The following is a 226,259-nucleotide window of genomic DNA, read 5'->3' as shown; positions in this document are numbered from 1 at the left end:
CACAACACAACTGATGGTTCCAACCCCATTTATAAGGCAAGAAATCACACGTATTAAACCTGACAGGGCACACCTGTGAGGTGAAAAACATTTCAGGTGACTACCTCTGGAAGCTCCTCAAGAGAATGCCAAGAGTGTGCAAAGCAGTAATCAAAGCAAAAGGTGGCTACTATGAAGAACCTACAATATGACATATTTTCAGTCGTTTCACACTTTTTGTTATGTGTATAATTCCACACGTGTTAATTCACAGGTTTGATGCCTTCAGTGTGAATCTACAATTTTCATAGTCATGAAAATAAAGAAAACTCTTTCAATGAGAAGCTGTGTCCAAACTTTTGGTCTGTACTTTATAAAAAATATATAAGTGTATATATATATATTGTGTGTGTGTGTGTGTGTGTATATATATATATATATATATATATATCAAGAAATATTGTTTTAATTTAAAAAATAGTGTGTTCATTTTCCTACTATTGTTTGTCTAATCGTGTTTTAAACATAAACACTTAAATATGATGCACAGTTCAACATCATAGGTCTTCCTCAGTCAGAAGCCTGAGTGACTTCCAGTCTCTGCTGTACCGACAAAATAAAAGTCTGGCCGCTTGTTCACAGATCTCTCTGGGTTATTAGTGCTTGGGACCTTTCTGAGCTCTGAAGTCTTCAGCAGGGAGTCAGCTGGAGGAATCGGGTGTAAAAAAAATACAAATTGGGGAGGGAAACGCATCGAGCTAATCAGATGAAATCAGCTTCCTGCCGCTTTTCGAGAGAAGCTGAAAGCTGTTTTTTTCCCCCCTTTGCTCAGTTTTTACTTTTTCTCAGAAACTCAAACTGCACCTGCCTCTTTCTAACTATTCCTTTAAATTTTTCCCTTGATATTCCAATGTTAGTTTGATAAAATGGTAATGGGTTTTTTCTTGTTGTGTGTGACGTTTCAAAGCTTTTTTTATACATCACTTTGAACTCAATTATTTACAAATTACGTTTTTTGAAAGTTTTTGGAAGTTTTTAAAAAGAAAATAGAAAAAGCGGTTTTAGATGCAGTTTTAGAAATAATTTTACAGTTTTTATCTCTTTTCTTGCCATGTTTGGGTGTAAACTCGTGATGTCACATAACTATAAATCACTTTTTCCTTTTGACAAGTGCAAGAATGATGCTTTTGTGGATCCTGTGGCCTTAGATCAAATTGGAATCAGACAAATAATATAACTTTGAAAACATTTCAATATTAAAAAAACCGAGTGTTGGGATGTCAGGGTCAGCCATTAAGGGAAATAAACGGAGAATTCTCAGATTATGCTCTCAAGGTGTAACGTAAACCATGTGGTTGCCCATTACACTCATAAAAAGTTTGTGTTAGATAAGTAAAATTCCTCCACGCTCATCTCAACTTCTTTTGGAGATAAGTGTAAGGCAAAATGTGAGTCAGACAGCATGGAACAATATTTAGGCTTTTCATTCCCTGACTGTAGCTTTTTTTTCTTTTTTACTAATAATACTCAAAGACAAGAATCAATTTAGTCACTCTGGGTAAAAGGATGCATTGTGGTGGAGACAGATATCCACTGCGCACAAAGAGTTCAGAGAAAAAGGTTTTTTTTAACATGCAGTTGAAAAACCGTGTTTGTCACTAAACAAAGAGATAAGACAAACCAGCCGCCGCTCTGCAGCTCGTATTGGTTCAGGCCGCACAAGTCCCTCGTCGCCTTCTTCTGAGTCAGCATTTCAGAGCTGACAAATCCAGACCTTTCACTTTTAGATCTTCTGTGAGCCCGCCGGTTCATCTGAAGCCGCTGTAGTAAAACTCCCAAAAAACTCACAGAGCCACAGCCTCTGAGATTTGCAGAGGTTTAAAATAAAATGAAAAATGTGAAAAGTTTTATTTGAACTATAGGCTGTAATAAACAGGAAGAAATATCAAGTACCAAAGTGGCATTTTTGGTGACGAGGATGAAGTCAAAGCTCATTGTGCCATATAGTCCATAATCCTTATGTATGGGGTCATATATTTTGATTATGGACTAACATATATGTGTGAATCAAATAACACTTTATTTATATAGCACTTTTCATATAAAAACATATCACAAAGTGCTTTACATTAAAACAAAATAAACAATACAAAAACAAGGATGAAAATTAAAATACAGACCCTACACAGAACCCCTCACCCATTTCACACCTCCCACCCCCTTACTGATAGGGATAGAAAATGGGAAATGGGCTGAGCACGAAAACAAAATGTTGGTTGTTGGAAACGTTAATATTTGGGACCTCCCTCTCTTTGAACAGCTGCACAGCCGGCTAAAGGCAGCATCACAGGCGGGGCCACAGCAGGGCGGCGATGCAGGTCCCCATCTAGAGGCGGTTTACGAGTAAGCGGTGTCGGACTGTGTTCTAAAAGGTTCTAGAGGTCTCAAACTCCAGTTCTCAAGGGCCGGTACCCTACATGTTCTACTAGCCTGCCCTCAGCAGCAGATGAGGCAGGATTTCTTAGAAAAGCAGCAGGATGCCGGCCCTCGGGGCCTGGCGTCTGACACACCTGTAGATCTAGAGTTACTGACGGACTTATCTCTGACTCTTTAGTCTCGCTCAATGCGCCCCGTAATGCAGAAAAGTCTGCAGTGTTTGGTTCGCTCATGCCGGTGCAGACATACTTTTGTAGAATTAGAGACCCGTCTTCTTCTCTGTATCTAAAATGACCTGGTCAGAGTTTTACTGCCCTCCATCTGTTGTAGTTTCCAGATGTTTGTAGCAGTTTGGTCCACTTTAGTGATGGGTTTACTACAAAGAGAGAGTATGTGTGTAAGCTGTAACACCACTTTATGGTATCATCTCATTCATTTACAGTAAATGTGGCCTACTGGAATCTTTAAAGTTCATTCTTTCTCATGAGTTCCATAAAAGCCAGTGACACATCATAATACTGCTACCGCTGTGCTTTAATGCATGCTTGCCTAAGAGAATTGGGGTTCAGGAGTTGGGGAACTGGGATTTGTCCGAGGGACAAATTGTAACGGGTTGAACAGAAATGGATTTTTTATGTTTTCAATCCTCCCAAATCCTGCAGACAGCGGAAGAATCTTGTTAGTCCTGTTCAGGTGATAAGTATGTCCTCCTTGCTGCAGCCTGACTGTAAGACATGAAGAAATTAGAAGCCTGCATGGTTCTTGTGTGGCATAAGGACACCGTCTGACAGCATCAGACAGTTGCTTCCAACTTCATGTTTCACTTACAGCGTGAACAGCAATGGTTCGTCCCATTTTCATCATACTTAAGGTAGCCACAAGGGAGCTGTGAGACACACCTGCGCTCCCCGTAAAGGCCGTGTCGCACAGCCACTGCCTGCATTTTGTGCATATTGGACAGATGGAAATTGGTCACAGGTGAATATACGTGGAAAAGCTGAGAAAAAGTTGTGGTCTCAATGCAAATTTTTCACAGATGTATCATACATGAACCATGTTAAAACCACAGAGGCAATAAAATGACACAACGAACACGTAAATCAATGTAAAAGCCCCATCTGGCCCGAAATTCTTGCGTCAATTACATAATTTTAATGGGATGCGTGTGTCGTATCCTTAATATACAAGTTATACATCAGTGACATAAGTGAAAAATCCGTTAGATGTGGAACAGTCGTGGAAAGTCACAAATTTGCGTAGGCATCTCGCAAAAATCAGGCACAGTTGTATATGATTTTTGTAAAAATACCGTGTAAACTACCTAAAAATGCACCCAAAGACCCGTCGGCCGAAACCCTCGACGGACTTCTGCACACAATGATGGACACAGGAAACACTTAAATTTACATATATCACTCGTAATGTATGTAGTGGCTGTTTGACACGACCTCAAGATGCGACAGCTCCTCCGTACGACCCCTCATGGGTCAAAACAACCCCAAAACCCGCAACACCTGTATGGGTCAACGCCCCCATGCGCATGTGACTGAGGCTATTGAAACCTTCTGAAAGTCTTTAGAAAGTGTCTAAGTGCAGAAAAGAGCCCTTTAAATCAAAGGGAAAGGAACGGACAAAACCAGGAGTCTTCCTTGTCATATGGACTTGAGGTGAGGGGCTGTTCCCCCAGCCCACTCTGCATACCATTGCAGCGACTCACTCTCTGATGCTATCAGGACGCTGATGATATCAAGTTGCACTTTATTGACTGTTAACTTAGTCAGAAAAAACCTTTGGGGACCGCTCCTTCAGTGGGTTCTGGTAATCGGGATTGCTGCATGTTTTCAGTGGATTCTGTGTCTTCATCTGATTAAATGCTCTACAAGCACCATGCAGACTTCTGACCTTTTCACGGGTGATATGGATGCTTGGCGAACACCAGACATTAGGAGACAGAACAAAAAAAGTTCTGCTATACTGATCCCATCTCACTACATTTCCTCCGTGTCACCAGTAAACTATGCCTTCCATATGGCTTTCATGTGGCATACGGTTCCTACCATTTGCCCCTGTCTGGGCCCCTTTCTAAGAAACCTTCCAGTACCCTTGCCTTCTTTCACGTGCTTAGGGGGGTTTGTATTTGCGATTGATGAACTCCAAACATGCCTTTACTTCGCTTTCTTCTTGGAGCAATAACCTCTGTTCCATAGAGGCTCTTTATGTTGAGTGAACGCTCAAAGCGCTTCCTGTGCATGGAAACCTAAGCCTGTGCTGCTTCGCTCCTTTCCTGTAGGCCTTAAAGGCTTGATGCATTCTTAAATTAGATAGTTTTGCACCAAAAAGAGAAGGTTTGAGATCAGCATCGACGTGTTGGGCTGAAACGGTCGTGATCGTTTTCTGCCTACAAATAATAAACCTTAACGTCTTCGCAATGGACTCTACGTGATCTGGAAAGAACTTTGTGGCTTAAAACAGCGAAACTACTTTGCTTTTCGCCATGTTTGAGAAAAGATTCATGAAACTGTGTAAATTATCCATCTAAAAATAAAGTCTTGTACACACCAGAAAAACTGACAATTACTGTCTGAGGAGTGAAATGAGTGAATTTTTTCTTCAGTAAGTCAACAAAAGATCTAAAACAGTTTCATCTGAGAGCAGCAGACTGGCTGCTGCTGCAGTTGCAGAAGCTAAATGCCCACAAAACCACCAGAGTGGTACTCAGTAAGCTGAAAACCTGGACTCTATCAGATTAAAGAGTTAAGCGTGTGTCATAAACCAGCACTGCTACGGAGAGACTACGGTTTCAGTACAGATACTCATAAGATGCATTTCACTTCTGGGTGACTGCACACTATGAGCTCGCCTTAATTGACAACAGCAAAAACTCGTGGTTTTTTAATTTGAAATTATTTCATGATCATTTGAACTTGTTATAAAAAATCACAGTTTGAATAAAATCCTTTTTCTTAGATATGGTTTTACTGAAATTTTGGGGGACCCATTTTACAGGAAAACACAAAAGAAAGAAAATATTTGTTTAAAAAGTTCGTTTATAATCGCAGGATCACGGATCACAAATGTAAAATTGAGTCACTTCCTAACTCCTTACGCGACTATCCAGTGCTCTGGATTTTGTTTTCTTTTATTTTAACACATGCTCACTACACTTTTTTTTATGAAAAACATGACATCACCCATTTCCCAAAGAAAAAAACTAAAAAATAGTAGCAAATTCCAAAGACTGTAGCACGCAATTCAGTTTGGTCTATATTTGGCAAACCAGTGAGCTTTTTTTTTCTTCTCTTTTTTTGCAGAGACTCCTGGGGAAATTTCCAGGCCACTGGATTTTAGTCTTTTTGCCTCGGACGTTTTGTATAGTGCATAAAAATAGTGAAGGGATTTTGGACAGAACCTGGAAGTTTATTTTGGTAGAAGAAAAAAAAAAAGAGTATATTACATGAGATTAAATAAGCCAGCCACCTAGAAGCGACTTAATGAACTGACTCCTTTTCTTTCAAAATGAGCGGTCATCCAGATGTCTAAGTGTCCAGTTTGGTAGCCAATCAACAGTTTTTCAGCAATGGATGGTTATGGGACTTTTGATGAAGGATTTTGTTATTTTCACCTGCATAAATAAGTACTTTAAAATGGTTTTCCAGCAGAACTCTACACCCTAATGACCCACACATACACACATATCTGCACATCATTCGATTAACTGGACGTTAACCTCTCACTGCTCATCACCTACTTGCATTATATTAAAGACCCACTTCAAACAAAATTGTGTTTTCAACATTTTTTGTAGCATTTTTCTGATGATGGACATGTATTAAAAAGAGCTTCAATTTACATTTCTGAGTATTTCTTTTAATTCAAATCTTTGTGAATCAGGGTGTGATGTAGAAGCTGCTACGGCAAGCCGCAAGATCCCTGCTCCTCTCCATTCTGATTATCCACTGTCAGACAAATAGATCCACGAACGCCTTTGTTTTCCTCAATCTGGATCAGAACTGAACGGCTGGATAGCTGCGATATTGGCCGCCATTTTCTGTTGCACTGTCAATGTTGGGTTGGGGGTGTGAGGGGCTTGTAAGCGAGTGGGAAAGCGCGTAAAAAGATGGATGACGGGAAATATGGGCAGGCTTACTCCGCGCCAACATTCCCGCCCACATCTCAGAGGTGAATTTCCATTGAACTCCTGCTGCTCTGCAGAAACTATGTCCTGGAAAACGACGCTGACTGGACGCTAACTGACTGCTCAATGACTCTGGGTCGGTGTCATTGGGCCTGTTAATCTGTTAGACACAAATTAAAAACAGTCAACAGCTGTCTGAACCTCGGCCCGCCTTTTTCCTCTATATTGAAACTAAACTATGCAAGAACGATTAAGATTGGCAAAACGTGGCGGGAACATAAGTTAGTTTCCATGAAACTGCACGCATCAGCTCAACAGGAGTGGCTAAACATTAAGAACTTTCCAAGAAGTAAGAGGAAGGTAAGAGGAACATGAAGACCACCACATTTCAGCTTAGCCATGCTCATTGGCGACATACTAATTAAACGTGGTGAGTTCAAGTAGCATTGGACAAAATAACTGTTTACAATGAATTTGGGGGAACGAATCTACTCAAAACAAAAAATGTGTTACAGTAACATCAGTGTTCATTTTAGCAAGCACACGAAACTTAGCACAGGTGCTTAATTCCCCTTGCATTTATTTGTTAGGTTAATTGGTGATTTGTGGTCTGTATTATTATTACTTTTCTCTTGAGCTGCCGTGACGCGTGAATTTCTCCTCTGTGAGATAAATAAAGTTCAGTTCACCATCACAGTTGTTTCAATGCATACAGGTATGATACACATTTGTGTCTACTAATTTCTGTTTGTGCACAAAAATTATTGTTTTGTCATTTTGTGTCCGTAAGTCTTGTTCGACCCTTCTCTGCTATCTATTTTAAGGAAAAACACAGTACAACAGGATAAATTATGACAATTATTTTTAGCCCTAAATACAAGAGGAGTTTATACAAATATACACGTCCCGTGTCCAAAGATGACCTAACCATGGTACGGAAAAATGGCTCTCAGTCATCTGCCAGACAAGTTAAAAACCCAACCAAAAAAAGCAAGACGTGCTGTTTAAACACAGAAAGGGTTTGGACATTTTCAAATCTTATAAGGTCATCTCTGAAATGCAAACACAAAAGAGTAAAAGTTTGTCATTTTAATGTTGTCCCCATGTTTCCCTGATCCCCCGCTTTACTCAGCTCTGCTGGACATGTGTTTCTTCAGAAACACTGTCGTTCATCTTATCAAGACACAAGCCCCTTTTGCTCATTCCCCTTTTCTCTCTATCAGATGTGCTCTCACGACTTGTTTACAACGTTAGACAAAGCGGTTAACCCCACTTCGATAATGTACAGACAAGCCTAAAACCTTTATCACTACTACAGTGACCCCAACAGCTAAGAGCTTTGATCTCTGGTCATTTTGATGAGCAGTTGACGTTTTCTTTATCAGCAAAATCTGACCAAAAATTTCCACATGAATACAAAACTTTCATTGAGAATTTCAAAGTGACCCTTTGAAGGTTGCAGCAATCAGATAAGAGAAACTTCTCTATGCAAGAAAAAGGAAAAAAAAAAAATCACCCAGTTTTGGAGCTGTTGAAACACAAACCTGAGATAACCTTACAGTTATTACACAACAGCAGAAGGTTAATGCCACAGAAGTGGCTTATCTGGACACAATCTCCATAACAGTCTGCCTCGACAACTAGGGATGTCCCGATCAGGCTTTATGGCCCCAGTTCGATTCTGAGTGAGTTGATTTTGAGTATCTGCCGATACCAGTCCCAGTACCAGTCCCGATCCAATACTTTTGTAGCCTTTTCACCCCTTAACACCGCAGTTTTAGCTCCAGAATTGACGTTTAATCTATACGTCATTAAACTCTTAACAGCGTAGCTCCTTAGCTGTCGTCTTCTATTATTTTTTCTCTCGTTGCTTTACCCCACCCTCACAATTCCTGGCCGATGACTGAAGAGATCTTTAGTCACATGGTTACATTATTTGGTTAAAGAAATCAGAAGACGTCTCTGGCCCACTGGAGTGTTTATTTAGGTTTGGATCGCCCCGCGTGTCTCCTCCTGCTGCCAGGTCCACAGTGTCTATATATCTATCTATATATAGATATATGTATATATATATCTATATATATACACGCAATATCTATCTATCTATCTATCTATCTATCTATCTATCTATCTATATATATATATATATATATGCAATATATATACGCAATATATATATATATATTGTGTATATAGATCTATATATATATAGATATATCCATATATAGATATATCTATATTTATAGATATATTTATCTATATATATATATATATATATATAGATAGAGAGAGAGAGAGCGATAGCGAAAGGGAGAGAGAGAGCGAGAGCGAAAGGGAGAGAGAGATACATATATATGTATAGATCTATAGATATATAGACACTGTGGAGCATATATATATATAGGTAGGTCTGTAAGACATTGTTGTATCAAAAGTAGCTCACATGCCAAAAAAGTGTGGCCACCCCAGCTCAAAAGATAGGAGCCATAGGATGGTATCCATGGAAACCAATAAAAGAACAACAGACATAGTTTATAGGTCATCCCAGTCTATTGGGTCAGAATAGTTGTGCTGTGACTCTGATGTCTGGGAAAACATCCAAGGTCCTGCGACAGATTTAACACGTCAACCACAATTTAACAACCTGTCAGTTAATCTATTTTTTTTCACATGTTACAGCACTTGCAGCCTTTTGAAAGTTAAATAAAAAGCAAGTAAGCAGCTGCTTAGTTCCCTAAAGAGGAGAAAGCGGGACATCAGAATTCACTGCCAAGTAGGGGAAAAAATAACATTAATTTCTTCTTCTTCTGTCTCCCAATGCCACCCTCAACACATGAACTCTGGATTATTTGTTTCACGTGTTTCTGTTTTGCCACATTTTCTCAGCAAGCACAGAAGCCAAGAATAAATATCAGTCTAAAGTGCAGACAGCTCTGGTTTAGAACAAAAATGCAGTCATTCTTTCACATTTTCCAGTGCTAACTGATTGTTGTGCTGCTTGTGCTTGCATTTGTTATCCCTTCAGCAGGAGTGGAGGGATGTGGAGCTAAAAGTAGTACAAGGAATGTCTCAGCTAACAAGCTTTTGAAAATTATGGGATAAGTATTGACAAAAAAAATGTGGTGGATATTTATATTAGTCAGATTTTTGAATTGCGAGTTTTAAATCTGATATCAAACTGAAAAGATATTTAAAAAAAAAAAGAGTTTTCCTTTGTGACATTTATTTAATTTAATAAACATTTTGATGAAGTTAGTTCAAGAAATTCATAAACGTGCTTGTTTATTTGCAGTTTGCAGAACTAAATAAGAACATAGGGGGAAAACTCCTCTTTTTAAAGAAACAATTATTTTATTTTAATAAAATAAAGTTAGAAACACAGATGAAATGATTCCAATTAAAGACATTATGGATATTATGCCTCAATGTTAATGACTGTAACAAACCAAAACTTTAGTCTACAAACAGAACAAGAAGACCAAACATTAGGGAAATTGAGAGTAGGCGTGTCAAAGACTCACTTCAGAGGGAAAAGAAGCAGCAAAGTCTAAAGTGTTAGTATCAGGATGACCCAGATGCAGGTGGAGTGAGGAGAATGATTTTTATAAACATTAAAAATTAAAAGGTGCCACTCACCTGTCTTACTTCTTGGAGATGGACAGGTGAGAGGGCGGAACTCTCCAGGTGAAGCCTCAGCCAATCTGCGCTGAAAACGTAAACTGAGAACAGAACAGAGAGAAAACTGACAGCTGTGCCATTAAGTCTAAGTAGTTCAGTTCCTCCTTGTGTCTCATCTCCTCCTAATGTTTTCTTCTCTTCAAAATTATCAAACAGTTTGAAGGAAACTATCAAATCTCTCAGGTCTTTTCTTGCTGTTGTGATAAATGGTGCAATAAGGCATGTCATCATGTGTTTTATGGTCAAAAAAAAAAGTTTTGGTCATTATTTTTTGCATTGCTCAAAAAAGCGTTCCTACTGTTATACAATAGCACTCTGGGCCTGATGTTTTTTTTCTTAATTGTTCGAGTTTGAAAAAAAATTCCTCCCTGGTGGTGCAAAAGTAAAGACTATATAAGAAAAAAACCCGTCATAAAGTGACTTCTTTAGTTGTTCCACAATTTCACACATTTACATGAAAATGCATTAAAAAAAAACAATTCATCGCATGATTTGAGAAACGCAACGCAAAAACACATTCAAAGAAAAGCCCCAGCAAAAATGTAATCATAAATTTCAAAGACTGCGGCCCGTCAACATTCCCCGCCGCCGTGCACTCTCCCTTTTCTCATCCACGTCAGCATCCACAGTCGGGTAGCAGCCCCACAATCAGCCCGTTCACCTCTTTCCAGGCCTCAGAGCAGAACCAAAAACAAATGATACCAAATCACTTAATCAATTCATCTCTCATCTTGCAGGGAACCAATGGTACAAACATTTGGCTTAAGTGTTTTTAGCGTGTTCAGGCCAATGTTGTAAATAAAAAATGGATCTTAATGTTTTGCCTGGTGAAATAAAATGTTTCTGTCTTAAAAGGTTTGTTTCTGTAAAATTTAGGTGAAAAATCTATAATTATTGTAGCTGAGAGCGTAATAAACAGCCTCTCTGCTGAAGGAATTCCAAATGCAGGAGACAGTGTTTGGTGGAAGAAACTTCTTTTAATAAACTCAAACATAAAAAAAATGTTGAAACCTGAATGTTGATGCGAAAAAGCAGTGGAGACAATCCAGGATGTGGAACAGTAAAAAACTGCGGTTGTGGCATTTTTCTGATGGAGGACATGTATTAAGAAAATTAAGCTTCAACTGTATTTCTTTATTCAAGTTGTTGTGAATCAGAAGCGGAGGAAAAAATGTTGTTTAAAAAAAAAAGTATTTGTGACGTAAGAAAATACGATGGGCCACAAGCTGAAGGGAGATTTGGCTAAGAATAGCATAATAATAATTAAAACACCTATGGAAGCACTTTGAAAAGAGATCAAAAGATGATGGAAGTGGAACTTTAAATACACTGAGTTCTAATTAACTAAAGCAGCAGTGGATGTATGGAATCTGGTTTGAACAGAAAAAAAACTAATCTTCCAGTGTCGGTTTGTTTTCTGTGAAGAATTTTGGCTTTTCAAATCAATAATTAGGTGATTAACTATAAAAAAAATAATAGAACCCAGTCTGACCTTACTTTAAGGTGTACTATTCCGAAGAATAAAATTGGCCTGTCAATACCCTAACATTGCACAATAAGTGACAGAATATTACTCAAAAATAAATATTTTTACATTTTTTGTTTTTATATATTATTTTATTCAGGAAAAAGGACCACACTTGAAAGTTTTCTGTATTTCTTGGCTGTCCTGGCTCCGCTGCCGCTCAGAAGTCTTAGATGTGGGCTGCCTAGGCGTTTCTAAGAAAACCACGGATGTTATTCTGTTGCATCACTGTCATTTTCTCCTCCCCCGACTGCGGCGCTCAGTTCACTGTCACGCTTGGGGAAAGCCTTGTTTACACTGATCTGCTGAACAAAAACATTGACCTTTGGGTTTTGGTCATGTTTTTTTAGCCAAAAATTGAAAATTTAGAAAATAAAAATTTGTTTTAGTTCTTTCTTTGAACAAATTATAGAATGTCAATATGTTTTATATTTTGAAATCACTGGAACTTGCTGTCCATTTACCTTTCAAGAGAATCCCCTCAAAATGTCACTCAATGATAACGAAAGGTGACAAAGGAGATTGTGTGAAAAAGCAAGCACAGCACCTCTGACTAAATCCCCTTTGGGCTTGTGAGATACGTGGACAGTGAGGCTTTTTTCACTTGAGCAAATCCTTTGATACTCAGTTGGAAAGTTTGATGCTAAATCTCATTTAACCCAATTTGATGCACCGTCCTGCAGCCCTTATTTTAACTGAAAAAGTCACAAAACAATTGACAACAAAGATTAGATTTTACTTTTAGTTATTTTATCCATCAAGGGAACAGACTAAAGATCTATTCGTAAACAATATGAGTTATTAAAACCATGAAAATTGTTGTCTAACATCAAACACAGAACAGGATACATTAACACAATAATGCTAATAGAGGCTAAACGTTGGACATTAGTGTTTAGAAGAATGGTAGATTTCTATGATTAGCCTATTCCGGTAGGCTGTGGCATTGGAGCAATGTTCAATTGATGCTAAGGCGCCCAAAGTGTGCCAAAAAATATCCACACAACATGACACCACCACCGGCCTTAACCGTTGATACATGGCAGGATGGTTTCATGCTTTTAATGTTGTTGACGCTAAATTCTGACTCTACCTTCCAAATGCGGCAGCAGAAATGGGGACGCATCAAACCAGACAACGATTTTGCATCTTTTATTGTCCAGTTTTGGTGAGTCTGTGTGAATCGTAGCCTCAGTTTCCTGTTCTTAGCTGACAGGAGTGACACTGGTGTGGTCTTCTTGTCACGGTGAGGGGGGCTCGAGAGCCGGTAGGACCCAGACGCAGAGATGGGAGGCAAACGGGTTCAGGACTAAAGGGTTTAATGATGACAAACAAACAAAAGGCGCTGCAGAGCAGGATGACAAAACAAAACAAAACTTACTGTGGCGTGCCGTGGCGAGGAACATGGAACATGGAACATGGCATGAACGTGGCTAGAAACATGGAAACAAAGACGCTATGACAAGATGACGTTGACGCTATGACAAGAAGCTAATGGACCAGCACAAGAGGAAGGCAGAGACAAGACTTATATACAGACAGGGCAGACAAGACACAGGTGAACACGATCAGGGCAGATGGGGACCAAGGAAGTACAACTCAAGACATGACAAGACAGGAACCCTTTCAAAATAAAACAGGAAACAGAACCAAACAAGACAGAACAAGAACTAAAACAAAAACCAAGACAAAACAAACGCAAACCATGACACTTCTGTTGCTGTAGACCATCTGAAGAAGTTGATAATGGTGTGTAGAGTGACGTAACAACCCTGCGTAACATTAAGGGAGGTAGTTTATTGAAATTGCACCAAAGCGTCACACTATACCTCTTTTAATCATCATACCGTGATAATTCTTCTGCCTCAATCAAATGGGGTCAGAGAGGGCAGAAAAGAGACAAAAAACACAAAAACACTGGAACACGCGTTGTGAACGTTGACAGTATCCAACCAAATGAAGCCAATTCAGTCGCCATTATTTTCTTGAAATGGAGGCCACCATATTGGAACCAGAGATCATCAGTAAGCAGTGATTGGTTTATCGTTTGATTAACTTGAAGTACAGAAAAAATATCCTGAAAAAATTAGGATTATCAAAAACATGTTTAGAAAAAGGTAATGGATCAAGAATGGTTATTCTGACAAAGGAATGACTGAGTAACAGCTGTATATTTCTTTATGGATCTCTAGCCAGCAGCTACTTCCTGTTTGGAACGCCATGGGGGAGGAGTCTCTCAGTCCAGTTCTCATATGCAGTCGATAACAGACAGATGTTTGTTACTGCATAACAGTTAAATGGAGAACAAACACAACAACATTGATAAGACAGAACAGGTGAGTTTGGAGATGCAGCAGATGGAGAGTGACCTTATCTCCTCTGAAGTACATTTTTTTTCATAAATAAAGTTTGCTTTGATTTGATTTAAAAAAACACAGTAGCTACATTTCCATTGACTATGAATTTGGGCAAATTGGATGAGTGAAAAATACATTCTCCTGATGGAAACACGACAATTTCTAAAAAGATTGCGTCTATCAAAAAGAAGTTGTTTGTGCATGAAAGAGGTGATTTTTTAGGCTTATTGAAATTGACATATGTCACAGAACTGCAAACACCTTTTTTGAATTTAATGAGTCGTGACCAACAACCGGATGGCGATGCGCTTCTTGGTAGGAACTGGGGGCCTTCGGCACTGCACAGCGGGCGCCACCAGAGGTCCGACAGCTTCACACAGCATCACACAGCTCATCAAAAGTTGAGCGTCTCATGTGGAATTGTTGGAGCCACAGCTCCTCTGTAAAATCACCATTGCCCAAAATGGCTTCATCCGTAGCCACTCCCACGTGTAAGGAGCTCGCCGCTCCACGGTCTGAGTTTGTTTTTACACGCATAATTAAGATTTAATGTAAACAGTGCAATTGCGAAATTGTGTTTGTTAGACATTTCTAGAATTTTGATCAAATTTTGCCTGCATTGCAAAGATCCTCACTAGAGGCCCGCCGCCCCCGCCCAGGAGGGGGGCACCCCGGGGAAAAAAGGGGCCCACAAGGGGTGTTGTAAACATGGCCTGACCAGGCTCGGCCACAGTTGGAAATTTGACGGGGCCCAGCGCTTAGGGGCATTACCCGAACCTACCCCCCAGGGACACACACACCCCCGGCTCAGGTGTAATGTGACCCCCTCCCTGCATGGAGAGAGCTCCGTCGGGCCCAGGAAACCGGCACCCAAGGGATACGGCCGCCGTTGCCAAGGGCCCCGTACCCCCCACCAGGGAAGGGGTAAGGGACAGATGGTCCTAGGTCCCACCTTCCTTGCAAAATGTGTGTGCGTGTGTTTGAGAGGGTGTGTGTGTGCATGTGTGTGTGTGGTTATGTTGGGATGTATATATTGAGGGGGGAGGGGTGTGTATACTAAGGGGGGTGCAGTTAAAATTGGCGGGTAGGGCACTAAGGGGACATCTCCTGATTACTCACAGTGACGTCCCCTCACCCTCCCCACCAAGGGGCCCTAAATGTCTAAGGTGCGGTTAAAATTGGCGGGTAGGGTGCTAGGAGGACATCTGCTGCTTGCTGGCAGTGATGTCCAAGCACCCCCCCTAGAAGTCACGAAATTGTGTTTGTTTGACATTTCTAGAATTTTGATCAAGTTTTGCCTGCATTGCAAAGATCCTCACTAGAGGCGTAGGGGTTCAGGGTTCCTGCGCTCATTTCAACAAAGGATCCGTTTGTCTTTGTAGTTTGAAACAAGTTTGAAAAGATTCATTTTCACTGTTGAACTGTGACCTTTCATGTTTGTGTGTGTAAGCATGTGTCTGAAGATTTAGGGTTTCCGTCCAGTTGAAAGAAGTCGGCATTTTCACCTATCTGGATTACCTGGGACCCGCCCACAGCTGTAAGACTGCTGCAGAAACTTTTTTTTTCCCCATGTGAGGTGACGGTCAGGTCTTTCGAAGAGTCGAGGAAATACCGCCACAGTCATAAGAAGTCAGATGAACTGATATGTGGCTCGCATCATAGCACACTTGCCATAGTGTCAAGGGACCTGTTGAGTAAGGACATCCTGCGTGGGAAGATTCTGAATGAAACCCGTAGAAAAATGGACAACATGTCTTGGGATTCCCCAGGAAAGGTCCAGAGTAGGTGCCTCAAAAATTGCTGCCCTATAAAAGGAGGGAGACAAAGCAGCAAGAGAGACTTCACCACACTAGGCTTTCTTCAAGTGCTGGGGACAATTGGATCTTTGCAGCAGAATCTTTTAAAGCCCAGAAGAAGCTTTTGCTCGCATCTGTCAATTCAGAGAAACCTGAACCTGTCCATCCACCATGGCAAACTCATCGTCTTCCTCCTCCTCCTCCTCCTCCTCTGCATGGATGCTGCTCCCACTGCTGCTGGTTTTCCTTCACACCTCGTCCAGCGCTCCTATTTTTGACCATGAGTTGTGGATTCAGATCAAACAATTAGGAGAAACATTAAAGGTAAGAAATGATCACATTGTGCCAAAGCACACCCATTTTGGTTTCACTTTTGTGAAAGGCGATTGTGTTGCGACATGAATTACTCTTTTCTGCAATTCGTGAAATAGAAACTTGTCTGGTTAAACTCAACATTTTGTGATTTTTAATGAGTTGTTTGTGATTTTCAACGCCAAACGCTGCTGTAGAAGCAGCTTTCTGACTGACATGACAGTCACCAGACAAGTGATGACAGTGTGTGGGTTCAAACAGATTGGTAGATAAAACTGTTCAAGCCGTTTATTGTGTCTTTCTGCAGCGTCTGCATGCAACACTCAGCTGGTGTTTTTAGCTAAACATGTTGCTTTTTTGTGAAGTGTTTAACTTTATTTTTATTTTTTATTTCTTTGCAGAAGTGCACACCAGACTGCAGCTCGGATGACATCCCTGTAAGTTTGGCATCTTATCCATTTTCTTTATTACTTTAGTGAATAACAGTGGTTAGATTATGGCTGTTTTTTGGGCACTCACAGCAACCTTTTTACCGCTTTGTCAATCTGTAAAAATTCTCTCCAAAATACATATTGATGCTCTTTTTTCTACACGGATATGAGCTGATCAGCAACTGCAGTTCAATAATCCATCCTATAGCTTTATCGTTATCCAATATTAGTGGTTTGAAAGCTAAACATACCACATTTTTGCAGCCACAAATTAGTTCGAGTCATTCTTTTTCCTAATTTCAAAGAGCACTGAGTCCAAGTTTACCATTTCATAAACGTAGTATTGACATTCCTCAAAAATGCGATATTTTGAGGGTAGAGAGCTAAACAATTCTTTGTCCCTTTTGAGGATAAAAACAGTTAATCTTTTACAAACTGGGTCTTGGTTGCTCTGTTTGCACACACATCGTCATCATCATGATAGCTTTACCACTTCCTCTACGCTCTGCGCTTACTTCAGTTGAGCCAATGTGAGGTACTTATGAGTGCATTGTCTGCTTCAACAGAACAACGGGTGCCATTTTCTCAACCTTACCAAGGAATTTAAAGTACTTCAGACAGAAAACAACCAAACACAGGTAGGTCATGCTTCCTTAGTGACTTCCCGTGAAGCTGATGAGTTTGTGAGCTTGTTTTCCTCCTTCCACAGGTTTGCATAAGGTACTTCACGGCCGGTCTCGAGTCTTACAAGAATCTCCTGGAAAAACCTACAGGATCCTGCAAGACGGATCATCTCAATTTTGATCATCTGGAAAGGAAATTGAATAATTCCATCCTCCCAGTAAGTAAAACGCAAGAATCTGATAATGCCCCTCTGTTATTTTTGCCCGCCTGTATCCTGAACCAGGAAGGATTTTCCGACTGCTCCTGTGTTCTGTGAAATACGTGGCTTAATAGCAAAAGAACACAAATCTTGAGAATAAAAAATCACTAAAAAGTCGTAAAATTCTTTGTCCGTGCAGCAAGAATTTTTTAGTTAACAAGAAATCTAAGACAATGTCAAAATCCAGAAAAACAAGCATTGAAAAAGATAGAATTACTTTAAAGAAATTTCATACAGTCTATTAGTTGTAAGCTAATTTTTTTTCACGATTCTATGTACTTAATTGTCATTTCTTTCCATTACGGTGACAAAAAGACGATTGTAAAAGGTGGAAATTACTCATTTCAAAACAAAATGTGAACAAAATCTTGTTCACTTTATTAATAATCTCCTCATTTTTTGATCCGAACTCTTAATGAGACTGAAAATTCTCAACTGTGCTGATTTTGAGAGCAGCTTATAAAGCTGTAGAGTTAGAACAAGTTAAAAAGTGGTAAAATATCCTGAATGTCTAAAAACAAGGTTAGAAATCTTTGCTAGGGTTCAGTGTAGTATATGCATCAAACACTAGACGGCAGTAAAATCTTCATTTCAGAGCGTTTGAGTTTATAAATGCAGACTACAACTATCAATCTATCTAGACAATTGAAAATATAATAAATATTGTTTTAAAATCAAATCAAACTTTATTTGTATAACACTTTTTCAACTCGTATTAGTCAAGGTGCTTTACATTAAACTGACATGGCATCAAAACACATTCAAATTTTAAAAATAAAAATCAAGATATTGCAATACACTAGTTATATTGATAACAAGAACGCCTATTTATTAAACTATTTATTAAACTACTGACTAGGAAAGGATTGCAAATACATTATATTATGTCTAAAAAAGAAGGTTTTGTGACAAACTTAACATTTTTATTATCTTTTATTAACACCTCTGAAAACAAACTGTAGTACAAAAATCTAATCCTGTCATCTAAAATATTTGGCACTGAAAAATCAAAGTCTTCACTGTCCATTATTACCAGAACATGTTTTCTTTTTTTCATTTTTAACACCTGCTGTGTTTCTTTTCTTTTCTTTTCTTTTCAGACAGAGCTGTGTAAATCTGAGGATAAACTTCAGCCCATCATCTCACCGTATGCACTCCACGAGGTTCTGGAACACACATTCCAAAAATACAATGCAGTAAAAGCCTTTTCCTAAATCCTGAGATCAGAACTTTGTGTGATTGTTGCACGACCCTAAACTCAGGAAACCGCTTCCAGTGCTCCATCTGGAACAAAGCAGCGTATTTACATTCTTATTTATGACTTTTGTTCACTGAAAAATATCTAATCTTAGATTGAATAATCTATTATCAAACTGTCTATTTCACCTGTTGTGCTTTAGTTTTTTTAATCCAGTAGAATCTTGTGTTTCAAACCTAAATATGTCAGCATTTTTGCTCTCTCTAAACCAAACTGAACTCATTCGTTTCTTCTGTTCAAGAAGAAAAATAATTGATCTGCAGCCGTTTCATCCAGAAATGATCAAATACATCAAGATTTGTCCCCAAAAAGATAAATATTAAACACTATGTCAGTTTGATGGTACATTGGTCAAATTCAACTCACCGATGTTTACAATGAAATGTGATTGTTTGCCTGTTATTTATTTAATTTATCAATGCGTTCCTCATTTAAACTGTCTTTTGATCTATGTTGAGTTTTTTTTCTTTTCTTTTTTTTGTAAAGATGTTATATTTTGGAGCAAACTGCAACTTTATTGTCAAACTCAAACTGCACACTCCACCCTGAATGTAACCCAGTTTTTTGTCAAACAATGTTAGTATTTATTTTTCTGAAATGTACTATTTATTAACCCGTGTCAACTTCTTTTTATTTGCCATACCAATAAAGTTATGTTTAAATCAATTCTTTTGCTGTTTTGCACTTTTTCTGAATTTAGTCATTCCTTCCCGGTTAGTGCACTACGTTGCCTTTTTTTTTTTTTTCATCCTGTCCAAATGTACAATTCCAAAATCAAATGCCCTGGAAATTTCCCAGAAGTCTCTGCAAAAAAACAAACAAACAGTGGCTGTGTCAGAATTCCCAACCCTAACCCCTAACTACGAAAAAACTACATAGTGTGGGACTATCTAGTGCCCTGGATTTTAAAAGCAATTCAGACACCACGCTCAGTACTTTTTTTTTTAAACGGCGGATATGACGTCATCGATTTTACAAAGTTTAAATCCAATTAATATGAGCGTTTTGCGACGATTATTAATGAATCCACTGTCTTCTAAAGATGCAAATGTTGATGGTTTGTCAAAAAAAAAATTTTTTTTGGCAAAAGCCGTTCAGACGAAATGCATTGTGGTCTGTATCAGCCAATGTAGTGAGCATCGATGCACACAGGTTTTCCGCAGAGACTTCTAGGAAATTTCTAGGGCACTGGATTTTGGAATTGATTCGGACAGCACTACAAAATGACGAACGCACTACAGAGTGCACTATATAGTGAGTAGGGAAGGAATTTGGACACAACCTCTGTGCATAAATTCTCACTACGTTGGTGGATATGGACCACAATGCATTGTGTTTGTCATTTGAAAAAACAAACTTTTTAGAAATTATCCAAATTTTAACATCAAAACATTGTGGATTCATGGTCTACATAACTATTATTAGGATTTCACTTCGACAAATTGGTGGTGCCACATTTGGCGTCTAAAAAAATGTAGAGACCATGTGTCCGATTTGGATTTAAGTCCGGCACCAAATACATTTTTAGGTGTTAGAGTGAATTGGGACACGGCCTTAGTCGTATTTTACTTTGTCAGATATTCAACTGAGAGGTTGAACTTAAGCGTAGATACAATAGAGCTAATGGGGGTGTAACGATGAATCCATTCAGATTTATCTGTCTGAGGCAAGCTGGTAATCAAATCAAATTCAATTGACTTAAACCATTATAAAATCCGTTTAAAATAAAATAAAATGACGTTTAATTGATTTGGAAAATACCATTTCGTTGGAGGCACGGTAGTTTTATTTTCAGGATAACAAAAAATCCCATGACAGCGGGCAACACAGCAAAAAAAATGATCTAGCCATCATTCCAGTCTAAAGTGTGGAAACATTTTCTGTGATGTCTTCCTAATTCATTCATTTTATTTTAGGGAGTGGATGTGGGAGCTAAAAACAAAACAAAAAAACTCCAAAAGCTGTGCAAAACAAGGGATGTTGTTCAACCAGGAGCTGTCACAGCCAAGTGGAGCATATTTTACCTCCTAAAGAATTAAACTACTTTTGTCACATAGAAGGCAAGCAGCTGAGTTTCACTGTCTCCTCATTATGTGTTTTTTCTCTTTATTGTTCCGTAAAGTTTTTGTTTTTAAAATACATTTTACTAGTATATTAGCAAACAAAACACAACAAACACAACTGAATTTGTTCTCTCCTGGCTCTTTACAGATGCAGTGCACTTCAAAATAAAAGTCTGAAAGAGATTACACAGGAGGCACAAAAAGCCACCTGTAGGAAGAAGGTGTTAGGAGTAAGTGGAGGGATTGATGTAACATCACGGTCTCAGATTGTTATCTCTCAAAAAGAAAAAAAAACTTTACACATAAAGAAAATTACAAATTTTAACCACATTCAGTTTTTTTTCATATCTATATGACCACAGAGAACTATTGATGCTTGCAAAGATTTAAAACCTTGTTTTTAGACATTCAAGATTATTATTTTTTTTACCAGGTTTTAAGTTGTTTTCACACCTTTCCAAGCTTTTTTCAGAACTTTTTTTCTCATTAAGAGTGAAGATCTAGAAACAAGGAAATTATTATTAAAATGAGTCAAAATATTTTTGGTCCAAACTCTTGAAAATAGAAAAAGCTTCATTTTAAACTAAGAAAAATTACTTAAATTGCACTGTAATGTTTGGTTCATTATTATTTTGAGGTTCAGTAAATGTTGACAAGCTAAACTGGGATTTATCATCAATATTTGGGTAGCAAAAATGTACATTTATATTCTAAGTACTAGTTTTAGATTTTATTAAGATTTATGAAGATGGGCCAACTTGTACTAAGATTCTCATTTTGTTCACATTTTGCTCTAAAATGAGTCATTTCCAGGTAATACACTTGTATTTTGTCTCTCTCACAAAATGAACACACATGATACAAACCATCTGCTGAGACTAGCAAGAAAATTGGGTTGTACGACGTTTAATTTGAAGTAATTTTATCGAACACTTGCTTTTTGAGCTTATTTTCCCATTTTCAGTGCTTATTTGGAACTCCTGGTTTCTAGATTTTGATATTTTCCTTTTAAGATTTCTTGTTTAATAGAAATGCCAGAACATGTTTCCATTGATTTTCTTTTCAAGATTCCCAAGACAAGCTTGTAAACAAAACCATGTGACTCAAGATCTCTCAAGTCATTGGCCAGGCATTACGAGGGGCGGGGCAAAGCAGCAAGAGAAAGAATAACGGAAGTCCTCCACTTTCCAATCCTTGCTGGGGTAGTTCACTTATTTAAACTTTAGATTCTGAACGTATATCAACATGTGCTGCAGGGCGGTTACTGAGGAGACGTCAAAGAAGGAACACTGATAAGGGTTTATGATATATAGGTTGTCGAGAAGCAATTTGTGTCGCGTTAAAAGTTGTTTTATTGAGCCTGCATTCATCCGACCACATTTCAAGGAGTTGCTGAGTCTCATCGTTGCTGCAATACTCTGTCTACGTTGCGTACACGGCAGCCGTTTTGGTCCAGTTGTTCCGCCCCGAGCACAGAGACCATTCAGACTGAGGAATCCCAGAACAAACCAAAAAGCTCAGTCCGATTAGAAACGAACCACTTCCAAAGATGTGTCAGAGTGTGTTTCCTGATCCAGGATCAGGGTCTGCTTGGGTGTATTTAAGCTGAAAATGTGTTCCATATTATCGGGGGAAACCAACTCTGGTTCACCTAAAGTGAACCAAATGTTTCCAGTCCTCAGTCTTTTTACATTCTCACTGAAATTATTAAAAAGAAAAAGCACCAGCAAAAGTAACTATTGGAACAGGTGTAAACTCAAGACTGTGCCATTTCTGGTTTCAGATTCCTTCCTTTGTTTTTTATCAGTTTGAGTGAAGGTGACTCCCTTTCCAAAAAGGAGACAAATCAATCAGCAGGCTAGCATTCGGTAAAACCATAAATTAACCGATGCTTCATTTCCATCCATGGGGGCTTTTAGATGAAGAAATGCCTTTAGAAATTCAAAAGTATCCATGTCGTGAGGAGATAGACACAAGTCAATGGTCCGCTGCTGTGACTCAGAGCTCCACTTTGGCACGTGCACTGCGTCCAGCTGTACAGCGCGGCGTCCTGTCTGTATTTGGGTTCATGTTCGTGTCTGTTTCTTCTTCTGACAGCTTCCTCCTCCTTTTCCTCGTCCCTTCGTCGCTCCCTGAGCTCCTGCCTTCCCGCAGGCGACACGAGGGAGATGTCACCCACACTGGGTAGGGGTGAAGCGTCCGCGCAGTCCAGCCAGTCCGCAGCAGAGGATCGTGGGTATCCCTGCAGAGGCGCAGAACCTGGAGACTTGAACTTCCAGTAGGAATCTTCTTTAAAGATGTAGATGGAGCCTAGAAAGGCGGAGAAAGTCTCTCCATGAATATCTGTTGTCTTTTCCGTTGGCTTGTAGAAAACTCCAAATGGAGGAGGAGCTTACCGTCACTGTCTGTGGTGATGCCGTTTACGCCCTCCTGGATCAGCTGAGACCACACGTCTTCTTGCTTCTGTCCGTCTCCTAGCTTTCCCCACACCGGTCCCTCCTCTGTGTCCCATTGCAAACCCCACCTCTGAGGTTCCTTTTCTTCTTTATCCTCCCCGTCTCCTCTCGGCAAACTGACCCCCATCCCGAGGTGAGGCAGGGGCTGGGGGTAGCCATCCTGCAGGGACAGGTCTCTGAACAGCCATAACTGCGAGCCTGCATGAAAAGGCGGAGAAGTTCTGAGGTGATGAGGCTGAAACAGTCGGATTGATCAAAAATCTGTGACACTTTGAGATGTGACTTTGTGGTGGAGCTGGCCTCACAAAAGTCAAAGCTGCTTTTTCCTTTTGCCCTGAATCTCTGCCCTACTGCTGACAGATAAACTAGTTCGTCTTTCTTTGGGTTTCAGCTGAAAAGCTTGTCCTGGTTTTAGGGTTTTTGTGATTTTTTTGGCGTTGGCTTGAGGGCATTTGTGAAACAAATTCATTAGTTTGGATTTTCACCACTGATGAAGAGGATGGCGTTGTCAGAAGGCCTCTCTAGCACCGCCTCAAGCTGGGGCAGGTCAGGCGGCAGTGCCCTCCACAGCCTCCTGACCGAAGACCCCCGCCTCGACACCAACCCCCCACTGTTGACTCGCCACATGGTCAGACCTGGAGGATGAAGAGTATGGAGAAGTGTAGGTGTAGGTTAAGCAGATTTTTTGGAAAGAAATCTTTTTGTTTAGACTTTTCTGTTAAAATCCCGCTCCGATCATCCTTTGATCTATTTTCAAACTGTTCCCAGTGGTCTTTTAATTATGATTGTGCCACTTTTAGCCAAAAAAACAGCAGGAGTTCATTAGAAATTCACCTCTGAGCTGTGGGCAACCCCGCCCCCACTTTCCCTCCTCATTGCTGAGAGATCAGAGCTTGTGGCCCTCCCACCATATTTTTTACACAAATATGCTCATTTTCAAAATGCATTACTTCGTCTGGTCCTGATTTACACTGATTTAAATAAAGAAATACTCAGAAATGCATTTTTAAGCTTATTTTTCTTTATAAATGTCCTCCAACATAAGAAAAATGCCACAAGAACATGTTAAAACAAACAAAAAACTGCACATTCATTGAACTGGGTCTTTAAGTTACAAACCTTTGAAGAAGAAAGTTTCTCCTCTGATCTTTGCCACGGCATCAAAACTGGTGTTACAGCGGTCTATGGAAGGACTGGGGGGACAAAGGGAGGTATGCAAGATTAATTACATAAAAAATAAGATGAAAAGTAAAGTGGATGATTGATAAAACTAATATGAACCACTGTAATTATCTGACTTGTACAAAATAACAAAATGTTTTCCCGTCTAATTATATAATAAAAAATAAATTGGCCTAGTTGAAATCTATTATGACTTTCTGAAAGATGAACGCTATAATTATAGTTCTGTGGCGTTAAATCATACTTGAATTATTCTGTTTTCTCTGAACTTGAATGTTGACTTTTATGAAAACAAGTTTACATCAAACTCTAAAGGTTTGAAGTTTGCTTTGAAAAAGTTCAAGAGCTTCTATTTCACAAATGTTTCAAATCTGCAATGAATCCACTGAACTCTTTCCAGACACATTTGGTTTTCTTTTGGTCGTACCCATGTCTGTGATGATGATGATGATGATGATGGTGAGGATGGTGAGGAGGGTTGCTCCTGTGGCGCAGCTGAGGGTCTGCTGTGAGGCGAGGAGTTTCCGAAGCGAGCGGCTGATTCCGTCTCCCTAAACCAGGAAACACACAGGAGAAAAAATACTTGAAATGCTCTTTGGAACAACAGAAGAGTCATTTTAGAGAGGTCTGCATTCTGACTTATTTATTCATTTTAAATAGATCCAGAATCATTTGTTTCTTAGTGAGACTTTTATTTCGTGTTTTTGAATAAAAAATGATCTATGAAGTCAGGATTGAAAGGTTTTGAGTATTTTTGCAGCAGCTTCTGGGCTGGAGGATGATACCTGTAACTGTATGGGTACAGGAGGCAGGATAAGTCAGGTCAGCTACAAATGGCTGATTGTGGAAGATTGATGCATTTATCTATTTACCAGAGTTAAAATACGTTTTCATCGGTTGTTTTGTCATATGGGTTTGGCTGTAAAGAGCAGCACGGATTTATTTCCTTCCAAAGCATATTTAGGTTGATCAGCAGTGGATGCAGTTTACTTTTCCAGCACATAATCACAGATGCTGTACGAAGGTTTCGTCTGTCTGTGCAATCTAAGATACCAAAGAGCTGTTGCAAAAAAAATCATCTGAATAATTTTCAGCTAAAACATTTTTTCTTGGTCCTTATATAAGACAGAGATGGCTGCTTTCATTATACTCTAGACTTTTTTTTTGTGTCAGGTGTTTACAGAAATCACAAAGCTGGAAAAGTTTCACTTCATTTTTATGCTCCCTGTGATCTGACTAACCCATCACAGCTCAAGTTCCCCTGACATCATAGGGGCTGACCCTCTCAGAACAAATGTACAGAGTCAAAATGGGATAAGGAAGAACAACACTTTAAATCTTCGTCACGTCCACCTGTACGAGTGCTGTGGGTTTTTGGGTTTTCCAGGTCCCTAGAAGGTGTGTGCACGCACTTATGAAGTAAGGGCGATGCCGTCGCAGAGTAAGGTTAGTAAGGTGACAGTATTGAATGCTGCACGCATGGAGTGTGCATGTGATCTATTAGTGCCCGCTGGACGCCCACAGAAACGACATTCTGATTGTCTAATGTCTTCATTTCTAACAGTCAGGCTGCAGCAAGGAGTGCACACGTATCACGTGAACAGTACTAACGGGCGCCGGGCGCAGTCAACAGGACTGTTGTACAGGTGTCATCACAACCTGTCCGTAGTAAAAAAAAATGTGCATGAATAGTCCATCTGGGTGCCCCATACAGGTTTGCCCATTTTTCACCAATTGCCACCCGTATTGGTCAGTTAGGACTGAAACTTTGTTGAATTTTTAGAACAAGTCAAAGTCGAACATTTTATGAGAAATATTCAAAATAATAAATCTCATGAAGGCTCTTCTTGAAGCAAAGCTATAGAGGCTCTAGCTGAACAAGAACTGGTTATTAGGCTTGTTCCAAATAAAAAAAACTGGATCCAATAATTCCTCTGGATGGATGCTTCCAAGCACACAGCTGCCTGACTGTCATGCTGGCACGCCATTATGCAAATGCAAAATGATGCATTCACGTCTTTCATCAAAGATCTTTCTTCTTTTGATCGTCCTAACAGCTAAATCTGTCCGTCTGCACTTCCTCAACAACATGCCAGAGGTCAAGCAGTCAACAAAGTCACAGCTGTCCACAATTACTCTACACACTGCAGCATCCTGCTTTTCCTTTGAGCCGGTTTCAAGGGCGAATTCCGTTTTCCCTCGTCTCTTGGCTGATGACGTTCAAATAAAGTTTGGTGCGTGTTACCTCAAAACCGTACTCTAAATCTACGGAGGTGTCAGTTGTGGTAGACGAATGTTTTCAGTGAGGGTCTGACCGTAGAGCTGGGTGATGTACTCCAGATCCTGGTGTCCCAGGCGGTAGTGAAGGGGATCTCCTGCAGGGCCTTGGTAATACGGCCGCATCACAGAGTGCCTGGAGGACGAATGAGTCAGGCCCAGAGCATGGCCAAACTCATGGATCAGAACCGTGAACAGGTCGGTTCCCTCTGAGTCTGGGCAGGAACAGAGAGGAGGAAAACGAAAGATCAGTCAGTGAACGTGTTTTTTCAACGTTTTGTGACAGACATTTTTACTTTTTTTCAGAGCACGGAGGGTGTTGTTGAGCAAAAACCCAAAGTTGTCCAAAAAAACCATTTTGTTCTAGTTTGTCCCAATTCCAGTTAAAAAGAAATGTTGACTTTATTTTGAAAATATTTCCCAAGAACCAGCATGACGTAGGACAGACAATGTTTTCTCCACCTGGTTGCCTGAAAACCCACTGCTCCTCTGAATCCAGGTGGACCCCGCCCGCCCGGGCGGGGTCTGAAGGGAAGAACGCGTGGCCGACCGCACCCCCTGCCCCATCAAAGGGATAGCTGTCCCCGTGGTAACCATGGAGGAAGTCCACCTGCAGGTCAGCTGACTCTGGACTGCCCACCTGGAGAGACAGTAGCACACCCGCTGAGTTCTTCTGCAGCCTCTCTGATCCAATCGGGCAGCAGCAAACCAATGTGCCGACCTCATGAAACTCCAGGGGGATGGGATCCGCCCACACTCTGAGAGCATAGAAGACCAGCGAGCGAATCATCTCACGGGACAGATGAGAAGAGGAGGGATAAGACTGGACCCTGAGAATCAAGGAAAGGTGCTCAGTGGGTCCAAAAATGCAACGATGGAGACTTAGACGAGCAGGTTTGGTGATGTCAGCAACTTTTTAAAGACCCACTCAGATGAAAATGGTGTTCTTTAACACGTTCTAGTGGCATTTTTCTGATAAATCAGGATATATATAAAGAAAATTAAAAATGAAATGGCATTTCTGAGTATTTTTTTGTTCAAATTGTTGTGAATCAGGAGCAGATAAAACAAATACCCTTTAAAAAAGATCGTATTTGTGACGAAGAAAATGCACGCTGCCATAAACTCCCTGCCCCGCTCCATTCTGATGCATCCACTGTCAGACAAATAGATCCATTAACGTCTTTGTTTTCCTCGTCTGAGCAGGAATCTGGATCTGAACTGTACAACTGGATAGCTCCCCATTTTTATTGCACTGGTAATGTTCATGTAGGGGTGTGAGGGGCTGGATGATAGTGGGAGATCAGGTAAACAGAGAGCTCTCAGCAACTGGAAGGGGAGGGGGGGTCACAACTCAGATGGGAATTTCTAATGAACTACTGCCGCTCTGCAGAAACTTTGTCCTAGAAAACGTCATGATCATAATTAAAAAATAGATCCAAAGATGATTGAAAAGTGACTTTAATTACTAAACAACCAATAATTTGATTTATTTGACCAAAAAGCAAAAATGTTGTTAAACTATTTGCCATTTCAGCTCAAACACTGGTCATTTCATTCCTCAAGTGAGGGATTTTGGAACTTAAAGCCCCACTGTAATCATCCCTTCATACCCCCAACCTAAAATTAGCGGTGGAACAAAAATGGGGATCGATATGAGAGCTTTCCAGCCGTACAGTTGTGAGCCCGATTCCAGTTTAGACAGGGAAATAAAGACGTTTATTTGTCTGCAAGTAGATGCATCAGAATGGAGCGGAGCAGGGAGCTCGTAGCTCGCTGATAGCACCTAAATACAAGCTTGTTCCAAATGAATTTTAGTGGGGGGAAAATAAATGCTTAATTGTCTTTACATGTGTCCTCCATCATGAGAAAAATGCCTGGAAAAACAACACAAACATCATTTTAACTGGATTGGAGTGGATCATTAACAGTAAACTATTTTGTCTTAACCTCCTTAAGGTGGAAAGAAAAATTGAGAGGAACCTTTGTGAGATGTAAATACTTTGGCGCAAGAATCACATAAGTGAATAACAAATGGCATCTACAGTGAAGATGAAGAGCTTTTTCAAAACCTCCAGTTAATGTTCCTGCGGGTCCACATTGAGACCGTACTCCTCTTCCTCCTGGCCTCTTTTCCCTCTTCGTGAGCCGACGATTTCAATGACTCCTCCTCATCAGGGAGAGAACAACGTGGACTTTTCATCAGCGCCACGGTTTCTTCATCTATAAGCAAAGTCTGTCAGATGCCAAACATCAAACGCAGAGGGCAGTGTGACGAAATCGGTGTCTTTTACCTAAAACTCCAGTGTCTTTGAGGCCTGCAAACTTCTGCATGGCTCTGAGGGCCTTAGTGACAGCTGTCCAGGCCTGCAGCTGACCTGTGGAAGGGTCTGAAGGTGGCAGGTAGCCATACTTTGTCAACCAGTTCTGCAAAACAGGAAGTCAATGAAAGTGTTTTTTCCTCAACATTAATTCTCTCAAGAAAAACACGATCAAGTGTAATCAGTGAGGCTAATTTTGTTAGCTTTAAATGGCATTTTTAAACTCACATTCATTAAATTTGTGCACATTTGTCTCCACAAATGACTAAAAAATAGTGGGAATAAAATCTGAAAGTTTTCATTCATCCCCTTGATTTAAACGTTTCTATTTACCACCAGCATGGTGCTGCCATCTTCAGTGGGCTTCGGCCTCGCCTCAGAAGAGGTCGTTGGGGTCACACCAGCAGAAGAGGCTGCTTTCATCAATCCATGGCTCAGTAAGAGGAAAATAATCCACAGCTTCATCTTGGCTGCATGTTGTTGGAACACAAAGCTTTATTCTTCTCTGTGAATGAAAATCCACATCTGGAGTGTGAGCTGACTCTCCATCCCTGCTCGAAAGCAAAGCAGTTTACTTTGTTGACCTTTTATCAACGAGAAGTTGACCTCGAGGATTTAAAACCTCATTTTGTGGAGTGAACCGTTTCAGACACAGACACGACTTTCACGGTTTGTCCAAATCTGTTTCTGTTTTTGCTTAAACAGTTTTTTTAAATCGTTGTTTTGAAATTTGCCCAATCCCACGTAAAAACCTTTTCACCACAGGATTCCCAGTTTTAAAGTTTCTACTCAGTTGCTTTGTGTTTTAATCTGAAATTCCACCTTAAACTCCTCAGAAGTCGCTCTATAAAAAAGGTCAGAAATCTCAGAAGTGCAAATGCGATGGATTAAAGGTAAACGTGAGACGTTCCAGGCCAAGATCCCGCCTTTCATTTCTGAATTTGACTTTTTTCTTCCTTCAAAAAACTTTATTGATTACAACGATCCAATACAAAACTGCAATACAAATGCCATAACAGGCAAAGAACACGCCAAGGTGTTATTCTTATGTGTTACAAAGACATTGAAACTGACGCTCAGATTGAGTGTTTTAATCGCTTTCTTATTGTGAGAATGTTTTATTGTGTTTATATATCGTTTGATCACTTCTTGACAGAGAAAGAGAAATGATGGGGGTGATTTGTAAATTTGGATTCATGAATGTGCCTTTTGCATAATAATAATATGAGATTAATGATGTATAATTGTCCTTTTTTAATGAGAAGGACAGTGGGTGGGGCCAACCAGTACAGGTTCGAAGCAAAGACGGAAGTCTGAGGCTACGTGGAAATGAAGTTACAAACTTTAGACCAGAGTTTAGTGGAAAAAGGAAATGACCAAAGTCAATGCCCAGCATCTTCAGTGTGTTCTTGACAAAAGGAGCGGGGAACATCAATGTCTTTTTTGAATCTTTGCACATATAGTCTGATGGGTAGAATTTATGGATTTATTTAAAGGAGATTTCTTTTACTTGCTGGTAGATTCCAGATCTTTTCCCATTCTAACTGGTAAACTAGATTATTCCAATGAGGAACTACATAGGGAATAGACACAACATCCTTCTGAAAATGTGAACGTATACGGCGATTTGCGTTACTTGAAGAGGAGAAACAAATTCGGCCAATTTTATTTGGGTCGATTGGTAATAAAGTTGAACTCTGCAGTGATGAGCTTTTGAATAACATACTAACATGTCCAGGGATTTGCTTTTAGGGCCACTTCTGAATTTAATCCAAACCAGGAAAAAGCTGCAGTTCCTCAAAAGACCACTAGATGCAGGTTGTAGGAGCATTTGAAGTTTTAGTGGTGTTTATTTATGTTGGAGCCATAGCGACCGATAGGGCCTGGTATCCATCTATCATCTGTGGCACGGAGGAGAAAACACATTTCTTCATGTGGGCGTGCTCTGAAGCACAGAACTTTACATTTATACGTAAGTCATGACTTTTTGTTTTAGCGTGACTTTTTTAGGTTATAAAACCGATGTCATGTATATTTTAAGCGCTGCTGCTACGCAGATGATCGGCTACTGTTCGTGTTGTCATCGACTCATGGGAACAGGGAGAAGCTTTAAGGGCCTGGAGGCAATTCGGATTCTCACTCAATGTCTCTTTACTCTTATTTAAAAAGGTCACAATTTAAGAAATTAAGCACAACATTGAATTTCCAAGGTTTTACATGGTTTCATTCAAGTTATTTACCTGAATCGGCATCAGCGGGAACATTTTCTTTGTACCAGTTCTTTTGATTTAAGTTTTGCTCAAATTTTCTTGTATTTAGGGCATTTTTTTATTGGCAGGTGGGTGAAACCCGTGGATCACACAGAGCTGTAAACTTTGCTTTGTTCTGCCCAGCTGTTATATTTCACTAAATCCCACAGTCTAAGTGAAACTTCACTTTATAATGCTCACGGTAAAAAGAGGAAAAGTCCTAAAATGTCTGTAAGTGCAGTTAAATCAAAGGGAAATGAAGCTGCTTAAAGGGACTAAGTCGATTTCTGGAAGTGAGGAAACTTCATGTCTTAAGGAGTTTTTTTACATTAAAATCACAAATCGAAATGAAAACACATAATTGAACAAATTTGAATATAAACCCATCAGACTTGAAACAAAATAAAGCAAGAGCGCTGCATATCTTTAAAAAAAGAAGGAAGTCTGACATTTATGTTACTGTACCGTCCCCCATAGAAAAGGGTTTACTTACGGCTCCAACCAAATGAAGTCAACTCAGCGCCATTTTTTCGTTGACGGACGCCACCATGTTGGAACCAGAAATCGTCAGTAAACAGTAGTTGGTCTGAGTCGGTCTAAGTCAACATCTCTGGCAGCCACTCCAACCAATCAGGAGAGAGCTTGGTGGAGGGCCACACCCCTACCCCTTCAATGCGGGCAACACGAAATCTGCCAATCAAACGTTTTGAACGTTGGATGTGGGGGCCAGCAGACTCCACCTACTTTTATTGGAGGCATCTAATTGGTCAGTTTGTAACTTTGATAAAAAAAATATAATGAAAAAAAGAGGGTTATCAAGAAAATGTTTACAAAAACAGATATCAGATCAAAAATGGTTCTTCTGACCAATAGAATGACAGCTGTTTATTTCTCCATAGGGATTTTGGCGTCTTGGAGCCAGTGGGTACTTCCTGCTTGGACCACCATGGAGGAAGAGTCACTCAGTCCAGTTCTCGTCTACCGTCAATGGGTGACGTCAACGTTCTGCCAAATGCCATCTTTTGTTTAGTCATAAGGTCTCACACGGTCTTTCTGTTGGTCCTGATTCAGGACTTGGTTGTTCTGAAAAATCCGGGGTGATCCTGTTTTCTGATGTGGGGAGTTTTGCCCCATCAAAGCTGCTCCATCGACTTTTAAAACTAAATTTAAAAAGTCTTCTGAACTTTTTAGCTTCTTAGGTCACTGTTTTCTTAGTGCTGTAGGATGCTTAAGATTAACCTGATGCTTGATTACATATTTATGCTTCTATTATCTGTTGAGTGTTAAAAACTTTGGCAACTTTTTTGGGTTTAAATGCAATTTTTGCATGTTTTTGCATGGACTCCACTGAAACCACTGCTGACCTCCTGTTTATCTGTGCAGGCAACTGACGCTGGCCTCGGTCGCTCCCTGCACCATCAGCACCATCAGCATCCAATGTCGACGCAACAAAACGGAGGTCGTTAGCAGGAGAAGCTGACGGGAAGCGGTCACTCTATTCCCGCGGGGGAAGCAATCCACCAGATTCAATCAGAAGATGGAGGGGTATTACCATAAAACACAAAGGGGAGGGCATCGCTGGCTGCTCCACCGCATGTCAGTGTGTGTGCACGTCAGCGGGATGATGCCTAATTTAATTAGGTTAGAAGGTCTACTATTTCAGCTACAGCAAGAGATGATGGAGGGGAAGAATGGAAGATGAATAACGGCATCAAAGCACACAAGGGAAAATCAAAAAAGACTGCCTAAAAACTTTCTCTGTTAAACACAAATTCTTATCAAAATGTCCCATTCTGATCATAATCTTACTTTTAACTGTTATATCTGGTATTTAGATAAAGTTTTTGTTGTGCAGCCTCACACAATTGCAGACCTCCTCCCTTGAATTCTGCCCTTAGAAGCCCAGAGGTTCACTTAAAATGACACTTCTGTAAAGTTCAGCTGTTCAAGTGCCTGCAGCATTTGCACCAAGGATTGCCTGATACCTACAGAAATGTGATGCATGCAAAAGCTACCTTGGAGGAAGGAGAACTCTCCACACCGACCAAAAGCAGCAGCACCAAACGAGCCCCGTCCCCCGCCTCCCTCCGTCCGTCCGTCCGACCCCGGCCGACGCTCTCTTGATCTGCCGCCGCAGGAACAGATGGGTCCTTTCTTTTCTTTAGCTTCTTCCCTCAAAGCCCAGTTCTTAACCCCCACCCCCCCACACATTTTCTACCCCACCCACTGTCACACCAACATGACAGATGTGGGGCTTTTGCAGGACTTGAGTCCTTCCTTCACATGTGACATTTTCCAGTTTGTGCACCCCCCCCTCCCCCTCATCCGTTTAACATTTACTGTAATATTTAGCATAAATCTAAAATTAAAACAATTAGTCCCGGCAGAGCACTCTCTTTGGATCAGGAATCCTTCCTTTGACCCGGTCGGGATTAGTGTGTATTACACAGAGAGATGGCTTTGGACCCTGTGTGTGTGTGTGCATGCACACGTGTGTGTGCACGCCCCTGCAACATCTGCATGTGTATCTTCTCTCATGACTGCATTTTAAACACAATCCTCTTAATGTGGAGATTAAAACAAAACAAAAATGAAGGCGAACAGATTCGGAGCTTTCTTCTCTGCGGTGAAGCTGCTGAGCCAGCTGTCAGAGCGTCACACATCTGCCGGGGTCTTCCTTCAGCGTGGAGGATGACCTCTGACTTCCCGCCATGAAGACGGATAAAAGGCTGAGAAAAAGATGCAAGAAGTGGACTTACCTGTTGACAACATCAGAATAAGTCCAGTTTAGTCTGTTTAGTTTGGTTTGGCAATCAGCCATTGAATTCTATGACTTTATCTTCTTTTTATTGATGTTTATTATACAATTACCGGTATGAATCCCATTGAGACGACTATTGTTGTAAATATTGGGCTATATAAATAAAACTGAATTGAACATATTTGACAAATTTTGATTATTTTAAGACCGGTACTTCATAAATGTGTGCATGATTTTTGATTTTTTTTTATCTTGTTGGTCATGTTACTATTTTTAGTTTTATGGTTTTTGTTTTCTTTTTCTTTTTACTATTAATTATTGTACTTTTAATCGATTCATTGCTTATAAAGACAACTTGCTAGCTCGGGCATTTGCAAAAAAAAAAAAAAAATAGATAAAATGTGCTTTCAGGCAACCACGTCCAACAAAAAGTCTATGTAAACGCGCGTAGAAGCGGGTTTTGTGCTTCCGCTTTGAAACATCTCCAATTATCTGTCGCTACGCAGGTTTTTACCACAGTTTTCTGACTCTACAAACAGATTTCACGCCCATAAAGCATGTGTAAAAGTTAAACTAGTTTAACTTTGACCAGACCTACGTATGTGAACACCATTTGCTTAAGACCCTTTGAGGAACCCGTGTTCTTGAGCGCGCGTCACATGCTCACGCGTGTGTCCGTGGTCTAAGAATGAACTCTGAGTTCATCGCGTTGGTTCTATATTCGCACTGACTTGTTCACATCAATACTAATCTTGTTTTTGTCTTTGTTGAGTCCTCTCCCCATTAGCTCCTCCAGTGTCCCACTGGGATCATTACCCTCCATCTCATCTTCCCTTTGTCTGCCGGGGGGGGGGCATCAGCTCATGGTGAGAACACAAGTCAAACCGATGTGATGATTTTGGAGGAAACCTGATTCTTCTGACAAGTTTTGGTCCAGATTCAGCGACAGATTGATGGATTCGTGGAGGCCGAAATGTTTTTTCTTGAGTGTAGATTTCCATAGTGTGAAATGTATTTGTGACGGACATGTTGAGATGGAGCTCTTGGAGGTCCGATGCAAAGTTAGCAACACAAAGACTGGCAAATATCACAGTTAAGACTCTTTAAAAAAAGAACAATAACAAGTATCGAGCTTGATTTCTTATCTAAGGGAAAACCCAAAGTTTCTGCATAAAAAAGATCAACTGGATTACAGCTCAATACCGAAAAGAAAGTTTTATTTTAATCATTAGAAAACAACTGAAAACATGATTTTAATGTGTTTTCACGACATCATAATTCATGATCAACAACAAACCAGAGAGAAAATCTTCTTTTTGTTTATTAAATGCATATTTTGCCGACAAATATTGCAAGGTGATGGATGGAGAACAACATCTAAATTTAGAAACCAGCAAATTGAAGCAGATTCAATTTAGAATTCAAGAAATCAACAAAATTTCTCACTTTGACTCTGCTGCTGGTGGTTTGTACCATATGGTGCAAAGTCAGCATCTCGGCCCAAAAAAAGCACTTTACCATTTCTAAAGAACTTTTTAGAGCAGTGACCTAATATGCCATCACATTTTGTGAGAGGTCCCAAGTTCAGATCCCGGACAAGCCCCCAATTCATTTACCGCTCCATTCTCTGGGATTGTAAAGGAATACAGCCCTAACAACTCAAAAACTGTCACAAATACCCCATGAATTAAATAAATCTGGATTTACTTACAAAAAACAACAACTTTTTACATAAATATAACTTAATTTATAGATGTAATCTCATAGACAGAAAACACAATCCGAAAGTACAAAAAAAAAGAATTACAGCCTCAGCAGTGACACTAGTACTTAAGTTTCTTTAATTTTTCCCGTGAGCACAACCGCAAAAAGCCAAGAAATTCAACAAAACATTTAAGTGTTCCTGATTTCACAAACATTTAGCTCAGATTTGATATCATTTCTCTCTCCTGCTGGTGATTAGCGGCTTTGCCTCGACGTGTCTGAGCACATCTGTAGTAGATTTGATAGTAACAAGCTTTCCCCCTGTCAGAGTGAATAATAATAATAAGTTTGGATGTTTTCATCTGAATTGGAGCTCACTGTTGCATTTGGTAATATAAACTGTTTGACACCTTTTTCACAGTTGGCGTTTGAGTAAATGTGGATGAAGCATGAAGCGTGTCGCCTTGGCAACGGCCCGCTTCCGTCTGAATGCGGCTGCAGCTGGTATAAAAGGTAATTTGGGGTTAATGGGGGAGAGCCGCTCTGGGTGGGGTGAGGGATCTCAGCAAATGAGGTGAAAGAAACTGTGTCTGGATCTCGGGGGGGGGGGGGGTCTTTGTGTTGCTCCCCATAACAATAAAAAAAGCTCTTATTTTGGCTTCATGGTGGCTTGTGTCAACCTCTTCTCTGAAGTCCGTTCAACATGGAAACAACAACACACACTGATGGGCCTCATAATTTGAGGTTCAAACCCTCAGAAGCCATTTTTGTGACACATCTAGTACTTTGATCACTCGTGTCAGAAGGATGCATTTCCTGCAAAATCTGTAAATGTTTTCGCCTAAAGAGGCTGAATTATGAGGGATCAGATCCCTACAGGACGATTTGAATATTTTATAAAACATAAAAGTGACTTAGTGAACCTCCCTGAGCTTAATCAAGGGTAAAAATCAGATTTGAGAACATGAACATAGAATTGAAATTCTGAAAATGTTAATCCAAACAGCTTCTTTCCAGTCTAAATGATCAGGAAAAAAAAGGTTTGGAACGTCACTGAAAAGAGCTGGAATGCAATTTTGTGCTGCAAAAGAAAATTAGAATTGCTTTAAATATTTAAATTACATAACTAACTTTCAGTAAAACTCTTCTTTAGTGTATAACATTTAAAAACTTAAGATCAAACAACTCAGTTTCCAAGAAAACTTTATTTATCAAAGTAGGCTTTAAAGATCAGCACAGTATGTATGTGGAAACGTTTAGCAAGCGTTTCTTTAAGTACTGTAAAATTAATGTAACTTAAAGGAACAAAGTGACTGAAAACAGGCTATTTCAATTGGGTTTAATCCCAACACTGCTGTATTTAACCCTTGTGCTATCTTAGATGACCCCACCCTTGCATTGACGTGTTCTCCCTACCATGACAAAGGTGGATAAAGGTGGAAAGATTTCATGTAATCCATGGACACCAGTGAAGATCACAAATCATTGAAGAAAAAAGGTTCAGAGCACTGTCTAGTGGGTCTAGATGACCCAACTCCCAATGTTAGAGTGCCTTGGATAGCACAACAGTCTCATGAGCCTAATATCACTCCACCCAATACTACAGTTAATAGAAACTACTATTTTACCAACTTGACTGCGAGTCCTCTGTTTTTGTACTTTATACTTTAAACAAGGTAAAATCAACAAAAAAATCTTGGAGATGCCGGGGATTGAACCCGGGGCCTCATACATGCAAAGCATGCGCTCTACCACTGAGCTACATCCCCGCATAAATCTTAGCGAGCAACTAAGTATTATAAACACTCAGACACACAGATTGTATCGTTAATTGTTGATGGTATTTAATGATGAATCAGATTAAAATTTACCAGAGAAAAAACTATTTTTTTTATTTAACGTTTCATAGACAAAATACAACAACATACGAATTATACCCCGCCCCCGAGGAGGGGGGGGGGGTATAATACTCTCAGATGCCATCAACATACAGTTTTAAATCACTTACAAAAAAACAAAGAAATACAGATTAAAATGATTGCACAGGTCAGGACAGAAACTAATAAAAGCAACAAGGAAATTTGTTTAGGTATTATCTTAGCACCTACCAAGGACTGTAATTTTTTAGTGAGCAATAATATACTTTAAATTCGTTAATAAAACTTGGGGGGAAAACTATTAATAACCTGCATTTGGTGATTCAATATTCGTTTATTACATTCTAATTTTTTTTTTTTGTACTGGCTCCAATTCTTCACTTCAACGTCTCCACCACTAGATGTCGCTGTTGCACGCAGGGATGCAGGAGCTGACATCAGCAGTCAGACCTGCGGGTTCGCCGATTTTCTCTGCCTTGTTTTTGACGTAGTTTTAAGTCACAACATGCCAAGCCAATGGGCTTTGACCAGCGACACCTGTAATTTACACGCACCTGTTCACGAGCGGCCAAGGGAAATTTGCGCACCGACAGAGACGGAGCAGACTGTCTTGTAGTGAGAAATGAGATGAGGATTTATCCTTTAAGAGTTGGCATTTTTCTGGTTTGTGCTTGTTTCCTGTCAGTGTCCTGGATCAAATCCTACGGGAGTGATGGTAAGTGTGGGTTTGTCATTTTCCTTTTATAAATAAAGCTTAAACCAAAGCGAAACCAGCTGTTGAGTTCTAACTCAACTTTTTTTTGTTTTGGACTTAAGAGTTCTCAACATGAAATTAACAAATGCAAACTATTTATGTCAAATTAAAGTAATTTCATATTATTTTTAAAAACATTATCTTAAAACATGAAATTATTACTTATATATGAGTTTAATCAACTTTATTCTACTGTTTAAATTCCAATCCTGCATTAAGAAGAACTCACCTGAGAAAATGTTTTTTTTAATTATGTTTCTTTAAAATTGTACAACATCTTTATGCAAAAAAATATCACACTTGAAGTTTATTTTATCAAGTAAACTTGAGTAAAAGTGTAGGAAATGCACTATAGATCGTGTACATGTAGTGTAGGAAGTATACTGACTAATTACTTTAAATTTAAGTTTACAATGTATAGATGCTATGTAAAAAATAAACTTTAAGTATGCCGGCTCGCTTTTAGTACAGACTATTGTAGTACACTTACACAGACTACTCTTTTCTAACGGATGTTCAGCAACACAAATGTGCTTCTGATGTGGCAGAAGGACCGCTTTCATCCTCTCCTATCATTTCTGCAGATTCAAGGATGCCGGAGCTGCATTCGCTGTACAGGCGCCTGTTAGTTGCTGAGGAGTTAGGGGTGCAGGTCAGAAATGACCTCAGCATCATTCTGGAACATCTGGTCAACAAGTCCAAAGGGGAAAATGCCACCTTCTCTTATGTCAACGCAACAGAAACCATCCCTCAAGGTAGGTATAAAGATCCAGCTTTGTGATTGGTTGACGTCCGTCAATCCAGGGAAAAAAAGCTTCAGTAGAGTAACAACAACAAAACCTTTCAGAGTATCGACTTTCTCGACACTATTAAAGCATTTCTGAAAAGAAAAAAAGGAGATGTTTCTGAGAAATACTACATCTTTTAAGAGAGTCACGAATAAGGGTGACTTGACCTGCTGAAGATAAGCCAAGTTGTGTTTTTACAAGTAGGTAATTGTGTGTCAGACCAAGAATGTTGATTACAAAGAAGTATTTGTGAGACACAACTCTTATATCACTAAAAAAGGTTAAAGAAAGAAGGAAAAACAAGCGTGACTCCACTGACAGATACAGAGGTGACGATTTGAAAATATAGTTTTGTCTTTGGACAATTAAAAAACAAACAAAAAAAAGGCCTGCATGGTTGTCTGCGTTTTCAGTAACTGGTTTGACAGCTCCTGACAGGATCTCGTCTGCAGGATATTTGGGGTTGTGGGCATGTTTTTCAGGAGGATGATGGTGGTTTCACCAGACTTCCTTGGTGGTGGAGTGGTGAAGCAAACTGTATCCATGTCTCGCTGTGGTTCAAAGTTCATGGTACAGGAGGCGGTAAGGCCTCCGCCTCTCAACGTGTGTTTGTATCGTCTTTAGCAACAGAGACACTCAAGCAGCTGAAGATCCAGCTGGACCATCGGACGTTCTACCTGCCCAACATTTACCAGTACCTGCCCCACCTGAGGGAGCATGTGGACAGCCTGGTTCCCAACGTGCTGCTGGGGCGGGGGCGCCATGGAGGTACGGATCTTCAACCCCTGAGCTGTACGACTCGTCCATGATGTTCTAGTTTGACCCTTAGAACATTTGTGTGTCGTGGAGGTGGTTGTGGTGCAGAGGTAGAGCGGACAAACTTTTATTGGTAGATCACAGGTTTGGTGTTGAAGTGCTCTTGGGCAACACACTGAACCCCCGAAATTGCTACTGGTGGTTGAGGGTGGCGCCAGCGTTCACAGCGAACACGATTCGTCCAGTTGCAATGTCAAGGCAACGCATAGATGCCATCAAAGGTCCTGCAGCGAGATTTGAGCATCGGCCACACTGAGAATTTAAATATCTGAACTTTGACAAAGAAGACGCGTTCTGTCAGCCAATCAGGGACTCAGCCTTGGCCTGTGACGTGTTGATGATGTAGAGTCCAGAACAAACATGGAGGAGAATCTAATCGTTCTTCTCCCGAACTTTGTGATAAGTTTCTTTCTCTAATCAAAACAATCAAATAGAAAATGTGTCTGATTTTTATTGTTATTGTTATTTTTCCCTCTTCGGATTACGCGGGACAGCGAGTCGTCAAACTGGCTCACAGAGAGACAGAAGTTCAGCTGAAAGCGTTGGTCATTCAGACGCAGCTCCTGTATGACCTTCTGTAGAGCTCTTTGAAATAAACAAACCTAATCTGTCAACATCATCCGTGCCCTATTGTGTATCGTCAAATCAACACTTCTGTGAAGCGGTAAGGCTGAAACCTTTGGCGATGGCTCCTCCCACACGTGTCTGGGCCGCCAACTTTATAAAGACGATTTCGGACAAACGTCGAGCAGCAAGTTTGGCAAAAGATAGGCATCTTGCAAATTGGACACACGAGTTGTGTTTGTTGTGAACGCAGCAGTGGAGCCATAGTCTGTGTGTACATGTGTGTAAATCGGACCGTGACCGTAAAGCGCCACATCAGTTTCCCATTTGAGGAAACTGTTGTGAGCGCCGGTGATTGGTGGTCATAAATACAAACGGACAACGGTCCCTCACTCCCTACCTCTCCTCACGCTCCCCCTGCAGTGTCTCTGGTTCTGGGCATCCCCACTGTCAAGCGTGAGAAGCAGAGCTACCTGGTCAACACGCTCAGCTCTCTGCTCTTCAGCCTGACCGCCAGCGAGAAGGAGGATCTCCTCATCATCGTCTTCGTAGCTGAGGTGCTCTTCATCTCCTCTGCCGCCACGCATCATCGACAACAAACAGCAAACATTGTCGGGTTTTTTTGCCTCCTTTTACATCGTTTACATTACCAACAAGTTGGGAAGAGGAAGGGACATGCAGATGCAGAGTTACTGTCGTTTGTTATCAGATTCCTGATTTTTCGTTGGCGTTGTATAGTCGGCAAAAGAGGCTGTTATTTTGTTCTCTTGATCTTCAATCAAAGAAGCATCCAGTCCTGTCATTTAAGCCTGTTTAGCTTTTGAAACGCTCAAGACAAAGAAAATGTTAAAGTTGAAAGGAAACTGTTGCAGTTCACAGCCAACTGTGGCCAATCTTGATTTTCTTCATCACAGACGTGCGCAAACGTGAACAAAGAGGAACTTCGTCTGACCTGTGCAGCCAGTTAGTCTGGTTATTATTAGAACACCAATAATCAGTCCAAGACCAGAATATTTTCTAAGTGGTGGCCCACGCTAATTATGATAGCAAGGAGGAAGGAGCCCTAGCAAGTTGAAATGATTTAGCCTTTTTATCACTACGACCCATTTTGATACCATAAGATGTTATTATGGCCTGCAGCAGCAGTCCTGGACTGTTAGCTTACACCTAGCACCCAGTGAAAATGAATTAAAATGGTGTTGGAGATATACTAAAGACATTTTGAGATTATTATGGGATGGCCACAGGCAGGGGCGGAGCTAGAATATTTTAAATGGGGGGTGGGAAGATGGCAGAAGACTTTGGAAGGGGGACAAAACACCATTACAAATTAAATGTTTTTTTTATTGTTTTATAATATATTTCATAATGATACTATTATCAATTGAAAAATGGGGCCGGGGGTGAGAGTAGCTCCGCCCCCTGTCCACAGGCCCTACAGCTTGCTGGACATGTTATGCTAAAGTATGACATTTGGCAAATTGTAGCAATTTTATACAATGATAAATACATCAATATGGTTTGAGTGATCTTACACACCGGATTAACAACCAAAATCAAAGTTTTGTTGACCTTTGACCTCAGGAAGAGGCTGTAAAAAAAAAAAAAAAAAGACCTTTAGCACCTTCTATAAATTCAAACTCCTCCTAGGCGTTTTGACCCATCACCTCCTAACTCCTCAAACATTACTGGAAGCTACTTGTTAAAATTTCTTCAGAGTTTGTATATTTTTAACAGTGTTTGCCTAGCGATCTCGCAAAAGTGGTGTTTGCCTGGTTCTCGCACATTTTTTACCAGAAAATTGTCAAAATTTTTAGCCCATGAATCACTGGTTTAAGCTTCAGGAAACAGTATAACCTACAAAAGGAACACATTGGGAATATGGGCGTGGTTAACAAAAAACCTCCGTTCCCGAGGAAATTCAAAAGTTTACCTTGCCCGATTCTTCTAAAAATTACATAGATGTGTTGATCACCTTCAGGCGACCAAAAAATAAAATGGTTGCTATGGAGATGAAACAAAAGAAAAGCCGCCATTTTGATAAAAGTGTGCTTTGTTTTTCATGAATTTGTCACATGTTGCTCTGACCATGGTGACAGTGTGAAGCAGCCGCTCGCGTTATTAATTCTGCCATATCTCCTTTTTTCTTCTTTTGCTTCTCCAGACAGATTCAGATTATGTGAACAGCGTGGCAAAGACCATCAATGACAAGTGAGGAGCCTTTTCTCTGCTGTCGGTGCTGAATAAATCCATCCAGGTTCCTCTTCCCTTTTGTTTTTGCAGCAGAATGGTGCCATATGCAAACTCTTATCAGCTTTTCACAAAGGACACAGGCCCCTCAGTTGGTCTAAATTTATGTTGCCAGATCTGCTCCACCCGCCCACGCTCGTCTTTGGACTCACGTTTTCTAGGAAAATGGCCTCTTTCGTGGTTTCACACATTTTGACACATGATTTTTTTTTACTTTTTACTAAATTTCAGATTTTATTTTTCTATTTAAAGTCAAAGTATTCTAATGGAACAACAGATAAATCCTTTAGGATCGACAAACATTTCAGAATGAATGTGGATATCAGTGCACAGCCATAAAGCTGTTAATTAGTGCTAAGCCGTGTTTCCACACTGCTCACTATGACGTCTGCAGATAAGCAGGAGTAGATATCGCTGAGCCTTCAGTATTGCATTTATGTTGAGAAAAAGATGGATAACACTTTATTTATTTTTTCCTTATCTAAAAAATATAAAACAGCATTTAATTTTTTTAGTAATGCCTTAAAATATCTGCACATTATCAGCATTATTTTAATTTTTGGTTCTTAATAAGGAAATATTTATAAAGGGCAAATCAATGTGATATAATTCTGGTTTAATATTCTTCTTTGTAGGTTTTTCTTAAAAATAATTTCTTGAACATAATCTTTTGAAAGCATGAGACCAAAGTAATTTGTTTTTCATATCAGCACAAGTGCCTCTTTTCTTTTACTGGTTTAGTTTGGTTTGGAAATTGGGTTTGAAATCTTCTCTTCTAAGTTCCTAAAGAACTTCCTACATTTTTAGAGTAAAAAAAAAAGATTTTTGTTAAATGACTGCTACTAAAATTCCACTCTCAGTTCTTCTGCATTTAGTTAATTTGGGTCCAGAACTTGAAAGTAAAATGCGTTTGAAACAGTTTGTCCGTTTGGTCGTTTTCTCTTCCTGTGTAGTTTTTCCAAAGAGGTGGAGGCCGGCCTGCTGGAGGTGGTTTCTCCTTCCCAGCATTACTACCCCGACTTCAGCACCATCAAGGAAACCTTCGGAGACTCCAAAGAGAGAGTCAAGTACGCACAGAACTCCATATCTGCTTTCTTGACACGTTTGGGATGTTTTCGACTTCATTCGCGATCAGGCAGTGATTCTTTAGGAATCAGAAGCCTTTATTGTCATTGTATACAATAATACAACCATTTTTGTAGCACCCTTTGAGTGTTGATACTATAAAATTAATCAAAATATGTAGAAGTAACCACTAAAAATACAAGTATGAAAAAATAGAATAAAGTGGAGTGCACTTCATTGCACTCCAAAGTGCAAGTGTTATTTTTCTTTTCCTATTTTGAGAGTCAATTAAAATTGTTTTATTCCCAAACTACATTCATTTTCTTCCTGTTTCAAAACACATCTTTAGTATATTTTTGTGTTTTTGTTCTTGTAAAAAATGGTTGATTTTAATCTGGTAAATAAAAAATTTAAAAAAAGTCACAGAGCTTCGATGATAGGAATGCGTCAGGCCTTGAATTGGTGGGATTGATTGGTCTCGATAACCTCAATTGTCCAAATGCAGACATCAGTTTTTGTGCTTAAAGGTTCTTGAAATTGGGATTATTATTTTTTTTATCTTGAGGTGTCGTAATTTTCTGGATTCTTTAGATGGAGAGCCAAGCAGAATCTGGACTTCAGCTTCCTCATGCTCTACGCTCAAGACAAAGGAGATTATTATGTTCAGGTATCGGAGCACAACTGTTCAAAATCAATTAAAGATCAAGTATGTTGAGATGTGATGGATAAGTTCAGTGCTGACTTGAAACAAATCGACTACCTTAGAAATGTTCCACGAACCATTGACCAAATGAGTTTTCCCTTTGTGTTGCAGTTAGAAGACGATGTTGTGGCAAAGGATGGTTACTATAGCGACATGAAGACGTACACCATCAGGGAGGCGTCAGAGGATTGGCTCTACTTGGAGTTTTCGCAGCTTGGGTTTATCGGTGTGTATTTTTGGCGAGCCGTCGTTCTGTCTTGGCGCTTTCGCGATAACGTCCATTTTCCAGGAAAGCTGTTCCGGACCCGGGACCTGCCCATGATCGCAGAGTTCTTCCTGATGTTCCACAGAGACAAACCTGTCGACTGGTTACTGGACCACATTCTGTGGGTGAAAGCCTGCCATCCGGAGAAGGACAAAGTAAGCGCAGAGTTGAAACTTCCAACAAGTAACCACAGATTTATACATGTCTATATTTCCGTTCTGTTTGGATACTTTATGTTTTTACGATTCGGTGGAGCTACGACATTATCAGCCAATGAAATATTACATAAAAATCGCCAACTTAAAGACCCACTATGATGGCAACTGTGTTCTTGTGGCATTTTTCTGATAATATTAAGAACATTAATAGTATTTCATTATTCAAATTGCTGTTAATCTGAGCTCTCAGCAACAGGGAAGGGAAGAGGGGTTGGGGTTGCTCTGCGCCAATCGTCCCGCCCACAACTTGGAGGCAAATTTAAAACGAACTACTGCGGCTCTGCAGAAACTGTCCTAGAAAAGGATAATGGATTTTATATTTTGGCTAAAAAAAATAAATCAATAAAAAATTATACTGTATTCATCCCTCAATGGGGAAATTCTTCTCCGCATTTGACCCATCCCCTGGGGGAGCGGTGAGCTGCAGCTGAACCGCGCTCGGGAGGCAGTAGTGTTAAGGGCCTTGCCTAAGGACCCCCACTGGGTGATGTTAACTGCTCGCCATTGATATGGTAATTGCCCCCCAGTACCATTGCTTATTCCCCTCCGGGAATCGAACCCTGGATTCCTGCATGGTAGCTTGTCACCTTACCAACCGAGCCACCCAGCCACATAAATGGTTCAAAATATGATCCATAAATACGGCTCAATCCTAATTAATAGACTGAACGATTTGAAAATGGATTAGAGTGGGACTTTATAGAATCTGCACTGTGAAAGACTCAAACTCTAAACCTAAACTTTCCATCTTTTCCAGAAAGACTGTGACGCTCAGAAGGCTTTGCTGAAGCAGAGATACAAGCCGTCGCTCTTCCAGCATGTGGGCCTCCACTCCTCTCTGCCTGGGAAAATACAAAATCTGAAGGTGAGCGCCCCCCTTTCATGGGATTGTGCATGATCAGGTGATGGGAGCTCCTCCTTTTTTGTCTGATTATTGGACCAGATGCTACCTAAATGACCTAAATGATTCAAAGCAGGCATGTCCAAAGTCCGGTCAGTGAGACAAATGCGGCCCACATTCAGATTTTAATCGCCCCTTAGGCTCCTGTCATAAAATCCCTGCGTTTTCCACAAAGTGTAAGAACGATTTCTTGATTGCGATTGGCCAAATTATTTTTTTTTAAGCAGTTGTAAACCTCTGATGACACGGTCCGGTCGCTGGACCCCTCTGTGACACTTTCTTGCCTATTTTTTAAAATGCCAGCTCTACATATAAAATGAAAGGTTAACAGTGAACGCTATGGCTTCCGGAACAATCATTTCAGTGAAATAAGAAACAATTGTGTCTGCCTCATACCAGGAGACTTTGGCTTTTCAATATCAAGAGGGACTCTTGCATGTTATGGTTCATTCCAGAATTGGAGAACATTTTAGGTCCCACCCATGATATTTCATATCATCCTCATACAAAACATGTGTTTTCTGACTAAATGTATTTGTCTTGAGACAGAATCTACAAAAACTTCAAGAAAAGAATGCTTGAAAATAGTTTAAAAAATACAAGACAAGTCTGGAGTACCCCTAAAATGCCATTTCTCCCTTTGTCCCTTAAATAAAACTGTTAAAATTAAATGTAAAATTCATTTTTTGGGGTCTTTTATTCCATCGGTGTCTCTTCCAACTGTGGAAACATTTGTTTTTCAATAATAAATATCAATGGAACGTGTCTCACAACCCTGTCTCCATAATTCTTTTCTCATTTGAGGAGATTTTAAAAAGTGATTAGAGTAAAGGCATCTCTTCTCGAATGTTTTTCATGTTTTTTTACCAAATACCAAAATGCAGCAAGATAAGATTATGTTGTTGTTTTTTAATTGTGTACATAAGCAAGTTTGTCCTCTTGGCCATCAGTAACAGCAGGCTGAACAACAGATTTCTGCTCCTGAGAGAAAGCTAATATTAGCAGATTTGCAACCCTGTTGGCTGCAAAATAGCTATCAGGGTTGCACGAAGCTCTGTAATTACCAAATGTTTGAGGGAATAAAAATGGTACCATTGGTCTGGCACTCAAACGTTTCACCTCACCAAATCTGGCCCCCTTTGAAAAAGTTTGAACACCACCTGGTTTAAGGGAAAGCCTTGAAGAAGTCTTAAGGTCGTGTCACACAGCCGCTACGTACATTCTGCGCATTTTCTTAGTATGAAATGTTGGTCTTTCGTGATCCATGCGTGACCTACGTCATTCATAAGCGTTTCTTGCATCCGTCGTTCGATGTTGTGCACTGATGTCCGTGGAGGGTTTCAGCCAACGGGTCTTTACGTGAATTCGGTTTTGAGCTATTCAGAATCTTTGGTTGGTTTAAAATTATGCAATTTAAGCAAATTTTACGTAAATCTAAGGCAGCTGTGCGTAATTTTTGCGATATTTACATTTGTGTCTTTCCACAATCGTTCCACGTTCGTCTAACAGACTTTTCACAAATGTACCACTGATGTATATCTTTTATATCACAAATATGGCGCACATTTCCCGTTCAAATTACGTAACTGACACAGGAATCACCAATGAATTGTGTAAAAACAGCGTAACAATCGTGCACGGCTCATGTTCTGCATTGATTTACGTGTTCTTTGCGTGGTTTAATCAGACTTTTTCCATGGTTTTAGTATCGTACATTCGTCATAGTCCTGTAAAAATTCTCTCCCTTTTTCTAAGTATATTGACAAATTTTCATCTGTGCATTACGTGCAGATTGTATGTAGTGTCTGTGGGACACGGCATTTATGAGGGGAAAGTTGGAACATAGGGTCTGGCTGCTCATTTTCTTCACAGAAGTCTAAACTTTTTACTGCTTCCACTGTTTCTCATGACATCTTCCTCCAAATCGTCAGCGCAAAGCTCAGAGCCACCAAGCTGAAGGAATCTTTTTTTCCAAAAGCTTTAGAAGAACATTTTAGTTTTCAGTTTGTTTTTTTATTTTTTTAGTTCTTTTGGATTTTGTTTCTGTAGTTTAAACTTCAAATATTTTGTATATTCTGTTGTATTTATGTGTTTGAAAGAGTTGTTTTTTTTTTTTTTTGTTTCTGTTGTAACTTTTTTTCTCCGACGTGAACATTTGCCTCTAGAAAACGGAATGTGAAAACTTTTTTTCGTATTTTAAAATCTAAATTAACTTTAGTGCATTGACTTATTTTAAAGCAAACAAAAGGAATATAAAATGTTATAACAGGTGAAAATGCAGTGACTCCTTTCTTCTCTGGTCCTCAGGATAAAGACTTCATGAAGCAGACCCTCCACAAAGCCCACGTTAACCCCCCCGCAGAGCTGACCTCCAGCCTGAAACATTACAAGCAGCACAGCCTGGACCGGCTCTACCAAGGCCAGGACTTCTTCTGGGCTTTAACGCCCGTCAAGGGCGATTACGTCTTCATCAACTTCACCAAACCAATCCACGTTTCTGGGTGAGGGCTCTTCTTCTTCTTCTTCTTCTTCTTCTTTTTGTTTATCTACCGGCTCTCTAAAACGCAGACGTGGACTATTGTATGTGTGCACCTGACTGAAGCGCTGGATCAGTCAAAGAGGCTTTTTCATCTGCCAAGGGCAGGGAGGGGTCACGTAGACCTGTTTGCTCAGATCATTTCCGACATAAAATGTCAACATGAGGGTAAGAAAAGGAGCCCACACCTTTTTGTTTTCACACCCGAATGCGTCTAATCCTAACTTTCTGTGGTCCTGTTTGAATGCACAACAGTGGAAATAGTTTTCATTCCTTCAAAGCCTGTATTGCATCCTTCCTTCTCCAAACTGGGTTTGAAACGGGTTTGTCTTCTCTGCTGGGATTAAGAGTGTGCGCTTTACCAGGGAAGACTTTATGCCACTCTGTTTACATTCCAAGTTTGTGCTCCCCCCACAAATCAAGAGGCAAATTTCTAATGAACTCTGCAGAAACTATGTCCTAGAAAACAACAGAGGTTGTGGCTGAAAACTATGGTGGCCCTGAAGTGCAAATCCCATTAATGAGTCAGTCAAATCACAGAAACACTTTAAAGATCAGTAAAAAAAAGCAAAACAAATGTTTAAAAACATTACATTTAGAAAAAGAAACAAATTCCAGAAACCAAAACGCAATAAATAACCAGAACAGGTAGGTACTATGAGACATCGCTGGCTGGATGATGATATCCAACATCAATTAATGTCAAATAATGTTCAATTGAAATGATGGACAAATGTCCTCATCCAATCAGCGACGTCTCATAGTACCTACCTTTTCCGGTTTCAGTAATCAAAAGTAACTTACAAAAATCAAAGCAAAATGTTTAAAAAAAGAAACGCATAAAGAAACCAGAAAGAGTAGATACTGTGGGGCATCGCTGATTGGATGATGATGTTTGCGTTTCACGTCTTGAGACTGCATAAGTCTGTTGAAAAAAAAAAATTGAGGACCACTAAGGCACAGCAGCTGGATGAAGAACCCTCGTCTTCATCAGAATGAGCTTGAATGGGCGTACAGTTTTTCCCACATGCAGCACCTTAGCTAAAAACAAATAAATAAATGGTTTTGCAAAATTACAGTTGAGGGTTTGCTGCTCTTGACGTCTGAAGGTTTCAGAGAAATCATGTGAGATGAAAACCAGCAGCAGCTCAAAGTTCAGGTTTGCTCACAGGGGAAAACTGCACTTGACTGTTTCTGGGTCAGCAAGGCAAGATGTTTCCCTCCAGGGCTGTTGCTGCCGTGTGCTTTGTTGTGAATTAATACAGGTGAGTTTGTTTTCCTTAGAAAGTGTGATTTCCTCCCCAGAGGTGACTTTAACCTTTGTAGAACTGAAGGTGTTGCTGGCAGAAGGAAATCTTATCTGAGGCTTTGAATCCCAACTCATAGTTGCCTGGCTCTACGTTTCCAGAGGCAAAAAAGACATGAAAGAAAATCAGAGTGTTACATTTTTTAATGGGTTTGTTTTGAGCATTTATCCGTAAAAAGATGACATTTGTTGGTTGACAAAATGTACTCATTCAACGATATTTTATTGGATGGATGGATGGATGGATGGATGGATGGATTATTTATCCCAATCAGGAGAATTTTGTTTGACAAAACCCATTCCATACCCATCACCCAGATCTACACACAATAGATAAGTAAAAATATAATAAAAACTTAAATTCTTCCCAACAGATATCATATTAGAAAATCTTAAAAAATATCAAAACACTGTTTATATTTAAAGAAAATAATTTAGAACGAAACAAAATGGTAAAAAAAAAAAGGAATGCTTGAGAATATCAAAACTATGTTTCATATGACGTGATATTTTCAGAGTTTTCCTGTAAAGTGATCAAAAGAGAATTTGTCCCAACTTTTACTCACCGTTGATCCTTTTCAGCCTTTTGCTGAAGGCTAATCAATGAAAGACTCATCCAACCACTGATCTACCTTCTGGAAATGACAAACTGCACTGAAAATGTGAGGAAAAGCTGTTTTAGTCCTAATTATAGTCGTTTTTATCATTAGGAATTCCTAGAAATTCGAGGAAAGCCTGCCTTCATTTCCCATCATTCTTACAGTTTGGAGCCAGAAGCCAGCTCAGACGAGGCAAACGTGCACAAATCTATTTGTTTACATGATTATGCATCAGAATGGAGCAGAGTAGGGAGCCTGTAGCCCAAAAGACCATTGATTCACAATAATTTAAGTAAATAAATACTCAGAAATCCAGTTTTTCATTTAATTTTTTTTTACATTTGTCCTTCATCATCAGGAAAAGTGTCACAAGGAAATGTTAAATACACCAAAAACACTTTTCATTCTTTAAGAACATCAAATCCCCCTCTGAGCAGGACGTTCTTGCAGAATCAGCTGAAAGGCTCCTTTCTGCTCAAACGTGGCTCCGTTTGGGAGTGGGTTCCTCCTTGTGCAGCTGTAGTTTTCCTTTTCCGTGACCCCTCTGAAGCACTCGTTTGTCGCCGATTCAGAGTTTTGCATGTTTGTCTGAACGCACATTCAAGTGTCTGCCATTATCAGGCTTCTGCAGAACTCTGTGGATAACCGATGAGCTGGAAATGCAATCAGGAGCATTACGGCTGAAGCCCTAAGCGGCTCCGTTTTTTTTTAATTTTTGTTTTAGTCATTCAGAACATGTGTTTTATGGCTTGTGGAGCCTGAGGCTCCGTTCTCCTCTGGGCATCATTGCCCGTTTGCTAATAAACAAAGACTAGAGAGGTCTACATAGAAGAGGAAATGGTGGCTGGCTGAAGAACATGTTTTATTGTTTTTGCTTTTTTCTCCACTGCAGGTTCCTATTTCGCAGTGGAAACATCGAGACGAGTGCAGATAAATTCTACAACACCACGGTGGAAGTGCAGCCTGCCAACGTGAGTAACCGGCTCTGCACGTCTCGGTTTTCCTCTCAGGTTTGGCGCCTCGACCAGCCATCTGCTGTCAGTCGTCTGCCTCCTCCGGTGTGCACGAGTCTGTGTGTGCACGTTATCAAACAGGCCGTTACACAGAAGAGGAAGAGCATTGTGTGACATTAACCCTGTGATGGCGGTAAGGGGGAAGCTGGGCTTTTTTTCTCCTTTCATTGGCATTATTTAACCAAAGACCAGACTCCATTCAGGTTCAGGTTTTGCCATTTCTAACCTGTATCTAAAACTGGAGTGAGTGAGTGTGACACCGCCCACAGAAAACCGTTTTCTTCCGCCTACAATCAAAAGAAGTCATTTCAGTCGGCATTTATTTTGCAGGATGGATGATGCGTTGTTGTTGGTGCATAGTTGGAAGTTTTTCATTAATGACTCATTGAAAATAGGAAAAAATATCATAAAGTTCAGGAGGCCTGAGCAGGCTGGCTCACCGTCCCGCAAAAGGTCTCCGTTTGGCCGCCAGCTCGCCTCCGGGGTCCGGCCAAAACATCGCGACCGCTCCAGCTCCATTAGAGTCTATGGGATTTTGGTGGCAGAGGATTGATTATTTATTGTTTTTTTTGTGCTTTTTTAGTGTATCAGTATATTTTTCCTAAATTTTGGTCTTTGAAAATCATAGTCTTATGTGGGCATTGCTTTATTTCATGAATAATGTTATTTATTTTATTAAAAATATCATGAATGAATGAAACTTTATTCATAGCACTTTACAACTCCTTGAAGGTACCAAAGGGGCTTCACAATAAAAAAAAAAGAGATCTAAAATGGGAACAAAAGTTTTAAACTAAATCTCTAGAATATTCAGTTTTTGAATAAAAATTTCAATCCAAATGTTTTCATCCACATTCCATGTTATATCATTCTGACTCCGTGTATCTGCTCGTGGTCCGGCCCTTCTGTCCAATTTTAGAACCCAATGTGGCCCGCCAGTTAAAATAATTGCTCACCCCTGATGTATACAGTCAATGGTTGAAATCCAGCAATTTCTACAGTATTGCATTTAGCAATTCATCCTCTGTAAACCAGAAATCAAGGATGCGCAGAAAGTTTGAACCTTGAGCTTTCCTGCAGCTTTTGTTGTTATCTGCATTAATGATATTTAGTCCAACCTGAGAGAAGGAGGAGGAGGAGGAGGAGCACTCCTCTTTGTAGCCACTTCTTGTCATTTCTGCTCCACTGCTCACACGACAAACCTCCAGTTACAATCACTACAGCGGAAGCAAACACACCCCTGCAGAGAGTGTCTGTCAAAGGTGGTTGTGATATCTCACCGTGATCTGCTCCGTGTGCCGGCTACAGCTTAAAAACATGAGATAAATGATGAGGGAAGTGGAGGATGAATCACGCTGTGGAATGATCATAATGTGGGATTTGCCAGCCTGTAGTTGAAGCGACATTGTGCAACGGTTAAGCAAGCGGTTCGTATCAGGTACAGCAGGTTGGATCAGGTTTCTTTGACCAGGTCCAAGGGTCAGTCTTTTGTTTTTCTGGTTTTTGTAATAAATTGGCAAACATTGGTGAACTTTGAGTCATGAGGTCACAGTAATATGACGCGCAGAATCACACATTAAGCAGTTCTAATGGTCTTTTTTTTCCTGAGTGACTAATTCAGGTATTTATAACCACTCTCCTGCTTTCATCCAGGTGGTAAAAAACCATGATAGTGGTTTGGGTCACGAGTCAGAATTTAACTGACCGATAGAAGCAGTCAAAGCCTCCTGTGTGGGGTCGGAAGGTGAAGTTAGACTGCATTTTAGTTATGTTAAAAAGGTTTCTTGGCCTTGTCTTTAACCCCGTCATGCCTGAATTTATCATTCTTCTGCATTTTCTCCATTGAATGTGGTGCTAAATGAAGGGGAGTCGTGAGGGAGTTTAATCTACTTCTCTAGAAAGTGTGGGGGGGGGTTGTGATTTGGAGTTGACTCCCCCATTGCTGAAGCAATTGAGTGAAAAAAAAGAACTGGTCTGAGTGGTCCCTCCATACAGGAAGTACCTGCTGGCTCCAGGAAGCCAAAATCCCATAGACTTCTGTAGAGAAATAAATTAGTCATTCTATTGGTCAGAATAACCATTCTGGACCTGATACCTTTTTTTAAACGGGTTCTTGATGATCCTGTTAAAAAATAAATAAAAAAGCCAGTGAGCGGCTGAAAGTCCGTCGTGATTTCGTCAGAATTATTGCGCTGTAGGTCAGCAAAAGCTATAAGCCTAGACTGAAGAATTAAACCTGTTAACGTGGTGTTTTAGGACAGATAGGAACAGTAGAAGTGCACATGTAGCACTCTGCTTTCTACAGACAAATCATGCAAAACAGCAAATGCAAAGTCAAACTAAACACTTGATGCTGATTAGAAAAGCTTTACTGACTGGAAAACGCAGAGCAGAACTTTCCTGTCGTGTCGGAAGTGTTCCCTTATGTTAATTGAACAAACTGCGCTTCCTGATGTCGAGTTCTCATCTTTTCTTGCCAACAAATGTCTCAACTAATAAAAAGTGTTTGCTCCTCGTTTTAGGGTTTAATAAAAGACAAACTGCTTCCTAAATACAAGAAATCGGACAAGGGCTTCTTCATTATAGGTGAGTATTGCATTAAAAAAAAGGTCTTCTAGACTGAAAACAATCTTATCTGGATCCTAATGGTTACTCTTACTTTCAGTTGAAGTTCAATTCAATTCTAATTATATAACCCAATTACTTTACACCAGTAATTGTACAAAACAAAAAATTAATTATAAACTACAATAGCTGATTGCTAAACAAACAAACTAAACTAAACTTGTAGAGTTAGATGCACCAATTCTTCCCTAAGAGTTACTGGTACATCGCCTGTCCGCCCTTGGAGAGGATCCCTCCTTTATGTGGAGATCCATGGGGGATACCCAGTCTAGTTTAGTCTGTTTAGTTTAGTTTAGTTTAGTTTAGCAATCAGCTAATGTATTTTATAATTGGTTTTATGGTCTTATACAATTGCCGATATGAAGCCCATTGACACAACTGTTTTAATATTGGGCTATATAAATAACATCGAATTGGTCCTGGATATGCTGCACAGGTAAAAAAAAATGCAGTTCTACATGCCTGAGATATGTGAGCCTTAAGTGTTAAATCCTGGTCAAATAAAACCCCTAGGTTTCTAATTGTGGATTTGGAGACTATACTTACACCATCCAGTGAGATAAACTGAGCAGACGGAGAATCTCTGAGGTTTTTGGGACCTAGTATAATGACCTCGGCTTTTTTCTGGGTTTAGGAGGAGGTAATTAATTGTCATTCAGGGTTTGATGTCTCTGACGCAGTCGTTCAGTTTCTCTATGTGGTCATTCTGGTCACGTTTAATGGATAAATACAACTGCGTATCATCTGCATAACAGTGAAAATTCCTGTTTCCTGATTGTGTGTCGTAAGGGTAGCATGTTCAGCATAAACAGGATGGGTCTTAAAACTGAGCCCTGTGGGACTCCGTAGCTAACTTGAGTCCAGTGAGAGGACTGTCCATTTACATGAACAAACTGGTGCCTATCGGATAAATAGGATTCAAACCAGTGGAGGGTAGATCCTCTGATCCCTATGTCATGCTCTAACCTTTGGAGTAAAATGCTGTGGTCGATGGTGTCAAAGGCTGCACTGAGGTCTAACAGGACCAGAATAGAGAGTAGTCCCTTCTCTGAGGTTCAAACTATGCAGATGAGAGCAGGAGGGTGTTTGCATCCCTATGTAAATAGTCAGAGATTCTTTGGTTTTCAGCTGCCGTTTTTCTCTAGAATTTTGGGACTTTTTCCTGCATTTGCACATAAAAACTCCTGTGGTTAACGGCTTTAATGGAAACTCTCATGCATGAGACCCGTTTTCTGCTTCAGGTGCGTTTGTCAATGGAGTAGCTGAAGGTGAAATCGAAGAAACGCTGCAGCCAGTTTCAGCCCTGCGCCTGGTGTTTCAGTCGGACTCTGACCTTTGGGCTCTGCTCAGTGAGGTGTGGTCTTCTTTAAGTCTGCTTTTTCTTAATGATTTACACATTTTTGTTCTTATTCTTGGAGTCTTGTCTGCTGCAGGTGAGTTCTTCCCAACTGTGAGAGCATTTAGACAGATTGGCCAACAAACTCAAAACAATTCCATGAATTATTTACTACTGAAGCAGCACAAGTCTGCAGTTCTGGCCAACAGGACAAAAATCCACTTTGTCTTTATATCTTTTTTTTTTCTCTTTGTAATCGAAACGACAGCAGATCCGGGTGAAAATGTCTAGAATCTAATGCATATCCAGCTCTCTGCAATGTACTGCAGGATGGGCAGAGATGTCACATGATCAGACCTTTTAACCCTCTAGTTTAGGATAAAAACTGCATTAAAAGGAACAAACATGGCAGACAGCAACATTTCCACAATACATCAAACTCCAAATGCTAATTCCACTTCTGTTGCATTGGTCTGCTTCTGCACACGTCCTGCATGAGGTTTATTTTTGCTCTACAGATACCTTTTAGAGCAACAAGAGAAGCAGGTTGCATTTAAAAAAACAATAATGTGATCATCTTCTGATCTATTTTCAAACCGTTCCCAGTGATTTTGGCATTGCGATTATGCCAAAATTTAACAAAAAACCTGTCAAACTAGGACATATTTATGCAGAGCAGCAGGAGTTAATTAGAAATTCAACTCTGAGTTGTGGGCGGGGCCAGGGCGGGGCCATCCCATCCCCCTCCCCGTTGCTGAGAACTCTCTGTTTACACGCTCTCCTGCTAGCTTACAGCCACTCACACCCCTAACCTAACATTAGTGGTGCAACATAGATGGTGAGCAATATTAGAGCTATCCGTTCAGATGTCCGCTCGAACGAGGAAAACAAAGATCCATTGGCCTGACAGTGGATGATCCGGACGACTTTAGCTCGATCATTTTTTTCGTCTTCTGCTGATTCACAATGATTTGAGTATTTCAAGAAATACTCTGAAAAACACTAAAAACACTATTTACATCAGAGTCGTTCCATAAGAGTCATATCAACAATATGTGTTCTGACCTTCGATGTAAACGCTCCAACACAAAATCCATGTTGTTGTTTTTTTTTTTTAAATAATGGATCACTTTAGCATAAAAGCTCATTAATCCTATTTTATCTAAATAAAGTAATTTAATTTAATTCTTCTAACAGTTGCTGGGTTTACGTTATCTGTCAGCTGTCCACTACGGGGGCTAAAAAAAAATAAACCAGGTTCTTGTCGGGATTCGTGTTCGACTCACTATTTTTTAGTATTTTCTCCTTAAGGTAGCATCAAACCAAAAGTAATGACTAATAGATGTTTTTAAGAACTACATTAAATCTTTCTGCAGATTAGTTTTAATATTCATAAATAAAGAAAAAAACACGTTCTTCCATTTGTCAGGCAGCTTTCACTGAACTTTCCACTTTACATGGAAATCATTTAAATATTTCTGTTTTGTGTATATAAAAAACACATTTTACTAGACGTAAGGTTAAATCTTGTATTCCTCAGTATTAATCAATCTAATCTATGCATGTAAAATGCAAAGAGGTGGTTAGGGTTAGGTGTTTCTGGTTGAGTGAGTGTTTTGAAAGGGAAAAAAAAAACGCAAAGCGAAACTTGTTTTAATGTAGACACAATCATGTTTCTGTGGGAACGGCTGTTGTGAAGGCAGGACTTAAAAAAACCAAAGTCTACATTCTTTGTTGACAAAGCTCTGGGTGTTGGATTTCCTTAAATGTCATGTGTCTGATCAACGTTTAAAAGTTTCCTCTGAGCGCGTCTGACCTAATGTTCACCTTTCCTGTCCGTCAGGTTCACATAAAAGTTTGAGGAAACTCCTCTCGCTCCCCCTAAAGGACAAAGACTTCAAAGCCCAAGTGCCTTCATCGGCAGACACGTCTGAAGAAGATGAAGGGGTTAAATTATTCTGTGGAAAGAACCTGGCACATCTCTGCTGCTACTCCGTATAGATGGAACTCTGGTTTGCACTAAAGACTGTTTTTTTGTACAAATAAAGAAAATGTGTCATCACATGATCCAGAAACATGATCCTGTCTTTCTTTACCAAATTAAGAAATCCTCATTACAGTTCCAGTACTAATTATTTGTTTTTCTGTCGTCGTTGTTTAGTTAAAACGTTGCTTTGATCTGATGTTTTTCATTTCTTTAAAGCTGTTTTTATAAAAGAAAATAATGTGTAAAAAAGGAAACAAGGAAAACAAAAATTTCAGACACTTGATTTAGTAAAAAGAAACAAATCTGCATTAAAGCTGCAACAGGAGTCCTGCTCTGTTGAAAAGAAATGAAAACTAAATGGTTTCATTTTCTTCTTGAAGTGATGCCACGTCTGTCGTTAACTTGGTAAACATTAGTTTAAACTATACCAATATTATACTAATATAATATTGTCTGATCTTGTTCGAGATGTGAGGGAGTAATAAAGTACGTTTGAATTTGAATATTCAAACTAGTAACCAAAGATAAAAAAAGTTCATCTTTAAATCTCCTTTTACTGTCACTTTCTGCAAAAAGCACAAATAAAATCACCAAGTTCCTGGAAAAACTCCTCCATAACAAACTGTATGTATACTGTAGCTGATTTTATATCATTTTTTGAGGCACGTTTATTAATTGAATCCGGAAAAAACGCCTCTGCTAATATATTGTCAGGGTTCTGACTTTTTCCTTAATGAAGAGAAGAACCCCACAGGAGATGAGAATTCCTGCTAGACGTCTGCATGAGAATCAGCCTGTCACAGCGCGAACTGTCACAGAGGAGTTAAGCCTTCCTAGTGCATGGAGCCTCTTTTTATTGAAAACTGAATGTAGGTCATTTAATCAGGAATAACAGGAACATCATATTCTTGTATAATCAGAACATTTCAGGTCATTGCTTTCTAACTGAAAGATAGAACTGAGACAATCATATTATGGTGATAATAGAGTGTTGGCAAATAATGATTACGCAACTTACATAAGTATATATATCTATAGATATATATATCTATAGATAGATAGATAGATGCATAATACCAATGTGGGGTTCTTGCCCAAGGACACTTCAACAAATGGGCCGGCAGGGCCATAGGCTGAACCTGCCATCTTCCTTTTAAAGGTTGACCTGCTGTTTATGAATAAATCAGCTTGGATGGGTGGAAACAAAAGGGAGTTTTAGGGAGTTAAAAGCTGTATTTTGAAGGTGAAGCTCTTTCATAAGAATGAACTGCAGGTCATGCAGCAAATAAACATAAAAATCCTCCTTACTTTCACAACACTGGAAGATTCTAGTGATTAAATAGGCACTAAACTGTTAAAAATACAAGGTTGTGAAAGTAAAATATTCTGGATAGGATCACATGTGTTGTACTCACCTGTACCTAATCAAACATCCTGGCATTCTCTTTACTGGATTTATATTCCACTTTAGACATTTGGCTCCCTGAGTTTCATCAGTTTTAATCAGTTGGAGATGTTTTCTTGGTAATGATCTCTTCCATCTCATAATTTGCTCCCGTTCATACATTTAATTGTCCAAATAATTTTATCTTCCTGTTTTGGTGTGTGACACTGCTCCCTAGTGGCCACATGAGGGTACTCGTTTTATTGCAGAAAAGGGTCATATTTGAAGTCCCCCTCTGATGAAAATCATGTTTTTTAGAGCAAATATAATAGGAAATAATTTCATTTTTGCATTTCTGACTATTTCTTTTTTTACTATATATTTTTAGATTTTTTCATACTCAGTTCAGCAATAACGGCCTTGCCCATATAAGCAGAGGTTTTCAGATAAACATGAAATGTAGCTTTAAATACATTTAGGTTGTTAGATTTTAGTTAAACACTTTATAATCATAATTAAAACACCACTGAGAATGTTTTCATTAAAATTTTTTTAAAAAGTCATCGGGGGATTTTTGAAGTATGAAAGGCCTATAAGTCCTGCCATCCATCATAGGGTGTGTCAGGGAGAAAACATGAGGTTCGCTGAAGCTCTACATTCGTTTGCTTCTGGTATCTCTGTTCTGGAAAACACAACAATTTAAGCCCAAAACTGCATGTCTGAGCATATCTTTATTCAAAAAGTTGTGAATCAGGAGCAGATGAAAAAAGGCTGTTTGAAAAAAATTTGTGTCCATGACGCAGAAAATCCGCCTCAAGCGCCCTTCTCAGCTCCATTCTGATGCATCCACTTGCAGACGGATATATATCCAATGGGCGGAGAGCAAACCCAGTTCCACTTTTCCATCAGACTCTCCCACTAGCTTACAGCCCCTCCAACGCGACAATAATGGTGCAACAAAAATGGGGAGCAATATTGGAGCTATGCAGCCATACAGTTTTGAGGAAACGAGGACAAACAAAGACGTTCCTGCATCTCACATATATTTATTACATTGCAAAGACGATTTTTTTTCAAACTGCATTTTTCATCTTTTCCTGATTCACAATGATTAGAATTAAAAAGTACTGAGAAATGCAATTTTGAGCCTAAAAATAGAGGTTCTTTCGAATGCATCTTATCTACATGCAGGTGTGAGACAGAGAGGTTAGTTAATCCTCTGCTGGTGTTCAAGAAGCAAAGTGAGTCATGAGCCACAACATGAGGAGGTGGTCTATAGATCATTCGACACAAGCAGCTGAGTTGTTTGAACAGCCTGCTCTGCCCCACTTCCGGATCAGGTTTTACCTGAATAAAAATGCAAAAACGTGAACCAGGTTATAACATGAACTCAGAGTTATAACTGGGCTAATGTGCAGTCACGTGGATGAATTCAAATTGTTTGTGTATATTAGATAAACAGCACCTCCTGTCTCTGATAATGGAGTACTCCTCCATTGGAACGTCACCTTACCTATAATAAAAAGTGCCAAATTTAGTTTGATTATTTGATTTTGTGGAGCGAACAACAGTAAAAGCATAAGCAGGATAAACAGTCGCGAACGTTCTGCTGCACGGTGTGTCTGATCGGGGTGTCACGTGACGCGCTGGCGGCATGCAGCCGTATGGGTGACGGGAACTGCCGCCGCGTGGTGGTGTTCGGCCGGCGGCCTCCGGAGGAATGGAGAGCGACGAAGAGAATGAAGAGGAGGTGGTGGTAGGTAGGTAAACCCCCATTCTTTCTGACGCAACGTGTAACTGGCGCGTGGACATGACGGCACTGATCTGAGCGTTATGTTTACTACTACGAGACACGCACGTGCGAGTTTGATGGTGGGCCTTTGTGGTGTTTCTGAAGCCGGTGACTCGATTTCAGAAGCAGTCCGTTTAGAGGGTGATCGAGGCCGGTCTGTGTAATTTCAGTGTCCCGCTGCAGGAATGGTTTCAATATTCGATTTATGAATTTAAAGATTATAAGGTGACATATTAATGCAAATGTCAAATGTCTACAGATAATTCTTATATACATAAATAATAATTAGTCTTTTATATTTGCTGAGTCACTAATTTAACCACAGATGTCTTCAGTTAAACTTTAGTTTGTTTTGTTTTTTTACATGTTAAGGGATTGGAAGAAAACAAACACAAGTCTGACCAAAACTGTGTTTTTGTTGTTCTTATGCCAATTTTCTGATGATGTTGGACATGTAAAAAAAACCTATGCTGAAAACCTAATGTATTAAGTAATTCTTAAGGAGTAAATTGAGGAATGATATTTGAAAAAAATAGCATTTGTGATGTAAAAACACACTGGGCGGAGCAAAAGCTCCCTGCTCCGCCCATTCTGATGCATCCACTTGTAGACAAAGAAATCTGTGTACGTCTTTCTTTGTTTTCCTCGTCTGAGAAGGTTCGATTGGGGGTTTGATGGGCTGTAAGGCAGCGGGAGAGAATTCTCAAAAAGAGGGAGGCACTAACGGTTCCACCCACAAACTCAGATGAACTTTCTGCTGCTCTGCAGAAACTATGTCCTAGATGACAACACAGGTTTTTACATTTTTGACTAGACCATGTAAATAAAAGAACCAAATGCAAAAAGCAATTATATCTGGATAAACAAATTCCCCGGCCTGGCTGTCAATGAGGATTTGGGGGTGTGTAGTGCCCAGAACAGATGACCTGCTGGAAAAGATTGGAGCTGCAGAATACATCACAACCCTTGATCAATGCAAAGGGTATTGGCAAGTGTGTGAAGAGAGAGCCAGGCACAAGAAGTGCCAGTCTGAAGCCAGGGAACAAAGAAGGTGAATTGTTCTGAAATCAGACCCATATTCCATGAATTCACAGAACCTGTTAGGGCTTTTTTGTGTGTCATTCTGTCTTCATCCCTGCTTTATTTTTCTATGCTCCAACGAAATCTTTCTCTGTTTTTTTTCGTTTTTCTGGACTTCCTACAAGAACACCAAGGCTAAAAGACACACAACAGAATAGAAACACATAAAACCCTCTAAGATTAACCTAAGCTACTCCCTTAAACGACTACCGGTAGAGTAGTCGTTTAGTCCTGTCTTCTTTGTGGTTTCCATGTCACTAAATATTCATGGTGTTGATTTTATTTTAGGACCACTGGATGACGACGGTCTGCCTCACGGATTCTGCACCGTAACGTACTCATCCAGCGATCGCTTTGAGGGACACTTCACCCACGGAGAGAAGAATGGCAAGGGCAAGTTCTTCTTCTTTGACGGAAGGTAGGGTAGAAACCTAAACAGATTTATTGTCATTTAGGCCTGCACAAAAAATCGCAAATTTATCGTTATCGCGAAATCAAGATGTGCAATACGCATATCGCAAAAGTTGATGAAAATTGCGATAAAGGGTTACCTTAAATTTGCTAAAACAATCTTTTGGCAGCTTAAAGTATTTAACGAATCAAATAAATACCATTATGCATTTGACCAATCAGATAGACTCCTTTACACCAATCGTAAGGAGCCCTTTTATGTTATATATATGCCTCCTATGTAGACTAAGGTCTTTGGAGTGTAAAGCAAGTTATGCTGACTCTTGCAGTGAAATGGAATTGATGTACATAGTTGCTTTCGCTATTTGTTCATTTATCGCAAGTTATATCATCATTGCAATATTGATCACTGATATCGCAAATCACAAGTGTTCCTAACATAGTGCAGCCCTATTGTCCTGTGTGGTAATCCAAAAATCATAAAACTCAAGTGTCTGTATTCATTATATTAAATAATTTCTAACAAATATGTAGGAGTGGGTCTGACCATTTAGAATATGAGATCTAAAAAGCAGTTAAAATGTGTTTTGAGCACAGTTCTGGGTATCAAAAGGGCTGCATTCTGCATAGACCACAGAGTATAAACATGTATTTTAAAATCTACAGACTTCGAGCTACATTTAAGTGGAAAAAAACTCTTACAGTGAATTTTCTGTATTGATACTTTGACAATATTTAAGAAATCTACCGTGTAGAAAACAGGAAGACGTCCTGGATTAGGCCCATGGATAGTTACTTAGGTGACGATCCGATTTTATTCACGAATCAAGATCAACCCTTTACAGATCGACCACAGATAAATATATTATGTATGAATTCTTCCTGTTACATCATCATCATTTATACATAGATACATTATTCTACAGTTTACTGTCCGATGCGATCTGCCCTTCATGTTCCGCATTAATTTATGACAACAAACACTTCGTCTGGCTTTATCCCTGACATGATAGAAAACATTTGTGGCTTTGTTTTGGGTTATTTCTGTTAAGCACTACAAAGTCTCACATTGATGACGTCACAGCTAGGAACACTATTGACACAGAGAGCAATGCAAGACGCATTTGCTGCTGAGTTCTTAGTTGATAAACTAATCACAATTAACGCAATAATTTGACGCCATTAAGCAGAAATGCAGATTTCAGATTCATTTGAACTCCATTGACCTGTCCTTCTGACTGCAGTACCTTGGAAGGCTACTATGTGGATGACGCCCTGCAGGGTCAGGGGGTGTACACCTATGAAGACGGAGGGGTCCTCAATGGAATGTACGTTGACGGCGAGCTCAACGGACCTGCTCAGGAGTTTGACAGTGAGGGTCATCTGTCGTTTAACGGCCAGTACAAAGACGACGCCCGCTGTGGAGAGTGTTGGATCTACTACCCCGTGAGTCGAGCACCCTGACGGTCGTGGCGGCTCTTGCGCTGCTTTGGTGACGGTGTTGGCTTTGTGCTTCTCGGCGGCGCATCCAGGACGGAGGCTGTGTGTTTGGGGAGGTGAACGAGGAAGGGGAGATGACCGGAAAGTCCATGGCGTACATCTACCCTGATGGATGCACCGCTCTTTATGGAAGCTTTGTGGATGGGGAGATCATCGAAGCCCGATCCGCCACAATGATCTCCAAAGACCACGGAAGGCCTCGCTTTGAAGTTGCCCCCAACAGTAAGTGTGTGCATCCATCAGGAACTGGCCTACGAAATAAAAGCTGGACAGGAAAATGACAATGTCTTTACTTTGAAGGTCCCGTGTACTCGTATGATAAGTCTACGTCTACCTGCATTGCCACCCACACTCTCCTCCCAGACCCATACGAGAGCCAAAGGTGGGCTCCTGTCAGTCCTTCTCTGATTTCTCCTCCTTGGGAAACAGACTTGGAATGATTCTGCACTTTTGTTCCTTCCAGGGTGTTTGTGGCCGATTCGAAGATCAAAGGAGCAGGGCAGGGCCTCTTCGCCAAGAAGGACTCGGAGCCTGGTACCGTCATGGCCTTTTACAACGGGGTTCGCATCACCCACTCCGAGGTGCGGGACGTTTAGGGAGCCCTCTACTGTCACTGTGCATCTTGACCTTCTTGTTTGCTTATTTAAAACTCAACAGAGGGCGTTTTTGCTGTGGTGGGTTTGTTAGGTGGACAGCCGGGACTGGGCCCTCAACGGGAACACGATCTCCCTGGATGAAGACACCGTCATTGATGTGCCAAAGCCGTTCGATCAGACCGAGAGATACTGCGCTTCTTTGGGTCACAAGGCCAACCACTCCTTTACGCCCAACTGCAAATACGACCCGTACGTATAAACCTGCTCCTTCGTGCTGGTTTCTCTCTGTTTTTAGAGATTTGATTCCATATAACACTTAATTTGCACTTGAAATCAAGGAAATGCAGCAGTATTTTGTTTTTAAGATGTCGATGAAGGTTATTATTCATCCAGGTGACCTTGTCCTGAAGTTGAACTATGGTTTCTGGACTTACAGTCTTTACCAAATTATGATTTAATTTTGATCTTGGAGCTTAATCATAACATTTTAACCCAGAGCACAACAATGTAGAAGCTGTAATATAGGCTGTAGGCATCATTGTACTTTGAGATCGCCTCCATCAAAAACATCTGGTTGAATTCAAGAAGCTTCTGATGCCTGTTGGATTCAATGTGAGGCCGGTTGATTCCTGACGAGCGTTACTGTAGACATTTCAGCTTCATTTCCATTTCAGCTCTTTTTATCTGAGTTGGCGCTAACAATGATGCCGGAAAGTATGTAGTGAGAAAAAAGGTAAAGCTGTGTTCACGCCAAACACGATTTGCTTAACAGAGACATCCAGTTGGAATGTTAAAGTCCCATTCCAACTTGTATCTATTGTAAAATCGTTCCCAGTAGTCTTTTGATTGGGATTATGCAGTTTTTAGCCAAAATGTAAAAAAGCCTGTGCCATTTTTTTAAAGACATATTTTCTGCAGAGCTGCAGTTCATTAGAACAGTGTTTTTCAACCGGTGTGTGCCGCGGGAAATTTCCCTCATTAACTGATCTAAAAACATTGACCATCTCCAGGACATCAGCTCTGTGTTCATCCAAACAGGCCCTGATAAAACACTGAGTTGTTAGGAATATGAAAGATCATAAAATACTTTTTCCTTTTTGTTTATTTGATTCTATTAAAGACATTTTGATAAGAATGACGGTACCCTGATCAAGCTGTAGCTACAGCTGTTTTCTGAAAAGTCCCGCCCCTTTAACTGTCTCCGCCAATCATTCTTGGGGGCTTAATCACACGTCATCAGTCTGACCATTCAGAAGTGGTTTAAGTCTTCACTTCCTTGTTCAGATTCTGCTCATAACAACTCTCATTACAACAAAAATACCAGCTAAAGCTCGTCTTCAGCGGTGTAGCTTTCCACAGAATCCGGTGTCGGACCGTGCAATTAGCGAATAAAACCATGAAGCTCAGAGGAGAGAGTCTTTTTGCGTTCGGCGGCTGTTTGCACTACATCTCCCATGATGCATTGGGTTAAAGTGACAGGGTCTCGGCGCACAATAAGTCTTTCTTTGTTAAACGTCTTGAAATCACAACGAACACACAAACCGATTTTAAATCCTTTAGCTTAACTTTTATTACATCTTTTTGAAAAAACAGCTGTAACTTCCAGCTTTTTCTGCCACAATTATCACAAAAATGCACGTGAGATTGTGGAGGCACTGTAGATCAATACAGACCATAGGTTTCTCCTTTTTTTTTTAATTTTTGGATGCTGGTGTGCCGCAGGATTTTTGTCAAGGTTAAAGTGTGCCGTGGCTCAGAAAAGGGTGAAAAACACTGCATTAGAAAGTCACCTCTGAGGTGTGTTGGCGCCAAAGTTAGCCTCTGCTTATTTCCCATCAGCCCTTTCTTAACACTCTCTCCCGCTAGCTTATTGCACATCCCAAGCCCAGGTTAACATTAGCGTAGCAAAAAAAAGAAAACGGCGAGCAATTTCAGAGCCATCCAGCCGTACGGTTTTGAGCCAGATGGCAGCTGAGACGAGGAAAACAAAGACGGTTATGGATCTAGTCGTCTACAAGTGGAAGCATCGGAATGGAGCGGAGCAGGAAGACTTTGGCCCCACCCATTGCAAACCCGAGCTTTTTTACAACCGCAGGTTTCCTCCTGATCCCTCACGTTTTGAATAACGACATACTCTGAAATTAAGTTTTAGTCTTTAATTCTTTTATAAATGTCCTTGATTGTGAGGTATAAATGCTACAAGAACATGTTAAAAACGCCAAAAAACACAGTTTCCATTGGAGTGGGTCTTTAAGTTGTATAGACGCTTTGAGCTTTTTCTTGTCGGACTAATACAGGACAGAAGCTCACCGCTCAGGGAGAGTCTCTGAATGATCTGAAGAACCCAGACGTGGAGACGTCGACGTTATAGCAGAGCTCTTAAAAATCAAAAGCCTCATCTCTCAACATCATCCGTGTCTTTCGTAATGTGGCAATGAGACTAAACACTTCACAGTAGCTCCTCCCACAGGAGGCGGCAGGTTCCACGCTTTTGGACAAGCAGCAGCGAATTCGCCTAAACAGAAGCGGCAAACGGGCCTTGCAAAGGGCGTTTGGTGTGGACGGCAAGAATTTGGGTCACCCAGGCCAGAGGGAGCTGGTTTCATAGAAAACAGCACAAAAGATCGTTTTTCTTCTTTTCTCTTATTTTCTTTACCCTCAACATCTCGGGTAACCACCTAAAGTCAGCATCCGCTGATTGTTCAAACTAGGCTTAAAATTGCAGGTTTCTTTTATTTTCTTTGATAGATCTAGAGTGACTCCTAATGGTTACCCAAAGGTGTCGCATACAGTTTTCTTGTTTGTCTTTTGTTCCTGTTTTTGTTTTTATTCTGATTATAGTTTTTTGTTTGTTTTTTGGCAGTTTTGTTCATCCCCGCTTTGGACAAATCAAGTGCATCCGGACACTGAGAGCTGTGCAGAAGGAGGAGGAGCTCACGGTTGCCTACGGTTACGACCATAAGCCCACAGGTCAGAATGACCCAGAGGCTCCCGACTGGTACAAGCAAGAGCTGGAGGCGTTCCAGCAGCAGCAGCATCATCCTCCTGCTGGACAGTAACGACACATCCGATTCCCTGGAATTCTGGTGCATTGTGGATCTTGAAGTCCTGCTTGAATGGAGGCATCGTTTAGGACAAAGTTGCACAAGAACTATGCAAGAAACCAAAATAATTTGACTTTTCAGATGTTTTTGATGTTTTCTCGTGTAACAAATAATTCAACCTGGCACTTTCAGTGTTTGTCTTTTCAGGCTTAACGTTAAAACTCAACTTTTACCTTGACGTTAACTTGATTTGTTACCATTATTTGTAACAAATCAACCACTTAAAATGTGAATACGTTTATAACCCTGCCACCTACAAATACAGTCTATGTACTATTTAATGTGTGTGATGTTAACAAAGGTCATGCAAAGTGTTACCTGAAATTTGAGTTTTTTACAGAGCTCTGGTGCAGTTTTCTAATCCATTTACACAAGTTCAGCTCAACAATTAAAGGTCAAAATGATCAAATTCAAGTCATTTTTTTGTCTTTTGACTAAAACGGATCTCTTTCAGTCATTTCTCACAGAACAGCTGTGACACCTTCATAAATCAGCTTTTTGGGATGTTTTCATGTTCAGGGTCCACATGAAACATTGCCTTTCGGCTTTTGAATTTATAAAATGTTGAATATTTCCTTTGAATTTCAATATTTCTTTCAGGCTTGTAATAGTTTTTTTTTCTTTTTTTTAATTCAATATTTTAACTTTTTTATAAAAACCTTTAATATTTCTTTGAATTTAAAACTGTATTTTTTGTATTTAAAAATGCATTTATCAAACTTTCGCATTTTTTATTTTAAATACGTTTATAAAATACATTTCTTCAAGTTTACAAACTTTGACAAACTATTTTTTAACTGTAATTTCATTCTTACATTTTTTAAAACTCACTGATGTATTTATCAAACTTTAAATGTTTTAATTTTTAAGTTTCAGTGTATAAATATTTTCAGGTGTTTATAATTTTAATTAAAAATGTATATATTTATGTAATATTTTAACAATATTTAGGCTACTTTTGCGCTGCAAGAATAATTTTAAGTTTCCTCTTTTTTATATATTTACTATCTGGTTTTTATTCACTTTAAGGCGATCCTGATTTGTTTGAAAAGTTAACATGTAGATCCGAATCCAACAATCTGTTCCTGAAAAACCTTTGGACTGTCGGTTGCGAAGGGGCGTGGCCGGTGGTCCTGGCAGTCCTGACTCAGGGCGTAGAGAGCTCCTCGTTTCACCTGCCGCGGTCCTCCAGGTTAATGGGTAAACTTCCTCCACCGTCACCTTCCTGCTGATGCGTCCAGCCCCCGTTTCGCTGTCAGAGACTTGATGCCCTCCGTCCTCGTATTTGTGAGACCGACGCAGAAACGTCAAACGGTCCGAACGCACAGAGTCCGGCAGAGAGATCCCGCATTTCAACCGAGCAAGCCGTCCTACTTCCCCGCGAGAGTTCATGCCGTGGGATGGACCGCTACAGGTATTTCATCTTCAACCAAAAGGGCGTTCTGATCCTGGGCATCCTCCAGATCGCCTGCGCGGGTCTGTGCGTGGTGTGCGGCTGCATGGACGCCGCTTTCCGCAAAAGCACGCCGCTGAGCCGCAGCAGGACGCCGCTGTGGGGAGGACTGGTGAGGCAGTGAACTTTTCCCGCTGTTGCAGATCACAGCGGTTAATGATTGTCAGGCCTCTGCGTGGGTTTAATTAAAGCAGCCTGCTGTTGTGCTTTCAGATCATGGCCTCTCCGGGGGTTTTGGCTCTGTTTGCCTCCCAAAGGAAAAATTCAGTCCTGGTAAGCGTTAAAGATTGTCTTTAAATCTCTTCTGTGTTTTTATTTATTTTATAAAAAAAAAAATTATAAAGTATTTGTAGAATCTATCGCCTTTTTCTTTAGAGTAGACTCAAGAAATTGTAAAAATGAGATTACATAAATCACAATTTAAACCCACATTACAACAGGTGCCATTACAGCTTCAGTATTATATGAAATATTTACACAGTGAAACTTAAAAATATGACATTTTGAAAGTTTGATAAGTGGGTGTGTGGGTATTCTTTTAAATTAGGATCATTCTGTTTTTAGCCAAAATCACAAAAAATGTCATTTTCAAAGACAGTTTCTGCAGAGTTCATTAGAAATTCACCTCTTGAGTTGTGGGCGGGACTGTTGGCACAGAGTAACCCTGTGCTAATTTCCCATCATCCCTTTTTTTTTTACACTCTCTCCCGCTAGCTTACAGCCCTTCACAACCCCAACCTAAGATTAGCGGTGCAACAAAAATGGCAAAATATATCTGAGCCCTCCAGCCGCTTAGTATCGATCCAGATTCCAGCTCAGACGAGGAAAACAGAGACGAACATGGATCTATTGGTCTGCAGGTGGATGCATCAGAATGGAGCAGAGCAGGAAGCTTGTGGCCCCGCTCAGAGTATTTTGCACTCTACAAATGCGATCTTTTCGAACGGCATTTTTGCGTCTGCTCCTGATTCACTGAAACGTGAATAAATAAATATTCATTAGTATTAATTAGTATTAGTTAACAATCATTAGAAAAATGACACAAAAAGATGCTAAAAACCCCATTTTCATCAGAGTGGGTCTTTAAGATGCGGCTTGTTGAGAAGTCTTGAAAGCCCCCACCTCAGAGCTGGTGGAAGTATTTTATTTTGAAAGGTGCAACAATTTTTTATGGTTTCATTTTTCAGTCTAAAACTGTTTTGTTTATAGATATTTATACATATTATAAATTCTTCCATTAAAAACTAATTGTTGTCCCAAATTACAAGAAAAACCCTGATGTTTCAATTTCTAAGTGAAGATCTTTAGATTCATTTTCATGTGGAGGATGCTTTATACCTGCGGTGTCCCTCTCCAGGTGAGTGCGATGCTCGTGGCTGCTGGGTTGTCCTGTGTGGCTTCGGTGGTCATATCGGGTTACTGTGGACTGACTCTCACCTACGGCGAGGAAGATGAAGATGTGTTCCACCACTTGAACACTGCAGAAGCGGTAAACCAACCCGTGTGCATCGTGGCCGCTCTTTCCGAGGCAAAGCTTCATAACTTAACTTATAAAACGGCGGCACGCTGTGGGAAAAATGCTCTCATCTCTCCGCAGACCGTTGTTCTTCATCGGATGGTGAAGGGCGCCAACTCCACCATCATCCTCACCTGTGTGATCAGCCTACTTCTCTCGTCTCTCATCGCCTTCGTGGGCTGTCGCAGTCTCCCCTTTTGTGGTTGCTATGACAACCGAACCGGACTGGTAGGAAGTTCAGCATCACAGATTTATGTGACTTCAATCATCGAGTGGATAAAGTTGTTTTTTTTTCTCTTAAAACAAACAAAAAAAAACTGTCATAAAGTGGATTATAGAGACTCCAGGAAGTAAAAGTTCAAACTAAAAGACAAACTTTGCATTGGTTTGGTTTAATAAATTATGGTTTATTGTGATTATCTGTGTGTTCTACGGTCGTTAAGGGAAATGAAAACAATGTTGTAAAATAAAAAAATAATAAGTTTTAATTTTATTTTTTATTTAACTTTTATTTACCAAGGAAATGTCCCAATTAGATTAAGAATCAAAGGAGTAAATTACATTTACAATAAAAATGTAAACATTTAAAACATAAAATAAATAAAAACGACAGCTTGTGTACATATGACTTTATCCTCCATTCTCAGCCTGGATTTAAAAATGTTATTTAAACTTGAATGGACTCATTGTAAACTGGAAGAAAATGTGAAAAATAAAATAGTAAATTTGAAAAAATAATCATTTTTAACTTGAAATAAATATTGTATTTAAAAACAAAAACTGTCCTGATGATGATGTCATCATGATCTTTGTCTCCTGATGTCAGTCATGTCCCGGTAGCCAATAAGCCCCGCCCCCACGTAAAATTAGAATCTAATAAACAAAATTTTTGAATGTAAACTGTAAATTGGGGACTGAGAGAAAATCTCAGCAAATTTGAAAGAACAAAACTGAAAATTGAAATAAAAAAACTGAACTTAAGTTTCAAATTTACTATTTATTTTCACATTTTTAGTATTTTTTTTTCAAGTATAAATATTATTTTTCAAATCAACATTTTATTTCAATATTTCCTTCAAGTTCACAAAGTTTAGTTTCGCGTTGAAACTATTTTCTAATGTTTAATCGGATTTTTGTTTTCCCCTTAAGCTGATCCTGATTTGACGCCGTACGCTGACCCACAGCCCGACTCATGTTTTATGTCTACTTTATTTTCTTTGTTTCAGGAAACCCTGGTTCCTCAGAGCGACTCTGGAGACACAGAGATGGTTTGCAGGTGGCAGGGTAGGGAGTTTGCTTCCTGCGACCATCACACTTTTAACTCTTTTACTCCGAGCAGCCAGGATGTAGACTGCCCCCAAAGTCTTTCCATTCTCCAGTGTAGTCGATTTGACTGAACGCTGAAACAACGTTAAAAAAAAAGAATACCTGAGTGAAACTGGGGAGTTTTAAATATTCCAACAGTCATAAGAACTGCTGTTACAGACGCAGTTGTTGGGTTTTACTATTTTCTCCTTTTGCTCAGATGAAGACGGTTGATGGTGGTTTATCGGGGATGACTAAAGCTTGAATGTGACCGCTGTAAAGCCTGCGTGTCCATGAGATATCAGCGTGTCTGATAACCAAACGAAGGAGTAGTTCAAACCAATAAAACAGTGATTTCAGTCTGACATCTGCAGAGTTTAGTACCAGCAGCAACTTTATAAATATATATCTGACTGGATCTTCTTTCTCTTTCGGCTTTTCCCATCAGGGGTCGCAACAGCGAATCATCCTTTTCCACCTCACTCTATCATGAACATCTTCTACCCTAACGTTAGCCAACTTCATGTCCTCTGTTAAGACATCCATATATCTCCTCTTTGGCCGTCCTCTTGCCCTCCTGCCAGGCAACTCCATCTCCAACATCCTTCTACCAATATATCCACTATCCCTCCTCTGAACATGTCCAAACCATCTCAGTCTGGCTTCTCTGACTTTGTCGCCAACACAGGCAACATGAGCCGTCCCTCTGATGTACTCGTTCCTTATCCTGTCTAACCTGGTCACTCCTAAGGAGAACCTCAACATCTTCATCTCTGCTACCTCCATCTCAGCCTCTTGTCTCTGTCTCACTGCTACCGTCTCTAACCCATAGAGCAGAGCTGGTCTCACCACTGTCTTGTACACCTTTCCTTTGAGTCTTGCTGGCACTCTTCTGTCACACAACACTCCTGACACTTTCCTCCACCCGCTCCAACCTGCCTGCACTCGCCTCTTCACCTCTTTTCCACACTCCCCATCACACTGAACTGTTGACCCCAAGTACTTAAACTCCTGCACCTTCTTCACCTCAGCCCCCTGTAACCTAACGCTTCTACCTTGATCCCTCTCGTTCAGACACATGTATTCTGTCTTACTATGACTGACCTTCATGCCTCTTCTTTCCAGAGCAAACCTCCACCTCTCTAGCTGTTCCTCCACCTGCTCTCTACTCTCACTGCAAATTACAATGTCATCCGCAAACATCATTGTCCAGGGAGATTCCTGTCTTACCTCGTCTGTCAGCCTGTCCATCAGCATAGCAAACAAAAAAGGACTCAAAGCTGATCCTTGGTGTAGTCCCACTTCCACCTTGAACTCCTCTGTCTGACCTACAGCACATCTCACCACCGTCATACTTCTCTCATACATGTCCTGAACTACTCTGACATACTTCTCTGCCACTCCAGACGACCTCATACAGTACCACAGCTCCTCCCTCGGCACCCTGTCATACGCCTTCTCTAAATCTACGAACACACAATGCAGCTCCTTCTGACCATCTCTGTACTTTTCCATCAACATTCTCAAAGCAAAAATGGCATCAGTGGTGCTCTTACGGGGCATGAAACCATACTGCTGCTCACAAATCTCCACCTTCTTCCTAAGCCTGGCTTCCACTACTCTTTCCCACAGCTTCATTGTGTGGCTCATCAACTTTATTCCTCTATAGTTGCTGCAGTTCTGCGTGTCACCCTTGTTCTTAAAGATCGGAACCAGAACGCTTCTCCTCCATTCCTCAGGCATCTTCTCACTCTCTAAAATCCTATTGAACAACCTCGTTAGAAATTCCACTGCTGTCTCTCCTAAGCACTTCCATACCTCCACAGGTACGTCATCAGGACCAACGGCCTTTCCGCTCTTCATCCTTTTCAGAGCCTTCCTAACCTCCTCCTTTCCAATCTCTGCTACTTCCTGCTCCACAACAACCACATCTTCCTCCCTTCTTTCCCTGTCATTTTCCACGTTCATCAGCTCCTCAAAATACTCCTTCCATCTTTTTTGTACACTCTCCTGAGTTGTTAGCACCTTTCCATCTCTGTCCTTAATCACCCTTATCTGTTGCACGTCCTTCCCATCTCTGTCTCTCTGTCTGGCTAGCCTGTACAAGTCCTTTTCTCCTTCCTTTGTGTCTAACCTGTCATATAGCTCATCGTAAGCTTTCTGTTTGGCCTTTGCCACCTCTCTTTTCACTCTACGCTGCGCTTCCTTGTACTCCTGTCTACCTTCCTCAGTCCTTTCTACATCCCACTTCCTTTTAGCCAACCTCTTCCTCTGGACGCAGTCCTGTACTTCCTCATTCCACCACCAAGTCTCTTTACCGTCTTTCCTCTTTCCAGATGACACACCTAGCACCTTCCTACCTGTTTCCCTGATAATTTCTGCTGTAGTTTCCCAGTCATCTGGAAGCTCATCCTGACCACCCAGGACCTGTCTCAACTTCTGCCTAAATTCCTCACAAGTTTCTTCATTCTGTAGCTTCCACCACCTGGTCTTCTTTTCTGTTTTCCCTCTCTTCTTCTTCCTGACCTCCAGAGTCATCTTACACACCACCATGCGGTGCTGTCTGGCTACACTCTCTCCTACCACCACTTTGCAGTCAATAACCTCTCTCAAATGACCTCGTCTGCATAGGATGTAGTCCACCTGAGTACTCCTACCTCCACTTCTGTATGTCACTCTATGTTCCTCTCTCTTCTGGAAGTAAGTGTTGACTACAGCCATTTCCATCCTCTTCGCAAAGTCCACCACCATCTGTCCCTCCAGATTCCTTTCCTTCACACCAAACCTGCCCATCACCTCCTCATCACCTCTGTTGCCCTCACCAACATGCCCATTAAAGTCTGCTCCAATAACAACTCTCTCTCCTCTGGGGATACTCTCTATGACCTCATCCAACTCACTCCAGAATCTCTCCTTCACTTCTAACTCACAGCCAACCTGTGGCGCATACCCACTGACTACATTCACCATCACCCCTTCAATTTCTAACTTTAGGCTCATCATCCTGTCTGAGACTCTTTTCACCTCTAGAACACTGTTTACAAACTCCCCCTTCAGAATCACTCCTACCCCGTTTCTCTTCCTATCAACACCATGATAGAACAGTTTGTATCCTCCTCCAATACTACGTGCCTTGCTGCCCTTCCACCTTGTCTCCTGCACACACAGTACATCTACCTTCCTTCTCTCCATCATGTCTGCCAGCTCTCTGCCTTTCCCTGTCATTGTGCCAACGTTAAGAGTCCCTATTCTCAAACCTATGTTCCTGCCTTTTCCCTTCTCTCTCTGGCCACGGACCCTTCTGCCTCCCCTCTTTCTTCGACCAACAGTAGTCAAATTTCCACCGACACCCTGTAGGTTAACAGCATCGGTGGCGGTCGTTGTTAACCCGGGCCTCGACCGATCCGGTATGTCTAAAGTGTTGTGGATGATTCGCATGGTTATTTGGCAATTTTTACGCCGGATGCCCTTCCTGACGCAACCCTCTCTATTTATCCGGGCTTGGGACCGGCACAGAGGCAACTGGCTTGCAACCCCTGTGGCTAGATTATATATCTGACTGGATGCGTGAATAAAAATGGTTTATTCATTTAAATTGTGACGAATGAGTGGCCTGATGGGACAATAAACCTAACAGTTTTTTTCCTCTTCTTATCTCAGATGGATGTTAGTTGATTGTTCAGAGTGGAAAATTGATAAAGCCTGATTTCTTTTTACCACTCCTGAATTGTGATGTAGTTGTGCTCTGTTTCCAGCAGGAGGCGACGACAGGATCTTCAATTCTCCAGCTCAGCCAGTTTACAGAGACGCACAGGAGGAGGAGGAGGACGCCGCCTCCAGAGCGCCGCCCTACAGCAGGATGGCCTGACGCCTCCGGGTTGGACGCGCTGCTTCCTGAAGCTGCGAAAACGTGAACCATATTTCAAATACGTATCCATGTAATTCATGTGTTTGACCCCCGTTTTTTGTCGCGTTTACGCATTTATCGTTGGTGTTTTTCATAAATAAAAGCAGGTTTTTTTTTTTTTTATAAATAAGACGACTTTCGATGGTTTTATGCGATTTATTGCAAGGAGAGTAAAACATTCCATGTTTCCTTGTGTTGCTTTCATGTGTTTGTTTTTTTTTTCTCCGTTTGATGTGCGCTGACAGGAATAAGCAAAGAAAAGGCCTTCGGACAACAGAAAAAAAGGACACTTGAGCAGAAATAAAGGCAACAGAAACACGACCACAGGACCAGCTGTGGCGTTCTGCTCCTGCGTGAGCCGCCACACAGAACAAGTTCAGGTACAAACATACAAAATGAGCTTCACGGTGAGATTCTGGAGGCAGGGAAGGTTGAACAAGGCGTGAAATTATAATAGAAATGGAAACTCAAGGTAGGTATCCTCTCTGTTTACACTCCAACTTATAAATCCCACCAACATTAAAAAGAACAAGGTGTTGAAGACACATTATCTACAAAATAAAAGCTGGTTGGGGATCTTTGGTGATACTTGTCCTCCATCATCAGAAAAATGCCACAAAGACACCGTTTTGATCAGAGTGGGTCACTGACGTCTGGGACCTACATGAACATGCAACCGTGATGTCACGATATTCTGATCCTATATATACGGATTTATTCTGATCGTTTGGTAATTCAGTCAATAAACTGGACCTGGAGAAACACAACGGCCTAAATAAAGACTAAAATCCCAGAAAATGAAGCTTTTAGTTGAAATTATCTTTGAAAGACTCATTGAAAATAGAAAAACATTCATATTTAGACTACTTTCAATTTTTGAAAGGTAACATTTTGAATCAAACTAAGGTTTTTCTTTAAGAATCTGCAGCTAACGTTAACATTATTGGTCAATAGTTATTGTTGATGTATAAATGATGTATTTTAACATTTAAAAAAAAAAGCAGATGAGATCAGTGCAAATTTACCGGCACCAGAACCAGAGGAATCTGGACCCGCAGCAAACTGAGCGTGCCCAGAGCTAGCAGCTAAATCCTCGCCGTTGGGCCAAAAGGAGCGCCCTCTACCCACATGGAGCTTTAGAAATGTGAAAATGAAACAAAAAGTAAAGTAAACGCTATGTTTTTATGTCAATCTTCGGGCTCTACTTACTAAACGTTCGTTAAAAGTTAAACCGGTTGAACTTTGACCTATCAGGGACTCCATTTGGTGATGACGTATGAATGGCGTCCCTTTTGATTCATGGAAAGTACCAACCGTTTGAAAAGGATTCATGGAGGAGAAATGAATAACAGCGGTTCATGTTGGGTTGTGTCCAAATTTCCTCACATCTCAAGGCCGCGGCACAGAGCCGCTAAATCGCTTTGACCATTTTGCACGGATGAAAATTGGTCATAGGTGAATATATGTGGAAAAAGTGAGAAAAGTTGTGGTCTTTTGGTGAAATTTTCACAGATGGATCACGAATGAACCGCGTTGAAACCACACAAGTGCGAATAACCACGCAAAGAACACGTAAACTAACGTAGAACATGTGGTCCGTGCGTTAAGTCTGTTAGACATACGTGGAACAGCCACACATTCACGCAAAAATCACACATAATTGCGTAAGATGGATGTGATGATTGTGTACAAACTACGTAAAGTAGGCATAAACAGCGTGATTCTCAACCGACCAAAAATTTTGAACCGAATTCACGTAAAAACCCGTCGGCCGAAAAACCCTCGACGGACATCTGCGCACATCGAAGAATGACCAACGCAAGAAACACGCCTGAGTGACGTAGATCATGTATGGATCACGGAAGACCGACATTCCATACGCGGAAATGTACGCAGTGGCTGTGGGACACGGCCTTTAGCCCAGAGAGCATTCATCTTTTTTCTTTGGGTGTTTAAATCTACAATTCCAAAATCCAGGACCGTGGAAATTTCCCAGAAGCCTCTGGAAAAAAAACAAATGTGCATCAATGCTGACTAGATTGACAAATGTAGAACACAATGCATTGCATTTGAACAATTGGCCACTGTTTTTTTTTTACGTTTTTCTCATCAGAACACAGCGGATTCATAATTAGTGTTTACAAAATGTTTATCAGGTTTTGACTTTGGCAAATGGGAGACGTCCGTGTTAAAGAAAAATGAACATGTGGTGGAAATTACGTCATAATCCTGAGTGTTGGATAGTCCTGCACTGTATAGTCTTTTAGGGGTTTGGAAGTATTGAAGGAATTCTGATAATAGCCATTTTTTTATGTTTTGGTTCAATCTGACCAATCAGCTGTGAGTGGGAGGAGCTTATGTCAGCTCTACAGTGTGATTCAGCATCAGATAGATCCACGCGGAGCAGAGTAAGTCATTGGTTCTGCAGCTTCTGTTTGTTCGGACCTCTGGACACCTTCTGTGGATCAGCCCATCATGCAAACAGAATAATTTCAGAACCGGTCCGTTCGCAGCGTCTCCCTTTTGAGGGAACTCCAGGAACAAAGCTTGATGTTTTCTGCTGCTGAGCGGGCAGCCGTTCAGGCTGATGATCCCTTTGTAAGATCATACAAAACTCATAGAAACTAAAGCGCGACCACTGAAAAGTTCCTCTGCAGGTGAGCTCCAGCTCAGCAGCTGCCGCAGCCCCAGCTCCGGGACGCGTCCCCCCCGACGTCCTTCCCCATGCTCAGGCTGACCGAGCTCTCCGGAGGCTGGCTGAGGACCAGCGGCTTCTGAGACTTCAGCTTGTGGGCCACGGTCATAAAAATGGCCTCCACGTGGTCGCTGTCCCGGTGGTTCCCGCCTCCCTGACTGTTGGGGTCCTTGGCCGACGTCTCAAACAGCGGCATGGAGTGAGAGTCCGCGAACTGCTGCGCCACGTCCGTGCCCACCTGCACCGAGTCCTGGAGGTCGCACTTGTTCCCCACCAGGATCCTGGGGACCTCCGTGCCCAAAGAGTGCTGCTTGCACTCCTCGATCCAGGCGGGGAGGCTGCGGAAGCTGGCGGCGTTGGTCAAGTCGTAGACGAAGACCACGGCGTGCACGTTGCGGTAATAGTGCTGCACCATGGACTTCCTGAAGCGCTCCTGGCCTGCAGTGTCCCACAGCTGAATCTGTGGGGAGGGGGTAGAGAAACATTTGAGGGGGTTTCAGTTACCGGTAACGTGAGGCTGAAAACAGAAAATCCTTTAACATCATAAAGAATTGTTTGGAATAAAAGCTTTCAAGGCCCCATAAACTATTTTCAAAGTGTTCCCAGTGGTCTTTTGATTATGATTGTACCGGTTTTAAACAAATAAAAGAAACCTGCATCATTTTCTAGGACATAGTTTCTGCAGAGCGGCGGGAGTACCTTAGAAATTCCCTTCTGAGTTCTGGGCGGGAGAATTGGCAAGGAGTTCCCCGCTGCGCCCCCACTTCCCATAAGCCATCTGTTTACATCCTATCCTGCTAGCTTACAGCCCCTCACACCCTTAACTTAACATTATCGGTGCAACAAAAAGAGTTAGCAATATCTGAGCCGTCCAGCCGCACAGTTTAGATCCAGATTCCAGCTCAGACGAGGAAAACAAAGACGTTCATGGATCTGTTTGTCTGCATCAGAATGGAGCGGAGCAGGAAGCTTGTTGTCCCGCCCAGCACGTTTAGAAACACAAGTTTTTCAAACAGCAGTTTATCTAAAGTCTTTATGTTTCTAACCACAAACACACAGAGGGTTATTTATATCACTTTGCCAGGTTTCCACTTTCATGTCTGTTACTATTTATACTTAGATTTTGATTTTTCTTGTCATTTTGTGTTTCATTGTGCTGGGACCAGGAAGTCGGGAGGGTTGAGGGCATTCTGTGTATTTTATCATTTCGATTTTAAAGATCCACTCCAATGAAAATTGTCTCATATGGCGTTTTTGTCATGATGGAGGACAAGAAAATTCATCTTAAAATTGCATCAGTGAGCATCTCTTTGTTCAGATCTGTGAATCAGAAGCAAACAAAAATCCCTCTTGTGTGTGTAAATGTACTGGGTGGGCCACAACAAGCCCCCTGCTCCACTCCATTCTGATGCATCCATGTACGTAATGGAATCTGGATCTAAACTGCACGGCTGGATAGGTCCAACATTGCGTGCCGTTATAGTTGCACCACTATTGTTAGGTTGGGGCTGTGAGCTTGCGGGAGAGGGTTTAAACAGATGGATGATGGGGAAGGAGGCGGGCTTACTCTGCACCAACAGTTCCGCCCACAACTCTGAGGCAAATTTCTAATGAACTCCTGCCGCGCTGCAAAAACTTTTGTAGAGAATAACAGGTTTTTCCCTTTTTTTGGGCTAAAAATCAAGCTGTCAAAATGGAAAGACAGCTGGGAACGTATTGAAAATAGATCAAAAGATGATTGAAGTGCTTTGCCTTACAGTTGCAAGAAAAGTGCTTTATAAATAAAGTTTTATTCGGTTAAACAATTGTCCAATACATCGATTGATGGTCCCATAACTATAGAGTTAAAGGTGGAAAGCTAAATGATTAGTTGTTTTTATTACAAAAAAAATATATATATTTATATATAAATAGTAAAAACATAAAATATTCTGTGATTTCAGTTCAACTATCATTTTGAATCCTGCACAAAAACTTTATTGAAACCACAGAATGTACAACACACACACACACAGATATTCTGTCTGTTCTCTAAGCATCACAACAGACCCAAATCCTGTTTTTGTTCGTCAGAATCCTTATAAGGACGATTGGACCTGGTAGTGATCGTGATCTAAGAGGTTTCTAGCGGTGGGATTCGGTTCGGTGGGGGGGACGTGTCTCCGCGGCTCACCTTGATCTTCTCGCCGTCTATCTCCACCAGCCTCTCCCTGAAGTCCACCCCGATCGTGGCCTCGGTTTTGTCGGGGAACCTTCCGGCGCAGAAGCGGTAGGTCAGGCAGGTCTTCCCCACCCCGGAGTCCCCGATCACGATGATTTTGAAGATGCGAGTCCTCGGCGGAGGAAGAGCCGCGTTGGTGAGCGAGCCGGGAAAATCAGAGCCGCTGACCGCCATGACAGTCCGCCTGTGGGCGCTGGTCAGCAGCGGAAGAGGAGGAGGCCTCAGCGGCGCTAAGGCTGCCCCTCCGCGGGGAGCTGGAGGATAACCATGCTCTCAACCAAATTCTAACATGGAAATCTCACGAAAATAAAACACCAAAAAATGTACTATCTTCCAGATTCATTGAAGTCTACTCAGTAAACCTGCCGAGACGCCACGTACAGCAATTTTATGAAGTCTCTTCTCGCGAGATTTCTGGGAAAGTTTAAAAGTCAGCTGGTGTTCACCTTTATCACAGAAATATGGGTAAACTGGTAGATAATGTGCACATTTCATGGACTAAAAGTTAAAATGTTTAGAGATTACATTTTGTTTCATAAAAAGACAACATTGACTTGCTCATCAAAGTTCCAGCTAATGTAATTACTATATAATTAGCAAATTTTAGAATCAAAAGTTGTGTTCTGTTTTCACATATTGCATTGTGCTAATAATTAAAAAAGAAATCTGGATCTAGCTGCAAACAAGATTCTTATTTTTTATTTTTGGCAGAGTGAAAACTGCTTATGTCATGCTGACTGGTGGCAAATTGAAAGAAAAATAAGACCCTGCCTGAAAATTACAGTTTGTTACTTGATAGAAATAATGAATGAGAACTTACAGAAATTCAATCCATGAAAAGCAGATAGAATCGTTTTGCATCCATGCATTTTCCAAACATGCTTAATCCCTTTCGGGTTCACCTGGTTGCTGGAGCCAATGCCAGCTGCTGTTAGGCAAAGGCAGAGTACACTACACCCTAGGCAGCAATTGAGGAACAACCTAGGGACAATCGAGAGTCATCAATTAACCCATGAAGCCTTTTATTTGGAACGATGGTCGCGCGAAACCATACGTGCATAAAGAATATGTCCCAGCCCGGATTCAAACTGGTTATGTATTCTTGCTGTGAGGTCACTACCCTACAACCTGACAGAATAAAATGTAAAAAAAATAAATAAATAAGATGGCTGGATTGAATCAGTTCATAAGGGTATTTTCAACTAAGGTATCATCTCAGATTTGCAGTCTTTTAACACCTTACAGTCTTGCCATTTGTAGGACCACTGGGCGTCACAGAAGAGGAAGGAGAAAGTTGTTTCATGTGATTAAAAATCAGAATAGAATAAATGTGGAATCTATAAAACCATCTCCAAGCAGCTGGATGTGCCTTTGACAACAGCTATAACTATTTTTAGGAGAAAACATTAATGAGCCAAACTTGACCACGGTGCATACTGACAAGCCACAGAGTGTTTAGGAAAATGGCCTTTAGGCAGATTCCTCAAATGTTTTTGGCTACATCAACTTCCATCCACACAGAAGCAAGGATGAAGCAGAAAAGAAGACTGTTGCTATGAAGAAACATGAAGAGGCTTGGATATGGACTGAAGCTGCAATGCTGTGCCAGAAGTTGTGCACAGATGAACCAAACATCAGTACCTTCAAGGCTTTCTTGAGTCCAATGTGCCGAGAAGTGCCTGAAAGCTTGATTCCAGTCCCACAAATGGATTCTTTCAACACACTAATGACCCAAAACACAACCAGCAGAAAACACCTGAGACCAAGAACCAAACATTGGGCTATTCTTTGGTGTTTTTCCTGGAGTACTGGTCTAAAATCCTTCATGAAAGGAGCTGGAACAGAAAGTTTTGGGACGGCACTGTGCAAAGAGGAGATGCAGGGAAAGGTTGGTTGAAATTGAGGGTCCTTTCAGATTTTTTATTGAGTTTCACGACTTTTTGTGTTAATTAATCCCATTTTTTGCAGTCTTTTCATTATTTACTTTGTTAACAGAAGGGATAAGAACAGTTTTGTTATATCTGTAACTGGTAAACCCTTAGTTAAAGAGCTGTCTCTTTAACACAAGTGGCACACATTTGCACCAATTTGAATGTTTCTTGACCGCCTCTTTAATTTTGACGAGTTTATTTAAACATTAAAATGTGTTAAAGACTTCTACCAAACAAAATATTAGTATGTAACGGTCAGGTTAAAGTTTCATACAGTTTCAATGGTTTATTTAACTTCCTACTGATGTAACAAACGTGAAAATACGAGCACCCGCCGTTACATCATGACCTTCACATGTCCACTACAGGAGTCTGTCTTGTTCTTGCCCAAAATCCCGCCACACATTGAAACACCCTCCTAACATAAAATTTGTGAAGATTTAGTGAGTTTGTTTGACAAAATTTCTTAATTGGTCTTTAATGCATGTATAAGTGCAAAATATAAAGCTAGAATATTATTTAAATTTGAAAAATTGTTCAGGCAATACACGAACGACTAAACGCGGGGTCCTTTAGCGGTGCATGGTGCAACATGTGTAGGATAGTTCCAGAAGACGCTTCGCAGTCGAACTGGACGTTGGTCCCGGTGTCAGCCTCCTGGACGCCGCATTCAAAGGTCTACCAAAACCACAAAAAAAAAGAAAGGCTTTTTGGATCTTGTCTTTGCGTCTCGGTAGTTGTGAAGTTTTACGTAGGACGCTCCTGACGTTTTTATCAAATTTGTTAGCAAGTTAGCTCGTTTGGAAAAAAAATGTTGAGCGCTGCTAGAACCATTTCAAGGTCTCTGCCGACAAGGTCGTGCTCCAGGAACGTGTCATCTCTGGTGAAGAAGGTAAACTCCAAATGTCCCCATACGAACCGTCAATATGATCTTTTTTTGTTTTTGTTTTGCAAAATGAGTGTGAAGTGCCCCGGTACTTCGCATGCTAATGTTGCTAGCATGCTAACAGTTTTAGCATGAGGCCGCTTAAAGCTTCGTGACTGTCAAAAAGTCACGTGTTTTTTGTGTTGTAACGCCACATCTTTTGGTGGTTTAATTACAGTCAAGTCTAGAGAAGCTATTCTCAAAAAAGTAGATTGTTTTACTAAAGTAAATCCATATATTTCGAACGGCCAAAGAATAGACGTCACTTCTTGACCCCTGCTACGGGTACCGCGAAGCATGGATTTGAAGGATATTAAAGTTGGTTTGCGTGTTTTAAAGCAAAAATATGAGTTGTTAGGGTGGTGTGGGATTTTGACCTTCACTGAGGTCTTTCCACACCCATTCATCACATGGAGAACCCTAACCCCCCATCACATGAGAACAACGGTTTTGGGAGCAGAGCCTCAATTCTAATGTCTGGTATTTGATTGAACTTGTGTGGTCTTAGATGCATGTATATAAATGTGTGTTGTGATGTAATCAGTCTTCTATAGATGTACCTGTTTCTTGATTCAGTATTTTATTATTACAGGCGTGCTGGAGTGGCTTCAAACCAGATGTCCTTGGAAACCTGTCCAGAAGAAACTATGCGTAAGTTGAATGTGTGCATTTATCAGCTAAACTGAGTTGAAAAGAGTAAGTTTTTAGGCGAATTAACTCTTGGCTGCCAACATATGGATAGAGCATGTCTTTGATTTAGAGTTGCGTTGTCTGGCCATCACGTGGCGTGAACGTCACTGCTGTCTGTTGCAGATCTGAAGCCATCAAGGGCTCCGTCATCGGCATCGACCTGGGAACCACCAACTCGTGTGTCGCAGTCATGGATGGGAAACAGGCCAAGGTGAGGCTCCATCAAACGCTGGAGCTTCTCATCCGCTTTATGTTTCCCTCTGGCATCAATATTCAGTTATGGCCATATAAATACTAAAAATTGCACTTAATGGCTTATTAGTCACACTTTTATATCCTTTTATTGTGAAAGTTTTTGTTAAAAAATTTGTTAAAAGATAAACAGCTGAATTGCAGTAGTTAATGTGCCTCAGAAATGTTTTTTGTGTGTCAAATGTCTTCAAATAATTGTTTTTATACATAAAGTTTAAGTATAAAGGAGCCAATTGAAGAGCTAACTGGCTCCTACAATGAAGCCAGTTTGTGGAAACCTTCAAAATAAAAAAAAAAACTTTAGTATAAAAAAAAGAAATGAATGAATTATCAAATTATTTCTTTTTTTTAAGATTGTATTTTTTTCATTTATGATTTTATAATATTTTGAAGAGTCTGATTGTGTTTAATGGTTTATGGGATATGACAATTTATTCTGAAATTTTACATTATGGCACAGTATAGAACTGTTGAACTGCTTCAATTACTCTGGTTTCCCTTTACCTAATCTCTTCTTTGATTGTATAGATTGAACTTTTGAATCGATCTTTTTTTTTCTGTCTTAAACACCTTTGGAGCTAATAAATAAGACATTCAGCTGTTGGATGACTGATGCGACATGAGTGCCTTCGTGATGCTTCCAGGTGCTAGAGAACGCAGAGGGAGCCAGGACGACTCCTTCAGTTGTTGCTTTCACAGCGGAGGGGGAGCGTCTGGTGGGCATGCCAGCTAAACGGCAAGCGGTCACAAACCCGCAGAACACTCTGTACGCCACCAAGAGGCTGATCGGACGGCGCTACGACGACCCAGAGGTCCAGAAGGACCTGTGAGTCTTCCGATTTAAAACCTCCAGGCGGGCGTTTGGGACGAGATGGTGACTGTTGGGAAACGATCTGTCCTCTTTGTTCCCAGGAAGAACGTCCCCTACAAGATCGTTCGAGCGTCGAACGGGGATGCGTGGGTCGAGGCTCACGGGAAAATGTATTCGCCCAGCCAAATGGGAGCCTTTGTTCTGATGAAGATGAAGGAGACCGCAGGTGAGGAAGCGGTCCGAGGATCATAGCAGGTTAATGACGTCTGACGCCGAGTAAGAGTTTGAAAATGGGGTTCGTCTTCTCAGAGAACTTCATGGGAACCAAAGTGAAGAATGCCGTCATCACAGTTCCAGCGTACTTCAACGACTCTCAGAGACAGGTACTCCATGCTGCATTGCTATTTAAAGATTTAAAGAATGGTTGTTTTTAACAGATTCTTTGGCATTTTTTGAGGCTAGAGGAAAACTTTAAATCCATCTTTCTCGCAATAACTTATATGAATAATTCTGGCTTCATGGCACAGAAACGGCCCTCCTCAAAATGTCCAGCAACTTTCTCCTTCCTGCAAATTCTGGCCTACTCTCCATCCCCCTTTTACTTGATCTGAGCTCAGCCTTTGACACCATCCTCCTATATGGACTATAGTTCCAGTCAGTACAGGTGTGCCGCAGGGCTCTGTCCTGGGGCAACTGCTATTCATCTACCTGCTGCCTCTCTGTCAAATCCTGTTAACACAAGAATCACTTCCGGTGTTACGCGGACGACACCCAGCTCTTCATGTCCGAACTTCATCATGTATAAAGAAAATTGAGCTTAACGTTGCATTTCTTACCTTTTCCTTTTTCAAATCTTTGAATCAAGAGCAGGAGTTTCTTGCAGACTTTGAGAGTCTAAAAAGGATGTGTTTTTAATTGTCAGGATTCCAGCTGCAAAGAAATGAACAGAAATGCCTTTTAAGTTTTTATTATGGCCTTCAAACCTTATGTCCGATATCACTTGCTCTCAGTTCTAGAAATGTTGTGCAACACTTTAGGGTGAGTTTACTTGCAGGGATCATATTAGTTTTACCTGAACAACATGTTTACATTTGCGAGCTGTCGTCGTCTCTGCAGGTACTGTGGGAGCTAAGCTCCTCATGGAAGTTCTGAAGTCAGAACCAGCGCTCAGTCAGCCGTCCAGACGTTGTTTGTGTCTGGATGAGCGTTACAGTGCTGGTAGAGGAAGCTCCTGGATCGGCTTCACTGCAGCAGGTTCTGTTTTAGGACCTGGTGCTGCTGAGCGGTCGCAGGGCTCAGCCCAGTGAGAGTGGACCGTCCTGGTTCTGCTGCAGGACGGTCCTAGTACAGGGCTATACAAACCAACACGCATACAAGAAAACGTTCCTAACGCAGGATCAGAGTGACCGTCTTCCTTCTTAGTTTTTCGGCTCTCTTAGTTTTAGAAAGTTCAGTGTGAGTTTACTTGCAGGGATCACAATAGTTTTACCTGAACATTACCTGTGTGCATGTGACGTCCTGTAGGTCTGCAGAGAATTAAGTCTGATGGAAAACAGTCGTCTGCTTTTTAAGTATCTGAGTCAGATCTAGAGGTCAAGTTCAAAGTCTTTCATGTAAATCAGAGCTCTTCTAGTGTAAAAACTCCCAAAAATCCGTAAAATGTTTGCATGTTTTGTGCGTCTTGTTTGAAAGTAAGACTCAGCTTAAACAGTTAAAGAAGTGCAGACTAGAAAAGTCTATTTGACCTTTTTTTTGCCCAGTTTTAAACAGTAGAATACATTTGAAATGTTATTTTATTCATTTTTTTAAGGCGACCAAAGATGCGGGGCAGATTGCCGGTCTGAACGTTCTGCGTGTGATCAACGAGCCGACGGCCGCAGCTCTGGCCTACGGTCTGGACAAGAGCCAGGACAAAATGTGAGCTGCAGGGTCCAGAACCTTGACTTTGCTGTGGGATCACAGGACCGAACTGTTTTTGTTTTTTTTTCTCCGCAGCATTGCTGTGTACGATTTGGGCGGGGGGACATTTGACGTCTCAGTCCTGGAGATCCAGAAGGGAGTGTTTGAGGTCAAGTCCACCAACGGAGACACCTTTCTGGGGGGAGAGGACTTTGACCAGCAACTTCTTAAACACATCGTGAAGGAGTTCAAGAGAGAAGTGGGCCGTCCTCCTCCCTCGTTTATCCGGTTGGTGTCCCATGCTTTTGTTAACGGGGTTTGTCGCCTTTGCAGTCTGGCGTGGACCTGATGAAGGACAACATGGCTCTGCAGAGAGTCCGAGAGGCAGCAGAGAAGGCCAAGTGCGAGCTGTCGTCGTCTCTGCAGGTACTGTGGGAGCTGAGCTCCTCATGGAAGTTCTGAAGTCAGAACCAGCGCTCAGTCAGCTGTCCAGACGTTGTTTGTGTCTGGATGAGCGTTACAGTGCTGGTAGAGGAAGCTCCTGGATCGGCTTCACTGCAGCAGGTTCTGTTTTAGGACCTGTTGCTGCTGAGCGGTCGCAGGGCTCAGCCCAGTGAGAGTGGACCGTCCTGGTTCTGCTGCAGGACGGTCCTAGTACAGGGCTATACAAACCAACACGCATACAAGAAAACGTCCCCATCACAGGATCAGAGTGACCGTCTTCCTTCTCTTAGACGGACATAAACCTGCCGTACCTCACCATGGACGCCTCTGGGCCCAAACACCTGAACATGAAGCTGACCCGGTCCCAGTTTGAGGGCATCGTGGCCGACCTGATCCGCCGCACCGTGGCTCCATGCCAGAAGGCCATGCAGGATGCCGAGGTGTCCAAGGGCGACATAGGGGAGGTGCTGCTGGTCGGTGGCATGACGCGTATGCCGAAGGTAAGCAGAGCCGCAGAAATCGCCAGAATGAAGATAACGTTATGTCTAAAGCATTTAATGTCCTGTTTGTATGAAACCATGGATATTGTTTCATAAATTTAGTTTCAAATTTAGATTTATTTTCTTCTGTTTAAAAAAAGAAAAAAGTTGTCCTACATTTTATTTCAAAATGTAATTTAATGGTAAAAACGGACAAACATAGTTTTCATAATATTTTAGCAAGAATGTGAACATTTAATTAATTTAGTACCACAAATATGGTCATATTTTTGTTTTACTTTTTTACATGAAATTTAAAATCTAACTAGATTTATTTTCTTAAAACAGCCGTTAGAGCAGATTTTCTAAGTGATCTGGGTCTCTTGTATGTTGGGCAATTCTGACATCTTGTGGTCAAAAGTGGAATTGCACCATACATTTTCTCTAGTTAATTTTGGTCATTAAGGGCGTTACTCCTCAGCAGTTTTAACATTTTTAAGTAATTTTCTCTTAACAAATTCTATTTTTTTATTGTTTTTGTGGCAAACATTAATTCTACAATGAACTGGAAACTGTTTAAAAAACCATACCTACATATATATATATTTTCTTTTACTGCACAAATCAGAAAAAATTAGATCAGACTTTTGTCTTTCAACAAAAGACCAAACATGTAGACAAAATAAAAATATGTAAATCCAGAAAAAGACAAAATGAAGTCCAAACAGTGAAAAAACAAAATCACACAAAGCTTCACTAAACTGAATTCCAAGAACTTATTCTGTGTCAACTCTTAAATTTGTTTTTAAACCAAAAATCTAAAGCTAAAAACTTTTTGAACCATTTACTTTGTATCAACAGAGGGTAGGTGTGATTCCTACATTATTGTAAACAGCTTATGTTCAAAGATTGAGGTTTATGGTTGGACTCCTTTTCTGCTGCAGAAATGTCTGCTGAGTCACCGTCCTGTTCTCTGCAGGTTCAGCAGACCGTCCAGGACCTGTTTGGCCGCGCTCCCAGCAAGTCCGTCAACCCAGACGAGGCCGTTGCCATAGGAGCAGCCATTCAGGGCGGGGTTCTTGCCGGTGATGTCACCGACGTCCTGCTCCTGGATGTGACGCCTCTGTCTTTGGGTATCGAGACCCTCGGCGGCGTTTTCACCAAACTCATCAACAGAAACACTACAATCCCCACCAAGAAGAGCCAGGTACCGGAGCCGCTGACACTGGCAGCCCGCGGACCCACGGGAGGACCCGCTGTAACGTCTCCCCCCTTCCTGTCCAGGTGTTCTCCACAGCTGCTGATGGACAGACGCAGGTGGAGATCAAGGTGTGTCAAGGTGAGAGAGAGATGGCGTTGGACAACAAGGTGCTGGGTCAGTTCTCTCTGGTGGGGATCCCGCCCGCCCCTCGTGGAGTTCCTCAGATCGAGGTCACCTTTGACATCGACGCCAACGGCATCGTCCACGTGTCCGCCAGGGACAAAGGGACGGGGCGCGAGCAGCAGAGTGAGTCCGTCAGCCGAGCCACTATCACTCGTTTCCTCACCAGCTTTAGTTTATTTTAGTCTAAAGGCGTCGACCTTTGTGTGACCGTCTGTTTCTCCGCCTCCTCCTCAGTTGTGATCCAGTCGTCCGGGGGTCTCAGTAAAGACGACATCGAGAACATGATCAAGAATGCAGAGCGGTACGCGGAGGAGGACCGGAGGAGGAAGGTAAGGCCGCAGAGGAGGAGTTGTCCTAAAGCGACTCCCGCCGCGTCTGCTGCCCGCCAGTAACCGAGTCTCTGCTGCTGCAGGAACGCGTGGAGGCCGTCAACATGGCCGAGGGCATCATCCACGACACCGAGTCCAAGATGGAGGAGTTCAAGGATCAGCTTCCAGCTGACGAGGTACAGGTTTGGGTTTCTCCAGCCAAAGCTGAGGCTATTTCAAAGACCTCAGTGTTGGTTTTGAGCTTAAATTTTCATTTTTCACTTCAGTGGTTTCAAATCAAGTTTTGCTCACGTTAGTTTCTTTTAATGACTCTTCTGATAAAAAGCTTCATTTTTCCTGATGAAAGCCAAACTAAAAATGTGCTTCATCGAAATCCTTTAACACTTTCAAGTCAATTTCTCACTGACAACAACCCAGCAGGAGCTAAAAAGTCTGACTCCCCCCTTTAGAAAAAGTATTTTTATTTTTACTTCATTTTTTGGAATAAAAGTTCTCTGAAATATAAAATAGTTAATAACTTTTGACAGAGGTTCACATAACGTCCTTTCAAAATAAGACATGGTAGACACTGATTAACAATAATAAAGTACACCTTGTGTTTTACAGTTTGCGGTGCATCTCAGGCAGAAACTCAAACCTTTTGAAAATTAAGTCAGATCTAATCAAGTGACCCTTAAGCTACGTAGACCGGGGACGTGTGGTGCGTTCAAGGACATGCATAAACGTGTGTTCATACAGGTCTATTGCTAGTCCATGTTCCTTAGAGGTTTGGTGTGAAATGGCTTTTTCTTTCACAGCTCTATTCCGATATATGAAATACTCGGTGTCGAATGATTCCCCCCTTGATTCATTTTCCAAAAACTGACTTAAAAAGTTGGAAAACTGTGTTCAGGAGCCTCGTAGAGCCGATATGTGCTCTGATTTTAACTGTTTGTTAATGAGTTGTTTCGTTTGTTGTGCCCTTATAGTTGGAAAAATAAATACTTTTAAAAATTAAATAGGTTTTTCACTCCCCGAGGATGGGGGTCAAAGGGGGGCCACGTGTGGCTCCGGAGCCGCAGACCCCTAACGTTCCCCGTTGGTTGGTTTTCCGTTGCAGTGCTCCAAGCTGAAGGAGGAGATCACCAAGGTCAGGGACATCTTGGCCAACAAGGAGGCAGAAACGGGGGAGAACATCAAGCAGGCGGCCAACAGCCTGCAGCAGGCGTCACTCAAGCTCTTCGAGGTCGCATACAAGAAGGTGAGAAATCCAGCAGCTGCCGCAGTGCAGTTTGTCCTGAGCGGAGCTCTGACCGCCTCCGTGTTCCTGCAGATGGCAGCAGAGCGTGACGGCGGCAGCAGCGGCGGCAGCTCCTCCTCCAGCACGGAAGGAGAGAAGAAGGAGGGTCAGCAGTAAACTCCTGCACTTGCTGGAGAGCCTCGGTGACAACAGAGGACTTTTGAGCTTGGGGAGGGTGACGGGGACGGGGGGAGGGCCCGTTCGGACTCATTCTTTCCATAGTGTATTATTCTACTGTGTTTTGGCAGTAAAATATTCTAGAAAATATAAATGTCCACTTCATATATCGTCTGTCTGTAATTTAATTTTGGCCGCATTGTGTTTATTTTTACAAAACTGTTGATTTCCTTTGTTAGTAAAAATTTCCTCTTTTCCTTCTGACGTCTGGAGTCGGATTTTTTTCTCGCACGCTGTGCTTCATATCGGCCGTGGAGACATTTTCAGTTTCATTGCTAAAATTCACCAACTTTCCCTCATAACCGTCCGGTTACAAACGCATCCGGTAGACGTCTGCACGGACGGCGTGCGCCAGGCGGAGGAAGTCGCAGGAAAGTGTGGTGGCGCCTCTTCGGTCATCGGCGGCGATGGAACGCATCAGAATGAGTGTTAGGACGCCTTGCTGGCACAGCCGGAGGATGGAGCTCAGCTTCTCGTCCCATAGACCTGAGATTGATTAAAAAAAAAAAGAAATGGAAGGGACGATGCTGCCCTCTGCTGGTCAAACTGGCCTCCTCCGACGAGGGTGGATGGAGGGCAGGCGGTGGATTTATATTCTGTGAAATCCGGGGTTTACGGTAACTGTTGCTGTCTTTTCTAATAAAACTCAAACATGGAGAAGTCTGGTCCCGTCTTTTTCTCCACCACAGCTCCTGCATCTCAAGAGAATATTGACCTTTTTTTTTCATAATTGATTTTCCTTTTATTAAAACATGTCTGTAGGAAAAAAATGCCTCTTCCTTTTTTGTTGGCATTTTTAATCTATTTTTTGTAAAGGAAACTACACTGCCTCCTGCTTATGATGTCACTGCTGTGACATGAAGGTGGGTGGCGATTTTGAGGCTATGTATGAATTCCCTCCCTGAATACTAAAAAATCCCAATTGGTGTCCTGGGAGGGTATTCCAGGGGGGTATTCCAGAAAGCATGTTTAAACTACCCTGACTTTAAGCCTGAACTCTGGCTGAAATCTGCCTGAACTTGCTTACTCTGGGTATGTCGGTTCCTAAAGACCGGATATGAGTTGGCGTAATTACGCTCGACTTGGTAACCCTGGGTTAATGCACGTGCACAGCAGATACATAATGACATTCTCAATGGATCACCCATATCCTGAGTCACCGTGGAAACGCGTGGAGAAAAAAAGAGCGCCATACTTCATTTAGACGGAGTCTGAGATTTTAATGATGGCGTATGAAGGTCATATGTCCATCAAAAAAGTAACACTGCTGCATCATCAGCAAAATAGTTTCTGCTTGGAGAAAAAGAACAAAGTAAACGCAAGACTTTCTATCTTATTTCTATTTTAATTGTGACATATATATATATATATTATCCAACTTTGCCAACTTAAATGAATTACTTCTTTGGTGACAAGTAATTGGGTTAAATTTATTCAACCTAATTTCTCACGTCTACCCAACTCAAATTTACATATTTATATATCTAAATGTCATATTACTCCAATTCAATTAAATGTTTTTCCAACCTGCTCCAGACCAGGTTATGTTCAGAGCATGAGTTGCCATGGCAACTTGACATACCCTGAAACATGCCTCCATTTCTGGACCCGAAAGCCGATGTTATCCGCTTCCTTAGCCTCAAACTTACCGTGGTAACTATCATAACCTGCTTTCTGGAATACCCCCCAGGAGTATAAAAGCAATTCTGACACCATACTTGCTACTTTGTTTACATTTACTTTGAATGTAAACGGCAAATATGACCAGGGAGTACAAATGTAATGAAAATGAGCATTTATAAAGACTATTAAAGAGTTTACTGTGTTCTGATGACAAAAACTTGGTTGGTATATGAAAGAAAAATAAGTTAAATCATTTTTTTTAAAATTGTTTAAATGAAATGCATTGTGGTCTTTAGTAGCTGGTTTAGTGAGCTTCGATGCACACTGGTTTTTCGCAGAGTCTTCTGGGAAATTTTTAGTGAACTTATAGTGCACAATGTAGTGAGTAGTGAAGGAATTCCAGCTGTGACTAACGCACCAATCGCGCTTATTTTTATTTTTATTTTTATTTTTATTTTATTTTATTTATTTATTTTATTTACTTATTTATTTATTTGTTATAAGCTAAATCTATTTATTTACATTTTAAAATTAGACTTTTTCTTTTAAGATTCCTGGTTTCTTAATTGTGTTTTTTTATTCTGATTAATTAACTGTTTGTAAGTAATAAAATAAACAAATAAAAAACCCTAAAGCAAACCCTTATCTTAACAAGTGAATAAAAAAACAGTAAAAAAATTAAAAGATAAAAAACATAAAACACAATAAAAAAATTGAATAAAGTGCTTTGCATTAAGCTAAACATAATCTATAAATCCTACATCTAAGCCCTGACCCCAACCCTAACAAGTAAATAAAAACACAGTAAAAACGTGAAGGTAATAAACATAAATATATTGAAAATTTTAAATAAAGTGCTTTACATTAAGTTAATCATAATAAAAAAAAAACCTTTTATAAATCCTACATCTAAGCCCTGACCCTAAATAAATATAAATAAATAAATAAAAACATAAAAACTTGAATTTCAAAAACATTAAACACAATAAAAAAACTAAAAATGTCTATATAACAGACAAACTCGGCCTGCAAACTCTGATGGCCTATCCAGAGGATGAGTTGTAGCTCCAGCATTCACTTGAACTGAAAATGTTTCTTTTCAGAGGTTTCCCTTTTTTGATCTGCCTTGCAGTTGCTGCATTTTCTTTGGTGTCTTTTTCTGTGTGCATCTATTCTCATCCAAAGGAATGTCATTGGCAGAATCAACCAAACCTTGGCATGACTTCAGTATGACTCTCTCTGATATCCTGTTGGACACATGAGCTTTAGCAGTTGGAGAACAATTCCTCTTTTAGACGTTTTGCCATCTGGAGGTTCTTTTCTTCCTGTGTGAGTTTACGTGGTGTGGATGGTGCATTGGAAGATGTGTCTGGGCGGGGCCGAGTAGAAATCATGTCCCAAAAGTTGTCCCTTTTATGCACTTGAGGTTCCCGGTCTTGAGCTAAACCTTTGTTTTGACTCATAGAGGTCTTCTCGTTGGTGTCCTTAAGGAAGCTCTTGATCACTTCATGTTTTATACCTGTAGCCATGATATCATTTGAATTTTGCTTAAGAGGCTCCATTTGCTTTGATGTGGACTGTCCCTTCTGAGTTGAAATCATGTCCCAAAAGTTGTCCCTTTTATGCACTTGAGGTTCCCGGTCTTGAGCTAAACCTTTGTTTTGACTCATAGAGGACTTTTCGTTGGTATCCTTAAGGAAGCTCTTGATCACTTCATGTTTTATACCTGTAGCCATGATATCATTTGAATTTTGCTTATCAGACTCCATTTGCTTTGATGTGGACTGTCCCTTCTGAGTTGAAATCATGTCCCAAAAGTTGTCCCTTTTATGCACTTGAGGTTCCCGGTCTTGAGCTAAACCTTTGTTTTGACTCATAGAGTTCTTGTTCTGTGTGGGAGGTCCATCCAAATCTAAAAGAAACTCGTCAAGAGAATCTACCAAAATGTCCTTGTTTTTAACTTTTTGAGCTAAACCTTTGTTTTGACTCATAGAGGTCTTATCATTGGTGTCCTTAAGGAAGCTCTTGTTATCACATCTATTCAAGTCATCGGACGTGTTTTTTGGTAGCTTGACTTTAATTGGGTTTTCCTTAAATGCTACATATGGGCTGCAGTCTTTGGAGCCCAATTCTTCCTTTGCAGCATTACATTTTGGGGTTGGCTTTGCAGTATCCACAGTCATCTTGGTGTCTTTATGAGGTGAGGGAGGTCCATCCAAATCTAAAAGAAGCTCGTTCATAGCATCTAATAAACTTGTATCATTTTTATCTTTGTTTTGCCTCACTGAGTTGTTTTCCTTGACAGCCTTCCCCGCAGTCAGTTTGGTGTCTTTATGTGGTGTGGATGGTCCCTTTTGAGGGGCTAACTCTTGAGGTGAACCTTTGTTTTGCTTCCCAGAGTTTTCCTTGACACCCTTCAGGGGGCTCCTTGGTAAAACCTCCGTTTTGATGCCTGCTTTTTGTTTAGCTGGGCTGATTTGATTTGATTCCTCACTTGAACTCTCATCCCAGCTATTTGGATCATCTGATGTGTTTTTGACCGGTTTAGCTTGGTATACTTTGGGAATCAAGTCTTGTTTTGCACTGTCACATGTTTTGGTTAGCTTTGCAGTATCCACAGTCATCTTGGTGTCTTTATGTGGTGTGGATGGTAGCTTTTGATGTGAAATGTTGGCTGAGACAGTTCTCCCTTTGTTGTCTTTAGGCGATAAATCTTGAGGTGAACCTTTGTTTTGCTTCCCAGAGTTTTCCTTGACACCCTTCTGGGGGCTCTTTGGTGAAACCTCCGTTTTCATGCCTGCTTTTTGTTTAGCTGGGCTGATTTGATTTGATTCCTCACTTGAACTCTCATCCCAGCTATTTGGAACATCTGATGGTTCCTGAGAGTCTTCACTGTAAGTTTCCCAGCTTTCCTCTTGTTCTTCCTCCACTGAGCTGTCATATTTCTCACTGTCTTGTGTTTCTTCTGAATCAGTTTTCAAATCAGAGACATCATCTAAAGTGGCTGTAGACCTCTCATCTTCCTGTGAGTCCTCACTATAGCTTTCCTCTTGTTCTTCCTGCGATGAGCTGTCATATTTCTCACTGTCTTCTGTTTCTTCTGATTCAGTTTCCAATTTACAGACATCATCTGAAGTGCCTGTAGACCTCTCATCTTCCTGTGAGTCCTCACTATAGCTTTCCTCTTCCGATGGGTCCTGAATTTCTTGTTTCCCCTCTGATGAATCGTTGACTGACGTGCTTGTAAAGGATTCTTCCTGAGGTGAGTCGTCCCCTGAGGATGGACCCTTTTGTGAGGAACCCTTGAAATGTCTGGGACTCTGAGATACTCTATCATCAGTGCACCTATCATCTTCCATTTTGTAGTCGTCCTCTCTCCGAGCAGCTTTTGCTTTTTTCCCTGTGTGCTTTTTCATGTCAACTTTAAATTTCTGGAGATTTGTAGAAAGACGTTGAGGTACTTTTGAGAAAACAGAAGAGCCTTTTTTAAGGTGCACAGCTCTCCCCTCATCAGGGCAGGTCTGTTCAAACTCTGTTTTGTTAGTTTTGTCCGACGTGCATTTTAAGGATTTCTCCTGAAGTGAGCCGTCACTTAAGGAATTTGCTGTGCTTTCTGAGTCCAATTGACGGTTTGGTGAAGAACCCTTGACATGTTTGGGACTCTGAGATACTCTACCATCAGTGCACCTGTCATCTTCCATTTTGTAGTCGTCCTCTCTCCGAGCAGCTTTTGCTTTTTTCCCTGTGTGCTTTTTCATGTCAACTTTAAATTTCTGGAGATTTGTGGAAAGACGTCGAGGTACTTTTGACAAAAGAGAAGAGCCTTTTTTAAGGTGCACAGCTCTCCCCTCATCAGGGCAGGTCTGTTCAAACTCTTCTTTGTTAATTTGAGCTTGAGTTTGATGGATACTGTTTTTAAGGAGACGATTTTCTCTCATCAAAGCATGCAGCTCACTGTCTTTTTCAGCCTTCTTCTTCATCTTTTCAGCAGTTTGTAACATTTGAAGATTTTCCATTAAAGCTTGATTTTCCTTTTTGAGTCTGCTGATCTCCAAGTTACGTTCTTGGTCCAACTTGTTCTCTAATTCTCGGTTTTTATCCTCGCGTTCTTCTTCCACTCTTTTCTTTGACGTGACTTTGTAGTGGATCATGTCCTTCTTGGAATTAAACTTATGCTGGAAGATCATCGCCTTTGCTGTGTGGTCAGGTGATTCTCCTCTTAAACCTTTCTGCTGAATAGCATCTTGCAATTCCTTCAGCTGTTGTTGATAATTTGTTGTTTCCTGATTTAAGTTTTGGACAAAAATCTCCTCTTTTTTGATTGTGTTCAACAATATTGTTTGTTTATAAAAAGTGCTACGAAGTCTGAAAATCTCTTTTTCCAGTTTCCTGTTTCTCTCTGTCAACATTTTTTCTTCGTGTTGTAAGAGTTTGAGTTGATTTTCCAGAGTTTCATGATCCCACAGTTTCAATTTCAACGATTTGATTGATCTACAATGCATTTCCATCATTTTCTTCAGCTGTTTTATTTTGTCTTCCTTCACTTCACACATTTCTTTTAAATCTTTCTGCTCGACCAGAATCTTTTGAATATTTTTCATGTCCTTCTCGTATTGTTTGTTTAATTTTAACGCATCGTTTTCTTGCATTTCTAGGTTCTTGTGAATTTCACGCAGTAACCTGGTTTCAAGTATCAACCCTTTATCAGGCTCTAAACCCTGGCATAAATTGTGATTATTTTCAATCATCTTTCCTATTTGGGTCTTAGTTTGCACTTTTGAGGTCATGTTTCAAACGTACTCCGTAACTTTCAAAATGTAAATTCCGATGTCTTTTCTCTCTACCTATGCTTTCTGTTGTTCCTGGCGTCTATTTATAAGCTGTGACTGATGATGTCATTTGATGTCACTTGATATCAACTGACATTAAATGATGTCAGTTGAGGTCACCTGATGATGTCACTGATGATGTCACTGTTTCAGACGTTAGCCCCGCCCACTTCCTAGCCATATCCATATTCAATGTATTGCAATATCGATTGCACTATGTGCAATCGACATTGGGTTCAAATTCCACTCCTGGTAGAAAAAAGAAATGCTCTTTACTTATATTTGGGCAGATCACTAATATTTGGACAGATCATCTCATCACCTAATTATGTTTTCCTTGTTGTGTTTAAGTGTTAATGCTGCCATCAAGAATCTCAAATTGTCTATTTCTTAAAAATTTAGCAATGCCCCAAACCATCACACCACCATCATGCCTGACTAATGATACAAGATTGCTATCATGCTCTTAATATTTAATTCCATAAAGATATCAATATAGATACCCTAAATATAGTTTTTTTTTTTAGTGTCTCATAGCACTTCTTGTACAAAGGTTTCCAAAGATATCCAGGTGTTATTTCATTGTACTGCAATATCGGTTGCAAAACAGTTGAATAATTAAAAGCTTTTCAACCAGGATGGCCGAGTGGTTAAGGCGTTGGACTCAAGATCCAATCAGCGTGTGCTCACGTGGGTTCAAATCCTACTCCTGGTAAAAATTATATCTTGTTGATCAGTTATTATTTCTCATTGTCAGTCTCAGACATTGTCATGTAAGACATTAAATGCTCTTTACCCATGTTTTGGCAGATCTCAGCACCTAATTGTTGGTGTCCTTGTTTTCTTTCAGTGTTAATGCTGCCATCAAGAGTGTCAAATTTTCTATTTCTTACAAATTTAGCAATGCCCCAAACCATCACACCACCACCATCATGCCTGACTAATGATACAAGATTGCTAACATGCTCTTAACAAATCATTCCAAGAAGATATCAAAATAGAAACCCTTAATATGGTCTTTTTTTAGTGTGTCATAGCACTTCTTGTCCAAAGGTTTCCAAAGATATCCAGGTGTTGTTTTATTTCATTTTATTGCAATATCGGTGGCAGAAAACTTGAATACACAAATCCATTGCAACCAGGATGGCCGAGTGGTTAAGGCATTGGACTCAAGATCCAATGAGCGTATGCTCACGTGGGTTCAAATCCTACTCCTGGTAGAGAATTGAACTGCTGTTTACTGGTATTTGGGCAGATCTCAGCAATTACTTGTCCCACAGAACATAAAATTGTCCTTTTGCTAAAAATTTAGCAATGCCCCAAACCATCACACCACCACCATCATGCCTGAATAATGATACAAGATTGCTATTTTGCTCTTAATATTTAATTCCATAAAGATATCAAGATATACTGGAGCTCATCCGTGCTCCAGTTCCTGACCGTTTACCTCGCCTTTGCTCCTGCTCCTACACCTGGCTGTGGATCCTGCCTCTGGCTCATCTCTGGCTCGTCTCTGCTTTGTACCTGACCGAGTACCTCGTCTCTGCTCCTGCTCCTACACCTGGCTGTGGTTCCTGTCTCCGGCTCGACTCGCGCCTTTGACTGTCCCGATAACCACGGCTGGATGAAGCTCGTCTGCTGGACTTTTATATATGTAGTTGTAGATTTAGATAAGTTAATTCTTCTCTAAGATTTCTGGTAAATCGCCTGTCCGTCCTGGGGGAGGATCCCTCCTTCATGTGGGCACCCCTGAGGTTTCTTCGTTTTTTCCGGAATCCGGTTTTTTTGGGAGTTTTTCCTTACCGCGAAGGGGGGTCTAAGGGCAGGGATGCCAGTATAGCTTAGTCAGTTTGTTAGTTCATTTTAGTATTTTTCTATTGAACTCTTTGTATTCGTGATCCTTTTGATTTCATGTTTTACTTCGAAGCCCATCGAGACGACTGTTGTTGTGATTTTGGGCTATACAAATAAAATTGAATTGAAATTGAATTGAAAAAATAGAAACCCTTAATATGGTCTTTTTTTAGTGTGTCATAGCACTTCTTGTCCAAAGGTTTCCAAAGATATCCAGGTGTTGTTTTATTTCATTTTATTGCAATATCGGTGGCAGAAAACTTGAATACACAAATCCATTGCAACCAGGATGGCCGAGTGGTTAAGGCGTTGGACTCAAGATCCAATGAGCGTATGCTCATGTGGGTTCCAATCCTACTCCTGGTAGAGAATTGAACTGCTCTTTACTGGTATTTGGGCAGATCTCAGCAACTACTGGTCCCACAGAACATAAAATTGTCCTCTTGCTAAAACTTTAGCAATGCCCCAAACCATCACACCACCACCATTATGCCTGACTAATGATACAAGATTGCTATTATGCTCTTAATATTTAATTCCATAAAGATATCAATATAGATACCCTAAATATGGTCTTTTTTTAGTGTGTCATATCACTTCTTGTGCAAAGGTTTCCAAAGATATCCAGGTGTTGTTTTATTTCATTTTATTGCAATATCGGTGGCAGAAAACTTGAATACACAAATCCATTGCAACCAGGATGGCCGAGTGGTTAAGGCGTTGGACTCAAGATCCAATGAGCGTATGCTCATGTGGGTTCAAATCCTACTCCTGGTAGAGAATTGAACTGCTCTTTACTGGTATTTGGGCAGATCTCAGCAACTACTGGTCCCACACAACATAAAATTGACCTTTTGCTAAAAATTTAGCAATGCCCCAAACCATCACACCACCACCATCATGCCTGACTAATGATACAAGATTGCTATTATGCTCTTAATATTTAATTCCATAAAGATATCAAAATAGAAACCCTTAATATGGTCTTTTTTTAGTGTGTCATATCACTTCTTGTCCAAAGGTTTCCAAAGATATCCAGGTGTTGTTTTATTTCATTTTATTGCAATATCGGTGGCAGAAAACTTGAATACACAAATCCATTGCAACCAGGATGGCCGAGTGGTTAAGGCGTTGGACTCAAGATCCAATGAGCGTATGCTCACGTGGGTTCCAATCCTACTCCTGGTAGAGAATTGAACTGCTCTTTACTGGTATTTGGGCAGATCTCAGCAACTACTGGTCCCACAGAACATAAAATTGTCCTATTCTTGAAAATTTAGCAATGCCCCAAACCATCACACCACCACCATCATGCCTGAATAATGATACAAGATTGCTAACATGCTCTTCACAAATCATTCCAAGAAGAAATCAAAATAGAAACCCTTAATATGGTCTTTTTTTAGTGTGTCATAGCACTTCTTGTCCAAAGGTTTCCAAAGATATCCAGGTGTTGTTTTATTTCATTTTATTGCAATATCGGTGGCAGAAAACTTGAATACACAAATCCATTGCAACCAGGATGGCCGAGTGGTTAAGGCGTTGGACTCAAGATCCAATGAGCGTATGCTCACGTGGGTTCCAATCCTACTCCTGGTAGAGAATTGAACTGCTCTTTACTGGTATTTGGGCAGATCTCAGCAACTACTGGTCCCACAGAACATAAAATTGTCCTATTCTTGAAAATTTAGCAATGCCCCAAACCATCACACCACCACCATCATGCCTGAATAATGATACAAGATTGCTAACATGCTCTTCACAAATCATTCCAAGAAGAAATCAAAATAGAAACCCTTAATATGGTCTTTTTTTAGTGTGTCATAGCACTTCTTGTCCAAAGGTTTCCAAAGATATCCAGGTGTTGTTTTATTTCATTTTATTGCAATATCGGTGGCAGAAAACTTGATTACACAAAGCCATTGCAACCAGGATGGCCGAGTGGTTAAGGCATTGGACTCAAGATCCAATGAGCGTATGCTCTCGTGGGTTCAAATCCTACTCCTGGTAGAGAATTAAACTGCTGTTTACTGGTATTTGGGCAGATCTCAGCAACTACTGGTCCCACACAACATAAAATTGTCCTATTCTTGAAAATTTAGCAATGCCCCAAACCATCACACCACCACCATCATGCCTGAATAATGATACAAGATTGCTAACATGCTCTTCACAAATCATTCCAAGAAGAAATCAAAATAGAAACCCTTAATATGGTCTTTTTTTAGTGTGTCATAGCACTTCTTGTCCAAAGGTTTCCAAAGATATCCAGGTGTTGTTTTATTTCATTTTATTGCAATATCGGTGGCAAAAAACTTGAATACACAAATCCATTGCAACCAGGATGGCCGAGTGGTTAAGGCGTTGGACTCAAGATCCAATGAGCGTATGCTCACGAGGGTTCAAATCCTACTCCTGGTAGAGAATTGATCTGCTCTTTACTGGTATTTGGGCAAATCTCAGCAACTACTTGTCCCACACAACATAAAATTGTCGTTTTGCTAAAAATTTAACAATGCCCCAAACCATCACACCACCACCATCATGCCTGACTAATGATACAAGATTGCTATTATGCTCTTAATATTTAATTCCATAAAGATATCAATATAGATACCCTAAATATGGTCTTTTTTTAGTGTGTCATAGCACTTCTTGTCCAAAGGTTTCCAAAGATATCCAGGTGTTGTTTTATTTCATTTTATTGCAATATCGGTGGCAAAAAACTTGAATACACAAATCCATTGCAACCAGGATGGCCGAGTGGTTAAGGCGTTGGACTCAAGATCCAATGAGCGTATGCTCACGTGGGTTCAAATCCTACTCCTGGTAGAGAATTGATCTGCTCTTTACTGGTATTTGGGCAGATCTCAGCAACTACTTGTCCCACACAACATAAAATTGTCGTTTTGCTAAAACTTTAGCAATGCCCCAAACCATCACACCACCACCATCATGCCTGACTAATGATACAAGATTGCTATTATGCTCTTAATATTTAATTCCATAAAGATATCAATATAGATACCCTAAATATGGTCTTTTTTTAGTGTGTCATAGCACTTCTTGTCCAAAGGTTTCCAAAGATATCCAGGTGTTGTTTTATTTCATTTTATTGCAATATCGGTGGCAGAAAACTTGTATACACAAATCCATTGCAACCAGGATGGCCGAGTGGTTAAGGCGTTGGACTCAAGATCCAATGAGCGTATGCTCACGTGGGTTTAAATCCTACTCCTGGTAGAGAATTGAACTGCTCTTTACTGGTATTTGGGCAGATCTCAGCAACTACTGGTCCCACACAACATAAAATTGTCCTATTCTTAAAAATTTAGCAATGCCCCAAACCATCACACCACCACCATCATGCCTGACTAATGATACAAGATTGCTATTATGCTTTTAATATTTAATTCCATAAAGATATCAAAATAGAAACCTTTAATATGGTCTTTTTTTAGTGTGTCATATCACTTCTTGTCCAAAGGTTTCCAAAGATATCCAGGTGTTGTTTTATTTCATTTTATTGCAATATCGGTGGCAGAAAACTTGAATACACAAATCCATTGCAACCAGGATGGCCGAGTGGTTAAGGCGTTGGACTCAAGATCCAATGAGCGTATGCTCACGTGGGTTCCAATCCTACTCCTGGTAGAGAATTGAACTGCTCTTTACTGGTATTTGGGCAGATCTCAGCAACTACTGGTCCCACAGAACATAAAATTGTCCTATTCTTGAAAATTTAGCAATGCCCCAAACCATCACACCACCACCATCATGCCTGAATAATGATACAAGATTGCTAACATGCTCTTCACAAATCATTCCAAGAAGAAATCAAAATAGAAACCCTTAATATGGTCTTTTTTTAGTGTGTCATAGCACTTCTTGTCCAAAGGTTTCCAAAGATATCCAGGTGTTGTTTTATTTCATTTTATTGCAATATCGGTGGCAGAAAACTTGAATACACAAATCCATTGCAACCAGGATGGCAGAGTGGTTAAGGCGTTGGACTCAAGATCCAATGAGCGTATGCTCACGTGGGTTCAAATCCTACTCCTGGTAGAGAACTGATCTGCTCTTTACTGGTATTTGGGCAGATCTCAGCAACTACTGGTCCCACACAACATAAAATTGTCGTTTTGCTAAAAATTTAGCAATGCCCCAAACCATCACACCACCACCATCATGCCTGACTAATTATACAAGATTGCTATTATGCTCTTAATATTTAATTCCATAAAGATATCAATATAGATACCCTAAATATGGTCTTTTTTTAGTGTGTCATATCACTTCTTGTGCAAAGGTTTCCAAAGATATCCAGGTGTTGTTTTATTTCATTTTATTGCAATATCGGTGGCAGAAAACTTGAATACACAAATCCATTGCAACCAGGATGGCCGAGTGGTTAAGGCGTTGGACTCAAGATCCAATGAGCGTATGCTCACGTGGGTTCAAATCCTACTCCTGGTAGAGAATTAAACTGCTCTTTACTGGTATTTGGGCAGATCTCACCAACTACTGGTCCCACACAACATTAAATTGTCGTTTTGCTAAAAATTTAGCAATGCCCCAAACCATCACACCACCACCATCATGCCTGACTAATGATACAAGATTGCTATTATGCTCTTAATATTTAATTCCATAAAGATATCAATATAGATACCCTAAATATGGTCTTTTTTTAGTGTGTTATAGCACTTCTTGTCCAAAGGTTTCCAAAGATATCCAGGTGTTGTTTTATTTCATTTTATTGCAATATCGGTGGCAGAAAACTTGAATACACAAATCCATTGCAACCAGGATGGCCGAGTGGTTAAGGCGTTGGACTCAAGATCCAATGAGCGTCTGCTCACGTGGGTTCTAATCCTACTTCTGGTAGAGAATTAAACTGCTGTTTACTGGTATTTGGGCAGATCTCAGCAACTACTTGTCCCACACAACATAAAATTTTCCTATTGCTAAAAATTTAGCAATGCCCCAAACCATCACACCACCACCATCATGCCTGACTAATGATACAAGATTGCTATTATGCTCTTAATATTTAATTCTATAAAGATATCAAAATAGAAACCCTTAATATGGTCTTTTTTTAGTGTGTCATAGCACTTCTTGTCCAAAGGTTTCCAAAGATATCCAGGTGTTGTTTTATTTCATTTTATTGCAATATCGGTGGCACAACACTTGAATACACAAATCCATTGCAACCAGGATGGCAGAGTGGTTAAGGCTTTGGACTCAAGATCCAATGAGCGTATGCTCACGTGGGTTCAAATCCTACTTCTGGTAGAGAATTAAACTGCTGTTTACTGGTATTTGGGCAGATCTCAGCAACTACTTGTCCCACACAACATAAAATTATCCTATTGCTAAAAATTTAGCAATGCCCCAAACCATCACACCACCACCATCATGCCTGACTAATGATACAAGATTGCTATTATGTTCTTAATATTTAATTCTATAAAGATATCAAAATAGAAACCCTTAATATGGTCTTTTTTTAGTGTGTCATATCACTTCTTGTGCAAAGGTTTCCAAAGATATCCAGGTGTTGTTTTATTTCATTTTATTGCAATATCGGTGGCAGAAAACTTGAATACACAAATCCATTGCAACCAGGATGGCCGAGTGGTTAAGGCATTGGACTCAATATCCAATGAGCGTATGCTCACGTGGGTTCAAATCCTACTCCTGGTAGAGAATTGATCTGCTCTTTACTGGTATTTGGGCAGATCTCAGCAACTACTTGTCCCACAGAACATAAAATTGTCCTTTAGCTAAAAATTTAGCAATGCCCCAAACCATCACACCACCACCATCATGCCTGACTAATGATACAAGATTGCTAACATGCTCTTCACAAATCATTCCAAGAAGAAATCAAAATAGAAACCCTTAATATGGTCTTTTTTTAGTGTGTCATAGCACTTCTTGTCCAAAGGTTTCCAAAGAATCCAGGTGTTGTTTTATTTCATTTTATTGCAATATCGGTGGCAGAAAACTTGAATACACAAATCCATTGCAACCAGGATGGCCGAGTGGTTAAGGCGTTGGACTCAAGATCCAATGAGCGTATGCTCACGTGGGTTCCAATCCTACTCTGGTAGAGAATTGAACTGCTCTTTACTGGTATTTGGGCAGATCTCAGCAATTACTGGTCCCACAGAACATAAAATTGTCCTATTCTTGAAAATTTAGCAATGCCCCAAACCATCACACCACCACCATCATGCCTGAATAATGATACAAGATTGCTAACATGCTCTTCAAAAATCATTCCAAGAAGAAATCAAAATAGAAACCCTTAATATGGTCTTTTTTTAGTGTGTCATATCACTTCTTGTCCAAAGGTTTCCAAAGATATCCAGGTGTTGTTTTATTTCATTTTATTGCAATATCGGTGGCAGAAAACTTGAATACACAAATCCATCGCAACCAGGATGGCCTGATTGGTTAAGGCGTTGGACTCAAGATCCAATGAGCGTATGCTCACGTGGGTTCCAATCCTACTCCTGGTAGAGAATTGAACTGCTCTTTACTGGTATTTGGGCAGATCTCAGCAACTACTGGTCCCACAGAACATAAAATTGTCCTATTCTTGAAAATTTAGCAATGCCCCAAACCATCACACCACCACCATCATGCCTGAATAATGATACAAGATTGCTAACATGCTCTTCACAAATCATTCCAAGAAGAAATCAAAATAGAAACCCTTAATATGGTCTTTTTTTAGTGTGTCATAGCACTTCTTGTCCAAAGGTTTCCAAAGATATCCAGGTGTTGTTTTATTTCATTTTATTGCAATATCGGTGGCAGAAAACTTGAATACACAAATCCATTGCAACCAGGATGGCCGAGTGGTTAAGGCGTTGGACTCAAGATCCAATGAGCGTATGCTCACGTGGGTTCAAATCCTACTCCTGGTAGAGAATTGATCTGCTCTTTACTGGTATTTGGGCAGATCTCAGCAACTACTGGTCCCACAGAACATAAAATTGTCCTTTTGCTAAAAATTTAGCAATGCCCCAAACCATCACACCACCACCATCATGCCTGACTAATGATACAAGATTGCTAACATGCTCTTCACAAATCATTCCAAGAAGAAATCAAAATAGAAACCCTTAATATGGTCTTTTTTTAGTGTGTCATAGCACTTCTTGTCCAAAGGTTTCCAAAGATATCCAGGTGTTGTTTTATTTCATTTTATTGCAATATCGGTGGCAGAAAACTTGAATACACAAATCCATTGCAACCAGGATGGCCGAGTGGTTAAGGCGTTGGACTCAAGATCCAATGAGCGTATGCTCACGTGGGTTCAAATCCTACTCCTGGTAGAGAATTGATCTGCTCTTTACTGGTATTTGGGCAGATCTCAGCAACTACTGGTCCCACAGAACATAAAATTGTCCTTTTGCTAAAAATTTAGCAATGCCCCAAACCATCACACCACCACCATCATGCCTGACTAATGATACAAGATTGCTATTATGCTCTTAATATTTAATTCCATAAAGATATCAAAATAGAAACCCTTAATATGGTCTTTTTTTAGTGTGTCATAGCACTTCTTGTCCAAAGGTTTCCAAAGATATCCAGGTGTTGTTTTATTTCATTTTATTGCAATATCGGTGGCAGAAAACTTGAATACACAAATCCATTGCAACCAGGATGGCCGAGTGGTTAAGGCGTTGGACTCAAGATCCAATGAGCGTATGCTCACGTGGGTTCCAATCCTACTCCTGGTAGAGAATTGAACTGCTCTTTACTGGTATTTGGGCAGATCTCAGCAACTACTGGTCCCACACAACATAAAATTGTCCTATTCTTGAAAATTTAGCAATGCCCCAAACCATCACACCACCACCATCATGCCTGAATAATGATACAAGATTGCTAACATGCTCTTCACAAATCATTCCAAGAAGAAATCAAAATAGAAACCCTTAATATGGTCTTTTTTTAGTGTGTCATAGCACTTCTTGTCCAAAGGTTTCCAAAGATATCCAGGTGTTGTTTTATTTCATTTTATTGCAATATCGGTGGCAGAAAACTTGAATACACAAATCCATTGCAACCAGGATGGCCGAGTGGTTAAGGCGTTGGACTCAAGATCCAATGAGCGTATGCTCACGTGGGTTCCAAATCCTACTCCTGGTAGAGAATTGAACTGCTCTCTACTTGTTTTTGGGCAGATCTCAGCAACTACTGGTCCCACAGAACATAAAATTGTCCTCTTGTTAAAAATTTAGCAATGCCCCAAACCATCACACCACCACCATCATGCCTGACTAATGATACAAGATTGCTATTATGCTCTTAATATTTAATTCCATAGAAGATATCAATATAGAAACCCTTAATATGGTCTTTTTTTAGTGTGTCATATCACTTCTTGTCCAAAGGTTTCCAAAGATATCCAGGTGTTGTTTTATTTCATTTTATTGCAATATCGGTGGCAGAAAACTTGAATACACAAATCCATTGCAACCAGGATGGCCGAGTGGTTAAGGCGTTGGACTCAAGATCCAATGAGCGTATGCTCACGTGGGTTCAAATCCTACTCCTGGTAGAGAATTAAACTGCTCTTTACTGGTATTTGGGCAGATCTCAGCAACTACTGGTCCCACAGAACATAAAATTGTCCTTTTGCTAAAAATTTAGCAATGCCCCAAACCATCACACCACCACCATCATGCCTGACTAATGATACAAGATTGCTATTATGCTCTTAATATTTAATTCCATAAAGATATCAAAATAGAAACCCTTAATATGGTCTTTTTTTAGTGTGTCATAGCACTTCTTGTCCAAAGGTTTCCAAAGATATCCAGGTGTTGTTTTATTTCATTTTATTGCAATATCGGTGGCAGAAAACTTGAATACACAAATCCATTGCAACCAGGATGGCCGAGTGGTTAAGGCGTTGGACTCAAGATCCAATGAGCGTATGCTCACGTGGGTTCCAATCCTACTCCTGGTAGAGAATTGAACTGCTCTTTACTGGTATTTGGGCAGATCTCAGCAACTACTGGTCCCACACAACATAAAATTGTCCTTTTGCTAAAAATTTAGCAATGCCCCAAACCATCACACCACCACCATCATGCCTGACTAATGATACAAGATTGCTAACATGCTCTTCACAAATCATTCCATAAAGATATCAAAATAGAAACCCTTAATATGGTCTTTTTTTAGTGTGTCATAGCACTTCTTGTCCAAAGGTTTCCAAAGATATCCAGGTGTTGTTTTATTTCATTTTATTGCAATATCGGTGGCAGAAAACTTGAATACACAAATCCATTGCAACCAGGATGGCCGAGTGGTTAAGGCGTTGGACTCAAGATCCAATGAGCGTATGCTCACGTGGGTTCAAATCCTACTCCTGGTAGAGAATTGAACTGCTCTTTACTGGTATTTGGGCAGATCTCAGCAACTACTGGTCCCACAGAACATAAAATTGTCCTATTCTTGAAAATTTAGCAATGCCCCAAACCATCACACCACCACCATCATGCCTGACTAATGATACAAGATTGCTAACATGCTCTTACAAATAATTCCAAGAAGAAATCAAAATAGAAACCCTTAATATGGTCTTTTTTTAGTGTGTCATAGCACTTCTTGTCCAAAGGTTTCCAAAGATATCCAGGTGTTGTTTTATTTCATTTTATTGCAATATCGGTGGCAGAAAACTTGAATACACAAATCCATTGCAACCAGGATGGCCGAGTGGTTAAGGCGTTGGACTCAAGATCCAATGAGCGTATGCTCACGTGGGTTCAAATCCTACTCCTGGTAGAGAATTGAACTGCTCTTTACTGGTATTTGGGCAGATCTCAGCAACTACTGGTCCCACAGAACATAAAATTGTCCTTTCTTGAAAATTTAGCAATGCCCCAAACCATCACACCACCACCATCATGCCTGACTAATGATACAAGATTGCTAACATGCTCTTACAAATCATTCCAAAAGAAATCAAAATAGAAACCCTTAATATGGTCTTTTTTTAGTGTGTCATAGCACTTCTTGTCCAAAGGTTTCCAAAGATATCCAGGTGTTGTTTTATTTCATTTTATTGCAATATCGGTGGCAGAAAACTTGAATACACAAATCCATTGCAACCAGGATGGCCGAGTGGTTAAGGCGTTGGACTCAAGATCCAATGAGCGTATGCTCACGTGGGTTCAAATCCTACTCCTGGTAGAGAATTGAACTGCTCTTTACTGGTATTTGGGCAGATCTCAGCAACTACTGGTCCCACACAACATAAAATTGTCCTTTTGCTAAAAATTTAGCAATGCCCCAAACCATCACACCACCACCATCATGCCTGACTAATGATACAAGATTGCTATTATGCTCTTAATATTTAATTCCATAAAGATATCAATATAGATACCCTAAATATGGTCTTTTTTTAGTGTGTCATATCACTTCTTGTCCAAAGGTTTCCAAAGATATCCAGGTGTTGTTTTATTTCATTTTATTGCAATATCGGTGGCAGAAAACTTGAATACACAAATCCATTGCAACCAGGATGGCCGAGTGGTTAAGGCGTTGGACTCAAGATCCAATGAGCGTATGCTCACGTGGGTTCAAATCCTACTCCTGGTAGAGAATTGAACTGCTCTTTACTGGTATTTGGGCAGATCTCAGCAACTACTGGTCCCACAGAACATAAAATTTTCCTATTGCTAAAAATTTAGCAATGCCCCAAACCATCACACCACCACCATCATGCCTGACTAATGATACAAGATTGCTATTATGCTCTTAATATTAATTCCATAAAGAAATCAAAATAGAAACCCTTAATATGGTCTTTTTTTAGTGTGTCATAGCACTTCTTGTCCAAAGGTTTCCAAAGATATCCAGGTGTTGTTTTATTTCATTTTATTGCAATATCGGTGGCAGAAAACTTGAATACACAAATCCATTGCAACCAGGATGGCCGAGTGGTTAAGGCGTTGGACTCAAGATCCAATGAGCGTATGCTCACGTGGGTTCCAATCCTACTCCTGGTAGAGAATTGAACTGCTCTTTACTGGTATTTGGGCAGATCTCAGCAACTACTGGTCCCACAGAACATAAAATTGTCCTATTCTTGAAAATTTAGCAATGCCCCAAACCATCACACCACCACCATCATGCCTGACTAATGATACAAGATTGCTAACATGCTCTTCACAAATCATTCCAAGAAGAAATCAAAATAGAAACCCTTAATATGGTCTTTTTTTAGTGTGTCATAGCACTTCTTGTCCAAAGGTTTCCAAAGATATCCAGGTGTTGTTTTATTTCATTTTATTGCAATATCGGTGGCAGAAAACTTGAATACACAAATCCATTGCAACCAGGATGGCCGAGTGGTTAAGGCGTTGGACTCAAGATCCAATGAGCGTATGCTCACGTGGGTTCAAATCCTACTCCTGGTAGAGAATTGAACTGCTCTTTACTGGTATTTGGGCAGATCTCAGCAACTACTTGTCCCACAGAACATAAAATTGTCCTTTTGCTAAAAATTTAGCAATGCCCCAAACCATCACACCACCACCATCATGCCTGACTAATGATACAAGATTGCTAACATGCTCTTACAAATCATTCCAAGAAGAAATCAAAATAGAAACCCTTAATATGGTCTTTTTTTAGTGTGTCATAGCACTTCTTGTCCAAAGGTTTCCAAAGATATCCAGGTGTTGTTTTATTTCATTTTATTGCAATATCGGTGGCAGAAAACTTGAATACACAAATCCATTGCAACCAGGATGGCCGAGTGGTTAAGGCGTTGGACTCAAGATCCAATGAGCGTATGCTCACGTGGGTTCAAATCCTACTCCTGGTAGAGAATTGAACTGCTCTTTACTGGTATTTGGGCAGATCTCAGCAACTACTGGTCCCACAGAACATAAAATTGTCCTTTTGCTAAAAATTTAGCAATGCCCCAAACCATCACACCACCACCATCATGCCTGACTAATGATACAAGATTGCTAACATGCTCTTAACAAATCATTCCAAGAAGAAATCAAAATAGAAACCCTTAATATGGTCTTTTTTTAGTGTGTCATAGCACTTCTTGTCCAAAGGTTTCCAAAGATATCCAGGTGTTGTTTTATTTCATTTTATTGCAATATCGGTGGCAGAAAACTTGAATACACAAATCCATTGCAACCAGGATGGCCGAGTGGTTAAGGCGTTGGACTCAAGATCCAATGAGCGTATGCTCACGTGGGTTCAAATCCTACTCCTGGTAGAGAATTGATCTGCTCTTTACTGGTATTTGGGCAGATCTCAGCAACTACTTGTCCCACAGAACATAAAATTGTCCTTTAGCTAAAAATTTAGCAATGCCCCAAACCATCACACCACCACCATCATGCCTGACTAATGATACAAGATTGCTATTATGCTCTTAATATTTAATTCCATAAAGATATCAATATAGATACCCTAAATATGGTCTTTTTTTAGTGTGTCATATCACTTCTTGTGCAAAGGTTTCCAAAGATATCCAGGTGTTGTTTTATTTCATTTTATTGCAATATCGGTGGCAGAAAACTTGAATACACAAATCCATTGCAACCAGGATGGCCGAGTGGTTAAGGCGTTGGACTCAAGATCCAATGAGCGTATGCTCACGTGGGTTCAAATCCTACTCCTGGTAGAGAATTAAACTGCTCTTTACTGGTATTTGGGCAGATCTCAGCAACTACTGGTCCCACACAACATAAAATTGTCCTTTTGCTAAAAATTTAGCAATGCCCCAAACCATCACACCACCACCATCATGCCTGACTAATGATACAAGATTGCTATTATGCTCTTAATATTTAATTCCATAAAGATATCAAATAGAACCCTTAATATGGTCTTTTTTTAGTGTGTCATATCACTTCTTGTGCAAAGGTTTCCAAAGATATCCAGGTGTTGTTTTATTTCATTTTATTGCAATATCGGTGGCAGAAAACTTGAATACACAAATCCATTGCAACCAGGATGGCCGAGTGGTTAAGGCGTTGGACTCAAGATCCAATGAGCGTATGCTCACGTGGGTTCAAATCCTACTCCTGGTAGAGAATTGAACTGCTCTTTACTGGTATTTGGGCAGATCTCAGCAACTACTTGTCCCACACAACATAAAATTTTCCTATTGCTAAAAATTTAGCAATGCCCCAAACCATCACACCACCACCATCATGCCTGACTAATGATACAAGATTGCTATTATGCTCTTAATATTTAATTCCATAAAGATATCAAAATAGAAACCCTTAATATGGTCTTTTTTTAGTGTGTCATAGCACTTCTTGTCCAAAGGTTTCCAAAGATATCCAGGTGTTGTTTTATTTCATTTTATTGCAATATCGGTGGCAGAAAACTTGAATACACAAATCCATTGCAACCAGGATGGCCGAGTGGTTAAGGCGTTGGACTCAAGATCCAATGAGCGTATGCTCACGTGGGTTCAAATCCTACTCCTGGTAGAGAATTGAACTGCTGTTTACTGGTATTTGGGCAGATCTCAGCAACTACTTGTCCCACAGAACATAAAATTGTCCTTTTGCTAAAAATTTAGCAATGCCCCAAACCATCACACCACCACCATCATGCCTGACTAATGATACAAGATTGCTAACTTGCTCTTCACAAATCATTCCAAGAAGATATCAATATAGAAACCCTTAATATTGTCTTTTTTTAGTGTGTCATAGCACTTCTTGTCCAAAGGTTTCCAAAGATATCCAGGTGTTGTTTTATTTCATTTTATTGCAATATCGGTGGCAGAAAACTTGAATACACAAATCCATTGCAACCAGGATGGCCGAGTGGTTAAGGCGTTGGACTCAAGATCCAATGAGCGTATGCTCACGTGGGTTCAAATCCTACTCCTGGTAGAGAATTGAACTGCTCTTTACTGGTATTTGGGCAGATCTCAGCAACTACTGGTCCCACAGAACATAAAATTGTCCTTTTGCTAAAAATTTAGCAATGCCCCAAACCATCACACCACCACCATCATGCCTGACTAATGATACAAGATTGCTAACATGCTCTTAACAAATCATTCCAAGAAGAAATCAAAATAGAAACCCTTAATATGGTCTTTTTTTAGTGTGTCATAGCACTTCTTGTCCAAAGGTTTCCAAAGATATCCAGGTGTTGTTTTATTTCATTTTATTGCAATATCGGTGGCAGAAAACTTGAATACACAAATCCATTGCAACCAGGATGGCCGAGTGGTTAAGGCGTTGGACTCAAGATCCAATGAGCGTATGCTCACGTGGGTTCAAATCCTACTCCTGGTAGAGAATTGAACTGCTCTTTACTGGTATTTGGGCAGATCTCAGCAACTACTTGTCCCAAAGAACATAAAATTGTCCTTTTGCTAAAAATTTAGCAATGCCCCAAACCATCACACCACCACCATCATGCCTGACTAATGATACAAGATTGCTATTATGCTCTTAATATTTAATTCCATAAAAATATCAATATAGATACCCTAAATATGGTCTTTTTTTAGTGTGTCATATCACTTCTTGTGCAAAGGTTTCCAAAGATATCCAGGTGTTGTTTTATTTCATTTTATTGCAATATCGGTGGCAGAAAACTTGAATACACAAATCCATTGCAACCAGGATGGCCGAGTGGTTAAGGCGTTGGACTCAAGATCCAATGAGCGTATGCTCACGTGGGTTCAAATCCTACTCCTGGTAGAGAATTAAACTGCTCTTTACTGGTATTTGGGCAGATCTCAGCAACTACTGGTCCCACACAACATAAAATTGTCCTTTTGCTAAAAATTTAGCAATGCCCCAAACCATCACACCACCACCATCATGCCTGACTAATGATACAAGATTGCTATTATGCTCTTAATATTTAATTCCATAAAGATATCAATATAGATACCCTAAATATGGTCTTTTTTTAGTGTGTCATATCACTTCTTGTCCAAAGGTTTCCAAAGATATCCAGGTGTTGTTTTATTTCATTTTATTGCAATATCGGTGGCAGAAAACTTGAATACACAAATCCATTGCAACCAGGATGGCCGAGTGGTTAAGGCGTTGGACTCAAGATCCAATGAGCGTATGCTCACGTGGGTTCAAATCCTACTCCTGGTAGAGAATTGATCTGCTCTTTACTGGTATTTGGGCAGATCTCAGCAACTACTTGTCCCACAGAACATAAAATTGTCCTTTAGCTAAAAATTTAGCAATGCCCCAAACCATCACACCACCACCATCATGCCTGACTAATGATACAAGATTGCTAACATGCTCTTCACAAATCATTCCAAGAAGAAATCAAAATAGAAACCCTTAATATGGTCTTTTTTTAGTGTGTCATAGCACTTCTTGTCCAAAGGTTTCCAAAGATATCCAGGTGTTGTTTTATTTCATTTTATTGCAATATCGGTGGCAGAAAACTTGAATACACAAATCCATTGCAACCAGGATGGCCGAGTGGTTAAGGCGTTGGACTCAAGATCCAATGAGCGTATGCTCACGTGGGTTCAAATCCTACTCCTGGTAGAGAATTGATCTGCTCTTTACTGGTATTTGGGCAGATCTCAGCAACTACTGGTCCCACAGAACATAAAATTGTCCTTTTGCTAAAAATTTAGCAATGCCCCAAACCATCACACCACCACCATCATGCCTGACTAATGATACAAGATTGCTATTATGCTCTTAATATTTAATTCCATAAAGATATCAATATAGATACCCTAAATATGGTCTTTTTTTAGTGTGTCATATCACTTCTTGTGCAAAGGTTTCCAAAGATATCCAGGTGTTGTTTTATTTCATTTTATTGCAATATCGGTGGCAGAAAACTTGAATACACAAATCCATTGCAACCAGGATGGCCGAGTGGTTAAGGCTTTGGACTCAAGATCCAATGAGCGTATGCTCACGTGGGTTCAAATCCTACTCCTGGTAGAGAATTGAACTGCTGTTTACTGGTATTTGGGCAAATCTCAGCAATTACTTGTCCCACAGAACATAAAATTGTCCTTTTGCTAAAAATTTAGCAATGCCCCAAACCATCACACCACCACCATCATGCCTGAATAATGATACAAGATTGCTATTTTGCTCTTAATATTTAATTCCATAAAGATATCAAAATAGAAACCCTTAATATGGTCTTTTTTTAGTGTGTCATAGCACTTCTTGTCCAAAGGTTTCCAAAGATATCCAGGTGTTGTTTTATTTCATTTTATTGCAATATCGGCTGCAGAAAAATTGAATGCTCAAGTCCATTGCAACCAGGATGGCCGAATGGTTAAGTCGTTGGACTCAAGATCCAATGAGCGTATGCTCACGTGGGTTCAAATCCTACTCCTGGTAGAGAATTGAACTGCTGTTTACTGGTATTTGGGCAGATCTCAGCAACTACTGGTCCCACACAACATAAAATTGTCCTTTTGCTAAAAATTTAGCAATGCCCCAAACCATCACACCACCACCATCATGCCTGACTAATGATACAAGATTGCTATTATGCTCTTAATATTTAATTCCATAAAGATATCAAAATAGAAACCCTTAATATGGTCTTTTTTTAGTGTGTCATATCACTTCTTGTCCAAAGGTTTCCAAAGATATCCAGGTGTTGTTTTATTTCATTTTATTGCAATATTGGTGGCAGAAAACTTGAATACACAAATCCATTGCAACCAGGATGGCCGAGTGGTTAAGGCGTTGGACTCAAGATCCAATGAGCGTATGCTCACGTGGGTTCAAATCCTACTCCTGGTAGAGAATCGATCTGCTCTTTACTGGTATTTGGGCAGATCTCAGCAACTACTGGTCCCACAGAACATAAAATTGTCCTTTAGCTAAAAATTTAGCAATGCCCCAAACCATCACACCACCACCATCATGCCTGACTAATGATACAAGATTGCTATTATGCTCTTAATATTTAATTCCATAAAGATATCAATATAAATACCCTAAATATGGTCTTTTTTTAGTGTGTCATATCACTTCTTGTGCAAAGGTTTCCAAAGATATCCAGGTGTTGTTTTATTTCATTTTATTGCAATATCGGTGGCAGAAAACTTGAATACACAAATCCATTGCAACCAGGATGGCAGAGTGGTTAAGGCTTTGGACTCAAGATCCAATGAGCGTATGCTCACGTGGGTTCAAATCCTACTTCTGGTAGAGAATTGAACTGCTGTTTACTGGTATTTGGGCAAATCTCAGCAATTACTTGTCCCACAGAACATAAAATTGTCCTTTTGCTAAAAATTTAGCAATGCCCCAAACCATCACACCACCACCATCATGCCTGAATAATGATACAAGACTGCTATTTTGCTCTTAATATTTAATTCCATAAAGATATCAAAATAGAAACCCTTAATATGGTCTTTTTTTAGTGTGTCATAGCACTTCTTGTCCAAAGGTTTCCAAAGATATCCAGGTGTTGTTTTATTTCATTTTATCGCAATATCGGTGGCAGAAAACTTGAATACACAAATCCATTGCAACCAGCATGGCCGAGTGGTTAAGGCGTTGGACTCAAGATCCAATGAGCGTATGCTCACGTTGGTTCAAATCCTACTCCTGGTAGAGAATTGAACTGCTCTTTACTGGTATTTGGGCAGATCTCAGCAACTACTGGTCCCACACAATATAAAATTGTCCTTTTTTTTGAAAATTTAGCAATGCCCCAAACCATCACACCACAACCATCATGCCTGAATAATGATACAAGATTGCTAACATGCTCTTCACAAATCATTCCAAGAAGATATCAAAATAGAAACCCTTAATATGGTCTTTTTTTAGTGTGTCATAGCACTTCTTGTCCAAAGGTTTCCAAAGATATCCAGGTGTTTTATTTCATTTTATTGCAATATCGGCTGCAGAAAAATTGAATGCTCAATTCCATTGCAACCAGGATGGCCGAGTGGTTAAGGCGTTGGACTCAAGATCCAATGAGCGTATGCTCACGTGGGTTCAAATCCTACTCCTGGTAGAGAATTGAACTGCTCTTTACTGGTTTTTGGGCAGATCTCAGCAACTACTGGTCCCACACAACATAAAATTGTCCTATTCTTGAAAATTTAGCAATGCCCCCAAACCATCACACCACCACCATCATGCCTGACTAATGATACAAGATTGCTAACATGCTCTTAATATTTAATTCCATAAAGATATCAAAATAGAAACCCTTAATATGGTCTTTTTTTAGTGTGTCATATCACTTCTTGTCCAAAGGTTTCCAAAGATATCCAGGTGTTGTTTTATTTCATTTTATTGCAATATCGGTGGCAGAAAACTTGAATACACAAATCCATTGCAACCAGGATGGCCGAGTGGTTAAGGCGTTGGACTCAAGATCCAATGAGCGTATGCTCACGTGGGTTCCAATCCTACTCCTGGTAGAGAATTGAACTGCTCTTTACTGGTATTTGGGCAGATCTCAGCAACTACTGGTCCCACAGAACATAAAATTGACCTTTTGCTAAAAATTTAGCAATGCCCCAAACCATCACACCACCAACATCATGCCTGACTAATGATGCAAGATTGCTAACATGCTCTTAACAAATCATTCCAAGAAGAAATCAAAATAGAAACCCTTAATATGGTCTTTTTTTAGTGTGTCATAGCACTTCTTGTCCAAAGGTTTTCAAAGATATGCAGGTGTTATTTCATTGTATTGCAATAACGTTTGGAGAAAAGTTGAATATTTTAATCCATTGCAACCAGGATGGCCGAGTGGTTAAGGCGTTGGACTTAAGATCCAATGAGTGTATGCTCACGTGGGTTCAAATCCTACCCCTGGTAGAGAATTAAACTGCTGTTTACTGGTATTTGGGCAGATCTCAGCAACTACTTGTCCCACAGAACATAAAATTGTCCTTTTGCTAAAAATTTAGCAATGCCCCAAACCATCACACCACCACCATCATGCCTGACTAATGATACAAGATTGCTATTATGCTCTTAATATTTAATTCCATAAAGATATCAATATAGATACCCTAAATATGGTCTTTTTTTAGTGTGTCATAGCACTTCTTGTCAAAAGGTTTCCAAAGATATAGATGTGTCATTTCATTGTATTGTTATATCGTTTGGAGAAAGTTGAATATTTTAATCCATTGCAACCAGGATGGCCGGTTGGTTAAGGCGTTGGACTTAAGATCCAATGAGTGTATGCTCGCGTGGGTTCAAACCCCACTCCTGGTAGAGAATTTATCTTCCTGAGAGGTGTATGGTGTTCCAGCATCAATTTGTCCAATTTTTAAATAATGTTTGAGAAATGCCCCACACCATCATCAAAGTAGTTTAAATATTGCTCAAAATATCTCTTCCCATATTTAGATCAATATAGAAAGCCAAAAGACTAGTTTTTGATATGTCCAAAAGTTTCCAAAATGATCCAAGATACACATGCAAAGCTTTCACATCCATTATTGCTGATGTGGTTGAGACAAAGGACTCAAAACCCTATAAGGGTATGCTCTTATGGGTTCAAATTCCACTCCTGGTAGAAGAAAGAAATGCTCTTTACTAACATTTGGGCAGATCTCATCACCTAATTGTTGTTTTCCTTGTTCTGTTTAAGTGTTAATGCTGCCATCAAGAGTGTCAATTTGTCTATTTCTTACAAATTTAGCAATGCTCCAAACCATCACACCACCACCATCATGCCTGACTAATGATACAAGATTGCTATTATGCTCTTAATATTAAATTCCATAAAGATATCAATATAGATACCCTAAATATGGTCTTTTTTTAGTGTGTTATAGCACTTCTTGTCCAAAGGTTTCCAAAGATATCCAGGTGTTGTTTTATTTCATTTTATTGCAATATCGGTGGCAGAAAACTTGAATACACAAATCCATTGCAACCAGGATGGCCGAGTGGTTAAGGCGTTGGACTCAAGATCCAATGAGCGTATGCTCACGTTGGTTCAAATCCTACTCCTGGTAGAGAATTGAACTGCTCTTTACTGGTATTTGGGCAGATCTCAGCAACTACTGGTCCCACAGAACATAAAATTGTCCTTTTCTTGAAAATTTAGCAATGCCCCAAACCATCACACCACAACCATCATGCCTGAATAATGATACAAGATTGCTAACATGCTCTTCACAAATCATTCCAAGAAGATATCAAAATAGAAAACCTTAATATGGTCTTTTTTTAGTGTGTCATAGCACTTCTTGTCCAAAGGTTTCCAAAGATATCCAGGTGTTTTATTTCATTTTATTGCAATAACGGCTGCAGAAAAATTGAATGCTCAAGTCCATTGCAACCAGGATGGCCGAGTGGTTAAGGCGTTGGACTCAAGATCCAATGAGCCTATGCTCACGTGGGTTCAAATCCTACTCCTGGTAGAGAATTGAACTGCTCTTTACTGGTTTTTGGGCAGATCTCAGCAACTACTGGTCCCACACAACATAAAATTGTCCTATTCTTGAAAATTTAGCAATGCCCCCAAACCATCACACCACCACCATCATGCCTGACTAATGATACAAGATTGCTAACATGCTTTTCACAAATCATTCCAAGAAGATATCAATATAGAAACCCTTAATATGGTCTTTTTTTAGTGTGTCATAGCACTTCTTGTCCAAAGGTTTCCAAAGATATCCAGGTGTTGTTTTATTTCATTTTATTGCAATATCGGTGGCAGAAAACTTGAATACACAAATCCATTGCAACCAGGATGGCCGAATAGGTAAGGCGTTGGACTCAAGATCCATTGAGCGTATGCTCACGTGGGTTCAAATCCTACTCCTGGTAGAGAATTGAACTGCTCTTTACTGGTATTTGGGCAGATCTCAGCAACTACTGGTCCCACAGAACATAAAATTGACCTTTTGCTAAAAATTTAGCAATGCCCCAAACCATCACACCACCAACATCATGCCTGACTAATGATGCAAGATTGCTAACATGCTCTTAACAAATCATTCCAAGAAGAAATCAAAATAGAAACCCTTAATATGGTCTTTTTTTAGTGTGTCATAGCACTTCTTGTCCAAAGGTTTTCAAAGATATGCAGGTGTTATTTCATTGTATTGCAATAACGTTTGGAGAAAAGTTGAATATTTTAATCCATTGCAACCAGGATGGCCGAGTGGTTAAGGCGTTGGACTTAAGATCCAATGAGTGTATGCTCACGTGGGTTCAAACCCCACTCCTGGTAGAGAATTGAACTGCTCTTTACTGGTATTTGGGCAGATCTCAGCAACTACTGGTCCCACACAACATAAAATTGTCCTATTCTTGAAAATTTAGCAATGCCCCCAAACCATCACACCACCACCATCTTGCCTGACTAATGATACAAGATTGCTAACTTGCTCTTCACAAATCATTCCAAGAAGATATCAATATAGAAACCCTTAATATGGTCTTTTTTTTAGTGTGTCATATCACTTCTTGTCCAAAGGTTTCCAAAGATATCCAGGTGTTGTTTTATTTCATTTTATTGCAATATCGGTGGCAGAAAACTTGAATACACAAATCCATTGCAACCAGGATGGCCGAGTGGTTAAGGCGTTGGACTTAAGATCCAATGAGTGTATGCTCACGTGGGTTCAAACCCCACTCCTGGTAGAGAATTGAACTGCTCTTTACTGGTATTTGGGCAGATCTCAGCAACTACTGGTCCCACAGAACATAAAATTGACCTTTTGCTAAAAATTTAGCAATGCCCCAAACCATCACACCACCAACATCATGCCTGACTAATGATGCAAGATTGCTAACATGCTCTTCACAAATCATTCCAAGAAGATATCAATATAGAAACCCTTAATATCGTCTTTTTTTAGTGTGTCATAGCACTTCTTGTCCAAAGGTTTCCAAAGATATCCAGGTGTTGTTTTATTTCATTTTATTGCAATATCGGTGGCAGAAAACTTGAATACACAAATCCATTGCAACCAGGATGGCCGAGAGGTTAAGGCGTTGGACTCAAGATCCAATGAGCGTATGCTCACGTGGGTTCAAATCCTACTCCTGGTAGAGAATTGAACTGCTTTTTACTGGTATTTGGGCAGATCTCAGCAACTACTGGTCCCACAGAACATAAAATTGACCTTTTGCTAAAAATTTAGCAATGCCCCAAACCATCACACCACCAACATCATGCCTGACTAATGATGCAAGATTGCTAACAAGCTCTTAACAAATCATTCCAAGAAGAAATCAAAATAGAAACACTTAATATGGTCTTTTTTTAGTGTGTCATATCACTTCTTGTGCAAAGGTTTCCAAAGATATCCAGGTGTTGTTTTATTTCATTTTATTGCAATATCGGTGGCAGAAAACTTGAATACACAAATCCATTGCAACCAGGATGGCCGAGAGGTTAAGGCGTTGGACTCAAGATCCAATGAGCGTATGCTCACGTGGGTTCCAATCCTACTCCTGGTAGAGAATTGAACTGCTCTTTACTGGTTTTTGGGCAGATCTCAGCAACTACTGGTCCCACACAACATAAAATTGTCCTATTCTTGAAAATTTAGCAATGCCCCAAACCATCACACCACAACCATCATGCCTGAATAATGATACAAGATTGCTAACATGCTCTTCACAAATCATTCCAAGAAGATATCAAAATAGAAAACCTTAATATGGTCTTTTTTTAGTGTGTCATAGCACTTCTTGTCCAAAGGTTTCCAAAGATATCCAGGTGTTTTATTTCATTTTATTGCAATAACGGCTGCAGAAAAATTGAATGCTCAAGTCCATTGCAACCAGGATGGCCGAGTGGTTAAGGCGTTGGACTCAAGATCCAATGAGCCTATGCTCACGTGGGTTCAAATCCTACTCCTGGTAGAGAATTGAACTGCTCTTTACTGGTTTTTGGGCAGATCTCAGCAACTACTGGTCCCACACAACATAAAATTGTCCTATTCTTGAAAATTTAGCAATGCCCCCAAACCATCACACCACCACCATCATGCCTGACTAATGATACAAGATTGCTAACATGCTTTTCACAAATCATTCCAAGAAGATATCAATATAGAAACCCTTAATATGGTCTTTTTTTAGTGTGTCATAGCACTTCTTGTCCAAAGGTTTCCAAAGATATCCAGGTGTTGTTTTATTTCATTTTATTGCAATATCGGTGGCAGAAAACTTGAATACACAAATCCATTGCAACCAGGATGGCCGAATAGGTAAGGCGTTGGACTCAAGATCCATTGAGCGTATGCTCACGTGGGTTCAAATCCTACTCCTGGTAGAGAATTGAACTGCTCTTTACTGGTATTTGGGCAGATCTCAGCAACTACTGGTCCCACAGAACATAAAATTGACCTTTTGCTAAAAATTTAGCAATGCCCCAAACCATCACACCACCAACATCATGCCTGACTAATGATGCAAGATTGCTAACATGCTCTTAACAAATCATTCCAAGAAGAAATCAAAATAGAAACCCTTAATATGGTCTTTTTTTAGTGTGTCATAGCACTTCTTGTCCAAAGGTTTTCAAAGATATGCAGGTGTTATTTCATTGTATTGCAATAACGTTTGGAGAAAAGTTGAATATTTTAATCCATTGCAACCAGGATGGCCGAGTGGTTAAGGCGTTGGACTTAAGATCCAATGAGTGTATGCTCACGTGGGTTCAAACCCCACTCCTGGTAGAGAATTGAACTGCTCTTTACTGGTATTTGGGCAGATCTCAGCAACTACTGGTCCCACACAACATAAAATTGTCCTATTCTTGAAAATTTAGCAATGCCCCCAAACCATCACACCACCACCATCATGCCTGACTAATGATGCAAGATTGCTAACATGCTCTTAACAAATCATTCCAAGAAGAAAACAATATAGAAACCCTTAATATGGTCTTTTTTTAGTGTGTCATAGCACTTCTTGTCCAAAGGTTTCCAAAGATATCCAGGTGTTGTTTTATTTCATTTTATTGCAATATCGGTGGCAGAAAACTTGAATACACAAATCCATTGCAACCAGGATGGCCGAGAGGTTAAGGCGTTGGACTCAAGATCCAATGAGCGTATGCTCACGTGGGTTCAAATCCTACTCCTGGTAGAGAATTGAACTGCTCTTTACTGGTATTTGGGCAGATCACAGCAACTACTGGTCCCACAGAACATAAAATTGACCTTTTGCTAAAAATTTAGCAATGCCCCAAACCATCACACCACCAACATCATGCCTGACTAATGATGCAAGATTGCTAACATGCTCTTAACAAATCATTCCAAGAAGAAATCAAAATAGAAACCCTTAATATGGTCTTTTTTTAGTGTGTCATAGCACTTCTTGTCCAAAGGTTTTCAAATATATGCAGGTATTTCATTGTATTGCAATAACGTTTGGAGAAAAGTTGAATATTTCAATCCATTGCAACCAGGATGGCCGAGTGGTTAAGGCGTTGGACTCAAGATCCAATGAGTGTATGCTCACGTAGGTTCAAATCCTACTCCTGGTAGAGAATTGAACTGCTCTTTACTGGTATTTGGGCAGATCTCAGCAACTACTGGTCCCACACAACTTAAAATTATCCTTTTCTTGAAAATTTAGCAATGCCCCACACCATCACACCACAACCATCATGCCTGAATAATGATACAAGATTGCTAACATGCTCTTCACAAATCATTCCAAGAAGATATCAAAATAGAAACCCTTAATATGGTCTTTTTTTAGTGTGTCATAGCACTTCTTGTCCAAAGGTTTTCAAAGATATGCAGGTGTTATTTCATTGTATTGCAATAACGTTTGGAGAAAAGTTGAATATTTTAATCCATTGCAACCAGGATGGCCGAGTGGTTAAGGCGTTGGACTTAAGATCCAATGAGTGTATGCTCACGTGGGTTCAAACCTCACTCCTGGTAGAGAATTTAACTGCTCTTTACTGGTATTTGGGCATATCTCAGCAACTACTGGTCCCACACAACATAAAATTGTCCTATTCTTGAAAATTTAGCAATGCCCCCAAACCATCACACCACCACCATCATGCCTGACTAATGATACAAGATTGCTAACTTGCTCTTCACAAATCATTCCAAGAAGATATCAATATAGAAACCCTTAATATGGTCTTTTTTTAGTGTGTCATAGCACTTCTTGTCCAAAGGTTTCCAAAGATATCCAGGTGTTGTTTTATTTCATTTTATTGCAATATCGGTGGCAGAAAACTTGAATACACAAATCCATTGCAACCAGGATGGCCGAGAGGTTAAGGCGTTGGACTCAAGATCCAATGAGCGTATGCTCACGTGGGTTCAAATCCTACTCCTGGTAGAGAATTGAACTGCTCTTTACTGGTATTTGGGCAGATCTCAGCAACTACTGGTCCCACAGAACATTAAATTGAACTCTTGCTAAAAATTTAGCAATGCCCCAAACCATCACACCACCAACATCATGCCTGACTAATGATGCAAGATTGCTAACATGCTCTTAACAAATCATTCCAAGAAGAAATCAAAATAGAAACCCTTAATATGGTCTTTTTTTAGTGTGTCATAGCACTTCTTGTCCAAAGGTTTTCAAAGATATGCAGGTGTTATTTCATTGTATTGCAATAACGTTTGGAGAAAAGTAGAATATTTTAATCCATTGCAACCAGGATGGCCGAGTGGTTAAGGCGTTGGACTTAAGATCCAATGAGTGTATGCTCACGTGGGTTCAAATCCCACTCCTGGTAGAGAATTGAACTGCTCTTTACTGGTATTTAGGCAGATCTCAGCAACTACTGGTCCCACAGAACATAAAATTGACCTTTTGCTAAAAATGTAGCAATGCCCCAAACCATCACACCACCAACATCATGCCTGACTAATAATGCAAGATTGCTAACATGCTCTTAACAAATCATTCCAAGAAGAAATCAAAATAGAAACCCTTAATATGGTCTTTTTTTAGTGTGTCATAGCACTTCTTGTCCAAAGGTTTTCAAATATATGCAGGTGTTATTTCATTGTATTGCAATAACGTTTGGAGAAAAGTTGAATATTTCAATCCATTGCAACCAGGATGGCCGAGTGGTTAAGGCGTTGGACTCAAGATCCAATGAGTGTATGCTCACGTAGGTTCAAATCCTACTCCTGGTAGAGAATTGAATTGCTCTTTACTGGTATTTTGGCAGATCTCAGCAACTACTGGTCCCACAGAACATAAAATTATCCTTTTCTTGAAAATTTAGCAATGCCCCACACCATCACACCACAACCATCATGCCTGAATAATGATACAAGATTGCTAACATGCTCTTCACAAATCATTCCAAGAAGATATCAAAATAGAAACCCTTAATATGGTCTTTTTTTAGTGTGTCATAGCACTTCTTGTCCAAAGGTTTCCAAAGATATCCAGGTGTTTTATTTCATTTTATTGCAATATCGGCTGCAGAAAAATTGAATGCTCAAGTCCATTGCAACCAGGATGGCCGAGTGGTTAAGGCGTTGGACTTAAGATCCAATGAGTGTATGCTCACGTGGGTTCAAACCCCACTCCTGGTAGAGAATTGAACTGCTCTTTAATGGTATTTGGGCAGATCTCAGCAACTACTGGTCCCACAGAACATAAAATTGTCCTATTCTTGAAAATTTAGCAATGCCCCCAAACCATCACACCACCACCATCATGCCTGACTAATGATACAAGATTGCTAACTTGCTCTTCACAAATCATTCCAAGAAGATATCAATATAGAAACCCTTAATATCGTCTTTTTTTAGTGTGTCATAGCACTTCTTGTCCAAAGGTTTCCAAAGATATCCAGGTGTTGTTTTATTTCATTTTATTGCAATATCGGTGGCAGAAAACTTGAATACACAATTCCATTGCAACCAGGATGGCCGAGTGGTTAAGGCGTTGGACTCAAGATCCAATGAGCGTATGCTCACGTGGGTTCAAATCCTACTCCTTGTAGAGAATTGAACTGCTCTTTACTGGTATTTGGGCAGATCTCAGCAACTACTGGTCCCACAGAACATAAAATTGACCTTTTGCTAAAAATTTAGCAATGCCCCAAACCATCACACCACCAACATCATGCCTGACTAATGATGCAAGATTGCTAACATGCTCTTAACAAATCATTCCAAGAAGAAATCAAAATAGAAACCCTTAATATGGTCTTTTTTTAGTGTGTCATAGCACTTCTTGTCCAAAGGTTTTCAAAGATATGCAGGTGTTATTTCATTGTATTGCAATAACTTTTGGAGAAAAGTAGAATATTTTAATCCATTGCAACCAGGATGGCCGAGTGGTTAAGGCGTTGGACTTAAGATCCAATGAGTGTATGCTCACGTGGGTTCAAATCCCACTCCTGGTAGAGAATTGAACTGCTCTTTACTGGTATTTAGGCAGATCTCAGCAACTACTGGTCCCACAGAACATAAAATTGACCTTTTGCTAAAAATGTAGCAATGCCCCAAACCATCACACCACCAACATCATGCCTGACTAATGATGCAAGATTGCTAACATGCTCTTAACAAATCATTCCAAGAAGAAATCAAAATAGAAACCCTTAATATGGTCTTTTTTTAGTGTGTCATAGCACTTCTTCTCCAAAGGTTTTCAAAGATATGCAGGTGTTATTTCATTGTATTGCAATAACGTTTGGAGAAAAGTTGAATATTATAATCCATTGCAACCAGGATGGCCGAGTGGTTAAGGCGTTGGACTTAAGATCCAATGAGCGTATGCGCACGTGGGTTCAAATCCTACTCCTGGTAGAGAATTGAACTGCTCTTTACTGGTAGTTGGGCAGATCTCAGCAACTACTGGTCCCACACAACATAAAATTGACCTTTTGCTAAAAATTTAGCAATGCCCCAAACCATCACACCACCACCATCATGCCTGACTAATGATACAAGATTGCTATTATGCTCTTAATATTTAATTCCATAAAGATATCAATATAGATACCCTAAATATGGTCTTTTTTTAGTGTGTTATAGCACTTCTTGTCAAAAGGTTTCCAATGATATCCAGGTGTCATTTTATTGTATTGTTATATCGTTTGGAGAAAAGTTGAAATTTTTTTCCATTGCAACCAGGATGGCCGAGTGGTTAAGGCGTTGGACTTAAGATCCAATGAGTGTATGCTCACGTGGGTTCAAACCCCACTCCTGGTACAGAATTTATCTTCCAGAGTGGTGTATGGTGTTCCGCCATTAAATTTTCATCAATTTGTCCAATTTTTAAATAATTGTTGAGAAATACTCCACACCATCACCTAACTAGTGTAAATATTGCTCAAAATATTTCTTCCCATATTTAGATCAATATAGAAAGCCAAAAGACTAATTTTTGATATGTCAAAAAGATTCCAAAATGATCCAAGATACACATGCAAAGCTTTCACATCTATTATTGCTGATGTGGTTGAGACAAAGGACTCAAAACCCTATAAGGGTATGCTCTTATGGGTTCAAATTCCACTCCTGGTAGAAGAAAGAAATGTTCTTTACTAACATTTGGGCAGATCTCATCACCTAATTGTTGTTTTCCTTGTTCTGTTTAAGTGTTAATGCTGGCATCAAGAGTGTCAATTTGTCTAATTCTTACAAATTTAGCAATGCCCCCAAACCATCACACCACCACCATCATGCCTGACTAATGATACAAGATTGCTAACATATGCTCTTCACAAATCATTCCAAGAAGATATCAAAATAGAAACCCTTAATATGGTATTTTTTTAGTGTGTCATAGCACTTCTTGTCCAAAGGTTTCCAAAGATATCCAGGTGTTTTATTTCATTTTATTGCAATATCGGCTGCAGAAAAATTGAATGCTCAAGCCCATTGCAACCAGGATGGCCGAGAGGTTAAGGCGTTGGACTCAAGATCCAATGAGCATATGCTCACGTGGGATCAAATCCTACTCCTGGTAGATAATTGAACTGCTCTTTACTGGTATTTGGGCAGATCTCAGCAACTACTCGTCCCACACAAAATAAAATTGTCCTATTCTTGAAAATTTAGCAATGCCCCCAAACCATCACACCAACAACATCATGCCTGACTAATGATGCAAAATTGCTAACATGCTCTTAACAAATCATTCCAAGAAGAAATCAAAATAGAAACCCTTAATATGGTCTTTTTTTAGTGTGTCATAGCACTTCTTGTCCAAAGGTTTTCAACGATATACAGGTGTTATTTCATTGTATTGCAATAACGTTTGGAGAAAAGTTGAATATTTTAATCCATTGCAACCAGGATGGCCGAGAGGTTAAGGCGTTGGACTTAAGATCCAATGAGTGTATGCTCACGTGGATTCAAACCCCACTCCTGGTAGAGAATTGAACTGCTGTTTACTGGTATTTGGGCAGATCTCAGCAACTACTGGTCCCACAGAACATGAAATTGTCCTTTTGCTAAAAATTTAGATATGCCCCAAACCATCACACCACCACCATCATGCCTGACTAATGATACAAGATTGCTATTTTGCTCTCAATATTTAATTCCAAAAAGATATCAATATAGATCCCCTAAATAGGGTATTTTTTTTGTGTGTCATATCACTTCTTGTCCAAAGGTTTCCAAAGATATCCAGGTGTTGTTTTATTTCATTTTACTGCAATATCGGTGTCAGAAAATTTGAATACACAAATCCATTGCAACCAGGATGGCCGAGTGGTTAAGGGGTTGGACTCAAGATCCAATGAGCGTATGGTCACGTGGGTTCAAATCCTACTCCTGGTAGAGAATTGAACTGCTCTTTACTGGTATTTGGGCAGATCTCAGCAACTACTGGTCCCACTGAACATAAAATTGTCCTATTCTTGAAAATTTAGCAATGCCCCCAAACCATCACACCACCACCATCATGCCTGACTAATGATACAAGATTGCTAACTTGCTCTTCACAAATCATTCCAAGAAGATATCAATATAGAAACCCTTAATATCGTCTTTTTTTAGTGTGTCATAGCACTTCTTGTCCAAAGGTTTCCAAAGATATCCAGGTGTTGTTTTATTTCATTTTATTGCAATATCGGTGGCAGAAAACTTGAATACACAATTCCATTGCAACCAGGATGGCCGAGTGGTTAAGGCGTTGGACTCAAGATCCAATGAGCGTATGCTCACGTGGGTTCAAATCCTACTCCTTGTAGAGAATTGAACTGCTCTTTACTGGTATTTGGGCAGATCTCAGCAACTACTGGTCCCACAGAACATAAAATTGACCTTTTGCTAAAAATTTAGCAATGCCCCAAACCATCACACCACCAACATCATGCCTGACTAATGATGCAAGATTGCTAACATGCTCTTAACAAATCATTCCAAGAAGAAATCAAAATAGAAACCCTTAATATGGTCTTTTTTTAGTGTGTCATAGCACTTCTTGTCCAAAGGTTTTCAAAGATATGCAGGTGTTATTTCATTGTATTGCAATAACTTTTGGAGAAAAGTAGAATATTTTAATCCATTGCAACCAGGATGGCCGAGTGGTTAAGGCGTTGGACTTAAGATCCAATGAGTGTATGCTCACGTGGGTTCAAATCCCACTCCTGGTAGAGAATTGAACTGCTCTTTACTGGTATTTAGGCAGATCTCAGCAACTACTGGTCCCACAGAACATAAAATTGACCTTTTGCTAAAAATGTAGCAATGCCCCAAACCATCACACCACCAACATCATGCCTGACTAATGATGCAAGATTGCTAACATGCTCTTAACAAATCATTCCAAGAAGAAATCAAAATAGAAACCCTTAATATGGTCTTTTTTTAGTGTGTCATAGCACTTCTTCTCCAAAGGTTTTCAAAGATATGCAGGTGTTATTTCATTGTATTGCAATAACGTTTGGAGAAAAGTTGAATATTATAATCCATTGCAACCAGGATGGCCGAGTGGTTAAGGCGTTGGACTTAAGATCCAATGAGCGTATGCGCACGTGGGTTCAAATCCTACTCCTGGTAGAGAATTGAACTGCTCTTTACTGGTAGTTGGGCAGATCTCAGCAACTACTGGTCCCACACAACATAAAATTGACCTTTTGCTAAAAATTTAGCAATGCCCCAAACCATCACACCACCACCATCATGCCTGACTAATGATACAAGATTGCTATTATGCTCTTAATATTTAATTCCATAAAGATATCAATATAGATACCCTAAATATGGTCTTTTTTTAGTGTGTTATAGCACTTCTTGTCAAAAGGTTTCCAATGATATCCAGGTGTCATTTTATTGTATTGTTATATCGTTTGGAGAAAAGTTGAAATTTTTTTCCATTGCAACCAGGATGGCCGAGTGGTTAAGGCGTTGGACTTAAGATCCAATGAGTGTATGCTCACGTGGGTTCAAACCCCACTCCTGGTACAGAATTTATCTTCCAGAGTGGTGTATGGTGTTCCGCCATTAAATTTTCATCAATTTGTCCAATTTTTAAATAATTGTTGAGAAATACTCCACACCATCACCTAACTAGTGTAAATATTGCTCAAAATATTTCTTCCCATATTTAGATCAATATAGAAAGCCAAAAGACTAATTTTTGATATGTCAAAAAGATTCCAAAATGATCCAAGATACACATGCAAAGCTTTCACATCTATTATTGCTGATGTGGTTGAGACAAAGGACTCAAAACCCTATAAGGGTATGCTCTTATGGGTTCAAATTCCACTCCTGGTAGAAGAAAGAAATGTTCTTTACTAACATTTGGGCAGATCTCATCACCTAATTGTTGTTTTCCTTGTTCTGTTTAAGTGTTAATGCTGGCATCAAGAGTGTCAATTTGTCTAATTCTTACAAATTTAGCAATGCCCCCAAACCATCACACCACCACCATCATGCCTGACTAATGATACAAGATTGCTAACATATGCTCTTCACAAATCATTCCAAGAAGATATCAAAATAGAAACCCTTAATATGGTATTTTTTTAGTGTGTCATAGCACTTCTTGTCCAAAGGTTTCCAAAGATATCCAGGTGTTTTATTTCATTTTATTGCAATATCGGCTGCAGAAAAATTGAATGCTCAAGCCCATTGCAACCAGGATGGCCGAGAGGTTAAGGCGTTGGACTCAAGATCCAATGAGCATATGCTCACGTGGGATCAAATCCTACTCCTGGTAGATAATTGAACTGCTCTTTACTGGTATTTGGGCAGATCTCAGCAACTACTCGTCCCACACAAAATAAAATTGTCCTATTCTTGAAAATTTAGCAATGCCCCCAAACCATCACACCAACAACATCATGCCTGACTAATGATGCAAAATTGCTAACATGCTCTTAACAAATCATTCCAAGAAGAAATCAAAATAGAAACCCTTAATATGGTCTTTTTTTAGTGTGTCATAGCACTTCTTGTCCAAAGGTTTTCAACGATATACAGGTGTTATTTCATTGTATTGCAATAACGTTTGGAGAAAAGTTGAATATTTTAATCCATTGCAACCAGGATGGCCGAGAGGTTAAGGCGTTGGACTTAAGATCCAATGAGTGTATGCTCACGTGGATTCAAACCCCACTCCTGGTAGAGAATTGAACTGCTGTTTACTGGTATTTGGGCAGATCTCAGCAACTACTGGTCCCACAGAACATGAAATTGTCCTTTTGCTAAAAATTTAGATATGCCCCAAACCATCACACCACCACCATCATGCCTGACTAATGATACAAGATTGCTATTTTGCTCTCAATATTTAATTCCAAAAAGATATCAATATAGATCCCCTAAATAGGGTATTTTTTTTGTGTGTCATATCACTTCTTGTCCAAAGGTTTCCAAAGATATCCAGGTGTTGTTTTATTTCATTTTACTGCAATATCGGTGTCAGAAAATTTGAATACACAAATCCATTGCAACCAGGATGGCCGAGTGGTTAAGGGGTTGGACTCAAGATCCAATGAGCGTATGGTCACGTGGGTTCAAATCCTACTCCTGGTAGAGAATTGAACTGCTCTTTACTGGTATTTGGGCAGATCTCAGCAACTACTGGTCCCACTGAACATAAATTTGTCCTCTTGCTAAAACTTTAGCAATGCCCCAAACCATCACACCACCACCATCATGCCTAACTAATGATACAAGATTGCTATTTTGCTCTCAATATTTAATTCCATAAAGATATCAATAGAGATCCCCTAAATATGGTATTTTTTATGTGTGTCATATCACTTCTTGTCCAAAGGTTTCCAAAGATATCCAGGTGTTGTTTTATTTCATTTTATTGCAATATCGGTGGCAGAAAACTTGAATACACAAATCCATTGCAACCAGGATGGCCGAGTGGTTAAGGCGTTGGACTCAAGATCCAATGAGTGTATGCTCACGTGGGTTCAAACCCCACTCCTGGTTGAGAATTGAACTGCTCTTTACTGGTATTTGGGCAGATCTCAGCAACTACTGGTCCCACAGAACATAAAATTGACCTTTTCTTATAAATTTAGCAATGCCCCAAACCATCACACCACCACCATCATGCCTGACTAAGAGAATCTAAACCATGTGTGTGTTCATGAGGGCTATTGCTCTCTTGTAAAAACTGTCTCTGAGTCTGTTTGTCCGTGATCTCAGCACCCTTAGTCTTTTTTCAGAGGGCAACCATGTAAACACCCGGTGTCCTGGGTGTGTGCAGTCTTTCATGATGTTGCGTGCCCTCCCAAGACAGCGAGTGCTGTAGATGTCCTTCAGTGAGGGAAGAGGGCAGCCAATGATCTTTTGGGCAGTGTTTATGACCCTCTGTAGAACCTTCTTGTGTGCCATGGTGCAGCTTGAAAACCACACAGAGATGCAGTATGTTAGTACACTCTCAATGGAGCAACGATAGAAGGCAACCAGCAGCTCTCTCTTCAGGTTGACCCTCCTGAGGATCCTCAGGAAGTGAAGATGCTGTTGGGCTTTTTTCATTACCTCTGTAGTGTTTGAGCTCCATTGGAGGTCTTCAACGTACACACCAAGGTACTTAAAATTTTGCACTCTCTTCACACACTCCCCATTAATGACAATGGACTGCAGATCTGACTTTTTCCTCCTGAAGTCCACGATCACTTCTCTTGTTTTTTAAGTGTTTAGGACCAAATTGTTGTCTGCACAACCACCCCACCATCCTCTGGATCCCATCCCTGTATGCCGTCTCATCTCCGCCAGAGACAAGCCACACCACAGTTGTGTCATCGGCAAACTTACTGACTGCATTGTCTGGGTGTGTGCTGACAGTCATACGTGTACAGTGTGTACAGCAGAGGACTCAGCACACAGCCTTTTGGGGAGCCTGGGTTAAACTCAGGGCTGTGGAGAGATGAGGACCCACTCTGACTCTCTGCACTCTATCAGAGAGAAAGTCTCTGATCCAACAGCAAGTGGTGGGAGGAAGTCCAATATCCAACAATTTTGCTGACAGTCTGTCTGCCAGTATTGTATTAAATGTAAAGCTAGTCGAGAAAGAGCAGCCTAGCATAACTCCCTTGTGTTTCCAGGTGGTATTTGGTGGTGTGACGACGGCGTCCTCTGTCGATGTGTTAGCTCTGTATGCAAAGTGTAGTGGGTCGAGTGTGGGTGGGAGGTAGGACATGATGTGACGTCGGACCAGTTTCTCAAAACACTTCATTATGACAGGAGTCAGAGCTACTGGTTGGGAGTCATTGAGGCTGTTGATGGAGGACTTTTTTGGCAACGGGACAATCGTAGCTGATTTCAGGCATGGTGGAATGTAGGACTGAGACAGTGATGAGTTGAAAATGTTGGTGAAGACCCCAGCGAGCTGATTTGCGCGCTCCCTGAGGACCTTCCCAGTCACACCATCCGGTCCCACAGCCTTCCTGGGGTTCACTGCCCTCAGCATACACCTCACTTCATGCTCCTGCACCGTGAGAGTGAAGCTGCTGCAGTCTGAAGTATGGGGTTCAGCTGTCCCAGGTCTATCCACCTCGAAGCATTCAAATAAGTGGTTTCACTCCTCTGCGAGCACAACATCGCCCACAGCTGTCGTGGTGTTGCAGGACTTGTGGTTGGTAAGGTGCTGGACCCCCTGCCAGACCTGTCGTGTGTTGTTGTCTCTGAAGGTGTCCTCAACCCTCCTCTTGTAAGCTGCCTTGGCCTCTCTGATGTCTCCTTTAAGGCTAGCCCTGGCTGCACTGTATTGTGCTTTGTCACCGGATCTGAAGGCAACATCACGATGCTTCAGCAGGACCTGGACCTCTTTTGTCATCCAGGGTTTCTGATTGGAGTACACCCGGTGACATTTCACCACGGTGACGTTTCACCACGGTGACGTTTCACCACGGTGACGTTTCACCACGGTGACGTTGTCAACGCAGAAGTTGATGTAAGAGAGCACGGATGAAGTTTGTTCCTCAAGGTCCTGGTGTGCAAACACATTCCAGTCTGTGTCCTCAAAGCCATCTTGCAGCTGTTGTGAAGCGCCCTCCGGCCATGTTTTTACAGTCTTTGTCACTGGAGGGGCTCTCCTCCTGACGGGGCTGTATGCTGGAATCAGCAACAAGGACATGTGATCAGACAAACCCAGATGTGGTAGAGGGGTTGGTCTGTAGCCTTTTTGGATGTTGCTGTAGGCTTTGTCCAGTGTGTTTGCACCCCTTGTTGCGCATTTAATGTGCTGATCAAATTTGGGAAGTGCTGACCTTAAATCAGCATGATTGAAGTCCCCAGTATTAAATGCACTGCATAAGGATGAGAGTTCTGCTAGGTGCTTATTGTATTGTGCAGCACCTCCACGGTTACGCCAGCATTAGCATGGGGTGGTATGTATACGGCCGTTACCATGACGACGGTAAACTTACGAGGAATGTAGAAGGGTCTGCATTTAACAGTCAGATATTCCATATCTTGGGAACAGTAGCTGTCGACCATCGTTGCATTTCTGCACCAGTTGTCGTTGATGTAGACGCATAGGTGTTGGGCTTAGGATCCAATGAGCGTATGACGTGGGTCCAAATCTCACACATACCTGGGGTATGTGGGGTGCCAAACTCCATAGCAACAACTAAACAAACCATAAAGAAGGAAAAATGATTTGGTTCCCTACCTTTGATTGAAGACCAACATGCAGAATTTGTGAGGACCACTAGGTGATGCTAATGTCCATTGCATGGTGTGGTATTTTTGAACTGGTGTGGTGAAGTCAGCTTGTGTCCCATCTTTATGTTAATGATCTGTCTCCCTCGTTTCCATTTTGTCAGTCCAGCACCCACAAACCTCCAGTTCCCTTTGAACACGAGCCCCCCTCTCTTATCTGTGTGTGTTTACGTGCACGTGTGTGTGTGTGCACTCAAGACCAGACAGCAGAGAATGTGGATCTGGGCAGGAAAGCAGATGGATTGTGGCTTGAGGACCACTCCCATCAATGCGCACACACGGACACACGCCCCAGCCCGGGGACCAGCTGTTGTCTTTTTCCAGGGACCGTCTGAGCATGTGCACCTCTTCCTCCCTTGGATTAGATGAATTCTGGAGTCAGCCCGGGAGCTGAGAGGTAAACAGTGGGGCTAATTGCTTTGACATACTGCTCTTTGTTTTGCCCTCCTGGTGCTAATCAACCACTCGGCTAATAAGTCTGCCTGGCATGGAAAACGGCACTCTGTTTATGCTGGGAGGAACCACAGAGCTCCGCGGTCTTATTTGCAGGCCACATTTGCTTATCGCTCCAAGTCCCTCCACCACTGCTGTGGCTGGGTAGCGCCCCGCTCAGGTGTGAGTCTATTTATCCTCATTAAAAAGCGTCTCCCTTAAGTCAGCCAATTAACACGCTGCTTCTAATGAAGCCATTAGCTGTCAGATGAGGTAGATGCCGTGCTCGTCATTGGTCCACTGTGTGCGTGGAGCCACTCTTGCTGCTAATAAAAGCAAGAGAATTAATGGAGTGAGCGTGTGTGATAATGATTTAATGTGGAACAAGCAGGACGAGTAGTGATTGGCCCTCTGTCTCAAATGAAGATATCAGACACAGTGATTTATTGTGTGTCGTCCTGCCTCACAAGCACTGTGTGTGAGTCTTTTTACCATTGTGGGGACCGTGACCTGACAACACACCAACCATTAGGGGACTTTCCATAAACGCTGGACCCAAAAGGGACCACTTAGACAAAAAGGTGGAAAATCCTGGAGGACTTGGATCAAATGGCTGAAGGGCGCAGAGAAATTATACTCCTTTATTTGGTCTGGTTGCACTTTCAACACCCATGGTACGGAGGTAGAGTGGTCAGACTCTGATCAGAATGTCGCAGGTTTGGTTCCCACCTAGAAGTATCCTTGGGAAAGACACTGAATCCCTCTTTGCTCCTGGTCGTTATAGGTTGGTGCCAGTGTTCAGCAGCGGAGTTTCCATCAGCATTTGAATGAGGGTGAATAAGACTTTGGCTGTAAAACACTTTGAGCCTCCTATAAGTACACTTCGTTTACCATTTTCAAGAGTGGACTGTTTATGTAGGCAACACCTCTTAGTAGAGTGAGGGTCCAACCCTTTTTTTTTGCTTACTTGTTCCCTTCAGCTCAATGAATAGTCCTTTGGATTTTGCACAATAGACCACACCAGAGTTCACTTCCAAGTCAATCAAAATTCATATTTTCAAGTGGATCAACATTTTTTTCTTTGATCTGCAAGAGAGTTTACATGAACTTTGACAGCTTTCTTCAAGAAGTCTTGGACCAAAATGTGCCAAGGACATTTGGTCTGTGCAATAGAGTGCTTTAATTTAGTAGAAGAAAAAAACATGAATGCAAAGAAATCCTAATTATTTAAAATATATCATATATATCGACATAGATAGATAGATAGATAGATACGTGTAAATTGTTTTGTTAAAAGTGGTGAGAGGAAGTAAAGGTGAAAGACTACCTGCTTTTATGTGTGTTTCTTTGGGTTATTTCTTCCTATCCGGGTCAAAGCTAGTTTCAGACAACACTAGACTAAAATCAGGAGGAACTATGACTATGGAATAATTTCTACGCGGTGTGGCGTGTGTGTGTGTGTGCGTCCTTCTTATCCTCATTTTGCCTTTTTCACTGAGATATCATATTGCAAAAACATTTAAAACAGAATAGTTTACCAGACCTGGTTCATTTGGGTTTGGAATAAATGAGCTCTGAAGAAAGTCAAGAAGAAAACCTGGCAATAAAGCCGTCATGAGACATTTTCAGTTTTTTTGTTGATTCAAGTGTTTTAGATTTGACCTATGGATTTTATATTTAAATTGTGTAAAAGGCTTTGCTCTAAATAATCAAATCACATTCATTACTGTCCCCTCTTTTGGTTTAAATCATTGAATCACACACAGGTTCATAAGCATGCATTCAAAACCCAATTTTTTCAGGTGTACCAAGGCTACGTTTCTTTGTCCGCACCAGGTTTGAATCCTTTTACACCAGAGCTGTCGTCGCAGACACCAAACACACCCTCATTGACCTAAAATAACTCTTCAATATGACGCAATAACATAAATTCTGAAGCTGAGAAAGGTGGCTTTACGTTGATATGCAACACTTTATGAAATCATCATAAATCAGCTGATTCTGCTATGGAGAAAGGCGCGTTTGAGCCGTCAAAAGGTAAAGTGTTGCATATCAAAGCAAAACCACTTTTCTCAGCTTCTGAATCCGTTGGATTTATGTTAGTTGTATAAACGGTCAAAGAAATACAATAATTCAAGGAACGCCAAAGGTTACGAGAGCTTTCACACCTTGGACAGTCTGAGCAAAAAAACTTTTAGTCCGGCTCAAACCGGCGTGGTGCGAAAGGAGCCCAAGTCTGGGCTGGTTAGAGTTAGGCAGCCAAACGCCTGCAGTTTAACAGACATGCTTGTAGTCTGGTGACAGACTTTCTCTTAACATGCCAGTATGAAATATGACCTCTTAATTGTCAGCATGCAGCCATGTGTGACCACCTAACATGGCAGCACAATGTGCAGCCTCAAAATAACAAACTGTAGTTGTCACTTTGTGTTCCTTAATGGAGCAATCACGCCGCACCACGGCAGAGGAGCTGCAAGAGTTACAACACTTGCAAAGACACAGATGCCGCAGCAACGATGGTGAGGATCATGAGGATCACACATGACTGCTGTTCACAAATTTAGCACCAGATTTTGTTACATAAACAAAATTATACTAGCATGCATGATGAAAACCTTGGAAAAAAAATCAATGCCAAGTTATTTTGTCAACTGTGTTGGAAAGGGAAGCAGATTGTGCGCACACTTCCCAACTTAAATTTTGACAGCAGATATGAAGAGTTTCATTTCCTTCCTCCATCCGTGAAGATTTTTATTTCCACGTTGGGTTGCTCGGATGTCCCCCCCCCCAGCCTAAAAGCTGCCCATCCCTGTCAGGGGATGCCAGAGCTGAGGATGTGAAATTGATTTTAGGTTACACGATTAATCCTATTTCGGATTGCTCTGTCTTCTCTTTTCTTCTCCGACACCTCCTTTCTCGCACAGCTTCCTCCTCTTCGTTTTCTCTCCAGCTACAGTTGATTTGGAGCCAACTGTCCTCTAATGCGTTATCAATACTGAGAGTGGTCCTCTGCCCTCAGGTGATCACTTATCAAGTGTGGTCACTGTGAGGTAGCACCAGTACCCTTCAGAGACATGAGGGAGTATAAACAGATGTGGTGCAAGGGAAAAATGCAAGGAAAAAAAAATGATAATTTTTTTTCACGTTGATATGATCAACCCAAATTGAAAGGTGATCGTCTAAAAGTATTTAGCTTTCAAAACAAATTAAAAAAAACAACAATCATTTATGTAATCTTCACAAAAGGTGACCTTTGTTGTTTTTGTAAAATAAAAGACACATTTTTAGATTATTCTAATCATAAAATATCACAAATCCTTTTCTTTTTTGCAAATTAAATATTTTTCACTCTAACCCTGGAACATTTTAATTTTTAAATTTGATTTACATTTTTCATTTTTCCCAGAAAGTTATGCTTATATCTGATAACCTTCCAAAATATTTTGGTGCTTTTGAATTTTTAGTTTGTACAAAACAACAATAAAAAAAGACTAAATTAACTTAAATATTAAGCATTTATGGCCACATTTATCCTTTTTCTGAAAGCACGAGTCCATGAAATAGAGAAATTATCAGAGTTTTAATTTAAATTTGTTTAAAAAAAGAAACAATCGATCCCATTCCTGATCCTCCATGTGAGGTTTCTGTTTATGTGAAGCAAAAGGGGAGCCAGACATGATGTTGGTTGTGTCTAAATAAAGTGAACTGTGACTCTCAGTGTCCTCTATGTGACCTGAGACTGCAAAGAGTCCTGTCCTACTGTTTACTTTGCTTTATTTTGTGTTGAAAAAATATACAAATAAAAGCCAAATCAAGCCTGTTTATCAGTCTTTTACAACTTGAATATAATTTTCAGGACGTTTTTCATGAGGTGTAATTCTACAGAAGCGTGTGTCCAATTCTGCTTAATCCTCAATCTGATGCGGTTCGAGTCCCTTCTCCCTTTACTGTGTTGTTTCTCATAAACTGTTTTACTAGTTCAGATAGAAAAATAGCAAATCTGAGTCAAATATTTTTTTTTTAAATACTGAAATCTCTAAAGTGAGCTTTTGTTTTCATTGACCTTCAAAGGAAAGTCATCTTTTTTTTTTTTTTTACACTGGTGGGGTATTCTTGTGGGTGATCCACTTTAAACACACATGTGGATGTGTGAGTAAAGGTCGACTCTTTTGCAGGGTGAGGATGCAGAGGAGCGCTGTTTCTTTTTGCACTTTTGCCCCCCCCCCCCCCCCCATCCCAAAGAAATCAGGGATTATTTCAGACCTAAATAGATGGATGGAATCAATCAGCCATGATTTTACTTCCCTGTTCTTCAACATAACCGCCCTCTTTCACCTCCACCCTTCACACCCTCCCTTTTCTCTGTCTCCCCCACCCCCTCCCGGGGTTGCAGACTGAGGAGATGCATAAATTCAGACGCATTAGTATTCCAGTCAGGCTCTGCGCTAGCACCCTTCCGCCTTTCCTCTTCCCCTCTCCCTGTCCTCTTCTTTCGCTTCCTTCACCCTCCCTCCTTTCCCCGGATCTATTTCTGAATGATGCCAAGCAGAGCTGCATCCACACTTATTTCAATCTAGAAATTATTTTCAGGCTCCACATTTATTTGTTTGTGCATCTTCTGTCTATTTCACCCCAATTATGCACAGCTGTAGTATTTGAAATGAAATGCATCTGCTCTGGTGCGCGTGTCAGTGTGTCATTGTGTTTTTTTTTTTATGTCAGGCCCAGCAGCCCAGGCGATAAATCACGCATGTCTGATTGAGGAGGGCAGAGGGCCCGGACAATAACATTTCAGTGGAGAAAGCGCCTCAGCGTTGCTGTGATCCGCAGAGATCCTGTTGAACCGCTGGACATTTTACAGCTGCCTTTTGACTTCAGACTAAAACTGAAGCTTTAGAAATATAAGCAAAAATATGTCCAATTTTTCTAGATTTAGTGACGTAATAAAATAAATCTGTCAAAAAAAACACCACTTTTCTAAAAATATTTAAAAAATGTAAATTTGCCTCCAATAGGAAATTATTTAATAATTTTACAAACATCAATTTCTCTTTTAAACAGAGAAAAAAAAACATTTTATTACAACATACATTTTTATTATTATTAATATTATTTCAAAACATAATACAAGCTTTATAGTGAAAATAAATAATTGCTCGAGCTGTCATTGTAATTTGGAATAAAACTGCTGAAACATTTCGATCGTTATGGAAAATATGTTCTGTGTTTTTTTATTTGTTTGTTTTCCTGCTTTTTTCTTTAAACATCACTAATTAAGTGCATGAATAACTAACAGCAAATGTTTAAATTAACGACTTCAAAAGGGATAATATATAAAACTGTACAAATACGAAGTAAACAAAACCAAATCCAGGAATATTTGTGATTATAAAATGTTTTTGTTTGTTTGTTTATATTGAATTGAGCGTACATTAAAATTATAGGCAGGTCTTTCTAATTCTCTGGATCAGAGTCTACACAGTTTATATGGTCGAGAGTCAGTAAAATGAAAAGAATAAAAAAGGAAGCTGGAACTCTGCGCGGAAGCTACAAACAAGAATATGGAAGAATACAAATCTTCCAAGTGCTTTAATGTTGTAAAAAAAATTGTTATCAAAGATGTTTTTGGGAGCACCTGGAGCTGCAACAAATCAATTAGGAAGAGGGATGAGAGCCTTGCGTTTGTTTGAGGGAAACCCAAACAGCTTCAGTCCCGCGTTAACATCTTTAGGAGACTAGCAGAAGGCGCTGGAAGGTACATTATAGGCACATTTTTAAATCCGTGACGTAGAAAAAAGAAGTCGGCGGGTTCCGAAAGTGACTGAGACACTTTTTTTCTTGTCTTTTTTTTGTTTTGTTTTTTAGAAAAATGCCCCCGTGACTGAGAGAAGGCTGAGCAGGTGTCTCTGTTGGGATCCAGAGCGGGAGGCGTCTGGAGAAGTCTGTGCCGAGACGAGAGGCGCGCGGCTGGGAAGAGGCCAGCGCGAGCCTCTGCGCTCGCGGTATTCCTCCCCCCGCGCCTCCGGTCAGAGATCGTGGCACGAGGACGCGTCCCCCCCGCTGTGAGAATAGGGTCCCTCGTGCGGAGGAGGCGGCGGAGGCTCCCCCGGCGGAGTCATGCGCTTCTCCTTCTGCCTGCGGTTGCAGAACCACACGCGCACCACCTCCTTCTCCAGCTGCAGCGAGTCCGCCAGCGAGGAGATCTCCTGCGCGGACGGCTTTGGACACTTAAGAAAGTGCGTCTCCAGAACTCCCTTCACGCTCACCTCGATGGACGTCCTCTTCTTCCTCTTTCTCCCCTGAGCTGCTATCTTGTCTATACTGCTGGAGCTGCCCGTGGAGGAGTCCGCCTCCTCCAGCCACTTGTTCAGCAGCGGCTTTAGTTTGCACATGTTCTTAAAGCTCAGCTGCAGCGCCTCGAACCTGCAGATGGTGGTTTGGGAAAAGACGTTACCATACAGCGTGCCCAGAGCCAAGCCCACGTCCGCCTGCGTGAAGCCCAGCTTGATCCGCCTCTGTTTGAACTGCTTGGCAAAGTGCTCCAGCTCGTCCGAGGTTGGCGTCTCCTCGTCGGAGTGGTCGTGGCAGTGGTGCCCGCCGAGGTCGCTGTGCTCGGGGCTGAGCGTGTCCCTGAGGCCCGGGTGCATGCCTTGGCCCTGTGGGTTGGACGGCGGTGTGAGCCCGCCGTGATCCAGCATGCCGTTGACAGTGAAGCCCGTCTGGGAGTAGAGGTTGATCTGCTGCCCGCTGGTGATGGAGGAGTTGTTGTGGGAAACCGGAGTCCCCCAGCCTCCCGGGTGGTTGTTGTGATGAGGGGAGTGGTGCGCGACGTGCGGGGAGCGGTGGTGGATGATGCCGAGCTGCAGGTCCTCCCGGCCTGGTTTGATGTCCTGCTGCTCCATGGAGGTCGACCAGGGGCTGCCCTCCGACAGGCTGGTCGCCCACTGGTGCCCGAGGGGGTGCCCGTTGCTCTGGACGCTCTGCAGGTAGTCACTCTGGAGGAGTTTCTGATGCGCTCTGTATGGACTCGCAGGCTGCATGGCCTGGCTGTCCGCGTGGATCATGGAGCTGGAGCTGAGCAGGGTATAGGGGCTGGAGGCAGCTGTGGCCATGCTGGCTGCTCAACCCCACCAATGCTACTGAAGAGAGGCGGCAGCTCAGCCTCTGACATCCCCCCTCTCCCAGAGCTGGCAGCTGCCTGGCACTGACTGACAGCCCGCGCCACCACTCACACTCCTCCCGGGGACACGTTTCGACCAATGACGGCGCAGAAGTCGGGACGTCCTCCTTGGAAAGCGGAGCAGTCGAACCGGAAGTGTGGGTCCTGGGGTCCTGGTCCATTGGGTTTGGCTGCAGAGTGATGCGAGCGCAGAGCGCAGTTCCTGTTTATTAATTAAAGTTTCCAACTGATTTACGCGCGGGTTTATTGCTGCTCCTGTCACCCTTGAGCGCGTGCGAAGAAAGAGATTAAAGCGCAGTGGCATTTCATAGACGTGCCAGCACTTAAATTACAGAGGTACAATCAAACTAAAAGCAGTTCTTGCTCCTAATGATTAACTTAAGAGAAATTTCCTCAGGTGTTTGTGGAAAGACGCGCGTTTTACGCACGGTAATTTACGCGAGGCTCATTTTTAATCCTTAATCACGAGATGAAAACAACACAAGACCGGGTCTGTAAAACACTAGTTTGATCCATGAAACGAGATTTCTGTGACAGCCATTAAAATAAAACTGCGAATTCAATAAATATCCAAAGAAAAATAAATTACAACTTAGTCTAAAGTCAAAGAATTGCATTCTTCGTCGCCCTTTTGCGCACATTGCGGCACTGTTTTGAACCCAAACCCTCTCCTTGCTCACTTAATTATTCCACAGCCATCGTGGGTTGAAAAATAACTACATCTCGAAGGGAACTTTGCTGCGTAATTATATTTGCCATTAGAAGGCTGCGTCACAGTCCTCTTATTGGTTTGAAACTCCATTAAACATATTGCTCCAGCTCCCCGGGTTAAGCTTGATTTAAATTTGCATACATTTTCATACATTTAGGAGAAATAAAAGAAGGCTGCAGCCACCAGAAAGTCATTAAAGGAACAGCGAGGCGAGCTTTAAAACTGAGCCGCGGAGAGCGGAGGGGGAGGAAGGCCGCGGCAGGTGAGCTGACCGGAGGGATGGAGATGCGGATTAAACCGCTGGAGGGGCTGGAGGCAGCAGAGCAACGGTAGACAGGATCCAGGGGGAGATGGGGCACTTTAGGTGGCAGAAAGAGGAGTCCATTGTGGATTTTGATTTTTTTTTTTAGCTGCGTTTTAAATCTTTACGCCTCTTAGATTGTGGGCCAAAGTGATTGATTGTTTGATGATCTGCAGTTTGTTGCTCCACTTCCCCAGTTTTAGTGAACTGGATCACTCGGTTTTGCGTCTTCAGGGGTGGAGAAAGTGATGTTTGTTGGGAAGTAGCCCCACATTGCACGGCAGCGCTGTTATATTGATTACACACTACGAGAAATTGATTTCGGAGAATTAATCATCCGTTTAAGAAAAGTCTTTTTGCCAAAGATTAAGTCTCTGTGAAGCGCAGAAAGTGTAAAACGTGATTTCCAATTCCTCCTTAAGCAGAAGTAAATAATAAATAAAACGTGGCACAGTTTCTGTATTGCAAAAAATAGTGTGTTTTTGTGGCGCATGGACTTTCAGATGGGGTGGGGGGAGGGGTGATGCTCTCCATAGTCTAAGTTTCTAAGTGTAACAGATGCTTCTCTAGAAACGCTCCTTGTGCCGATTCCCTTTTATTCACATCAACATTTTTCTGCCGTCGAGCGCGTTTCCATAGCGAGGCGAATAAAAGGCAAATCCCCGCTCCGCGCCTCCAATAAAGAGCCCATTCACAGAAATAACCCGAGCCAGCTCTGCTACACTTGCAGCACTGCGGGCTCTCTCCTACCAAAGCGCATATTACTGCTTCAAAACAAACGAGCTGTAATTTCTTTAATTTTATTCTTTGCCTTTTTTTGTAGAATCGCCTGTTTCTGGTTGTTTGCGTTTTGCGCGCGCGGCGGCTGAGGGATTTTCTTTTTTTAACAGATTATCCCGTGACTCAGGCTGTTTACTCGCTATATATTTATTTATATATGTACAGCTGGATAAATAAACAAACACCGAAACGCCGAAATGATGCACTTTGTAAAAAGAAAACAAAGACTGGGCACAAAGGATTAAAAAAAAGATTAATTTGTTGTTGTTCAAAACAAAAAGAAAAGGTGTGGATTTCCCCTTAAATTATTTTTAAAATAAATGCCAAAATTGACATAAAATGCAAAGAATAGTCTGTTATATGAAACATTATGTTTTTTCCCCGTTTTGGATCTGCAAATAAATGGCTGCAAATAAAAAAGCTTTTAAATTGACAATTTATGAAGAAAAAATGTGCCAATATTGTTCAGGGGTAAATGTAATATATATTTAATCTTTTTGTTTTACCTTAAAACGTCCAGGATTGCACAAAATAATGTGACTTTACACAATGTTATTTTGTTTTCCAATTTGGAGTTTGCAATATTTTTTGTTTATTTCATTCAAATAAATGTAACAGCCTTTTGGTTTTTATTGTTTGGAGCAAAACTCTGAGCTGCTGCTGCTGCTGCAGATAAATCAGCTGCAGTCTGCTGCAGAGACAGCCTTTGGCTTCAGGGCAGGACCTGTCACTTTTGGAGTCATGACCTTTGCAAACTTTCCCCCACGGAGTCAAAAAATCTCTGCTTCAGCGGGCCAACAATGACCGCTGGTTATTTATTTATCTCCTAGCAGGACAAAGGCTACTTTTTTGTGGCTTTCTGCCAATAAGAAAACAAAAAATCCTTTAGTTTCTTTTTAAAGCAAACGTTTGTCCTAATTTGTTCTTTTGCCTGCGTTTTTTTAATCCTTTGTCATATTTCAGTCTAAACTAAGTCGTCCTCCAAGCTTCTAGACACAAAAATCAATAGTCCATTAACCCGTGGCGTTGCTAATGAAGGACAGTGACACCATGTTCAGAGGAGACAGAGCCAATTTCATGTTTTTTCTCTGATAAGCTGTTCATTTTCAGGACTGTTTTTTTACTACAAATGTCGTTTAAGCTTTAAAAAATTAAAAGCTGACAAACAGACAAACACTCTGTGTTTATGTGTTGTTTATTGAGATGCACAGGTGTGGAATAGTACCCTAAGCGCATGCGTAAAACCGTGCGCTCAGACGCAACGCGCTCTCCGGTTGTCGGCGTTTTGGGATTCTCTGCGTTTTGCTGACTTCACAGACATCACGTAAAACTGTGTTTACATAACTATACAACATCATAAAGCTTCCTGAAAGTCCAGGAATTTTGGTCCTGGACATGCTTGGATTAGACACAAAATACTACAAAAGGATAAATACACTTAAAATACCAAAAACAAATAATATATATATATATATATATATATAATAAGAGTTCAGAAATGGGCTAAATCGTCTACTGCAGCTGGAGATTTAAGTGTTGCTGGAATTTTATCTGAACTGCCATTCCAAACCATCCTGATCTGAAGTTTTAAAATAAAAATGATACTTGTTAAAAAGAAAACTAATTAAAAAATCTGCCTGGTAATTTGAACAAAACACATAATTTACCAAGTATTGCAAATTCTCTTAAAAAAAGAAAGTTTTAAGTCAATGAAATAATACATCTAAACAGCAGTAAACACCTTTGATTTTCACAGCTCCTTTATGTCGGTGTCATTGAGATTTCTGGAATTACATTATGATGGGGACACTGCATGCAAAGAATTAAATTAAATATCGAAGGTCTTTAATATTAGCACAGAAATAATTGAACGATTTGCAGCGTAAAATCACATTTAGGCAATTAGAGGATGAGTTCAGCTGCAGCAGGTCCAGCATTAACGACCGTTTTGCTTCCAAACGGATCAATCGAAGGAAAAAAGATGTGCAGCTCAAGCAACAGCTGGAATATTACTTTAGATTTCATCTTTTATCTGTAATCATGTAAAAGATATTAATTAGAACCATTCTCATTTCTCTTGTTGTGGAGTTTCTTGTGTTACAGGTGCTGAGTACAAAGGGGGTTTCTCTATTTGTGGGTCAGCTCTTAGGTTTTTACACAGCATAACCATCTGTTCACCCCTTTGTAAGAAAAATAAAATAACTGTTTCTCCTTTCAAGTAGATTCTAAATGGAGGGAAGTTTGGAGCAGAATGGTTTGGTGCATATTTGCATCAATAGGCATCAAATGGCTAAATATTCAACTGCTCAAACAGAGAAAAAAAAGTCAACAGACTTCATCAAGTCTGGGAAGTTGGACACCTCTCCGCATCTTCATCCACTTGTTAACCCGCATCCTCCTCTGCTTTTTTCCTCTTCTGCAGAGAGCTGGTGCACGGACGAGGACTCTGGAGCAGGAAGGAGGGCAGGCTTGTTATGAAAACCCCCTCAGATCAAAATCTGATGACGGTCTTTCAAAAAATCTCACTCAAAAGTCAAATGTGCTCGATGTTTAATTAATGGCCCCTGCGAGTTTCATGTAGGCTACGGCGGCAAATTCTCTGCCACAGCTAAACAACCAGCTAACACACTTTTCCCTGCGGCCCTCGAACACCCCCACACTAAGACGCAAACACACACACGCACACGCACCAGTCCTTCTGAAGGAGCAGGCGGAGCCGGCATTCACACATCTGCATTTCAAACGCAGAGTCTCTGGGATTCATTATTAATTAGCCCGCTGAGCCCTGGAGGACCGATGCTGCCATCGCAGCAACACAGACGCACACCTCGTGACCCCTGTGCCCCCTCTGCAGTTGGAGAGTCCTCACCAGCATACTGAACCACCATCACCACACCCCCCGGCTCCCAGTTCAACGCGCAGCCAGGATGGAGAACTTCAGCGGTAGAAGGTTTTTACGCAGCCGATGCGGAGAGCTAAATGATGCAGGACGAGCCGTTCCCTTTTTAGCTCTTCTCACTCAATAAATATTACAGAAGTCCTCTTTGCTTTTGTTTTCTTCCACCGCAAAGTTGTGTTTATTCAGGAGCACGTTGCTTAATGTGCAAGTCCCCCCCCCCCCCCCACGCCCACCCTAACCTTCTCCGAGCAGCACGCAGAGGCAGATCAGACAGACACACTGTGGTTATGCATGAGCAAAGTCTCCAGGGTCCAAGAGAGACATCAAACGCACTGCAGCAGGAACGCTCTGTCCACAACGCACGTCGCTCCGCTGCGAAGTCGAGGCTGCGCAGTTTATGAAAATAAACACGTTGGGAGGAAAGCTGACGCTCTGCTGCGAGTTACAGCCCGACGTGCTTCTCCTTTGTCGCCCACGGCTGAATTAGTATGCAGAAAGCCGAGGCAGGGATCACTCAAGAGCATCAGATTGTGGATGATTTTCAGACACACTTGGTGACTGGATTGTGCGATGACTGCTAATGTTTGAGCGAACGGTGGAGAACCGTCCTCCCCACCAGCCCCCCACCCCCCCGCCTCAACGTGAAGGAAAGTGTTGGATTTGTAAGTGGTGATTGATAAAAGAGGCTTTGCAACCCCGTCTCCTTCAGCAGCTCCACCCGGCTGTCCGGTACCTGTAGGAGGCCAATCTGTGATCTCTCAACACACATCATCACCTCACTGCTGCCTCCAACCTGGACTCTGACAGGGGGTGAGGGGGTGGGGGCTCTGGCAGTAATTTCAGCATAACAGCATAATTGAGCAGGACAATCATCACTGTCTACAAAGTCTACAGTTTAGGCCTCCCAGCGGACAGCTGTGCTGCTCATCTGTCACCTTCTATGTCTATTCAAACTGGTGTGGCGTGGAAATAAAAGCCTCTCACACACCGCCGCGGCCCTCTGAGGATCAGCGCCTCTTGAATCAATTGGATCTGATTCGGAGCCAGCGGTGGACCTCCGTGGAGAGCACACTTCCTGGTTTTGTGCAGAATGCTGAATAGGGTTGGGTAAGTTTCAGGGAGGGGGGGCGAGCACTTCTTGACAAAACAGCGCCGTCTTTGTTGGACGGGTGTGAGGAAGAAGCCGGAGTGATCGGCTGAATCTGCACAAATGTTGTTGCAAGTTCTCGCTCCGAAAGGGAATTCTCATCCGCCCCCCTCATTCACCAAACTTTCAGCATGCTTCCCCGTCGGCCCGCTCTCTCTTTCAAAAGAATGCGCATCTGATTTGGGGTTTCATACCAAATCCGCCTGGAGTTTCAAATGAAAGAATAACAAATATGGGAAGCGTTTAATCTAGAATAATGTGTTTATCTAAGGACCTGTGGACTGTGGAATGGACACCCTCTGATGTGGTCTGCAGCCGGAGTGTGTTCTCGTTTGATGGCGCTTTTGGGTTGCTCTGTGTTTGGGTTGGATGAGTAGGATGGGTTGAAGAGTCGCTTCACCCCTTGGGGCCAGGAACTAGGAGTAAAAAGGGAAGAGATCCAACAAAATCTCAAGTTTCCGGTGGAAAAAAAAAAAAAAAAAAAAAAAAAAAAAAATCAATGAAAACTAGAAGTATTTCAGGTTTTGTGTTGGTTTTGAAAATATGTTTTTGTTTCAAAAATTCCACACAAGTGTTCCATTTCTATTTCCTCTTCGTGTTTTTGACATCTGAGTTAAGAATATAAACAGAATCTGCAAGTATTACATTCAAAGAAAACTTGTTTTTCTACAGATGTGCTTCCCTTGTGTTGTTCAACAGTTTTTGGGACGTGTTAAGTCAGAGGAAGCAGGAAAAACAGGCAATAAAAGGGCAATATTTCTGAGAAAAGGTTGTGTCTGAACTCCTTCACATACTCACCACTTAGTGCTCTATTAGGGGATTCAGTTTTTTTTACGGGATGTATGAATTCGCTGTTCACCTTTATAGCATTTCTTGTCAGGAGTCACCACAGTTCATAAAACACCAAAAAGGAGAAAACGTCAAGAATTACCTTTTTTTTTTTTTTTTTACAGAAACCACCCACAGTCTATTTAGGGTCTTCTGCATTTATTACAGTGACTTCAGCAGCTACATATCATAATTTCATGCTTTTAGAAATCAATTTCAACCCCAGCAACTGGCATAAATCCAACCTTCTGTCACTCAGCACTTAAAGCGTGGCAGGCTGATGATGGGTTACATTTTTGTCCTCAACTTGGACACCACGTTTGCTGTTTCTTTTGCCTTTTTGTTGTCCAGGGTGAAACATTTGAAACTCTCTTTCTGGATTACTTGTTGGTTTGTTCTTTAAAAAAACAGACAAAAAAAAGCCTTGGCCCTGTGGCCCTTTTGTTGTTTTATTGCTGATTTGGATGAGGCATTTTCTAATTTGAGCAGGACAAACAACCATGACAGTCGTCTTAAACACAGAAATTTAGGACTGACTTAAACTTAAACTTAAAAGGGGGGGCAGCCACGTTTGATGAGGTTCACCACCCCTCAACTTCCTGATAAAAAAAAAAAGGCCAACATTTTAAATGATCTTACAGCATCGTGTTCTTAACGAAGACAGATTCCAATCTGAAGCATTTCAGTTTTTTAGCAGTTCATCAATTCGACCAGTTTAGTCAAATTGCGCACACCGCCTCACCAAAGCAGCATGAAATGTGTTACAGTTGACCTTTTTGCATTTACTGCGACAAATAAAGTTACAATGAGTTTGAAAACTCCTCTGAACTCTAAAGAAACTCAGCAGACAAATAAACCCACCTGAAAACAAGTCTTATTGGGCTTACGAGTGAATCCTGGTGTGATTAACCCAGAATGCTTTCAGAAATTCATTATTACATTTTTACAAGAAAAACACGGAAAACGTTTGTTTTTTTTGCAGTTTGACTGCTGTCATTGTCCGAAACAAACTAGAATGTTTATTAAACATAAGAACATATGCCTAAACTGCATTGTCTAAAGGGGCGTGTCAATTAATTACATCAGTCTGAGGCAAGTTGTTCATCCTATCGACCTTTGCCTTTACAAAACGTATTTCACACTTTATTATCGTGTGAGAAATTCATGGCATGTGGAAAACTTCCCCTGCACTGTTCAGTTCCCAAATTTTTATCTCACACTGGTTGATCTTTTGAATCGGATCAATTTTTAGCTCCGTGAATCAAAATGAACCAATAGGAATCGTATCGTCGACCACAAATGATGAGATGAATCAAACGGTTGTTGGTTTCTACTGTGACCCTTCCAGTGTGCCAGAAGTTCTAAACCTCACCGTTTCTTTTCATCTCTCCTGCTCCGACTCTGTCTCCTTGGCTCTGAAAGAAGGTCTTTTTGTGGCCATGTCAGCTGTCTCGAGGGCGACCAGAACAAAGACGCTTTTCAGCCCTTTGCATATCCTCATCTCATCCTTCACTCCCTTACCTCTCACTCTTTTCTCTCCACATCCCTCATCTGTTCACTCCGACTCCCGTATCACACACGTGATTCTAATTCATTTGTGCGTTTAATTCCCCTTCTTCTTCTTCGTCATTTTGCTCCGGCCTTTGGGCTGGAGGGGGCATCTGCAGCTTTGTGACGTACCTGGAATATTAAAGAAACAAATCCTGCATCCAGTTTGTGATTTGAACTTTACGGCAGGTGCAAGTGCATTTCTGATGGGTTTGTCTGCAGTGTGTCATGGTGATGGTGTGCGTTTGTTGGATCTACATCCTGCATGTATCTGTGCCTGGCAGAGTGTGGAGGCTGGAGGAGAGGGATGCATGAAGGCAGCAGCAGCTGCTGGAGATACAGTGGCAAGAGAGCTCCGAGAGACACAGAGGACAACAGAGGATGCCTCCTTGGCCGACTGAGTGGAAGGGGGGGGGGGGGGGGGGGGCAGTGGAGCATGACAAACAGGATCCACCTTTCTGGTTGGCTAATTTTCCCCATTAAAACAACCCAGCAGGAGTCTCAGCAGTCCACCAGCTGGAACAGAGGTTATTTCAGTGCCTGTCTTTCAGCAAGCATCTATTTTGCCACGTGACTCTGCGGTTAAGGGAAGCATAAAGATCCTCCATAGGAGCGGTTTCAAAACACAGATATTTATTTCCCCCTATTTCCAGTAAAAAAAATCAGTTCCACCCCACATGGGAGTATTTTTTTTTGTTTTTTCTCTCTCTAGAATGTCCCCCACCGCTGATATCGACGCCTACGTTTGCCCCGTCATCTCTTCATGAAGCTAAAGTCATCAGCCCTCCTCTAGTCAGATTCTAAACTAATCCCCAACCCTGCTACTTTGACAAGAAAATCCCCTATTTTAATGCATGCGCACACATCTCTTTCAGCCCCCGGCCACACACCCGCCTCATTCAGACTCCTCCATCCCTCCGTGTACCTGTGCACAGCATCTCTAACGCATGCTTTGTACCACTTTCCTTCAATTTGAACTGCACAGAAATGTCTCGTTGTGTTCAAAATGTAGTGTTTGCCAGCGAACAGTCAGTTGGGAAACGTTAACTGAAATCTGTTACTGTCCATTTACTCTGCCAAAACATAACCAGCTAACAAATATTTATCATTTAAAAGGAAAATATTTGCCGTCACCGAAGCAAAGCAGCGGCGATGTCTCTCACCGGATGATTATAGCTGTAGATGACAGATAATTTATTCATCGTCTAACAGGCTGTTATATGAATCTTTTTTGTGAATGGGAGATTTGAAAATGTCTTTTATAAAGTAATTTTTGGTTGTTTTGCAAGAAAGATTGAAGTTTCAGGTTGACACGTTGCATCAAAAAGTACTAATATTGCAATTAGACACCAAATATTACTGAGTATTGCTGACTTCTCTTGAAAAATGAAAAAAAAAATGATAGAAATACTGTGTACACTCCAAAAAAATCTGATTTTAAAGGTCTGTTTTTAGGTCTATGATGAATTACTAGTGCCTCCATGAAAACTAATTAATAAATCTGACAATAAAGTCATAAAATTAGGAAGAAAAGAGTCAAGTTTATGAAAATAGTTGTTAAATCTTCAAAAAAAAGTCAACATTTCACAAGACTAAAGTTTTACTATTTTGAGAAAAAGTCAAGTTTAAGAATAAGTCATTAAATTAGAAAAAAGTAAAATATTTGAAAAAATAAAGTCATGAAACTATTACTAACAAGTGAAGATTTTACACGGATAAATGTGTACATTTAAAAAGTTGTGATTTCACAAGGAAAAAGTCCTGCTTTTTCATAAATAAAGTTGTCATTTTATGAAAATAAAGTTTACAGAAAAAGTAAAGCACATTTAGATAATCGAGCGGTTTGATGTTTTTCTGAAATCTCTGAATTGTCTGCCAAATAAATCAAAAAGGTAACGTTTGAATGTCGAAACATTTTAAAAGCTAAATGTAACATTTTTTTTTAAAAACACAACCTTTTCTAGTAAAAGTACAGTTTCTTCATACATAAAATTAGGACTTTATTCTCAAAAATTGTAGATCTTTTTCTCGTAAAATGGTGACTCCCATAATTGTTCGACTCTGTTTGTATTTTATATTTTAAAGTTGCCTTAATATGATGTTGTACCAACATGCTTTTTTCTTTAGAGTGCTAAATTTGCCATGGTTGACCCTTCTTTCACCTTCAGTCAGCTGGAAAACAGGAACATCTGTGATGCAAATCTTCCATGTCAGATGCTACCTTAAAAATGTTCAACCTAAACCAGGGACATTGTTTTCTCAAATGCAGATCATAGAAAGAAGGAGAGCTGCAATTGGATAAATTAATTTAAACGACCAATTTACACAGCTCACCGTGTCAGGGTCGGGTGGTGGACACAAACGCAGGACGCCAGCGGATACGTATAACTCGAATTTAATCGACTATTCTCGTGAGAGTACAAACAAACGAAACGATCCTGTGACCATGACTGGGTTGACAAAGAATATATACAGTGACTAAAGTGGAAACAGGTGAAAACAATCAATGAGGTAAAGACAACGAGTGTAACTAGTGACCAGAACCGGAAGTGTCAAACTAAAACAGGAAGTGAATCAAAAACAATATCGGCCGCCCTGGCCCCTCCTGGTACCTAACACACCGAGGCATTTCAAGGCCGGGAGGGAAAGTTCTGTGTTGGTTGAACATGCCATTAGTGACTAACTAAAGAGGCGTCCAGGTGGTGCCGTTTCCACAGGTCCAAACCACACCAAGCATCTCTGTTTGAAGGAGTGGCAAATCAACTCTGAAGTCTCAAAAAGGAAACCCCAAAAGCTCACTGTTACCATTAGTATCCATGCTTCAGTGTTTCCTCAAGAAACTTCATCTTAAACTCTTATCCCAGAGATTGAAGGTCCACATTACAGCAGACGTCACACTGGTCCATGAGTCAATCTTGTCCTCCATCTTTCCCCCCAATAGCAGAGCAGAATGCTCAGACGTTTGGAAAAGTGACTCGCTGCCGATCCTGGAGGGGCCTTCTACCTTTTTCCAGCTGAGACTTGGCGGCCCTTTAGACTCAACTGCAACCACTCATGAGAGAGTTTGAAGTTGGGACTTGTTGAAGTCCAGAAGACAGTGTCATCTGCAAACAGAAAGATACCATGACGCCGTGATTTTCGTTTGAGCTGCTACGCAACCCAGAATGCAGCGCGAGAATCAAATTGAACAGGCTAACATTTGAACCAGTGAGGAAAAAAGCACCAGAAGACCATTGAAACAGGAAGTCATTTTACATTACCACAAAAGTCTGAGTCACAGAAAGGGATGTTAAATCGCGGGACAGGTGCTTGAAATGTTGACATGTGAAAAGCAAGCAGATTTGTGTGTTTTTATGAGGACTTTAGCGTCTCTCTATAGGTTTGCTTCAAATTGTTATATCTTTTATTAAATGACAGCAAGGACTTTTATATTTTTCTGTAAAGAATATATCGTGGGCTGCATGGGGATGTAAAGGCTTTGGTTCAAACCTGGTCTGCATGTTCTCCTTGTGCATGTGTGGGGGTTTTCTCCGGGCACTCTGGTTTCCTCCCACAGCCCTAAAAACCTGTTTTTTGTAGGTAAATTGGTTCATCAAAATTGTCCCTGGGTGGGAATGTGTGTGAGTGAGTGATTGTGTGGCCCTGTTATGTATCCTGCCTTCGCCCAACAGTAGCTGGAATAGGCTCCAGCATCCCCGTGACCCCATCAAAGGATTAAGCAGGTTTAGAAAATGGATATTATTGCAAATCAAGGTTGACTGATCATCACAACGCTGCATCAGACTAACCAGGAGCAGGTTTGTGGGACATCAGTGAGCTCACAGCCAGTTTGTTGTTTGCTGTTCAAACAGTTTTGGTGATAAAGATCCGGTCAAACTTGATAACTTAGGCTCCGCGATTCATAACATCCATCTGCAGAGCACAGAGGGAACACATGAAAGGATGTAAAATCTAGATTTTTGTTTTTGTTTGTGTGCATTGCATGTTTTTCTCCTTTGCATATTTTTTAATTCCATTGCTGAAGCACATCGGACCATTTTACATCTGCTTTACCACATTTTGGTTTTACAGTTTTCTTACTAAAACATCAACTGAAAAGTGAGCAAAAACTTAAATAAAGGAATTTTTAGGTGGATTTTTTTTCTCTTTATTTGCAGTTAATTTTACATTTGTAACAAAAACGATCAAATGTTGGTGGCTCTGGCTCAGGCAACGAAGTCTCCCGAATGAACGGATAGAGGTTCAACAAGCCTCTGCAATCAAAATGTTCTTCGGCAAGACAGAACCATCGGTTGGTTAGGATAAGCAGCAGTCAATTCCCTAGCAGTCTGAGTGAATAGGAAGAGGAGAAGCACTGAAAAAGAGGTTTTGAGAACTAGAACCTTTTTCCATCGCTTTTCTGAGTCTGTAGCAGACGTGTCACTGCGTGAGGCTTTGGAAAACTTCTGTGGTGTTGCCTGAAAACATTTTCTCAAACCTGATGAGGTTTTTTTTTAAAGTAGGAACTTTAGACGTGTAAGACCCCAGACTACTTTTTAGAAGTAGCTTATATTCTCTTTTTTTTTTTTTTTTTTTTTTTTTTTTTAACTTGTCCTGTCCAACAGCTAGGCAGACAGATGAGAGCTGAGGGCCTCTTGGGTTGGACATATTTTACTTTAACAAGAGGGGTTATTAATCTTCAGACAAACCAAAGGTATGTCTGAATAAACCCCTTTTGTAATTGAGGCCAAACTTTATTAATTTCAAACATGTCTGAAAATCTTTGGTGTTGGACCGGACGGAAAAGGAAAGAGGGGAAGAAGAGAGAGGGACGTTAGAGAGAGGGGGCGTAGGGGGTGATAATAGGAGGGGAAGGGGGATAAGACCATGAAGCAGCATAAAGCAACAAGTTTACTGGTTGTTAATCATTATGGTAAGGTTCAAATGTAAAAAAAAACAAAAAAAAAGGGCGGAGCCTGTCCACACACACACTCAAATGTTATAAACACACCTGTTAGTTGCAAAAATGTCCACCTGTCGACATGTACACAAAACAGATAGTGTTCACACGCATACTTATGCCTTAAAACCAACTAGTGTGAAATATTTCAGTCATTCAGTCTGTTGAGCTAACACCAGTGCTCAGGTGAGTGTTTATGTTCTTCTAAAATGGATGGTGGAACGTGAAAAGAAAGAGGGAGAGTGCCCAGCCATCCCCACCCCAAGACCCCCACTGCACCAGCAGCGGCAGCCGGAATCCCCCCAACGCCACACGGGAACCGGCAGGGAACAACCGCCGCCCGGGCGACCAAGCCCGCCACCCAGGCCAGGGCCAGCAGGGCCGCCGCAAGGCCCCCAGAGCCAGAGAGCAGGGAGGCACGGAGGGAAAGAGGGCGCCGCCCCAGCCCAACCAGGAGAGCAGCCCCCCCGCCGCGCCGGGAGAACCCAACGCAGGGCCCCACCGGAGAAGGACGCCCACAGCCCCAGACGAGCACCCCACCACCACCCAGGAGTTCCGGGCATCCCCCCGCCCCAACCCCAGGTACGAGCCAGGACCCCCCAAGGGAGACCCACTCCGCACTCCAGGCAGCCATCCGCCCGGCCCACGGTTGGTCCAGGGAGGAGCGAGGCAGGGGCCCGCCGCCCCCGCCCAGAAGGGGGGAACCCCGGGGAAAAAAGAGGGCCCACAAGGGGTGTTGTAAATATGGCCCGACCAGGCTCGGCCACAGTTGGAAATTTGGCGGGGCCCAGCACTCAGGAGCAAGGACCAGAACCCACCCCCCAGGGACACGAACACCCCCGGCTCAGATGTAATGTGAACCCCCCCACCGCGCGGAGAGAGCACCGCCGGGCCCAGGAAGCCGGCACCCCGGGGACACAGCCGCCGTTGCAAAGGGGCCCGTACCCCCCACCAGGGAAGAGGCAGGGGACAGATGGTCCTAGGTCCCACCTTCCTTGCAAAATGTGTGTGCGTGTATGTGTGTTTGAGAGAGTGTGTGTGTGCATGTGTGTGTGTTTATGTTGGGATGTATATATTGAGGGGGGAGGGGTGTGTGTACTAAGGGGGGTGCGGTTAAAATTGGCGGGTAGGGCACTAAGGGGACGTCTCCTGATTACTCACAGTGACGTCCCCTCACCCTCCCCACCAAGGGGCCCTAAATGTCTAAGGTGCGGTTAAAATTGGCGGGTAGGGTGCTAGGAGGACATCCGCTGCTTGCTGGCAGTGATGTCCAAGCACCCCCCCTACCAAGGGCCCTACATGTCTAAGGTGCAAATAAAACCGAAAGAGGGGGGGCCCACTCCATACGGCAACCACAGGAGGGGGGCCACTGCCTAGTAAACCCCCCCCCCAAGGCTCATCGCAGGCTAAGCCCCCCACCCCCTCACCCTATTATGAGGTTATATGAGGAAGGGGGTAAGTTGGGGACAGATGATAGACTGTCCCCCGGTGGTAGTAGCTTATAGTAGCTTATAAGTAGCTTATATTCTCTTTACACTCTTGTTTTTATGACTGAAATTACTGAAAAGCTTCTTTTTTTTTGTCGAGATGCAAAATATTTGGCTTTTTTTATGAAACAATAGTTTTTCTATCACATTCAGAAATTTTTGCTTTTTTCTTGAACTAAATAAATAAAAGAAAATTAAATTCCAATAATGGCGCATAAGAATTCTGGGCGTTGAAGGTGAAAGGACTTTTTTACATTGACCAGCAGCGGCGATCCAGTTGACCTTGGCATTAAGTGCGCACACGTACGCACACAATGTCAGGCAAAGCTGTTAAATGGCAGCACATCAGCTCAGTTAGATAGTAAATGTGTGTTTAAACAAAGCGGAGTGACGCCAGCACGCACAACACTTAGTGGCCAGTCAATGATATAAGATTGATTTGGACCTTTTCCTTTGAGGTTTTACCAAACACGCAAACACATTCAGAGGGGAATATGAGTGATGTGATCCAGCACGCCTCTCGGCAGCCACTCTGCTTTCCATCCTGATGCCTGAGCGGAATACTAATCACAAGATCACATTACAGGGAGCGGGAGACAGGTCTCTGCTATGGAGAGTGCAGAAGAGGCATGGAATAGCATGAATTATATCAGATAACAGAAATAAAAAAGGTAGGCGTCGCAGGCTACGGCGCGACTTGCATCGACGCCCTCCTGTGAGCAGCACGAGAATGCTGCGGGTTAGTGATGAAAGAAGGAGCGTCTGGTGTAAGTGAGAGCACGGCTAAACGGTGGGGTTTGGATGAATGCCCCCAAACAGCAATGAGATCACAGGGAAGTTCAGTTCTGTCCAGCTGAATAAAAGTCACCAACTCCAGGAGGATGGTGATTGAAAAACAAAAAGATACGTTTACTTAAGTGGAGCATAGAAAACACAGTGAGCACACGGCTTTGGTGAAGAATCGGAGGCGTTTTCACATTTTTAGAGGTCTGTTTTACTTTATGCCTTCATCACAAATGCCCCTATGGGGCGAAAAAGAGGAAAACCTGTACGCAAGTGACTTACAGGAAATACTGTCACTGACCAGTCCGTGCACAAGCATTTTTCCTGGATGGATGGATGGATGGATAGATAGATAGATAGATAGGCCTTTGTCACTGACCGCTTCGACAATGAAATTGAAGCCATCACCATTTACTGTGCAAAGACAAAACTATTGAAATACAATTTAAACAAATACCAATATGTACAATAGGTACAAAGTGTACATCGGAAGTGTGCAATAAGCAAAATATGAATTGTGTCCGTAATTATGTGCAGAGTGATATGTACAGACATTAAAGATATCAGATGTGCAAAAACAGCATGGAGGTAGGAAAGTGTTGACAATTTAACACTGGATAAATACTTAAACAAGCGGAAACATGCACATATCCACATATATAAACATGTACATGTGCTGTGGCAGTTTTTATCTAAGCATTTTGGAGTTGAGCATGGTTAATACCTTGGGAAAGAAGCTGTAACAAGTCGTAGCCAACACTAAAACACGTAAGGGTGAAGTAGGTGAAACGCAATAGAATCGGTTGGTTCAAAAGGGGCCCAAGTCCACAATTTTTCAAAATCGAGACATTATGTGTTCTATGGTCTTCAAGGGAAAAGCTCTCTGATTATGTGCAAAAAATTTCCCAAGTTCGTTGTAATGTATTGACTATGCTTGACATTTAAAACGCATTAAGTGCAAAATTCCTGGACTTTGGACTCTCTTGCATGGGTTTAGCTTTTTCACATAGATGGCAGCACTAGTTATCCAATCTGTTTAATTCAAGAAGGGCCCAAGTCCAGAGATTTTAGTTTGCTAGTCCTCTGAAATGATAAAAGTGAGGTGCTTCATATTATAGCATTTGTAAGCTATGAACCGGTGCTAAATCTGGGTAAAGTTTGAATCATTTGGTGTAGCCTCCCCTTAAGTTATGCAATTAAAATCATTTCCTGGAAAAACAAACCTCTTGGACTTGGGCCCCTTTTGAACTAACCGATTCAATTCTTTAGCCGCAAATCCAGCTGCACCATATATGGCGAGCAATATTGAAGCTATCCAGCCGTACAGAAGTGGATATATCAGAATGGAGTGGAGCATTGTATTTTCAAAGTCACAAACATGTTCTTCACTACCAGCTCATATAAATGTAGACATTTAATCAATCTTGAGAGGTTATTGTTTTTTACAGAACGTGCTCTCCCCCGTCCCATTATCAGACACAGATCAGTTTTAACACAAATTTCTTAAAGGAATGTGTCAAAAGTCAGAGCGCTGTGATTCGCGCAGTTGTAATTGCCTAAATGAGTACATGCAAATAGTAATTTGTCAATTGTGCTTTTGTTTGTTGAACTTTATAGGAGAAGATTTTTTTTTACATACAGACGCAGATTTTTGGTGTCGCAAGTTGCCTTATTCTATTTTACCTGTTATCACATCAAATCCATAAGCTCGTCCATTTGGACACATTCTTACCTTCATATCTTACAGTCGTCCTATGGGCACTTATGTGTCACCTCCACGCCACCGTGGGTGCGCAGGTGACAGCACGTGCATCACACCAACCAAATGTGACACCTGCTGATGACATCAGGAATTTTATCGCGTGCAAACCACGTGATTTAGCCTGAATTCACTTCGAGCGATTAGAGCACGCGATGACGGAGCACACTGTGTCCAGAAACATGTCTTTTTCACACTGCAGATGATGAAAACTTCATTAGGAAATACCTTCACACACAAACGCAGAGAGAGTTATCGGAAAGAAATATCTTATATCTCATATCTTGCAGCACTGGAGAATCCAATTCACCCCTGCTTTTATTTTTGTTCATTTATTTAACGCGTCTGTCTTGCCTGATTCTGCTTGGTGGACAAACGTACCACTTCCTTCTCTGCCTCACCTCCTCTGCATTCACAAACACAGCAAATGTATGATCAAGATGTCCTTCACATTAAAAATAAACCTGCCGCTTGAAAAGTAAAAACTCAGAAGTTCATCGCAGATGCAAAACCAGCCTACATTAGTATGATCTAGACCGCCCGATTCAGGATAAGATTGATGCGATGGCTGACAGCTGTGAGGTCTGAAACAGGCTAAAAGGGCGCCGTACGACAGCATCACTCGCATGTCATATATTCGTCTAACTTACGTTATCTTTACCAACACTTCATGATACAGTTACTGCATGCACGACAATGGTACGCCCCATTTTTGTGAGGTTTGTGAGGGGACAGTAAGACACCTGCAAGATGCAGCCGTTCCTCTGTATGACCCTCCGCGGAGAGGCAGCAGTTACACAAGGAAATGAACACAACAACAGCAGCTGAGACGATGTTATTATGTTAAGATTCTAGTTTGAAATCAGTCTGCCTCATACCGAATAGCTTGTAACAGTTGTGACCCAGTTGGTGGCACCAGAACCCAGCAGACTGCTTTGGGACCTCAGAGTTTCACTATAACCGTCTTTTGCATGCAATGGCGGTTCATGACGGATCTGGACAGACCGCATGCGTCAACACCTTGGTTGCACATTTCTGCAAGCCTCCTCTGAACCCTTCTGAGTCCTCCCTGCTGTTGTTGGCAAGCCCGTGCGTGGACGCACGATTCCTCAGCTACATTTAAGAGGGTGCCATGTGTCAGCGTGACCTCAAGTTTCCCCCGCAGAACACTGGAGGCTAACAGGAGGATCGGGGTCATTTGCTTCACCTGTCAGGTTCATCTTGTGTTAAAACTCCAGCAGATGTGCCGAGCAGATTCCCCCCCAACCGTTCCTCCATGTGATCTTCAGTGTATGTTTTTGTAAACACGGACACCAAAATGTAAGATAAAAAACGGAAAGGCGTTGTTCACAGTCCTTATGGCAGAATAAGACCGGCGAACGAATCAAATGCAGGGGACCAGCTTGATGGCAGACATTTAAACGGCAACAGGATGAAAAAACAAAATTTGAACTAACAACAACTTACAAAACTGAAATATGATGATGGCAAGGAAGATCTAGTTCTAACGAACCAATTCTGAAACAGTCATATTTTTGGAGCATTGACAAACGTGTAAATGTACAAATACTGACATCTGGACACTTCAGGTATTTATTTATTTATTTATTACCAAGTTTTAGACCTGGTTTGATTAAAAAAAACCCACAAAACTATTAAAATAAAGTAAGTAAGGGACTTTGTTTTTTTCGAAGAGACATTTGTTTTGATATTTCAAAACTTTATTACTTTAAACATAGTTCATCTGCCTCATATTTACCTACATACCTTCTATAATTCTTCCTCCAAACTAGTGAAAAAAAGTCTTAAAGAGAAGCCTGTAAGCTTAGCTGTTTGTTTGCAAGATTACATTTCATTTCAATACCATCTTTTACAGGTAAATGTCTAATTTTGATGAACAGGGTTGTATCAGGAAGGGCATCCGGCGTAAAAATGAAAGCTGATTTGCTGTGGCGACCCCTAACAGGAGAAGCCAAAAATGTTAGTACAAAAAATAAAAAAGGTTTTCAATAAATTGTGAATCCACTGGAAGCTTACACTAATTTACCCTCTTAATCACGGATTCCATCCAAATTAGCTCGTCTTACCCGAGGTGCAGTAGACAGTTTTATTCATTGCCACTGTCATAATGAAATTTAAAGTGCATCGATCTTTAAAAAACAAAATAATTTATAGCCAACTAATAGATGAAAAAATGCAGTTCGTCCCACTGCGAACATCTTTGGATCTATTTTCAAAGCGTCTTTTAATTATAGTTATGCTGTTTTTTGCAAAAAATCCTGTGTTGTTTTCCAGGACATCGTTTCTGCAGAGCGGCAGTCGTAGAAACTCACATCAGAGTTGTTAGCGGGACATTTGGTGCAGAGCAACCCCTTCCCCCCCTTCCCGTTACCGAGAGCTCTCTGTTCACACCATCTCACACCGCCAGTGGATACATCAGAATGGAGTGGAGCAGGGAGCATTGTATTTATAAAGTCAGAAACATGTTCTGTTTAGGCATTTTTTCCATCTCCTCCTGATTCACAGTGATTTGAATAATTAAATTTCTTAATATGCTACTTTAAGATGCATCTGTTTAAACGCTAATAAAGTACTAGTAGGAATACTTCTTTTTTTGAAGATTACATCAGTAATCTTTTCCCTGATTGAAACCTCTACCTATTTTTCTAGATCAACGGTTCGTTGCTTTCGCATTTTATCGAAGCACTTTTGTAATTGGCACGCTCTTGTCCTCGATTGCAGCAGCAACAAGAGAAGATCTCCACCTGAGGGAAGCAGTAATGGAGGCATTTAGTTTGATTTAATTCTTGAAAATAATTCTTGGCTCTTTCTGGTGAGCAATGACTCAAATTAGGAGCTCATTTCAATTTGAATCAGCATTAAAATGGCAGTTTAGGGAGTGCATCCTCCTCTTTCCTCACTTGCATGTACACAAGCACAATCTCACGCATCCCCCCCCCACTCCCCTCCTTCCCTGCACCCCCCCCCCCCACCTTCCAACCCCATGCTGAAGCAATTACGTCCAGTGTGTGAGTCTTGTACAGGCAGCAGTGTGAGGGTGATTGATGATGCTGTCAGCGCAGAGAACATGTTTTAACGTCAGAATAATCTCCCTGCTAATATATTACATCCACTGGATAGGGTTCAATCATTGCTAATAGCACTGGTAAAGTTGGTGAGAGGAGAGCTGGCGTTGAGAGCACGTGCCTGTGGGCGTGCATGAGGATTTTTGCGTCTATCTCATTAATCAGGCGCAGAAGTAGAAGCAGACAAATCTGGCAGGGGCCAACTAATAAGCGAGTACGACAGTGCAAGGTGAAATAAGCAGCCGGCATGCAAAGAGAGGTGTTTACGTCTTACATAATTACTCTTTCATATCCTATAGTCTCTCCAAATCAAATGAGGCGCCGTTGTTGTGAGCGTGAGAGCCTTACCACCACTTGGTGCAATATCGTCTTATGAAATGAAAAGGGTGGGAAGAAAAGGCGCACAATGGCATGCGGCGCTTCAGAAAGGGGCGGCCTTGTGACGTCTAATACACGCCGTCTAATCTCCCAAATTGCTGTGACGTTTGATGGGCGAGGAGAGGGCCTGACTTTTTTCTTTTTTTATGTTAGTTTGCCACTGTGCATATACAGTTGGGTCCTCCACTTCAACAAATCCACGTAGGGTTGCTCACAGCAGTTCTCTGCAACGAGACACCATTCGCTCCATGCCTACGCTGCCTTTCTTCGTTTGACGCCGCTTCTTCCCCTCTTATCTGTTTTTACTGCTGATCCTATGTACCATCCCCCATCCCCCCCCCCCCCCCCCCCATAGCTACATGGAATGTGCGCAACTGGACTCGTATGCATGCATGTGTACACGGGGAAAGGAGCAAAACAAGCAATAAACATAGTGCAAGTGTGGGTAGGGGCGTCTGTGGGGACTGGTGTTACATTCTGCTGGTGTCAGCTGGTCTGCAGATTAAAATGTGTGCGGGTGCGCTTCTGTACACAAACAGGCACGCTCCCAAACAGCCTTGAACAGATTGGTTTGTCTGCAGAGAAACAAAGAGTTAAGAGAAAAATGCTCATTTCACAGGGAAAGGGGAGCGCCGAGGCCTCTCACATGTGTGTTAGCACACGGAGCGGGGGCCGGCGCGGCGGTGGAGCGCCATGATCCGTCTCTTCTAATGCTGTGTGGAGAATCTCTTCGCTGGGCTCAGCTGCCAATTCTCTGCGCCGTAACACTTCCATTCTCCTCCTCAGCCGGTGAAACAATGCGACCGTGCCTTTCTGCGCATCTCCACACAAAGGGCCCAGCCCTGAAACAGACGCTCAGAGCGAGCTGAGACACGGCGCCCGGACAATAGAGCCGCAGCCGTTTTGTTTGCCATTGTGTTGCGTGTTTGTGAAGACAAACAATAAAAAGAAAGTTCCAAGGGACCAGCGACCCCCCCCCCCCCATTGTTCAAACTTTAAGAGGGTGTTTACGAAAGCAGCGAGCAGCATCCAATCCCTGCGAGACTGTCGAGGGTTACCTGCCGATCCACTTTTCATCTCCATGGAAACGGCTCTGACGTGAAAATCTTCCAGCACGTTGAACCGTTACAACAGAGGCGCCATCCTCCGACCTGCCCTGAAGTTCCCCCTCTATCGGTGGCCCTGGATGCTGAGACGAACTACCCCAGTGGACCACCTCTGTGCGGCCTGGAGCCAATCACGACAGCCGAAACAAGCCCTTTATCTACAGGGGCTTATTAAAGTTAATTGAATTAGCGTGTTGTGGTTTCTGAGCCCAAATACGATTAACCCGTTATTACTGTGTTATCAGGGTCCCTTGTTACAGTAACAGCAGGTTACTTTTGGCTCTTGGATCAGCTCTTTCTCTCAGTTTGTCTTGCCTTGGTTTTCAAACCAGATCTATTGACTTTTGAAGACATAGTGACAAAACAGCAGAGCTCAAACCTGTTTTACTGCGATCATCCTTTTTGTCGAGTTTATAGCATTCGCAGTGGTCTTTTAATCATGATAATGCCATTTTTAGGCTAAATAAACAAAAATCTGTGTCCTTTTCTAGGAGATATTTTCTGCAGAGCGCCAAGAGTTCGTTAAAAATTCATCTCCAAGTTGACGGACCGTTGCTGTGGAGTAAGCCTTCCCTCATTTCCCATGATACATTTATTTACACACTCTCCTGCTAGCTTACAGTCCCGCACAACCCCAACCTAACATTACAGGTGCAACAACAATAGCGAGCAATATTGGAGCTTTCAAGCCGTACTGATTGGAGCCAGATTCCAGCTCAGACGAGGAAAACAAAGACGAACATGGTTTTAGTTGTCTGCAAGTGAATTCATCAGAATGGAGCGGAGCAGGGAGCTCGTGGTTTGCACGTAGGTCATAGCAACAGTCTTTTTCCAAAGGCATTTTTTTCGTCTGCTCTTGATAACACCACGATTTGAATAAAGAAATACTCAGAAGTATATTTTTAATCTTAATTTTCTACATACATGTTCTCCATTATGAGAGGTAGACTACAAGAACATCCTCACAAAAAATAAACTCAAAGTGGTATTTTGACCCCTTCACACATCTGCTATTCCTCTAAAAACCTGCTCTCTGCGCACTAGTCCCTCCCCATCCATGAAAACGTGCAAATTCTCACATTGTGTCGTAGATGTTTGAGGAACTGCCCCTTCCAGGGAGAGTCTGCTGGCAGTGATCGGCTAAAACGCCTTTCTTTTATATGCACAACCATGGTTGCAAAAGTTCAGATGTTTGTTTTTGTGGGCGAAATGCAGACACGCCGCCAAGGATGATGCCATAAAATGGGCGGCACCCATAAGGAGCGAAAGGCGGGGCCTCAGAGATCGAGTCGTCTTACTTCTGGTTAGGAAAATGAGCTGTAAAAATAACTCGTGTTTCATTGAAAGAATCTCCCTTTTGTGTGCCAAAGGTAACATATTATCATACATATGGATATAGTTTACTCTGAAAGGCGTAAATACCTTTTCATTGGAGTGGAGATGTGTGAAGGTAAATCTATGTGGTAAGTTTGTACTGTTGTAGGGTTTCTCTATAGCCCAAGAGAAAGTTTTCAGTCACTCAGATGACCAGTATAAGAAGGACCAAAGTCGCCTTCACCTTCCGAGGAGGCTGAGGTGATTTTTATGACTCTGTGGTACCTCATGCCATTGTCTGATTGGGAGTGAGCAGCACCAATGGTCAGGAGGGCCAGCTATGCCCTGGGCTGCTTCTCCTTTGTGGAGGAGGTGGGTAAGAGGAGGATGCTGAACAAACTCTGGTCCATCATGGACAACAGCTCTGACTGAAGGGATGAGAAGTTCCTTCAACAACTCCGAACCCCATGAAATAAAATATCATGAGAAGATATTTCTTTATGTATTCCTTTGTTTGGATATTTGGTGATTTGTAATTTGATGCTGCAATTTGAAGAAACTAAAATGAGTTTAAGGCTCAAAACTCTTTGCTTCTTTACGTCAGACCACGTGGATTGATTTCGGAATCAAATTGTTCAAGTGATCAGATAAAACAGCTCCATGTCATGCGATTAAGAAAAGTTATCTGATAAAGAAAAAAATAAAAGAGTAAGCTTACTACATTCATATGAATGTAAAAACCAATGATCAGAAACTGTGTGCTTCAAAAATAATGGTGGATTTTTGGGTCAAACCATAGAATTCCATTGTAATTCTATTTTACTCTGAGTAAACTTTGTTGGATTACAGGTACAGCATTAAAATGGACGAAGAACCATTTCAGTGACAGGGAACACTTTGAAAGGCTCAAGGATTACGGCGTCCCACAAGAGTCAGTGTTAGGACCCAAAGTATTTTTCACATCAGCAATTGATGCCACGTATCAAAAAGTATTGTTTGTTGTTTTTCCTCTGGCACAGACTTACCCTTTAACACTGGAGGGTCCATTGTTGACACTCTTTTAACTGCCTTAACTCTTCAGCTGTGTATGCAATCAACGTCATTCCTGTGGATTCTACACCGTAGAAAAGCATTGTTAAAAATATGCAACACCTTACGGTAGTGAAGTGCTGAAGAAATCATCATACATCAGGCGTTTCAGACGTGGAAAAAGGGACAAGACTGTTTGTTGCATTAAGCCAATTAGAAAATCCTCTTTTCTCCGAATCAACGGATTTACATCGATGAGTAAACAGTCGAATGTCAAAGAGCGTATGCTTTTTAGGTGTTGCCTGGACAGCTCTGGTGTTAAAAGGCTAAACAAGCTCTTCAGTGATGTACTGATGAGCTTTACTTAAAGTAAAAGCACGATTTGTAAGTAAAACATAAAATAAAAATAAAAAATGTAAAGTATTGATTGATTGATGGATTGATTTCAAGCATTGTAGCCGATGCAATAACGAATGTAAACAGATTTATCAAACTCATTACAGAAATGTTGAAATGCATAGATTTAGAAGTCAGAAAGGTGCACGGTGGCGCAGTGGTTAGCGCTCTTGCCTCACAGCAAGAAGGCCCTGGATTAAGTCCCGGCTGGGGGACCTGGACCAGAACATCAATGGGGGACCTTTCTGGGTGGAGTTTGCATGTTCTCCCCGTGCATGCGTGGGTTTTCTCCGGCTTCCTCCCACCGTCCAAAAACATGCTTCATAGGTTAATTGGTCAACCAAAATTGTCCCTAGGTGTGGATGGGTGTGTGATTGCGGACACTCTACCCTGCGACAGACTGGCAACCTGTCCAGGGTGACCCCTTCCTTCGCCCACAAGTGGCTGGGATAGGCTCCGGCATCCCCGTGACCCCAAAAGGGAAAAACAGATTAGAAGATGAAAGAAAGACAGAAAATAAAACAAACAGAAAAGACACTTAAATAGCATTTAAATGTAGGGACCATTAACATAAGTCAGGTAGAGCTTGATTTATTGCTTAAAAAAGGAGTTTATATAATCCCACCCCTACTGAGTTTTTTATTTGTAGTTTTACAGTTTTTGTAACCTGGTTCTGATCCGATAGATTCTTTTCAAGTTACAAAATCCAGTGCTTTGTCATGATTGATTATCTTCAGAAAACATTCGTTCATGATTTCAGTGAACAGTAACAGTAACCGTTTTGTATTAATCATTGATTATTAGAACACATGATCACAATAAACCAGTAATTATTGCTATGCATTGCAGATCAAGTAAAGAAAATCAATATCTTAATGATTGTAATTCAAACATTTCAGTAATCATTATTGCACATTACACAAAGTACGCTATATTAACTACATAGTACTTCATACCTAGGCTGCACGATATGAGGAAAACTAGCGATATGCGATATTGGTGATTAATATTGCGATAACGATATAATTCGCGGTATATAAACAAATAGCAAAACAACCAAAAACATAATTTCCATTTCACTGCAACAGTTTAAAAATTATACTCCAAATGACCCTCGTCAACGTAGGAGGCAAACATAAAAGGGCTCATCTGATTGATCAACAACGTAAACGGGTCCTTCCGATTGGTTAAATGCATAAAGGGATTTATTTCATTTGTTAAATATTTCAAGCTGCCATGAGTTTGTTTTAGCACATTTAAGGTAACCATTTATTGCGATTTTCGCCGTCTTTTGTGGTATGCATATTGCACAGCTTAATGTCGCGATAACGATAAATTTGCGGTATATTGTGCAGGCCTACTTCATACTATTAATGTAGTATAATAACAAAGATGGAAATTATGATGATAAAAATCCACTGGACATAAAATACAAACAACTGAAATTTACAGACTTAGTAGCTTTTTAAAAAATCACATGTGTTATTCAAAGCAAATATTTACTCATTGCCCCACAAAATTCAAAATCTATTTAATAAAAAGGAAAAGATGAAAGAATAAACCGAACTTTAAATTGGTGTGTCTGCAAACAACAACCAAACAAACAAAAGCCTCTGTGACACAGTTTGCATGTGAATTTGAAAGTGCGTCTTTATTTTAAACCACTAAAAAAACTTGTACACTTACGATTGACAAGTATACCCATTTAGGTGGGAAACATGTAAAGACCTTTTATTTCTGTTATAACATTTGGAGTGAGTGAGACCTGATTGTGTTTGTCTAAAAGACCCCTAGTGGTCACTTGGTAAACTATCCTGGCTCCAGTTTAGGTATTTGGATTTTCAGTCTTTTTTAAAAGCATCGGACAAAGGGGGTCAACGGGATGAAGCATAAAAACAAGGGAGGGAACCACGAGGAATTGACGCACATTAGATGGTCTGCTGGCATTTCTGTTCCTTACCCGGCGGCGGGCTGAAACAGAGTTCTGTGCGCCTCAAAGTAGAGCAGGGTGGGAAGTCAGCTGGTCTCTGAATCTGTGATTAATACAGCAGGGCTGCACTGAGCCACCTCCGCACCATACTGTCCTCACCTCCAATTAGCATGCTAATGAAGCTGCACATGTGACTGTGCACGGAGACTGTGCGTGTGTCACCTGAGGGCTTTTTCTCACAGCGGAGCGTAAACAAAAAAAATAGGCTGACATTCAGAAAAATGACTGCTGCACTGCTAATTGAGAATGGGTGTGTGTGTGTGTGTGTGCTGGTCAAATCTGCTGCTGCCACGGTGACCGGAGAACAGGAATCTTTTCCTCGGAGTGGTTGCACCCGTCACGGTGACCTTTGCTCTTGGCAATCGCTCACAGGTGAACAGTAACAGCTCGCCGTTTGTTATTTACAGGAAGCATTCACACTGCTTTGTGCTGCAAGCATACGGCACCCAGGAAACAGTGTTTGGCCTTTAGACCATGTGGAGCTCTCACTACAATGAGTTGACAGGATGTTGTAGCAATTTAATCAAAATAATAAAATCTTAGATAGTTCTGGTTTGATCTCATAATAAGACTCAATTGGTCAAATTTTATAAAAAGTCACGACCTCTTATTCTACATTACAGGTATCTGTAAAAAAGAAAATAAAAGATCACCTTTGTTCTTTTATTTGGTGGTTTTGTAGAACTCCATATAAATATATATAAAATATATATGTTGTTGTGTTTGATATGAACATTGTGTAATTGTGAATCTCTCTACCCCCAAGATGTTAAGGAAAATGCGAGGTCTACACTATTTTGATCTAGTGGAAAAACAGACAAATAAGTATTTCACCCCCATCAATTAGCTGATGGTACAACCCATATGACACATATTGTCCTAAAGTGCTATAAAGAAATAAAAATCGCATGTTTATTTGCAGAAATCATACGCACATTCTTCCAATAAAGACAAAGAGTTAAAGTTTGACTTCAGTCCATGGTTTCCTTTAAGCCCCTCCTACTGGATCCAAAATGAACAAATGTCAAATTAACTTTAAAACCCAGAATAAAATTCTTCTTAAATTCTCCAGTATTAAGATTTTTTTATACCCAGTTTGGCTTGGATTATTTCAACAAATCCAACTTCTCTCGATTGCATTTTCTTTTGGTCTACATAAGAAAACAACAGACTACAGGGAATAGTTAGTGTAATTCCACATTCAAAAAATGCATCCATGTTATATTAAACGGAAATTTCTCCCATCTTATGACATATTAAACACACTTTTGAGCACAACTATAACAGTCGAATTGTCATGGTGCCTCTGTCAGACTCCTCCCCCTCCAGCTTGGCTCCACTCTGCTCCTGATTATTCTCCAGCTGCCGTCACTCAACTCATCAACCTCTGCTGCTTAAAAGGAGACCCAATGCCAATAATCAGCGCCAGATCGTTGCCCATTTTGGTGACTAGCCTGGTCTCGTCTAGCTCTAGCACATCTTGTTGAATTTCTAGTTCTAGCACTAAAACTTGTTTCATTGTCCCAGGAAACCGGTCCAAGAGTGACGTCAGCACAGTCTCCAGCCTGCTGTCGGGAAGGATCAGTGAACTGCCGCGTCCGCACCTCCAGCCGTGCCACAGACTATCCATCTGGATCACCTCTCGCCAACCCTCTTTGCCAGCCTCAAAGAAAATAATAAATCCTTCTTACCTGCCACGTCCCGGACCTCTTACTGGGTTCCAGCATCTGGGTTCGCCCTGCCTTGAAATCATGACACGAATCCCCCATTTCTTTTGCAGAAGTTTGAGTTTGTTACCCAGTTAAAACAGACTCATGAAAATGGTGTTTTTTTTAACATGTTCCTGTAGCATTCCTGTAGTTGTTACTACGGATGGTGGGCCACAAGCTCCCTGCTCCGCTCTGTTCTAATGCATCCTCTTGGGTTTTTTTTCCTCATCCGAACTGCGGCATCTGACTCCAAACTGTACGGCTGGATGGCTCCAACATTGCTCGCCGTTTTTCTTTGCACTGGTATTGTTAGGTTGGGGTTGTGAGGGGCTGTAAGCTAGCGGGAGAGAGTGTAAACAAAGGGATGATGGGAAATAATTGGTGGCTTACTATGTGCCCATAGTTTCTGCCCACTCTGCAGAAACTATGTTCCATTTTGGCAGTCTTGATTTTGGCTACAAACTGTATAAAAATAATTAAAAGACCACTGGGAACACAATTACGATAAATCAAAAGATGATTGGAGCGAGATTTCAGCAACAGTCGCATTAATAAGCACAAACTTGAACCAATTTGTCAAAGCTAAGAGTTCTCAGGCACACAGACCTGAAATCCAAGTGCATTTTACACTGAAGTCAGGTAATCATAAGATTCTGTTTACTCCGCCTGTCCTTCGGGTCAAAGCCCCAAAATAAAGCAACTTCAGTACATTTTAGATCTAAAGTCTGTTGTGCATGATGAAACAACCTGTTACTTTTATTGGAAGTAAAACAGACACACGAGCATTAAAAATGACAAAGCAAGAAGAAAATATGCAAACGACACAAAAACAACTTAAACGTGTAAAGAAAATATAATTAATTATGTATTTTTAATAGACTGAAGAAAAATGCTTTTTTTTAGTTCATCCAAATACTAATGGATAAAATAGTTCCAGCCTTGCTTTCAGGTTAGTGCATTTTACACAAACGCAAAGAAAAATTAACGACATCAACACTCGCAGACGTGGAAAACAGCAAGCCGCATAGCTACACCACAACCTTTGCAGTAATCAGTTCTGTCTGATGGGCCTCTTTAATTAACCTTGTAGGAAATTAATCCCTATGTTAAATGGACAAGAAAAAGATGTTTGATTACCACCACGAGTCAACTGGGACTTCTGCCTCTGTCTAATTGCCCAGGAAGTGAGAACAAGAAGGGGGGGGGGGGGGCACAAACGAGAAACTGAAACTGATAGGAAGAGGGAGGTGAGGAGGGAAAGCAGAGCGCGCCGAATCCTGTGGTGTCATTAGCGTCAGTGTGAATGTCAGTCAGTCCCTGAAGCGCTGATAAGGCTCCACCAAGAGGAGGGATGGCAGAGATGTGGGGGGTAAAACGAGGAGGGTGGAAAAAGAGAGAAGACATTTTCGTTGAGAGTGAGAGCTTCAAAATATTCTATAAAATAAAATCAAAAAAAATGTCAGGCTAGCTGCTAACAAGACAACATTACACCAAAGCCAGAGCTTTCAACAGAATGTCCTCAAACCAAAAAAAAGCTCTGCCTCAATTAAACGCTTGGACAGTTGAACTTTTGGACTGACTCAGTTGGACTTGTTTTATTCTTGCAACATTTTTATTGTAAAATTAATTAATCCAACTTTTATGCAACCAACACATTATAAAGAAATCCAACAAGTTATAAATTCTCCAGTGATTTTGTTAGCTTTTGTTATTTTCAGAGTGAGTAAATGCAGGAAAGTGATCTTTTATCTTACATGGATCACTAAACTGCCGTAAAGATACAAAACTGTCAAAAGTCTCACGCCCAGAAAAACTATTTTACGAAAAACAGAGTAAATTAGAGCAGCAAAGTAACTATCCAACACCCTAAGATGATAGAGTGAATCAGATTGAATGATTATCCCTTCCCCCTTCTCTGTTTGTGTACTGGGGGGTTCCATTCTGGGACCTCTGCCCTGTCTCTATTCAAATGTATGCCGACGATACAGTAATTTACACACATGGTGAAAACATGACTCGAGTTGCTGAGATGCTTACTGCCAATGTCTCATGTCGCAAAAATGGTTTATCAGTCACGTTTTAAACTCAATATAAATAAAACAGTTGCAATGTTCTTTTCTGAATATAGAATCACAAGTCCAGAAGATCAAAAATGAGAAAAGTTGTGTCAGAATTCAAGTATCTTAGAATCCTAATGGATTCTAATCGGAAGTTTGAATCACGAACCAAAAGAGTCTGTAATCATGTCAAGTTCAGTTGGTCAAATTTCCTGTTCATAAAAGAGCAGTTATCGTTGGGGGCTGCTAGTCTGAGGCGAACAAAACAATTTTAGTCACTGTATAAACAAAGTGTTGGACAAAAAACTATTAAGAAATCATCTTTGTCTTTTCTAGCCTTTGTCTGATATGTAAAATAGTGAATATTCTTTCATCTCCTTTACTTTTTCACTTTGTAAACACTTGAACCAGCTCACAATGAGTCCCGCAAGGGTCAGCTCGAGGAGATTGTATTGTTCCTTTGCAGAAACGTCTTTGGTCAAATAACCTTCTGTCCCAGCAGCACAGTAGAAGTCTGTCCCTCAGAAGATCAGAGGACTAGACTCACAAAGACTGTTTATAAAAAAAACATCTTAACTGGCTGATGACGCATCAGACATGTCAACATATAAAACTTATTAATTCTCCAAATGTAATCATGTCTGCAAGTTCAAATCCTTAATGGAGTCAATTTATTTACATTTTTACAAAGTTATTGTCAACCTCTACGGCTCATTTGTGTTCACATTTTATTGTCAAGATACAATTCTTACTGCTCATTTGCCAAATTTTTCTCTTTTCAAATGTTATGTTCTCACTGTTTTTATGCTTACATTTTGTTTTTAGTTTTACGTTTTTAAGGGAGACAATTTTACTATCAGTCCAAGGACAACAGAGGCAGTAATCTTATTTAATGTGCAATGGCCCTGTTGAATAAATTGAATGAAATTAAATAAAATTCATAACAGTCAAGAGCAAAAACCCCTGAAAAAGTTTACTTGAAGATTTTTCGAGTTCATGTTAAGACAGAAATATCTGCACAAAATCTTAAGGTTGTGGGCCGCTTGGTCAACCTGTTGAGCCAAAATGTTTATGCACATTTTTTTTTCTGTGAGCATGCTGTAGGCAGCAGATTATAAACACTTATCCAGGATGTAAGGGTACATTAGGGAAGTGTAGATTGTACATTTTTTGTTGTAGCCTCAACCACCCAATGTAAGAACTCAGAAGACCTTCTGTAGAGAAAAACAGGAAACTGTTCCTCTGTGAAATGTCTCATTTGGATGTTCTTGCTTCATTGCTGTTCCCAGAGGTGCGTTTTGAAAGCAGGTGCCTCTCCTCACTCCTGGTTTCTCAGGATATTTTCACTGACCTCAGCTCCCCATGACTCATCCTGTGGTGACTCTGTGATTAGGCTGTGCTATTCCATCTGCATCACCGTTTCAGTTTTCAGTCCGGAGTGACAGAAAAAAACTGGTTACTTTTTAGTGAAACAGAGACGAGAAGTTCAGCTCATTTAAATCTATTTTCCCTTTTTTTGGGAACTGAGAAATTTGTTAGTACTTTAGGTGAACTTCAAACAGTGTCTGCCAATTACAAGAGTACAAGCAGATGGTAAAACCGTTGAATGTGACTGACAGGCGGTACAGTGTGGTGAATAGCACAGTGTGGTCCATTGAATGCATTGGTTACTGTGTTGGCGCTTTTTCTGCGCCAACTGTTTGGTTCTTCAATTTAAAGGTTTTGTTATTTTTATTTGATCGGAAAAATTTTAGAGAAAAAAAAATTCATTTAAAAAAAAGTCTAACAATCCTTACTTGCTTTTTTCCCCATAAGTTTCCTTTTTAATTGGAGTTTTATTCAGTTTAAAACTGTACACTACATTACAATATGAAAACATAAGTTAACTATGGCTTGTTAAAGTTCCACATGGGCATCTTTACAGCTACTTGTTTTTATCAGGATTACATCGTTTTAACAAAATAAAACCCCCCTTTTTTTTTTTAAAGGACAGTAGTTCAATGGAAATTCACCTGTGAGTTGTGCAGGACCGTTGGCGTGAAGCAACCCCGCCCTCTTTACGCATCCCTATTGCCGAGAGCTCACAGTACTCTCCGCACTAGCTGACAGCCCCTCACACCCCATGACCAAACTTTACGAGTGCGTCAAAACGATGAGCAATTTCAGAGCTTTGCAGGCATGCAGTTGAGCCAGATTCCAGCTCAGACGAGGAAAACGAAGAAGATCCAGTCGTCTACAAGCGGATGCATCGGATGGAGCGGAAGCAGGAAGCCTCATTCCTGCCTGGCTTATTTTGACAAATGTGCACTTAAAAACAGCATTTTATTTCGTCTGCTCCCATTTCACAATGATCTGAATGAATAAATACTCGGAAATGTAAATTAATAAAATGATTTCTTATTAAATAATAATAATAATGGATTGGATTTATCTGCGCTTTTCAAGACACCCAAAGCGCTTACATTATGTCCATCATCAGAAAAAAGAACGTTTTAGAAAAACCAAAAACACAATTTTCATCAGAGTGGGTCTTCAAGTCAATTGGTTTGTTTGATAGGAACGATGTACACTGATGATCATCTGTATAAAAGACAAAATCAGGACAATTCTTATGATTTGGCTAAAAATAAAAAGTAATTTTTTTAGCTTTTCATGTGTTAAGCCCTGGGTTTTAAAAAGCTGCCATTAAAGCTGGTACTCGTGTTTTAAACGGCCGTTGTAACAAAAACACGCCGCAGATGTGGCATTTGTACAAATATTAAAACACGCACAAAATGGAAAGTTGTGGTAAGCCTTGAATGTTTCTTTTCTTCCTTTGAGCAAAAGAAAAACTTTTACCTTAAAAAAAATGTAATGCTTTTTGACACGTGAAATCAGAATAAAATGTCTTGAAAAATTAAAAGCCGACGTTTTGTTTTTGTAACTTTTTGATTTGCCAAAATAAGCATCGGTCCAGTCCCCCCAACCCCCCCAGAAAATGAGTAGAAGGCAGTAAAATGTTCATAAACAACAAACGTGCCTTTTAGAGTGAAAGATTTTAGTTTTAGATGCCATGAAAAAATACAAACCATATCTTAGTTAAAGATGATTAGTCGGCATGAGTGTGAACACATGTGATGTCTGGAAGAGTGTTCTTACGCCGTTCAGCTGAACAGAAGCAAAAGGTCAACCTTTTTCCTACCAGAGGTTAATACAATCCCCATTACCGCTTCCTGCTGCCCAGGCGGGGCAGAGGAGGCGGGCCGTGGAGGAGGATGAGAGGGTCCACAGAGAAAGGGCCAACTCTGACGTGACAGTGACAAATTGCCTTGTATTTATTCAAATTGTGAAACGGGATATTTTGACTGTTTTGTAATGTCTGTGTTCAGAGGGTTTGACCTTACTGATGAGTTAAGACTAACAAGCTTTTAATGAGGGTAGAAAGAGAAAAAGGTAGAAGGAAGACAGTAAAGTTAGAGGATGCTCGACTAACTATGTCCAAACAGACTGAAGTGCAAACTCCATGAGACGTCCTATTTATCAGGTACATGGAAAACTGAACTCCTTTTTTAACGTTGAGTTGTTTTTTTCTACTAATTGAAAACAAAACATGTATTTCCTGTGAGGTTCAATTACCTTTATTTTTCAAAAAAACAGATTTTTAAAACTGCTGATGTGAAAAAAAGGTGGAAAAGAAATCAAATGACAAAATTATAAAAAATAAAAACACAAGAAACTGGTAAAGGTAGTATGGGACATCGCTAATTAGATGACGACATCTGTCCATCATTTCAACCCGAAAATTGTTTCACATGATACTAAATACGCTCCGTATTAATCGTAAAACTGTTATTATTTAGACATTGAGTTTTCATAACTGCATCTTCAAACATCAAACATCAAAATCAGCATGATGTTTCAAATCTTTTCCGGTTTCCTATTGTGTTTCATTTTTAAGATTTTAAATGCACTTTTTTGGTCATTGTTTTTTTTTTAAATTGTGCGTTTTCTAAAATGTAACATTTTTTCCCTTTTGTTCAACTTTCTTAACCGTTGTTATGATCGTTGACATATTTTTGCACCAAGTGATTTGTTTGCACTTCAGAGCTACCATAGTTTTTTTTTTTGCCTTGTACTCTGCTAGTTTGCACAAAATCTCTTTGCACAATTGCATTTATTGACATCACATCCGCCTCATCACCCGTTTTGATCTGCCTTTGTCTTGTTTGTCTTAGTTTTGATGTTTGTACGCCGTTTGTCGTGGCCCGGAGCGACGTCATTTCGCTCGGCGGTGCGTCCTCAATGCGGAGCACGGATGACAATTATGAAGAAAGCAGAATCTATTTCATCAATAAGAAACCACAGAGGTTAGTTAGAGAGAACAAGCACAATCCCATCCTCTCAGGGTGTGGAGTGACGATGATAAAACGTAATGATCAAGGTCTTCACAGGTGGGTTTTGGCTCAACGTTTAGTACCATCAAAACGCTTGTGTACTGCAGATTTTCTTTGTGTTATTTTCCATTTTATTTTGTAGCACATTTCTCTTTCAGGTTTGCTTCACTTCCTGTCCATCAGTTCCCCTCCTCTTTAGCTGGTGAAGCCATTTAAACCTTTTTGTCTCCTCCCACATCCTCCTTAACTCACAACGACCACCGTTTTTTTGCTTTCTCTTCAAACACACAAACTTTTGACAGTAACTTTTCAAAAAAAGAAAGAAAGAAATGGTCTTGTGATCCTATTTTTGAATACACTCCTGAGCCATCTTGGCCGGGACTTTTATTCTGAAAAGATGAATAAAGCTTGCCTGGCCTTGGGTTGGAGCAAATCTTTACTGTATTTAACTCGGTAAAACCTTAATGTGCACAAACTTAATGCATATTTTTCTGGAAGTGAGATTTTTAAACAGTTCTTAGTCGGAAGTGAAAAAGAGGGGGACCTCTTAGAGTAGAGGGTTAGCACAACATCTCAGACCTCCTGCATTCTTTCATCTGGCAGTTTGAACATCCTCCAGTCCCCTCTGCTCCTTCTATCCCACTCTTAAATAAATCCTCTCCTTTCTGACAGCCTTAAATAAATCCTGCCTGATGCGAGATTTGGCAGCTCCCTCCTGACCCGGACAATACCCCTCTGAATCTGCACACACAAAAGAGCCCTGAGGCGGGACTGCGACCCCTCAGGCTCTGACTTTCCGTGAGAGAAACAGTCCAAGTCCTTGTGGACTCAGATGTCCTCCTGGCTGCTGTAGCCGACTCTGCTCCACGTTCCTTTCTTTTTTCTTTCCCCACCTCTCGTCCTCTTTCGCCCGCCTTTCCTCCCAGCCTCTCTGGAGACTTAGTGATAACCAGCCCAGCAGTGAGGAGGAAGGGGGCGCAGGAAAGGGGGGGTGCAGGGTGGTGAGAGCGAGGTGTGATGTCCAGACTCAGGGATATTTAATCCTCACTGCGAGGGGTGAGCGTCTCTCTCCCTGTTTGGCTTTGGGAGATCAAAGCGTCCGTTTAGATTCTGCCAGAGATCACTTGCGCTTTCCCCCTGAGTGGGCCGGAGACTCGCACACCAACGCAGACTCTCACGTGGGAAGCGTGGAGGATGTTGGCGGTAATGAGGCCGTGATTGACGGGACTGTTTTGGAACATCTTGAACCACCTGTTTCAGACGGAGGCCAGCCTGTAATCCAACGGGAATATCACAAACTGGCTACTACTCACTTGAGTTCCGCCTTCCTAGGTTCACAAATCCACTTCCAGCGGCAGAGAGAAATCAATTCATCCAAACACCAAGAAAATAAAGTAAAAAATGTAGAGAGCCATTCCGATTGAAATCGTTGTTTTTGTTCTTGTAGCATTTTTCTCATAATATTAATTGACGTATTTCTGAGCAGAAAAGAAAAAAAAACGCAACTAAAAAAACAGTTATGCAGAAAATACGCTGGGAAGCCAAAAGCTCCCTGCTCCGCACCATTCTGATGCATCCACTAGCAGACAAATAGATCCATGAACGTCTTTGTTTTCCTCGTCTGGGCTGGAATCTTGATCCAAACTATAAGGCTGGACAGCTCCAACCTTGCTCGCCAGTTTTGTTGCACCTGTAATGTTAGGTTTGGGGTTGTGAGGGGCTGTAAGCTAGCATGTAAAAAGAGAACTTTTTACGCTTTTTACGTATGTTGCTTCTCATTTTAAACATGTTTTAAAACGTTTTAGGTTTTTGCTTTGTCGAATGAAAGACACAGAACCCCCAATAAAATGTCCATTTGAACATAAAAACCCAACCAATAATAGGATTTTGGCCTAAATGCTTTGAGGAAACTGTATCTTGCATCTGTTTATACCAGGAGCCAGCACCACCACGAGAGGGTTTCACCACACAAGAACCCCACATCTGGGCCACAGGCTGAAGGCCACATCAAGCCAGAGGGCTGCAGCCCCCCCCCCCCATCAGCCACCAGACAAGAGGAAACATGAAGGCAGAAATAACTCCCAGATAGAGCAGGCGAAACCCCCCTGGGAGAAAGATCCTCAATGAGAAAACACTGCAGTTAAAACAATATTAAAAAAACACTGAAGACACAAGGATGAAATTACTAAAATAACCTCAAATAATGACTTTAACATATACAAATAAAAGGAAAGTTATAGTTAAAAAAAAAGCTTTTAAACCTCTTTTTTAGAAGCCTCAATTGTCTGCAGCACTGACGGTCTCTGGCAAAAATGTACAAAGACTATAATAGTTTATCAAATCTTAACCGAAGTTTGGGACAATTAAAAAACTGGAGGACCTGAGTGTCCACCAGTGGCTCATAATCTTAAAGCAGTTCCAATAAAGAAGGTCCAAGACTGTTAAGACTTTATTAAACAACTAAACTTCAAATTAAGTCTGAATCCCTCGGGGAGGCAATGCAGCGATTTTAAAAGCACCATGTGTGTAAGAGATAAATATTTCTGTCAAAATAATCCGTAAACTACAAGAAAAGGTTATTAAAAAAAAAGTAAAAAGCAAGCAGTCATCCAAACCATCCCAGCTGTGAAGCATGGCGGAGGAAGGATCATTTTATGGGGCTTTTTTATTTGGGACAACCGATTCAGATGGAGACCATCAACACTGAACAAGAATATAAACACTTGTTTTGGGCTCCCATTTGTCATGAGATGAACTCAAAGATATGAAACATTTTCTACAAACACAAATATGTAATTGTGAGCACTTCTCCTTTGAGATAATCCGTCCCATTTTACAGGAGAGCTGATTAGACTGTTATTTTTATTTTTTAAACGGGGGTCTGGGGACTCAAAACTAGTCAGTATCTGGTGTGACCCCCATTTGCCACATGCAGAGCAACACATCTCCTTTGCATAGAGTTGATCGGGCTGTCGAGGGGCCCATGGTGGCGGTGGGGTTATGGTATGGCTAGGCATATGTCATGGAGGGTGCATTTTATTGATGCCATTTTTTAAATGCACAGTGGTCCTGTGGTCCATTGTTGTGTGATACATCCAAGAACATCAGCTGGTGTTGCAGCATGATGGCGCACATCCCCATGTTCCAAGGATCTGTGCACAATTCTTGGAAGCTGAAAACATCTCAGTGCTTGAATCGCTGGCATTCTCACCGGACATGTCCCCCATATGGGGTGATAAAAACCAATCTGAATCCATGCGAGCTTAATAGATCAATAATTGAGGGATAAAGTAGGGATCAATAAAAGGGCTTTTGTTTTTTATAACCATTTGTAGCCTTAAGCACAGTTTTTTGCTCAAATCTTCTGCAATAAAGTGCAAAGCTGTAGCACGAGCTCCACCGAGTGTCCAAACGGAAACACTCTCTAGGAGATTCAGAACATTTATTTTTGCAATATGTATCAGATTAGAGCCTTTACAATGCTAATGATCTGCACATTTTTGTTGGAGCTTCTCCTTTTTAGAAACCATTTAACACTGTATGGTGTAAACAGTCTTTGGTTTATTGTTTCTCTAATAAATTTTATCGGATGTGAACTGAATCGTATTGATTTGAATGTCTTTAAAACAAATAGATTATTCATGCATTTGTTTACAAATATGTGTAAATTTCTAAATTCAACATTGAATCGAATGGATAGAAAAACATAAATAATAATAATATTAATAATAGTTATTTGGTGAATCAAATCATCTCTGGAAATTATTGGTGATAGCCAGCCCTACTGTGAATCAATGTATAGGACAGTGTGTTCCAGTTCTCGCAAACATCCACGGGGTCGTCCACGTTGCCAGAATTCATTTTCGCCAGGTAGAGTTTTTGAGTATGTGGCTGTGGTGACAATTTTAGTCGGAGGTGTAGTATAAAAGAATTGCAAAAAACAACAACAATCCTGGTCCTTGCAGTCCAGACCTGCTGCACCACATAAAAGTCAAATATCTCAGAGTATTCAAGAACACATTTTGCATTTAAAGTGAAATTCATCCTCTTTTACTATCACAGCTTTAACTGTTGTGCTACGTTTGGCATTCCCTTGGCCGCTCCTGATGAAAAGTCTGAAGGTTCGAAAATGTGCGTTTTGGGGTTTTGCATTTGGGCATTGCAAGTTTTTGGGGCTCTACATAGAAAAACAAAAAGCAAAAAACATGGCCATTGAATGCAGGTGGCATCCGTTTTAATTCACAGAAATGCCAACCATTTAAAAATTTGTGTTTCTGTTTTACAAATTCACAAGTCTCTTGTATGTTGCAATAGAGAGAGCTGTTAAAGTTTTTGCGCATTCTTGAACGCTTGACGCCTGCCTGGTGTGAACGTAGCTTTGTTATCCGTTTACAAAGGTTCATGGATGTCCAGAAAAGCAAGACATGGCAACAATCTGTCATGCAGGCATTTTTCTTTGTACTGATTGAACTTTACTGTTTGATCACTTTTCTGTGGTAAACTAGTGGCGTGTCCTGGTTCTGTGTTTCTAGTTGGGATGATCAGGACAAGAACAGACGGAAAAGATGGTAAAACTTAAATCGTTACAAGTGTGAGGGAATTAGTGATTCCTTAGGAAGGACACCCAGAGGCGGAGTTCTCCTCCGGCTGCATGGATGAATGCCTTTCTGCTGTAAAATGAGTTTCACACTTAGATTATTCTTGCTGTGTTTTTTAATATAATATCACTTCAAAGATATTCTGAGTTATGAGGTGAGTACATTTCACCGATTTCTGTTTCATCACCCGGGAGGAGTTTGTTAACAGTGGGAGCTGTGAAGCGTATGAGATAAGAAAAAGTGATGATTCCAATGTTTTTTCTCCATTTGTTTTTTTTTTTCTTTCTTCCTCCTTAAACACATTTGTGCACACACACACACACACACACACACACACACACACAACTGCAGCTCCCTCGCTGCGTCCCTTCTGAGGTTCGCAGGTCTGATAGGAAGCCTCTGAAATGGAAAAGAGATAAGAGGAAATAAACAAATAAATGCAATAAAACCAAATTTGCGCTGGTTCAGTGCGCACAGGGGGAAGTGGAGGAGCGAGGCCGGAAGACGAGCTGCATGAAGATGCAAAGAAAAAAATAAAAAATAAAAAGTGAGGGTATTTCTAGTGGATTCAGCTTTACTTTTCTAACTGCTTCTATTCCACAAACAGGTCATCACTTCCTTCAGATGGGATCTGCGTCCGTGCGACCAAAAGGCTCCTGACGAAAAGTCTTCTCTCAATCATAATATATTTTGGATTTTGCTCTGCACCTTGGCAGAGGCTGAACCAAATCACTGGCTTTGATGTGCGCCCATACAAACACGCCACTCCAGCAGCCTCTCTTCTCAGATGTAGCTTAATTACACTATCATAGAGTGGTAATTACCTCATCAGTGCCGCATAATCCCATGGTCAGCATCTTAGCGCCATGTATCAAAGCAACACAAGTCTCTTTCATGTGCTTTTTTTTATATTGTTCCCGAAGTGAATTCAGTGGTTTGCAAGACTGCAGATTCATTTAGTTATTTCTGCAAGAGATGGATATTTTTTGGACTATTTTTGTTTTTGCTTAGTTGGTTTAGCAGCTCTGTAATAATAAATGTAATTGATGCCCCAGAGACTAAACAAAAGGAGTCAGCTGTGTTTATTTAATGCTAGCAGAAGCTAAATACAATCATTATTGTTTGTTTGTCCTAAAAGAAAGAAATGTAAATTAATAAAATCCTTGCTCTATGGTTTTATTCCAGAATACTAGTTAGGTTGTTGTTTCCAACAACCAGGTTAAAGAAGAAAGAGGTCAAGTCTAATCTCAGGACAAAAAAAGTTAACACACATTTGATAGATTATATTTATAACTTTTTGCTCTTTTACAAAGCAGTTAAACTACAAAGTGCAATATTGTGGGATGACTATTGAAATAAACAAAAACATGTACTTTAATTTTGTTATGGAAAAAAGGCCATTAGGATTCTCTCTGGTAGTAGTTACAGAGATCCAGTTAATCCATTATTTAGTAAATTTAAAAAATATATATATACTAAAATTAAAAGATTTAGTTGATTGAAAATATTTTAAAGGTAATTGGAATTGTCTTCCACACAATATACAAGGAAGATTTCAAAAACATAAAGTACTTGCTGTTCAAAAGGATGTGAAAAAGGATTAAATGAATGTTTCTTAATTCCAGGTACCCAGTAGGCCCAGTCTCCTCAAAAAGGCTTCAATCAGGAAGTAAATGTGCCCCACTATAGGGATGGGCGATATGGCCTTTTCAATCCAAATACAATTTCTGATTTCACTTGAGTCTTTCAGTTTCCAAAAACAACAATGACAGAAAAAAAGAAGAGAAGGCAAACAGTTAGCCTGATAAAAGGGTAGAAACCGAAGAAGTAAAATGTTTTTAAAAATGTCAATCTGAGACATGGGGAAAAAGTAATCATGACAAAATGAAATCCTGTGCACTTAAATATTGTTTTTTTGATCAATTTGTCCCTTTTCTGCTGGACGACACCAATTAGGCCCCCACAAACAGTAAAGCCAGAGTTTGTTTTATTAATTAACTATTTAAACTAAAGTTAATTTAATTCAATCTTTATGGGAACTCTCTGAATTTTATACTTCAATAAAATGTTTATTAAAAAAATGTAGAAATAATTCATGAGAAGAGACGGTGGTAAGCTGGAAATCAGTGAACAAATTCAGAATGAGAATGGTTTCATTGTTATAGTTGATTATACAACTATTTTTTTTACATTAAAATATCATTATTCCATTTCCATTTTTATTAATAATAAATAAATAAAAATAGACACAATTCTAGTGCTGGGTAATGTGTTGTTTTTTCGAATCAAAGCCACATTTTTTGCCTCTCCAAATTCTCAGGAATGTGGTTTGGGAAAAAGAATAAACTCAACAGTGAGGCTTCAAAGATTACATTTTAATATACACCATCGACTCACACTTTATTAAGCGCTTTACAGAATTTACTTACACCGTCAGAGGAGCCTGTGTTACAACTCAAGATGCAAATAATTTACTTGTGTTAAAATGGAGACAGGAGCATCTCAGGAATAGTTGGGACATGTATTAAAACATGGGGGTGTAATAATTCATTTTAAAAACGATTCGATATTTGTGGTTGTTGATTCAATTCACTTTCGATTTTGGTTCACTGACCTAAATTGGATCCAGGACAACTTTAGCCAAAACTTCAACTGGTGAGACTCAGAGAGAAATATCTGGTACTAGACAGAGCAAGTGATGTTTTTTTGACTGCTTGGATGTCTTCAAGATTATCAAGTATAAGTTAAACATGTGTACAAACAAACAAGTAAATACGAATGAATGTCCAATCCATTCACATTTTAGTTTCCTAAAGTTCAGCCCACTGTTGTTTTTCCACGTCCAAAGAATCCAAAGGGAACATTCTAGCACACTGTATGGTCACATGTCTTTGCTAAATTCAAAGTCTTTTCACTCATTGGACTGGAATGATGGACTGATCCTTTTTTGTTGCATCACGTGCATGTTGTCCGATGTGATACACTTGGTCATTTTTATATTATAGTAAGTAGGCTGCTAGAAGTTTGAAGCTGTGGTAACTATGGTGCACTGGGGTTCTTTCCTCTACTCTCGCCTACATCTACTCTCCTTCTCTCCTCTATTCTTGATCATTTATTTATCATTTAGTTTTCCATGCGTCTGTTTGATGCAGAGCAATTCGGGTACTGTCCCTCTTTCCCACTCCCCTCCGGGGGAGTGATTCCAGATTCCAGTTGGCTCATCTGTGCTCATGTAACTGACCGTGTACCTTGTCTCTGGCTTGTCTCTACTACGCTTCCTACACTTGGATGTGGATCCTGCCTCTGGCTCATCTCGCCCCCCCAGCCGTCCCCCAACTCCATCTGGATGAAGTCCATCTGCTGGACTATTTAAACATGTAGTTGTAGTTGTAGTTGTAGAGTTAGATAAGCTAATTCTCTCCAAAGGTTGTGGTACATCACCTGTCCGTCCTGGGGGGGGGTCCCTCCTTCATGTGGACACCTTCTGAGGTTTCTTTGGCTACGTTCACATTGCAGGCGGAAACGACCCAATTCTTATTTTTTTGCCCCTATCCGACCTGTATCTGATCTTTTCATGACAGTCTGAACGACACAGATCCGATCTTTTCAAATGCGACCCAGGCCACTTGGGTATGTGGTCCTGAATCTGATACGTATCTGATCTTTTGAAATGCGACCTCCGTCTGAACGGCCAGGCCACATGAATCCGACCCGTACGTCATCGATACGCTACAAACATCATAATTCTGCATTGAAGTAGCGGGAACGAGAACATAAACATCAACCATGGCGGATGATGCTGCTGAGACCAGTCAGTGGAAGGGAAGCGGTTTGATTTAATTTGCAGCGAAATGGCCGAGCATGGTGTTGAACCTTTCCTACGATTACATTTTTTCCCTTTCCAACTGTGGTCAGAAGCGCGGGGGGAGACCTTTTCCTGGGCCGAAGGCGGATCCTCCTCGGGTTCACTTCCCCGTTCTGACCCTCAGATTCTCCAGGGCGGGTTAATAAAGAGTCCATAGCATTTATTCTGGGGGAAACCTTTTATTACCGTTCTCCTTCCTCCATAACACAAAACATGAATGAATGCGCGCCTCCAACACACTTCCGCTACCCCGTCTCACTCCGTCCTGCGCTGCACGCACTCTCTCCTCTCTTACACACACACGCGCGCGGCCCCAGCACTTTTTTTTTTTTTATTTTCCGCCCCAGCATATTCACATCCCCATTCCACAACAGTGGGTACAGACGATCCCGGCTCCAATGCCTTCTTAAAATGAGAAGATTGTAATTGTGCTGGTTCCTTTGTGAAAATAAATGTAATAATACAAAAAGAGCTCCGCTGTTGACAACACTGTTGTTGACATCCATTGTTAACGTTGGCTACTTCCGCAAACAACGCGTGACGTCGTTCACCGTTGAGTACTCTTCTGCGCATGTGGGTCACTTCTGGGTCATTTCACGGTCACACAGGAGATCACAAAAGTTCACATTTAATTGGAAATGTGATTGGCCTTGCAAAAAAAAAATCAAAATTTTTCAGAAAAATCGGAATTGAGCATTAAGCCCTGCAGTGTGAACGTAGCCTTTGTTTTTTCCTGAATCTGTTTTTTTTAGGAGTTTTTCCTTACATAGAAGGAAGTTCTAAGGGCAGGGAGGCCAGGTTTAGTTTAGTCTGTTTAGTTAGTTCAGTTTAGAATGTTCCTATTGAATTCTATGTATTCATGATCCTTGTGATTTTATGTTTAATTTACAATTACTGGTACGAAGCCCAACGACACAACTCTTGTTGTGATATTGGGCTATAAAAATAAAACTGAATTGAATTGATTTAAAATAAACCTACTGTGCATCAATCTAAATTTTGAAATGACTCTTTTTAATGGTTTAGGCTCTATTCGATTCTGACTCAGACAGATTAATCTGGTACAAACCTAGGATTGGAAATCGATTCATCGATCAAATGGGATACATTTAAACTACGTGCATCTTCTGATTGCATGGGATGTGCAGACATTATTAAGACTTGGAACCACACGGCTCCAAACTACGTGACCCCGAAAGGGGAAAAAAACAGTTTAGAAGATGAATAGAACTACATAGGAAACATGAAATACATACATTTTGAGACTGCAAAGGACACGTGTAAATTACATGATTTCAGGACTGTTCATTTATCCTCTAAACCCGTTTGTCCCCGTGTCGCGGGGGTGCCGGAGCCAATCCACTCATGTGTGAAGGCAAGGAACATTCTGGACAGGTCGCCATTCTTAGCAGGTCGCCATTCTATCAAAGGGCCACAAATCACACACCACGCACCTTCACACTCACATTCACTCCTAGGGACAATTTAGAGTAACCAATTAACCTATAAAGCAAATTTTTTTAGATTGGGACGGTGGGAGGAAGCTAGATTCCCCGGAGAAAACCCACGCATGCAAACTCCACACAGAAAGGTCCCCCCATTGGTGTTCTGTTTCAGGTCCCCTCAGGTCCCCGAGGGCCTTCTTGCCATGAGGCACCACCGTGCAGCCTCCCAGGACTACACAGGATCATGTATTTGCTTTGTAGGTCTACACAAGACACGTGTAAATTACAAGCATCTCAGGACAGCATCAGACTCTTGTTAACTATTTCCATCTTGTGACTGCACAGGACATTTATAGATAAAATACATCTTGGAACTAAACGGGATATGCGTAAATTGCGTGCATATAGACATCCACAGGGCAAACATCTTGGGACATGTGAAATTCACTTGCATCTTGGGACTGATTAGGACACGTGTAGATTAAGGTCATTATGGGACTACATAGGATTCACATAAACTACATGCTTTTTAGAACTGAATAGGAAAAACTACACAGTACTACCAGCTTGGGACAAGAGGACTTGGCTGTAGACATCGACGTCCAGAACCAGAGGTCTTCAACCAGAACCGGAAGTCTTTTATTTTAACAGGCGATCCAGTTGTTTTTTCCTGTTTTTTAAGCTTTAATAAAATACATTTTTACAATTCTCAACACTTGATGGAAACACATTTCCACTTCCGGCAGATGATGTCGGGTGCCATCCTTGTCTGCAGCCAGGTCCCTCTCAATTAGAACTTCATTGATCCTGCGTAATTTACACTCATTTTAGGACGTCATAGGAAAAACAAAAAATATACACATCTTCAAACTACATGGGATCGCATGCACTACATGTAAATCACATGCATCTCAGGACCGTATAGGTCACACGTAGGTTGTGTGCATATTGGGACTGCATAGGCTTCATATAAATTGCACGGACCTATAGAGTGCACAAGGCATGGGTATGTTACATCTACTTTGAACTACATGAGACACATCTACATTACATGCATCTTGGTTAGCATAAGACGTGTAAGTTAAATGCACGTTTGCCTGCATTGGTCCTGCAAAAACGACATGTATCTTGGGACTGCACTGCATATTTTTTGCGTTGCACATGACATGTATTTTGTTACTGCAAATAAAATGTGCAAAATGTGAGCATTTTGGTACTGTCCATGACACATGTAAATTATATGCTTCTCGAGAGTGCATAGGACAAGCGTAAATGACATGCTTTCTAGGAACTAATAGGATACAAACTGTACTTTGGGACTGCATTAGATATGAGCAAATTACAATAGGACTGCATTAAAAATCAACTGAATCGATTTATATTTTTACCATCTAATCCGATCGATCTGTCTGAGGCAAGTTGTTAACGGTAAATGGTGTATACTTGTATAGCACTTTCTAACTTCTACGCACACATTCACATGCTGGTGGCGGGTCTGCTGTCAAACACTGGCGCCAACCTTCCACCAGGGGCAAGGTGAGGTTCAATGTCTTGAGCAAGGACACATGGCGGTAATCGAACCTGCAATCTTCTGATCAGAGGTCGACCAAAATACCGCTGCACCACGACCACCCATATTAATTTTTACCGTATTAATTTAATTTTATCGATACTGGAAAATGCAATTTTTAAAAGGCACAGTAGGTATATAGAAAAAAGGATCAAGCCATCATTACAGTCTTTCGTTTTGATTGACTTTACTTTAAATATGGTCCTTAATTCCAGAAACATGTTGTGACCTCTTTTCTCATTTATAGGTTTCATTCAGAAGACTAATTTTCCTATAATGAACGTACGATTATTTGTTTTTGATCTTATATGACAATACAGCTTGGTTATAGGATTGTATTTCCAGCCAATGGAGTAAATGTTTGCCTATCTGAGTGTTCACGACTCCTTTGTGAAAATTATTATCTCCAAAAAATTGTGTTTTCATGTTGAGATTCTAATTTAAAATAATTAAATGAACTGGAAAAAGATATTTACAAAAAAAAAGACTTCAGTCTTTCAGAATATGTTGATAAAAGCACAGATGTTAACGTGGATGTCATGTTGGGATCTTGTGTTTGTGCACCTCAGTGCCTCCCCAGCTCACATGTTCTCACTCCCAGCTCTGTTAGCTGCCTGCTGGATGTGCCGACTTGGGGGAAAATTTCCATTTTGCGGATAACTTCGCAGCCTTTTGATGGGAACGTCTCCCCGACTTTTATCTCTCAGTGCGTCTGTAAACTAATTAATATTTTCTCTCTCCTTCCGCTTCAGGCAAATATTTGTTTCCTTAGAAGTGAGCGTGGGCAAAACCTTCTCTGCTCCATATATGCTGCCAGCTGCCAATCAAGTGGCCCAGAACCCCTGAAACTGTTCACAAATACCCTCCTCCTCTTCCTCCTCCTCCTCCTCCTCCTTGCTTCATCCCCTCTCACTCTGGAGTTGGGAAAAGAATTTTTGTGTATGTGGGGTGGAGGGTTTGTCACTGGAAAATGAAGACATGGATAAAAAATGAAATAAACAGTTGATAAAGGAGGTCTCTGTCCACTGACAGCTCCTCAGGTTTGCCTATTTTTAAGGACAATACTGTAAAAGTACAAAGAGTAAACATGTTAGATTTTCTTCTACATAGAAAAATAGGTCAAAAGTATGGAGTCCTAAACTGTTCATGATTAAATAAATAAATATGACCTTGTGCAAATACACAATCAACCACAATATATTTTATAAATATATAAAAAGATCATGAAATTGTGAACTACCTGCACACTGATTTTAAATTAGCCATTATATGATTCAATATATTTCATTTTGGTGTTCATTATTTTAAAACAGCATTTTAAAATATTCATTTTAATCATGTTGAATATTATTACAATTCTGTCTTTTTTCAGAAACTCGGATTTCAAAATCAATATTTTCCAAAGTATCTTTGTTTTTATTTCACATTTCTGTTTTTCTGAATGACTCATTTATTTCATAATGACCTTTTTCAGCAGAATGAGCCTGTCTTTCTGTCAATCAAACCAGACAGTTCTGTGATTGGCTACTGCTTTACTCAGACATAAGCAGCAGCACCATAACCACATCGATCGAAGTCGCTTCAGCGAAAGTGATGGCGCAATGCACACCCCTTAACACTAGGGGGAGCATGCACCTCAACACGTCGACAGTGTTGCCAGAAATTTGGCAGTTTTGGTTCTAAATTTGCGGACAAAAATGGCTTTTGGCGAGTATGCATAATTCGGGTGATTTTGTGGTCGGTTCGGTGGTTTCATAGTAGTGGTCTAAGTTAGGCTGGGTGGCTGTTGGAGTTCCACAATGCTTCTATGAACTGGAGTTCTCTGAACGCACCATGCCGCGTGTGGGAGGAGCTACCAGCTAATGTTTTTAGCCTGATATCCACATGGAGCAGTGTCTGTGTTTATCTCACAATGCATGGATGCACAATGCACACGGAGAATGTTAAGAGATCAGGTTTATTTATTTTGAATAGTTCTACATGATAACAATGTTTCCATGTTTGAGTTTATGAGATCATCCCAGAGAGCAGTTCGGTAAAGTTAGAAAGATATTCACAGATTCGGACTTCCAGCCTCAATAACTCTTCTGATAAACATTCAAATGTGCCAGCAAGTATCTCAATCCTTTTGTATTAACCCAGAGAGTGTCCTACACATGCATTTCAAAAGAAAAAAGATCTTATTTTTGTCTTTTGATCAAAATTGTTCTCTTCGAGGTGTAAAATGCAGCGAGCCGGCTGCCAAGGGACCGTCAAACAATGTGCCACCTCTGTGAAACAACTTTCTATAAAAATCAATAATCTTTTAAAAAGCGAATAAATGTCTATATTTGTATTAACTGGTAATAAAGACCTTCCAGCATATTCATGCTCCAATAAATATTTTGTGAGAAAGTCCATCTATTGTATTTTATTGCATATATTTTTCACATTTTAATAGAGAGATCATCATAATTAAAGTGGGCAATAGCTCTGAAAATACTGAAGCTACAGTCACCAAACTTTCTGTACTGACTAATCATGACCTATACTATATATACTATATATATATATATATATATATATATATATATATATATATATATATATATATATATATATATATATATATATGGAGAGAGAGAGAGAGAGATAAATAGGCATATGGATCAATACATGAGCAACACACAGAAGGGTATTGGTAGAGCCAAACACCAACTCCTGGTTGACAGAACAGTCGCTCAAGACTGCAGTTCACGACACATTAACCTGTGTACTGCCTGGATTGATTACAAGAAAGCCAATGACTCGATGCCACACACATGGATCACTGAATGCTTGGAGCTGTACAACATCAACAGGACTCTAAGAGCCTTCATAGGAAACTCAATGAAGCTGTGGAAAACCAGCCTTGAAGCCAATAGCAAGCCACTTGCACAAGTGTCCAGAAATGTGGGACATACCGAGGTGATGCTCTGTCCCCACTGCTGTTCTGCATAGGTCTGAACTCCCTCAGTCAAATAATCTACAAGACTGGCTATGGATACCGACTCAGAAATGGGGCCAACATCAGTCACCTCCTCTACATGGATGACATCAAGCTATATGCTAAGAGCGAGCGTGACATTGACTCCCTGATCCACACCACCAGGATCTACAGTACTGACATTGGGATGTCATTAGGGCTCAAGAAATGCAACCGGATGGTGACAAAGAGAGTTAAGGTAGTCCACACTGGAGGGGTCTCACTCCCAGAAGGAACAATAGAACACATTGAGGACAGTTACAAGTACCTCAGAATTCCACAGGCAAATGGCAACCTGGAGCAGGCAACAAGGAAAGCTGCAACAGCTAAATACCTCAAACAAGTAAGGCAAGTCCTGAGAAGCCAGCTCAATGGCAAGAACAAGACCCGGGCAATAAACAGCTACGCACTGCCAGTTATCAGATACCCTGCAGGAATAATAAGATGGCCAAAGGAAGAGATACAGACCATGGATGTTAAGACACGAAAGCTCCTCACCATACATGGAGGGTTCCATCCCAAATCCAGCACACTGAGACTGTATGCTAGCCGCAAGGAAGGAGTCAGAGGACTAGTGAGCGAAGAAGCCACTATCCAGGATGAAACATCCAAGATGCATGAGTAAATCAAGCTCAAGGCCCCAACTGACAGTGTGCTCAGTGAATGTCTCAGGCAATGGAGAGCAGAGGATACAGTGCTGGAGGACAGATCCTCATGGGAGGACAAACCCCTGCATGGGATGTACCACCAGACCATCACTGAAGTGGCTGATATCAAGAAGTCCTACCAATGGCTAGAAAGGGCTGGCCTACAGGACAGCACCGAAGCACTGGGGACAGAGCATTACCTTGGTATATCCCGCATTTGATGGACACTTGTGCAAGTGGCTTGCCATGGGCTTCAGTGTGGTTTTCCACAGCTTCATTGAGTTTCCTATGAAGGCTCTTAGATTCCTGTTGATGTTGCACAGCTCCAAGCATTCAGTGATCCACGTGTGTGGCATTGAGTCATAGGCTCTATATATATACATATATATATATATATATATATACACACACACATATATATATATAGATATATATATATCTATATATATATGTATATATATATATGGATATATATATATATATATATCTATATATATATATATATATATGGCTGGGTAGCTCAGTTGGTAAGGTACAGGACTGTCACGCAGGAAACCTTGGTTCGATTCCCAGGGGCGGAATGAACAATATAATGGCAATGGTAAATGGGGGCAATTACCATAACAATGGAAATGGGGCAATTACCATAACAATGGCGAGCAATTAACATCACCCAGTGAGGGTCCTTGGGCAAGACCCTTTACGCTACAGCCTACCTCACAAACATGAGAGACAGTGAACCACATGTCATGCCGGCTCAGACGTCGCCCGGCCAAACAAGGTCTGCGTCAGGTGCTGGGGGACCAGAGCACTCTGATGGAAAGTGGGCTACTGGAACAAGACGGAAATGGACTAGATGCGAGAACAAGGTTCTGTTAGAATGCTACTACTCAAGTAATCCCAACCAGCGTGGTTACATGCAGAGAATGTGGAATGAATGGATGCTTCAAAACCCACAATCAAGGCTAACTGCCAAACAACTGGTAGCCCAATGCTCTAACATCCACAAACGGCAACTCCTATCACAACTTGAGATTGAAGCGATACAATACAATGGCAATACCCCGGGAGAGCCAGAACAACAGGTCAGAGAGGAGGCTATACTACACTCCCACCCTGAGATTGGGTACACAGCCCCAACAACCACAGTTACGCTGAGCGAGGCAGCAACTGACCTGAAAGAAGAGGATCATGTCTAGAATGAACACTTGGCAACCCCGACACCAGCTACAACGGTTAAGTGATGTACCGCCTGAAAGTCTACTGGAAACTGTGAATGAAGCATTGAGGGCAATTCCTACCACAACCATCACAGAAACCAATGAACTGGTTTACACTTCAGCAGCAGTGATCCTTGAGATGCTTGGCTATAACAGTAACCATGGGAGAAAACAATACCCACCATGGAAGCAACGGTTAGAGGCCAAAATCAAGGCAACTCGGAAGGATGTGAGTAAGCTGACAGAGGCTCAAAGAGGTACAATGAGAAAGCAAGTACCTAAGAGATACAGCCAGATGCCCATACCTGAAGCACTGGAAACTGCCAAACAAAGGCTCCTAGCCTTGAGCAGCCGCCTAAAGAGGTACACAAGAGACAATGAAGCCAGACGGATAAACAGGCTGTTCGCAACTCAACCTGCGAAAGTGTACGCTCAGTGGCAGGGTCAAAACAGCCGAGCAGACCCACCAAGGCTAGAAACTGAACAGTACTGGAAAAGTATATGGGACAGCACATAACAGCAATGCCCAGTGGCTGGTCTCTCTGAGAGAAGAACATAGCAACCTCCCTGAACAGAATCCAGTAACCATCACAGTGGCAGACATCCAAGAAAGAGTCTCAGGTATGAAGAACTGGACAGCACCGGGCCCTGACATGATACATGCCTACTGGCTAAAGAAGCTCACTGCACTCCACGAGCGCCTGGCAGCACAAATAAACCAGCTGCTAAGAGATGGAACTCACCCCGAATGGCTAACAGAAGGGCGAACGATCCTGATCCAGAAGGATCCCTCAAAGGGTGCAGTCCCATCCAACTACCGGCCAATAACCTGTCTCTCCACAACATGGAAGCTCATGTCAGGCATCATTGCAACCAAGATAAATAGGCACATGGATCAATTCATGAGTGACACACAGAAGGGCATTGGTAGAGACTCCAGAGGAGCCAAACACCAACTCCTGGTTGACAGAACAGTCGCTCAAGACTGCAAGTCACGACACACCAACCTGTGCACAGCCTGGATTGATTACAAGAAAGCCTATGACTCAATGCCACACACATGGATCACTGAATGCTTGGAGCTGTACAACATCAACAGGACTCTAAGAGCCTTCATAGGAAACTCAATGAAGCTGTGGAAAACCACCCTTGAAGCCAATGGGAAGCCACTTGCACAAGTGTCCATCAAATGTGGGATATACCAAGGTGATGCTCTGTCCCCACTGCTGTTCTGCATAGGTCTGAACCCCCTCAGCCAAATAATCAACAAGACTGGCTATGGATACCGACTCAGAAATGGGGCAAACATCAGTCACCTCCTCTACATGGATGACATCAAGCTATATGCTAAGAGCGAACGTGACATTGACTCCCTGATCCACACCACCAGGATCTACAGTACTGACATTGGGATGTCATTCGGGCTCGAGAAATGCAGTCGGATGGTGACAAAGAGAGGCAAGGTAGTCCACACAGAAGGGGTCTCACTCCCAGAAGGAACAATAGCAGACATTGAGGACAGTTACAAGTACCTCGGAATTCCACAGGCAAATGGCAACCTGGAGCAGGCAACAAGGAAAGCTGCAACAGCTAAATACCTCCAACGGGTAAGGCAAGTCCTGAGAAGCCAGCTCAATGGCAAAAATAAGACCCGGGCAATAAACAGCTACGCACTGCCAGTTATCAGATACCCTGCAGGAATAATAAGATGGCCAAAGGAAGAGGTACAGACCACGGATGTTAAGACACGAAAGCTCCTCACCATGCATGGAGGGTTCCATCCCAAATCCAGCACCCTGAGACTGTATGCTAGCCGCAAGGAAGGAGGCCGAGGACTAGTGAGCGTAGAAGCCACTATCCAGGATGAAACATCCAAGATGCATAAGTACATCAAGCTCAAGGCCCCAAATGACAGTGTGCTCAGTGAATGTCTCAGGCAATACAATAGATATATATATATATCTATATAGATATATATATATATATATCTATATATATATATATATATCTATATAGATATATATATCTATATATATATATATATGTATATCTATATATATATATATGTATATATTTATATATATATATATATATATATCTATAGATATATAGATATATATATCTATAGATATATATAGATATATATATATAGATATATATAGATATCTATATATATATGTATATATCTATATATATAGATATATATATCTATATATCTATATATAGATATATATATATATATAGATATATATATATATATATATATATATATAGATATATAGATATATATATCTATATATATATATATATAGATATCTATATCTATATATATATAGATATCTATATCTATATCTATATATATATAGATATCTATATCTATATATATATATATATAGATATCTATATCTATATCTATATATATCTATATCTATATATATCTATATCTATCTATATCTATATATATCTATATCTATCTATATCTATCTATATCTATATATATCTATATATATCTATATCTATCTATCTATATATATCTATATCTATCTATCTATATATATCTATATCTATCTATCTATATATATCTATATCTATATCTATATCTATATCTATCTATCTATCTATCTATCTATCTATCTATCTATCTATCTATCTATCTATCTATCTATCTATCTATCTATCTATCTATCTATCTATCTATCTATCTATCTATCTATCTATATATATACATACATACACACAGGCACACACACACACACGTTTTATATAATGCAGTATTTACCAAGCTTATTTAAGTCTGAGTGCAGTGTTAACCTTAGGTTTTCAATTGTCTTTGTTAAGGTTGGTATTGACGTGAATTTCTCTGGGAAAGATGGATAACTGTTTAGAAGACTCATCAGGGTCTATCACACTGATTTATAGCAATAATTGTTTGGATTTATTTATTTATGTTTACATATCATTACTTTTTCTGCAGCAAGCACCAGCTTCTTTTTTTTTAAAGTTTTTTTCCTTTAACTTTAGCAACCTTTAACCTTCAAAGGTCCTCTTACCTGCTGATATCACATTCATCAGATGCAGGTATCACTTCAACGGCAAATGATAGTTATAGTTATTCATCCTTCATTTTCTTAAATTGCCAATATTTATGAAGACATTTGTTTGTTATCCACTTAAACATTTAGAATCTAATGTGGGGTTTAGTGATCATTCAAATTCTATAGTTAGGGGTGTTCCCACCTCCACAAATCCACACTCACACCAGACTGAAGTTGCTAATTATCCACAGCTGTTTTCTGTTAGCTAACCATCATCCCCAGGATATTTAAGAGTCTGGTTTTCAGATCATCTGTTTGACAACAGAACATTTCTACTTAGATGACAGGAAAGCACTGAACCAACAGAAATGCTTTTAAAGATAAAATGGAGGAGGATTACATATTGAGGACTGAGTGTAGTTATTTCTAAATGTATTGTTTCACTTTTGAGGAAATTGAAGATGTTTATAAAGATTTGAGGTGGAGAATTATTGATGGGCAAAGAAAAGTGGGGAAAAAAAAAAAATTATTAACTAATGAATTAAATGGAATTACTGTACACTACAAATAAATGAGACTCCATATCCAAACTCTGTACCAGTAGGGGGCTGACACGCACCTAAAGGTTGTGTGCAAACTGCCATAAAACAAAAGAAAAAAATAAAGTTTTGAAAAGATGCTTGTTAATATTTACCTTTGCTGCCTCATTCCAAAAAAAAACATTTTTTTTAAATTAACAGGAGTTTGTAAGTTTGATACAAACCAAAAAGGTTTATCAAGTTGTCCTAACAAATGAAATATAAATATTTTTTATTTTTGGATTGGTTAAACATAAAGATTCATTAAGGTTGCTACCTACCACCAACCTCCTCGCCCCCTTTACACCCGCCCTCACTGATTCAGCGGCAGCCACAGACCCCCTCGCTCTCCCCTTCTCCCTCTCTGACTCTGGTCAGAGCTGCATGTGACAAATTAATTAAAAAATATGGCCTATACAGTTTTTTTCTTTTTTGGCTATTCTGTTGCTTCTCCTTTGCAACCATTCTTTTTTTTGGTCACTTTTGGCTGATGAACAGTCTGTAGAATTTTTTTTTTTCCTTTTAATATAATGCACAATTTGCGACAATGACCAACAAGCCGTAGGTCCTGTAGCCATCCCATAATAATTTTAAAACTCTCTCTGACTATTCCAAACACACGTGTTTTGGATTTTGAGCTTTTTATTTTAAACCCCATAAGAGAATTTGACTCCAGTTTTATTTTTGGTTTCTCTCGCTGTGATGTCATTTTTTAATTTTTTAAAAAAAATTTCAGGGTGCGGGGGGGTATTGACTATGCCCAAAGCACATTTTTACCGGGTGCAAGGTGTGCATTTTGATGAGTTTCTGAGTATGTGGCGGGGCGACATTTTCACTTAAACCTGCAGTAAGAAAGACGAATTGCAAAAACAATCAAATATAATTCTTGTGGTCTTTGGGCCATAATAATATGGTGACTGACATGTAAACAGCAGGATTTTAAATTTATTTTCTATGGAATGACTTGTCCCTTTTTCTTTTTTTTGTCTATACGCCCTCTGTTTATTCTCCTTTTTGTTCACTTTGAGGATTTTTGCGATCATTTTTCTTTTCATCTGCAAACTAAACGTTTCATTAAAATCTCTTACAGGACAGACGTGATGACACGATCTCCTTCAGTAATAATTCAGCTATGATATCAGGCTGCAGAGCAGCTTGCTGTACACATTAGTCAGTTACACACACACACACACACACACACACACACACACACACACACACACACACACACACACACACACACACACACACACACACACGTCTGTGCTGATATCACCATCGTGTGTATGTAAGTGATTCCGTCTTTGTGAGGTTAATTGAAGGCAGGAGTGCCAACTGCCTCAGACATAATCTGTGTGTTTGTGTGTGTGTGTGTGCAAGGAGAGCAGGGATGTTCTTGATGTAAAAGCACCCGTTCTTTCATTTTTAAACACAAAAAAACACTAGAAGAAACGCACACGCAACTCTTCTTCTTTATCCCTCCACCTGCTCCTCGTCTACCTCAACTCGGACCAAAATAGAGATTAGCGTTGTCCGCGTGTGTGTTTCTGTGTGTGTGCAGGGGCCTGCTCCTGGGGATTTTGGTTTTACAAAAGAGACAAAAGAAAGCAAGAGTGATGCCATAAGGTTTGGATTTCTCTCATATCAGTTCTTATCAGGGCAGTCATTTTTGACAGGAGAAAAAGCCTTTATCTGGAAAAAACTGGGCCCGTCTGGCCCCTGCATGTGCGCACAACCACACAAAAACACACACACACAGCAGGTAATCGGCTCACTAGTAGAGTTAGGGGGTCAGAGAATAGAAGGAAAGAGATCTTGCCAAGTGTATCTCTCCTCTTTGACTGGATTAAAGCCCACCAGTATTCAGTCCAGGTGCTCCGCAGGATGGAGGGGTGAGGGGGGTTTACGGCGGGTTAATTTTCCTTGCAGCACGGGACCAATTCCTGCTGTTTTCTGTCTAACAAGATCAAACATATATGGGTTACATCCGGCCAAACAGCAAAGAAATATGCTTTAAAAAGGAAAAAAAAAAAGCCTACAAAGAAGCCGGTGGGGGTCTGTCAGGGCTCATTTTCAAAACGTTTATTACTTTATTATCATGTTAACCATTTCTTTATAATAACACCATAATTGCTGGCACTTGAAGTGCAAGATCACGGCTTCCTTAAATGAAGTGATGCTGTGTTTCTGTTGTGGAGGATGACAGGAGGAGACAAAAGAGTTAATTAGCGATGATTAAGCAGAGCTGCAGTCACTGAACAAGGCCCGGTTTGAGCTTTGGTAATTGCTTCCTTTCCCTTCCCGTAATTCCCCCTCACTGTCCTCCCCTTTCTCCCCAACCGCATCTACATATTTGGCGCTCCTGTCCCATCCATGCATGGGAAAGTTGGACTTTTCTCAAAAAGAGGGCTGGAGGGCCCTCTGTTGGCTGCTCGGGGGGCCTCTGCCACCTTAATGGATTTACTGCAAAAACCAAATACACAACTGTAATCAATGCAGAGGCTGCATGAGGACTTTTCTTTTTTACATTTCATCAAGATTTTACTGTCAGCTTTTTATAAAACAGAGTCAAAAAACCAACTTTGCTCTAAAAGCAGAATGACATTATTATTTTATGATTAAAAATCTAAATCATGGCTATTTCTAGACATGCATTATGCATCCAATAGACGTCCTGAGGGCCCATTGGACAAAGCCGATAGGATCTCTTGCAGACGACTTTCCCACGGCTAATCCCATCATGCCTTGTAAACAAGCTGCCATTTTTCTCCAGTAGGGTTTGTGTTAAATAGTGTGATTAAATAACAGGAAGAATAAATTAGAAGGCACATTTATGGTAGTTTTTTGCGCTCTAAAGCAGTGGCTTCCAACCCTCTGTGGACGAGTAACGGTTTGTGGGACAGTTGGTCAAATGAGGAAAAGGACACCATATATTTGACCCGTTTTATTTACAATCTGATTCTGAAGGAAGTTTAATTGACTACACCTGACTGAGTCTTTAAGCACGTCAAGTCGCTCGGTCATAAATGCTTCCGTTAGTGTTCCGAACGCTAAATTGAAACCCCAAATTAACAAAAAACAAACTTGTTAGAAAGGTTTATTTTCACAGAAACGAGACAATGAAAAAACAGAAGAGCCTTTGACCTTAAAGAAAAAGCTGCTTTTAACAGATCAAAATCTCCAAATATGGATTTATTGTGACAGTTGGTTCCACAGACCACAACAATAACGCACAATATTCAGCAACCAGCTTTCTAATATTACGAGGATGCTGCTAATAAAGTTGTTCAAACAGCGGATTCACATTCATGATCATAGTTAGAATAAATTGTGCGTTGCATCTTAAGTCAAGTTGGCGTCTTATTTTTTTTTCAAACTTCTACTTTGTGGGTTAAGAGAAAATCTTTATGCATTTTTGTTTATGGTTTCTACACAAAATCTAGTGTAGAAATAAAGTTTAAACCAGTTGCAGATATTTTACCAAGGATAAAGATAATCAGTCCCTTCCAATGTTTGGGGAACTGGAGGCTAAAAAGAACCCCGACAAACTGGACGCTCACTTCAGCCTCGTTCAGGCAAGTTTGTTAAAATATTGTCTGACTTTGAAACCAGTCTGTGGCCCGAAAAAGGTTGGAAACCACTGCTTCAGAGGCCATCTTGCAAATTTTCAACAATGGAATAGAGGACAGTATTAGTAAAGACGCGTACGAGAAGACCTAGAATGCTGGAGGAGAATATGATGGGGTTTAAAAATGGGATTACTTTGGTGAAAGTGACTGTTCAATGTGCGTTGTCATGATTTTACTTTGTTTTTTGTGTAAAATGTGCAAGTTGGGTGGATTCAGCAAGTTCTGATGATTGACTGAAGGTAAAGTTGCAGTTTATTTTATATCTGGTGATTTAAGGATTTTAATGGACAGCTAAATATATCCCAAGGTTTGATGGCTACAAGCAGATGTGTAGGAGACCTCTATGTGCAGATACACTATATCAGTGTTTTTCAACCTTTTCTGAGCCACGGCACACTTTAACCTTAAAAAAAATCCCGCGGCACACCAGCATCCAAAAATTTAAAAAAAAAGGAGAAACTCATAGTCTGTATTGATCTACAGCCCCTCCACAATCTCACATGCATTTTTGAGATAATTGTTACAGAAAAAGCTGGAAACTGCAGCTGTTTTTTTTCTAAAAGATGCAATAAAGGATAAGTTAAAATATTTAAAAACAGTTTGATGTGTGTTCGTTGGTTTCAAGACGTTTAACAACAGATCTCCGTATGCGCTGTCACTCTCACAACCCAATGCATCATGGGAGATGTAGTGCATTAAACGGCCGGAGATCGGTTTTCGGAGCTTCATTGTTTTGTTCACTTGTTCCACGGTCTGATACCGGATTCTGTGGGAAGCTACACCGCTAAAGACGAGCTTTAGCTGGTATTTTTTGTTAGAACTGAGCGACTTTACGAGCTAAATCGGGACAAGGAAGTGAAGACTTTAACCACTTCTGATTGGTCAGACTGATGACATGTGATTAAGCCCCCAGGGATGATTGGTGGAGACAGTTAAAGGGACGGGCCGTTTCCAAAATACAGCCGAAGGTGCAGCTGAATCGCGGTACCTTATCAAAATGTCATCAATAAAATAAAATAAACGCAAAGAAAAAGTATTTTATGATCTTTTATATTCCTAACTCCTCAGTGTTTTATCAGGGCCTGTTTGGATGAACACAGAGCTGAAATCCTGGAGATGGACAATGTTTTTAGATCAGTTAATGAGGGCAATTTCCCATGGCACACTTGACCATCTCCCACGGCACACTGGTTGAAAAACACTGCACTATATGACCAAAAGCATTCGCTAACCCATCCAAATGATCAGAATGTCCTAATCAGGTGTCCTAATCACTCGGCCTGGCCGCAGGTGTATAAAATCAAGCACTCAAGACTGTTTTCACAAACATTTGGGAAAGAATGGGTCACTCTCAGGAGATCAGCATTTGGGAACAACAGCAACTCAGCCACCAAATGGTAGACTGCGTAAACTGACGGAAAGGGGTCAGCGGATGCTGAGCTCATTGTGCAAAGAGGTCGCCCACTTTCTGCACAGTCAGTTGCTACAGAGCTCCAAACATCATGTGACCTTCAGATTAACCAGAGTACAGTACACAGAGGGCTTCATGGAATGGGTTTCTATGGCCGAGCAGTTGCATCCAAGCCACACATCTCTAAGTGCAATCGGATGCCGTGGTGTAAAGCACGCCGCCACTGGACTGGAGCAGTGGAGATGCCTTCTCTGGAGTGATGGATCACATTTTTCCATCTTGGCAATCTGATGGACGAGTCTGGGTTTGGAGGTTGCCAGGAGAACGGTTCATTTCAGACCGCATTGTGCCAGAGTGTAAAATTTGGTGGAGGATTAATTATGGTGTGGGCTTTTTTTGAAATTTGGGCTTGGCCCCTTAGTTCCAGTGAAAGGAACTCTGAGAACGTCAGGACACAAAACTTTTTGGACAATTCCATGCTCCCAACCTTGTGGGATCAGTTTGGACCGGGCCCCTTCCTCTTCCAACATGACTGTGCACCAGTGCACAAAGCAAGCTCCAAAAAGACATGGATGGCAAAGTCTGGTCTGGATGAATTTGATTGGCCTGCACCGAGTCCTGACCCGAGAGCCAGGACTTCTCCACCATCATCAGTGTGTGACCTCACCAGCACGCTTTTGGAAGAATGGACAAAAATTCCTATGAACACTCCTCAACCTTGTGGAAAGCCTTTTCCAGAAAAGTTAAATACTTCCACAAACGACAACCCTCTCTGACTGTTTTACAAACACTAAACTGCTGACTGCTACACATGTGTGCAATAACCGGGTCTCTGTGCAATAGTCCACAATATTTATTATGCTGCGCTCATTGCAACTCAACTAATTCTATTTTGTTCACACTGTATTTAATTGTTTCTGTACATATTGCACATACTTTTGATTTGATTAGATGTGATTTACTGTATTTTTATTTTATTTTATTTTCACCACTCCAAGGCTGCTACAGTTTCCTTGTATTACCATGCACAGTGACAAGAAATTATTCTGATTCTAAAAGCGAAACAAAATAAAGTTGTCTGAGGTGTCCAGCCTCTTTGGATGTATATTGGTTATCCAATGGACATTTTGTGCCCGGTGGGTTTGGGCATCACTGTTAAACTCAGGTTAAGACTTTGATTCACGTTTGAGAAAATCCTGAGCAAACGCCTCTCAAACAAAAAATGTATTGAGTATTAAGCAACAGTTTTACAGCCTGAACAGGATTTTCTTTTCTGAAAGCCGACCATCTGCAACAGCTGGATTAAATGGGAAGTTGTCACAACTGATGACAAACATTTATGTTGTGGTATGATGTGACTTTTGGTGACATTTCAGACTGAGAACTTCAAAGTTTATCAGTGTAAAAGGACCAATGTTGCTGCAAATGGCTGTTTTGCTTTTTGCAGTTGGATTGATAGTCAGGTTTAATTTCCTTTCTGTTTTCCAGCTGTTTCTGGATCAAAAGCACACTGAACTGATTAACTTATGTCACAAATTAAACAAAAAGTTACCTTTATGGTAAATTCTTTAAAACAAACTTTCAATCTTCCTTTGATGGTTTTGGTGACAGACAAACAACAAATTCTCTCACAATTTTGTGTAAATTTTAGCACAACTATTATTCGTGGAAACTAAAACAACTCCTGGATAAATAGAAATATATTGATTTTAATAGAAAATGTATTTGAATTGAAATAAACTAATTATAAAGGTTAGAGATTAAAAAATGCTTAATAAAAATACATTATTAATGAGAATATAGTCCAAATATTGAGAAACCGTTCAAGAAATGCCCACATTACTGCCAAAACAGTCAGAAAATATATGTTTGATACAGATTCATCACATTAGTTGTACACTTCCTCATAAATCTATACATCCCTAAAGTTTGGAAGTCCGGGAAATGTAACTTTATTTGTACTGCATGAGATGCTTACAGTATTTACATTATAATCATTTGTTCTGAAATGTTGAAATATTTAGGAAAAAAAGATGCTTAACGTGTCTTTATGATTTCCTTAAATTGTTTTAAGCCTGTAAAGCAGTTTGCATCACTGTTAAATGAAAAGTGCTTGATAAAGTTTAATTTGATACGAAGCAGACAAATTAAAATAAATTAAAAAGATAAATGGTGAGGAAAAGTGGGAAAAAAAGTCAAAAATAAATATATGCTTCCACTTTGTCTTTAACAGTAATTTTGGAAGAGTTTTTGGTTTTTATTTATTTATTTATTTTATAAAAAGCTGCTAAAATCAAACACAGTACTGTGATTGCAAAGGAAAAACTGTTAGAATAAACAAAACTGCTGGTCTTATGGTTTAATTGTGTCTTTATTGCTGCATACACTGAAAAAAAAGCAAAATGTTTTTCACATCACATCATTTAAACTGGTTAAAACAGACAGGAGAACAATGAAACAAATGTGTTTTAACATTTTTCCCCAGACTATTTTTTCTGATAAAAGTGAAATAGAATTGTGTGGGACAAGAAAAACAAAAGGGTGAGACATAAATCGGTTTGAAAGAGGCAGGTGGTCGACATGGAGCGCACCAACCCCAAAAACAGCTGTTCATTTCCCAAAGCTGCCCCGCCCCCTCAGCACACCCCTCTAATCCATCCTTTAGCTCCACCCACAACCGTCCCTCCTAGACAACTGTCTCTCCCCCGCCTCCTCCCTCTTGCTGATGATCCTTTACCAAAACAAGTGAAGGAAAATTTGACGTGTGTCCAAAGTGTATTTTTGCTATAAACTCCGTATGAAGTTGTTCTGCTATCATGGTTTCTGGCGTTGTTTTATAAAGTGTTTTTCGTAACCATGTGGCCCTGCATGGCTCCGCCCCCTAAGACAATGCAGATCCTAGGATCACAGGACTGCAACCAAGGCTGCAGCTCCTCGAGTGTTCCTGAAGGTGGACTGGCCCACTTGAAGAAGCATATCTTCAAATCCGTTGACTGAACATGAGAACTGGACTGAGTGACCCCCCCTCCCTCCCTCACCTTCCAAACAGGAAGTCCCTGCAGACCCCAAGAAGCCAAAATCCCATCGAGAAGCTGTTATTACTCAGTCATTCTGTTTGCCAGAATAATCATTCTTGCTCTGATACCCTTTTAACATGTTCTTGATAATTCTATTTTTTCATATTTGTCTTTATTGCAAACTATGTAAATTATAAACTGACCTCAATAAAAGTAGGAAGTTGAACGTTTGAAACCTTTGACAGATTTTGGCGATATGATCAAATTCCTTGACTAATCCCCAACTACTAAAAAACTATTTATTTTTAAACGGCAAATATGTCACAGATTATGTCACAGATTTTGCAAAGAAAAAACTAATAAATACTAAACAAGATTTTAGAAATAACAATAATAAATCAGATTTTACAAAGACTATTTATGAATCCACTGTGTTCTGATGATGAATATATGGATGGTATACCAAAAAAAACCCATAGAAAATTGAATGCATTTTTTAAGACGAAAAACTGTTCAAACACAGGGCATTGTAGTCTTTTTTTGCTAATCCAGTGAGTAAACTTCTGGGAACTTCTTGGAGTTGTAGATTCGGACAGCACTAGAAAATGACAAACACACTATATAGTGCACTACATAGCGAGTAGTGAAGGAATTCGGACATGGCCTTAGACTAACTCAGATTAATCACTGACCATTTCTGGTTCCAACATGGCGACACCCGTATCGTTGAAAAATGGTGACCGAAATGACTTAATTTTATTGGAGCCAGAAGAGCCATTTTCTATGTCAGACTCACTCAGTCCAGTCCTCAATTACAGCCAATGGTCTTGACCTTAGGTTTTATTGTCGACAAGAGAAAATACCTACTTAAAAAAAATGTATTCATCTTTCATTTCATTTTTACACAAATCTATGCTATATCATTCTGTCTTTTGTTTAACTGACAACTTATATTGTTTTTGCTTATGTATTTTTTAAAGATTAATTTCTGTGAACGATGAAATTATTTTGACAGGAACTTCACGTCCTGTAAGTGCGTGGCGAGTTCCAGTGAAGGAAGTAAAAAGCTTGGTCTGCTCTCCCGCTGGCTGCAGGAGTGACTCATTTGCTGCCACTCAGCGCTCGGCCCACCAGCATGAACACCAACCCAGAGACGAGCACCAGAGGGACGCCGGCTGCCGCCGCCATGAAGGAGGGGCCGTAGAGCACTGAAACCTCTGCGTGTGGACACGACTCTCCCCTCTCCTGCAGGATGTAGCGGGCCACGTCCACCGCCTCCATCCACAGAACGTACAGCAGGAGCGTGGACAGGAACAAGCAGGCTGTCCAAACACAAAGAGAAGCTTGTTTGTATGGAAAAGGGCAGATCTTCTCTGCAGAGAAGCATCTGTGTTTCATGGTGGGAGCGGCGTGAACAGCTGACAGACGCCACGGCTGCAACACATGTTTATGGCCAAACATTCATGTTTTTCACGCTGCTGCCCGTTTCACACCACAAACGCTCCACAGAAACACGCTGCTGTCTTTAAATTTACCAGCACTGATGAGGAAGGCTCCACCCAGCTTGTAGAGTTTGTGGCTGATGAAAGGAACGCCACACACCAGGAAGAAGCCTCCAGTCAGGGCAGAAACCAGCCCGAGGATTACCAGCACGGTCCAAAAACCACGAAACACTGAGGGAGAGACGCACAACTATGGAATATGGAAGAGGATTAGGACCATGGAGAAAGAAAAAAAGAGGGCATAGAAAATTCTGACTTTGAGATTAAAGTCAGAATTTGTAGATTTAAGAATTCTGTCAGAATTCTGAGAAAAAGTCAGAACTCTTAGAAATAAATCAGAATTCTTTCATCTTGGAATTATGACTTTTTTCTCAGAACTAAATCTGAGGTTAAAGTCAGAATTTTTAGATTAAAGAATTCTGTCAGAATTCTGAGAAATAAACCAGAATTCAGAGATTAAAGTCAGAATTTTTTAATCTTGGAACTCTGACATTGAGATTAAAGTCAGAAATTGTAGATTTAAGAATAAACCAGAATTCAGAGATTAAAGTCAGAAATCAGAGATTAAAGTTAGTATTCTTTAATCTCAGAATTCTGACTTTTTCTCAGAACTAAATCTGAGATTAAAGTCAGAATTCTTAGATTAAAGAATTGTCAGAATTCAGAGAAAAAAGTCAGAATTCAGAGATTAAAGTCAGAATTTTCTATGCCCTTTTTTTTTCTTCTCCATGGTCCTAATCCTCTTCCGTACACAAACATCTAAGCTTTGCATGAGATTTCACTGACACCAGTCAAGGCATTTTGAAATGCATGTCCATGTTCTATTCCGGGGGCCAAATGCAGCCCATTAAGCTATTTAATGTGGCTCAGCTGGGACAAATTATCCTTGTTATGTTTTACTTTCCCTGTGATTCTGGTGCACTACAAATAAATTGATCTTTCAGGTGCAAAAATGTACTCTGCATTCATGTGGTGGTGGAAGTTGTTGGTTTTCTGATTTTCCTAAATCTTCTGAATTGGATTTGCATTTTCCCAACAGCACATAAACACAACATTTCTCTAAATTTAAGTTCTTGCCTGACGGAACCTATCGGTCCAATTGGCACTAATATGAGAACGAAAGCCACAAATCTTGTAATAACTCCTCCAAAACGTTCATTTTTTTGTCCAAATTTTTAGTGTTTTGGCCCAGGTTATTTCTCACACTTATAAAGTGGATCAACAAAACACTCCATGGGTCTGAACCTGGTCCGGCCCTTCTGTCACATTTTTGAACCCCTTGTGGCCCACGAGCCTAAAAGTTTGTCCACCCCTGTTCTATTCTATGCAAATGATGAAATCATTTCATTTTTAAATAATGATTATTAGCACATCTTATGTTTGCTCTTTTGATGTATGAAATTTTTTTGTCACAAACCGATGCTCAAAAACATAAATATTCATAGAAATAAACATGTCCTTACAATATTTAGAACAACTCAAACTTTCATTAAACAATCAAGAGAAATCAAGAATTTAAAAAGTTTCCTTTCCTTTACCTCCGTCATGTAGCAGATGTTTTTTTTTTGTTTTGTTTTTTTACAAGTTTGGCAGAAATTCTGATCTTTGACGTTTCACACAGTCAGGAAGTGGCGATCATTTTCTATTTGACCTGCTTGAAAATTCCTCAGAGGTTGCTGAACAATGTGAAGATCTCGTGTGTGAGGGCTCACCTGCAGTTGCGTCATAATTTGGATGAGGAATCGGTCCCAGAGCCACAGGTAGGGGGAAGAGGTAACCATGGACACACAACTTGGATTTCGGCTGATTTGCTAGTTGTAAAGAGAAAAATAAAAGGTAAAAGTCGTAAAATAAAACCTGTCAGTGTCTATTTTTACAACACACGTTCCTGTGGGGCGTGTAGTCAGTCAGGACTGCGTGGAGCAGCCAGACAGCCCGTGTTTTAGCTCACATACTCAAGAAAGTGGTCAGGACGGCGTGTGCTGAGGGCTCCATCTGAAACGCGCAGCGCCAGAAAAATCCTTCGTGGAGCAGAGTGAGGGAAGACGGCGAGGCAGTGACGACTTCTTCAGACGCCATCTAAGAGGGGCGCAAACGTGCATCAGAGAAGACGACAGTCAAACGTTTCTTATTCTCAGGCTTGTCAACACGTCTACAGCTGCAGCAGCATCACACATGGTTCTGACTGAGGCCTGCTGAGCGTTTTACATGGGAAACTATTGGGGAGTGCCGAGTGCCACTCACTTGTCAGGAGGATGACTTTGAATAAAACAACTTAAATGATCTTGAATTTGAAACGAAGACACCAAAGGGTCTGTGATGCTGCAAAAGGTACTCATTGCAGTGTGCTTGGTGCAGTTTTACACAAGTGGAGGTTGGAGATTAAAGGCCTTTCTCAATCTGACTCCATTTTTTAAAGTCTCCGGAAAAGCTTTGACGGAATTAAGAGTGTTGATATGACATTTTAGGAGAAAAGGAACTTGAAATGTTTGTAGGGAATCAAGATTAGCTTGTTCTTTCAAGCAAATTATACATTAAAACATAAAAAGTACTAAAAAGGGGGACAGCAATGTAATTTGAGTTTGCAGTGTAAACATTGGCTGGCAGCAAGCTGTAGAACAGTGACACCTAATGGCCAAAAACTGAATTTATTTGAGCCTTTTTTTTAATCATAGAGGTCAGCGATTGTAATTGGTCAAATGAGGTTTGTGCAAAGATGGACTTTGCTGATTATTTAAATTGTTAAAAACTAAACCACTGATCGTCTCTGTGCAAATATTCTCGTTTTTTGACAGGTGAGATCACAAAAACTATTTGAATCTCATGATTTCCATAACTTTAGATGAAGTGTGGGTATGTTTTTTTTTCTTTCAGAAGCAAACAGAGGAAACATAATTGGAAGTCTGGGGCAAAAATAAGATTTTGTATTTCTGTCAAAGTGTTCATAAAATCCCAAAAGTGTACAGATTGCTCTGATCTGAGTTGCAGAATGTGTGCTGTTAAAATAACATCACACAAGGGGCTCAAGTAATCTATGGAAGTCTATTGTGTCCCATTTAAAAAGAAAAAAAAGAGGTAAACGAAATGTGCTGCTCCCCAAAGTCGCATTTCTGAAGTATTTCTCCTGTGCTTCTCACAAACCAGCATTACTATAAATTATCCATGAAACCAATGATTCTGCAAAGTTGAATATTTAAAAAGATCTACAGACAGTAACGTTTTTCACACTGCAATAAAGTTGGCCCTAAAAATTGGAGAAAAGACCACAAATCCTTAGAGGAAAATCACAAAGCAGTAAAATCATCTTTTCAAACAGTCATTTTTAATCTAGAAATTCTGCACCAGCACTCAAAAGTAGGAAAATAAAAAAGTTAACTGTTAAAATTATATGTCATACGGCCCATTATGGGTACAATTGTTTGTACTTTTTGAGGCTTGTACCTAAGTGTAGTTTATTCTGATCGTCATTTTAGAGTAAAGTGCGAATAAAATAATGAGTGACCTTGGAAAAAATTGACCCATCTCAATTACTCTAAAAGTATTCTTAAAACATAAATATAGTTTTCAAAATACGGACGATGAACTTGCCAAATTTTTTTGAACTTTAAAATAACATCCTAAAATCGAACAAAAAATTAATCAAATTTGGGGTGTTTTTTTTTTTTTTAGTCTTAAATCAAAATTTTCTATAGCCAGTAATATGGAGCAAAAAGATTTTGACTTATTTTAATAACCCCTTCATTTCTAGATCCTTCTAATGAGACAGAAAATGTTGATTTTGAGAAAAGCCTGTAAGAGTGCAGCACAAAAAAAAAGTTAAAACAACAACTTTAAACCAGATAAAATATCTTGAATGTCTAAAAACAAAGTTTTAAATCTTTCTGAGTATCAAAAGAATGTAGTGTGGTGATGCTGTAGCATAGTTCTGATCTGGCTTGGGTCATTTTTATCTGCTAGTTTTCCAATCCCATTAAGATCTGCCATCTTTCCTTCACTGCGTATTTATGTCACAGTTGTTGAATTCTCTCTTTCAGTCTGGATCCAATTAAATAAAGCTCGCTGCTAAATTTAGTAAAACTGCGTTCTTTATTTGACACCATGACTGGAAAAAGGGTTCTTAACAGGAAGTAAAAAATACAGAACACAAGATGCTTTTACCTTGAAAAAATATTTTAAAAACAAAATTAAATCTTGAAATCAACAATAAACATATTTAGATATATTCCTCTGACAATTGGAAATATTATGTCTTAAAAGAAGCATGTATTGTAAAAAAAATTGTATTTCTTTGACCCAAATGCTTATGCTTTTCCCCAAAAAACACATTGAGATCAAAATATAATAACTTCTTTGTGTTATTTATCTGCTCACATGCTTTAATTTAGAAGTTTAACATTTCATATGGACCCAGATTTAATTAAAGTTTTTTTTTTCAGACAAAATTTATCTTTATTTTATTTCTGGTCTTCAAATCAGAAACTGACAGTAATTAAAAAAATGCTTTTTTTTTCAATTATAGGTAAAGAAATGAAAGTGTTTCCCATTTCATTAAATAGGTCATTTGCATTTTTTGTTATTATAAAGGTTTAAAGATTGCAGGCCTATTGGTTGGCCCTCATCCATTTTCACCCCTCTTTGCAAAACATTTGGACACCCTTGGTTGAAATCAAATCAAATCAAATTAAGCTTTATTGTTAAGATGGCGCTTCTGATTCATTGCACAGCGCAAAGCGCTTTAACATTAAAAACAAAAAAAACACAATATTACAGTAAAAGCTTAACCCACCCTTTACCCTTCCCACTCCCCTCCGTTAAAACATATGACCCATGACCCCCACGTACAATGAATGACTATGTAGCTTCTAAAAAAATAAATAGATAAATGTAAGGCTTGGCTCTTTGGGAATCTCTACATACCAGGAGCCAGCTTGGCCATGGGAGCATCGCCACAGCGCCCACCCAGACTGGGACAGCAAGGGGGTCCACTTCACAGCCGTGAAGCTGCAAAGTTAAACTCCAGCCGCCCCAGCAAGGGCGACAACCGCGGCAACAACCACCGGCCTAGCCGGCAAGCCCTGGAGGAAAAGATCCTCACAAGAAACACTGGGGCTAAAATCACGATAAGATACTAAAATTAAAGACATAAGATGCATATAAAAGCATAAAATTGAGAATAAGATGCATAAAATGAAAATAAATATATAAAATAGCCTATACTAAAACTAAAAGAATAAATTAGCAGTTAAAATCAAATTAAAAGCTAAATTAAACAGGTGGGTCTTGAGCCTCTTCTTAAAAACTTCTACAGTCTCTGCGGCCCTGAGGTTCTCCGGCAGGCCAATCCACAGGCGAGGACCGTAATGGCAGAACGAAGCCTCACCATAAGTTTTGGTCCTCACCTTAGGAACAACTAAGAGGCCAGCACCGGAGGACCTAAGGGTCCGCAAGGGCTCATAGTTTAAAAGAACAGCATTTAAATAAGAAGGCCCATTTATAAACCATTATAAACATTTATAAACCATTAAAAGAATTTTAAAATCAATCCTGAAACGCACAGGGATCCAATGCAGCGATTTTAAAACCTGTGTAATGTGTTCCCGCCCTCTGGTCCTCGTCAGAACTCGAGCCGCTGAGTTCTGCAATAGCTGTAGATTTGAAATAGACTTTCTGGATAAACCAGAGAGCAGAGCATTACAATACTCTAAACGACTAAAAATAAAAGCATGCATCAGCACCTCTGTGCTGGCAAGAGAGAGGAACGGGCGGACTCTGGCAATGTTTTTGAGATGATAAAATCCTGTCTTTACGACATTTTTGATATGTGGGATAAAATTTAACTCGGAGTCAAAAAGTACGCCCAGGTTTCTAACACATTGAGAAGGTTTATAATAATTAAGATGAGGTAAAATCATCTCTCTTGTCTTCAGAACCGATGATTAGAACTTCAGTTTTGTCCTGGTTGAGCAGTAAGAAAATTTCCGCCATCCATGACTTTATATCTAAAATACAGTTTAAAAGAGTGTTGACAGGTTCAAGGTCATCAGGGGACACGGCGATGTAAAGCTGTGTATCATCAGCATAGCTGTGAAAGTCAACGCTGTATCTCCTTTTCTTTTTTTTAATATCTTATTTATTTATTTAAGTGAGACAACAAAACAACACAAAACAAAACAACAAACACTTGAAAAAACAGATCTGACAAACACAGACAGCTACCAATACTAACACATAAAGTGTGTGTGTGTGTGTGTGTGTGTGTGTGTGTGTGTGTGTGTGTGTGTGTGTGTGTGTGTGTGTGTGTGTGTGTGTGTGTGTGTGTGTGTGTGTGTGTGTGTGTGTGTGTGTGTGTGTGTGTGTGTGTGTGTGTGTGTGTGTGTGTGTGTGTGGGTGTGGGTGTGGGTGTGGGTGTGGGTGTGGGTGTGGGTGTGGGTGTGGGTGTGGGTGTGGGTGTGGGTGTGGGTGGGTGTGGGTGTGTGGGGGTGTGTGGGGGTGTGCGGGTGTGCGGGTGTGGGTGTGTGTGCGTGTGGGTGTGGGGGTGTGCTAGCGTGTGGGTGTCTGTGTGAGATCTAAGGCCAACGAGAGAGAATTCCATCCCCAAGCTTGATCTAACCGTAACACATTCTGTTAACGGTTAACGCCGTATCTCCTGATGAGGCAACATATATAAATGAAAAATTATTGGGCCTAAAATCGACCCCTGGGGAACCCCACGTATCCATACTTGCATTAAAGTGTTGACCTGTAAAGTAAGAGTAAAACCACTTAAGAACATTTCCAGAGAGGCCCACTAAACCCTTAAGTCTGTCTAATAAAATCTGGTGATCTACTGTATCAAAAGCGGCACTAAGATCCAGCAGCACCAGAACAGAAAGTTTCTGTGAGTCATAGTTTAATCTAAGATCATTAACGATCTTTAAAAGAGCCGTCTCTGTACTATGGTTTGTCCTAAACCAGACTGATACTTTTCTAAAATGTATTGGATAATTAAAAACTGAAAAATGTAGTTGAGTAGCGACACTTTTTTCTATAATTTTACTTAAAAATGGTAAGTTGGATACGGGTCTGTAGTTATCCAGAGTTTTCGGGGTATAATGACTCTTCTTCAGAAGGGGCCTCACCACCGCCGTCTTACAGGCAGAGGGGAAGACCCCCGTCTGAAGAGAGCAGTTAACTATTTTTAAAAGCTCTGACTCAAAGAATCCATGAAATTTTTGAAAAAGTGAAGTGGGAATGGGATCTAAAGGGAGGTTGTAGTGTTTACTTGGGATAGAACTCGACCAAGCATCTCCGCATCAACCAGGACAAAAACTCCCCAGTGTTTCTTCTGGTAAAAACAATGCTGGAGGTCTGTTAAGATCAGTGTATTGCACACATGAAATGTTTGATCTTATAGCATTGATTTTACCCATGAAGTGTTCTGCAAAGTCCTCACATGCAGCATTAGATGATTGCATGGAGGGAGGACTTGTTGAAATCTGTTTATTAAAATATCAATTGTTTTAAAAAAAGAACATTTGGGTTATTTTTATTTTCTGAAATGATTTTTGAAAAATATCAAGTTCTGGCCCGTTCAAGTGAGTTATTGTAGATTTAAAGTTCTTCTTTTAAATTGTTAATTTCGTCTTCCTGTATCTCCTCTCTGCTCTCCTGCAGTTCTGACGCTAAATGACATCAGTTTTCCATGGGATTTTAGGAGTGCTTCTTAATGTTTTTGTCTCGAATGGAGCCACTGCATCTATGGAAGACTGAAGTCTGTTATTAAAATGATCAGCAATGAAATCACAGGGTGCAGGTAAAATCTGAACAGGAGTTTGCTTAAAAATATCAATAAAACTTGCAGCCACTTCAGGAGTTAAATACTGTTTCCTGGTATTCCTGGTGGCATCAAAGAACACACAATAATGATCTGATATGGCCAAGTCAACAACAGAAGACACCCCGGTGGACAGACTGTAAGTCCAGGTCTGTCCTCTGTTGGGCGTTGGTTGTCAGACATGTGTAAAATGCAAAGAATGATCTGAATGATCACAACAAGTCGTTTCAAACGACTTTAAAGTGTTCTAAATCCTCTGGAAAACAAAAAGACGGGATCCTTTCAGAGCAGACACACAACCTGGAAAAAAAGGATTAAGTTTAAAATGATCAAGGGGGAACTCCAGTAGCAATAGTGAGATGTTTTTTCTCTGAATACAGCACTAGTTAAGTAAATCTTTTAATATCATAGACTGTTGTGGATCACACGCCTCTGTGTACACAAACACCGATCAGGTTCCACTCCAGTCCTTTTTGTGGCGATGGCTTTCACACGTCTCACCTCAGTCTTATTCGCGTCGTTGTCCACAGTCAGACTTTGAGAGGTGTAAGATCCGCAGTCGTCACTGGCTACCAGCCAGTAGTCTGTACCAAAGGCCAGGAAGAAACAGAGGGTCCCCACGACCCCAAACATCCCCCCAGCCAAGGCTGCAGCTCCCACCCTCATGCCTGCAGCCTGTTGCTCTCAGAGTCTGCTGTGAAACCCGCGTCCGAGCTGCTGTCCCGAAGAAAGCAAGCGGTCGGCCGCTCCCTGGCATGCTGGCCGCTGTGGGGTAAAGACGCCGGGATGGGGTCAGACCGGGGAGGGGGGGAAGCAGGAGTTATTCTGGGAGGCCGTAAGCTCGTCCTGTTCAAATTACCAGTGGGTGTGCAGCGTGTTTGTAAAAGGAACGATTGCCTGTGGGCATGTGTGCACGAAAATTTATGACAGATGAGTATTTCTGTCTGCTGGGGGAGCATCTTAGAAGGAACTGCAGTAAAACAATGGACTACTCTCAAACCGCTCCAGGTGAAACAAAGCATCAATGACTTTATTGTTTTGGTGAAACACTCCAAGTCAAACAATCTTTCATTTGATTGCATCTCTACTGCTGCTTCTCGTTCTCCAGGTTAAAGCTGAGGTGTTTCTTCGGGGCTTTCTCCTGCTGGTCTGAAGAGGTCCGATCCGGTTCAGGTTTTGGGTTTTCAGGCTGACTTTGAGTCTGCGATTCGGTGGAGGCCAAAGAGTCAGAGAGGGTCCGCCTTGAGCTTCTGGAGCACACTGTTGGGAAGGGAGAGGACACAGTTTTGACGGTCCAACAACACGTTTTTGAATAGTTTAGACATTTTTAGGGAAAAGTTAAAACGTGAAAATATTTTATTTGTTATTTAAATCTTTTCTTTCTTTCCTCGTGTCTTGGGTATCTGTCTTTTATTCCCGAGGAGACATCTCACTTTGAAAATGAAGTCATTTCTTTTTATCCATAAAGCACTTTTTACAGAATAAAATCACAAAACAAAAGACAACATAAAATCACGGACTGATTAGGACCTGCTAAAGTGAATATAAAAGGTAAAGTCCCCTTCTGATTATGCTGTTTTTAGTCAAAAATCAGATCAGAGCAGCAGAAGTTTATCAGAAATTTGCCTCTGAGTTGTGGGCGGAGTTGTTGCAGAGTGAGCCTGCCCTCATTTCCCATTGTCCCCGCCCAGACGAGGAAAGCAAAGACGTACACGGATCTATTTGCAACCAGAGGCATCAGAATGGAGCGGAGCAGGAAGCTTGCGGCCTGCCGACTGTAGATTTTATGTGACTAAAATCTTTTTTCATTTACTTCTGATTCACAACAATTTTAATAAAGAAACACCCATAAGCGCAATTTTAAGTTTATTTTTTACTTTTTTTACATGTCCTCCATCATGACAAAAATCTTACAGAACATGTTAATACCACCAAAACCATGATCGTCATGGATGTGGGTCTTAAGATCACCATTAGACTGAGATCCACTAAAGGTTTCTACATCAAAACATCTGGATTTGGCCTTGAAAACACTCAACGGACGTCATCTGATGTGACGACAAAATTCCAAAGACAAGCAGTGGCAGTTTGAAAGGTCAGATCTCCTCATTTTTTGTTGCTGTTTTTTTGGAATATTTCAATATTTTGGCTTGTGAGCCGAAGAGCAGGGGTTTAAATGGTTGGTAACGTACGTTGGAGTTCTAAAAAGAGAAAGTGAAGGCCACACGACCAACCCTCCGTTCTCTCTGATGTACAGTCGGGTTCCATCGACTTCAAATTAAATCATTCATGGCTTTAAAATGGCTCACAGCAGTCACAGGTGTACATCCTGTCTTTTGTTGGTCATACCTGTGTGAGATCGGCTGAGTCCCGCTCTTCCTCTGAGAGAATCACAGAGCCTTTCATCGTCCTCCTTTAAAAACATGTTTCATTTGACAGAATGTAAGAGTTTGCACTCTTGCTTTGGTAGTATTTAGAAATCCTGACAAATTTTGAATCAGCCCTTCAACTTAAGCTTTACCAAACTTGGAGATGTGAATTTTTTGTGTGTGCTGGACCTGCGGTGTGGTTGCGTTGCAGGTGTATCTCCCTCCAACGCTCTGGTGCCTGTGAAGAGGCTTCCTCGCCCGGTTGGTGGGGACATCTTGGTGCAGGCTGTGTCTGCTATAAGCTCGTGTTTGCTGCAGTCAAAGTGTCCAAAAGTGCGATTACACATTTTTAAGTACCACGAGTTCAGTCGGGAGCCGAAAGGATGCTCACCTTCTTGTTAAAGCTGTGAAGGTTTCTGGAAAGGATCCGCCTGATGCTGTCCATCTCCTCTGGCAGCAGGGGGCGACTCGGAGGACAGGGGTCGACCCTGAAAGGGGTGTTTCCTCATGAAGCGTTTCACATCTTCGTTCTGCATTAAACACTGCTGTTTGGAAAGCTTTTTGAGAAGCAGGAACCACGGCTGAGGAGCGGTTGTCTTACACTGAGGGGGCTCCGTCGTCTCCTCTCTGCCCCCTCCTCTCCAGCTCCTGGTAGACTCTGAGGATGGAGTGAGCCTGCTGGTCCTCCCGGATCAGGAAGCGCCTGAGGTACTTCTTATTGAACTGTTCGAACCTTGCATGCAGATGTGTGCAGAAGCAAAATGCATGAGTAATCCAGTAGGCAGTGGCGGACTCAGCAGTTTGGGGGCCGCGGGTGAACAATTTCATGGGGCCCCCCTGCAGCGGGGCCCCTTATCTACGGGATAACGTCAAATAACTTCTACGCTGTTCCACCTTTAGACACCATCAATGTCAAGAATCCAACTGTTTTGATACGCGTTTAAAAGTGAAGTTATATTTAAACATTAAAAAAGTGTATTTTATTTACATTATATTTACTTGGGGGTAAAAGCATTGCATTTATTGAATGTTACCCACTCACACTCTAGTAGGAACAGATGAGGGGCTTCTGTCTTTTCTGTGATCTGTCAGGTTTTACTAAAAAAGACAAATGAAACAGAAATTCTTGAAATTCTTGAGCGTCTTTTTCTGTCTCTTTTCTCATTTTTCTTTTTTCCCTGCTTTGTCTTTCTGCACTTTTGGAAGTGTGTCATGCTTTCCTCTTCCCCTTTTTTTTTTTTTTTTTTGGTCACAGCTGCTCGGATAACAGCGTTCGTTCTTTGCTCTATATTCTGCTGTTGACGGAATAGCCCATTGCTGCAGAGGGATGGGGGGACAAAAACACCATGCAGTAGTCTTGTTCCATTTTAGTGATTTGGGTTTTTGTGACGGAATCAAATAATAATGGGAGGTGTTGAGGGGGGCCCAGGCAATCTCCTAACTTTGCCCAATAGTAATTCTGCCCCTGCCAGTAGGTGGCAGCCATGCATTTATAACCCCTTATGCTTTGCTAAGGAGGTTACAAAAAATAACTCACTTATCCTTCCAGAAGTGTTGACCCCAGTAACCAACCACATCTTCCATCCCTGCCATCAGGTGATCCATGAACTAAAATCAGACCCACATGTCTTTTTTTTTAAAGACGAAGGGATTTGGAATATATTTAGGTTTTTGTTTTTTTTTCCCCCCTCACTCTGGTGTGGATCTCCTCGCTGACTGTCGGCAGAGTTTTCTTCTTCCTCTTCACATCCAGCAGCTCCACCAGCGGCTTTATGGTCATCCCCTAAAGAGAACCCCAGAATGAATTCAAAAAGTCGCTCGTGAACGCACCGACACCACATCCAAGCTGCCATCCCACCTGCACAAAGACGGTGAAGAGGATGACCACAATCGTCGTTGTGATGAAGAGCCTTTTCTTCGGGAAGTCGTCGATCAGGAAGACGAGGGAGAAGCAGATGGCCCCTCTCAGACCGCCGTAAGCGATGATAAACTGGTCTCTGAAGGTCACAGCATTCCTCCTCAGCTTGTTCACAACAGGAGTCAGCAGGAGGACACCTTAGAGCAAACATTTCCAAGGTTCAGTGCTGAGAAGGTGAACTGCAAGAAAAGACTTTTAGGAAACCACCTGTTGCCCTCCAGAAGAGACAGAGCAGCAGCGTGGAGCAGACGAAGGGCCAGCTCCACATGTGCACGTCCTGGATGGTGGACACGCCGAGGAAGATGAAGATCAAAGTTTCGCTCACGCTGCTCCACATCTTCAGGAAGTACTGGATGCTGGTGTTGCTGTGCTCCGAAACATTAGCTTCCACGTACTGTTTCATGGTGACGGCACAAGTCACGATCCTGCAGAAAAAACAAAGACGGTTGAGATTTGTGAGCCGGGAGCCAAAGCTGGCACTCTGCGACACTCACGCCGTGATTCCAGAGAGGTGAAGCATCTCGGAAGTCAAGTAAGACAAGTAGGAATAGAGGAAGACGAAGAGCGGAGCGATGACCTGGGCTCTGGAGGTGAAGCGTGAGGTGAGGGCCGCCAACAGGCCGAAGAAGAGGCCCAGAAACAGACCTCCCAGCCCCACCACCACCACCCTGCACATCCCCAGCAACACGTCCAGCCCCGACACCGACGGCAGGCGCAGGAAGGACTCAAAGAGCTTATACAGCACCTGTTGGAATGAAACGTTTCAACCATTGGTTCAAGGGACCACCTGAACCCACGCCCCTCCGTGCTGCCCTCACCACAGTGACCGCGTCATTGAGCAGTGACTCCCCAAACACCAGGATGTGCAGCTGCTCATTGACTTGCATCTCTTGGTAGACGGAGAGCACGGCCACCGGGTCGACGGCGGCGATTAGGGAGCCGAACAGCAGGCAGTGGAGCAGAGAGATGTCCCCCAGAGACGACGGCGCCAGGAGGCAAACGCCGTACAGAGACAGGCCGATGCCCAGCACGTTCCAGAAGGTTCCCAGCACTGCGTACCTGCAGGAGCACGACAGCTAGTCAACTTTACTGAAGCTAGAATCCTCCTTCTTTTAGCTTTTAAAGCATACTTAAGTTGACAGTTGGTGTTTATGGCCAAATCAAACAACCACATGTTCAAGATGAACCATTTGATCTGTTGTAAAAGCGTTCCCAGTGGTCTTAGGATTATGATGTTTTTAGCTAAAATGCAAACCCCTGTGTTGTTTTCTAGGACACAGGTCCTGCAGAGCGGCAGGAGTTCATTAGAAATTCACCTCTGAGTTGTGGGCGGGACAGTTGGCGCAGAGAGACTACAGTACAGTCCTTCCCCGGGTGCTTGTTGCTGAGAGCTCTCTGTTTACACGCTCTACCGCTAGCTTGTAGCCCCTCACAACCCCAACTTAACATTACCGGGGCAACAAAATCAACATCTGAGCTATCCAAGCCGTGCAAGTGGAGGCATCCGAATGGAGCGGAGCAGGAAGCTTGTGGCCCCGCCCACCGAAAAACATGACTTTCATTGGAGTGGGTCATCAAAGGTAAACAAACCAAAGGATGGTTCCGAGGTTTTCAAAGAAGAGCCTCCCGGGAAGGAAGTATCCTGCGTCCAAGACGATGGGCGGCAGCAGGAAGAGGAAGAAGGAGTCTGCACTCAGAGTTGGAGGAGCGGAGTGTCGAACGCCGTAGATGACCCCTCCAACAAGAAGGCCCACCATGATGAGGACACAGCTCTCCGGCACGACGGCTGGGACCCGACCTGACCAATGGAAACCTGCCATGAGACCAGAAGAGTGGACCATGAAGGATAGGGTGGTACTATGGGGCGCCACAAAATTCTGTTTAAAACTCAGCCATGTGTGTGTGTGTGTGGGGGGGGGGGGGGGGGGGGTCTAAATTTGTAGCTTTTTGTTGTTGTTTTTTAATACGCGAATCTCATGTTGAACCGAAACAAAATCGTAACACCAGAGGCGGTCCTGGCTAGTTTGACGCCATGGGTGAAACACTGGATGGCACCCTCACCCCCCCTCCCCCTTCCAGCCCCCGCTGGGTATTGAGCATGGTGTCTGAATAGCTTTTAATATTAAGGGCACTAGATATGTCCTGCACTGTATAGTTTTTTAGTAGTTAGCGGTTCTAATGCTGAACCAGAATTGAACAAGAAAGTAAGTTTTATTTATATAACGCCTTTCACAGATGAAATCACAAAGCACTGAACAATAAAAAAAGCATACAATACAGTAAAAGCAGAAAAAGAATTAATTAAATATCATGTAAAGCAAAAACTAAATTGAAGAAAAATAAACGTAGAATAAAAACAACAATGAAACCAGTCAGCTAAAAGCATTTTTGAATAAAAGTGTCTTCAGTTGACTTTTAAAAGAATCGGCAGTGTCGGCAGCTCTTGCCTGGAACGACCAGTCACCTCTGGTTTTATACTTGGTCTTAAAAATCTTTAAAAGATTTTGATCCGAGGATTGGAGGGCACGGACGGAAGCGTAGGGACAGAGCAAGTCTGATAAGTATTTTGGGGTCTGTCCATTTAAAGCTCTATAGGTTAAAACTAGAATTTTAAAATCAATACGCCACTTGATTGGGAGTCAGTGCAAGGAGGATAAAATGGGGGTAATGTGTTCCCTTTTGTCTGATCCTGTTAAAAGCCTTGCAGCAGTGTTTTGAACTAACTGAAGACGGTTAAGAACAGATTTATTAAAACAAGTAAAAAGAGAATTACAATAAACGAGAAGAAATAAAAGCATGGATAACCATCTCAGAGACTGATTTAGATGAAAAGGCCTGCGGTTTTCTTACGATACGTAAATGATAAAAACAATTTCTATTTAAAAGGCTGGAATGATGGTCCAAAGACATTGACTGGTCAAACCGGACACCAGGATTTCTGAAACAGGGTTGTACAGAGGATCTCAAAGAACCAAGATGCTGGGAAATTATTGGGATTGTGTTTTCTGGGGAAACTATTAGTGTTTCCGTCTTTTGTGGGTTTAGCTGAAGACTGTTACTTGTGAGCCAAGACTTCAGACAGGCAAGGCAATCCAGTAGTTTTGTAAGTTTGTGGAGTTCTGAGTCATTGAAGGAGAAGTACAGCTGAATATCATCAGCATAGAAACAGAATGACACATTTTTAAAGTTATGTTACAAGAACATTCTTATCTAGAACAGATGCATAGACCCTAATTCAAAAAGACTTTATTAGACGTTTCTGGATTGTCGCCCTGAATGACCCAACAGGCTCATCTCTCTTACCCAGCTTGGCCAGGGAGGCCAGCATGATCCACAGCACGATTTCAAAGGGAGCCTGGACGTGGTGGTAGTCCACGCTGAACACCCGCAGAGCCGTGGGAGCATCCGCATGCAGACTGCTGTTGACGCCCGCCGAAGGTGGCGGGCTGTGGGCTTGAGGGGGAGTCAGACCCCCACATCCCAGGAGAGAACCAGAAAGGAGCCAAAAGAGAGTCCGCGGTGCAGCCATCATGCTGCCATGCCGGGACAACGTGAGGCACAGACGGAGGACAGGGACAGGAAGGCAGAGAGGCACGCAAAAACACACACAATACACACACACACACAACCCCCTGAGCAGAACTCATGCTGCTGCTAATGTGCACAGGAATCCCTGAGCTTGCAGGGACACCCCACCAACAGCACAGAGTTGAAGCACCACAACATTCACAGCCACATCTCCAAGTTTAGGAGCGCATTACAGACACTCTTTTCAAATTAACCCAATCTGCATATTCCTAAACCTAAAACCAGATTAGAACATAGAATTTTACACACGATGAGCCAAGGCTTCATTTGAGAATAATCTGAGGGTTGTTTAATGTCCTATTTGAATGAGAATTTGAGTTTTAAACGACTCTGTTTTGTTTTAAAATGTAGATTCTTTCTGAAAGCAGAAAGAAAAGTCATGATTGAATCTATAAATGCAGCTGAAGTTCATTTTAGACACTAGTTTGAGTTTTAAACTTAATGTCGACGTTTGCGCAGGATTTTAATTATTTTAATTAAATTACTAAAAGAGATTTTATGACAGCCTGGCTGTTTTTTTGTTTGTTTTTTTGCAAAACAAAACCTTATTTTGTAAAAAAAAAAATCTTCTTAAATGTAAAGGAAAAGGCAAACTTGACTGTTTTCTGCTTTTATAATGAAACTATTAATCTTATTGATCCCACGAAACATGTTTAGATTGGGGACGCTTTTACTAAAAGACATAAAAAGGTTATGTGGTAAATCGAGAACTCCACTAAGGAATTTTGTGGTCCTTTTGGGCTGAAAATGAAAATCTATTTCTCGATTTTTATTTTTGTTTTTTTTACTTTTTTTTCTATTACATTTTAAAAAAAAATGGACATGGTTTGAAAATGAGATAAAACGTTCATTCAATGGTCGACATACTTGTTGCGCACCACAAAAACAGTTCTTACCTGGCAGACATTCATATATTCAAACACCAAAACCGACTGCAACAGGTTGGTTTTATGAGCTTTATTTTTATTTGTAAAGAATAGATTTGTGACAATTTATTTGAAACGTTTTTTTCTTGAAAGTTTGAAGACTTGTGGTGGGAAACGGACTGTGGTTTTAGACCTTTGAGGTTTCTCTCTCATCAAATTGATCTTATTTCAACTCTTTAACTTTACATGATTTTGGGAAAGTAACCTTTCAGATTTTTCAAATATTTAAAAATGAGTTGTTGTTTTTTTAAATTGAGGTTTAAAATAGAAACAGGCTGGAAGTGACTAAGAACAAGCTTTAAAAATCATATCAGACTGCTGACCTGTAGTGCCACCTTTTGACAGCAGGTGGCGCATGGAACCAGTTGAGTTTGAGGCATCACTCCATCATGCATAAAACAGAGCTGCAACATGGAATTACACTTAATTTCCTTTCACGGGTACATATGAGTGACCGTGCAGAATCCCTGGTCGAGCATATTCAATACTTTAGGAGGACGTTTGCCTGCAGATGTGGATTTTCAGCTTCAGAAATCCTCAACACTGGGGAGCTGAAGTGTGAGGAGGGAGCAACATTCTGGGTGCTCAGATAACTTATTTTGTCACCGCTGCCTCTTTGTGGACCTTGATCCATGCTGTTCTCAAGTGAGTAGGGTTCTTGGGACCCGGGCTGCGGCGGGGGCACCAGGCCGTGCAGGAGGCTGTTCTCCAGGTGGGAGTTGCATCGAGCTAAATTATCCGTCAGATGCTGCATGTAAACCTCCTCCAGCTTCTTTTCCAGCAGTCCGTTCAGCACGGAGTTGGACATGGGCTCCAACCCTGGTTCGTTCGCGTCCAGGCTGATGCTCTGAGTGCCGCCCATGACCAGATAGCCCTGGTCTGGGATGGACACAGCTGAACCAGCATAGACCTCTGGCTTAAAATTCACCGCAGGGTAGCCGGAGTCCTGCTGGCTTGAGTTGGCTCTCACTGGATTGTGGGAGATGCGACCTGAATCGGCCACCTGTAGGTCTGGATACTGGTCCAGGAGGCTGCAGTTCTCAATGCAGACGAGATTTGGGGTTGGTGCAGGTGAGTACCCGGGGATGAAGAGGCCCGGTGGCTGAGGAGGCACTCTCCGTCTCTGGGCTGAGCTTAAATCTTCCAAGTTTGGTCCTAAATGTAAGAAATATACATTTTTACTGACAAAAGAACAAACGCAGATGGATTATAAGATGTTTTCAAAGCCCAACTGTTAGTTTTTCTATTCACTTTGATCAAAATTTTTATTTAAAGCCTCAAGAAGTTCAGGTTTTATCCTGAACAGAGACCAATTGAAAGGAAGAAGCTGTCTTTGTAGGAGAAAAGAGGAAGCATTTCAGACGGAGGGCAAACAGCTCGAGGACCCATTTGCTTCATAAAGTGACTGTAGGAAGTTCAAGCTGACCCTCGTCAGAGCATTTGAGTCGAGTTGCAGAGCCTTGGCTCTTTACCTGCTTCGGCTGAAAGCATCTGTGGCAGCGCAGACCTGGAGCAAGAAGCTGCACACGTCAGCGGGTTCACGCCATGAGCGCTCGTCTGACCTCTCTTCTGCTTGGAGGCAAACCGTTTCTCCTCCCTGAAGGGCAGTGATGTCAAAAAACCTTCCGCCAACATGACACCGAGGAACGTCTTTCTTTCTGCCTCTTTTTGCACGTCTCTCAGCTCTTCATAGATGGCCGGTTCAGAAGTTTGACTTCTCTTCCTCTGTCCTGTTTCACTTCTGCATGTGACGACTGGGCCCTCCACCCACACGGGCTCACTTCCTCCACCACTGGGACAGAAAATCACGGCAGTAAAGTAAAATACAGTACAGTGCATGCAAAAGAAATGATAAACTTGAAGTACTATGATCTAAACCAGGATACTACAACCTTTAATGCTAAAAACAAAAACAAAAACGGCTTCTTTGCTTAGAAAAATCAACTTTATTTCTGTTTTTGTTCCCGTTTAGAAAAGTTTGTGTTTGTTTCTGAGGAACAGCACGGATATTTGTTTCCATCTTTAGGTTGAAATCTTTCATTTCATCCATGCAGGAGAAATTTCTGCACGCGAAAAAAGGTCTAAACGGGTCGATTTGACCCAGAACACAACAGCAGGGTTAAATGTTTGCAACAGTTCTAAAAGTGTTTTTCAAAAAAGAAAAAAAAAGAAAACACACAGTACAGTACAGTCCACCGCTCTCAACAAGGGAGTGTCTCTCACTTCCAACTTTCACAACCCACTTTAAAAAAGTTTCAGAGGGCAAATCATTGAATTCCTCTTATCCCGGCTACCGTTGGGCAAAGGCGGGGTGCGTCCTGAACATGTCGCCAGTCTGCTGCAGGGGCCACACACTCACACACACCAGTGGAAAACTTATCCCTTGTGCTATCCTAGGCACGTTAACGTTGGGTCATCTAGACCCACTAGACAGTGCTCTGAACCTTTTTTCTTCAATGATTTGTGATCTTCACTGGTGTCCATGAATTACATGAAATCCTTCCAC

At 40.8% G+C, this 226,259-nt stretch overlaps 10 protein-coding genes, 2 long non-coding RNA genes and 55 other non-coding genes across 68 annotated transcripts; 60 read left to right on the top strand and 7 right to left on the bottom strand.

The window, feature by feature from the left end:
• The first annotated feature begins 15,528 nt into the window (after nt 1–15,528).
• Nucleotides 15,529–19,456, top strand: LOC105354980. The gene is made up of 4 exons (XR_909489.2): nt 15,529–16,655; nt 17,216–17,287; nt 17,359–17,490; nt 18,633–19,456. It is a non-coding gene; the product is annotated as an uncharacterized LOC105354980 (long non-coding RNA).
• A 454-nt stretch (nt 19,457–19,910) lies between these two features.
• On the bottom strand, nt 19,911–34,175 carry LOC101165650 (matrix metalloproteinase-17). The gene is made up of 12 exons (XM_020706805.2): nt 33,354–34,175; nt 29,423–29,594; nt 29,063–29,195; nt 28,841–28,991; nt 27,490–27,598; nt 27,231–27,408; nt 26,807–26,983; nt 24,919–25,042; nt 24,429–24,502; nt 23,795–23,944; nt 23,250–23,507; nt 19,911–23,163 (listed from the first exon to the last, which is right to left on the bottom strand). The coding sequence occupies exons 2-12, from the start codon at nt 29,552–29,554 to the stop codon at nt 22,787–22,789; spliced, it is 1,863 nt and encodes a 620-aa protein (XP_020562464.1). The 5' UTR covers nt 29,555–29,594; nt 33,354–34,175; the 3' UTR covers nt 19,911–22,786.
• Nucleotides 34,176–37,500: 3,325 nt separating this feature from the next.
• On the bottom strand, nt 37,501–37,572 carry trnaa-ugc. The gene has a single exon. It is a non-coding gene; the product is annotated as a tRNA-Ala (tRNA).
• A 617-nt stretch (nt 37,573–38,189) lies between these two features.
• On the top strand, nt 38,190–57,494 carry LOC101168876 (alpha-1,3-mannosyl-glycoprotein 4-beta-N-acetylglucosaminyltransferase B). Its single transcript, XM_004073594.4, has 15 exons — nt 38,190–38,395; nt 39,019–39,189; nt 39,847–39,990; nt 41,026–41,159; nt 42,767–42,813; nt 43,806–43,919; nt 44,509–44,584; nt 44,732–44,846; nt 44,910–45,040; nt 45,861–45,968; nt 48,312–48,505; nt 51,338–51,416; nt 53,981–54,044; nt 55,325–55,437; nt 57,263–57,494. The coding sequence occupies exons 1-15, from the start codon at nt 38,308–38,310 to the stop codon at nt 57,278–57,280; spliced, it is 1,596 nt and encodes a 531-aa protein (XP_004073642.1). The 5' UTR covers nt 38,190–38,307; the 3' UTR covers nt 57,281–57,494.
• Nucleotides 57,495–60,140: 2,646 nt separating this feature from the next.
• Nucleotides 60,141–67,687, top strand: setd7 (SET domain containing lysine methyltransferase 7). The gene is made up of 8 exons (XM_004073593.3): nt 60,141–60,550; nt 61,951–62,080; nt 63,318–63,519; nt 63,606–63,795; nt 63,874–63,955; nt 64,037–64,154; nt 64,261–64,418; nt 67,033–67,687. Exons 1-8 carry the CDS (start codon nt 60,511–60,513, stop codon nt 67,226–67,228), a joined length of 1,116 nt encoding a protein of 371 aa, XP_004073641.1. The 5' UTR covers nt 60,141–60,510; the 3' UTR covers nt 67,229–67,687.
• A 505-nt stretch (nt 67,688–68,192) lies between these two features.
• LOC101165403 lies at nt 68,193–75,570 on the top strand. Of its 2 annotated transcripts, none has more exons than XM_011480540.3 (6): nt 68,193–68,838; nt 68,940–68,999; nt 70,084–70,215; nt 70,324–70,470; nt 71,469–71,526; nt 75,303–75,570. In XM_011480540.3, the coding sequence occupies exons 1-6, from the start codon at nt 68,674–68,676 to the stop codon at nt 75,413–75,415; spliced, it is 675 nt and encodes a 224-aa protein (XP_011478842.1). In that variant the 5' UTR covers nt 68,193–68,673; the 3' UTR covers nt 75,416–75,570. The 2 variants fall into 2 exon arrangements, with proteins under 2 accessions (XP_011478842.1, XP_004073709.1); XM_004073661.4 differs by having other exon boundaries at nt 68,194–68,838; nt 75,306–75,570.
• A 26-nt stretch (nt 75,571–75,596) lies between these two features.
• On the bottom strand, nt 75,597–80,819 carry LOC101168379 (ras-related protein Rab-33B). The gene is made up of 2 exons (XM_004073592.4): nt 80,323–80,819; nt 75,597–78,609 (listed from the first exon to the last, which is right to left on the bottom strand). The coding sequence occupies exons 1-2, from the start codon at nt 80,542–80,544 to the stop codon at nt 78,124–78,126; spliced, it is 708 nt and encodes a 235-aa protein (XP_004073640.1). The 5' UTR covers nt 80,545–80,819; the 3' UTR covers nt 75,597–78,123.
• Nucleotides 80,820–82,893: 2,074 nt separating this feature from the next.
• On the top strand, nt 82,894–91,627 carry hspa9 (heat shock protein family A (Hsp70) member 9). Its single transcript, XM_023959379.1, has 16 exons — nt 82,894–83,193; nt 83,819–83,877; nt 84,040–84,127; nt 84,813–84,994; nt 85,081–85,205; nt 85,289–85,362; nt 86,790–86,896; nt 86,975–87,137; nt 87,212–87,304; nt 87,613–87,822; nt 88,781–89,008; nt 89,086–89,308; nt 89,420–89,514; nt 89,598–89,690; nt 90,614–90,754; nt 90,827–91,627. The coding sequence occupies exons 1-16, from the start codon at nt 83,113–83,115 to the stop codon at nt 90,908–90,910; spliced, it is 2,046 nt and encodes a 681-aa protein (XP_023815147.1). The 5' UTR covers nt 82,894–83,112; the 3' UTR covers nt 90,911–91,627.
• LOC111948088 lies at nt 86,139–86,340 on the top strand. The gene has a single exon (XR_002874072.1). It is a non-coding gene; the product is annotated as a small nucleolar RNA SNORA74 (small nucleolar RNA).
• LOC111948087 lies at nt 87,348–87,549 on the top strand. The gene has a single exon (XR_002874071.1). It is a non-coding gene; the product is annotated as a small nucleolar RNA SNORA74 (small nucleolar RNA).
• A 6,932-nt stretch (nt 91,628–98,559) lies between the features above and the next one.
• On the top strand, nt 98,560–98,642 carry trnal-caa. Its single transcript has one exon. It is a non-coding gene; the product is annotated as a tRNA-Leu (tRNA).
• A 1,331-nt stretch (nt 98,643–99,973) lies between these two features.
• Nucleotides 99,974–100,056, top strand: trnal-caa. The gene has a single exon. It is a non-coding gene; the product is annotated as a tRNA-Leu (tRNA).
• A 1,150-nt stretch (nt 100,057–101,206) lies between these two features.
• On the top strand, nt 101,207–101,289 carry trnal-caa. Its single transcript has one exon. It is a non-coding gene; the product is annotated as a tRNA-Leu (tRNA).
• A 739-nt stretch (nt 101,290–102,028) lies between these two features.
• Nucleotides 102,029–102,111, top strand: trnal-caa. Its single transcript has one exon. It is a non-coding gene; the product is annotated as a tRNA-Leu (tRNA).
• A 1,561-nt stretch (nt 102,112–103,672) lies between these two features.
• Nucleotides 103,673–103,755, top strand: trnal-caa. The gene has a single exon. It is a non-coding gene; the product is annotated as a tRNA-Leu (tRNA).
• Nucleotides 103,756–106,137: 2,382 nt separating this feature from the next.
• trnal-caa lies at nt 106,138–106,220 on the top strand. Its single transcript has one exon. It is a non-coding gene; the product is annotated as a tRNA-Leu (tRNA).
• Nucleotides 106,221–106,548: 328 nt separating this feature from the next.
• Nucleotides 106,549–106,631, top strand: trnal-caa. Its single transcript has one exon. It is a non-coding gene; the product is annotated as a tRNA-Leu (tRNA).
• Nucleotides 106,632–107,783: 1,152 nt separating this feature from the next.
• trnal-caa lies at nt 107,784–107,866 on the top strand. The gene has a single exon. It is a non-coding gene; the product is annotated as a tRNA-Leu (tRNA).
• Nucleotides 107,867–108,605: 739 nt separating this feature from the next.
• trnal-caa lies at nt 108,606–108,688 on the top strand. Its single transcript has one exon. It is a non-coding gene; the product is annotated as a tRNA-Leu (tRNA).
• Nucleotides 108,689–109,015: 327 nt separating this feature from the next.
• trnal-caa lies at nt 109,016–109,098 on the top strand. The gene has a single exon. It is a non-coding gene; the product is annotated as a tRNA-Leu (tRNA).
• Nucleotides 109,099–109,423: 325 nt separating this feature from the next.
• Nucleotides 109,424–109,506, top strand: trnal-caa. The gene has a single exon. It is a non-coding gene; the product is annotated as a tRNA-Leu (tRNA).
• Nucleotides 109,507–109,834: 328 nt separating this feature from the next.
• trnal-caa lies at nt 109,835–109,917 on the top strand. The gene has a single exon. It is a non-coding gene; the product is annotated as a tRNA-Leu (tRNA).
• A 738-nt stretch (nt 109,918–110,655) lies between these two features.
• trnal-caa lies at nt 110,656–110,738 on the top strand. Its single transcript has one exon. It is a non-coding gene; the product is annotated as a tRNA-Leu (tRNA).
• Nucleotides 110,739–111,065: 327 nt separating this feature from the next.
• On the top strand, nt 111,066–111,148 carry trnal-caa. The gene has a single exon. It is a non-coding gene; the product is annotated as a tRNA-Leu (tRNA).
• Nucleotides 111,149–111,476: 328 nt separating this feature from the next.
• On the top strand, nt 111,477–111,559 carry trnal-caa. Its single transcript has one exon. It is a non-coding gene; the product is annotated as a tRNA-Leu (tRNA).
• A 328-nt stretch (nt 111,560–111,887) lies between these two features.
• On the top strand, nt 111,888–111,970 carry trnal-caa. The gene has a single exon. It is a non-coding gene; the product is annotated as a tRNA-Leu (tRNA).
• A 326-nt stretch (nt 111,971–112,296) lies between these two features.
• On the top strand, nt 112,297–112,379 carry trnal-caa. Its single transcript has one exon. It is a non-coding gene; the product is annotated as a tRNA-Leu (tRNA).
• Nucleotides 112,380–112,707: 328 nt separating this feature from the next.
• On the top strand, nt 112,708–112,790 carry trnal-caa. Its single transcript has one exon. It is a non-coding gene; the product is annotated as a tRNA-Leu (tRNA).
• A 328-nt stretch (nt 112,791–113,118) lies between these two features.
• On the top strand, nt 113,119–113,201 carry trnal-caa. Its single transcript has one exon. It is a non-coding gene; the product is annotated as a tRNA-Leu (tRNA).
• A 328-nt stretch (nt 113,202–113,529) lies between these two features.
• Nucleotides 113,530–113,612, top strand: trnal-caa. Its single transcript has one exon. It is a non-coding gene; the product is annotated as a tRNA-Leu (tRNA).
• A 328-nt stretch (nt 113,613–113,940) lies between these two features.
• On the top strand, nt 113,941–114,023 carry trnal-caa. The gene has a single exon. It is a non-coding gene; the product is annotated as a tRNA-Leu (tRNA).
• Nucleotides 114,024–114,351: 328 nt separating this feature from the next.
• On the top strand, nt 114,352–114,434 carry trnal-caa. Its single transcript has one exon. It is a non-coding gene; the product is annotated as a tRNA-Leu (tRNA).
• A 328-nt stretch (nt 114,435–114,762) lies between these two features.
• Nucleotides 114,763–114,845, top strand: trnal-caa. Its single transcript has one exon. It is a non-coding gene; the product is annotated as a tRNA-Leu (tRNA).
• A 328-nt stretch (nt 114,846–115,173) lies between these two features.
• trnal-caa lies at nt 115,174–115,256 on the top strand. Its single transcript has one exon. It is a non-coding gene; the product is annotated as a tRNA-Leu (tRNA).
• Nucleotides 115,257–115,995: 739 nt separating this feature from the next.
• trnal-caa lies at nt 115,996–116,078 on the top strand. The gene has a single exon. It is a non-coding gene; the product is annotated as a tRNA-Leu (tRNA).
• Nucleotides 116,079–116,817: 739 nt separating this feature from the next.
• Nucleotides 116,818–116,900, top strand: trnal-caa. Its single transcript has one exon. It is a non-coding gene; the product is annotated as a tRNA-Leu (tRNA).
• Nucleotides 116,901–117,226: 326 nt separating this feature from the next.
• trnal-caa lies at nt 117,227–117,309 on the top strand. The gene has a single exon. It is a non-coding gene; the product is annotated as a tRNA-Leu (tRNA).
• A 735-nt stretch (nt 117,310–118,044) lies between these two features.
• Nucleotides 118,045–118,127, top strand: trnal-uaa. The gene has a single exon. It is a non-coding gene; the product is annotated as a tRNA-Leu (tRNA).
• A 322-nt stretch (nt 118,128–118,449) lies between these two features.
• Nucleotides 118,450–118,532, top strand: trnal-uaa. Its single transcript has one exon. It is a non-coding gene; the product is annotated as a tRNA-Leu (tRNA).
• A 666-nt stretch (nt 118,533–119,198) lies between these two features.
• trnal-caa lies at nt 119,199–119,281 on the top strand. The gene has a single exon. It is a non-coding gene; the product is annotated as a tRNA-Leu (tRNA).
• A 325-nt stretch (nt 119,282–119,606) lies between these two features.
• trnal-caa lies at nt 119,607–119,689 on the top strand. Its single transcript has one exon. It is a non-coding gene; the product is annotated as a tRNA-Leu (tRNA).
• A 735-nt stretch (nt 119,690–120,424) lies between these two features.
• On the top strand, nt 120,425–120,507 carry trnal-uaa. Its single transcript has one exon. It is a non-coding gene; the product is annotated as a tRNA-Leu (tRNA).
• Nucleotides 120,508–120,837: 330 nt separating this feature from the next.
• On the top strand, nt 120,838–120,920 carry trnal-uaa. The gene has a single exon. It is a non-coding gene; the product is annotated as a tRNA-Leu (tRNA).
• Nucleotides 120,921–121,248: 328 nt separating this feature from the next.
• trnal-caa lies at nt 121,249–121,331 on the top strand. The gene has a single exon. It is a non-coding gene; the product is annotated as a tRNA-Leu (tRNA).
• Nucleotides 121,332–122,067: 736 nt separating this feature from the next.
• On the top strand, nt 122,068–122,150 carry trnal-caa. Its single transcript has one exon. It is a non-coding gene; the product is annotated as a tRNA-Leu (tRNA).
• A 735-nt stretch (nt 122,151–122,885) lies between these two features.
• trnal-uaa lies at nt 122,886–122,968 on the top strand. The gene has a single exon. It is a non-coding gene; the product is annotated as a tRNA-Leu (tRNA).
• Nucleotides 122,969–123,297: 329 nt separating this feature from the next.
• On the top strand, nt 123,298–123,380 carry trnal-caa. The gene has a single exon. It is a non-coding gene; the product is annotated as a tRNA-Leu (tRNA).
• A 320-nt stretch (nt 123,381–123,700) lies between these two features.
• Nucleotides 123,701–123,783, top strand: trnal-caa. The gene has a single exon. It is a non-coding gene; the product is annotated as a tRNA-Leu (tRNA).
• Nucleotides 123,784–124,106: 323 nt separating this feature from the next.
• On the top strand, nt 124,107–124,189 carry trnal-uaa. The gene has a single exon. It is a non-coding gene; the product is annotated as a tRNA-Leu (tRNA).
• Nucleotides 124,190–124,518: 329 nt separating this feature from the next.
• Nucleotides 124,519–124,601, top strand: trnal-caa. Its single transcript has one exon. It is a non-coding gene; the product is annotated as a tRNA-Leu (tRNA).
• A 323-nt stretch (nt 124,602–124,924) lies between these two features.
• On the top strand, nt 124,925–125,007 carry trnal-uaa. The gene has a single exon. It is a non-coding gene; the product is annotated as a tRNA-Leu (tRNA).
• Nucleotides 125,008–125,330: 323 nt separating this feature from the next.
• trnal-caa lies at nt 125,331–125,413 on the top strand. The gene has a single exon. It is a non-coding gene; the product is annotated as a tRNA-Leu (tRNA).
• Nucleotides 125,414–125,738: 325 nt separating this feature from the next.
• Nucleotides 125,739–125,821, top strand: trnal-uaa. The gene has a single exon. It is a non-coding gene; the product is annotated as a tRNA-Leu (tRNA).
• Nucleotides 125,822–126,556: 735 nt separating this feature from the next.
• trnal-uaa lies at nt 126,557–126,639 on the top strand. The gene has a single exon. It is a non-coding gene; the product is annotated as a tRNA-Leu (tRNA).
• Nucleotides 126,640–126,962: 323 nt separating this feature from the next.
• On the top strand, nt 126,963–127,045 carry trnal-uaa. Its single transcript has one exon. It is a non-coding gene; the product is annotated as a tRNA-Leu (tRNA).
• Nucleotides 127,046–127,367: 322 nt separating this feature from the next.
• trnal-uaa lies at nt 127,368–127,450 on the top strand. The gene has a single exon. It is a non-coding gene; the product is annotated as a tRNA-Leu (tRNA).
• A 1,084-nt stretch (nt 127,451–128,534) lies between these two features.
• On the top strand, nt 128,535–128,617 carry trnal-uaa. The gene has a single exon. It is a non-coding gene; the product is annotated as a tRNA-Leu (tRNA).
• A 1,146-nt stretch (nt 128,618–129,763) lies between these two features.
• trnal-uaa lies at nt 129,764–129,846 on the top strand. Its single transcript has one exon. It is a non-coding gene; the product is annotated as a tRNA-Leu (tRNA).
• A 323-nt stretch (nt 129,847–130,169) lies between these two features.
• trnal-uaa lies at nt 130,170–130,252 on the top strand. Its single transcript has one exon. It is a non-coding gene; the product is annotated as a tRNA-Leu (tRNA).
• A 322-nt stretch (nt 130,253–130,574) lies between these two features.
• Nucleotides 130,575–130,657, top strand: trnal-uaa. The gene has a single exon. It is a non-coding gene; the product is annotated as a tRNA-Leu (tRNA).
• Nucleotides 130,658–131,741: 1,084 nt separating this feature from the next.
• Nucleotides 131,742–131,824, top strand: trnal-uaa. The gene has a single exon. It is a non-coding gene; the product is annotated as a tRNA-Leu (tRNA).
• Nucleotides 131,825–132,563: 739 nt separating this feature from the next.
• On the top strand, nt 132,564–132,646 carry trnal-caa. Its single transcript has one exon. It is a non-coding gene; the product is annotated as a tRNA-Leu (tRNA).
• Nucleotides 132,647–140,831: 8,185 nt separating this feature from the next.
• pou3f4 (POU class 3 homeobox 4) lies at nt 140,832–143,340 on the bottom strand. Its single transcript, XM_004073659.4, has one exon. It carries the CDS (start codon nt 142,927–142,929, stop codon nt 141,844–141,846), a length of 1,086 nt encoding a protein of 361 aa, XP_004073707.1. The 5' UTR covers nt 142,930–143,340; the 3' UTR covers nt 140,832–141,843.
• Nucleotides 143,341–170,763: 27,423 nt separating this feature from the next.
• Nucleotides 170,764–171,176, top strand: LOC110015710. Its single transcript, XR_002290955.1, has 2 exons — nt 170,764–170,924; nt 171,007–171,176. It is a non-coding gene; the product is annotated as an uncharacterized LOC110015710 (long non-coding RNA).
• A 33,796-nt stretch (nt 171,177–204,972) lies between these two features.
• LOC101164410 (transmembrane protein 182) lies at nt 204,973–215,738 on the bottom strand. The gene is made up of 5 exons (XM_004073657.3): nt 215,454–215,738; nt 209,095–209,218; nt 208,852–208,950; nt 207,173–207,310; nt 204,973–206,959 (listed from the first exon to the last, which is right to left on the bottom strand). The coding sequence occupies exons 1-5, from the start codon at nt 215,616–215,618 to the stop codon at nt 206,739–206,741; spliced, it is 747 nt and encodes a 248-aa protein (XP_004073705.1). The 5' UTR covers nt 215,619–215,738; the 3' UTR covers nt 204,973–206,738.
• A 217-nt stretch (nt 215,739–215,955) lies between these two features.
• Nucleotides 215,956–223,215, bottom strand: LOC101164163 (sodium/hydrogen exchanger 2-like). Its single transcript, XM_011480573.3, has 13 exons — nt 222,543–223,215; nt 220,830–221,052; nt 220,058–220,298; nt 219,734–219,984; nt 219,447–219,664; nt 219,180–219,376; nt 219,015–219,104; nt 218,859–218,929; nt 217,923–218,054; nt 217,713–217,809; nt 217,511–217,633; nt 217,302–217,365; nt 215,956–216,212 (listed from the first exon to the last, which is right to left on the bottom strand). The coding sequence occupies exons 1-13, from the start codon at nt 222,769–222,771 to the stop codon at nt 216,037–216,039; spliced, it is 2,112 nt and encodes a 703-aa protein (XP_011478875.1). The 5' UTR covers nt 222,772–223,215; the 3' UTR covers nt 215,956–216,036.
• Nucleotides 223,216–223,769: 554 nt separating this feature from the next.
• Nucleotides 223,770–225,499, bottom strand: LOC105354977. The gene is made up of 2 exons (XM_011480537.3): nt 225,226–225,499; nt 223,770–224,908 (listed from the first exon to the last, which is right to left on the bottom strand). Exons 1-2 carry the CDS (start codon nt 225,386–225,388, stop codon nt 224,235–224,237), a joined length of 837 nt encoding a protein of 278 aa, XP_011478839.1. The 5' UTR covers nt 225,389–225,499; the 3' UTR covers nt 223,770–224,234.
• Nucleotides 225,500–226,259: the final 760 nt, after the last annotated feature.

Source organism: Oryzias latipes, chromosome 10, assembly GCF_002234675.1.
Source record: "Oryzias latipes chromosome 10, ASM223467v1".
NCBI classification, from domain to species: Eukaryota; Metazoa; Chordata; class Actinopteri; order Beloniformes; family Adrianichthyidae; genus Oryzias; species Oryzias latipes.
This window is presented reverse-complemented; position numbering and strand designations above follow the sequence as displayed.

What these genes read in the sequence shown, in the direction of transcription:
- LOC101164410 (XM_004073657.3), bottom strand. Translation starts at nt 215,618, where the DNA reads ATGAGGGTGGGAGCTGCAGCCTTGGCTGGGGGGATGTTTGGGGTCGTG. An exon ending in CGTCCTGACCACTTTCTTGA is followed by an intron (nt 208,951 to 209,094) that starts GTATGTGAGCTA and finishes CTTTACAACTAG; the next exon opens with CAAATCAGCCGAAATCCAAG. An exon ending in AGCCTTCCTCATCAGTGCTG is followed by an intron (nt 206,960 to 207,172) that starts GTAAATTTAAAG and finishes GTGTTTGGACAG; the next exon opens with CCTGCTTGTTCCTGTCCACG.
- LOC101165403 (XM_011480540.3), top strand. Translation starts at nt 68,674, where the DNA reads ATGGACCGCTACAGGTATTTCATCTTCAACCAAAAGGGCGTTCTGATC. An exon ending in CGCCGCTGTGGGGAGGACTG is followed by an intron (nt 68,839 to 68,939) that starts GTGAGGCAGTGA and finishes TTGTGCTTTCAG; the next exon opens with ATCATGGCCTCTCCGGGGGT. An exon ending in AAAGGAAAAATTCAGTCCTG is followed by an intron (nt 69,000 to 70,083) that starts GTAAGCGTTAAA and finishes GTCCCTCTCCAG; the next exon opens with GTGAGTGCGATGCTCGTGGC.
- LOC101165650 (XM_020706805.2), bottom strand. Translation starts at nt 29,554, where the DNA reads ATGAAGCTGTGGATTATTTTCCTCTTACTGAGCCATGGATTGATGAAA. An exon ending in GTGGGTTTTCAGGCAACCAG is followed by an intron (nt 26,984 to 27,230) that starts GTGGAGAAAACA and finishes GTTCCTGCCCAG; the next exon opens with ACTCAGAGGGAACCGACCTG. An exon ending in CGCCATCCTCTTCATCAGTG is followed by an intron (nt 23,508 to 23,794) that starts GTGAAAATCCAA and finishes CTTTTCATGCAG; the next exon opens with GCTCGCAGTTATGGCTGTTC.
- LOC101164163 (XM_011480573.3), bottom strand. Translation starts at nt 222,771, where the DNA reads ATGATGGCTGCACCGCGGACTCTCTTTTGGCTCCTTTCTGGTTCTCTC. An exon ending in AACCTCGGAACCATCCTTTG is followed by an intron (nt 220,299 to 220,829) that starts GTTTGTTTACCT and finishes GTGCTCCTGCAG; the next exon opens with GTACGCAGTGCTGGGAACCT. An exon ending in TCTCTTCTGGAGGGCAACAG is followed by an intron (nt 219,377 to 219,446) that starts GTGGTTTCCTAA and finishes GTTTGCTCTAAG; the next exon opens with GTGTCCTCCTGCTGACTCCT.
- pou3f4 (XM_004073659.4), bottom strand. Translation starts at nt 142,929, where the DNA reads ATGGCCACAGCTGCCTCCAGCCCCTATACCCTGCTCAGCTCCAGCTCC.
- LOC101168379 (XM_004073592.4), bottom strand. Translation starts at nt 80,544, where the DNA reads ATGGCGGTCAGCGGCTCTGATTTTCCCGGCTCGCTCACCAACGCGGCT. An exon ending in TAGACGGCGAGAAGATCAAG is followed by an intron (nt 78,610 to 80,322) that starts GTGAGCCGCGGA and finishes CCCTCCCCACAG; the next exon opens with ATTCAGCTGTGGGACACTGC.
- LOC101168876 (XM_004073594.4), top strand. Translation starts at nt 38,308, where the DNA reads ATGAGGATTTATCCTTTAAGAGTTGGCATTTTTCTGGTTTGTGCTTGT. An exon ending in CAAATCCTACGGGAGTGATG is followed by an intron (nt 38,396 to 39,018) that starts GTAAGTGTGGGT and finishes TCATTTCTGCAG; the next exon opens with ATTCAAGGATGCCGGAGCTG. An exon ending in GCCATCCGGAGAAGGACAAA is followed by an intron (nt 45,041 to 45,860) that starts GTAAGCGCAGAG and finishes CATCTTTTCCAG; the next exon opens with AAAGACTGTGACGCTCAGAA.
- hspa9 (XM_023959379.1), top strand. Translation starts at nt 83,113, where the DNA reads ATGTTGAGCGCTGCTAGAACCATTTCAAGGTCTCTGCCGACAAGGTCG. An exon ending in CCAGAGGTCCAGAAGGACCT is followed by an intron (nt 84,995 to 85,080) that starts GTGAGTCTTCCG and finishes CTTTGTTCCCAG; the next exon opens with GAAGAACGTCCCCTACAAGA. An exon ending in TCGAGGTCGCATACAAGAAG is followed by an intron (nt 90,755 to 90,826) that starts GTGAGAAATCCA and finishes GTGTTCCTGCAG; the next exon opens with ATGGCAGCAGAGCGTGACGG.
- LOC105354977 (XM_011480537.3), bottom strand. Translation starts at nt 225,388, where the DNA reads ATGTTGGCGGAAGGTTTTTTGACATCACTGCCCTTCAGGGAGGAGAAA. An exon ending in GATGCTTTCAGCCGAAGCAG is followed by an intron (nt 224,909 to 225,225) that starts GTAAAGAGCCAA and finishes TCTTACATTTAG; the next exon opens with GACCAAACTTGGAAGATTTA.
- setd7 (XM_004073593.3), top strand. Translation starts at nt 60,511, where the DNA reads ATGGAGAGCGACGAAGAGAATGAAGAGGAGGTGGTGGTAG. An exon ending in TGAAGAGGAGGTGGTGGTAG is followed by an intron (nt 60,551 to 61,950) that starts GTAGGTAAACCC and finishes ATTTTATTTTAG; the next exon opens with GACCACTGGATGACGACGGT. An exon ending in CCCAACTGCAAATACGACCC is followed by an intron (nt 64,419 to 67,032) that starts GTACGTATAAAC and finishes GTTTTTTGGCAG; the next exon opens with TTTTGTTCATCCCCGCTTTG.